This window comes from Coloeus monedula (assembly GCF_965178545.1).
Source record: "Coloeus monedula genome assembly, chromosome: 2".
Taxonomy (NCBI): domain Eukaryota; kingdom Metazoa; phylum Chordata; class Aves; order Passeriformes; family Corvidae; genus Coloeus; species Coloeus monedula.
The window spans coordinates 1,644,949-1,862,082 of NC_138782.1; the positions used below are offsets into that span (position 1 = coordinate 1,644,949).

The 217,134-nt window shown below is 48.6% G+C and overlaps 13 protein-coding genes and 1 long non-coding RNA gene across 18 annotated transcripts; 6 read left to right on the forward strand and 8 right to left on the reverse strand.

Annotated features, from left to right (window-relative positions):
- Nucleotides 1-11,318: 11,318 nt before the first annotated feature.
- Nucleotides 11,319-22,344, reverse strand: BCL2L11 (BCL2 like 11; the record flags this gene model as incomplete). The annotated part of the gene is made up of 3 exons (XM_082276874.1): nucleotides 11,319-14,337; nucleotides 17,261-17,373; nucleotides 21,987-22,344. The coding sequence occupies 3 exons, from the start codon at nucleotides 22,342-22,344 to the stop codon at nucleotides 14,248-14,250; spliced, it is 561 nt and encodes a 186-aa protein (XP_082133000.1). The 3' UTR covers nucleotides 11,319-14,247.
- Nucleotides 22,345-27,103: 4,759 nt separating this feature from the next.
- On the reverse strand, nucleotides 27,104-39,080 carry BUB1 (BUB1 mitotic checkpoint serine/threonine kinase; the record flags this gene model as incomplete). The annotated part of the gene is made up of 25 exons (XM_082276873.1): nucleotides 27,104-27,299; nucleotides 27,474-27,580; nucleotides 27,747-27,924; nucleotides 28,007-28,164; nucleotides 28,287-28,448; nucleotides 29,077-29,192; nucleotides 29,755-29,895; nucleotides 30,314-30,537; nucleotides 30,946-31,024; nucleotides 31,503-31,683; nucleotides 32,214-32,289; nucleotides 32,665-32,755; nucleotides 33,067-33,162; nucleotides 33,930-34,070; nucleotides 34,580-34,632; nucleotides 35,304-35,641; nucleotides 36,053-36,201; nucleotides 36,379-36,569; nucleotides 36,672-36,718; nucleotides 37,027-37,121; nucleotides 37,382-37,422; nucleotides 37,895-38,091; nucleotides 38,408-38,552; nucleotides 38,719-38,778; nucleotides 39,064-39,080. 25 exons carry the CDS (start codon nucleotides 39,078-39,080, stop codon nucleotides 27,104-27,106), a joined length of 3,279 nt encoding a protein of 1,092 aa, XP_082132999.1.
- A 642-nt stretch (nucleotides 39,081-39,722) lies between these two features.
- On the reverse strand, nucleotides 39,723-41,383 carry LOC309586208 (uncharacterized protein; the record flags this gene model as incomplete). Its single annotated transcript, XM_082302830.1, has 4 exons — nucleotides 39,723-39,996; nucleotides 40,608-40,726; nucleotides 41,102-41,215; nucleotides 41,373-41,383. 4 exons carry the CDS (start codon nucleotides 41,381-41,383, stop codon nucleotides 39,851-39,853), a joined length of 390 nt encoding a protein of 129 aa, XP_082158956.1. The 3' UTR covers nucleotides 39,723-39,850.
- A 29,176-nt stretch (nucleotides 41,384-70,559) lies between these two features.
- Nucleotides 70,560-73,486, reverse strand: LOC309586505. The gene is made up of 4 exons (XR_014227379.1): nucleotides 73,394-73,486; nucleotides 72,507-72,612; nucleotides 71,210-71,270; nucleotides 70,560-71,016 (listed from the first exon to the last, which is right to left on the reverse strand). It is a non-coding gene; the product is annotated as an uncharacterized lncRNA (long non-coding RNA).
- A 10,932-nt stretch (nucleotides 73,487-84,418) lies between these two features.
- LOC309586119 (mas-related G-protein coupled receptor member E-like) lies at nucleotides 84,419-86,567 on the forward strand (the record flags this gene model as incomplete). The annotated part of the gene is made up of 1 exon (XM_082302687.1): nucleotides 84,419-86,567. The coding sequence occupies one exon, from the start codon at nucleotides 84,419-84,421 to the stop codon at nucleotides 85,280-85,282; it is 864 nt and encodes a 287-aa protein (XP_082158813.1). The 3' UTR covers nucleotides 85,283-86,567.
- A 7,208-nt stretch (nucleotides 86,568-93,775) lies between these two features.
- Nucleotides 93,776-105,245, reverse strand: LOC309570366 (two pore channel protein 2-like). 3 transcript variants are annotated; one of them, XR_014226249.1, is made up of 20 exons: nucleotides 105,094-105,245; nucleotides 104,898-104,980; nucleotides 104,208-104,322; nucleotides 102,980-103,108; nucleotides 102,657-102,773; nucleotides 101,836-101,954; nucleotides 101,591-101,692; nucleotides 100,821-100,947; nucleotides 99,718-99,919; nucleotides 98,893-99,037; nucleotides 97,654-97,839; nucleotides 97,334-97,398; nucleotides 96,970-97,057; nucleotides 96,666-96,735; nucleotides 95,897-96,116; nucleotides 95,592-95,682; nucleotides 95,222-95,335; nucleotides 94,728-94,846; nucleotides 94,321-94,558; nucleotides 94,015-94,116 (listed from the first exon to the last, which is right to left on the reverse strand). XR_014226249.1 is itself a non-coding variant. In XM_082277124.1 (19 exons), exons 1-19 carry the CDS (start codon nucleotides 105,112-105,114, stop codon nucleotides 93,971-93,973), a joined length of 2,259 nt encoding a protein of 752 aa, XP_082133250.1. In that variant the 5' UTR covers nucleotides 105,115-105,245; the 3' UTR covers nucleotides 93,776-93,970. The 3 variants fall into 3 exon arrangements, 2 of the variants coding, with proteins under 2 accessions (XP_082133250.1, XP_082133251.1); XM_082277124.1 differs by lacking the exon at nucleotides 94,321-94,558 and having other exon boundaries at nucleotides 93,776-94,116; XM_082277125.1 differs by lacking the exons at nucleotides 94,015-94,116; nucleotides 94,321-94,558; nucleotides 94,728-94,846; ... (1 more) ...; nucleotides 95,592-95,682; nucleotides 95,897-96,116 and adding an exon at nucleotides 96,170-96,582.
- Nucleotides 105,246-106,584: 1,339 nt separating this feature from the next.
- On the forward strand, nucleotides 106,585-118,585 carry NPHP1 (nephrocystin 1; the record flags this gene model as incomplete). Its single annotated transcript, XM_082302249.1, has 20 exons — nucleotides 106,585-106,668; nucleotides 106,826-106,890; nucleotides 107,598-107,658; nucleotides 108,133-108,269; nucleotides 108,607-108,796; nucleotides 108,980-109,081; nucleotides 109,568-109,659; nucleotides 109,781-109,820; nucleotides 110,100-110,184; nucleotides 110,764-110,858; nucleotides 111,413-111,541; nucleotides 112,374-112,448; nucleotides 112,718-112,828; nucleotides 113,754-113,836; nucleotides 114,708-114,784; nucleotides 115,063-115,162; nucleotides 115,270-115,382; nucleotides 116,677-116,750; nucleotides 116,856-116,900; nucleotides 118,307-118,585. The coding sequence occupies exons 1-20, from the start codon at nucleotides 106,600-106,602 to the stop codon at nucleotides 118,583-118,585; spliced, it is 2,022 nt and encodes a 673-aa protein (XP_082158375.1). The 5' UTR covers nucleotides 106,585-106,599.
- A 1,700-nt stretch (nucleotides 118,586-120,285) lies between these two features.
- On the forward strand, nucleotides 120,286-122,763 carry MALL (mal, T cell differentiation protein like). The gene is made up of 4 exons (XM_082303429.1): nucleotides 120,286-120,416; nucleotides 121,427-121,594; nucleotides 121,781-121,909; nucleotides 122,255-122,763. Exons 1-4 carry the CDS (start codon nucleotides 120,315-120,317, stop codon nucleotides 122,315-122,317), a joined length of 462 nt encoding a protein of 153 aa, XP_082159555.1. The 5' UTR covers nucleotides 120,286-120,314; the 3' UTR covers nucleotides 122,318-122,763.
- Nucleotides 122,764-123,065: 302 nt separating this feature from the next.
- ASB3 (ankyrin repeat and SOCS box containing 3) lies at nucleotides 123,066-129,692 on the reverse strand (the record flags this gene model as incomplete). The annotated part of the gene is made up of 9 exons (XM_082303418.1): nucleotides 123,066-123,313; nucleotides 123,878-124,011; nucleotides 124,769-125,020; nucleotides 125,735-125,932; nucleotides 127,251-127,428; nucleotides 127,598-127,733; nucleotides 128,094-128,206; nucleotides 129,024-129,185; nucleotides 129,497-129,692. 9 exons carry the CDS (start codon nucleotides 129,690-129,692, stop codon nucleotides 123,066-123,068), a joined length of 1,617 nt encoding a protein of 538 aa, XP_082159544.1.
- A 664-nt stretch (nucleotides 129,693-130,356) lies between these two features.
- On the forward strand, nucleotides 130,357-135,086 carry CHAC2 (ChaC glutathione specific gamma-glutamylcyclotransferase 2). The gene is made up of 3 exons (XM_082277045.1): nucleotides 130,357-130,535; nucleotides 132,355-132,390; nucleotides 133,162-135,086. The coding sequence occupies exons 1-3, from the start codon at nucleotides 130,401-130,403 to the stop codon at nucleotides 133,543-133,545; spliced, it is 555 nt and encodes a 184-aa protein (XP_082133171.1). The 5' UTR covers nucleotides 130,357-130,400; the 3' UTR covers nucleotides 133,546-135,086.
- A 1,203-nt stretch (nucleotides 135,087-136,289) lies between these two features.
- On the forward strand, nucleotides 136,290-144,107 carry ERLEC1 (endoplasmic reticulum lectin 1; the record flags this gene model as incomplete). 2 transcript variants are annotated; one of them, XM_082299505.1, is made up of 14 exons in its annotated part: nucleotides 136,290-136,595; nucleotides 137,150-137,254; nucleotides 137,346-137,426; nucleotides 137,854-137,931; nucleotides 138,047-138,110; nucleotides 139,186-139,226; nucleotides 140,905-141,128; nucleotides 141,825-141,954; nucleotides 142,282-142,443; nucleotides 142,710-142,769; nucleotides 142,864-142,988; nucleotides 143,424-143,501; nucleotides 143,687-143,762; nucleotides 143,903-144,107. In XM_082299505.1, the coding sequence occupies 14 exons, from the start codon at nucleotides 136,290-136,292 to the stop codon at nucleotides 143,972-143,974; spliced, it is 1,602 nt and encodes a 533-aa protein (XP_082155631.1). In that variant the 3' UTR covers nucleotides 143,975-144,107. The 2 variants fall into 2 exon arrangements, with proteins under 2 accessions (XP_082155631.1, XP_082155632.1); XM_082299506.1 differs by having other exon boundaries at nucleotides 136,357-136,595; nucleotides 141,831-141,954.
- A 4,307-nt stretch (nucleotides 144,108-148,414) lies between these two features.
- LOC309586209 (toll-like receptor 2 type-1) lies at nucleotides 148,415-151,039 on the forward strand (the record flags this gene model as incomplete). The annotated part of the gene is made up of 1 exon (XM_082302831.1): nucleotides 148,415-151,039. One exon carries the CDS (start codon nucleotides 148,415-148,417, stop codon nucleotides 151,037-151,039), a length of 2,625 nt encoding a protein of 874 aa, XP_082158957.1.
- A 3,945-nt stretch (nucleotides 151,040-154,984) lies between these two features.
- GPR75 (G protein-coupled receptor 75) lies at nucleotides 154,985-156,517 on the reverse strand (the record flags this gene model as incomplete). Its single annotated transcript, XM_082277152.1, has 1 exon — nucleotides 154,985-156,517. One exon carries the CDS (start codon nucleotides 156,515-156,517, stop codon nucleotides 154,985-154,987), a length of 1,533 nt encoding a protein of 510 aa, XP_082133278.1.
- A 4,881-nt stretch (nucleotides 156,518-161,398) lies between these two features.
- Nucleotides 161,399-205,499, reverse strand: PSME4 (proteasome activator subunit 4). Of its 2 annotated transcripts, XM_082303213.1 has the most exons (47): nucleotides 205,165-205,403; nucleotides 199,374-199,514; nucleotides 198,766-198,882; nucleotides 194,350-194,394; nucleotides 193,549-193,698; nucleotides 192,780-192,843; nucleotides 190,517-190,591; nucleotides 190,277-190,399; nucleotides 189,773-189,865; nucleotides 188,567-188,832; nucleotides 186,898-187,084; nucleotides 186,150-186,239; nucleotides 185,128-185,192; nucleotides 184,880-185,030; nucleotides 183,631-183,729; nucleotides 183,199-183,268; nucleotides 182,717-182,784; nucleotides 181,991-182,206; nucleotides 180,694-180,851; nucleotides 180,001-180,096; nucleotides 179,423-179,478; nucleotides 178,851-178,907; nucleotides 178,610-178,665; nucleotides 178,429-178,527; nucleotides 178,283-178,345; nucleotides 178,033-178,128; nucleotides 177,566-177,697; nucleotides 176,808-177,017; nucleotides 176,539-176,675; nucleotides 176,254-176,307; nucleotides 175,611-175,740; nucleotides 174,922-175,003; nucleotides 174,459-174,612; nucleotides 173,853-173,922; nucleotides 173,275-173,400; nucleotides 172,787-172,939; nucleotides 172,263-172,367; nucleotides 171,701-171,792; nucleotides 171,187-171,318; nucleotides 170,399-170,607; nucleotides 170,188-170,273; nucleotides 169,293-169,421; nucleotides 168,572-168,727; nucleotides 165,425-165,587; nucleotides 164,460-164,593; nucleotides 163,498-163,632; nucleotides 161,399-162,886 (listed from the first exon to the last, which is right to left on the reverse strand). In XM_082303213.1, the coding sequence occupies exons 1-46, from the start codon at nucleotides 205,335-205,337 to the stop codon at nucleotides 163,498-163,500; spliced, it is 5,463 nt and encodes a 1,820-aa protein (XP_082159339.1). In that variant the 5' UTR covers nucleotides 205,338-205,403; the 3' UTR covers nucleotides 161,399-162,886. The 2 variants fall into 2 exon arrangements, with proteins under 2 accessions (XP_082159339.1, XP_082159340.1); XM_082303214.1 differs by lacking the exon at nucleotides 183,631-183,729 and having other exon boundaries at nucleotides 205,165-205,499.
- Between the last annotated feature and the right edge of the window lie 11,635 nt (nucleotides 205,500-217,134).

The window sequence follows — 217,134 nt, forward strand, 5'->3', positions numbered from 1 at the left end:
TTTCGGCAACAGTGACCTCTGTCGGCATCGCCACCGGGGCCACCGGCGTGGCCCCGCCGTCACCCGGCTGCATCCCACGCCTCCATCACGATTCCCACCTCTGGCCCCAACGGGACACGGTTCTTTGGGACCGATCCCGCCCTTCCAGCCGCTGCGGAACCCCACGGCGAAGCCCCGGGCAGCGGCGGTGGCGGGAGGCGGCGGCGAGCGGGCTCAGAACCGGGCACCGGTTACCGAAAGGTGTCCCCGGGACAACCCCGGAGCCGAGAACCCGAAAATCCCGGGTTTCAAGGGCGGCCAGACCTCCGTGACTCATGTCAGCAGTGGCGGTGACTAATCCCGGGAGCGCTCGCTGCCCGCGGCCCGGCTCCATGCCCGTTCTAGCGAGGGTTTGCCACGGCCAAACAGCAGCAGTGAAACATCCAGGTGAGCTGACGGGAAAACAGGGAAGGAGCGGGGACTGCCAGCTTGGTTTGGCCGTCACCTCAGCTCCTGCATCCGTGCCTGTGCCCACTCAGAGAGGCTTTCCCTGCTGGAAAACGCTTCCAGCACCTCTGGAGCGGCCCTTCGGACCGCGGATCAGCAGCTGCAGGTGGCGGCGAATTTTGGGAGGCCTGTGGGGCCGTGGCGGCGGCCGGGGAGTGACTCAGAGGCGCTTTGGGGCTCTGTGGTTTTGCTTTCATGGTTTTGCTGTGACTTAGCAACTTGTTTGTTCGCTCTGCGGGAAAGCAGGTGCCGGCATGCCGGGCAAGTCACCCGGATCCCGCGGGATTCAGGCCATCCCGAGGCATCCCGGCGCCTTTGAGGGGTTGCGTTGCCATGGGGGACGTGGCTGAACCCCACAGGTGATGCAGGCGGTGGTGTGAGACCATCCTTTGGCATCTGCATCCTGCAGCAGCTCCATCCCACTGGGAATATCCAGCAGGAGCACTTTCCACCCCTTACTTTTTAGAAGGAAAATGGGATTCTTGACCATGACTCTGGCGTTCCCTCAAGCTTGCAGCCACTCCGGGGGTTTCTGGAGAGATGCATTTGGAAGCTGGGCTGGCAACCTGGTGCTTTCCAGGGAGATGCTGATGACTGCCAGCACGTTTTCCTGTGTTGTTGCAATATCGGGGGAAAGGAGGCGGGAAGGGAGCAGGTTTGAGTGTTTTCTCACCGCAGTGGAAAACACTCCCAGCCCTCCTCCTCACGTTCCTCCTTCCCATGGGATGCTCATGGCGGGATTTCTTCCAGGAAGGGCATTTCCCACCGGCTTGTGCTCTGCTGGGAGGAGCTCCAGGGGTGTCTGTGGGAAGCACTGGGCAAAGAGGAGCATCCATCTCCTAGGTTTTTGGGGGGAATATCCAAGCATTTAGTGCCTCTGTAGCCTCTGTGGTGCTCCGCCGCTGCCAGAATTCCGCAGTTCCTGGGTTCATTTGGAGGTTTGTGATCCCTGGAGCCCCAGCCAAGGCAGCTGGATGGGAAATGGGTGAAAGCCGCAGATGAGGACAAAAAGGGGCTGCTTTGGGTGGTTTTCCTCCCTCAGCTGAGCCAGGACTTTGCTCATCCCATGGCAGCTCCCTCAGGCACTGCTGGGTTTTTCCTGGTGCTGCAGTGACGGCGCTGGAAGGGTTAAAGCACCAGTGGGTCCTGAAGACAGGGATTGAGGTTGGAATGCTCAGCTGGACCATGGCATGGCCACGCAGCACTCAGTGCCAAACCCCTCCGGATCCACACCGCCGCTTCGGCGTCGTAAATCCAAGTTGGATTAGCGTGGATCTGGAAAAGGCTGATTGAAAACTCTGGGGCTCCCCCTTCCCGATGTGTCACCCCCTCCCGGGGCTCCCCCTTCCTGCCGTGTCACCGCTCTCGGGGCTGCTCGTGCCCCTGAGTCATCTCCAAACTCCGGCTGGACCCGGGAGCATGGCCCTGCCCCAAGCCGGGTGTAGGCCACGTTGTTTTCCCGAAATAGAGAAGCTCCAAAAGCAGGGGGAACAGAAATGGAGTGGGAAAAGCCGGGAGCAGGGACACCAGCAGGGTGGCAGCCACCCCCCTGCAGTGGGAGCGAGGGAAAAGGTCCCTGAGCTGGAAGGGACGGGGCTTGGAGTGGGGTGAGCATCTCTGGAGCTGTTCCCTGGGGAATGGGGATGGTTTCCATCCCTCACAGAGCCAGAGCCTTTCCCACAGGATTTGCTGGGAGGTCATAGCTTCTTTTAGATGGGAATGGGGGGGAAACGGGGCTTTCCAGGCTGGAAGAGTATCCAGGTGCCTGAGAGCTTCGGGATGCATTCCCTGGATGAAAGAGCCTCCCGCTCTGGGATATCTCATCCCCTTCCCAGCCCCCTTGGCTGTAGTCCCCATGGATTTGGCTCCAGGCCCTGGGAAATGAGACCTTTGCCAGCAAAGGCTCTTTCTGATGAGAAAAATCTCCCTGATCCATTCCCAAAGGGGGAAGTGGGAGAGCCCCTGGGCCATGGGAAAATCTCCTTCCCCACATCCCGACGGGAGGGGGGACAGGGCCGTATAAACCCTCGGCACATCCCAGGCTGAGGGATGTGCCTGGCTGCAGCTGGGAGCTGCAGCTGGGAGCTCGGCGAGACGAGGCCAGGTAGGACGTGGGATGGGTTTGGGCTGCTCTGGGATGCGTGAGGGATCCCACAGCAGGGGATCCATGGGTGGCTTCAGGAATTGCTGTGTGGAGAATTTGCTCCAGGGGGATGCGCCTGTGCCCGGGAAGTGGGGGGCTCTGAGCAGAGGGAAAGTGAGACTGGATTTAATGGAATTCCTACAGTTTTCCCTGGCTGATGGATTTTTGTCTGTCCCTTGCTCTGCCTGGACCACTCCTGCTGCCCAGGGAAGGATGCCAGAGCCAAGCTTTCCACTGTCATCCCAGCGTTCTTCCTGGCATTCCCATTAATCCTCAATATCTCAGTGTTCATGAGATTCCAGCAGAAACTGTGTGGGATGAGGGTTTCCCGAGGAAGTTGATCCTGACCCCTTGCCATTAAATGCCTGTAGAATGGGAAGTGTGGGAAGCACAGCGATGAATCCCTGTGGTGGAGCATCCTGCCTGGGATCCGAGGGGGCACAAAGCCATGGACAATTCCCACCCTGCGGCACAAAACCCACCGGCACAAACCTGGGAGCCAAGGGGCAGAAATCCCTCTCTTCTCCTGCTTCCAGCATTCCCAGTGCTGCTCCCTCCATAGGTGATTCCCTGTCTCTGGAACAGAAGAAGCAGAAGAGGTTTTTCAAGGAGGATAAACTTTAAAAAGCCTCTTTTTTCCTATTTTTCCCCAGGGAATCAGCAGGAGCACGGCTGTCTCTCTGGGATTAGGACTGGAAAGGGGGATCTTGTCCCCTTCCCAATTATTTCAGTCCCCACTTAATGGTGGGAAACAAGTGCAGTCAGCACTTTGGGATTTTTCCACCCATTGCTATGAAAACATACCCAGGCCTGGATGTTCCCTCTCCCCATCTCAGACGCTCCAGAGGATGTGGGGAAGGAGCCGTGGATCCGGTGAGTGTCTCCACGGGATGGAGAAATGTGGGAAAGGCGGAATGGCTTTGGGATGGGTTCCTTGGGGTGCAAAGCGCCGAGCCGGGGGGGGCCAGCTCGGGAATCCCGGGTGCCTGATCCGTGTCCCTGTGCCGGAGCGAGGCTGTGGGTGCCATCAGCACTCCCAGCAGCACCAGTTCGGCTCCTCGGCTGGAACTGGGGCGTGGGGAGCTGAGCAGTTCCTGGAACTGCAGCCCCACCTCAGGGGGGGGTTGGGTAACTGGGTGGCAGAGGAGGAAGGGAAACCCCCACGGAGCAGCCCCGAGGCTCCGGCCAGGAATGAGTCAGCAGTGGCTGGGCGGCTGCTGGGGCTGCTGTCGCTGGTGATACTGGTGGTACTGGGGCTGCTGGGGCTGGTGCTGCTGGAGAGGCTGGTGATACTGGTGCTACTGGTGCTGCTGATGCTGGTGCTGGTTGTGTGGGTGCTACTGGTTTTGCTGCCGCTGGTGGTGGTACTGGTGCTGCTGGTTCCGGTTGTACTGCTGGTACTGGTGATACTGGTGCTGGTACTGGTGGTGCTGGTGCTGTTACTGGTGGTACTGGTGCTGGTGCTGCTGGTTCTGGTTGTGCTGATGTTACTGGTCTTACTGGTCATACTGGTGCTGCCACTCAATGCCTCCCAGCTGCTCCTCTCCCCCTCCCAGTGCCCACTCCCAGAGCCTTCGGGCAGCTGCTCTTTTGTCCCGCTGGGAATTCCTGGGAATCCCATACAGGGGCAGGAGGTGGGTTCTGCCATGTCCATCCCAGCATCCAGGTCCAACCCAGGTCCCTCCGGAGCCCATTCCTGTGGTGGTGTGATTCCAAGGACACCCAGTCCCTTTTTTATGGATTTGGGGCTTTCCAGATGTTTGGAATTTATTTTCTTTTGGAAATGTTTGCCAAATATTTGGGACCAAATCCCAGCATGAAGGTGCCCCTTCCCAGGCTCACTGGGCTCTTCCACACTTTTCCATGGCACTAAAATCAGGCAGGGGAATTTAAGTCAGGAAAGGCAATTAAAATCCAGCAGAGCAATTAATTAAAATCTGTCAGGGCAGTTAAAATCTATTAGGACAATTAAAATTCATCAGGGCAATTAATTAAAATCCAACAGCTCCCACCATTGCCCTGCTTTTTGTACTTAAATAAATCCTATATTTGTATACTCATATAGAAAATTAATGTAAATATATTTATATTTATATGTAAATGTATTTTTATGTATTTACATATTACATGCAAAGACATTTATTTCTTTAATTAAAATGATTAAATATATTCACATACGTAAGCTGTTTGTGTGTTTATTGAACGATATGGTGATGAAAACATCGAAGTATTTGTTTATTAAATAAAGTTGAGTGATAGAATTATAGATTTATTGAATTAAGTTTAACAATAGAATGTGACACAATAGATGTAATTAATGTAATGCAATAAATATCATGAAATTAATATCATTCATATAATAGTAATGATGCCCTTAGAGGTACAAATTAAGCTGTGGGGGGTTAATTTAAGAAAAAAAAAAGAAAGAGGGAAAAGGATTATTTTTACAAAGGGAAAGGATTGGGAATAAATGGAAGCGTTGGGAATAAATGCAAGGATTTGGAATAAATGGAAGCACGCATGCATTTGACAGGTATTGCCCCCCTGGCAGGTGCGTTACTTGGTGTTGCATTTTCCAGATTAACTCCTAGGGCCAAATCCCAATCCCTGGGAAAGGCCTGTCTGATTTTCCAGCTGGGTTTCTTGATACTGACTTTTCCAGCTTAATTCTCAGAGGCAAATTCCCAACCCCTGGGGAAATCCTGTGCTATTTTCCAAGTGGGGCATTTTCAAGCCAACTGTTACCATTTTTCTGGGATAAAACCCTTTCCCCCTCAGGTCAGAGTGATCCCTCTCAAGCATCCGCTCAAAAAATTATGATGGAGCAAAATCGGATCAGCTGCAAATTCCCTTTTCCCCCCCTATTTTTCCATCCAGCTGCCCAAGGGATGCTCAGGGAGCAGCGCTGGCAGGGGGGCAGCCCAGAAATGCTGGAAATCTGACTCAGAGAATATCCCAAGTTGAAATGGACACAAAAGGATCATCAAAATCCAACTCCTAGCCCTGAAATTCCCAGAATTCTGGTTTCTTCAGCCGTGGTGAATGGAGCGAGAAAAGCCTGAGGATTCTGGGGACTCCCAGTGCTCCATTCTTCCCACACCAGTCAAAGCAAACGGATTCGTCTCGATCTTCCTTCCCTGCACCCCTCAGCAAATATTCCCAGTCCCTTTGACCCCGGCACGGGGAAGGGGATGATCCAAAACCCCAAATTTATCCCCGTCCCCTCCTTTTGCCACCTTTTGGCTCAGGTTCGAGATCGGTGACGTGGAGGTGGGGGGGCAGCATTTGACTCGAGCAGCGGTGACACGAAAATAGCGAAGTGGAAATTCAGCCCAGCTCGAGATTCGAAATGAAATCGTTTGAAATTCAAGATTGCATGCCTTGCTGAGGCTGTTCCAGCCCAGCTCCGTCCTCTGCCTGGGGCGTGGATGGCTTGGGAAAGGGAGGAGAATCCCAGGAGGGTTTTTGGGGGTGCTTTTGGTCATCGTTTCTCGGCACTAAATAGAGGAAGAATAAGTTTAAAACGAAGCGTGTTTTGTTTTGTCACAGGAAGTGGAGAGAGCTTTGGGAGAGCCCTGAGACATTGACTTGAAATTCTGTGTTTTAGTGTTTCCCTGGCCAAACCAAGCGCGTGGATCGGTGCCTGGCGGAAAAAGAGGGGCACTGGGATGGGGGGAGCGAGGCCGTGGGACCCCCCTTTCCCAGTCATCCTGAGGGAGGAGGTTTGGGGCCGCAGGCGTTCGGGGGGGGACGGCAGCCCTTCCTGAGGGAGCTGCTGGCTGCTGTGCCGTGCTCCGGGGAGCCCGAAATTGTGGTGTCCGAGCGCCGGGGGGTGCTGGGCCCGGGGGAGCCCCCGCTCCGGGAAACCGTTGGAGCTGTTTCTCGGGCGCCGCCGGGCTCGGGCGCCGCCGGCAGCGGCAGCCTCAGGAAAAGGAGCCGGGTTTCACAATGGCTCAGTCCTCCCCCGGCCGGGCAGCCCCCGCCGAGCCGCCTCCTGCCCTGAAAAACCCCCAAATTGGTTGTCTCCGCGCCGAGGCGTCCCCGGGGCCGCGCGCGGCGCTTCCCTCGCCGGCTCCCCGGGAGAGCCCCGCGCTGCTCCGGCGCCACGGAGCGCAGCCCGGGGGGGACAGCTCCGAGCCCTCCCTGCAGCCCGAACCCCCCGCGACCCCTCGGCCCGACCCCTCTGCTCCTCCAGAGCCGCTGCTGCTGGCCAGAATCGCCTCCCACGCCGAGCGTGGCGTGCGCCGGGGTGACGCTGCTTGAATTTCAACCAAATTGCCAAATTCCCGCTGCTCCTGCGGTATTAATTTGCTTTTTGGTTTCGCTATTAATGTTGAAGGGCTGCGAGGTCGGTGGCTTTGGCTTTCGGTGGTAATTCACAGCCCCAGTGATTGAATCCACGCTCCGCTGCCAAAACCAGGGCTCAGCCGGGATATTTGGGATGGGGTTGTGCCCAAGGGTGGGAAAACGCTGGGAAACGCTGTTTGGGATCGAGAAAAATCCAACGGGTCACACACGGCTGAGTTCGGCTTCTCCTGCGAGGCGGAGATGGAATCAATTCCTGTTAAACTGGGGGTGCTCCAGGGGGTGGGAAGGGGCTGGTTTGGTGTCACCCAGCACTGCCCCGGGGTTGGTCCCTGCCTTGGGGACACAAATTTGGGCAAACACTGATTTTGGGGTTAAATCTGCCCTTTTTCTCGTTGTGCTGTGGTTCTGCTGTGCCTGTCCTCGCCGCTGTACCCTCGTGAAAGGTTGCAAGCAGTTTTGGGAACACGTTGTCTGCCTGAAACATGACAGAATCGGCCACAAATTGCAGATGAGACTGATAACAAAAGCCAACAACAGAAAATAGGTAGAAAAACAACACGGTGGAGGCTGTGAGACCACTGAAGGGCTTTTTTGTGTGTTTTTTTAACCGGTTCTCTCACGATGGAAGTGAAAACACATGAAAAGAGAAATGTCTTTTGTTCTCCCACTCGAATTAAGATGCTCCAGCACCAAACCAGGGTTGAACCCCGTGGCTGGAGCTGCTGCCCAGCCCAGGCACTCATAAATCAGCATTTTGGCACCGACGGGGGTGGTCGGATGTGTTTTTGGGGACGTTTATGGTATTTCTTTAACCTTAAAAAATGTGCCCTGCAGCCCAAGGGTAACTCAGCTCATTTTCTCAACCCAGCCTGCTCTACCTGAACGTCTCTGCTCGGATAAATCAGGCTCCAGCTCAGAAATTAGGATGAGGTTTTTGTTTTCGTTCTACTTATTTCATCTTTGTTTTTATAAATAAATACAAATCACTCAAACTGAAACTCGATGGCTTTGGTGATAATCAAAGAGCAGCCCTGGGGAAATTTTTCTTCAGTACCATGTTCTTTCACAGCCCACACTCGGGGTTTCGGAAGGAAAACTTCTTAACCTTTGCAGCAGCAGCACCCGACACTTTCTGAAGTCCCGGCGCTCTCAGACTTGGGGTTCACATCGCGGAGCTGCCTTGGCATCACCTTTATTTTAGGGCCACGTGGAGAGGAGGAATTCTCTCCCCCCCCCAGTCCTTTCTCCCCTCAGTTCACCCCTTTTCCCTCCTTCAAAAAAAACAAAACAAAAAAAATCCCCAAGAAAATGTTGGACTCCCCCCTTGAAGGGCTTGGGTTTTGTTGTTGTTTTTTCGGTTCTGTGGGGCAGCTCTGTTCTCTACCAGCTTTGTACAACATGTTTTAGTAATTGCAGCTCACTTCCTGTATGAGGTTACTTTGTTTATCATAAAACCCCTATTTTTAAACCCATTTCTGCCAATAAGCCATTTGAATGGTAATGGCAGGCGCTCGTGACTGTCCCCTCTGCTCCCGGCTGACAAGGGGACTCCTGCAGCTCCGGGAGGGATGGGCGTTGGAATGTGGGCTGAGGCGCTTCCGTGGCTCTTCCCTCAAATCCCAGGGGGATTATTTGTGTGAAAACCACCAGGATCTCTGCAAACCCTGACTTTTTTAGTGTGGGGTCACACGTGGTGCGAGCATGTGGAGAGGCAGAGCTGCGGCGCTCACCATCCTTCCCATCCTTCGGGAATGGCCACCGTGCCATCTCCCAACTTTATTTCCATTAATTACCAGCCGGGAGAACAGTGGCATTGTCAAAAAGCTGTCAGCTCGGCCCACTCTGCCTGTAATTGCAGCGAGACGAGGCGCGGGTTAATTAACGGCCTGCGAGGCCGGGAAGCGCCGGCTCCCAGTGCGTCCTCCTGGGAAAAGGGATGGAGGAGCCTGTCACAAACCCAGCAAGGAGAAATCCATCAACTCCGGGAAGACCAGGCCCTGTGTCCCCACGAGGGCTGTGTGAGGCCCCCTGAGCTCCACAGGACCTGCTTTTGTTGGAACAGCGGTGTCTCCATCAGGGATAACCCCGTTGTCTGGCTTTCCTTGGGTTGCAGGACTTAATTTTTCGAAATTCCATAGAAAAGAGGTTTGGGATGCTTAAAGAAGGGCAGTGGGAAGGTCCCCTTGGTCCAACCATCCCTGAGCTTATCTTACACCCTCTAAAAACCCCGCTAGAGCATCTTTACCATCCCTTTGTTGCTTTCAGGTATCCAAAGCTTCCCATCTCCATCTCTGCCGGGTGTGACCCTGGGAGAGGTCGAGCATCCAAGGACCTGCCAGAAAGGCAGAAAAGCCGCTGGAAAGAGTGAGCTTTGTTGCAATATGAAAATCAAATGCAAAGCTTGGGGGGTATTTTTAGCTGCTTTAGGCTGCACAGGTGTTTGAAAGGTCAGCGGCGAGTCATTGGAAAAAACATAAATATATTTATTTCTATGTGTGGGGAGAGCCTGGTGTCGCTCCCGTGGCTCTGGATGACTGGAATCTCATGCTCAGCTCGGGTTGCTCAGCATTCCCGAGGCCGGCAGGGCTGTGGGAATGCAGGGATGTCCCAGTTTTGCGTGTCCCCACCAGCGTGAGCACCTGGCAGCCGTGCGCGTCCAGCTCCGATGGACACAGGGTGCTGTGGCTTTTTCCACGAGGAAAAGCTGGGAGTTTGCTCCTTTTCAAGGAATGAAGGCAATTTGTCATCCTTAAAACAGAATTGCGTGGGGGTTTTTAGGAGTTCCTAGAATTTCAAAGTGCAGAAAGGGCCTGCCTCGTGGGGAAGAGCCGATGATGTGGCTTTGGTGGGCCTGGGCTGTGACCACCTTGGGCTGGGCCGTGGCCATCGTGGGCTGTGGCCAACCTGAGTTTGGTGGGCCTGTGACCACCTTGGGCTTGGCATGACCAGCAGGCCACAACCGCCTTTGTCGTGGCTGTGAACACCTTGGACTTGGCCATGGCCACCCTGAACTGGACCATGGCCAACTCGGGCCGCAGCCACGTTGGCCTTGGCCAACCAGAACCGCGACCACCTTGGATTTGGCCATGGCCAGCGTAGGCTGTGGCCAACCTGAGCCTGGCCATGGCCAAGCTGGGCCAGGAGCACTTTCAGGGTGGCCATGACCCCCTTGGAGCTGGCCATGGCCAACCTGGCCCTGGCACGTGCCGAGGGCAGATCCCACTGGAGGGGCAGCATTTCCCTTTCCATTGTGTCTCTAAGGTCACCAAGTTTGGGCAGGTCACGAGCTCCTCCCAACCTGAGTCACAGCAGGGTCATGTCCCAGGTGTGACAGCTCATCTGGACACATCCACGGGCTTCCAAATTCCAAAAGGACTCAGAGCCATCGGGAGAGTGGGGCCAGCAGCTGCCACAGGCTCGGCTGGGCAATAAGACCTTTTTTTGTGAGTTAAAGAAGCCCCCAAAATAGCACCTGAAACCAATAAACTTCCCTTTCAGGACTTCTGTAATTTGAAACACACTCAAGAACAAAAAAAAGAAAAAAAAAAAATCCAGAATTTTTTTTAGGTTGTTTATCAAGTAGGACTTGGGGGTTTGTTTTTAAATCCCTTTCAGGTGGTGACTGCTGAGGAGTAAGTGGAGGGATAGGAAGGGCTGGAGGGCCAAATAGGATGGAGGGCCAAGGCAGAAGGAAGGCGGGATGGGAATTTTTAGGAGCAGCTTTAAAATGATAAAACAAAAAACTGCCATGTGAAATAATAAAAGAGAAAAAGTAGTGATGCTCCAGAATAAAATCAAAATAATGTTCACCAATGCATTAAATAATAAAACAGAAATAAAACAAGGCACAGATGATAAAATAAACCCCAAAACTTCAATATTGGTGAAAACCAGCTGGGGACAAGGAAAGCATGGAAGGTGCCCATCAGCTGGGCTTGAGCCCACAACCACATAAATGTGGGGAAAAGCAAAAAAATTCCAAGAAATCCCCACATAACTCCTGGCTGGAGCAGCTTTTGGGATTGGGAACACTCAAGGCAGCACCTGACAAAGCCAATTCATTCAAGAGCTGCATTTTGGGTGGCCTGGAGCATCTTGGAGCTGCAGGGTACCAAAATGGAGAGGGAAATGTCAAAATGGAGAGGGAAACACCAAAATGGAGAGGGAAACACCATGTCTGGAGGGAGAATGGGTGAAAAATGGGGAAAATTGGTGATAAAGCAACAAATATCCTCTTCTCAGGAGAGCCTCAACCCCCCGCCCCCCCCAAAAAAAAAAAACCCAGCACTCAGGACAAATAGTTGAAAGTTTTTATTCATATAAAACTCATATTAAGAACATAAAAGATTCTTAACAAAACCAAAAAACAACCCCCAAAAAAACAAGGCTCTTGCGATTATTTACAGCAGTATTGCACAAGTAAAGTGGCAATTACCCTGTCCAAAATTCATCAGTGCAAAACACAAGGAAGGCAGGGAAATTGCAGTCAAAAATGCTACATACGCTGGGTCCTGCGACACGATTTAGTGATTCACGGGATGGCTGCTCCAGGAAAACCTGGCTGGAGCAATCCCGGGGGGTGGAGGAGCCAAATTCCCACTGAATTTCACTAATGCTGAAGTCTTTGATGTGCCTAAATCACTCATGGGAAATGGGGACTTAGGCACTTGGAGCAAAAAGAAGATTAAAATCTCGTTATCCACACCACGATGGCTTTGGAAGGGGATCCAACACTTCTGGCAGGGAGGAAACCAAATCTTCACAGGAACTTAAATAAGCAGGAAATAAATATACAACATTTCTACAAGTTACAGCATTAAACAGTAGAGTGCATTAATTACACAGGGGGGGAAATAAACCAAAACCAGAAATAGGACCTACAGTATTTACCAATTCAACTCTAAAAAAGTGTAGGATAAAAAACAGGATTTTTTTTTTTTTTTTAATTTTTTGTAGGTTTTTTTTAAAGTATTTCTAAGCTGTACAAAACTTACAGGAGAGAAAGGAGAGGGAATACATTGCACACAGATATTTGGCTCAGATGATGAAAATAATACGGTGCTCTACTCTAATAAATATTTGGGTATTTACAGTTTGGTGGAAAAGAGGAGAAGCGAGAACGGGATCAATCTGGTTTCCAAGGAAAACTTTTCATCCTTTTGGTGCAACACAGAGCACAGGCTACACTTAAAAATGACCCAGAGCAGGCAGCCAACATGGCTAAAAGGAACATAAATCCCTATTTTATATCATTCTTCTGTTCTGAGGCTTTTCTGGGGGCTTTTCCCCACTAAACCTCACAACTCCACAGGAATCCTGCTTTTTGGGGTTCCTTTTCCTATGACTTTTGGCTGGGAACTCCTCCTGTGGAGAAGGCCCTGGGAGACTTTGCCAATACCTTGATTTTTTTTTTCCTTAAAATGTATCTGGTTTTTGTCTCCATGGGAGGATGGGGTAAAGTGCTCTTTGGTGATTCTTTGGTGTACTCCAAGGGACACATTCTGGGATGCCAAAAGTTGGGAGATCCCAAAGCACCATTTCAGCAAGGATGGAACTCAACTGGGAGAAAAAAAAAACCTTGCTGGGTTTCCCCCGCTCTGCTGCCGAGTTTTATCTGTTTAATTTTCATTTTGTCAGTGGAATTCCATGGAGGCTCCCATGGGAAATCCCTGGGGGCAGCCTACAGTAAAAAAGGGCTGGCTGGGGCAGCACGGCGAGCCAAAGCCAGAGGCAAATCCCAAGGGATGAGGAGCAGGATCTACCCTGGCCAAGCTCCCTCATTATTTGAACCACTCGCTCTCCACCAGTGCAAAGGTTCCCCCCAAAGGGTTCCAAAATGCCCTTCCCAAAACATTCCCTGCTCCTGCAACCGCTGCTCACCGTGCACCTCCAAGGGAAAAAAGGGAATAAAATTGGCAACCGAGGTTAAAACTCCCTCCGTGATCCTCCTGGAGCAGGAGGGGAGGCCCCACTCTGACCCGCCAGGCACAGCCGTGCAGAGAGGTCCCACTGGGGTCTGTCCATCGTTAATTAACACTAATTATCATCCATGGCACTCAGCAGCTTCTCCCAGCGGGAGGAACCACGCCGGGGGGGGGGGGGGGGGGGCTCGGGATGGGGTTTTCCTCCTTTTCTTTTCCTATGGTGCTGGTGAGATGAGAAACAAGCCCGTGGCTTTGGGGAGCACCTGCACCAGCCTGAGGGCAGGGGGATGGTTGTGCATAGATATGGGATGGCCGGAGCAGCCGATCCCCGGAAACATCCGCCAGGAGGCAATGGGAACAGCCCCGTATCCACGGCTCCGGGGGAAAGGGGAGAGGCCCTGGGCCATGGAGCACCTGGGAAGTTCTCTGGGAGGACACAGAGCAGTCACATCCCCACGGAATGTCCTGGATGGATCCATGTCAGGCTGGCATCCTTCCATCTGCATCCGGGTGCTCATCCCCGTCCAAACACGGAGAGGATCCCAGGAAAACACAATCTTGGAAACCTCTTTTGACAGCCACGACTCACAGCAGGTCCTGCTGCCGTCACCTCCGGCTGCAGCGTTCCAGGAGCTGCTCCCTGCCTCCGGAATGGTTTATTGCTGGGTTACTCAGTCCCCCTCATCTGATATCAGACACTACAGAAGCATTTTCACACTTTATAGAAAGAATTTCTTTTAAAAAAGGCAACCTGGTGGTTTGGGGTTTGGTTGGTTGGTTGTGATGGTTTGGACCCTGGAGTTCGACAGCGAAGTCTTGAAATTCAGAATGGATCAAAAAAATAGAGATATCAAAACCCAAAAAAAAAAAAAAAAAAAAATCAGTCAGCAGGAAATAGGCTGATTTGCATGATGCAAATGAAGTTGGATTTGGGGTAGCATTAGGTATTTACAGGTAAGAGAAGTGCTGATTAAATCCCTCTGCCCTTTTTCCAGCCTGGAGGCAAAGGGAGAGGCGAGGAATCCGAGTCTCTGCAAGGCAAACTCTGGCAGCTCTGCCCTTCAGCTGGCTCAGGTTTCCCTCTTTCCCACTGTGGGGCTCATCCCACAGGATTCCAGGAAGGATGACAAAACATTATTCCACATTTTCTCTGAGACTTTTCCGGGAAAAACAGGCTAGAAAATGAATAAAAAGAGTGGAGAGAAACACCGAGGAAACACCACTCTGCCGTAAAACGCCACGGTCGGAAAGGGATGTCCACCCTCATCCTGCCACGTGTCCTGGGGGAGAGGCAGGGTGGGAGCCCCACATCCATCCATGTGTCCGTCCTTCCCGGGCTTTCCCAGTGAGGAATTCAGTCCTGGTGGCTCGGGATGCGCCCGGCGCTCACTGGAGCCTCCAGATGAGGCGGATGATGTAACGCAGCAGGCGCAGGATCACGACCTGGGGGTTTCCCACCTGGTGATCCAAGAAACCCTGAAAGGGAGGGAGAAAAAAAAAAAAAAAAAAAAAAAAGAAAAGAAGAGGAAAACCAAAGTGGTGACTTTAATTCCCAGCAGGCAGCCCCATCCCATGCTACGAACACCTGGAAAATATTCCAGAGGCACCAAGTGAAGTGTTTAACAAAGATTGAGAATAAACCCCACAACCTTTCATGTTTCAAGTCTTTTTTTGGGTTGGTGCTGCCCTCTCCCATCCATGCTGGCCTTGGGCATGGATTTTGGGATCGGGTGGCACTGCTACAGGGATGTCGCATGCACTTGGCACAGGAATTGTGCAATGCTGCCAGGAGATTGGAAAACAAGGGGCAGCCAGCCCTGCTGGGACAGTCAGGGGGGTTAAAAACCACAGGGTGGGAGGAAAAAATTCCAAACAAACTAAAAATATCCCTCAGTGAGAAGAGCAGCAGGTTCTCCTCCACCACCCTGACCCCCAATGTGGCGGAGAACACGGGAAAAGCAAATAAAAGCATCATGAGGCTTAGAGAAGGAGGGAAGAGAAATGCCGAAATCAGGCTTTCTGGAATAAAGAGGTATAAAAATAACTGGGGAGTTGAAACAAGACATTCAAGGTTGGACATCAGGAGGAATTGCTCCATGGAAAAGGTTGTTAAACACTGGAAGGGGCTGCCCAGGGAGGGGGTGGAGTCCCCATTCCTGGAGGCATCCAAGGAATGACTGGATGTAGCACTCAGTGACAAGGTGGGGATCCGTCACAGGTTGGACTCGGTCTTGGAGGCATTTTCCAACTTCTGGGATTTCCACTTTGCAGCTAGCAGAGCTTGAGGCTCGTGACAGCAGCCAAGGGATGCCCCCTCTTCCAGAAAAAGCCCTGGACCCACAAGCCTTGTTGGGCCAAGGAGCGGCTGGATGGCGAATTGCCCAATTTCCTGGTGTCTTGTCCGAGAAGTGGTCCCAGGGGGAGGCCACACCCTGGGGAGCGTGACTGGGAACGCGCCAGGGAACACCGGGACCCGTCCGACAGCCCCGACCTGCCTGGCGAGTGCGGCTCTGGCAGGGCTGCAGTTCCCCATTTCTAACCTCGGGCTGAAAGGGCAAACCCCAGAGCCAGGCGGGGCCGGCAGGCACGAGTCCTTCCACCTTCCCCTCCGGAGCAGCTGCCAGGGGAAAAAGGGACCTTTCCGCAAAGCACCTCAGGCATGATAATTAAACAATGGCCTAAAAGCGCTGAAATTTCCCCAGATCTGGCTGCAAGGAGGGAGAATTTGTCACATGCTGACTGCACCAGGTACAAAGTGTTTTTAGGGTCACGCATGACGTCCCCTGCTCGTGTCACCTGAGCAGACAGGACGTGTCCTCCGCGTTCCGCTCCTCGCCCCGGGCCAGCCCCGGGTTGGAATTGCGGCCGCAGTGCTGGGAACAGCCTCGTGCAAACCTGGGGGATGCTCCCTGCACCTCATCCTGCTGCTGCCTGGGAAATGACCCTAGTCCCATTAAATTCACCCCCTTATCCACCTCAGGTTTGTAGGGAGCAGCATGGTGTACCCAGAGATTTCCAGCACCAAAGGAGCTGGGATACCGCTAGAAGGACATTCCTGCTCCTCACAAAGTGCTCCAAATTTAAGGCACTGCTCTGGGAGGCAGGGAGGAGATGGGAGAAGGGATGAGGGTCTCAGGCACTGAACAGGCTCCCCAGGGAATGGTCACAGGCCCAAGGCTGCCAGAGCTCCAGGAATGTATGGAAAACGCTCTTGGGCGTGGGATTGTTGGGCCAGGAGTTGGATTTGGATGATCCTTGTGGGTCCCTTCCAGCTCAGGATATGCCATGATGTGGCACTCTGCATTTCCTCCTGCTCTTCTAGATCTGCCTGCTGCTACCCGGTGCCTCCAGCTTTCTGGACAGCCTGATCCCTCCCTTTCATTGGAAAGATGTCCTTTCATCCCAAAAAGCAGCCACTTTGCATCACAAGGGATCAGCCTGGATGGGGGAGGTCGGAAGATGCACATTTTGGATTCTGGATTCAGGATATCAGCTTATCACCATTTTGTTGCAGGTCAGGAATGCCAGAGCGTTTGGATAGAGTGCAGCAGGTGGAGATGATGAGGAAAAAGCAGGACCATGGCAGCTTGACCCCCATTTTGCAGGAAAGCCAACCCTGGGAGCAGTGAGGAAACACTGCAGGAGCAATTTGGGAGCCAGAGGATGGATAAGGATCCATCAGCCGGCGTTCCATCACCAACACTGCTCCTGGCTCCTCTTCCCACGGACGAGCCCAAGGGGAGGGAGCAGAATCCACAAGCAGGGACACGCAGCCGTCGGCAACACTCGGCAGCCGAGTCACCCGCAAGCTCCTCTTGCTTCACCCCCTGGGCTGGGCTGCCTTGGGATTGGGCTTTTCCTTGGCATTACTACATCAACTTGGGCTGCAACACCCCAAGGTGAGCGAGTTCATGGACTTATAAAAACTCTTTCAAAACAGTTTTAGCAAGAGAAATAAGTTCTGGGACCGAGTCTCTTCTCTGCAGCAGCCGGGATTTGGGAGCTGGGCTAGGAATCCCACTGAATGCTTCCTTAAAAGCGACAGTGCCAGGCATCGCATCCCCCAAAACCACCCCCAAATTTTCCCTGCCTCTTCCTTTTTAAAAGTTTCCTCATCACCACCAGGTCCAGGCCCAACCCAACGCTTCTGCCCCAAAAACCTCGTGCAAACCTGGTGCCCCAAGGGCTCCAGCCCCAATTTCAAGGTTATTTTTCATTGATTTAAAGGTTAATTTTCATTGATTTGAGGCCGCCGCCGCCGCTGATTTGCCTGGTCTAGGCCCACCCGCGCAGCCTTTTCTCCGTCTGAGTGAACAAAACGCTCACCGCAGAGAGAGTTTCCAGAGATGATTCAGCCTTTCCCTTTGAGAGAAATGGGAAGTGAAGAGGGGAAAGTTACCCTGCGTGGACAATAGGAGGCATTGAACTCGTCCCCGATGCGCCGCAGCTCCTGCGCGATCCAGATTTCCGGCTGCACCTCTTCGGCCGGAGAGTGGGATTGCCACCGGGAAGCTGCGTGGGATGAAACGGGAGAGTTGGAAACCCAGGAAGAAGAACAAATTGTAGAGAACTTACTCCACAAAACTCTGTAGTAACCCATCTTGCCACTGTACTCCTATTTTTTATTACTATTATATTTAAATTCCCTTAAATCCAGGCGGCGCATGTGGGGACTCACGGTATACAATGTACAGGCTTTTATTCCTCATTCTTTCCATATTACTATTATTATTACTAGGCTTTTATTTATTCCTTTTTTTACTGTAGGCTTCCCACAGGAGCATCTCCAAACTTTGGTCCCTCTTAAAGAGGGATAAAAGCCAAAATGCCACTCTCCAATTTCCTTCCGTCGCCAAACCTCCTCTTCCCCCTCTTATTTCTTTCCTTCAGCAGCGACTCCTTCCCTAACCTTAAAATCCCTCTGCCTGGATATTTTCATCCAGTTCTAACATTTCTTCGCCAAATCATCCTCAAGTGCCCAACAAGGAAAACCAATGGGTTTGTCACAGGGAGAAGAAAGCCACAGCTGGATTTGTGTATGGAGAACCCACACTTCCAGCAAATCCAAGTGCTGGCTTGAAAGAGAAAAGAAGGAGTTAATGTATTAATTATACCGCAGGATACATAATTATTTACATCTCCATCTCAAAAAGTTATTAAACATGTGATAAACCCTCCAAATAGCCAGGGGAAAAAAAAAGGAGACAGGACCATGTACGGTACCAGCACCACCTCATCCCCCTCCCACGAAGTGCAGGATGTGAGCAGGAATTGCAGCCTTAAGGAATAGAAAAAAAACCCCAACCAACAAACAAAAATCCAATGAAAATAAATTTTAAAAAATAAAAATAAAGCAACCCCACACAACCAAAAAAAAAAAAAAATTACTGCACAAAACAAAGCAGTGTTTTGGCACGACAGCTTCAGAGGAATCACAAGGGAACAGGAATAGCTTCCAATCTTCCAAATATTCAAAGGCTTAGTGGGGCAGTAAAAAAAAAAAAAAAAAGAAAAAAAAAAAAGAAGAAGAAATTAAATAAAAGCCTGGCTCCAACCTGACTGGAAAATGCATTTCCGAGCCAAGGCAGCGCTGCTTGGCCGGAGGATGTGTTTTGTTTTCACGCTGTAGTAGCGCAGGAGCAGCGCCCGCCGCCTGCCCCGAGCGCTTCTCCTCCCGCCGGTGAATGAACCACGCGCGGCGCTCGCGGCCCTCCCTCCGCCCCGGCTCCTCCGGGAAGCCAAACGGGATTCGGCCGGGGCGGAGCGACCTTCCCAAATCCCACCGCCGCCGTCAGCGGGGCCGGCCCAGCCAGGGAAACAAAAACACGCGGCGAGCCGGGGCAGGAAGAGGCGAGGAGCGCCGGGGACGTGAGGAGAACCACGCGGGGGAGCGGCGCTGCTCCTGCTCCATCCTTTCCCCCTGCTCCATCTTTTCCCCCTGCTCCATCCTTCCTTCTGCCCCGGCATCGCGCCCACGGGGCTCCTCCGCCCGAGAGACTCGGGCTGGGCTCGGTGGCTGAGAGCGAAATCGGGCTGAGGTTTTCAGAAAACTTTCTGCGGCGCTGCCGAGCGGCGGCGGCGAAAGGGGCCAGTCATAACTGGTCCCCAAACCAGTCACAGGCGCTTTCGGGGGCGGGGGGACACAGTCATAGCGCGAGCCGGCGCCCGTCACCGTGGGTGACACGGCTGCACCGGGCACGGGGACAGCCCGGGGCCACCAGCACCCCCGGGATGCCGCGTCTGGCTCCAGCCCGTGGGATGCTCCAGCATGGAACTGCTGCAGTTCCGGCTCGGAAGGGCAAAAAAACCAACCCCAAATTGCAACTTCAGCTCCTGCGTTGGTTATCCAACCCCCCTGAAGGAAATCTTGGAGAGCCGGGAGAAAACAGCAGTGATTCCAAAACAAGAGCATCAGCATATCACCACCAGATTCCCAGCTCAAGGTCTTCCCCTTAAATCCAACTATTTGCACAGGGAGAATCTCCTTTGCAAGCAACAGGAGGTTCATGCTGCTTCTCTCCCCATGAGAATGCGCACCGGGAAAACCCATTCACAGCGCAGCTGCTCCAGACACATTCCCAAAATCTGCATGCAAACAAACACACGCCTTCACACCGAAAACTCAACGGAAGGAAAGGAACCTCTCCCACGGAGAGACACAAAACACCAGGCACAGAGTCACCCAACACCCCTCCACAAAGGGTGAGTTTGTCTTGGGTGACTTACACCCCCAGCTGGGAATTCCCCATCCCTGCCAACCTCTTTCCCCAGAAACAGGATCAGCCTCTTCCTCCAGCACAACCAAATCAACTCACCCCTGCTCCTCTCCTTCCCATCCCCAAAATCATCTTCCTGGATATGCCAGGCTGGCACTGCAACCCTTGCTCCCTCCCATCCCAGAGCATCCCCTTGCTGCTTTTGTCTCATTTCCCAAAAAAAAAAAAATGGCTTTGGAGGCAACTGGGTGTGGCCCCTCAGCTGTCAGGAAGGCAAAACAGCCCAAAGCATCACTTCCCAAAACATCCACACTAACAACTCTTCTTTACACAACCCAAGGCATTCCCAAGGGCTGCCTCCACATTTTCTGTCCTCAAGGAAACCTTTGGGGAAGGTTTTATGGGATTTAGAGAAGGACTTTTGAGGCAGAGCATGAGTTTGCCATGCTGGAGCAGCCTTGGAGCAGTTCCCCACTGCCCATGGGAGAGGCCGGGAGCATCCGTCGCTCCTGGTCGCAGGAAGCACCTGTTTATTTTAGTAATAATAATTATTATTATTGCTTATGCTTCCGAGAGAAACTCTCCACCTCACAGCCTCTGCTCACAACAGATAAAATCAGTGGGTAAAAGCACAACAAAAATAGCCCCTTTGCTTCCTTCCCAAGGGACTGACCCACTTCCATGCGGAAAACATCATGGCACACCTCCAGCAGGACACTGCCAAGGCACAGGGATTGAGGAGGAGGTGTGCAGGGCAAAGCCATGGGTACTTCCCAAGGAGAGCTGCATGGGAAGTCACAGCCTGGGAGCTGCAGGCCTGGATGGGGATAGAACAGCTCTGAGGCTCCATGTTCCCAGCGCAATCAATCCGGGAGTATCCAGGGATCCTGGTTAAACAGCACTAAGGATTTTCCATTTGCTTATAGTTGTTTAGGATGATGTCCCTAGCAACACTCACAGAGCAATGGCACCAATAAAACAGCTGATGAGAACACAGGAATTTGGGAAAAAAAAAAAAAAAAAACAGGGAAAACTTCAATCTCTCCATGGAAAAAAGAAACCGAAGTCTCGGCTCTCCCGGCAAGGAATTCCGGGAGCATCCCTGCCTGCCCGTGCCAGGGCGAGGTTGTGAAACTTGAATTAAGCTGTAATTACCGCAATAATGTCACAAAATCTTTCCTGAGGGCACGTTACAGCCAGGCCTCCGCAGCCAGAGCCACAGCCCGGAGCCGGGAGGGAGCAAAAACACCACCAACCAAAAAAGATGGTGTTTAGATCCCAGACAGCTTGGAGCTGGTGTTTGTTATCCCCATGCCACGCTCCAACCATGCCCTGGTGGAAGCTAAAAGGTGGAAGTTCAAAGATTTCCTCCAATTAGAGCAAATTCATCAGGAGAGGGGAACGCTGGACACGCAGGCAGCTCCCGCGGGCAGGTTTTCCCTGCTGGAGAGGCTTCACCTGGCAAAGCCACTCGTAAACACGCCCCCGCCCGCCTGCAGGCCGCTTCCCAGCGGGATTTCGGGATGCATGACCCCAGCACCTCCGCCACTGAGCGATGAGAGAGCCGGCAGCGACGCACGAGCCAGGAGCCACTTGCTTGGCAAAACAGCCTTGGACGAGCAAGCCCTGAGTAGGAAGCTGGACTCAACAACTCCGTCTCCTCCTCCCCTGGCAGCGACTGACCGAGCCCGGAAAAGAATAAACATCATAGTAATAAAAAGCCCGGCGCTGGACGCGCGGGAGTTCCCCGGCACTCTGTTTGCTCGGCGGGCCCGGCCAGCTTCCACAAATCCCAGAGCGCCGGGAGAACCTCCAGCCTGCGGCACGCCGGCTCGGGTGCTCCCAAAATCCACAGGGTGGGATGCGGGAGGTGCTGCTGCAGGTGCCTCACATGGCTACCTGCGTTTTCCAGCATTCCAAGGGACGCCGAGGCAGAGCGCAGGACCCCTCATGCACCTACCATCCCCCAGCACTGTGCGCTCGCAGCTTTACACACCCCTCCTGCATTCATACGTGCACACAAACCCCCGGCACTTCACACACCCCCACGAGAATCCGTGTTTTCCACGGCGCTGAGGAAAGCCAAGCCAGGTGAGGAGGAGAAGGCAAGGAAAGCCAAGCCAGCTGAGGGGTGGGAAAACCACTCCGGCACTTTCAACCTACCCTTACACTGTGTATTCGCCCTCTACATATCTCCCCCGGCACTCTGCTCTCACACCTTCACACGCCCCCACGAGAACTCGTGTTTTCCATGGTTCTGAGGAAAGCCAAGCCAAGCCAAGCGAGGAGGGGGAGCGAGGGCAACCAAGCCAGGTGAGGAGGGGGAGGCGAGGGCAGCCGAACCCGGCGGGGAGGAGAGGCGAGGAAGAGGAGGAGAAGGAGGATGGGGAGCCGCGCCCCAGAGCTTACCCATGGCGCTGAGGCAGTGGCTGAGCGCCTGGCACGGCGGGCTGGGGGTCTGCGTGGCCTTATCGCAGCCCAGGGGCGCGGGGCTCCGCTCGGCGTCGAACGAGAAGTACCCGCTGGAGGAGCGCGGCAGCAGCGGCGACCTCCGCACGAAGATGAAGAGCGGCGAGCGGGTGGCGAAGGGGCCGGGGCTGGCGGGCGGGCCCCGCGCCGCGGCGGCCGCGGCCACCGGGCCGGCCCCGGGCAGGGCGGCGGGAGCGCCGGGGCGCAGCTGCGCGCCCGGGCCCGGCCCCTCCGCCGCCGGCAGCCGCCCGCCCTCGCCGTCGCGTCGCGCCTTCACCTCGGGGGGCTGCTTGGCCATCGGGGCTGCCTGCGGGGAGCGGAGCGCGGTGAGCGGCCGAGCGCGCCGGGGCCGGCCCGGCCCCCCGCCCCATTGTTCTGCCGAGCCCGAGCGCACCCCCGCCCCGGCCCCAGCCCCGGCCCGGCCCGCGCCCCCGCCCCGCGCCCCCGGCCCCGCTCACGGTGCTGCCGCCGCTGAAGCGGCCCCGGCCGCGGCTGCGCTCGGGTGTGCGCGGGAGCGGCCCCAGCCCGCTCCGCCCCGTGTTTACAGCCCCAGCACCGCCCCGGCCTCCCCCGGCCCGGCACCGCCCCGGCCACGGCACCGCCCCGGCCTCGGCACCGCCCCGGGCCAGCCACGGCACCGCCCCGCTCCGCCCCGGCCCCAGCCCCCGCCCCGCCCGCGGGGAGCGCCCTGGCGCGGGCACAGGGAGGCACCGGGGCACGGCTCAGCCTTACACACAGCGGGGCACGGCCTTACATACACACCGGGGCACGGCACAGCCTCACACACACACACACTTACATTCATAGCCTTACACACACACACACCGGGGCACGGCACAGCCTTACACACACACACGTGCACTCCCAGCCTTGTACACACACACCCCCACACACAAACACACCCCAGGGTGCTGTGTACTGATACCTCTACCCTTCCCTCCCTGCACCATGTACTCGCACCTTACACACACAATACACACCCCCCTGGGTTCACACACCCCTACACACACCCCAAGTACTGTGGGTGCTCCCCTTGCCTGCACACCCCTTACACACCCCAGGCACGCCTTGTTACACCCCCATGTGCGCGCACACTTCACACCCACGTGCTTGCTCTTCACACACACTTCACACACACCTTGCCCACGCCCACCCCTGCTTCAGGGCACCTCCTGCACCCCACAAATCCCCCACAGCCCTTCCCACTGCACCCCTTGCGCACACACAGGCGCTGGGGCATCCCTCAAGCAGCAGCAGCATCTCCAGCCCATGGAGAAACACAGCTGTGGAGAGGAAGAACTATAGAAAGGAAGAAAGACCATGGAGAGGAAGGACCATGGGATGGAAGAAGCCCTATGGAGAGGAAGGACCAAGGAGGGGAAGGACCTGGCCCATCCACCACGGGGGCTGAGTGCTGCTGCTGGAGCGGATGCTGTGGTGGCCACAGGTCCCACATCCCACCCCAGTGTCCCCCACCTACACCATGGGTGGTCCCACATGCTGCTGGAGCATCCCTGGCTGCTCTGGCTGTGTTCCCACCCCCTTCACACCGCTCCAATGGCATGGGAAGGAAAAGGGTCTGCAGGTGTTTTCAGTGTGCAAAAATAATTAGGGAAATTTGTTAGGAAGACTCATTAGGGAAAAATTTGAAGGCAGGGGCCAGCAGAAGAAGGGAGAGGCTCAAGGATCTGGCCATCACCTTTCCACACTGGAAAAGCGAGGGAGAAGCAGGGCTGAAAATCAGGCTTGTTCCTCCTTTCCCAGCCCTCAGGCAGCAGTACCCACCGCACAGAGCTGGTGGGGCTTCACAAGGCCCTGCTTCCCTCACACTTCCCTCGGATCTGGGAGCCACCCGAGGCTTTTCCCCTCAGCTGAGGCCTGCAGAGCACCCGGTGGCGCTGGGGCAGAGCGAGGGGGACACTCTGGAGGCGCCAGGGCTGCCGGGACACAGGGCCAGCCGGCAGATGTTGAGTCTATTTTCTCCTCCTGGGTCGCTTTGGTTTCTGTGTGGGCGGCTCATGCGAGCACAAAGGGGATGGGGAACAGCCTGGCCTTTCCATCACCCAACCTTGAGCTGGCCCTTCTCCTCCTGCCTTCAGGTTTTGGAGAGCCAGGACAGGCACCAAGTGCATTTTCCCCCCGTGAATCACACCTCCAGCCTCCTGGAACAAATCCTTTTTGACGTTATCCTCCTTCCTCTTGTTGTGAGCCATCTCGGAGGAATTTGCACAGAAGTCGATCCTGAAGGTCATTTGTTTTCGGCACTGTGGGCACAGATGGAGAGAGGGGGAGTTGAAACCTGCCCCAGGCCCTGCAGCATCCATCCCCAGCTCCCTGGGAATGCAGTTTGGGAATGCCCCATCCCAGCCCTCCTACGGACCGACCGGTGTGCAGGGAGCTTTCCTGTGTCTCACATGGAAATGAGGAGGGAGAAAGGAGAGGGGTGGAGGAGGATGGTGGGGATCCCATGCTGCTGCAGCATCCCAGCAGTGGCATCTCCCACCCAGCCTTCCCTCTGTGCCATCACAGAATCACTTAGGGTGGAAAAGCCCTCCCAGATCATGGGGCCAAGCCCAATCCCAGGAGGCTGTCCCTGCCACCGGGAAGGGGGCAGGGAGGAGGTTGGAGGAAAGGAGATGGGGCCTGGCTGGAGGGAAAGGACTCCTGACACTGCCATGAAAACCCCCAGGGAAAACCACCCCCAAGCCCTCCTCCCCGCCCAGCAGGTGCTCACCAAACCCATTCTGAACTGAACAAAGCACCAACGGAAAAAAATGACACCTTGCTCTCCTCCTTCTCCTCCAACCATCATGATAAATGTTACTTCACTCGTGCTGCCAGATAAAATCAGGTTTAAGCCTCAAGCACGAGGCTTTGTCTGAGCCAGGCTTGGAGCCTGACCTTTACCGTACTCCTGATTTCAAACACCAGCCCAAAATCAAACCCTTTGTCATCAGTGTGGGGGTGCTTGAACAGCAAAGGTTGGATAGAGATAAGAACAGGTGGGTTTTGTTAAATAAACGTGTATTTTAGTTAAAGAAACCCCCAAACCCTCTCTGTGGGATGTCACTACTCCACACATCTGCAGCGGTGAAGGTGACATGGTGATGGACCAAGGGACAAAGAATGGTCCCATTGTGACCTGAGTGCTCCCTGGGCTGGGCAGGGGGTGGCACTTGGATCCCTGCTGGCACCAGTGAATTTGTGATCTGTTAATGTGCATTTAAAGTTATTTATTGCTCCTGTTGGGGTGAGTGACAGCACTTTGGGTCACCCCAAGGATGGGGACCAGGCTCGCTGCTTCGTTAGCATGCGCCTAATTACTGAGGTGGCTGCAGCTTTTAACAACCTTACGCTTTATCCTTTTTAATGCCTTCAAAGCCATAATTAAGAAATTTGGCCAGGAATTGAGGGGAGATGGCAGCAGAAAGGGCTTGGCCAGGGCTGAGTGGTGATGGGCCACCACCAGCAAGGGGTGGAGGAGCTGGGAGACAGCCACAGACCCCAGGGGGGGCCCCGGCTGGATGGCAGAGGGTGAAAAATGAGTAAACCTGGGTTTTCTGCAGAAGAAGAGGCAGAGGCACCCACCCACGCGCCAGGAAATCTCTCCTCTCCGTGTGGGTGGTGGAGGCCCCAAGATGAGTTATCTGTAAAGGGCGACTCTGGGGATACCTCGAGATCTTCAGCAGCGTGGAGCCGGCGCGTGCCGGGGAGGAAATATCACCCTGCCAGCTGGGCCCTGGGCTTCACTACTCTTGGGTTTTTGAACAGCTTGGTTTAAATCGAGTAGGAAAGCAGAACCTCCACCCCACCTCCTCATCCCTCCACTGATCCATTTTTACCCCTCACAGGGTGGGGTTTTAACCTTTCTCCTCCCTGCTTCCCATGGGAGGATGGTGGGGTGGGGGCAGGAGCAGGTGGCTGGTGCAGGGGGCTGTTTTAAGGGTGTTTAATGTAAAATAACAGCATTTATTAAGGGCAAAGCTGCAGCTAAAAGCTCCATCGTGCTCATAATGCTCTGAAAAGTGCTCCTCCACATATCCCTCTGCGTTATATGAGGAACTAAAAATACATAATTTACAATATAGATCTAAAAACTTGAGCCTGGCAGAGATTTCGGCCTGGCCAGAGAACAGCTGGCTTCGGCTCAGCTCGTAAAAAAATGCAACTGAGGGGAGAAAGGGAACAAAAAAGCCACCCCAGCATCCAGTGTTTATGTTTCCACTAGCTCCGAGGTTGCTCCAGCTGATCTGCCTCCTGGTGCAGCTCGCTCCAGCTGAGTCAGGAACCAGCTGCTTCGGATCAAAGCCTGAGGCTTTTCCACGTGCCACGGGAAGCAGGCTGCTTCCAAGGGGAATCCAAGAGGTTCTGCCATCAGGGCAGGGAGAGCAGCCCCAGCTGGAGGGAGAACAGCAAACCCTAGGAGAACCACAACATATCCCAGCTCTTCCTGACTATCCCAAGCTGTACCAGGTGCCCAGGCTCACCGTGGTTTTCAGCTGAACAGTTTAAGCATAGGAAAACCACCCCAGAAACAGAAGCAGGGGGAATTGCAAAGGCTGTTGTCTCCCTCCTGTGGGGAGATGCAAAAATCAAATTAATGCCCTCTCCTTCCTCAGGGGTTGTGCTGCTAAAATATTCCTTTTAAAGGAACACTTTTTCCCCAAACTTCTGCCACGGTACAGGCAAACAAGAGACATTTGTCTTTTGGTTTTCCCCTGAGCTCGAGTAATGATGTGGGGGGAGGTCAGAACTGGAGGTGCCAAGGGAGGGTTCAGTCCTGTCCAACCTAAATCTGACCTGCAAACCTCCATTTCCTCCATCCTAGAAATTCTTAAGGACAGGTGGAGCAGGAAAAGCCCAACCCAAGCACACCCACTGCCTCTCAAACCAACTAACGACTCATTTTAGCGTATTTTTCCCCCCAAAAAGCACAGAAAGATGCAAACCATCGTTGGGTCAACCCCAAACCCATTTATTATTTAAAACCAAGTTATTACAAAAAGATTCCAAATCCATAAAACCCCAAGTCCATGGAAACTGTGCAAACTCAACCCTTATTTCCGCGAGCGTTTGTGCTCGATGAGCAGCACGACAAGTCTGTTCCGAAGGAACTTGATTTCCTTCGCGTAGGACCTGCAAAATAAATCCTTGAGCTTCTGGCGCAGGACTCCGAGGGAAGGCAGGTTGTGGCAGCTGGGAATGTTCAGCAAGCTCTCAAAGAACTCTTTCCACAGGTCAGCATTGGCAAGCCTGCAAAAAAGGACAAAAACCCATCCAAAAAGTGCTAAATTCAGCTGTTAAAATACTCATTTTTGCTCTACTCCCAGTTAGAAAAGCTGTGACAGAACCAGCCTCGAACGTGGTACTAAACGTGGGTTTCTAGGAAACCTAGGCAAAGGTTTGGGGAATATTTTGGACACCTACCTCCTGAAGGATCCCTCAGGCTTCCAGACCCCATTGTCGTCCTTGAGGCGCATGTAGGTCCCGAAGAGCAGGCAGTACACGGTGGCTGCGATCCCAAAGTAGTCTGTCTGAACCAAAACCACACCAGTTCCGTGTCAAAAACACACCCAGAGCACTAAAACGGAGCTGAAAACACCCCGTGGAGAGGGAGAAGCTCTGCAAGAGGCTACAGCACTGGTAGAGTCCAATTTTTTGGCGTGCAGGAAGCTCCGAGATTTCAGGCTGTACCCTTACCTGGTAGTTCCATGGTTTGTTTGTCAGCATTTCCACGCACTGGAATCCAGATGTTTCACACCTGGCAGTGAAGGCTGTTCCCTCAGGGAAGAGCTTCATGTCGATGCTCTGGCCCAGGTCAATGAGGGTCAGGCCATGGCAGAGCCCATCAATGTCACACGTGTCGTTGTCCAGGAACCTTCAACCGCAACAAGAAACAACCCCCTCAGTGTCTCCGGGCTCCCTTATGGTGACACCTGGTGACAACAGGAGACACTTGCCTTTCTCCCAGGATGAAGTTGTCAGGTTTGATGTCCCCGTGGATGATTTTGCAGCTGTGCAGCTCCTCCACCATGTGAAGGATTTTGACAGCAAAGTAGATGACGAGGGCTTGGGGCATCACCTTCTCCGGGAGCTTCTTGTAAATGTTGACGGCATTCTGGAAGTCAGAGACACACAGCATGGATTAAAGAACGACATATCCCCAAAGAAGGCAAATCAAGTGCAGGAAACACTCCAAAAGGGCAGAGATGCTCCAGAGCAGAAGCTGGTGGCACTCACGAGCAGCGTTCCGTAGTTGTGGAGCTCCCCCACCAAAATGCTGCCGTTGGAGAAGAAATGGGCGGAATAGAAGTGGATGTAGAGGTGGCGCACGCTGGGGCTCAGCCTCTCCAGCAGCTGGCTGGCAATGTAGAACTCCCAAGGGTTGGCAGGTTTCTGGACCTAGAAGAAAGAAAGGGATTTCCTGGGAAAATCTGGGAGTGTTAAAAGCTGGAGTTCCTCTCAGGTTGGGTTTTGTTGTTGGTTTTTAATGGCAGATCAGGCATCTTCCCTCTTGAACTTATCCCAGAATGGTTTGGGTTGGGAGGGAACTTAAGATGATCCAGTTGCACCCCCTGCTATGGCACACTTTCCTCTTTCCCAGGTTGCTCCAAGCCCCAGTGTTCAACCTGGCCTTGGACACTTCCAGGGATGGGGCAGTCACACCTCTGGAAAAGCTGTGCCAGGGCCTCCCCATCCTCACAGTAATTAACCTCAGGATGATAAACTCCATCATTAATCCTCTCAAATCAAGACTTCAATCCCATGCTACAATTCCACACACACTATGTATCCCCAATGCTCCAAAGAAAACATAAATCACCTTCTGTCCTGAAAAAGTTTCTCTTCAGGGGTTAAAGAAGGGGTTTAATTTTTTCCTGAAGGACTAAATGTTGGAGAAAAGATCCATAAAAAGATGCCAGAGGCAGATCTGACATGGAAAGGCCAAGGATGTGTGTGAATCCACTCAGGGGGAGGATCAGACTCCAGAATTATTCCAGGAGAGCTGTTGTGACCCAACACCACTGACCTTGAATATCACTTTCTGATTGTTCCGAGGGTTGCTGGCATCCAGGATGGAAGCTTGATAGACTTGAGCAAAAGCTCCCTCTCCGACCAAGCAATCCATGTGGAATGAGCTGGAGCCTTTAAAAGATTACCATTAAATCCTGCCTGCCAACTCCACAGAGGAAAAACAGGAGAAAAAAGAGAAGAGCACCAGCCTAAATGAATTATTTAATCCTAGATCAAGTCCTTCCCTAAAAATTTCTTCCTGCTAGGAACAGGACAGAGCAGGAGTGCTAGAAGTTACACACAGTCAACCCCAGTGTTTCTATTTTTGCCTGACCCCCTGGAAGCAGTCAAATTCCAAAGGGCATGCCCTGAAAAGTAAACACTAATGTTTAAGTCCCACTGGGATGTTGCAATCCCTGTCCTACAGCTTTTGTTGACACGGGCCCACTGCTGTTCCACACAAAGCTGGAGAGCTGTGGCCCAGCTTACAGGGAAAACTGGGAAAAAAGCCTCATCCAAATGCTTAAGATACAAAAGACAAACAGGCCAACCCCAGGCCTAATTCCCAACCTGAGGCTGAGATAATCTGGATATACACACACAAGGAAGCTGAATTCCCACATACTTCCAAGAAGTTTTCCCATAAAAAGTTTCGAGAAATGCTTGGCAATGAAGAGTTTGAAGGAGCTCTTACCCAGTGAAAGTTCAGCCTTCAGTTTGATGTATGGAAGAGGAGATTTCCACTCGAAGTAGTTGGCGTAGGTGTGGAGCGGTTTCGGAAGCTCCGACAAGAACTTGCCAACCAATTCCGTGTCCCAAGGGTTCTCAACAAGGACTTCATGGAAAAAAGGGAAGTGTTTAAGCTCTGGGTGGCATTCCAAGGAAGTAACACAAGCTTGGGCTTGAATGAGCATCACTGATTTAAAGAAAATAATAAACCAAAAAAAAACCCAGGAGGGATAAGTGAAGCATTCCTTGATTTTCACACTCCAGCTTTTGCACCTGCCCAGAAATCCAGAGTTTCCCAAAGTATTTGAGCCTCAGTGAGCCCAGAACCTGTCAGGATTCCAAGTATTCCTGCACTCTGGGGTATCCATGGCAATGTGCAATCCAGGTACAACCCACACTCATCCCTCCTCACAATCCTTGCACGTGAGCAGCAACCTCCTTGCAGTAATCATGGAATCGCTCCTTCCAGTGCACAAAGCACTGCCCTTGGAATCCAGGGAAGAAAACCAGGGAATGCTGGGTACCTGCAGGTCTCCCAGTCCGGGCTGTCCTATCCTGCCCAGCTCCACACAGCCTCTCCTGGCAAGTTCTAGCCACTCCAAGGGAGGAGGAATATCCAGTTCTGCTTGGAGCTGTCTCCTCATGCAGTCGTTGGGAAGCAGCTGCAGCAATTCCCTGGATTCCAGTCCCTTGTTTCAGAAGGTTTCCATGAAGCTCTCTCTGTTCAGGGATGTGTTCAAGAACAGGCCTATGGATTTAAACAAAATACAATTAATTATTAATAATATTAACATAGGATTAGATTATTAACCTTCTGCCTTGGTGGTTTAGCACCTTTGGGGAGCAAAAACGTGTCAAATGCCACCATGGCCAACACTGAGGTGAATAAAATGGAATTTTCTTAGGAAAACTAGATTTGGTCAAGCTGTATTACCCATTCACGGCCAAGTTCATCAAGAGAAGAAAACAGTGGATTTTTGACTAGTTAGTTTTTAATTTCAGTGAGGCAAAACTTAAATTCTGGAAGGCTTTCTGGGGCGTGGTCACCAAACCCAGGCCCATTTACCCCCAGAGTGATGGGATGAGTGTTGGGCAGAGGCAGCCTGACACAAATACAGTGGAAAACCTTGGAAAACTCGGACTGGGAGCAGCATACCTTAACTTCTTGGCCTTTGGCTGCCTGTGTAGTTCTCCAGAGAACTCCAAATCCATTTGAGGCAAATTTTCCTCACGGGCTGAACGAAGGGAACAGCAACAAGAGCAAATCAATGTTTATTTCCCCAAAAGCAGGAATATTTTGAGTATTCTCACCCAGCAGCTCTGAAAGCTGCTGCCACAAAAACCAGAACTCAACAAAGCCTCATTTCAAACATCCAAGTTAAAAGCTGGATTTCTCCAGGGAGCATATTCCAAGACTTAAAAGGGGCAAAGCAGCATAGAGGTGCTCCCAGATGGGATTCAGCAAATGTTTGGATATTCCCAAGCCCTTGGAATGGTTCACAGCAGCAGCTGGACACACAAAGCCTCTTGTCCCTCACCACCTCGTCTTATCCCAGTTAAAAATCCTTGGAGAGCTGGTGAGCTCCTGTTCCACAGGGAATGTGGACTCTGGAGTGGCAGTAGTGGGAGCCACACTTGGGTGGGATTTGGGCAGAAATGGAGTCATGAGGCACCGAATTCAATGTTTTCCACCCAAAAGAGTCCTTATTTTACCTCTGTTCTCCAAAGGGGGCCTCGAAGGAGCTGCCAGGTAATTAAAGGGTGTGGACATGAGCTGGGCAGCTCGGGCAAAGTCCCTGGTGTTGTCTGGACTGGGAGCCAGGGCTTTGTTTCTGCAGGGGCCATTCCACACCGTGTAATCATCCCGCAGGAATTCCGTGGTTCCCGTTTCTTCCTAGGCAGGGAAAAAAAAAAAAAAAAAAAAAAAATCGAGATTTAAAATTAAACCATCCAAATGATCCTGAAATAGAACCTAAATCCCATGTTTCCATAGTTTTAGACTAGGTCTGAATGTTGGTAATAATCAAAGCCACAGCAAAATACCAGACCACCCAAAATTGCCATGAGAGTCTGGAAAAGCTAAACCCTGAGAAGGGATCACTTCTATCCGAGTTTTATCCATCTCCTTGGCTATGGAAGCTGCGAGGTGGCTGCTGGAAGATGAAATGTCTCTTCCTCCCCCAAACTGATGCCAAATCCACACATTTGAGAGGTGGAGTTCTCCATCAGTTTTCTGTCAATTAACAATCAAAAAAGCTCATCCTGGTGGCAGGAAATGGGAAAAGGTATCCAGCCTTCAGCTAGGCATCATTCCTAAGGATACTGTGGGACTGGGATAGAGCAGAGGTGAATCCACCCACACTGGCAACCCTCATAAGTGAATAACCCACTCCCAAGGCTAATCCCTGCAGGATCACCACTCACTTCTGCTGCACAGTCGGTCAAGGGACGTTCTCCAAAAGTTCTGGGCTCTTCTGGTTTGTTCTTGTGCTGTGGGATCCTGAAAAATGACCCCAAAAGTTTAGAACAGCTTTTCCCCAGGAGCTTTCCCAGGCACGACAGAGGTTTGTTTGTTTTAACCTGAATTTTTACTTTTATTTTAAGAGCCCCATTTGCAGCGACTCGGAGAAGCTGCAGCAGCTCAGTTATCCCCAAGTTCTCTGGAGAATGAAGAGCTTCCAAGCACTGTCCAAACAGGGAAGTTGTGCAATCCCAGAGTAGCAACTCCTGCTTTTCTCCTGCCACTCCAGGCAGCTGCCACAAGTTGTATCTGAGCCAATCCTGGCACAGCCACAGCAAAGTCTCATGGAATGGGATCAATTTGCTCCGTGATTTTTAAGGAGCTGAGCTCAGCTGCTCCTTCTTCCCTCCTTACCTGCTGTTCTCCTTCTCCTCCTCATCCTCAAAGATGGCAAATGCAGGAGTGACAGGGACAACAATGTTGGTTTTCAAACATCCACCAGGCTCTGCAAATAAGAGATAACAGGGGTTATCTTCACCCAATAAAGATTATTTAAACAGCCACATTCTCCCCCCTGTCCAGGCACGTGATGCTTGGGGCTCCATCCAGCTGCACCTGCGGAGTTCCCACTCCAATCACCTTTCCTATAAACTCTTGGAAAGAAGATTTTTCCAGCCCGAACCCAGTTGTGAAATCTCACTCTTGTAAGCTCCTGGGGTTCAGACTGGCATCACTCTTCCAGCAAGGACTGGTGGGAGGTGACAATGGGAAATAAAGGATGGAATTCCATGGACTGGGAAAATAAAGAGCACACACCTCTTCTTCTGCAAAAGGCTTCAAATTGTTCCTCGCTGTCTTCCAGGGCAGATGGCTCAGGCAAGAAGGGTGTTTGGAACATATCCATGAGAACACCTAAGAAAGAAAGAAATAATAAAGGAATAAATAATAAACAAATAACACTCCCAGAAAAAGAAATTTTCAGAGGTTCTTCCATCGTGTAGTAGTCAAATCAAATGCCAATTAACTCTAACAGCCTTCAATGCTAATTAATAAGAATATCCTTGTAATTCATCTGCGGTCAATAACCAATTGCTCCTCCCTCTTGCATTTAAACACCCCACAGACAACTGAACAGACACAGGAAGGGCCAATTTGGCCAACACGCACTTGGCCCTTTTTATTTGCTCTCCAAGGTGAAATTCCAAGTTTCCTGAAGGAGCAAATCTTCCTTTAATTTCTTAGATTTTTTGAAAACTTAGATATTTAGAAAACTAATGAATGCCACAGGCTTTTGGGGTTTATCTTTTTGTTTTTATTCAGCTCAGCGCCAACCAGAGCTGACTATGAGCTTCCAAGTTAGTGTGGTTTAGGTCTTCACCTCCCAAACAGGATTCCCTGACAAAAGCCACTCACTCCCCAAGAAGCCTGGCAGTGATTTATCCAGGAATTGGTGGGATGTGGCTGCTGGGATGTTGCTACAACATCCATTTCTGGTCAGAGGTTTTGGGTCACCCAGACAATAGCCCCACAGACAATTAATGATTTAATGTTATTTTCCTCTTTGAATGGTGCACATGCCCATCCCTAGACAGCTCCCTTGGCTAGAAAAGGCTCCATTACCATTTCTAGGGAAGACCCCACTGACTCCAGGGGAAGGAAAACTTTATTCCAGACCTTACCCAAGGCTTCTTTCGTGTGGACCGTGGGTGACGGCTGCACCTTGAAGGGCGTTGTTGTGCCCATTGCTCCTCCCAGTGAGGTGTTGGGGGTGGCTTGGGAAATATTTCCAGAGGCAAAGGAGGAATTCCCAGCTCTGGAGGCTGGAAAAGACAATGGCAAGATCATTCCTGAAGGAGCCTGGGATTGTTTATGAGCATTCCAGCAAAATGTTAGTGAGGGAAGTAAACAAGAGGAGCAGCAGCGACGCAGAATTTGGGGAGAGATTTTGGCTTGTTCAGAGGTTTGCATGGCAAATTCCCAAAAGGGAGGCTGCCCTGGAGGGCAAGAGGGACTTGGGACAGCTGGGTGACCTCCGAGGAATCCACCTGCAATTCCCAGGAATGCTCTGTCCCAACACAGAAAGTGAAGAAGGAAGCCAGCGAGGACAAACAGTGATTCCCAACTAGCTCCGAAAGGAACTGCTCAGAACATGGGAACAGGGACTGGATCCATGGAACGGATAGAGAGACCCTGCCCAGACATGCAGGGATGGAGTTTGGGAAGTCAGGAAGCTTTTCCAGGGTTGGAACTGGTGTCCACATGCAGTTAACAATTCCCAGCTGGGAACAGCCGCACCGATGGCATCAATCTCCTTCCAAAGGTTCCTCACCTTCCTTCACATGCACAGCAGGAGTTAATCCAGTGGATCCCTTGTTAGGGGACCTTCAGAAGAAAGAGTCACAACATTACCTTGCATCAAAAGCTATTTAAATCCCATTTTAATCCCTATTTCAAGGAAGTGAGAGGTCCTCTAGAATATTATTAAAGATCACCCCAGAAAGCTTGTCCTACAGCTGCCCATATCCTGAGATGCAGCAGTCTCCTTTAAAAAGGTTAAAATGCATCAAATGCTCTCCTCGGACACAGTTTGCCCCCAGGGAATTCCAGAATATGGGTGAATAACTGTTCCCACCTTGGCCAAGCCCACTGAGCCACCCTTGCTTTGACAGCCTGGGTTTCTCCCTTTGCACCCCAATTTCGTGGCCAAGTCCCACAGCAAAAGTGCAGGAGAGAAATACCAGCACTTTTTAATCTTTCTCTGGAGACCTTGGAGTGGGATCTGCAGGAGCAAAGCTCTTCCTGGGGTTTATTCCAAGCATGCCAGGGCCAGCCAAGCATTATGCACTGACTTTCCTCTTATTGCAATTAAACCACGGGGTAAAAGGAATTAAAAATGGCTATGAGTACCAAGTTTGATCTAAGCTTAACAAACACTGGTCTCAGGTCAGGTTTTTTTTCCAGAAGGGGAAGAAAGGCTTCTTTTTGGCTTATTCCAAGCTCCCAGTGTGGAGCCTGAGGACACAATTACAGGGGAGGAGCCTGTTCACACTCACAGTTCTCCCGTGCTCCGAGGCTGAGCTGGGTTGGGACGAGCCCGTTCCTGAGCTGGAGCAGCGCTGAAGGGAGGGTGCAGCAAACTCTTCTGGAGCTCTCCAAGCTCTGCCTGAGCTCCAGCTGGGTCCTTCTCCTCTGGTGCTTCCCAGGGGGAGGCAGCTGGAGTGCAGTCACCGAGAGGCTTTGCTGGCTGCGGGGTGGGAGTGGTGGCTGGTGGCACCTGGAACTGGGACTGCTCCAGCACCAGAGCTTGGGACTTTGGCGCATCCAGCCCTGGAGCAGGTGCCATCCAGTTCCCTGGCACGTGGGATGTGCTGGGCCTCACAGGTGGGGGCACCTTTAGAGATGAGAAATGTTCTGTGACACCCAAATTCCCCCCAAATGCAGCCATTCCCATTTTCCCTGCCACTTCCACATGGCCGGAACGTAACAGAACCTTTTGGGATGAGAAACACCCAAAATCCCCCCCCCAAGTACAGCCATTCCTATTTTCCCTGTCAGTTCCACGTGCCCAGAACACAAGGGAACTTCCATCTGCACTTCAAACTAAACTGTGGAGAAACAAAGCCACACTTTGGGGTGAAACCTTTAAAATCTGCACGTTGCAAATTGTGCCAGGTTTCCACACTGGTATGGCAGCCTCAGCCTCCAGACTGGGTTAACAACCAACACTGGTTCCTACAGCACGGCTGGATTTTGTGCAATAAACCCAGGCAGAGCATTCCTGTCCATCCCAGAATCCACTCACCAGCCTCTGGTTTGGCTCAGCTGTTGGTTCCAGTCTCGTTTCCTCCAGGCTTCTGGAGAGCTGGGTCAGCTGGTCCAGCTTCTGCTGCAGGGCTTGGAGCTCCAGGACTGCCGACTCCTTTTTCTTCATGGAGTCTTTCTTCTCCTCCTCTGAGGATTAAACAACAGTATGAAATGAATATACATGGTCTGTACAACACGCTGATGGCTCACTCTGCCTCCTGGCGCCTCAGGAGAGACACCACTGATGTGGCATTGAATAGAGGAGCCCAAAGGATGAGCTTAGCCAGGAAACAGCCCTTTGGAGAGCTGGAAAAAGGAGGATACCCAGTTCCTGCTGCCTCCTGAGGAGCTCATATTTCCTGAAGTATCTCTTGGCCCTCAGCTCTTCGAAGGAGAGCTCAGAGCCTTCGCACAGGAGCAGGTTCTTGTCGTACATCGGGACCTGCTCCCACCCCGTGGCACCCGACGGCGCCTTCGGCACAACCTCGGACTTGGAGATGTAGGTCACGTAGTTCCTGGGAGGGAAAGGGAGGAAAGGGCCAGGCTTGGGGGATTTGGCCTGGGAGAGAGCTCATTTTCCCACAGTGGGACTTTCAAAGGACCACCCAACCACTTACACTTCTTTTCCAACAGCACAGGACTGGGAACCAGCAGCATCCAGACCCTAGAGCAGGGAAATAAAACACCAAAAAATAAAATAAAATTCAAGCAGCACAACTGGCACAGACTCCATTGCTAATATTATTCCTGCAATTCTGGGAATGTGTCAGGCCACTGAGTGTATCCCAGTGCTTCCCAGCTGAGACATTCCTATGGAGATGTGATGCTTGCAGCACAAAAACAGCAGCAATATCATCTCAATGTCAGTTTTAAGATACACCAGATACACACATTCTATTTTATCCTTATTCAGCCAAGCTCAGCAACCTAAACTCCCCATGAAACATCTTTTGCAAATAATTACTTATTTACCTGATTTTTGCAGGGATTAGGACTTGAAACACCTTTTGGGGGAGCCATTTGATTTGCAGCATGGGAAGTCTGAAGTGGTTTTACAACAGCAGCATCTGGCACAGGAAACATAATAGAAATATTTCCTACTCATTAATGAGTAAAAATCGTTTGCTCCTTCGTAAATTTTGATTAATTTGAAGCACTGGAAAATTAAAAACTTTGAATACATTGCCCTCAAGAATTTTTTTCGGTAAAGAGGGAAAATGAAGTGGTTTCTACAGGGAATTTGTTTTCTTCGGTGACAAAACTCACTCATTGAGGTAAAAAATTTATTTAGTGCAGCTACAGATCAGACAGGACTCTTCATCCTCACCTTGCAAAGGAGGATTCCGAGGATCATAACTCTGCAGGGAGCTAAATTGCAAAAAAACCCTCAGTTATTACCATGAGATCACCTGTCCCTCACCCCTCCCCACCTCCCAGCAATCTTGGATTTCCTTGTACGAAAACACTGAATACCATGATTTTTACTCTATAGGGACATCTCCAGAGCTGCAAAAACTAAAGCCTGCAAGAGGCAGCAGGAGAACAGAATTGGGCATTTGTTTTATGTTGTACATTACATTTTACTTTTGGTTTTTTCCATTTAACTTCCCGGAATTAAATGCTAAACTCCAAGACTCAGCTCAAGGATTTGCTTTGCCCTGGGATATTTTTTAATATACATCCCAAAACACCCAATAAATATTGAACAGTAAATAAACATTGTTAAGTTTCCACCACCCTTTACCAAAAATAAGCACACAGGAAAAAGACAATTAACCACACGCTACCCATGGTTAATTATGAGCACTGAATAAAGGAGTAGAAGAAGCCCCAGCATTACCAGTGGAGCTGCTGCAGGTTCTCCCGGGGCTGTGCCTGGTTGAGGAGCCCTTTCTGGAGTACAGCTCCTGCTCCCTGCACGTTGCCTTCCCTCAAGAGCAGCTGAGCCCAGGCCAGATAGAAATCCGAGGTCTTGGCTCCGATTCCCTGCCCATGCAGATACTCAAAGTACTGGCAAGGGGAAGAGATGAACTCTGCCTGCACAACACAAATGCACAAAGCCATCAGCACCTCCAAAAACATCCGAGGGAGTTGCAGGCAAAATAAAAAGCACTAGAATTTCTTAGTTATCATCATAGGAAAGCATCATTTTCTAAGCATAAGAGCAGCTAAGACACATCCCTCAAGCTACAGAGCTTAAAAAGCACACTGTGCTCCAGCAAGACTCAGCTGTTCTGCAGAGGATCAGAATTCCCAAGGCCTCCTGCTCCTTCCAAAGCTCCTTGCAGTCCCAGAACCGCAGCATGAGTATGTGAGGACAGTTTAATTCCCAAAAAACCGCAGCTGTACCCACCAGCTTGACGCAGTAGCTCACAAACCGCGGGTCCTGGTGGTACCTCTTGTCGCCCACGAACACCTTCACCAGCTCCTCCAGGAGCCCGGGCCAGCGGGTCCGCTTCTCTTGGAGCGGGAGACATTCCTCTGCCCACTGCAGGTACCTGCAAACCATTCCAGAGTCAGCTCCGAGCCAGGGACGGGGCAACAGCGGGACAGGGATGGGGCAGGGACGGGGCAACAGCGGGGCAGGGATGGGGCAACAGCGGGGCAGGGATGGGGCACCAGCCAGGCCGGGGATGGGGCACCCCGAGCCAGGGCCGAGCTCACCTGTCCCACGGCTCCAGAGGGTCGGGCCCTCGGTAATTCCGGATCTGAGCCTCGTAATCCCTGCAGGTAAGAGACCGGGTCAGGCCGGGATCAGGGAGGGTGGGAAGCGCCCGGGGCGGGCGGAGGTTCTGCCGCCCCCACGGCCGCGGCATCCGCACAGCTCCGGGGGACGGGGCACGCCCCAACGCCGCTCCCCATCCCGCTATCCCGCTCCCCATCCCGTCCTCCCGTTCCCCCATCCCGTTCTCCCCCGTTCCCCCATCCCGTTCTCCCCGTTCCCCCATCCCGTTCTCCCCGTTCCCCCATCCCGTTCTCCCCCTTCCCCCATCCCGTTCTCTCGCTCACCGCCCGGGCCCGTCCATGCCCGTCCGCCCCAACCGCTCCCGCCGATTCAAACTGGCCGCGCGCAGCCCCTGACGCCTCCCATTGGCCAGCCCTCGCCCCGCCCCGCCTCCTCATTGGCCGCTGGGCCCGTCAATCACGCGGGAAACCCCGCCCTCAGCACCGCCCTCAGCACCGCCCTCAGCACCGCCCTCAGCACCGCCCTCAGCACCGCCCTCAGGTGCTGTTCCCGTGGCGGCCGCTGCAGGGCGGCCCGGGCGCATCCCCAAGGGAAAAGAGGACACAAAATGAGGAATTGGGAAGTAAAAGAGGAACGCTGGGCAACGCACGCGGCGCCCCGACAACGAGGAGCAGCCCCCGCTCCTCTCCTCGTCTTCGTTTCCCACCTCCGAGCCCTGCACGTTATCAGGGAGCAGCCCCAACCCTCTCCCCTCATTAACTCGGAGATATTCCATGGTTTTTCCAAACTGCTGAATTTATTGTGCTGAAGAGCCGCTTCGTTCAGCACACACCGGTCCATAGAGCTGCATAGAAAAGTGCTGCGATACAATTCCAGTTACAAGAAGGGGTTATTCCAGAACATACTGCCCGGGCGCCGTCCCTCTCCAGGCACAGCCGGATACTACAACTGCCCCCCGCATTCCAGACGTTTATACGGGACTTTCCATGAGATAAAGCTCCTTCCCAGGACAAAGCTGCTTGTTCCCACCGTGGAACCCGGGCCCCACGTGTGGGAGCAGCCAGGGAACACCTGGACAGCCGGGAATCAGCTCCATTCCCTGATCCCCCCTCAAGCCGCGCTCTCGGAACTCGGGCTCCTGGCAACAGCCGAGGTGGGGGACAAGTTTAGGATCTCTTCAAAGGAAGGGCCTTCGTCCTCCAGGGGTATCTCTGCCTCGAACATGCGCTGCAGCAGAGCATCCACTGTCCTGTATCCTGGCGGGACAAAAGAATTCCCTGTAAGCACCAGATCTGCTCCTCTGGCTACCTTCAAGGTCCCTGTTTTGAAACAGGCAAGAAAACCCCCCAAATCACATTCCCTGCTGTTCCACCCCACCTGCTTGAAGTACTGTGAGCCCTTCTCGAGGATAAGGCCATTATCTGGGATTTTAAACCCTTCTATTCCCACACAATGGATACCTGTGGTACAGCAAGAAAGCCAGGAGAAGGAGGAAAATAGTCATCGAGCGAGCCAGAGCAAAGGAGGATACAGTCACCCTGTGATCCAAGGCAGCAGGAATGCAAGGCCCACAGAGGAGGGAGAAAGGAAAACAGGTGTCTTGACACAGCAGGACCTCGGCCACCAGGCCAGTGTCTCCAGAGGGAGGTTAATGAAGACAAGGGACACACAAGGGCCAAGGTGGGACAGGAGAAGTTGCTACAGAAGTAAAAACAAACAGCAAACATCTAATGTCCACAGTCGTCCCAAAGACTCCGGGTGGGTTTTGGCTGCTTTCATAGCCCCGAGGGAACAGCAGGACTCGGGAGCTTCTCCCAAGGAACAGCTGGGACCCTTGGGCCTGGACACCCTGGAGGGTCACACTTACGTTTGGAGGCAATTTTGAACAGCAGCCCTTTGCTCTGTGCCTTCGTTCCACCTTCCCCCTCCAGCTCGTGCTCTGCACTCTCCATGTTGTCAAGGAGCTGCTCATCCCGGAGCTCATCCCTGCACAGGAAGGGCCAGGAATTACCTGGGAAGGGGGCACACCCTACCCTGGGAGCCCAGCAGCGATGGGTTTCCAGTGGGGCAGGACAAGCACCAGCCACGGGGTTCTTTTCCAGCACCTCTGCTGTCCTCTGGGCTGGAAGAGCCACGGGAGGCAGCAAAGCCAACACCAGGGGCCTTCTACTGGCACTTAAACCAGCAGAGGAGCCAGAACTTCATGACAGGGAAGAGGAATCGCCATTTTTAAGGAAGATCAGCCAGAACTTTGTGACGAGGAAGGGGAATCTCAGCTCACACCTCGACACAGAGGGTGCTTTTCCCTCATCACTGGTGCCAAATTGGCCACATCCACCATGGGTTCATTCGCGGGCTTACTCTTGAACTCCCATTCCCAGCTCCTGGATTTTCTGCTCGATGGCAGTTTCCACTTCACTCTTCTCCAGGGAATATTCCACAAAGAAAGCTTCCAAGATGAACGACACAAAGATACTGAAAGAAACAATGAGCAGAATTAAGGCAGCACTTCCTCACTGGCATTGCCCATCTCAGTATTCCCAGGCTCATTTCCCAGTGCTCCATCCCCTCCAGGCCAGAGCAGCACCCAGTGGGGACAAGAATGCAGCAGATCCCTCTAAACACATCCCACCTGCCTGCCATGAGTGACCCCAGGCCCACCAGCAGGACCTTTCTCCTCCTCAGCCCCTGCTCCAAGGCACAGCAGCCCCAGGTGTGAGCGGCCAGGATGAGGAGGGGGCGGCTCCTGCCAGAGGCCGCTCTCCGAGGGTTCCCCGGGCACAGCTGTGCAGGGAGCTGCTGGTCCAGAGGGGCAATGGGGGCATCCCGAGTGTCCCTCCAGGGACAATGGTCGGAGCATCCGGCAGCAGCTGGGGAGCAGCCGGAGGCACCTGGGCACAGAGCACTGCTCCCAGAAAATGCCCAGGGAAAACCCCTCGTGCCAAGGGGCAGCACCTGAGCAGGCAGGGCAGCATGTGGGGTCCCAGGGAAACATTCCACTTTCCCCTTTCATCTTGGCAGCCCTTCCCCAGTGCCCCCAGAAAAAAGGGGGGTTATGAGGAGAAAAGGGATTTAAACAGAGGGAAAAAACTTCCATAATTGTCTGTGTTTAAACTGGGGGGAAAACCCCTTCCCCTGCAATTTTAAGGGTGCCAGTTGAAGGAAACCCTGCCTTTTCCATGCTTTTAGGGGTATCACTTGACAGGGAATCCCCATTTTCCATTATTCTCCAGTTTAAATAGAAGGGGAAAACCTTGACAATGCTATTTTATTGATTGGAATTGAGCATAACTCCCCCATTTCCATCATCCCAAGGTTTAAATTGAGGGGAAAGCCCAGTTGTCCCTCCTTTATAAGGGTTTGAATTGAGGGAGAAATCCCCCTTTTTCCATCACTGGAGAGACCTGAAGTAAGGAAAACCCCTCTTTTTCCAGTATTTTAGGGGATTCAGAGGAGAGAACCCATTTATTGCTATGGCATCTATTTAAGTAGAGACAAACACTCCCTAGTCTCTCATTTTAAGGGGCTCGATTGAAGGAAGCTCCCCCTTTTTCAGCATTTTAAGAATTTCAATCTGTACTTCAGGGCACTTCTAGCTGGGTACTGGCACCCAATCTCTCACAAGGGAGCGAGCCCAGCACTCACAAAACCCTCAAGCTGCCAGGGAGCCCATTATTTTTTTTAGTTTTATTTATAGTGAATACAGCCCTAATTAGAGGCCCCAACAGGAGTTACACCATGTATATTATTACTATTCTTCTCCACCCTCCATAGTCCCCATATGGAGTACTACTCAGTAGTTACTAATGAACAATTACAGAACTTAACAAGGAATTATGTGACTCACCTGTCTATACTGCTAAAACAAGAAGCTTTTTTACCCTTTCAGTGGATGCAGCTGTAGTAAAACAGAAGGCATCTACAGAGCCCTTTACTCACCTGGAATTTAAGGCAGAGCAGCCAAACAGCTGCAGCTCCTCTCAGGGCTTCGATCCCTTATGGTAAAATTGCCTCCTCCCTTTTCCCGGGCGTGGTGGGAGCGAGAGGCGGGCCCGGCCAGGGGTATATTAACCCCAGCCCTGGGGCCCAGGAGTTCATTGTGTTTGTGGGCTGGGGTGAGGTAAGAGTTCTTCTGTTATTTTAATGAAGGAGCTCTTTCCGGTTGTCTCAGCTGTTTGTTAGTAGTGCTTTTGGCATCTAAAGCAACAGAGGCTTTGAAGATACCATGAAGAAGATGGCATTGAGTGTAGGGAGTATTTAAGCTCAAGACTTTGGGTTGAGTGTTCAGGAGTGGTAAGGTGCTTCTGTAATTTCCTTTATTTTTGTTGTTTTTTCTTAGGAACACTGCAACTTCTTGAAATTCCAGATTGTGTCAAGTGTGAAACGTCAAATTTTTCAGCAGATTCATTGTGCCACAAAAGGAACCTGCCCTGTGTTAGAGATGATGTCTGAGCTTGAGGCTTCTGATAGGTAAGTTGAGGATTGCAACTGTGAGAGGGAGCATGAGCAGGGTATCAAGTTAGGAAGTGCCAGGAGAGGTTTTGGAAGTAGTGTGGTGGGAAATGGTGTCTATTCAGGGGCCTTCTCAGGCTTTCCTGCAAGCACAGCAGATGCATTTATGTGTTTTAAGGCACACAGATGCACCCACTGTGCTCACAGAAACACCACATAACTCTTGCTAACCCAGGTGTCCATTATAATGATGGCTACAGCCTTTGCCTTGGGATGAAGAGGGATGCTTAAGGACATGGGTGCCCTTAGGACAGATGGCCAGTAGCTGACTTGTTGGGGTTTGGCTACTAAACTCAGGCATTGATTTTGGCTTTCTTTACTGCAGCTGATGGAGAGGCTAACCCAGCCATCACGGGGCCTTCTGAGACAGCTGAGGTGGACTCATTTTGTGTCCAGTGTAGATTCATGTCACCAGTCATCCAAAAGCTAAGTTGGGGGCTGGGATCCAGAGATGGGAGGATAGTGGGATGGAAATTCCCAGGAGAGATTTAAAAATTAGCGTAGGGGAAAGGGATGTCCTCTAAGGGGCCTCTTAAGACAGCTGAAAGGAGTGGCTCTACTTGTGATCAGACCATAGGGTGTGCAGGACAGAGCAGTTCCAGTCTGTGTTGTGTTGTCCAGCGTGTCTTCTGTGTCTTTGTTCTCCCTTGGATCAGATCTCGGAGGCCTCTTCCCCTCAAGGGGCTTATTGCAAGTGTCAGCCATCATCTCCAGGTGCTCAAACATTCACTCTTCTTGGCATGATGCTGATCTCGTTTGTTCTTTTACGGTGGGCTTGGCTGTGTCTTGGCATCACAGATCAGAAGTACTGAGTCAGATGTCTTTTGAGGCCTTGTTCCCGGCTGTACTGCCATCCATCCTTTCCAGCCATGAGCTGTAATGTCCTGGGGCTTGTAAGATTGTCAGGATATCGGGAGCATTCTAAATGTGGCCTTGTCTCTCACAGCCATCTTGATCATTGTGACTGACAGTTCTTAGAACAGGTCACTGTTCCAGTCTTTTCTTCTGCTCCTTAGAGCCTCCTGTGTCCATGGTTGCCATACCATTGGTCATCTCTTTTGGCATCGTGTCCATCCTTGCTGTTATTCTTGCTGAGAGCTTTCTAATCATCCTTGTGTCACACTGTAGCATCATGTGTTGTTTGTGTTTGTGTTTGGAACTGTTCTGTCCTGTGGAGTAGAGTGGGGGTTAGGTGGAGTGGGGTATGGGCACCAGGGGACCCGTGAGCAGGATGAGTACCAGCAACTGAGATGAGCATTGATTCCAGCACAGAACTGGGTGCTACTGGAGTTGCTGTATCAGTGATGAAACTGTAAGCATTTTTTTGGTGTGTGTTTTACAGGTGGTCTGCAGCATTCAAACTGCTGGTCCAGTGTGACAGAGACCCTTGGGGAAAGAGGTCACGGTGGAACGGTTTCAGATGGAAACTACCCCAGCAACATGATGCTTTTGGACCCTACGTCAGCATGCATCTTTCTGTTTTGTTTTGCCCCTTCTCCCCCAAGAAGGTTGGTCACTGTTTGGCTTTTCAGGGGTGGTATAAATGGTGGCTATGTTACAGGGTTGTTCTTTATCTTTTAGGAGTAAAGCCAGATAGCAGCAGTCAAGGTCAAGTGAGCAAGGTGAGGACTGACTGGTGGACAGAACCAGTTGTTATTGCTTGGGTGCCAAATTCTGGTGCAGCTCTAAGCATCCATTTGTGTGCTTTAGGCAGTCTACTTGTATTACACCTATCGGGGCTGAACCCTCTTGCTGACCAGCTGACAGAGCTGGTTTGCCACCCTCGAGCTGCTCTTGTGAGCCCTCTGGAAGTATTACAGGAATCTGTGATGAAGCTTTTGCCTTTTCCATTTGGAGGTGCTGTCTGGGTAGCCTTCAGCAATGGTTGAGGATTTGCAGCAAGTTGGGGAGGTGGGGAGGAGGAACGAGGTCCCACTCAGGTTTCAGCAGTGCCACGGAACCTTGTCTCCTCTTAACTCAGGTGCACCCTGCGACGACGGCGTCGGCCTCTGAGTGTGGCCGGAGCAGGCGGGCCGAGGACCCGGGCATTCTTAGGAGATGGTGAGTAGTGGAATTGTTGGGATTTGGCTGATGTGCTGTTAGGCTCATGCACTGGTGTTTGGTTTTCTTTACTGTAGCCAACTAAGAGAGTATGGCCCACTGAGGGCAGGAACTTCCCAGATGGAGAGGCGGCCGTCTTTTGTACCCTGTGTGGATTCACATCCCCAGACGTCCGAGAGATAAGTCAAGGGCTACACCCCACAGAGGGGATGAAAGCAGAGTGCGGGGTCGGGACTCGTCAGGAGGGGTTTTTGAATAAGCTTTGGAGTTGGGGCTGTCTGAGAAAGAGCCCCTTAGGCCATGTAAAGGGGAAGTCTCACTTCTGATCACAACGCTGAGGTGCACAGGGCAGAGCAGTCCTGGTGCGTGTCGTGTCACTTGTCTATTGTGTGTTCTGTGTCTTTTGAGCATCTTGTGTTGCAGGTCTTTTGCCTTACCCCTTTGAGGGGATTATCTAAAATGCCAGGCATCATCCTTAGCATCTCCAACTCCACATTCCTCGGCCCGGTGCTGATACCATCGAACCTTTGACTCGCGAGCTCGGATGCCCATCGGAATCGCATCTCTCTTTAGAAGCGTTGAGTCGGACGTCTTTTATGGTCTTGTTCTGAGCTGTATCAGCAGCTGTGCACCACAGGGATCCATTACAGCAGATTAGGACTTGTAAGGATGTGAAGATAGATAGAGGATGCTGATGGTGCAGTTCTCAGGCATCCATTTTTGTGGTTTTTCCAGGTGGCTGCTGGAATGAGTCCTTCTGTTGGCATCTTCTTCTGCCAGGGTTCTTCGAGCCTCATTGGCTCACTGTCGGTCTTGCCTAGGTCATCTCATTCTGCCTTCTCTCGGTCCCTGTGGTCATTCTTCTTGCTGAAAGTTTTCTCTCCTTGTTGCATCCCCTCATTTGTCATCTCCTGCATAACAGGCCTCTGTGTGTGCTTGGCCTGGAGCTGCTCTGCCCTGCTGCATAGTTTGGTGTGTAGGTGTAATCAGACTAAGACTGTACTATTAACTTCTCGATCGGCTTGGCCCGTCGAGCCCACGATTTTGCAGTCATCCCACGTCTCCAGGTCGACGGCCTCATGCGTGTGATCTGCAGGAGAGTTGCATCCTGGGGACTTGAAATTTGTAATGTAGGGTGCAGTTGGACTCTAGATGGTATTTCTAGATTGATGCAGGATGGCTGGAGCTGTTAAGTTATCATGCAGCACCTTGACTTGTGTAATAACTTTCTTTCAGAGGCAGATGGATTAAATCCGTGGCAGAGTGCCCCATACCAGGTGAGGGGGTTCCCATGGGAAGGTCAGTCGCTGTTTGTCTTTGCAGGGGCAGTGTAAATGGTGACTATGTTACAGCATTGTTCCATGTCTTTTTATTTTTTAGGAAGTAATGCCGGATATTGGCAGTCAAGGGCGATGGAGCGAGGTGAGCAGTGACCGGTGGACAGAACGAGGTGTTACGGCCTTGGTCTCAATTTTTGGAGCAGCTCTAAGCATCCGTTGTTGTTTGTGTGTTTTAGGTGGTCCACTTGCAGGATGTCCTGGCCCTGGATGCTGGAGCGTGCAAGCCTAAGGTATAGGTGTGGTGTACTTCAGTCGGAGCAGGGAGGCTGTGGTTTCACAGTCTCTCAGCATGTTTTGTGTGTTTTTGCTTTGCTTCTCTGCAGGTGCTGCTGCTGCCCTGGGCGTGCCAAGGGCCAGAGGCGAGCAGGTGAGTTGGCATTTAGGTGGGGTGGCTGATAGGCCAGCGGTCTATGGCAGCGTGCTGAGCGTGTCCCTTTTCATTGTGCAGGTTTGTCCTGGCCACCTCCAGAGTCAGATCAGGATTTGAGGTGAGCCGGGGCAGTGGTGTGGAGTAGCCCGGGGATGCTCTTCTGGAGGGCAACAGTGACGTTTTCTGTTTTGTTGTCTTAGGTACCGTGAGCAGGTGTGGAGCTGAAGTTTGGAGAGAGCAGGTAAGCGCTGAGCCTCGGCAGTTTCGAGGGAGGGGGCCTTGCGGAAGGGGTCTCTTTTGGCGTGTGTTGTCAGAGGCTGAATTTTCTCCTTGTTCTCCATCTTTCGCAGCTGCCAAAGCGGACCGTGGGGAACGTGTTGACATCTGAGGTGCTGATGCATTTTTTCTGTCAAGGATGGATTTTGTCCGTTTGTCTTCAGAAAGCTAAGTGTTGGGAGCGGTGGTTGGGAGAAGGGAAAGGCCTTTGGAGTTCCAGGAGGCAATTGGAAGTTAGCTTAGAGGAGAGGGCTGTTGTGGGAGGGTCCCTTGGAAGTAAAGGGAGAGGGTTTCTCCTCAGCATCACCCGAGCCTTTGCTGGGCAGGGCAGTTCCCACCCATCTCTGTCATCGGCCTTTGAGTCTCGCCGTCATCGTGGATCTTTTTGCCCGAGGAGCTCGCCTTCGGGTCTGGCACGATCGCCACGGTCTCCATTTCACCTACTCGCTGGCGTAGCCGCCCGCGGGCACCTTGGCCACTTGCTGGTTGGTCACGTTCTGCAACGTCACTTCAGCCTTTGGTGGCAGAGTCCTTCCCTAGGGATCCCTTTGTATCACCTGGCAGTCATTGCCTCCTTCTCTAGGCCTGCCGAGCTTCTCAAGCATCCTCTGAGCTGCTTTGGCACTGGCTTCTTGGAAGGAGTTACGTTTCACTGCTGCGTGCTGTTGCCATAGAGCCTTCTTTCCTTCGGCATCGCCAGCTTCTGGCTCATCTTGCTCTAGGAATCTTGTGCCCGTTGCTGGGCAGGTTCAGCTCGTGTCTGTGTTATGTCATTTGTGTCTGTGTTCTGTAGTTTGTGTCCATCCTCTCCTGTGTCACAGGGCTTTGTTACGTCTCGGTGCTTTCTCGGCCTCGTTCTGGGCCGTAGCGGCAGCGGGGATCTCTGCTTGCGTCCTTTCCCGGATCGGGCTCATTCCGGCATCTTTACAGTTTTGCTTTTGGAGAGCAGAAGGAGTACACAAGATGTTCTCATCCATCTTCTTTCTCGCTTTTGGTAGTATCTTTTTTTCATGGGCCATGGACTTCTCTGGACCCTCCTCACTGTGGTAGTTCCATAGGTTCCATTGCCTCCAAGCATATCGGGTCTAGAATTTATCTTCTGGAGAGTTATCTCAAGTCCTCGTGTCATCTTTGCTTCTATTTGGTGTGCTTACACTTGGAGCTGCCCTGCCCTGGCACATAGAGTCGAGGCTGGGTTGAACAGTTGTAAAACTTTGTGGTTCATCTCTTGTCTGTGGGGTTTTGTGTAGAAAACTTACGGGCCTGGTGTATGGGGATAACTCCGAGCTGTCAGCTACTTGTAGACTGCCTCATGTTGTCTTGCAGGTCCCCAAGGCCGATTCCGATCCCTGCAGTCACCGATGCTACCGCTTTTCCCAGAATCTGCCCTTCCACGTCAGGGAGCAGCAGTTGGAAGATGTGTTGAAGTGTCTTTGTCAGTGGAGTGTTGTGAGTAAGGGCTGCAGTCAGTGTGTAAGCTGAAGAAGGGGTGTCTGTCTGTGAGAGTGTGTGTCTGTCTGTGTCTGCGTGTGTGTTGACTGGTTCTAACTTTGTGAGTGTGATTTTTGCTTTTCAGGTTTTTCAACTAATTTTAAAATGTATAATATTCCTAGTTGTGGGCTTTTTTTTTTTCCCCCACCTGGGTTTTGTTTTTCCTTGGTCCCGTCCTGTCTGTGAGGTGATGTTCATCACCAAGGTTTGGGTGCAGCCAAACAAAGAGCCTCCCTAACAGGGCGGAGAGTACACAGTGGAGGTTAGGAATACAGGGAAAAGGTGCACCAGCCCTTACACCACCCCTAACAGCACCATTTTCCCCCCACCAGCAGCACAATGCAGCAACCCTGGAACCCTCAGTGCAGCACAGCTCAGTAAGCCTGGTGCTGGGATAACCCTGGAACCCTCAGAGGAGGCCAAGCCCCACACCAAAAAGGTGGGGATGACATCTGCAGGCTGGAGAGTGACAGGTACGAGTTGGGGGCTGGGGCGTGTAGAGCAGGAGTGAGGGGTTCCAGGCAGCAAGAGCAGTGCAGGGTATAAAGTAGAGGGGGTTAAAGGTTAGGGGATAAAGGGACAAAAGTCAGGGCAAAGGTTGGGGGGTTAGGGAATCAAAGGTCAAAGTCCAGGGGTCAAAGGTCAAGGTGGTCAAGGTCAAAGCACAGAGGTCACATGTAGAGGGTTGGGAGCAAAGGTCATGGGGTGAGGTGTCACAGATCCAAAGGCAAGGGTCAAAGGGCAAAGGTTGGGGGGTCAAAGGTTAGGGCTCAAGGTGTAAAGGTCAATGGTCAAAAGTCAGGGTCAAAGGCTGGGTCAGCTGGGGGTCAAAGGTCAGGGGTCAAAGGTCAGTCAGGGGTCAAAAGGTCAAAGGTCAGGGGTAAAAGGTCAATGCTCAGGGTCAGGATTTGAGATGTCAGCATGATTTTCCATGGTGTTTCCCAGTTGCGGATTCAACTCTCTGTGAGTGCTGGATGGACTCTGGGCTGAGCCAGGTGGGAGGTGTGGGTGGTGTTCATGTCCCCAGGAGCTGCTCAAATCCACCTTAAACTCCTGGAATGGTCTGTGCTGGCAAGAACCTTACAGACCATCCTGTTCAGCCCCTTGCCATGGTCAGGGACACCTTCCTGGGGTGTCTGTGCCAGAGTGGTGGAATGGGCAGGACTTTCTCCCTGAGCCCAGTCCCGGGCAAGATTGGGGTTCCCATGGGAAGAAGCCTGTGAGCTGCATTTCCGGAGCTGGGAGCCTCCATGCCTGGGAGTGTTTCCAGTACTGCTCTTTGGCTTTTTCCATAACTGGGCATGATGTTTCTCCCCAGAGCAAGGTGGTTTTCCCTGGATTGTTGGGGTTACACACTGGCTGTTTGACAGCTCTGTTGTCTCTTTCTCCTGAATGGAAGAGTGAGGAACGGGGGATGCTCCTGACTGTCCCAGGGATGTGGGAACAGCCCAGTTCCAGTGAGGAATGTGACGCCCAGCTCGTGGCATGTGCCCTGAGATGGTCTTTGCTGTTGTTTTGTCCTTAGAGCCTGTTGGAGTGCTGGCCTGGATTTGGGAGAAGCCAAGTAGCCTGGAGCAGTGAGGTTTTTCCTGTCAGAAATCCATGCTGGGGATGTTTTCCCTGGCTGTCCCAAGGGGAAGGAACAGCTCTGGAGTTTTTGCAGCCACAGGCTGGGGATGCATCCCCTGAAAACCAGTTCAGGATCGTTCATCTGACTCTGTCCCTGACCTGTGGCTTCCAGGGAGCCTTCTGGTCTTCCGGATATTCCCAGGAGAGGATATTCCACCACCTGACTTTTAAGCCAGGAATTCCAAACCCAGTAAGTTGGTCACATTCTATGGGAGCTGCCCCAATGGTGGGATGGCAGAGGGCACACCCCACGCTGCTGTTTGGGACATTCCTGACTGGAACGGGAGCCAGCTGGGCATTTTGGAGCACTGAGGCCACAAGGGCAGCCTTGAGTGGCATTCCCAGGCAATGCTGAGGCATCCCATGCCTGTGGCACGTGGCAACACATGCCTGATGTGGAGCAGAGAGAGGAAGGGAGAAATTCTGAGTTGATGGGAGGAATGGAATTGGGCTTTCCAGAATGGAATTGGTATAGGTGCTGATGGTATCATGGAATCATGGGGTGGCTTGGAAGGGACACAAAGACCCTCTGGGCTCTGTTATCCCATCCCGTGGCAAAGAACACGTCCAAAACTGCCTCCTCACCCTCATGGAATGGCAGTGGGTGTTGGGAGCTCTGGCTGGAGCACCTGGAGACCAGGTAAGAATAGCAGTGGCATTGTTTTGGCTGCTGCTGGATGTGGTTTTTTCTTTTCAAGATGTTCCTCTGATTGATGTTTTCACAGTAGTTTTCTAGGCCTCATTTGAGGATAATTCCAATAATTTTGAAGTAGTTGGAAAAGAATGAGGAAAAAAGGTGAACCTGATCCATTTCTAGTAATTCTGAACTTCTCTTGCAGCACCGTTCCAGGGGAAAGCTGGTGAAAGGATAAAGATGCAGAGGAACAAGTTGTTGGGGTTTTAGTTTAGTCTTAGGTGTTTTTTTTTTTTTCTGTTAAAGGAATTTTCTCCCATATGCATGTTGCTAGGGGACAAATAGCTGTACTTAAGAAAGACAAAAAAGGGAGTGGGGCAGGCCTGGCTACTTTTTTGTCTACACCTGGGTGTGGGGGCAGTTCGCTCTGAGCGTCCGGAGAGAGAAGCTGCAGAGAAAGGAGCTGCTGTTTCTTCTTTTTGGCCGTTCTTCTCTTCCTGCTGGAAACAACGCCGGGACCCCAAAAGCCGCTTTCCCTGCCCTGCTGGAGGCCGAGCTGTGGCTGCCCTGCCCCACTGCTGCTGCTTCGAGCTTTTGCTACGCTGTAGCCCTGCTCACCCTGCCTGCCTGGGCATCCGTGGGGTTCTCCCATCTGGATACATCTCGCCTGCCACCCGGGATTTGCGTTCGTCCCTGCCGCTCTAGCCTGCCGCTTTAGCCTGCTGCTCCTGCCTGCCGTTCCCAGCCTGCTGTTCCTGAGAGTCCGGGATCGGCTGCCCAGCGGTTTGGGAAGCCTTTGTTCCTTCCCTTCCCGGGATCCCAGGCCGCCATTGCCCGCGTGTTTCCCGAGCTCGCTCCGGAGCGCCCCCTGCAGCCGCGGGGGAACCATCGCACCTGCCCTGCTCACCGGGAGCCGCCAGCGCCCCTGCCGGCTGCGAGCGGAACTGCACCCGAGGGGAAATAGCCTGACAGCCGAGAAGGCTGAGACTGGGTTTGTGTGTGCTGTTACTGCCAGAGTTATTGTTGTTCGATTTGACTGGTTATATACATATACGTATATATATATATATAGTAAAGAACTGTTATTCCTATTTCCCACATCTTTGCCTAAAGGCCCTTGATTTCAAAATATAATAACTTGGAGGGAAAAAGGGTTATATCTGCCACTTCAAGGGGGGGCTTCTGCCTTCCTTAGCAGACACTTGTCTTTCAAACTGAGACAGATCTTGGCGCCCAATGTGGGGCATGAGGGCATTAAGAGAGAGAGGTGAAAAAAAGGAATAACAGTTCTTGGATAACTTTATTTTGTGTGCCAGATATAGGAACCTTGTTAGGCTGCACTATGTGGTCTAGTTTACCCTGGTTCGGGTGGCATGTGGCCGTAGCTATATTCTTCCCCTTTGCAGCTCCTTACTTGAATATGGGTCCTCTGACTAAGGCTACCATTGCTGTTATCCAGCTTGCGTTATGGGTCGAGAAGGTGAGGAATTCATGGGTTTTTAGCTTCCTCCGGAATGTGGGCACATGGATAAATGGCTATCATACACTGAGCACATGTTTTTGGGGTTATGTTAACAATGGTACCTTCTGTGAGGAAATGACACCAGGGGAAGTTTTCCCCCAACCCCTCAACCAGTTCTTCGGGCCCACCCCATCAATTTTCGAAGGGTTTAAATTCCCTCTGAATATTAACCATCTGCTGCTGATAGGCCTACTCTATTTAGCACTCAAGGATAAGTTGAGATTGGCTTGGATATCTACCCGGACACCAGCCCCAGAGACTAGAGATCCTGCCCCAGAACCTGACATGGCCCCAGAGAGTAGAGTTCCTACCCCAGAGCCTGATCCTGCCCCAGAACCTGACCTGGCCCCAGACACAAGAGATCCTACCCCAGAGACTGACGCAGCCCCAGACACTAGAGACCCCGCCCCACAGACTGATACCGCCCAACAGCCCACCTCAGAAATGGACTACCCAAACTGGGTGGGGGTACTGGCAAAAGGGATGCAAGAGATGTGCCAAGAGATGGGTCAGGTGCGCCAGGGGATATGCCAGGAGATGGGCCAGGTGCGCCAGGAGATGGGCCAGGTGCGCAAGGAGATGTGCCAGGAGATGGGCCAGGTGCGCCAGGAGATATGCCAATTGCTAAGGGAATACACCTCCTCAGCTAGTGAAAAACCCTCTCCCTGCCCCAAAGAGGGTGAGTCCGATGGTGCAGCAGTGGAACCCACGGATGTTACAACCGTCCAGGCTTCAGCTGAACCACAAGGACAACCACAGCCAGCAGCAGTCGCCCCTGTGCAAAGGAGGAAGTGTAAGACCAAATCAGTACGACCAGTTAATGATGATGGACAACCAGGGCCCTCACAACCAGCAGGAGAGCCAGAGCCAGAAATCATCACTGAGTCCCTGTCGTACGACAGTCTCCGTGCTATGCGAAACGACATTGTGCGAAGGGGGCGTGAGCCTTATACCACCTGGCTGCTTCGGGTTTGGGACCTTATGGGCACAAGTGTGCAACTGGATAGTGGTGAGGCAAGGTATCTGGGATCATTGACCCAGGACCCAGGTGTGGACCAGGTATTTGTGAGGGAGCCAGGGCCCCTTTCTCTCTGGGAGCGGCTCTTAATGAGTGTGAGAGAAAGGTTCATTCACAAGGAAAGAATGCAGGAGTATCATCATAGAATGCAGTGGAAGACACTCGAGCAAGGGATCCAACAGCTAAGAGAGGTGGCAATATTAGAGGTACTCTTTGGGAGGGATGGACAGCATGATAATGACCCCGATAAGGTCAGGTGCACAGGACAGATGATGTGGAACCTGGCAAGGCTAGGGCCATCGCAATACACCACCTTCATTGCAACGATTGATGCTGACAATACCCGAGAAACCGTGGGCTCTGTTGCCAGCAAGCTCAGGCATTATGACAGCATGATCAATGGCCCGCTGAAAGCTCATGTCTCTGCTGTGGTCCAGGACCTCAAAGAGGAGATGAAGGAGATGAGGAAGGAAATGAGGGAGGAGATGAGGGAGGAGATGAGGAGGGTCAGTGTGGCACCAGTGCGAGTCACAGGCCCCCAAGTCAGAGCCCATCGTCCCCCAGATAGAGAGAGAGGGTACACCCCACGAGCTGAGCTGTGGTTTTTCCTGTGTGAGCATGGGGAAGACATGAGGAGGTGGGATGGGAAACCCACCTCTGTCCTGGCAGCGCAGGTGCGTGAACTCAAGGAGGGAGGCACTAACCGAGGGGGTTCCGCTAAGGTGAAGGTAGCCTCAGCCTCCCGTGACCGAGCTGCCAGGTATTTCAGAAGGGAGGATGATATGTCCGATCCCCTTGAAGGTACCTCGAGCATGTACACCCAGGGAAAGAATGATAACCAGGGCTAGAGGGGCCCTGCCTCTAGCCAGGAAGAGGCACGGGAGAACCGAGTTTTCTGGACGGTGTGGATCCGATGGCCTGGCACATCAGAGCCACAAAAATATGATGCATTGGTTGATACTGGGGCACAGTGTACTTTAATGCCATCGGGACATGTGGGGGCAGAACCTGTATCCATCGCTGGGGTGACCGGGGGATCACAGCAGTTGACCCTTTTGGAAGCTGAGGTGAGCCTGACTGGGAAGGAGTGGCAAAAGCATCCGATTGTGACCGGCCCAGAGGCCCCGTGTATTCTGGGCATAGACTTCCTCCGGAATGGCTATTACAAAGACCCAAAAGGATTCAGGTGGGCATTTGGGATTGCTGCTGTGGAGGCAGAGGGCATTAGGCAATTGAACACCCTGTCTGGACTATCTGAGAATCCTTCTGCAGTTGGGCTCCTGAAAGTGGAAGAGCAACGAGTGCCAATTGCCACCTCGACAGTGCACCGCCGGCAGTATCGGACAAATCGAGATGCTGTGATCCCCATCCACAAGATGATCCGCGAGCTGGAGAGCCAAGGGGTGGTCAGCAAGACCCACTCACCCTTCAACAGCCCCATCTGGCCTGTGCGCAAGTCTGATGGGGAATGGAGACTGACTGTGGACTATCGTGCCCTGAATGAAGTGACTCCACCGCTGAGCGCTGCCGTGCCAGACATGTTGGAGCTCCAGTACGAGCTGGAGTCCAAAGCAGCGAAGTGGTACGCCACTATTGACATTGCCAATGCATTCTTCTCTATTCCTCTGGCAGCAGAGTGCAGGCCTCAGTTTGCCTTCACCTGGAGGGGCGTGCAGTACACCTGGAACCGACTGCCCCAGGGGTGGAAGCACAGTCCCACCATCTGTCATGGACTGATCCAGACTGCACTAGAAAAAGGTGAGGCTCCAGAACATCTGCAGTACATTGATGACATCATTGTGTGGGGGAACACCGCGACCGAAGTGTTTGAGAAAGGAGAGAGAATAATTCAAATTCTCCTGCGAGCTGGTTTTGCCATCGAGAAGAGCAAGGTCAAGGGACCTGCCCGAGAGATCCAGTTCCTGGGAGTAAAGTGGCAAGATGGACGGCGTCAGATTCCCACTGAGGTCATCAATAAGATCACAGCAATGTCTCCACCGACCAACAAGAAGGAAACACAAGCTTTCCTAGGCGCTATAGGTTTCTGGAGGATGCACATTCCCGAGTACAGCCAGATCGTGAGTCCTCTCTACCTGGTTACCCGCAAGAAGAATGATTTCCACTGGGGCCCTGAACAGCAGCAAGCCTTTGCCCAGATCAAACAGGAAATTGCTCACGCTGTAGCCCTTGGCCCAGTCAGGACAGGACCAGAGGTGAAGAACATGCTCTACTCTGCAGCCGGGAACAATGGTCTGTCCTGGAGCCTCTGGCAGAAGGTGCCTGGTGAGACTCGGGGCCGACCACTGGGATTCTGGAGCCGAAGCTACAGAGGGTCTGAAGCCAACTACACTCCCACAGAGAAGGAAATCCTGGCAGCTTATGAAGGAGTCCAGGCTGCCTCAGAAGTAATCGGCACAGAGACACAACTCCTCCTGGCACCCCGACTACCGGTGCTGGGGTGGATGTTCAAAGGAAAGGTTCCCTCCACGCATCACGCCACCGACGCTACTTGGAGCAAATGGATTGCCCTCATCACGCAGCGCGCCCGAATTGGAAACCCAAGTCGCCCTGGGATCTTGGAAATAATTACGAACTGGCCGGAAGGTGAGACTTTTGGGTTATCTTCTGAAGAAGAAGAGGAGCAGGTGACACGTGCTGAAGAAGCCCCACCATATAACGAGCTACCAGAGAGTGAAAGACAATACGCCCTCTTCACTGATGGTTCCTGCCGAATTGTAGGCGCTACCCGGAAATGGAAAGCCGCTGTATGGAGCCCCACACGACAAGTTGCACAGGCTACTGAAGGAGAAGGTGGATCGAGCCAATTTTCTGAGCTCAGAGCTGTCCAATTAGCTCTGGACATAGCTGAAAGAGAGAAGTGGCCAAAGCTCTACCTCTACACTGATTCATGGATGGTAGCCAATGCTCTGTGGGGTTGGCTGGAAAGGTGGAATAAGGCAAACTGGCAGCGCAGAGGAAAACCAATCTGGGCTGCTGAAGAGTGGAAAGACATTGCCACTCGGGTAGAGAAGCTATCCGTGAAGGTCCGTCATGTAGATGCTCACATCCCCAAGAGCCGGGCTAATGAAGAACATCGTAACAACAAACAGGTAGATCAGGCTGCGAAAATAGAGGTGTCCCAGATAGACTTAGATTGGCAACATAAAGGAGAACTGTTCCTAGCTCGATGGGCCCATGATGCCTCAGGTCATCAGGGCAGAGATGCCACCTATAAGTGGGCACGAGACCGAGGGGTGGATCTAACCATGGACAGTATCTCCCAGGTTATCCATGATTGTGAGACATGCGCTGCGATCAAGCAGGCCAAGCGGGTGAAGCCTCTGTGGTATGGTGGGCGATGGTCCAAATACAAGTCTGGGGAGGCCTGGCAGATTGATTACATCACACTGCCTCAAACCCGCCAAGGCAAGCGCTGTGTGCTCACAATGGTAGAAGCCACCACTGGATGGCTGGAGACCTATCCTGTGCCTCACGCTACTGCCCGGAACACCATCCTGGGCCTGGAAAAGCAAGTCCTTTGGAGGCATGGCACCCCTGAGAGAATCGAGTCTGACAATGGGACTCATTTCAAGAACAGCTTTATAAACACCTGGGCTAGAGAACATGGCATAGAGTGGGTGTACCACATCCCTTACCATGCACCAGCAGCTGGGAAGGTTGAGCGGTGTAATGGATTGCTTAAAACCACCTTGAAGGCACTGGGTGGGGGGACTTTAAAAAACTGGGAGATGCATTTAGCAAGAGCCACCTGGTTAGTTAACACCCGAGGCTCCACCAGCCGAGCAGGCCCTGCCCAATCCGAACCCCTACAAACAACAGACGGGGATAAGGTTCCAGTGGTGCACATGAGAGGTATGCTTGGAAAAACTGTTTGGGTAAAGTCTGCCTTGAGCAAAGACAAACCCATCCGTGGGGTCGTTTTTGCTCAGGGACCAGGTTGCACCTGGTGGGTGATGCAAAAGGATGGAGAGACCCGATGCTTACCTCAAGGGGACCTTGTTTTAGGGTGAACTACCCATGGCTCTGTACTTGTATCACTATCAGCATGTATATTTGTATATAATTTGGGTAATGCATAGGTTTATATGGTTAAGAAAAAAGTTAAGTTTCATGTAACATGTTAGTATGGGAAAAAATTCGGGGTGGATAATGTTGGGGTTTTAGTTTAGTCTTAGGTGGTTTTTTTTTTTTCTGTTAAAGGAATTTTCTCCCATATGCATGTTGCTAGGGGACAAATAGCTGTACTTAAGAAAGACAAAAAAGGGAGTGGGGCGGGCCTGGCTACTTTTTTGTCTACACCTGGGTGTGGGGGCAGTTCGCTCTGAGCGTCCGGAGAGAGAAGCTGCAGAGAAAGGAGCTGCTGTTTCTTCTTTTTGGCCGTTCTTCTCTTCCTGCTGGAAACAACGCCGGGACCCCAAAAGCCGCTTTTCTTGCCCTGCTGGAGGCCGAGCTGTGGCTGCCCTGCCCCACTGCTGCTGCTTCGAGCTTTCGCTACGCTGTAGCCCTGCTCACCCTGCCTGCCTGGGCACCCGTGGGGTTCTCCCATCTGGATACATCTCGCCTGCCACCCGGGATTTGCGTTCGTCCCTGCCGCTCTAGCCTGCCGCTTTAGCCTGCTGCTCCTGCCTGCCGTTCCCAGCCTGCTGTTCCTGAGAGTCCGGGATCGGCTGCCCAGGGGTTTGTGAAGCCTTTGTTCCATCCCTTCCCGGGATCCCAGGCCGCCATTGCCGCGTGCTCCCCGAGCTCGCTCCGGAGCGCCCCCTGCAGCCGCGGGGGAACCATCGCACCTGCCCTGCTCACCGGGAGCCGCCAGCGCCCCTGCCGGCTGCGAGCGGAACTGCACCCGAGGGGAAAGGGCCCGACAGCCGAGAAGGCTGGGACTGGGTTTGTGTGTGCTGTTACTGCCATAGTTGTTGTTGTTTTGTTTGACTGGTTATATACATATACATATATATATATATATAGTAAAGAACTGTTATTCCTATTTCCCACATCTTTGCCTAAAGGCCCTTGATTTCAAAATATAATAACTTGGAGGGAAAAAGGGTTATATCTGCCACTTCAAGGGGGGGCTTCTGCCTTCCTTAGCAGACACCTGTCTTTCAAACTGAGACACAAGTGTTGTAAACCCCCTTGCCTCCCTGACAAAGCAAACCTTTCTGCAATCCCAGTAAATCTCTTGGAGAAACTGTGGGATCATAAGGTTTCCCAGGAAAGGAAAACTAAGGACAGAGATGAGGAAAGAGGCTTCCAATTAATAATGGTTTGATGGAGGTAGGAATGATTCTTGTATGTTTGATGCACCCCTTTTTATTCCTGGGATAATTTTAAATGATTTCTTTAAAAAATAATTTTGATTTGGGAATTCAAATTAGAGAGGAAGTGATGCAAAATAAATGCAGGGAGAGATCACAGAATCATCCTGGAGTGGCAGAATAGTTTGGGTGGGAAGGGACCTTAAGGATCACCTCATTCCATCCACAGGGTGCTCCAAGCTGCGGCCAGCCTGGCCTTGAACACTTCCAGGGATGGGGCTGCCACGATTTCCCTGGGTTTACGGGCACAAGAGGAAATTTCCAGCAGGAACTGAGGGGTTTCCCTTGCTCTGCCTGGCCCTAGCAGGGCTTTGGGAGGCAGAGGCTGTGGGAACAGGAGCTTTGTCCACTGCCTTGGGGGAGTCTCTGATGTCCCAAAACCCAGCAGAGCAAGTGGTTGTGGTTTAACATCCCGTTCAAAGGAGATGCCAGGCCAGGAACGGGAATGGACTGCAGAGCAGGGATGGTGGCCAGCAGAGGGGTGAGTGTCCAGGGGGTCCCAGCAGTCCATCCCTGCTGCCCAGGTTTGGGATGAGCAGGCTGGTGAGTGTCCCTGTGCTTGCTCTGCAGGATGAGGAAGCCAGGCCTGCTGAGGAGGAAGATGAGGAGGTGTGGGAGGATGGAGACAACGGCCACCAAAGGCTGGGGAAGGCACAGATCCAGGTAGGAGACGTTGCCTTGCGAGGAGAGGGACTTGTGTGTCCCGTTGGAATTTGGGGCGTGAGGCCAGTGGAACAAAGGCTTTGATTCCATTTTCTTGCTCGGGTTTTCACGTGCCTTAAGAGAGCTTTGTGAAAATGTCATTATCCCTGATTGAGTCTCTGAAAAACAGGGATTGAAGCTTTCAGAAGGGGCCCAACCCTGCCTGCATGTATCCAAGTGCAGCCCCCACTCCCTTCTTTTTGTGTACAGCTGGGATGAGACCTCAGCTGCTGTTACTTGCCAGCTCACAAGTTGTGTAGCTCAGAGCCTCAGCCATGAAGGGCCAGGCTGTGTTTAAAACAGCCCAAGGTGCCAGAGAGCTGGAGTAATTTCCTAGCAGGTAACTTGACTTGGAAGCTGCATTCTAAAATTTGTCCGCATTTAATTGATGTCCCACATGGAGACACCTAAAGAAGCAGAGGTGGGGTGTTCCTAAGAAAAGAACATCCAAATTATTCAGCGGTAGAGGGCTTAAAATTAAAGTCTGAGTGGAGGTGCCTTTAGGACACTTCCATTCCAGTATCTGAATGGAATTTAAATGAAGTATCCAAATCCTGACAAGCTTGTATGAACTCCAAAGCCTCTGCAAGTGTTTTACAGCCAGGGAAGGAGATAAGAGTCTGGAGTCTCTCTCCAAAACCTGGCTCCTGGTTTCTTTGGCCAGGCATAGGAATAATTGCGTATTCCCTGGGGCTCTCCTTAGGGGGAGAGGTTTACTTATGTGCCTTGGGTTTATTCAGTGCATCTTCAAAGTGATGGAAACTGATTGCATTGAAATGCCAGGGGTGCCAAATGTTTTCCCCAGCCAGAGCTCGGAGCCAGCCCAGTGGGAAGGGGTTTAGTGGCCATTTTCCCGCTCCCTCGGGGCAGCAGCACTGGAGCACTCGCAGCCACCCGTGCCCGAGGTGCCGAGTACTGGCAGGAGGCAAAGCCAGGGACTGGGCAGGAGGAGCTTGCAGTGCTCCTGGAATCGCAGAGCTGGAGCTGTGGGTTAGAACTGCCAGGAGCTGCTGCCTCACTCAAACCTTGTTTAAAGCTCAGCATCCCTCCTGCTCCCTTGGAATGATTGTTGCTTCTGTTGTTGCTCTTTCCCGATCCATTATGATTATTATTGTAAATTCCCACTCCATTTCTTCCATAGCCCTTTACTTCCCAGAGGTGGTGCTTTAGGCAAGCCCCTCCAGCCTGGGAAGGGGCTTTTGGCTCCAGACTCAGTCCCAGTCCCCATGAGCAGCTGGAGCTGTGCTGTCCCCAGCAGGTGCCTTTCCTTCCTTCCCTGCTGCACTTTGGCTTTTTGAGGGCTCTCTAGGGGGCTGAGGGAGAAGTTCTTTGTCATTCCAGGGCAGCATAAGCCCTGATCCCACTCAAAGCAGGAGGAATCATTCCATCCTTGTTTTTGGATACACCTTTGGTGTTCTCTCGCTTTTGCTGACACTGTGTGGTGAAGCAGCAGCTCCCTGGAATAACTTTTATTTGTAAAACAATGAATTCCCTGCTGGAATCCCAGTCCCAGCCCCCCAGATCAAGGTGCAGTTTAAGGCCTTACACCCTGACCAGGACAAGTTCCTGTCCTTAGACATGGAAAACAGGGGAAAACTCAGACTGGATTGGAGCCAGCATCCAGAATGGGGAGAGTGAGGCAGCGTGCTTGGCCCAGGCTGGGGCTGGTACAGGGGGTGTTCCCCATAGGATGACACCCGTTTGGAGCAGATGCTTCTCTTCCTTTGTCCAAAGTCCAATGGCAAAGGAGCAAAGAACCCACAAGTGGGGCCTGGAAGGAAAACGGTTCTGTTAAAATTAGGCAAAGAATGCACTAAGAAAAAAATGGACATCCTTTTTATGTATGAAAGTAAGTAGGGGAAAAATGTTGAAAAAGAGCTCTTTTATTAGGTGCCACCTCTCATTTTTTTATGGATAAAACCCTCTAGTGAGCAATCAGAACAGGAGTGGGAAAGCCAGGAGCCTTTGACTTCCACAGTGGATTTAAGTTCCACACTTCATTTCAACAATTTCTTTTCTCTCTCAGGCCAGGAAAACCCACTTAACTTGTCCTATCTTTGCTAAAAGCTTTGGTGTTTGAGCAGCCAAACCCAATGGGCTCTGGCCCCACCAGCCTGTACTGGAGGGCCCCTGGTCCTGCCTGTGGTGTGGGATGAGTCCCCAGCTGTCCCCAGAGTGATCTGCCCTGGGTTCAGGAACTGTGGGAATTTGCTGCTGCCGCTGCCACCCCACCTGGGGGCTGCGTGCTCCTGGCAGCCCTTCCCAGCCCCACACCCGAGCTCCAGCGCTGCCTCCAGGCTGTGTTGGGAGAGTTTGCTGGGAATGTGCCTCATCCCTGGAGTATCCTTTCCTTCCAGAGTGGATGGATGGAGCTTCTGGGCTTGTCAGCTTCAGAGTTTGCTTGCAAAAGTCACTGCAGGGAAGAATGACAAGGAGGTTTGTCAGAGTGCTGCTGTCAGACCCCACCTGCCAGTCTGTGCTTTGGCTTGGAGGTTGTTGTATATTGGCCCTGCAGGGAATGAATGTCCCCTTCCCACCTCAGCCCAGCAGATCCCAAGGGCTCTTACAGGAATATTTATCCTTTGTTTCCCTTTGGGATAAGTCAATCTCCACCCTGCTGTGAGCAATTCCTTGATTTCTCCTGGAGAAAACCCCACAGCAGAGGCAGTGTGCAAAGGAGCTGTGTTTGGAGCAGAGTGCTGAGGGCTGTGTCTGCCTGTGCTGCCCCAGGCTGGCAATATCCCCATGGAACAGACTGGGCAAATGGGATTAGATGGAGCACAATCCCTTCAGGGAAGAGGTTTTCTCCTGTGCAGATCAGGCACGGGGCAGGAAGGGAACTTTGGAAATCAGCTGCTCTGACCCCAGAAAGCATCACTCACATCCTTGTGAATGGCATGACCTGTGCTCACCACTCACCCAACCAAAATTGAGAGCAACAGTTGAAATAACTTGAAATAACTTTGAAAGAAATCACCTTCTTCTTCTTCTTTCTTTCTTTCAGATGCTGGAATTGCCTCTGTGGATGTGTGCTGAGCTCTCGCTGCAGGGGACTGTCAGGCCCAAATGGCTTTGAGTTCACGTTCTTCTCACTGGGGAATTGGAAATAATTATTAATTAATTGCAAAAACATTTTCTGAAACCTTTCCCCTTCTGTGCCCTGCCGTGTGAGACAAGGCTGGAGAAAGGGAGCAGAGGAGTGGCCTCAGGCTGGAGAGGGGCAGGAAAAAGGCACTGTGGGCAAAGGGACCTCCCTGGCATCACCAGTGCACCTGTGGGGAACAGAATGGACACTCTGAGGGCAAATGGAGGTGAGGAGTGGACAGTTGGGGGCAAAATCTGAGTTCATCTACAGGGAAGTAAGTAGGGGATATTTTTGAGGGAAAAGCTGAGGTAATGGGTTCACCCACCTTGGCCCAAGTTGTGTTTGCACAAAGTGGGACCAGAGGTGAAGGTCAATCCAAAGCCAACCCTGCTCAACCTCTAAATCCCAGGATAAATTCTACAAGCTGCCCATTGAGGGACTAAAAATACATCAAAATGGAACCAAAAGCCTTAAGAAGGTGATTGGGAATCCCATTACAGTGTCATCACAGCATTTTTAACAGATCTTTAAGCCTTTTATGACAACGGTGCATTTGTCTGTTGGGATTATTACTCACTCTGGGGGCTATTTGCTTTGAACTCCCTCACAGTGGCCCTTACACTGCTCAGGAGCTGGTAGGAAAAGCAGAGTCAGAGCTCCTGGCAGGTGCAGGGTCTTTTCCCCCAGAGCAGATCCAGCTGCTGCCCACCAGCCTGGCCAGGAGGGATCTGCTTTGGCTCCCATCTTCTGCCAGGGAAAGAGTGTTTTCAGTTGATTCAGATGAGATCCCAGCAGCCTCATCTCCAGCACTTCCTGGGCAGCCGATCCACTCTCCCTCCCCTCCTGCTCAGCTCCCGCCCCACCAGGGCCAAGTGTGCAGAGGAGAATTTGTCCCGTCAGCAGCAGCTGAAGGACACAAGCACTCACACAGTCCTGGGACTTGGGTTGTCCCTTTGTGGGATGCTGGGATTGAGATAATTCCTTACACTTGGCTGCTGAAATTTCCCAGCCCAGGGGCTTTGGCTGCCAGGGCAGCACAAAGATTTTTCCCTGTGTGGTGCCCAGATTTGAGGTTCACTATCAGCTTTGCTAGTTCAGATGAATTATACCCACAGCCCCGAATTCCCTGCTCAGTTCCTGCTGGAATAACTTCACACTGCCTCACAGAGTGTGGATATTCCCATGCACAGCTGCTGCTTTAACACTAGCTGTGTCAAGAGCCAGCAGAGGTTCCAGGGAAGCTCAGCAGGGTCAGGGCAAGGACAGCTTCATGTTCCATAGAATTTGCTGTTTGTAACCCTCATCCCCCAGCCCCCCCCAATGTCCCTGGGGGCACCTGACAGAGTTCCCTGGAATTCAGCTGCCTGCACCCCCCGAGCTGGGGCTCCAGGTGATATTTGAAAGCAGGAACAGGCGCTGGCTGGACACGCTCCCAGCCTGTGCTGAGGCAGCCCCTGTGCCCACGGGAGGACTTCTCTCCCTGCAGGAGCTGATTTCATTCCAGAGCCTCAGATGTAGCCTCTGGAAGCTCTTTTCCCTCAGGAAACTCAGGGCACATCCCTGCCTTCAGGGCACCTCCAGTGTGACCCGCCTGTGGAAGCTTTCCATCAGTTCTGCACTTCCAGCTGGCTCCCTGAAAAACTCCAAACTTCATCCAACTCTAACCTTTCATTTGAAGGCATCTCTGAGGGCATTGCTTGGCATTTCATTGCTGTGGGCGAAGCTTGCCTTGGCTTTAACACTGCTGAGGGATGATGGCCTCAGGCTGGAAGGGAAGGCATTTTGGGTGGCTGGGACATAGCTGGCAGGTGTGTGGGAGGTCAGCACTGGGAATTGCTGTCTGAGCCCCTCTGCAAACAGCCCATTCTGACATTCCCCAGTGCCAGCTGTTCCTTGGGGCATTTTTGGGGTGTCAGTGGGGTCTGTCAGGACTGAAGCATCTCTGGGTGCCTGTTCAGAGCAGCCCCTGGCCGAGGGGCCGCGGGCAGCCCTTTATCCATGTCCATCCCAGCGCTGCCCGGGCAGCCCAGTGCCCGTTCCGGGGATGTGTGTTTGGCACACTGCGTGCCACGGGCAGGACACTGCAGGCACAGCTCCTCTCTGCAAATCCAAAGCACAAGAGCTGCTGCTTCCCTTCCTGGGCCTCCTGGCCTTCTCCTTCCCCCCATTCCCTGCCAGCTGGGACACACGGAAGGAGCACCAAGGAACACTCCTGGCAGTGAGCAGGAGTTGCTGAGAGCTCTGTGCAGCTCTGGGCAGGAAAAGCTGGCCCGGCCTCAGCAGCCCCTGGGATTTTGGGCTGTGAACACTCACCTGTGGGAAAGGCCCCTCTGCAGGCAGGAGCAGCCCTGACCCTCTCCAGAAGAGCTTTGGCCGTGGACCAAGTGAACCCTCAGGACTTGCCTTGCTCATTTCTCCCTGGAAAGGGACATGGAATGAGCACCTTTACAGCTGTTGGGTAAATCCTGGAAAGGGCAGGAAATCAGGGCTATGGGAAGAGTTCAGTGCTGTCACACAACTGCTCACCTGTGTTGTTGCATGATCAGGTGCTGGCCATGGAGCTCTGGCCTGTGGCCATTGCAGGGGCTGGGGTGTAAAGCAGTATTAGCATAAAAGAAGGAGCTGTATCTGCATAAGAATTACCTTGCTGGCACTTGGCATTCCCATCCCAGGCAGGACCTTGCCAGGAGCTGAGATTGGCTTGGCTGGAGCAGGGTACTGAGAGTGCCCAGGTGTGGGTTCAATGGCCAGAGGAGGCATTCACATAAGGGTTCGACTTGGTGGTCCTTGTGTAGCCATTGCCACTCAGGATCTCCTGTGCTCTGGAAATAAAGAAGAAACATTTTTCACTGGACTTTTAAAGCCAGAGGTTTTTGCAGTGGAGCGTGCAAGCCGCAGAGAAAGCGGGGGGGAGGAAGGAGAGCATCAGGTGTCAAGCGGCAGTTGTGGGATGAGCGGCTCAAGCAGCAGCGAGCCCCGGCGAGGCCCCGGTCCCGCAGCGGGCGCAGTCAGAGCAGGAGCGGCAGCAGCGGCCTCGGCGCCAGCGGCCGGGCCGGGGGAGCGGCTCGTCCCGCTGCAGGCGCGCTGGTTGGGCGGGGGCGCGGCGGGCGGGAGGCCCCCGGGGGAGCGGCCCGGGGCAGGGGGTGCGGCGGCCTCGGCAGTGCCGGGGCTGGGGGAGCTCCGCGTCCCCGCGGGGGCTGCGGGCGGGGCCGGGCCGGGAGCGCCGGCGCTCCGGTTGCGCCAGGGGGCGCCCCACAGGGCGGGCGGCGCTGAGGGAGCGGCGGCCTCGGGGGGTGCCGGGGCGGGCACGGGCGGTCCCCGCGGCCCGCCCGCTTCCAGGCGCGATCCAGCGCCTGCTGCGGGGAAGCGCCGCCCTCCCGGCGGGCACGGCACCGGCACGGCCCCGGCTCCCCGCGGCCGCAGCGGGAGCGTAGCCGGAGCTCCGGCGGGAGCCCAGCCCCGCGCTGGCCGCAGCCGGAGCGGCAGCGCCGGGCTCGGCGCCAGCGCCAATCCCGGAGCGGCACTTGCCAGCCGCGGCGATCCCGATGCCTAATGCCATCCCCCATCCCACCTCAGTTCTCCGAGCCCGGCAGCCGCACCCCGCCCGCCGAGAGACAAGCGGCTCGGCCCGGGACCCCCAGCAGACACCGACAGGACCCAGCCCCGAATCCCAGGGCCCGGGTCCCGTTCCCACCTCAGCGCCTCGGGCTCGGCGCAGCGCCGGGAGTAGCCCCCGGTGCCGGGCTCCGCACAGCGCTCCGAACGACGGTCCCGCCACAGCCCGGGAGGAGCAGGATGAGCATCCACCGCACAAAGCGGAGCGGGCGCGGATCCGCCGGCATTTACGGGCGCGGGCGGGGCGGGGCGGGCCCGGCACAGGTGTGAAGGGCGGGGTCCGCACAGGTGCGCGGGGCCCCAGAGCGGCTGCGCGGGGCGGGGCCGAGGGGATTTAAGCCTCGGGAATCGGCGGCGCCGCCATTTGTTCCCTCGGCGCTCGGTGGGAGCGGTTCTGGCCGGACCGGGCTCTATATCTCTATATCTATGCGTCTCTATGCTTCTTTTCCTTTATATTTGTGTTTGCTTCTCTTCTTCTAACCCTTCTCCGTTCTCCCCCCTCTGCCTCCCCTCCCCCACCCCCTACACCCCCCCCCCTACCCCCCCCCTCTCCCCCCTAGCCCTCCCCTCCCTCCCCCCCCGGCCCGGTCCCCCCCATCCCCCCTCCCTGTCCCCCTACACACCCCAACCCTGCCCTACCCCTCCACCCTCTCTCCCCTTCTCCACCGTTCCTTCGCCCCCATCCCGGGTCCCCCCTGCCCCCTCACCCTGCTCCCCTTCCCCTCCCAGTTCCCCCCACCTGCCCTCAATCCTCCCCCTCCGTCTCCCACCTTTCCTTCCCCCTCCACCTCCCCCTGTTCCTCTTCCCTCTTTCCCCCTCTGCACCTTGACCCCCCCCACCTGTGCTCCGTCCTCGTCCTCCCCCGCCTCCTTTCCTGTCCCCCCATCCCACCTCTCCCTGCACACCCCGAACCCCCCACCTGCGCTCCTTCTTTGACCCCCTCTGCTCCCTTATTCCCGTCCTCTGTTCCGTCTTTCCCCCGCAGCCGCGGGGCACGGGGCGCCGGAGAATAAAGCCCAGAGGGCCGGAGCCCGGCGCCCCTGCCCTCGCTGGAGCCCCACACGGGCCGGGCCCGCTCGGCGGGTCCCCCGTGCAGTACAAAAACAGCGCCGGGGCTCCGGCTTTCCACACATCACACTGGGGATCCCCTCCTCAGGAGGGGTTCCCGGGGGGGTGGTGGGTTTCAGGGAGTGGGGGTGTGTTGGGGTGGGCCCCCTCCTGAGGAGGGGGTCCCGGGGGGAGTGGGTGGGTTTTGGGGAGGGTGGTGGGTTGGGGTGGGCCCCCTCCGGAGGAGGGGGTCCCGGGAGGGGGTCAGGGTGGGCCCCCTCCGGAGGAGGGGGTCGGGGGGAGGGGGGTGGGGCGGAGGGGGGACTTTCCCCCCCCTCCAGTCCCCGCCCCCTCTCCCGGACCCCCTCCTCCGGACGGGGCTCACCCCGGCCCCCTCCCGGGACCCCCTCCTCCGGACCGGGGCCCTGGGAGGGAGGGGGGCGGGTGGGGTGGGGGGGAAGCAGAGGGGGTCACGTCACTTTGTGGCATGAACAGACATAGAGACCACAGGCCAAACCAACAGCCCCTCCCGCCCGGTCCCCCCACCCCACCCGCCCCCCTCCCTCCCCGAGGCCCCGGTCCGGAGGAGGGGGTCCGGGAGAGGGGGCGGGGACTGGAGGGGGGGGGGAAAGTCCCCCCTCCGCCCCACCCCCTCCCCCGGACCCCCTCCTCCGGAGGGGGCCCACCCTGACCCCCTCCCGGGACCCCCTCCTCCGGAGGGGGCCCACCCCAACCCACCACCCTGCCCAAAACCCACCCACTCCCCCCGGAACCCCCTCCTCAGGAGGGGGCCCACCCTACCCCAACACACCCCCCTCCCCGAAACCCACCACCCCCCCGGGAACCCCTCCTGAGGAGGGGATCCCCAGTGTGATGTGTGGAAAGCCGGAGCCCCGGCGCTGTTTTTGTACTGCACGGGGGACCCGCCGAGCCGGCCCGGCCCGTGCGAGGCTCCAGCGAGGGCAGGGGCGCCGGGCTCCGGCCCTCTGGGCTTTATTCTCCGGCGCCCCGAGCCCCGCGGCTGCGGGGGAAAGAGGGAAAGAGGAGAGTCAGGGAGGGATGAGGTGGGGTAGGGAGAGGAGTCCGGGTGGGTTGGGGAGAACGAGAACGAGGGGGGAAAGGATAATGGACAGAAGAGAGGTAGAGGGGAAAGAGAAGGGAGTCGGGTTGGGGAGCGGGGTAGGGAGAGGGGAGAAAGGAGGGGTCGGGGATGCGCAGGGGAGCAGGGAGAGAGGGTGGGGGAGGCTGGGGAGAGGGCAGGCAGGGGGCTGGGAGAGAGAGAGAGGGTGGGTGTGGGGGAGAGAGAAAGAAACTGGGGGGATAGGAAAGAGGTGATAAGCGGGGGAAGAAGGAGGAAGATAAGGGCAGAGGAAAGAGGGGGAGCCCGGCCCGGCCGCAGCCTCCCCGAGCTCTGAGGGAGCAAATGGCGGCGGGGGCGATTTCGGGGGCTTAAATCCCCTCGGCCCCGCCCTGCGCAGCCGCCCTGGGACCCCGCGCACCTGTGCGGACCCCGCCCCGCGCACCTGAGCCGGGCCCGGCCCCGCCCCTGAAGCCGCCCCCGGCCCCGCCCGGCCCCGCCCCAGAGCCCCGGCCCCGCCCGGCCCCGGGGCCCGCCCTGCCCGGCACGGGGGCGGCTCCATCGCTCGGGGCCCCGCCCCTCTCTCCCGGGCCGGGCCCGCCCCGCGCACCGGGGCCGCACCGGGGCCGCTCCCGGGACCGGGGCTCCGGGTCGTGCCGGCGGCCGCTGCGGGTCCCGGGCGGTGCCGCCTCTCCCCCAGCGGGATCGGGGCTGGGATCGGCACCGGGAGGAGCCGCTCCGGGACGGGCGCTGGGGCCGAGCCCGGCGCTGCCGCTCCTGCTCCGGCCGGCTCTCCGCGGGGAGCCGGGGCTGTGCCGGCGCCCGGGCAGCCCCGGGATCCCGAGCCGGGCCCGACGCGCCGGGCCGGGCTCCGCTCTCAGCCCTGAGCCCCTCCCGGAGCCCGCCTTGGGCCCCACGACGCGGCCCCGGGTTCTGCCGCCAGCCCCGGACGCGGCGCTGAGTCGCTGCTCCCGAGCTCTGCGTGGGGCCGGCGAGCCCGGCTTCGGGCTGTGCCTGAGGCAGGACTCGGAGCTCAGAGACACACACTCGCCCTGGCCCGAAGAGCCCGCTTTGAGCATCAAAACACGGCACTTGGCCTTTAATTCAGGGCCAGCAAAACGCAGCACTTCCGTTTCTCTTTGTGAGCCCAAACACACAGGACTCGCTCTCTTCCTCAAGCCCTGAGAACAGGATTTAGTCACTGTTTCTGAGTCCCAACTCTGGCCATACCAGCCTGCTCTCAGGACTCTGTAGATCGAGAAATGCTGCTAGCAAGGATTTTCTTGCTATTTTCTGTGAGAGACTTTTCTCTCTCACAGAAGAGGTAGCAGAATTATGTAAACAACCAAGCCACCTGCAACCTTGAAAAGTCTTCTTTATGGTAAAATATTTTGACAATGGATGTTTTAGGATTTTAGCCAATCACCCCCAAGGGGAGGCTGATCCTTTGTCCAATTAGACTATGAAGAAAGAAGTCTATAAAAGAGTTTGTAAAATAATTAATCAATCTTGCTGCACAATTCCTGCCTGCCGGATCTTCTCTCCTCCTCCTCCTCCCTACGGCTGTGGGACAGTGATATACCCTAGGGCCTCGGCCTGCGCTAATAGGACTCCACAATGCAGGATTTAGTCTCTGCTTTTAAGCTCTGCGCCTGCTTCTGAGCCCCAGAAACGCAGCACTGGGTCTCTTTTTGTGAGCCCAAAACCGCTCCTGTCCCTCGGGTTCGGAGCCCCCAGAAGTGCCCGGGGCCATGGCTGGACCCCAGCTGGGCACCAGCAGCCGCTCCCTCACCCCCCCGTGGGATGGGGAAGAGACCAGAGACAAAATTCCAGCTCAGAACAGTTTAAGAATGGAAACCAAGACAAATACAATCATTTGAGATTAATGACAACACACAGTAACAGTGAGAGCAACAAGAGCAGTGGTAACACTAATGAACAGGAGAGGGAGAAAAACCCCTCCACACCTGCCCTGTTATGATCCGGTTTAAACGCAGAAAAGCAAAGCAAGCTCAGTCTCTGTGCCTAAACCAGACAGAACTTAGAAGGTTCAAAATATCCCCAGAAACGAGATTAAAACCAAACGAGGCTAGATGTTGTTGCCAAAAAAATGGATGTATTTTATTTAATAGTAGAGAGACAAAGAGAAGGGAAGAGAGAGAAATAGAAAACAGAAGGGTAGGGTGCGTGGGGAACAGGGAGAGGGGTTGGATGGAAGCCCATCACCCATCTGAGGGTGCCAACGACGTCTCGTTGCTCCCCTCCATCCGCCCTGCCGGTGGGGAGGGTCCCCCGTGGGCGCCGTGGCCACGCCGCCACACGCTGCCCCAGCCGAAGGGTGCAGAATTCCGTGGGTTAATGCACACTTTGGGCCAGCTGGGAACGCCCACGTGCCTCTCTTGCAGGGGCCGGCTTGACGCTGTCCCTTGCAACACTGAGGGTCTGCTGCATCATCTCTGGTGCTCTGGTGCAGGCTCTGGGGGCCCCTGTGCTGGGCCATGTCACCCCTTCTGCTGTGGATGAGCTTCCTCCCCCCGGTGAGGACCCCGCAGCCGGGCTCTGCACAGTGCAGGATGGGCAGTCACTGCGGCTGTGACCACCGGCTTTTCCAAGGTACCCAAAGCCTCTCCTCCCTCCACCCCTTGGTGCCAGCCCGGGCAGCTGATAGCCCTGGGGCTGTGCTCCTCATCTTGGAGGTGTTAAGCCTGAGCTCCGTGAATATCCCCAGCCCTGAGCTGTTACTTTATCTTACCTTCATCAGCGAGCAGTGTCAGGCCTCGGGGCCCCATTCAGGGTGTGGGAGTCTTCTGCAGCTTTTGTAATACAGTTTTAAAAGTCTTTTAAGAAAATGTTTGAGTCATAAAACATAATATTTCAGTCTTTGAAACCCCTCCCTTTAACGTTATAAATCCAAAATCTAATCCAGAGCACCAGAATCTCCCACTGTGGGGGATTTCCATATTCCTGTTGCTTTCTCTGTGTTCTGTCCTGGGGATTTGTGGACTGAGGGAGGCACTGGCTGCTCCTCTGGCCAAGGGGAAGGCTCCTGTGCTATTCCCATGAAGAGAACACCTGGAATTACTGCCCTGGGAGCCCAGTCCGGTCCTTCCAGTGACTGGGGGGCACCCAGAGGGTCTTTACATGAAATGAAAATGAGACCCCGGCCCAGTGCATTGACAGCAGGATTGGACACTCCTGGCCAAGGTGACCAGTCCGTGGGAGTCGGACCGGTGACGATCCAGGGGGGATTTTAAGTTGGATACTTGCAGATTTCATCGTGCAGAAGCTCCAATTCTTTTTGGCACCTCTTGTTTAAATGTCTCCCCACTGGAAGAGGTCAATTAGTCTTTTTAATGACCTGACTGCCAGAGGCAGGGAAAACCAATCAGCGTTCCCTGAACGCCTCCATCACTTCCATGTCCACCTGCAACGAGTGGCCGATGGGCAGGAGCCTGCCCAGAACAGGCTCAGAGATGGGGCTTTCAATGCAAACCATTCCATCATTCCATGATCTCTGCCTGTATTAATGTTGCACTGTTCCCTCTCAAATTTAAATTCCCAAATTTAGATGATTTATTCAAGGAATCATTTTTAAATTATTCAGGAATAAAAAGGGAAGCATCAAACATACAAGAATCATTCCTACACCCACCAAACCATTCTTAACTGGAAGCCCATTCCCTCATCTCCGCCCTTGTTTTGCTTTCCTGGAAAACCTTGTGATCCCAGAGTCTCTCAGAGCGATGTACTGGCATTACTGGAAGGTTTGCTCTGTCAGAGAGCCTGGGGGGTTTACAGCACTTGTTCCTCTGCATCTTTATCCTTTCATCAGGTTTCCCCTGGAACAGTGCTGTGAGAGAAGCTTGGAATTACTAGAAATGGATCAGGTTCACATCTTTTCCCCACCATTTTTCAACTGTTTTGAAATTCCTGGAATTACCCTCAAATGTGCCCTAGAACACTGCTGTGAAAGGATCAATGAGAAGAACAGCCGGAAAGCAGAAAACCACCTCCAGCAGCAGCCAGAATGATCCCATTTCTCTTCTTACCTGGTCCTGCCAGAGCTCCCAACAGCCATTCCCATTCCGAAACAAGAGCTATGGAAGACATTCCTGCTGTCCGTGAGGGTGAGGTGGCAGTTCTGGGTGTTCTTTGCTGTGGAACCAGACAACAAACAGAGTGTAAATGATCCTGGTGGTCCCTTCCAAGCCAAACCAGCCTCGATTCCATGCGTGGATCAGCACCTGTCCCAACTCCATTCCAGAAACCTCCTCCCACTAACCCAGAACTTTCCTTTTTCTGCTCAACATCAGGGCTTTGCTGCCGAGTGCCCCGGGCAGGGGACGCCTCAGCCTTCCCTGGGACCGCAGCATTTCCTGGGCTGCCTCAGCATCCCCTGCGCTGCTGTTCCACGCCCATCCCGTGGTCCAGCGCCGTTCCGGGCTGCAGTGCCGGGCTCTCCCCACGAGGCGGCAGCACCGGGAGCGAGCAGCCCCGGCCGGTCCCGCTGTCTCGGGGCAGCTGCGCCTTTAACCCGCCCTGAGCCGGCGGGGCCGTGAACACAGCGGGCACAAACCCCACCGCTCCCCTTTATTTCACCCTCAGAGGCACAGGATCGCAGCATTTCCTGGGCTGCAAGGGACCCACAGGGAGCATCGAGTCCAAATCCTGGCCCTGCACCCCAAGAATCCCACCCTGTGCCCGAGAGCCTTGTTCAGACCCAAACTCTGCCCCCAAGATCCTGAAAACACAGAGGGGCTGGGAGAAGGATGACCATGGAGGATTTCTTATATAGAGCTCCTTGTACGATCGTTATATAATATAATTAGATAGTCCAGGAACCCATCCCTGTGCCTGGACACTCATCCCTGGGCCGGAATACCGATCCCCCGCGGCCCCCACCGTCCGCTCGGGGCTGTCCCCGTTCCCCGCTCACCTCCGAGCCCGGAGCAGCCGCCCCGGTGCCCCCGGCCCGGCAGCGCTGCTCCCCGGGCTCCCCGCCATTGCCGCTCCCGGCGAGGAAGGGCGGAAGTCACCGGTACCGCACCGATGTGGCTATTCGACCTTCTCAAGATGGCGGCCGGAAGGACCCCGCTCCGTCTATTCGACTGCCTGAATGCTCCCGCCTGCCCCAGGCGCCGCTGGCCCCACAGTCGCTGTCCGCATAGCGGGAAACGCCTCAGAAAATTGCGTGCAAGCGCTGGGCTGGCGTCGGCGTCGCGTTCAGGCAGTCGAATAGACGCACCTGTGGGGGACTTCCTTGCCGCCATATTGAGGAGGTCAAAAAACAGCGTAAACCACGGCCATCTTTAGTGTGGCTGTGACGTAATTTCCGCCCACCGCCGCCATCTTGGGTGCTGGCAGAAGCCACTTCCGGTCGAGCCGCCATCTTTAGTGTGGCACACTTAGGGCCCCCGCCGCCCCTCACAAGGGCTTCTGTCTATTCGGCTGCCTGAATCCGGCCCGGACTCCGACGCCGGCCCCGCGCTTTTCCCGCGATTTTCCGCGGTGCTTCCCGGTGCGAGGACACGGCTGGTGGGGCCAGCCGCGCCGGAGGCGGGCGACTGCTCCGCGACTGGCGGCAGGCATCTGCTCGGACGCCTCTCAAGGGGGCCTATTGCGTCCGCCATCTTGAGTGTGGCGGAAGTGGCACCAGCCCTCGTCAAGGTCCTGGCAGGTGATAATAAAGCGTCACTTAACGCCGTCCCGAGAGCGCGGAACTGCGCCTTCCTTTCCGAGCCGCCTCCTTGAGAGCGACACGCGGGCGGCTCGATTCCGACCGTGCCCGCCCGGTGCCTCCCGCCCGGGTCGCGCTGCGACCGCGCCTCTGCTGCCCGGCAAAACCGGCCCCGCCGGGCCGCCCCCCGCGCTGTCATTCCCCGCGGTCACCGCCCCGCACGGCGCCCGTTCCTTTCCATAGCTGTGGCCCCGCTCGTGCACGGCCGTGTCCCTTGGCGCTGCGAACCGCCCTTCGCCCCTCCCCTCCGCTGACAGACCCGGCCCCGCTCGCTCCCGCTCCTTGCCACGCTCGGCAGCCACCGAGGCCGCCGCCCTCTCGGCTCAGCCGGCACCGGGCGGCAGCAGCGCCGCCCAGCTCAGCCCGGGGGCAGGCACAGAGCACAGGGAAAAGCCGGCTCCGGGCGCTCTGCAGCTCCTGCAGCCCGAGCGTCTCGGCTCCTGCGGCCAGGCGCTTGCTGCTTTCCTTCCTACAGAAAAACGCCGGCTCCTTATTCTCAAAACCTGCTGATCTCTATTCCCAGCTTCTTGTACTCCTATATGCAACAGAGTAGAGAGAGGGCTGGCTTATTTCAAAATGAATTTACATGTAAATTAGCAGCATTTGTCTATAGCTGTAAAAATGAAGAACTTTTAGTATTTTACGCTGTCATACACACATCCCTCCCGGTGGATTTTCTGGCAGTTTTGGGCCCCTCTGCGGGAGGACACCCAGCACTGGCCCCCCCTCATTCCCCACTCACCTGCTCCTCCACTGCATCGTGGCTCTCCCTGCGACATTGGGGGGCCCCAAGTGACATTCAGAGCCCCCGAGTCTCCACCCCCTCCCCCAGCCTTTTTTCCTCACCCCCAAAGAATGCACAAAACGAGACAAACTGCCCTGGACGGCAGCACGGCACTTTCATAAAGCCATTTCCATGCAAACAGCCCCCAGAAAGGGGCTCGGCAGGCACAGCCAAGGGGGGCAGCCCCCCGCAGGCTCGGAGCTCCTCCCCAGCTCCGGTGTCCCGGGCTGGCACGGGGGCAGCGGCCCCACGACGCTGCCGCGGCTCCCGCTCCGGCTCCGCTCCTGCGCTCGGGGCAGGGGCAGGAGCTGTCCCATCCCTTCCCTACCGCGCCGCTGCTGCCCCCGCCAGGCTGCGGCTCCGGGATCCCAACCTGCGCTCACGGACACATCGAGCGCTGCGGGGGGAGCACGGGGGAGAGACCAGGAGAGGCAGAAAGAGGGAGCGGGAGCAGAGGGGACACAGGAGGAAAAGGAAGAGCAGGCTGCAGGATGAAACTGAAAAAAAACACCACCTGCGATGGGCAGCACGACAGAGAGGGATTAAAAAAGAACAGGGGCAGGGGACGGGACAGAAGGATCCCGTGAGAAACAACGGCACAGGGAGCACGACGGATCCCCCGAGAAGAAAAAGGAACAGCAGTGAGGCATGGAGAAGGACAGAGAGAAAGACGGAGCGGTAAACACACAGCAAAGACAGAGGGATAATACAGAGACAGAGAGGGAAACAAGGACGGAGGGAGGAAATGAGCGCGGCACGGGGGCGTGCGGGGAAGACGGGCAAGGCGCAGCAGAGGGATGGGGAAAGAGAGGGATGGGCAGCAGGACAGGGGCTCCCAAGAGAAGGGCACCGTGAGGGAGAGGGACCGAGCAGCCAATGCAGACAGTGATGCATTTTCCTGGTCTTAAAATCAAGAGTCAGACACGGTTAGAAGGGGAAAAGGGATTTTACCTTGGTATTTATTTTAAGGATCCTTAGGTGTACACGTCCAGGTCATATGCATCGAGATGCACCCCGCTGAGTGTGCCCCCAAAGATCGGGTATAACATTCTAGGTGTTACTAATTAGCAGATCTATCAAAGATTCCCCAATGAGAGGCTCAAGTGAGCCCCCCTCCACAAGGAACCTTCCCCTGGACGGTTCTATCTTGGTTTACAGAATGTGTTCTGGAGAGGACCTTGGGGTCTGGGGCACACTGATCCCTAGCTACGAAGCTTCTAAATGTTTTGTCTCTTAGCTTGACAAACAAGTCCAAGAATGTAGGCTGAAAGCACTAAGAATACAGAAGTTGTAGAAAGGTATAACAGGGGTATAAAAGAAAAGGCAAAAATCTTCATGGCATCAACAGGGACAGGCAAAAGGACAGCGAGAGGGACAAAGAAATACAGTCACGCTGCAACACAAAGGAAAAAGGAGAGCAAGAAAGAAGGAAAGAGAAAGATGTGGGCGGCGAGGGAGACAGAGAGAGACAGAACAGGGAGAGGGATTGAGCAGAATTTATTCAATAAAGGTCAGTATGGATTTCTTAAAAGAACACCAGGACATCCCTATCACGGAACTCTGCTGCCTGCTTCAACTTCACAGCTGTTGGGGAACATTTCTCCCCCCTCTCCTCTCTGCGGTGTTTATTAAATCAAGATTGAGTATTTGTTTCTTAAAAGAAAAACAAGAGAGAGTGAAGCAGTGAAAGGGAATGGCATGGGGAGCACACAGGACAGGAAAGCAACACAAAAGACACACTGGACAGAGAGAAGAAAAGAGGTGGAAAGTTGGATGGAAGGCTGAAAGAAAATCAGGAGCAAACGCCAGGACTTTAATTAGAGAGGGTGGCTGACGAAGCTGCCAGTAAAGCAGCGGCTCACACAGAAGCTGCTGCTGTCACGGCTCGGCCCGGCACTCACTAATTAACATCTGTCTCCGGGCAGGGCCATGAACCCCCTGCTGCAACAGGAGGGGAAAGCCGAGGGGATGATGAGCACCGGGTTCGGTGCCGCTCAGCCCCAATCCCAGCCCGTGGCGCCAGGGAACGCACCCCGATCTCCGAACCTTCTCCCAGGGAAATTCCACCTTCACCCCTTCTCTTCCCCTCCCGGTGTCTCCGTGGGCCCGGAACAAACACGATGAGAGGTTTCTCTGTTGCAGATTCTTTGGAAATCCTACACTGACTTTGAGCAAGAGGAGTAGAAGACAACCAGGAAACTTTACTGCCAACCAACATCAAAGCCCTCGCACCGGAGAAGAACGAACGGCTCATTTATACGCGGCCAAATTCCTTCAATTTTCAGTATCGTCTGTTTCCCAGCACTGTGAGGACTGCTGGGCACAGCACCACGAGTGAAATGGCCAAATATTCTCCCCACTCAGCCACAATCTAGGAAGAACCAAAGGGAAAAGAAGGAAGACCAATTAATTCTGACATAAGGAGTCTTGACTATCCCGACACACTGCCAGGTGAAAAAACATCCCTGCCCCTCTAACAAACCCCTCTGATACTGTCTCCATTCAGGATCAATTATTTAAACGTTGTATTAAGGAGCGTAAGAACACAACGCTTGGAATTCTCAAAAAAGGCTCAGCTCGGCTACTCCAAGCACTTTCCCACCCGGGGAGCTGAGCTGTCCCAGATTTAAACGCCACGTTTGATCCAAATCCGACAGAAATCTGATCTTGTTTGGCTACTGAGCTTTCCCAAAAGCTCTGCAGTCAAGCCTGGAAATCCTCGCTGAAGCTTTGCCATGTCACATTGGGATTTACCCTTGGGAAAACCCCACTCTGAGCACTTGGGTTTCAAGAGGTTGCACCCGATGTTACAGACACAGAATTCCTGTGGCGTTTGGCATTTCCTGCACCTCCAAACACGTGAAAAGAATGAAGTGCAGAGTCCCAAGGCTCCATTATTGCCATTCTCCTCACATCCCTTTCCTCAGCTCCATGTGGATTTGTGCCTCCTCTGAAGGGCTGGAAAGGAATTTAGGAACCCCCCCTCAGCTTCTTCGGTTTTCAGCTTTTTCTCTGAGGCGGCCCAAAAGGCAAACAGGAAAAAAAACCCCCAGAAGTGCACAAAATCCCAGCCCCTCCCAAGATGCAGCTCCTCACACCAAACCTTGGGAGAATCCCTGGTGCTTCCAACACCGCTGCAATCCCACCTGGAGCTGAGCTTACAGGGTGCTCTGCCTAATCTACATGCAAGCCTGGATAGCCCAAAGCCTGCAAGAGGAGGCAAAGTGAAGGGGAGAGGGGGGGAAAAACAGAATTTTGGGTTTTTCCCGTGTTTGCAACAGGATTGAAGGGCAGGATGGAGAGGTTTTGTGGAAAAGAAGTACCAAAGGCTGCTTCATTGCCAGCAATTAGCGCTGCTCAGGTTGAATCCAAGAGGACAAATGCACCAGGATCAAACAGGAGCGGCCGACAGGATGGGTTATGACACAGATCTGTGAAGCTGGAGCCTTCTTTCTTCTCCCGGGCTCTCCCAGAAATTCTCCATGGCTGGACGTGCTCCCACTCTCCCCACTGGGGAGGGTGGACTTGGATAGCCCGGGTGACTGGTGAGCCTAAAACAAGAAAGTGATGCAGAGATCCAAGTGTTTTTCCTGAGGAAATGACATATTCTCTGGACCTGGGATAACCCATATCCCATGGCCTTCTCCAGGAAGGGTCCCAGCTGGATATGGTCTCCCACAAAGGATTCCATAGGGGCTCACCTTTTGCCTGGAGCTTGGCTGAAGTCCTCAGCAATGCCAGGGAATGTGGCCATTGGAGGCTTTGGGCAGATTTGGCTCATTTGCTTTTTTAGGCTTTGCTTCCTTCTCTCAGCCTTCCCACTGGATTGTGGCCTCCGAGGAATACGTAAAATCCCATTCCATTCCTATTCTTTCGGACAATTTTTTGTACCGTCCCTGTACAAAACGAGGCCCCCTGTTCGGATGCTTTTCCCCACCGTTCCCCGGCACTTTTATCTGCCGGTGCATTCCCTGCGTTGCTTGGGCTCTTCCCAGCTCTCTGAGCTCCTTCACAAGGCAGCAGATCGATTTGGCCCAGGAACTAAACCCTCCCGAGGAATTGGCTGATGCCATCTCCGCATTTGACACCTGATCCTTGTGCTCAAAGGATCCCTCTTTCTTCCCTTCAGCCAATTCCAAGGCTCGCTGCCCCCAGCTGCGATCAGGCCCCAGCCTGATCCCTGCAGTCTTCCCTGCCGGGATCCTGCTCAGGAATCCCTGGGCTACAAATGTAAGAATTCATTCTTCCCACCCCTGCCCACTTCTAATTCCAAAGGATTTGGTGTCTGCCTTACCCGGCTGGAGCCTGCTTCCAACTCTGTTCTTGCTGCTTCTGCTGCTTTCCAGTTCCCAGGAATTCCACCAACGAAGTGACAGCGTTTTCCAGCTCCTCCAGGATTCCCTCTGTTGCGTTTGGGTGCTGGAAGGATATCAAAACCTGGGCCTCACTATCAGGAATTACATCCCCAGATTTGTTCCTTTCCAAATGTCACCTCTTCCCAACAAAGCCCTGGGCATCCAAGGAATAGAGAAATTGATGTGCTGACCACTGCTTACTCCTCTGGAATTTCAGAGCTTGGAAAAATGGGCAGCTGGAGCTTTTTCTGGTGCTACCCATGAAGTGTATTTTACCTAAGAGCCCCTGCCCATGCCTTTGCCTGTATCCACCAAAAATCCACCTGTTCATTCCCCAGCTGGTCCTCCCTCTTTTCCTGTATCCAACAGAATTTTAACAGGTGAATCTTCCCCTCTGCAAGAGCACCTTTCATTCCAAACCTAAGAACAAACGAATCATTCCCTTTGACCTTCCTTATTAGGATTCCACTGAGAGCAGTGGATGGAAAATGGTCCTGTCCTGGCCCCTGCTGCATTCCTGGAGCAGGGATTCTTTCCCTCTTTCCCCCACACCCTGCGGTGCCCGCCCTGCCCTGCCCCCTTTTCGGGCTTTGTTCCACAGCTTTTGTTTCCACCTCTTAGATCCTTTCCCTCACTCCAGGAGCTCCCAGCAGTTCCACACCCTCTTTTCTCCCATCCTCACCATTTCTCCAAGAATGGAGCTGTGCATTTCAATTCCCTTCTCTTTTCTCCGACAATTCCCACCAATCCAGAAGACCTAAAGCTGACACAAGGAACACTCAGTGCCCACAAATGCAAATCCAGACCTGGCCACGCCTAAACCAGCAACTCCGAACACACAATCCCAGACCATCTGCATTAATTCAAAGCTAACATTTAGGACACAGTTCAGGCTGCAGCACAAAATCAGTGCAGACAAAGGCTCCGCAGGAAACGTGAGGTTTCCTGTTCTTCCTGCAGTGGCATTTATGGCTGAGCAGATCAGAACAAGGCCTGAGCACACAGGACTGGAGAATAAACACCCAGCAACAACCCCTGTGCTTGGCAGGGGCCTGGGGCATCCCAGTCCAGGCTATTGGCTTCTTTTCCTTTTCTTCACCGCAATTAACCTGTGACAGGAACTTCTGAATCCATCCAGATAAGGAGACGTTTCCTGAAACAGATCCTCCACATAAACAGGAACAGAGAAGCTCACTGCCACATCCAAAATCCTTCAGCAAAGCACTTGCAAAAGCAAAGGTGCTGAGGGATTCCCAGGAGCAGCAGGGAACCCAAGTGAAGGAGGGAAACCGGCCCACGGCAAACAGCTGCCACTGCTTCACACTCCAGTCGCTCTGCAAGCGCAGCTTCCCTGGAATTTCACCCTCAGCATCTCTTCCAAGCTCCACAGGGGAACAAACAGGGACTCCAACATCTCCTTCCTTTGTACTTTGAGCAGCACAGACCCCCCGGGAGGAACTGGAATCCAAAGGCAGATCTAAACATGGGACTCCCACTTGCCACTCTCTCTACCTTTTCTCCAGCTTGGCCCTGGGCTGGGAAACAAAAGACAACAAATGTTTGAAAAACATCCTTGAGGTGTCTTGAGGATGCCCAGGCCTGGCAGAAAGCCCTTCCCACCAGCCTGCCCAACATAATCAGGTGCAGCTGCATATCCCAAACTGCTCCTGAATTTTGTGCCACATTGATTCAATTACTTGGTTTACTTCTATGGAGTCATTAACTCTAGAAAAAAGGTTCATCGAAATCTGAGCGCTCCAACTAATTCAGGGGACATTTTCCTCAGACAAACAACTAACCCAATGAACTCCTGTGCTGAGAGTTCACCCCCCATCTCACGGGCACCGGCCATGTCACAGCCAAAACCTTCCCCGGACCCAGCACAGCGCCCTGGCCCTCCACACACGGGCACCTCTGGGAGCCATGGGCCAGCAATAGCCCAGCGCCTCTCAGGGGCCTGGGCCAAAGAGCTGCAGCAGCCGGAGCGCCCCGGGGAGAGAGAGGAACCCGCGAGTTCTGCCCCCACGCAGCACAGGAGGAGCTGCCCTGGCCCAGCTCTGCCTCCTGTGCCAGCAGCAGCGCGGGCGCAGCTCTCACCCACCAGGGCTGCAAGGGGCAAGCGCCTGCGCCCAGCTGGGCACCGATGTGGCGCGGCCCCAGCGCGCTCCGCGAGTGCCCCCCAGGAACAAAGGGCAGCACCAAACGAGACTCACCCACAGCGCTCCCAAAAACTCTCCAGCACCATTTGCTGCTTCTCTCTCTGCAAGGGCCCAACAAGCTCTGGCTCAGGTCCTGTCCCAGGCTCGCCGGTGACCTTGAGAGGAAAAGGTTATGTTCAAATTCAAGCAGGAGTTAAAAACGACAGAGAAGCACAAAACAAGACAAATGATCTTCCACCGCCCTCAGTAGCCTCAATTCAGGAAAGTCAACAGAAACTCAAGAGTGCCACAGGGCAAAAATCCAGGTGTACCTTTAGATACATTCAAACATCCTGGAGTCCTGGATTTTCCTAGTGCCTCGGTACCCAACGTCAGGGGGGAAAATATCCCAGTTCAGGCTTCCCCAGCCCATCTCCAGGTGTCACCCCCAGCCCTTCCAGTGGCTCCCAGTTCCCAGGCACCCAGCCAGCAGCTCCTCGGTCCTGGGAGGCGTGTGGCACTTCCAGAAGTACACCATGCCTTGGAGCAAGCTGAGCAAACAATTCCAGACCTAAAACCTTCAATCCCTGCACGTCAAGGCAGACTCACAAATGCCCAAGAATTCGCACCTGCCATGGAAAAGTTAAAAGATCAACGTCTGCCTGAACTGCATTTGCAGAGTCCAATTGCACCCATTTTGCTCTGCCTCACGCTCGCAAATTGCCCGGAACGTGCTGTGTACAACAGTCTGTAAACCATGGAAAACTCCTGACACTGGTATCCTGACACCTCTTGCAGACACCCAGCTCAGGGAAAGCTTTGCAGCAAAGCACATCCCAAAGGAGCTGTTTTCCCCGAGGAAGCCCAGCAGCGGCAGCGCTGCCCCAGAGCACAAAGCAGCAGCTCTGCTGGGGAAGAGCATCCTTCAGTTCCTCTGCTGCTCACTTGACCACAGAGCTGTTCCTAGGCCACATTCACCTGCCTGGAGCACCCATGGTCCCGAGTGCCCGGAGCTGGGCTGGCACCGGCACAGGCGGCACGGGCAGGATGGCCCAGGGGCTCAGCACGGCCCCGGCTGCTCCGGGAGTGCCACGGCAAAGATGTGCCTGGTCCCGGCTGGAGCGGGGCAGGAGCGGGGCTGTCGGGGGGAAGGCAGCCCCGGGGGGCTCTGGGCGTGTGCGAGGGGTCAGGAGGGGTCAGGAAGGCTCTGGATGCTGCCGATCCCAAATGTCCGCACTGGAGAGCAGCAGAGCCCGACGGGCAGCGCTTCAAGGTGGGGAGAGGCTGCCGGGCGGGAAACCTGCGGGATGGGATGGGATGGGATGGGATGGGATGGGATGGGGATGGGATGGGGATGGGATGGGGATGGGATGGGGATGGGATGGGGATGGGATGGGATGGGATGGGATGGGGAGCAGATCGTCTGTTCTTCCTTGGGCCCGGGGGAGATTTTGGCAATGATCCTGGAGCTGTTCTCGGAATGGGAATTACTTCTGAAAAGCAGCCAACTGCCTCACCAGCACTGCTGGCACAGCCAGCACTGCCAGCATTCCAGTGCCACCAGCACCACCAGCATCCCTCTGCTGCTGGAGGGACCATGACCCCTCAGGGAAGAGAAACGAGGAATGGTAGGAGCCTGTCATGAGAGGGAAGGCAGTTGGAGAATGGGACATTCTGCAGGGAAGGAGTGTTTCTAATCAGTAGGAAAGGAAGAGCCATTTGCAAAATTGTTCATGTGAGGCTTCTGACAAAACCCACTTCCTCTGTAGGAAAGAAAAACAAAACAAATAACTCCGAGGAAGTGGAGCTCTGATGTACCCAAAGTCACAACTTCCGACTCTCCCGTGACCCCACCCAGCCTGTGGGAGCAACACGAGGACAGGGCACAGAGAGGAGCTGGTGGGACAGCAGTGGGCACCTCCTGGTGATCTGGGCACTTTCTCCTTCGTGTTCCTGACCTGGAAGGAGCCGCTTTAGGATGTGGATCCCAAAGGAGTAAGGGGTGCCAGGAAGCGCCGCTGATCGGGACAGAGCCCCTGTGCCTGCTGCTGCCCCACACTGAACAGGTCAGTGGAATGTTCTCCTTCCTCCCTGCCCCACCTTCCTCTCCTCCTGCAGCTGCTCTGTGCCTGCCACCCTCTCCCGGTGACCGCAGTGCCCTCCCCAGCTCCTCCCTGCCCTGCCCTGCTCTTCCATTCTGCATCTTGATACCAAAATGGACCAGAATAAACTTTCTAACAGAATGGGAAGCAGGAGAAAGCAGGAATTCTTTACCTGTGCAGGACACACAGGAAGATCTCTCCTTGTTCTGTGTGTGGGGAGACTTTACAGCAGGGTTTTATCCACTAGAAACACAGAGGCATTCAAACCTGTTTCCTATCTAATACACAAAAATCACTTTCCTAGAAGGAATTTCCATGTGTTCACCTCCTCCTGGAAGTCTTTTGATGGTCCTGCAGATTCATTAAGAGGGGTCTCTGCTGGTCATATTCACTGAATGCTTCAGTATTAAAGGTGACCTTGCCTTGAGCTATTTTTCTGGGCGTGCACTGTTGCTTCTTGTGACAGAACTGCCCCAGAACCACTGCAGGCCTCCTGATCTGTTCCAGCACCGGCTCCAGCCTCATTTCTAGCCCTGTGTGCACACATTTAAATCATTTAATCTTTTTGACTAGTTGGACTTTTCAGCAACATCAGGGAGCTGAAAATGTTTGTTCTCTATGTTATTTATCAATCCCCTGCTGAACAGCCCAACCCTCCCTCTCCCACCCCACCATTCCCACCACCCTGCTCCCCTGCTCATCTCACTTCTCTCCACCAAACCCTTCCCGCTGCAGGGAGCTGCTGAGGAGCCGCTTGGTCCATCCCTGGATTCTCCAAGCACTGACTGCCCATCCACTCTGACCACAGCTGGGGCCACATCCCAGCGCCTGCCCAGCGTCCATCCATGGAGGTGAGCTCCGTGTCCCCACCTTCTGCCTCACCCACCAAAGGAGATGATCCATGTGAGATAGATGTCACCAACGTGGCCATACACAGTGTGACACTGCTCATCTGCCTCTGTGGGCTGGCTGGGAATGGGGCTCTCTTCTGCCTCCTCAGATGGAAAGGGCGTACTGCCGGCATCTTTGGCCTGGCTGTCGCTGACGTACTCTTCCTCCTCCTTGTGTTCTCCTCCGCCCTGCTCTTCCTGCTCGAAGATGTGTCCTGCTCTCCTGTCATGCCCCTGATGTACGTGAGATTCCTTTACCTGGTGTCAGCGTTCTCCTGCTACTGGGCGCTCTTCTGGATGACAGCCATCGGCGCCAAAAAGGACATGGAAAAGCTCTGCAAGCTCTGCTGCCGCTGTGACCTTCCCAATCCCATGATGTGGGTGCTGTGGGGGGCTCAATGCTTGGCCTTCTTCGCTCTCTTCACTGCCATTCCCACGGTGGCTTCCCTGTGCCCATCACACGAGCAGGAGCGCTGCTGGGTGGCTCTCACCTCCATGTTCGCCGTCATCCTGCTCCTCATTGCTGCACCCGTGCTCATCACCCGCACAATTGACATCGTTAAAGCCAAGTGTGGCTCCCAGCAGCAGCAACCCGAGAGGTTCCACATCGTTATCTTCCTCCTTGTGCTCTTGGCTGTCCTCCTCAGCCTCTTGAGTTTCCTGCAGCAGCTCGGTTATGTGTCCTCGCAGGCTTTTTTCCGGCTCGCCTGCATCCACAGCGCCATCAAACCCTTCCTCTACTTCTTGGCAGGGAGGTGCTGGAGCCCCTGCTCCGTGGAGTCCCTCCGGCTCTCGCTCCAGAGGGTCTTTGACGAATAGAAAGACAAAACTGCCCGCAGCAAGGATACCAACACGGACACGGGGGGTCTGAGCCTGTTGATCCCTTCCCCTGTGCTGCTGAAGGATCCCAGGACAGTGACTGAGGGATCCTTGAACCATCGGATTTATAAATATCCAGAGTATCAACCTCCCCCGGCCTGTATTCCTGCAGGAGAAGGGAGCAGGGGCAGTGCCACGGGCAATGTGGGAGGGATGCTCTGCAGGGAGCACACTGGAGCATGGATTTCCTCCTCCCTCCCAGCTCCACGTGGTTCCAAGCAGTGCAGCCGGGCTCAGTCCTGTTCCCTGGCTCTATTCCCCATGGAATGACCCTCACTGCCTCTGGGCCCCAGGGAATAAACTCCGTGTCCCTTGGCTCAGCAGATGAGTTTCATGGCGTTTTGAGGGAGCTCTTTCCCCGGAGAGGGTGGGACAGGTTAAGCCCTGGGGACACAGCCAGCACGGGGCAGTGGTGATTCCCCAAATCTCTGCAGGGCTGGTGCCTCTGGATGGCAGGAGAGGGCTCGGGATGGCACGGAGCATCCTTCCCCTTCTGGCCAGCATTCCACCCTGCATTCCCGGTGATGGGAAGAGACACCAGGTAGGGCTGCAGAGCTGGGCAGGGACAGCAACATTCCCTTCCTCTTGGAGTGGGAATTGTCACATCCCTTAATTCCAGAATGAAATCATTCTGAGTAAAGTGCAGGGTGAGAGGTGAACTCCACTGAACTCTTGTGCCTGTGACCAAAACCCGCTTGAAATATGGAAATTGACGTCACCAGGAGCTTGGACCATTGGATTGCACAGAAATTAGGGAGTTGTGCTGCTGTCCTGCACATTGGGGCCGTCCTCTGGTTCCCCAGCATCCATGTCCAAGGAAGCCCTTCAGCACCTCCATCCTGAACCTGGCCACCCTTGAAGAAGGGGCAGTCAGTAACTACCTCATGTAAGCACAAGTTAACAACTGGGAGACAGCAAATGTTAGTTCAGACAGAAGATGTTAATTACAAAACCTGAGAAGCCAAATTCACTCTAATCTTGTCAAGATAGAGGGGACAAGGATTATCTCCGAGACTGCTGAATCATTCCTCAAAGGACTACGCATGCCCAGGGAGAAAGGTGAAAAGTTCACTGGGAGGATGACTACTGGCCTTCATCAGAAAGACCCCCGAGGAAGAGGGGAGGCCTTCCTCAGCGCGACCACCAGGACACACAGCGCATGCGTGGCCCACATGCTAATGATATTAATGACTCCCGAGAAATAATCTGTGTAACCACACCTGTCCCAAGGAATGTGATGAATATTCATAATTTAACCCATAATACTGTGTCGTAGGGAGCACCGGTGTGCGTGTTTGGAGGAGCGATCCCCACACAGCCGGCGCGCCGAATAAAGCAAATACCCACTTCTCTGGCTCTGTCTCTGAAGGGTCTCCTGGCCCGGTTGCAGTGTGATTCATCTGGCACCCCAGATGGGACCCTCTCTGCCCGGCTGCCGGATCCAGGGGGAAGCAGAGCTCCCCGTCACCACCCTGAATTTTCAGGGGGAGCTCAGCTGTCCTTTGGCTCACGGTGGGGGCAGACAAGGACCATCTGCACCAAATTAAGGGATTTGCTATTCCTTTGAAACACAAAATACCTGCAGGTGCAGGGTTCGAGTCCCTGAGGGTGGGTTGAAAGTCCCAAGGAAGACTGGGTCTCCCAAAATTAGTCCTGGGCAAGAGGAAAAGTACTTTTAAAGGGGTTGGACCCCCAGGGGTTGGACCCCACTGTGAAAGGTACCTTTAAGGGGTTGGACCCCGCTGTCCTGTGCTATTGTACGGCTCTTTGTGTTTTGCCTGTTGCTGTTCTGCTGCTGTGTGAGTGAGAGTGGATGAGATGTGCTGTCAAAGTACAGAGCGAGTGGGGGGCTCGATCTGCGGTTCCGTACCCCGGCCACGGGCTCGGCCAGAGAAAAGCGAAGCGTTTGGCAAAGAGTGAACGAGGATAAATCATATAAACTGTTGGTTTGGAATTCAACCTTACTGTCCAAAGGGGGCAGATTTTAGAGGAGAAAGATTTTAGTTACTGAATTGAGAACACCCAGGCTCCAACACTTTTCTAATATAGCCCCAGCTAATTTCCCTTTTAAAATCCTGTGCCTAGTGTGGAAACAGTTGTGAAGCTTGGGTTTGTTTTGGTTTTTTTGTACATGTATTAGAAAGTGGTATTGCCTATTAGAAAGAGTGAACAGTGTCCAAGCTGCCAGAGGAGAGAGCTTGGTATCAAATTAGAAAGAGCAGGAATAAAGAACTTGGCAGAAAATGAAGGTGCAGATAATGTTAGAGTAAGGAGAGAGTGGCAGATAATAGTGAGAAATTTGAGAGGAACTGGTTAAAAAAGTACAGCAAGTGTATGTAAGAAGAGATAAGGAAAAGGCAAAAGCAATGGCAAAGGTGATGGCAGAGGTGGTAAGAATTGTGGTTAATAGATTTGGGCGTTATTTCCCTTTTCTGCTTGGTGTTTTGTGCAGAGCTGTAAGGCTCCTGTTTGGAGGGGACCCGTGCCCCTGTGCCTTTGGTGTTTTGTTGTGAAAAGCCAAAATTGGCAGGTTTCAGTTCTGAGGCGAATCCGGAGCTCCTATCTTGTGGGGAACCCTCCCCCAGCAGTCTGTGGTTTATTGTGGAGAACTAGAATTGGCAGATTCTAATCCTGCAGCCTTGTGGGGATGGTGTTGTCCCTGTGCAGGCCCAGGTATTTGTCACGCAGCCTCGTCTGCGGGGGCTGTAAAGAAACCTATGGGGAGAATGTTTTGCTGTCCTTCCTTGGTTAATTTGTTAGTCACCTCTCTACTCCTGGGGTGGACTTGGTAAAAAAAAAAAAAAAAAAAAAAATTGAGATAAAGAACAATTGGTTACTAAAAGATAATTGATTACTAAAAATGTGATTGGTTATTAAAAAAATAAAAAAGAGAGGCAAGGGGGTTTTAGGCAGTAGCATTGCTTGCTGCCGAACTTGATCTTGTCCAAAAGGAAAATCACTAGAACAAAAGGAGCAAACTGATAAGGTAAACTGCTCCAGGGCGAAAAGCAGAAGCCTACTAAAACCCTGAAGAAAAAAGAGGCAATCCAAATGCCTGATTCACAGACTGCAACTCTTGCAAAACTTTTAAAAGCAGTCTCACTCCCTCCACTGAAGGATCAATTGGAAGAAACCCCACTGAAAACCTGTGGGACACAACAAAAGTGGTGCAACAAGCACTTCATAGAATAAAAACTAAAACTCCACTTGATTAAGTTAATGCAATTAAACTCTTGTTTCATTCAGACTTTTTTTTTTTTTGGGGAAGTTTGTTTCTTTTCTCTTTTCTAGGAATGTCAAATGTCCCAACATCAAAGATAAAGAAAGCAGTTTGAGAGCAAGGAAACTGCAAGCAGCAAAATCACACCAAAATGTGATAATCATTGCTTCACTGTCACTTTGTGTTAGCCCCAAAAAGTTTTACTTCTTTTTTAGTAATCGGTCTAGTGGGCCAAATTTTCACTTTATAAGAACCTACCAACACATGAGATGGAGCTGTGTGAAAACCAATGAAATTTAAAGTGTCACCGTAATTGCTTGCACTGCCAGTTGGTTAATGTTTGTAATTTGTTTGTGTTTTCATTGCAAGTGACTTGGTGAAAGATCAAATAGTAGTTAAAGCATTCTACATATTCTTGAGTTTAATTTTTGTCTAACTTGTTTTGTCTTTTTACTGAAAAATGGTGGGGTTAAGGTCTTATAGATGTATAATTTGTCTCAACCAATATTATCCTGAGAGTTGGTATAAGAATTTATACATATTTGAAATCCTCCAAATATGGACTAACCTTCCCAGTTCTGCCTCAGAAGGCTTCAAAATTATTATAATCTGGCTAAATTTTTTGGATTTTCTAATTAGTAAATTAAAGAATCTTGAAAAAACACAAGCAAATACTACATGAGAAATGATTGAATCCCCCTTCCTAAACCAAGAGGGATACAGAAAAGCCCTCTACCAGCTCTCAAACTAAAGTGCTGTTCAATCTCATGCCACATGTCTTAAGAGGATGTTTTAACTTTTCCTCACCCCTCCTATTTATAGCACATTCTGCAATCTCAGTTGGAGGTGCAGAATGGGATGAAGGCAATTTATTCACCAAAAAAAAAAAAAAAGCTACTTGAGGTAAAAAAAAAAGAAAACAACAAACTGAGTTTGAAAGAGAATTCATTTCATTTTTAATCCCACCAAAAATAAAGCCACAGTTGGTAGCTTGTGTCAAGATTAAATGACAAGAGTGCTATAATCTGTCTCCTGGAAAACAGAGCATAGCCCTGATGTAAAGATACGTTTGCATGAGAACATTTTGTATGAAAATGTTTTGTGCGTTAGTTTTGTATCATAAAAACGAATCCTTCATCATGTATAGAATTATACAGCAGAGTAGGAATATTATTATAACAAAAACTGTATAAAGAAGCTACAGCCAAAGAAGCCTCCTGAAGATACCTGACTAGGACTTTAAAGTGTAAGTTAAACCACTAAGATTAGATACAGGGAAGAGAAATACCCATAGATAGTAAAATAACAAATCAAGTGATCCCATTAGTAGGAAATGTTGAAATTCCAAGGAGACCAAAACGGGCTCCCCAGTGATTACTGAACTACTGGAAGGGGCACAACCAGTGTCAGTTAAACAATATCCACTAAGGCATGAAGCATGAGTAGGAATAGAACCAATAATTACTAAATTTATTGATCAGAGGCTGTTGAGAGAGTGTAGATCTTCCTGCAATACCCCAATTCTACCAGTACGAAAGCCACATGGAAGTTATTGATTAGTTCAGGACCTGAGGACACTTTACTCACAAAATTACAAGGTGACTGGGTGTGGTTTTCAGTTTTAGATTTAAAAGATGCTCTCTTTTGTCTGCCATTAGCTGAAAGCAGTCAGGAAATTTTTGCCTTTGAATGGAAAAACCCCAGAACAGGGAGAAAAAGCCAACTTACATAGACTGTATTGCCACAAGGATTCAAAATAGCCCCATGATATTTAGAGATCAATTAGCCAAGGAACTGGAAGCCTGGACACCACCACTTGGAGAAGGTACACTCCTGCAGTACGTCGATGATCTGCTGATAGCAACAAGGACCCGTGAAGACTGCAAGAACTGGACTGTAAGTCTTTTAAATTTTCTGGGACGAAGTGGATATAGAGTCTCCCCTGAAAAGGCTCAGCTAGTCCTCCAGAAAGTTACATATCTGGGGTATGAACTGGCAGGAGGGGAGAGAGCCTTGGGAGGCAACAGGAAAGAGGCAATTTGTCAAATGCCCAGGCCAACCACTACCAAAGAACTGAGAACTTTTCTGGGAATGACAGGATGGTGTAGATTATGGATCTACAACTATGGACTCATTGTGAAACCTTTATACCAACTCCTAAAAGAGACTGGGGGAGCTCACCTATGCTGGACACCAGAGACTAATAATGATTTGTAACTCTGAAACGTGAGCTGATGCAAGCTCCAGCACTGGGCATACCAGATGTCACTAAACCTTTTCTGTTGTTCTCACATGAGAGACAAGGACTGGCACTGGGACTTTTGGCACAGAAGCTGGGACCATACAAAAGGCCAGTGGCTCATTTCTCCAAGCAACTGGACGTGGTCAGCCAAGGAGAGCCCCCCTGCCTGCGTGCAGTGGCAGCTGTGACCCTGAACATAGAGGAAGCCCTCAAGTTCACACTGGGCCAGCAGAGAACTGTTTTTGTCTCTCACACAGTGTCAGCAGTGCTCACACAGAAAGGAAATCACTGGTTAAGCCCATCTCGCTTTCTCAAATACCAGGCTGTCCTAGCAGAATCAGAGGATGTGAGTATCCAAGTAACTAATGTTTTAAACCCAGCAGCTTACCTCCAGGGCAAGGCTGCTGAGGAGCCTGGACAGCAGGACTGCATTGAAACCATGGAGGCAGTTTACTCCAGCCACCCAGACCTAAAGGACTCTCCAGTAGAAAGTGCAGACAGCTGGTTCACTGATGGGAGCAGTTATGTCAAGGATGGTGAGCGGCTCGCTGGGTGTGCAGTTACAACCACAGACGCTGTCATTGAGGCAAAACTGTTACCTGTGGGGACATCAGCTCAAAAGGCTGAAATAACAACCCTAACTGGAGCCTTGGCGTTGGCCAAAGGAAAACCTATCAACATTTGGACTGATTCAAGGTATGCTTTTGGGGTGGTACATGCTCCCAGGGCTATCTGGAAAGAAAGGGGTTTATTAACCTCACAGAAGAAAGAAATCAAGCATGCTACTGAAATCATGCAGTTACTGGAAGCAGTGGTAAAAGCTTCAAAAGTGGCTATAATGCATTGTAAGGGACACTCCCAGGGTAACACCATCCCTGAACTGGGAAATGCTATGGCAGACAAAACAGCAAAGGCAGTGGCCAGTGGGGTTCAGATCCAAGCCCTTGCTCTAATTCCTTCTAGCATCCTTATAAGTAAAAAACCCTCACCATACAACACTGATGATTTAAATTAGATACAAGAAGACAGGAGACAAATGAGCACAGATGGGTGAGCTAGGATAAAGGGTCTCATAATCATACCCAGAAAACTATTAAAATTATTTATCCAAAGCGAACATTGCATCAGATCACCTTAGACGACACTTCTTGAAAGTTTAAAGAGGTATGAGACAAACTTACAGCCCCCTTTTTGGGCTTTGTTCCACAGCTTTTGTTTCCACCTCTTGCATCCTTTCCCTCACTCCAGGAGCTCCCAGCAGTTCCACACCCTCTTTCCTCCCATCCTGATCATTTCTCCAAGAACAGACCTCTGCATTTCAATTCCCTTCTCTTTTCTCCGACAATTCCCACCAATCCAGACCTAAAGCTGACACAAGGAACACTCAGTGCCCACAAATGCAAATCCAGACCTGGCCATGCCTAAACCAGCAACTCTGAACACACAATCCCAGACCATCTGCATTAACTCAAACCTAACATTTAGGACACACTGAACACTTCAACATTCCCAAGAAATATCCTGTTGCCTTCAGCTCGCAGGAGTTTCTGCTTTGAAGTCATACGGATTTGGGGATCAAGGGATTCCCCTGAAAAAACCTGTGTGGTGCACACTGGAATCCCTGATCCCGTGAATCCAGAGAGTGTTAAAAGCTTAGTCCAACCTGGCCCACCATCAATTTTTGCCAAATATCCCCCAAATCATCAGGTTAACAGAACCCTGTTCTGATGCTGCATTTTTAGTATTGGAAAGCCAGGAATTACTTTATTCCCAGCACGGCGCTCTGGATACGGGCTTGGGGAGAACAAGACCTTACCAATTTACAGAGCCAGGGGATGGCGTTTGGGAATAATCCTGGGCTGCCTGGCGGCAATTCATTGTCCCTCTTGTCGCCCACCTCTTCAGCAGCTCCTCCAGGAGCCCGGGCCAGCGGGTCCGCTTCTCTTGGAGCGGGAGACATTCCTCTGCCCACTGCAGGTACCTGCAAACCATTCCAGAGTCAGCTCCGAGCCAGGGACGGGGCAACAGCGGGGAAGGGATGGGGCACCCCGAGCCAGGGCCGTGCTCAGCCGAACCACGGCTCCAGCGGCTCGGGCCCTCGGAAATTCCGGATCTGAGCCTCGTAATCCCTGCAGGGAAGAGAGGCCGGCTCAGGCCGGGATCAGGGAGGGTGGGAAGCGCCCGGGGCGGGCCGAGGCTCTGCCGCCCCCACGGCCGCGGCATCCGCACAGCTCCGGGGGACGGGGCACGCCCCAACGCCGCTCCCCATCCCGCTATCCCGCTCCCCCATCCTGTTCTCCCCCTTCCCCCATCCCGCTATCCCGCTCCCCATTCCGTTCTCCCCGTTCCCCCATCCTGTTCTCCCCCTTCCCCCATCCCGTTCTCCCCCTTCCCCCATCCCGTTCTCCCGCTCACCGCCCGGGCCCGTCCATGCCCGTCCGCCCCAACCGCTCCCGCCGATTCAAACTGGCCGCGCGCAGCCCCTGACGCCTCCCATTGGCCAGCCCTCGCCCCGCCCCGCCTCCCCATTGGCCGCTGGCTCCGTCAATCACGCGGGAAACCCCGCCCTCAGCACCGCCCTCAGCACCGCCCTCAGGTGCTGTTCCCGTGGCGGCCGCTGCAGGGCGGCCCGGGCGCATCCCCAAGGGAAAAGAGGACACAAAATGAGGAATTGGGAAGTAAAAGAGGAACGCTGGGCAACGCACGCGGCGCCCCGAGAGTGAGGAGCAGCCCCCGCTCCTCTCCTCGTCTTCGTTTCCCACCTCCGAGCCCTGCACGTTATCAGGGAGCAGCCCCAACCCTCTCCCCTCATTAACTCGGAGATATTCCATGGGTTTTCCAAACTGCTGAATTTATTGTGCTGAAGAGCCGCTTCGTTCAGCACACACCGGTCCATAGAGCTGCATAGAAAAGTGCTGCGATACAATTCCAGTTACAAGAAGGGGTTATTCCAGAACATACTGCCCGGGCGCCGTCCCTTTCCAGGCACAGCCGGATACTCCGGCTGCCCCCCGCATTCCAGACGTTTATACGGGACTTTCCATGAGATAAAGCTCCTTCCCAGGACAAAGCTGCTTGTTCCCACCGTGGAACCCGGGCCCCACGTGTGGGAGCAGCCAGGGAACACCTGGACAGCCGGGAATCAGCTCCATTCCCTGATCCCCCCTCAAGCCGCGCTCTCGGAACTCGGGCTCCTGGCAACAGCCGAGGTGGGGGACAAGTTTAGGATCTCTTCAAAGGAAGGGCCTTCGTCCTCCAGGGGTATCTCTGCCTCGAACATGCGCTGCAGCAGAGCATCCACTGTCCTGTATCCTGGCGGGACAAAAGAATTCCCTGTAAGCACCAGATCTGCTCCTCTGGCTACCTTCAAGGTCCCTGTTTTAAAACAGGCAAGAAAACCCCCCAAATCACATTCCCTGCTGTTCCACCCCACCTGCTTGAAGTACTGTGAGCCCTTCTCGAGGATAAGGCCATTATCTGGGATTTTAAACCCTTCTATTCCCACACAATGGATACCTGTGGTACAGCAAGAAAGCCAGGAGAAGGAGGAAAATAGTCATCGAGCGAGCCAGAGCAAAGGAGGATACAGTCACCCCGTGATCCAAGGCAGCAGGAATGCAAGGCCCACAGAGGAGGGAGAAAGGAAAACAGGTGTCTTGGCACAGCAGGACCTCGGCCACCAGGCCAGTGTCTCCAGAGGGAGGTTAATGAAGACAAGGGACACACAAGGGCCAAGGTGGGACAGGAGAAGTTGCTACAGAAGTAAAAACAAACAGCAAACATCTAATGTCCACAGTCGTCCCAAAGACTCCGGGTGGGTTTTGGCTGCTTTCATAGCCCCGAGGGAACAGCAGGACTCGGGAGCTTCTCCCAAGGAACAGCTGGGACCCTTGGGCCTGGACACCCTGGAGGGTCACACTTACGTTTGGAGGCAATTTTGAACAGCAGCCCTTTGCTCTGTGCCTTCGTTCCACCTTCCCCCTCCAGCTCGTGCTCTGCACTCTCCATGTTGTCAAGGAGCTGCTCATCCCGGAGCTCATCCCTGCACAGGAAGGGCCAGGAATTACCTGGGAAGGGGGCACACCCTACCCTGGGAGCCCAGCAGCGATGGGTTTCCAGTGGGGCAGGACAAGCACCAGCCATGGGGTTCTTTTCCAGCACCTCTGCTGTCCTCTGGGCTGGAAGAGCCACGGGAGGCAGCAAAGCCAACACCAGGGGCCTTCTACTGGCACTTAAACCAGCAGAGGAGCCAGAACTTCATGACAGGGAAGAGGAATCGCCATTTTTAAGGAAGATCAGCCAGAACTTTGTGACGAGGAAGGGGAATCTCAGCTCACACCTCGACACAGAGGGTGCTTTTCCCTCATCACTGGTGCCAAATTGGCCACATCCACCATGGGTTCATTCGCGGGCTTACTCTTGAACTCCCATTCCCAGCTCCTGGATTTTCTGCTCGATGGCAGTTTCCACTTCACTCTTCTCCAGGGAATATTCCACAAAGAAAGCTTCCAAGATGAACGACACAAAGATACTGAAAGAAACAATGAGCAGAATTAAGGCAGCACTTCCTCATTGGCATTGCCCATCTCAGTATTCCCAGGCTCATTTCCCAGTGCTCCATCCCCTCCAGGCCAGAGCAGCACCCAGTGGGGACAAGAATGCAGCAGATCCCTCTAAACACATCCCACCTGCCTGCCATGAGTGACCCCAGGCCCACCAGCACTGCCCTGGCAGGGGCAGATTCCCTTTTTCATCCAAAGAGGATGAAATCATCCCAAAAAACCTACTTGACAATGATTATCACCATCACAATGTGGAAGGCGATGAAGTAAAGCTTGGCAGGCTGAGCTGTCACGTTGGCAAATCCATTGGCAAAGAGTGGAGCGGGAGTTAAGGGAAAAGAGGGAAGGAGGAGCTGAGGGAACCCAACAAAACCCTCTGTGGGCCCATCTCTGCCACCTGTCCATGTGCAATGCCAGGGGAAGAGCAGAATCTGGGAAGAGGGTGGATCAGAGAACCACCCAGTCACCCACAAGGACCATCAAGCCCAGTTCCCAAGGTTCCAGCTGGGAATGTGCACTACAAAGGATATCGTGCCACTGGTTGACCACAGTGAGCTCCATGAGGACAATGAAGGATGAGGCAAAGTTGTTGAAGTTGTTCTTGCAGTACTTCCCACGGGCAAAAAGGGAATCCTTGAGAGCTGGATTCCCACATTCCAGGGCATAAGGAGTGTTCGAGTTGGCAGGGAAGTACTGGATTTTCCCATGGAATAACTCCATGCCAATGATAGCAAACACACAATACACAACCTGGGAAGAGAAACCCCATCACCTGCTTCTCCAGCAAGCTGCAAGCCCCAGGGCAAACTTGGCATCCCAGCAGGTTTTCCAATTTCCACAGGCACAGCAAGGGGCTGGAGGGCAGCACAGAGTCCAAGAGCCCCAAGCCACCCAACAGCAATCACCAGGCAGGAATAATTAGCCAAGAACCACAAATACATGAAAAGGAAACATTCCCAAATCATAACAGAGGCCAATTATAGGAAATCATTTGAGAACCAGGTTTCTCATTCAGCCTCTTGCCCAAACCATGATTTGATTCCTTATGATGAAAAGCCCAGGCTGCCAGAACACCCCATGGATCCAAGGAGGATGTCCTGATCCAGGAAAAAGCAGGAATGCAGCCCCTCTGCACCCTTTGCTTGCACAACGGCCATGAATCAATCGAACACTTACAGTTCCAAGGGCCTGCCATCCAGGGAATTGCATTGATCCCCTTGGAAACAGTACGAGCATGACACTTCAGACACACTTCTGTGAAACTGGAGTGCTTTGAACCGAGAAGCCCGGATTTCTTACCAGAGTGAGCCCTCCAAAAGTCAGCATGGTCGGGACGATGTTTATCAGGGTGTTCATGATGACCCGGAACCTACAGAGAGCCCATGCTGGTTATTGGCACACCCTGGCCACCACATGCTCCCCACATCCCCAAAAGAAGCCTCCAGAGAGGCTGCAGCCACTGGGCTCATCCCAGGCAGGCTGGGACAAGGCCTTGGGATGCTTTTTGGAGCAGCCATGGTCAGTGCTGGACACTCAGGGCACTGCCTCTGGCACAGACCAACCCCTCCCCAAAACCCATCTCCCACCCCACTCTCTTCCTCACCTCTGAATGCTGTCAACAATCCGGATCAGCCTGAGGACTCTTAGGATGAACACAATGTCCAGGATCTGCTGGCTGTTGTACTTCATGGCTGAGAAATGAACAAAGATATTATTATGAAAATAAAGCCGGGAAGTGTTAAGATAAAGCTCTTTATTTGTTACTGTTATGTCCTTGTTAAACACTATAACAGGGAGCTAAAAAAAAAAAAAAAAAAAGAAAAAAAGAGGAAGACTGGGTTAGTTCTTAGAAACCCTCCAGAAATTCCTTGTCTGGTCTCAAAGCCTGCCAAGCCTGAGGTGCTGGCAGGAGGCTGGGGAGGACACCAAGATTCCCAAGGCATGCAGGCTGCTCAAGCTGCACTTACTGGACTTGAGAGTGGCATTGAGAATCGTTGCAGTCAGGGCAGCAAAGATGATGAGAGTATCAAACCTGGCATGAGGGAAGGCACTGCTGTTAGATTTCGGGGGACAGGAGTGGGGTTTAAACAAGGAGTGACCCCTGCTCCTCACATCAGAGCCAGGCAGCCCTGGGTCAGCTCAGCCTATGGGCACATGGGAGAGTTTTGTCACATCATCCTCTGATTCATCTTAAACACACCCTGGCACAGGAGTTCAGAGCCTTTCCATCCCTGAGGAGCCGAGCACAGCACTCACCACACTCCACACAAATTTCCAGCCCACTCACCAGTTCCAAAACTGGGTTTTGCCAAAGAACTCCCTGGGTTCATAAGTGTAGACCTTCAGGAGGATCTCCAGGACATACACAGCAAGGAACACCCACTCTGCATAGGAAATGTAGGGGCTTTCCTCATCCAGGGCAATGAAGATGGCATTTATCAAGATGATGGCATCATAAGTCCAAACAAAAGCCCTGCAAGAACAAAGAGGTGAGCTTGTCACTCCCAAGAAGGTCAAAGTCACACAGCTATTTCCAAAACATTTTGCCTCCTCTCTCAAAAATTCTTTACCCATCAGTTCTCCCCAAACCTGAGACTTTGGGAGAGTCATTGCAGAGTTTAGTTTTGCTCTTGAAGTCCAACACAGAATTTGGTTAACAGGTCTGGGGAAGTGATTTTTCCCCATCTACTCAGTGCTGGTAAGGCCACATTTGGAGTCAACTGGGCTCCCCAGTACAAGAGAGACCTGAACACATTAGAAACAGTGGAAGGACAGAACAGTCTGACTCAGGACACTTTGGGAGAGCCACGGTTGTCCGGCCTGAGAGGGAGAAGGGTCAGGAGCAGCTCCTGTGCATAAATACCTGATGGGAAGGTGCAGGGAAGATGGAGCCAGACTCTTCTCAGTGGTATCCAGTGGAAGCACAAGAGGCAAGGGGCACAAGTTGAAATACAGGAACTTCCATTTAAACAAAAAAGTTGTTTGGTTGGTTTTTTTTAATTGGGAGTGATAAAGCACTGGAATGGGTTGTAGAGAGGTTTTGGAGCCTTCATCCTTGAGGATACTCTGGACCCAGCTAGCATAGCCCTGAGTACCCTACTTTGGCTGACCTTGCTTGGAGCAGGGGGGTTCCACTAGCCCATCCTTAGATGTTCCTTGTAACCTCAGCAAGTTTGGGATTCTGGGAAGGCTCAGAGGTGAAACAGAGCTCTAGAGAACTCCATAACTCCCAGCGCTGACAAGGCAGCAGGACATAGCTCTGCAGCAGAGACTGCTGAGGTAGGAGCAGCTCTAAGTGCAGCACTTAGGTCCTTCATGGCAGGACACAAAGCACAGACTACTGCCAGCAAAACCCAGTTCAGCCAGTGGGCCTGGCCAAGGTGCAGCCTCGCCCACAGTCAGGGCTGTTCCTCCACACCACCAAAGGCAGGCCAGGAGCAGTGGCAGAGCCCCTGAGGGTGGCCTGGCCACAGCCTGTCCTCCCCAGCAGCACGCCCAGGTAGCCCTGGGCCCTGTCAGAGCTCACCTGTGCCTCACGACGCTGCGCAGGAGCCGGCTGGGAGCAGATCCATACAGGGCCGGCACCCAGCGCGCCAGAGGGTGCCTGCGGATCTTCAGTGTCACCACCTGGATGTTGAGCAGGTCTGCCAGCTGCACGAAGGACTTCTTGTCTGCAGCAGAGTGGCACGGGTCAGCCTGATCCCATGGCAAATAAACAGTGTCTGCTAAATGCAAATCTGAGCCCACAGGAGGGGCAGCAAAGCCCAACCCAGAGTGGTATCCACCACAACAGGCTGAACTTGGAATTCAAGCAGCTTCTCTGCCTCATTCCTAGGGAATTGTCTCGAGCCATGGGCCAACAACCACCACAGAACAATTCCAAACGAGGAGACTGACCCATCTCTCCTGATATTCCTGCTCCAGAGGACTGTGGGGGGAGCCACATTGCTTGGAGGCATCTGATAACAAGGGAGGCTTTCCACATCCTCTGCTGAGGACAGGAGGCCCCACACACCATGGAGAGCATGGCCTGATGTCAGATGGCCCTGAAGGCCACACAGTGTGTGGGACATGGGCTACAGCACAGGCAGCAGGAACAGCCTTTCAGGACTCCAGGAATCTGGAGGGAAACAGCAAGAGAATGGCCCCAAGGTGCCCAAGGAATGACTGGATGTGGCACTCAGTGCTCTGATCTTGCCGATAAGGTGGGGATCAGTCACAAGTTGGGCTCAGTCATGGAGGTCATTTCCCACCTCAATGATTCTGAGTCTCTCTGGGGCCATTACAGATCAAAAATCCCAATGCCAAACCCCTCCTAGCCCCTGGCTCCTCCCCAGTCCCCACTGCTCACCTACAAACCCTTTCTGCTCGTCATCTGAGATGCGGAGCAGCAGCTCCCGGTGGGAACTGCTGGTGTCAGGAGCCACCAGCTTGACCAGCTGCTTCCACCGGGCTTCCCGAACCACGAACTGCTCTCCCTCCTCTTCCTTCAGGAGGTTGAAGGCCTCGATCATCTTGCGGCGCTTCATGTAGGCGAGTTTACGGATCTCATTCTAGAGAGAGCATCGGGAGTCAGGCAGCTCCAGGCACCCTTCCCCTTTTGTTTAACAAATAAACTCATTTGCACAGTGCAGAGATGCAAGAAGAGACCCAGGGGAATGACACTGGACACAGCACAGCACAGTTAGTGCGGGGGGGTGAGAAATGGTGTTTAACAGGCAGCTGTGGGATCTCCACAGAGAGCTCTGGAAGGATCAACAGATTTCTGGATGCTGGGACAATGCTGAAAAACCGGAAGGAAAGACAAAGGGTAGTGCCAGACAGGAAGGAGGTGACAAAGATCACGGGATCTGCATGGCCACAGAAGCAAAGAGGATGTGTCCACACAAGCAAAGAGGATGTGTCCACACATGCTTCCCATCCACAAATGAATCCTGCTGAGAGCAGGGGTAGAGATCTGCACATGACTGCAAGCAGGAGAAGACCCAGCTTCCTCAGGAAGATCCAACCCCCTCATGGGAGCAGCCAGGAGTTGCCAGCTCTCCCCCTTTGATCACAAGTCCCAAACTGCCCTTACCCAGTTTGGGTAGAACAAAAATTCTGATTTACTCAGACCTCCCATTTCCAGTTCCTTTGTTCTAAGAGCACATGCAAAGATGCTGTGCAAAAACAGTTCCCTGCATGGAGACAGCAATGCTGAGCTAGGACTAAATCTCCAAGATAATGCAGAATGTGCTTCTTATCTGCTGGAAACACCACAGAGCACGTAATTCAATGCCAACAGCAGAACTCCCAACAAGCCCACAATATGAAAGGTAGATCTGTGCTTGTTGCTTGCAGAGCACCAAAGGCAAGAAGCTGTTCCCCCCTTCTCAAAGCTTTCCAAGGGAAAGCCAGAGGTTCCTTACAGAGAACAGCAGGAATCCACTGGTCACAAGCCCCTCCACGCATTACCTTCAGATGTTTTTTGTAGTTGTTGTAGACCACGGCCAGGAAGAGAGACATGAAGATGTAAGTGTTGATGATGACAAAGGCGATGAAGAACAGGGCGTACCAGGAGCTGAAGTCAAATGCTGGCATCCTAGAGAAGGGGAGAGGGATTGCTGCTTGCCAGACTGACAAACAGGGAAAGGGAATCCATGAGAAAACAGACTCCCAGATGGATTTCCAAGTGCTGTTTTAGACAGACAGATCAAACTTATCAGATAATACCCAAGCTAAAAACTGCATTAAGTCAGCTGGAAAGCACTTTTCTTCTGCTGGGTTTTCACCATGGTTTGTCAGGCCCTGACTGAAGGGGTGCAAAAGACAGCACAGAGATGAAATCTCTGCCAGTGTGGCCAAATTTAAGAGCAGACATGAGGTGATGTCTCAGCCATATGATGGTTTTTGGCCTCAGACCCTTGCTGCACTCAGATCTGCTTTTCCACTTGCTCTAGGAGGATAAGCAGCATTTTATTTCTCTGTTTAAATTCCCAGGGTCCCTGTATCATCCCAGTCATGCCCAAGATATTGCCAGCACATAGATGACCAAGCCATTCCTCCCTGTCTTACACTTAACAGCACCTTCCCAGCACGAACCAAAATGGGAACCCAGAACAGATGGGGGTGAAAAGCCCAACACTCACAGAATTTTAACTGTGCTGTGCAAATTAGAGGCTGCACAGAGAGCCCTGAGGACACTATGAGAGAAAGATCTGATCATCTACACATGACATGCATACATGACATCCGGGCTGTTTGCTGTCGTCACCAGCACATAGAGGTCAAACACAATCTCCAGGTAGTTTCTGAAGTAGGGCAAGCCTTCTGCTGTCTGGAGATTCCTAGGAGGAAGAGGACAGCCTGGAGTTAAGCACTAGGATCACGTGCCCCACCACAGGAGCTGCACCTATCAGCAGTGTTTGTGTTCCCTAGGAATTGCTTGGAGTCTGCCCAGAGTATCCCAGGAGCAAAGAAGTATCCATACCTCTCTCCAAAGAGCTTCAAGGCCATGAGGGAGAACATGAGGAGGCTGAACATGAAGAGCAGGAAGACGTAGGTGATCTCGGGCAGCGTGTTGCGGATGCTACGGAAGGCCCTCCGGATCTGCCAGGGACAGGGGAAGTGCTCAGTGGCAACATGGCACCCCTTTTTCCCCTCACAATCCCATCTGCATCAAACCCCTAAACTGGGGTGCAAGAGCCCCAGGCCTTTCCTCCTCGTTCTCCAGGAGGAATCCTAGAAGGAAAGGCCCCAGCTACACGTCACAGTGAACTCAAGAGCCAAGGGACAGAGAGCCCCAGGGCACTGCTGAGATGTTCTTGCTGCAGGGAACCAGTCAGGGACAAAAATCCATCACTCCAGGCCACAAACTACATGCTCTGAGCCCAAACGTTGAACTGCTCCCTCCCCAAGGCCTCCACACCACAGTTTATTCATTTGTAAGTCAGGACAACACCAGTCTTGGGCAGCAGGACAAAGATCTCCCCATGATGAGAAGAATCAGAGTCCAAGTCTGGACTATACATTTGAGAACAGCGTGACACTTGTTTACCCAGGAGACTTCCAGAAATCAGTAACCTGGAGCCTGACTCAGGGAGAAACACGGTGGTTTTTTCTGTGGTACAGTGTGAATCCACTCTTTTGTCCACCATATTATTGCCTCAGGCCTCTTCTGAAACAAGCCTTCTCTCACAGGACCCTAAATTCTGCCATGAAACCTTTCTGCTGAATCCCCTGGATCATGGAAAGCAGCAGGCTGTCCGAAAAAACAGCACCCTGGACATTGCCACCAGACCTTTTCCTTACCTGGCGACTCTCTGCAAAATTGATGAGGAAGATGGGCCTCACAATCCTTGACCATCGGATGCTCCTCACGTCATATAGCCTGAGGACCCCATATATGGCCAGGTCTGTCAGGGATAACTGGAGGAAAAAGAAGGAAAACTCCCAGAAGTAATGCTGGAATGTGTCGAGACAGTGAACAGTGTTCACTGATACAGGAGAGGTGCACACACGACGGGTTTGTGAGAGCTGCTTGGTTTGGCCATGGCTCGTGTATGCCAGGTCTGGGATCCCAGGAAAGCAACAGGAGGGGAAAAAAAAACCCACCTCCCCTGGGCCCAACTCACCAGGATTGCCACCATGATGCAGATGTTCTTGGTGTCCTTCCAGAACACCTTGTGCAGGGTGACTTTGGCAAAGTGTGTCAGCCGGCCAAGGAACACCAGAAGGCACAACACCTCCAGCACTGACGTGGCCTGCAGAGAGAGCAGGGCTCAGCCAGCACAACCAGGAGCAGCAATATTCCTTTTTGCACGGTGAAAAACAGGCAGAGCAACAGTTTCAGGCTTCCTTTTGTGGAATTGCCTGCCAGAGGCAGGTTAAAGCCAGCAGTTAAAGTCTGTGTTTGCTTAGGATTCAAGGAGTACATCTTTCACAATCACACTGGCGCAGGGCAAATAAAGGCTGCAGAAAAGTCTGGCCTAAAGTAAAACTTGGCTTCTACTTTCACATGTGACAACTGGACTTGAGTCCCAAAGAAGGCTGGAATTGCTCTCACAGATGGAGAACAGCAGTGTGGCTTTGTCCACAGTCACATGGGCCATTGCTGATGGCCACAACAGCTCCTACAGTCCCTGGCCAGCTCCTGTGCCCTTTTTGTCCCCATTTCAAACAAATCACAGAATTATAAAATCACAGATCATTTGGGTTGGAGGGGATTTTAAGGATCATCTCGTTTCAACCTCTGCCATGGGCAGGGGACACCTTCCACTATCCCAGGTTGCTCCAAGCCCCATCCAACCTGGCCTTGGACACTTCCAGAGATGGGGCAGCCACAGCTTCTCTGGGTAACCTTCTCTGGACAACCTGTACCAGGGCCTCACCACCCTCACAGGGAAGAATTCCTTCCTAATATCCCATGTAACCCTGCCCTCTGACAGTGGGAAGCTGTTCCCCTTTGTCCAGGCATGCCAGGCCCTTGGAACGAGTCTCTCTCCATCTTTCTTGTGGACTCCCTTCAGGTACTGGAAGGCTGCAATTAGGTCATGCCAAAGCTTCTCCGGGCTGAACAATCCCAATTCTCTCAGCCTTTCCTCACAGCAGAGCTGCTCCATCCCTCTGATCAACTTGGTGACCTCCTCTGGACTCATTCCAACTTTCCATATCCTTCCTGTGCTGGGGACCAAGGGCTGGATGCAGAACTCCAGGTGGGGTCTCACCAGAGCAAGAGCATCAAAGATACCCCCAAAAACACCAGCATCCATTGTCTCTTGGCACCTCTGACAACCACTTTGAAGCAAGAAGCCCTTGGTAGCTCCAGCAGCTGCATTTGCTGCTCCTACACCACAAACTCACCAGGAAGGGGAGCGGATACACAGCAGGTTCCTCAAACAGGGCAAGGGACAGGTTGAGGAAGATGAAGAAGTAGGTGGCTGTTCGCATCATCCAGTGGTTATAGAGCTGATAAAGCCTGGAGCAAGAAAGCACAGGCACCATAAATAAAGACTTCAGGGCACATCCCAGGGCATCACCAAATGCATCCTGGAAGAACAGCACTTGCTGTCCCAAACAAACATTTTTGCCAGCCAGGAATCTGGCAACTTGTTTTCAACTCAGTCTCAGAACAGATGGATACTATACTGCCTTTCAGTGAAGCATTAAATAGCAGAGTATTTATTATAGAATATTTATTATAGTAAAGAAAACATAACTGTGCAGCCCACTGGTTCTGCCACTCCAGCACCTTCCACACAGCTGAGGGCCGAACAAACCTCCCAAACTCATCGTTCCCACAGAGGCTTGGAAGATTTTACTTTTTTTTTTTTTTTTTTTTTTCCCCTCCAGCAAAACACAACTTTTTAATGTCATTCCCCCATCTTCAACATAAAGATGCGCTGAGCTCCGCTTTAAGCACTTCAGCTTAAGTACAATTTTTGGCACTCCACCCATCCACCTTTCTTAGCACCACAGACGCTTTTTGGCTGTTGCTGCTTGGCCACGGGTGTGGTTGGCTCTCCACAGGTGTGGGGGCGCAACTCTCCTTACCTGACGGCCTCCGGGGAGGTCTTAAAAGGAATATTCCTGTTGTACTGCGCATCGGAGACAAACGCTGCTGCCAGCAGGAGATCCTGGGGAAAACACAAGCCAGTGTGAGAGGAGCTTCGGGGAAACTCTGCGGAGTCATTGAGGGGAGGGAGAAGGGGGCAAGGGTGCCTGGGGGACCCGCGGGGCGAGGCGGTACCTGCGCTGCCGCCTCGGCCATGGCGCGGGCAGACGCGGCGCCTCCCCGGCCCCGCCGCCTTTAACGGGGCCGTTCCCGCCCCCGCGGCGGCGGAAGCAGGAGGCGGGGCCGGGCAGGGGCTCGGGAGCGGGGCCGGGATGGTGCTGGAGGCGCTGCGGCCGCGGGCCGTGCGCTGGGCGCTGCTGGCCGCCTTCGCTGCCGGAGTGGTGGTGGGCTGGCAGGCGGGCCGGGCACGCCGCCGCTTCCTGCGCTGGCGGCAGCGATACCTCCAGCGCCGCCTCGCCGCCGCACAGGAGCAGCTGGAAGCGGCCTGAGCGCCGGGAGCCGCAGCCGGGCTGCCCCTGGCCCTGGCAGCGGGCTGCGAGCGGCTCCCCGGCGGCCTCGGTGGGCGCTGCCTCAGCCGCTGGAAAGGGGTGAAGCGCTGCTGGGGAAGGACAGCATCCGTGGAATAGCACGACTTCTGGGGAAGGACAGCATCCCTGGAATTGCAATGCTGCTGGAGAGGACGGCACCCCTGGAATTGCAGTGCTGCTGGAGAGGACAGCATCCGTGGAATAGCAGGACTTCTGCCCTTCACAAAGCAAGATCCCAAACTGTGTCAGGCTAACCTAACAAAGAACTGAGGATATGCAAGCAACGATACCAAACCTGGAATGGACTGCTCTGGGAGCTTTGGAGTCCCCATCCCTGGAGGTGTTCAAGGAACAAGTGGACGTGGCACTCAGTGCTCTGGGCTGGGTGACAAGGTGGGGACATTGCACTCGATGATCTTGTCCAACCTCAGTAATTCGGTGATGGATGTCCATATTCCAAAGGGTTGTCTGCACTTGTCCAGCTCTAAGCCTGCCACTCTGCCCTTGCCAGGAAGCGCTGTCGACACAATAAACTAGCAAAAGTCATCACATGGTGTTCCTAGGTGTTTGTTTCTGGAATAAATGTGAAAACGTGCCTTACGGGCACGTGTAACAAGTCCCATTATGGGTGTGCGTGGGGACAATTAAGTGGTGAAAGAGCTCATGTGTTGGCTGGGTGAACGAGCAATGATGGAGTTGGAATTCCTCCAGGCACTTCGGATAAGGAATTGTGAAGGTAGCGGTAGCAAATTCCTTCTTCCCATTGCTAGGGAATTCCAGGAGAAGCAGTGCTGGGGGATTCCCTGCAGGCTGCTGGTTTTCAAAGGTATTATGGAGTTCTAAAAGCTCTGGGGGAGAAAAGGCACTGCCCAGCGCCCTTTAAGGCTCGGCCTTGATCTTGGAGCTCATTCCCAAACTTAACGATCCTGCCATCAGACTGCATGGTCTCCAGAGGTGCCTTCCAAACCCAACTATTCAGCGAGTCCATTACTGGCATCACAAAACGCCAAATCGTTTGTCGGCACATGAGTGGTGCCGGGGAGGTTTCAGAGCTCCGGCGCTGCCGGGACCGCGTGCTGGGTACGGAGCGCTGCCGGCCCCGCCCCGGGCCCGTCATCCGGCGGCGCCGGGGCTGTCCCGTTGCCCGGTGACGATGTCGGAGCGGCGGGCGCGGGGGCCGCTGCAGCGAGTGCAGCGCCGGAGCCGGGAGCTGCGGGCGCAGGTACCGGGACTGCACCGGGGCTGTACTGGGGCAGGTACCGGGGCTGCACCGGGGCTGTACTGGGGCAGGTACCGGGGCTGCACCGGAGCTGTACCGGGGCTGGTACCGGTCTCGCCCCCCATCCCCGGCCCCTGACCGCCCCCGTCCCCTGTTGCAGGTGGAGGCGCTGCGGGCGGAGAGCGCGGCTGCAGCCCCCGGGCAGCGGGAGGCCCTTGGGCTGAGGTGAGGGGGATCCCGACCCCATCCCGAACCCTATCCCACCCCATCCCTCGCTCCCACCGCCCCGGCCCTGCCCGAACCCTCCCCTCTCGTACCTCTATGCCTTTCGTACTGTTCGTTCCCTCTATGGCCTCTCCTCTCTTCTCCTAATTGTGCAGCTCTCTCCCTGCCCCTTTCACTCCTGTTTTCCAGACTGGCTCTTTCCCAGCCCTCTGAGGCTGAGGAAAGTCTGGAGAAGGGAAGACTGAGAGGGGAATCTCAGCAATCTATAAAAATATCTCCAAGGCAGGTGCCAAGGGGATGGTGCCAGGCTCTTTCCGGTGATGCCCAGCAACAGGATGAGGAGCAATGGCCATAAACTAAAACACAAGATCCACCTCAAATGAGGGAGAATGGCAGAGAACTGGCACAGCTGCCCAGGGAGGGTGTGGAGTCTCCCTCTTTGGAGACATCCCAAACCCACCTGGATGTATTCCCTTGTCACCTGGTCTGGGTGATCCTGCCTGGGCAGTGGGGTTGGACTGGATGATCTCCAGAGGTCCATTCCAACCCCAGCTATTCTGGGATTCTGACAAATGCTGCTGTTCGGGCTTGGAGCTCTCAACCTGCAGGGACACACAGCACCTAAAATGACACCTTTCAGTCATCAGGTGTGGTTGGGGTCAGAGTTTTAAAGAGAATACCATCTGCCTGTCTTGCTTTCAATGCAGATGTACACAGCTGAAGAAATTGGTGGAGGAGAATACAAACGCTCTCTATGCTTTGAAAAAAGTAAGTATGGAGATTAATTTGTGGTTTTCTCCAAAATTCACCACAGAGAGCATTTAAAGAACACCAACCTTCCATTTTAAATGCCTCGGGACAAGAGCAATGCCCAGCACTGCACGGTCCCTGCTTGTCATCTCTCCAATTTATACTTTTTATATCCATTTATATAATTTAAAAACTCACTTTAATGCTTTATTTTGTCCAAGTCCTGCACTTAAAATCATTTGATAAAATATTTTTCAACCCAATGCATTCTTTGGAAGCAGAGAATGCAATTTGAAACTTAACAAAGAATTTCACCTTGGCAGAGTGAAATGCTAAGAAAATTGTCACTAAAGAGGGAGTGACGGTAGCCCAGGATGGGGAAAGCTTGTAAGGCATGTCTGGAAAACTAAATTTATAGGGGAACTTTTGATTCTTTGAGCAATCTATTGGGGAGCTTTGATTCTTTGGGACATTTGTTGGGTTCTCTGTCAGGCTGATGAGCCAGCACCGGTGGGGAATTACAGCCAGAGGAAGGAAGAGGAAGAGAAGCTGTTGCTAAAACTCTCCCAGCAGCTGCAGAAACTCCTTCTTGTCTTGGATCAGGATAACGTGACAAAGAATTATCCAGGGTGAGTAGCTTAAACACACAAATGCAACCTGTTTTTTTAAAGGATGGCTGGAATGGACCTTGAAAAATCATTATCTCACCCCCTTTATTACCTGAAAAATAACAGAAGGATAAAAAAAAGAAGTGCTCACGAGAGAAGTAATTTATGACTTGCTGAGATTTTCTAAGGGTGCTGGATAATGGCTGGAATATAAGGTTTGGAGACGTTTCTTGAGGACAGAGAGTAAAACACAGGAGTGAAGATGCTGTGTCTGGATAAAGTCCTTGCAGAAGCTTGACAGCATTTCAAAAAGTTTGGTGGAAATGATAATAAAAGAAGTTTGATTTGTTTTGGGTAGGGATGAGGAACACCAGAAAGGTCCTCGTGCAGAAGATGGAAATGAAGAGGAGGAGAGTGAAGATGAAGGAAGTGAGGAGGAAGACACTGAAGAAGAAGATGAGGAGAAGATGTTGGATGATCCAAATGTCAGAGAATGTGTTGCTGTTGGAAACTTCGATGCCCAGCAGGAAGGGGATCTCACATTTGTGGTGACTATCTCTCTGTAAAGGGTTTTTACTGCAGATCACTCTGAGTTAAGCAGTAACTATAATGAAATCCTGTGCTTTTGGGATTCAGCCAGTTGTGGGATTTGGGGAAAAATTGGAGTTAGGTCCTTTTTAATTTAAACATGTGGTTGTTTTTTGTCTCTGTCTCTCCCTCCAATGCCAAAGAAAGGTGAAATCCTGCTCATACACGACAAGAAGGCGGATGGCTGGTGGGTAGCTGAAAATTCCAAGGGGGAGAGAGGCCTCGTTCCCAGGACCTACCTTGCGGTTGGTGTGCTGCAGCCTCTGTCCTAATCTCACCTCTGCTCTTTTATATAGATTAATGATCCTATATCTGCATAAAATGGGTCACAGTGCAGTGTGTTGTTTGGAAATAATGCCAATTATTTGGAAACAACTCCCATGTTTTTATCCATGGGGATGGAGATATCCATCAAAAGCAGCATTTTTGTGCCTTGTGAAGTCGTGGCAGCGAAGTTACTTGAATATAAAAGTCAGAATCTTTGTCACTAAAGGCCAGCTCTGAAAACCCCACGCTGCTTGGATTAATTTGGGCTTTTAATAATTTATCTGAAATGGGAGTCCGTGTAAACGTGGGACAGTTTTCTGCATCACAGACAGAAAATCTTCTCTTATAAACTTATTTAACTTATTCTGAACTTACACTAACGTGGGCTGTGGTTGGAGAAAGCATTTTTAAGAACAGAGCTGGGAAGAAATCAAGCAATTTGCCATTTTAAATCTGAATTCCAGGTTCCTAAGGCGGAGGAAGAAAGCCAGGAGGAGTCAGAAGAACACATAGAAGTGGTAGATGAAACAGCAGATGGAACTGAAATTAAAAAAAGGTAAATGGAGTGTCTCAGATATGGTTATGAAGCTGCTGCTATTTGAAAACAGACCAATATTTAGTGGTTAAACTTTTGTTCACGTGAGGATTTATTATAAATCCCTCTATTTTTCTTCCAGAACAGATTCCCACTGGAGTGCTGTCCGAGCCATCACAGAGGTAGGTGCCCCTCTTACAGAGGAGCTTCACCTGCCATAATCTTCATTGTTTTGTAGACAAGCTGTGCCTTTTCCCAAACACTGTCTCATATCACAGACCCTTGTTCTTAATTAACATCTGTGTTTTGGGAGTCTTTGTTAGCAAGAAATGCCACAGAAATGCTTCAGAGGAGGTGACTGAGATCCCAAGTTTCTGGTTCTGAACAGAGATGGAAATTAGGATGAAATTTGCTGTTAAATAGCAGGAACAGTAGTATCCTTTTTTCTTTCTTTTTGCTAGAATGACACTGTGGAGGTGCTGACCACCATAGGGGCAGTTCCTGCAGGATTCCGCCCATCCATGCTTTGCCAGCTCTTGGAGGAAGGTAAGGATTTCTCCTGGCAGGATTCTCAGGTGTCTGTGGTGGCTTTCTCAACCTGGTCACCAGCCTGGTGGACTAAAATCAGTATTGCTTAACTTTAGTGGGGTATTTGGCTATATTTGACCCATCAAATAATGTATAAAAGAATTCTTTTCCCTTAAATTTCAGTTTATCAATATGAAATCCTGACAAATTTCCTCACGATTTTAAAGATTTTCCTCTTTGGAAGATCCTTCCTGTTGACAGTGCAGGAAGTGTTAATTTGTTTTTATTTTATTTTAATCTTCCCTTTTTCTTAAAGGTCTTTTGGAATCTCTTCACTAGATATATTAAAACATCTCATGTTTTGTTAGTCTTTCTATTTAAAGCTGTTTCATCTCCTTTTTTTTTAATTAAATCATTGTGCTTTTGGGATGAAATACTTCAGAACACTTACAAATAGTAAACAGTGCTCATGGGAGATAATACCATAGTTTTGTTTAGTCAAATATTCAACTGGACCTGAATTTGGGGTGTTGTCCATTTTGGGGCAATAAAGATCATTTTAAAAATGAAGTGTTTTTAAATTTCCTCTTGCTGTAGGTGAAGAGTTTCGAGCAAGTTATTATTTGCAGCCTGAGCTTACTCCATCCCAGCTGGCTTTCAAAGACTTGGTGTGGAACTCTGAGAGAAATACTGTAAGTATTGCTGCTAAGGGGGCTCTGATGCCTTTGGGTTTGGGAAGTGTCAGGATCTCTGGATGGGAATTGCTGGCAGGAATTCACATTGATGGGTGAATATTGCTGGGAAGCACATGGCAGATTTCCATGTCAATCCAGACTCCTTAGCCAGTAGCGTTACCACATCCTACTCTCCAAAAATCAGCCTAAATTGTCATGTTGTATTTCTTTTAAGAGTCACCAAAGTTTGTGGGTTGCTTCCCTATCTGGGGTGAGGCAGTGGGTGACTTGTGTGAAGTTTTAAACTGATGGACACAAACTCAATTTGCCTTCTTTCCATTTGGCTAACAAGTATGTCTTAATTTGCACCATTTCTGGAATATTTCTTCTGCTGGGACCTTCTGTCTGTCCCACTGAAATATCCTTAGGGCAGAGCTAAAGGCTGGTGAAGAAATCCTGCTGCTCCCACTGCACAGGGGCTGTGGTTGGGAGAATCACCTCAGTCCATAAACACAAAATGAGACCACGTGCAGAGGGCCTTTAGGTTTCATCCTCCTCCTGCTGTATTTCAGATCCATCCTAGACCCACCAGAGTGTGCCTGATTGTCACTTTATGCAGCTGCAAGATGATCCCACCCCCTGGAACCGGCGTGCGGGTCCTCAGCCGGCAAGTCCGGCTCTGCCTCTTCGATGGCAGCCGGGTAAGGAACGTGTCTGCTTCCCAGAAAAGGACTGGAGGAGCTTTGCAACTTCCAGGATCCTTCAGGTTCTGCTTCCTCTGGTATGCAGCTCCTCCAGCTGTCTCACTTAGAAAGAGACACACAGCCTGCCTCCCAAACTGCTTAATTTATGCTCAGATGAGTCTGGTTCGAGCCCACTCACCCAGAAAAATAGAATTTAATGATAAAACAGGCCAGACTGCATTGATGGGCATTGGGCATGGCGAGGCAGGCACACTCAGCCTTGTTTCCCACCCTTGGTACTGCACAAAGCACTTGATCCCTCCCTTTTGCTGCCTTTGGTTTCTCCCCCTCTGCTTTCCTTCCGTGGTAAGTCAGGTGCAGCCCCAGAATGCCCCTGAGCAGTGTGAGGTGAGCCAGGGAGCTGCTCCTGACTCAGGGTGACAGTCACACCCGGCCCCTGGGGCTCAGGGCTGTACTGGGTGGCCCTGGGAGGGGCTGGGGCGGGAGCTCCATTGCTCTGAGTCCCTAATTTCAGGTCCCCCACCTGCCATTGTGCCTCCTGGCTTCTCTGTGCTCCTGCAGATGAGTGTTTCCCGGGCTGATCTGTCTCCTGGGATGGGCCTGGGAGCAGCTGGGTCAGGGTCACACTCCTCCACGTGCCCTTGGTCCTCTGCTCCTTTGTGGGTGTGCAGAGCAGGTTTCTATAAAACCGTAACTTTGATTATCCAGCAGTTTTCTTCCAGATGTCTTTGTTGTGTGCAGTGTTAGATCCATCTGGGATAACCCTGCATTTTCTGAAAGCAGCGGGGCTTTCCAGAAAAACTTGCTTTATCTTTTTTCCCCACCTCAGGTGCTGAGTAACATTCACACAGTGAGAGCTACGTGGCTGCCTAAAAGTCCTCAAACATGGACCTTTTCTCCAAGGGTAGGTGTCACAGCCACTGGCTGTTTACAGCTTCTTCCTTCAGTGTCACTAAAGTGTTCCTTGGTGGCACAGCTGTGCTCCATGGAAAGACAGTAAGGGGAGCAAGGTTTTGACTGGAATTGGTTCTCTCCTCATTTTTAGATGCAGTGGGATTGGGTCTGAGATCTTGTATGAGTGAGGGATGTGGTTGATGGCCTTTAAAGATCAAGATTTATTTTTCTTAGGTACATTAACTTCTTTTTTTTTTTCCCTCCCTTTCTCTGTATCAGGTGATGGGCATCCTACCCAGCCTGCTTGATGGTGACTGTTTTGTCAGGTCCAGCTCCCTGTCTTCAGACATTGGGATATTGTTTGAGCTTGGCATCACTTACAAGTGCAATGTGAGTGTGGGAAGGTGCAGTGGAAATCGCTCCAAGTGCAGGTTTATAAAGGGAACCAGCTGTCCCTAGGTAGAGAATAGGACTAGGGAACATCCCTCATTAGAGAACAGGATTAGAGAATAGGATTATCTGGAAAGACCTACAAGAAAGATGGTGAGAGACTTTTCACAAGGTCATGTAGTGACAGGAGAAGGGGGAATGACTTCCCACTGCCAGAGGGCAGGGATAGATGGGGTATTGGTGAGGAATTCTTCCCTGTGAGGGTGGAGAGGCCCTGGCACAGGTTGCCCAGGGAAGCTGGGGCTGCCCCATCCCTGGAAGTGTCTAAAGCCAGGCTGGACGGGGCTTGGAGCACGCTGGGATAGTGGAAGGTGTCCCTGCCCATGGCAGGGGGTGGAACAAGATGATCCTTAAAATCCCTTCCAACACAGACCATTCTGGGTTTCTCTGATGGGAGAATATCCCTAGAAGTCCCTCTGACTCATGGATGTGAGTATCCCTGTACAAACACTGAAATAAATTGTGCCAAAAATCCCATGTCATGGGATCACAATGGACCAGTTGTCTCTTCACTCCTGCAGTTTTCTGTGATTTATTTCAGACTAATGTCCTGTGCAGTTTGAAAACTAAAGTTTTAACTGTTTCAGCAGTATGGACAGTGGTTTCCAGCTCCAGTTTACACAGATAGAGCCTGTCCATCTGGGATATGCTGCTGGAAAGCACAACAGGTAGTAAGACAGTAGATAGTAAAGCCAGAAAAACTACCCTCAGAGAAGGCAGATTGTGATTTTTAAACACACAAGGGTGAAAGAGGAAAAGGGGGATAACTACAATGACTTTGATGCGGTTATTGTCATTAATCGTGCTTCAGTCACTCGTTCTGGGTCAGCTGCTCAAATAATTTACATTTCTCTTTTTCTTCTAGTCAACAGGTGAAAGAGGAGAGCTGAGCTGTGGCTGGGCCTTTCTGAAGCTTTTCACTTCCAGTGGGATTCCTGTTCCTTCCAAGTGAGTTTGTTGTGTGTTCCTGCTGTCCCTGTATTTACACATAGATGTACATACATCTATTTTAGAGTAAAGCTCATCTTTCATACTTACACACTGCTGGGGCATGGGGCATCCAGACCAGTCCTTTGTGATTGTGGCTCTTCTTCGTGTGCACTTTGTTGCATTATCCTTTTCCCATGTGAAGATTGGGAGACTGGTTTCCAAGGCCTGGAATCGGGTAGGAGCTGTTGTGAATGAATCTCTCACTGCTCTTGGAGTGTGAATTATATTTTGCAGCTGATTTATTATTAGTGGGTCCAGTCATCTGAAAGAATAATAAATTGTACATTATTTTATTAAATGTAGGAAAACTTTCTGTTCGCTGACAGAAATAATTCATTGTAGCTCAGACTTTCAAGACTTGGTTTTAACCAAATATTGGTGTATATATATGCATTGTGTATATGTATTCTGAATTTATCTGGGTTACAGGGGAAAAGAAATACCCACAGGACACCCGTTCTAAAAAGTCTCTAAATCTCTTCTAAATCTCATTTTTTAAATATTGTTCTACCATTTCATTAAGTAAGCATGGTATTACAGATTAAATTTCATGCTTGCTTCAGCAGTGACTTACTCTTGACAGAACAGGGATTACATTATTCTTTAACAAATTTTAAATATGAAAGATTTAAAATGTTGAAGTAATGATTCCTCAAAACCATTTTAATGAACCAATTGCTAAATTCCATACAGGAAGAATATTTGGGCTGTGGGAAAGAAACAGTGTTGTTAATGGCTTTTAAAATAATTAACCTCCCAGTATAATTAAATTCCAAAAATAGTTAAATTCCCAATATCATACAGGCTTCAAATTTATCTTTATTAACAGGATGTACGAGCTGGTCCTGAGTGGTGGAACTCCCTACGAGAGAGGTGTTGAGGTTGACCCATCAATATCAAGGAGAGGTGTGGTTTCTTTTCAAAATAATTTAAATAAGACAATGTAATTAATGCTGCATCTCCTTCACAATAGTCCCCAAAGCCTGGCTTGGGTTTGTGTGTTCTATTTTTGCATGTATTTCATTATTTATCTGCTTTTGCCTTGACTGTGGGGAGCTGGGTGGTGCCAGGCGAACTAAACTTGAAAGAGTTCTCAAGCCACTGAAATGTCCATTTTTGTAATGAGCATTTTATGAATGTTGTTTCAAACTGACTGTTTGAATCTGGGGTGTCTATTCCTGCAGCAGGCTCTGGGGTTTTTCAGCAGTTTATGAGCCTCAGGAAACAGCCTGTGCTTCTGGTGAAAGTGAAGTCACCAAGCGTGCACTCAAAAGACATCCTGAAGTGAGTCCTTCTGCTTCCCTAAAATGAAAAAGTATTCCAGATAGCCTAGAGAAATCTGCAGTGTTTGCAATAAACATCTCAACTGCTGTCCTTTATTTTCCCAATAGTTTTCTCCCTGAAACATTAGTTGGGAGCATGTGCTACATCCATCTCCTGGTGTTTTATCGGCAAATCCTTGGAGACGCCCTCCTGAAGGACAGGATGAGCATGCAAAGCACAGGTGAGCACTGGAGGAAGATCAGGTTCATCCAGGGAACGACTCTCTCCAGAGTTCCCTTTGGCAAGAGATGCTTTTGGCACTCAGGCTAAGTCATCCTCTTTATTTTGATTTTTTAATTATTATTTACTTACTGACAGTAGGGAGAGACACAAGTTGGAGAGTTCTGGTTTCAGAATTCAGTGTCTTGCCCTGATTTTGCAACTCTGTATCTTATTCAGCAGAACTAATGATAGGTTATAGCCTTCTTCATTTTAAAGTTTATTTGAAATATGGAAAAATTACGTTTCTTAATTCTACTGCGTGTGAATTTATATAGGTGAGAACTGCCACATTTACCTGATTTGATCTTCATAATTTAGGACAGTAGATCAGGCTGATGACCTCTCCTGGAGTTAAACTGCATCTTTTGGATTTTAGACTTCATTTGAAGCGACTGAAAGGCTTTATCCCAGAAGTTGTTCTGGTAGCTGTGCAACTAAAGAAAGTTTCTATTATTTCAAAATCCACCATCACTTTAGGGATAGACAACTGAAAATGTCTGTTCTACGTCCCAGAAGTCATCAGTCCTGGCTCACTTCCCTGAAATATTTTGGCATTAGTAAATGCTTTGTGTTTACTGAACTTCCCATCAGCTTCAAGGTGAAGAAACAAGTGCACATTTGCTATTTGAAATCACAAGAGAAAGAAAATGCTTCAGCCAAAATCCTGCTCTCTGTCACTTGGAATCTTATCCACAGTCTCATTAATTAAAATAATGACAGGAGTAGAGTGATTTCTCATGGAAGTGACCCAAAAAGCACCAGGACACCTGTGCAGTGGGATATGTGCCCCACTGGGTAAATTCACCGTGCACTTGGTCCCTGGTTCTCCTAAAATGCCACACCAGACACACCAGGCTGAGGTAGAACCCAAATGTGTTTATCCATAACATCCAAACCAAGCAGCACAATTGCAGCTGTGTGTAGAAAAGGCAGGTGCAGAAATGAGGGAAAACACCTCTGGCAGGTAAATCAGGAAGGGCTCCTGCTTGCTGGCATTCCCAATAAACCAGCACTGGGGTTTGTGTGTCTCCTCTCCTAGTTTAACTGTCTCTCAGCCACTGAGAATTGGCTGCAGCCAGAGAACAGTTTTTAGGGAGTTCTCCTACCTTCCCTGCTCTGGAGAACTGTTACAGCTCATTTTCCCTTTGGAATAATCTGACGGGAGGGGTTGTGTTGGCTGCCTGGATGTGCCAATACTTTGAAAACTATCCTGATTCTTCCTTAGCCTTGAATGTGTTTGTGTTCTGTTTCAGACTTAATCTGTAATCCTGTTTTAGCAACTTTCCCTCGACTCCTGGATCAGCCAGACCTGATGGACGCACTTCGGGTATGTTACCTTGTCAGGATTTCCAGGCAAAATTTGATCTTTTTTTTGTCTTGTGAAAAGATAAAGTTCTCCACAGCCTTGGTCTGATTTCACATTTCATTTTAGAGTGCCTGGGCAGACAAAGAAAGAACATTGAAGAGAACTGAGAAGGTAACAAACTACAGGTTTTTCTTTCCATAAATGCAGGGTAATTCCAGCTAGCTGCTCCCTGCCAGTGCAAGTGCTGCTTAGCTTTTCCTCTCACTGTACATCTGTTTAGAAAATAGAGATATGTAAATGCAGTTCTTAACATTTCTCACCCAGATTTATAACAGTAAACCAGGAGCAGGAGGAAAATTAAATTAACTTGTAAATTTTTATTTCAATGTTGTTAGGGGGGAACCTGTTACAGGTACCCAGACTGTGGCTCCCTGTCATGATGTGCATCCAATACTTGGCTGGTAAAAGCTTTCCATGGATACAAGAGGGGCTGTGTGTGCCTGCAAAATCATCTTCCCTACTCCAAACTCTGAGGTCCAGTCCTCCCACAATCTGCCTGGGAAAAGGCCCCCAAATTCCTCAGATCTCCCTACCCCAGAACAGTTGTAATCCCACATTTTGGCGTGTAGAACTGACCTGGTTGTCCCCAGGCTCACTCACACCTTGTCCTACCCACTGTCCCCTGGACAGAGAGCAGCTGCAGGGAACTGAATGAGAAAGCCATTGGCTCTCAGTGCTGGATTTCCTGGGAGCAGCAGTGGGATATTTCATTCCCTGTGCAAGCTCCTGAATCGATGCCCAAGGATGGCTCCCCGTTTACGCAAAACAAGCACCCGCTGAGTCAGAGCGTCTTTTTCAGGGCCATTCATTCAAAAGGAAAGCAGATTGCTCATGGAATTGGTAACTCCCTGGGATGCCAGAACCATCCAGTTCTACCTGACTGGCATGTGCCACTCCCACGGGAGGATTGTTGCCTGCTGAATGCTCACCCTTCCCGCGGTCCCGTGAGGCCAAGCTGTGAAATGCTCCCTGCCAGGCACAGTGCTCCCGGGGCTGGGACACTCCGGACTTGGATCTTTTCCATGTGTTTGATAATTTACCAGGCTGATCCTTAGTGTCTGGGTTTTCCAGCCTGATCCTAACAAGGGAGCACACCACGCACCAAGAGTGGGACAACAGTGCCCAGGGGCAGTCTCACCTCCTGCTCCAAGGAGTGGGATTGGAGCCACTCTCCACCTAGGACAACAGGGAAATGAGAGGAGTTTGGGCTTCCAGGGCAGGGAGGATGTGACACTGCTTTTAAGAAGAAATACAAATACCCCACGAGCAAAGGGCTCTCAGTGCCTGTGGTTTATGGGAAGGCTGACAGAGTTCAGGGAGGAGGTTCGTTGAAACACTGGAGAGGCTTATCCAAGATAACGGATGTGTGTTTAGGAAGGTCAAATCTCTTCCCGTTGTTTTCCTGGGAACTGGGAGTGAGTTGTTCAGGGTTTTTCCCCTGTGTACAATACTTTGGAGAAGTGCTTGGCAACACCACGTGTTTGCACTGAACTGTTTTCAAACACTCTTCTCTGCAGAGAGATCAAGAATTCCTGAAGTCCGCGTTTGTCCTGGTGTACCACGACTCTGTGTTCCCTCTGCTCCACACCACATTCCTCCCCAGCTACAAATGGGCTGAGGAAGAGGTGGAATTGTCTCGCTGGAAGGTGATCCATGACTTCCTGAAAAGGAGCCGGGAGAACGATGGTGCGCTGGAGTACCTGCTGTCATCAGAAAACACCCACAGGGCCTTTGACATCTCAGAGCTGGCCTATGATTTCTTAGGAGAAGTGAGGGAAAACTATCCAGGAGAATGAGCAATCCAGGCTCTCTAAGGACATGGTAACAATAAAATTAAATTCTTACCAAATAGATTGTGTAGGATCTGAATTGTAATGGATATTTTAGCACAATTAAGATTTTGAGAGAGACTAAAATTATTTTATCGGTTTGTCTACTGGAAATTGTATTTTAAATTTTTAACTTTGCAGCATTAGACAAGGCTCTGGTTGCCTGTTATTACCTGTTGCAGCCATGTCAGGTATCATATTTTGCCGAAGCTCAGGTAGCCCTTTTCTCCTCTTGTGCAGCTTCCCATTAATTTCCAGTGTTATTTTAATCAGGGTGAGCAAAAGGCTCTTTGTCCCAGTCCCCCAGCAGACTGGGAGCAGGGAAGGGAAAGAGCAGCAATCTTTAAGAATGCTGCTGAGCAAGGGCAGCCACCTTAGGGGAAGAATCCTCTCTTGCCCAACCAGTGACCAGAAGGGCGCTCCGTTTTTAGACTGTTTGCCTGTTCTTCTCCCCCACTCAGGAGAAGGCTGGGTTACTCCCAGGAATGTGCTTGACCCAACACAATAACAGGTGGTGGGAATCCTGGGAATGCTGCAGTTCCCCAGGATGATTTCCTCTGTGCTGACCCCTGAGCGCTTTGTAACCACAGGCTCTGTGTGCTGCCCACTCCCAGAGGAAAGTGATTAATCCACTTTCTCTTTAGTGCTGGAGCACGTGGGTGCTTCCTGCAGGGCAGTGGGGACACTGCCACCAAGTCACATGTGGATTTAAGCCCAGACCAGGCACAATTTTGTCTGGTGCTATTTAAAAGAAGATCCTTGAAAGCCTCTGCTGCATGGAGCCCGAAACCAGCTCCCACTGGAGTATCTGTAAACTGGAGCCTGCAGAAATACCACAGAACACTTGCCCAGCCTAGGAAGGGCTCAGACAAGAGACATGGGTTTGATCTTTGCTCTGTGTTGCGCAAGAGCTTGGTATAGAAGCCAAGGTCCTGAGGCATCACCAGTCTTGCCTACCGGAGCTGGGATATCTCACTGGGACAGTGTCCTCTTCCTGCTGTAGCCCACTGCCCGAGTTAATGGGGTCATTCTGTCCTCTCTGGGCCACCAGGCAGAAGTGCCACCCCCAGTCTTTCATCCCACCCCTTATCTGGGAGTTCTAGGGCAAGGCAGAGTGTGCTGGATGAGACAGCAAGTGCTTCCCAAATCCAAAATGCATTTGCCAGGAGGCAGAAATTCCTGTAGCTCTCCTTCAAACCTTACTGGGCACTTGGGAGCACATTGCCAAACCCTCCTGGTGTGTTTGTAAAAATTGCCTGCTAGTTTCTGAAAGGTTGGATGTGCCTGGAGGGTGTGGAGGGGTCTGACGTGACCACGGAGCAGAAACCTGAACAGAAGGGGGAGGAGACAACGACACTGGAAGCAAAAATATTTCAGGCTTGGAAGCGTGCCAAGGACAATTGTTTGCAGGAAACATTTCTGTCCCGGCAAGGTGTAGGACGTTTTTTCCTTTCCCCCGTAGTTAATGACCTCGCACTGGTGCGCGGTGGGGCCGGGGTCCTGCTCTGTCCCATCCCGGCTGGCAGTGGGATGCACAAAGCCGCCGCAGTCTGCGGCCGGGGCAGCGGCGCGATGCCAGCCCGGGCCGGTTCCTGTGCTTACGTCCCGCGGGCGTGTCCCTTAAATCCCGCACGGGAGCGGCGCGGGGCAGGCGAGCGCCAGCGGAGCCGAGCGGAGCGGTGTCAGCGGAGGAGAGATGGCCTCGGTGGGTCCCTCTGCAGCCTCCACGCAACCCGCCCTGCCCTCGGGACCCGCCGTCTTCAAAACCATCCCCTACGCCTTCATCCTGCCGGAGATTGTGAGTATACCTGGCTCCGCTGCCTCACGGCACCCGCTCCTAGCTAAAATCCCCCAAAACCATCCTGAAGGCACCACTAATGGCAAGTGACATCTTGTCTTTGAGCTTACGCTGAATGCACAAAGGCGGTATTTGTGATTTTAGGAGCAGCTTGAGGACAAGGTACACCAGCTCCATCACAGAGTCTTTGTGAGGGTCACCGGCCGCCGTGGGGTTGGGAGAGGCTGAAGAGCTGCTGGCTCGTCCCGGGCAGAAGCAGCTCTTGTTGTCACATAGAAATGGCTTGAAAATCGAGGGAATTTTGCTCTCTGTATCAAATCATTCCAGGGGTTGAAGGCAATTGGGCGTCTTGTAATGTGTGACATTCCATGATTCTTTCAATTGCTTCTGGGTCCAGAGGGCATCCAGTGGGACTGGCCAAGATAGCAGCTGGTGTACTTTTCCACAGTGCACAGGGCTGGCAACCCACACACCCCGTGCTCCACAGACACAATCCCTGCCCATGGCGGCAGGTTCAGCTCCCCGCTGCAGTTCCAGGGGTTTCACCCACCGCCGCTGGGATGGCATAGGGCAGCACAGGCTCATCCCGATAAGCCCGTGTGCTGTTTGCGCTCAGTAACTGCTTTGGGTGGATCCAGAGCGAGCGACTCACTCCAGGCTGAGAGGAGACTTCCTCCTGTGGTGATTCCAAGCCCTGGAGATTAACGAGCGGGCAGGGCTGGGTTGAGGCAGCCATTCACTTTTCCCAGATAAAAGCACATTTTCTGGCTTCTCCATCAAATCCCTCGGGGTGAGACACTTCCTTGTGTAGAAGGCAGCAGCAAACCCTTCCCTTTTCTGTGAACAGTCATTTCCCATGACTTGTTGTCGCGCCGGGATGCTCTTGGAAAGATGCAGGGGTTCCGCTGGCTGCTGCAGCTGGCCTGGGAGGGAGATGAGGAGGGAATTAGGGAGGAAAAGGTCTTTTCCTCATCTCACACTCATCGGAGGCGCCTGTTTGTCCCTGGCAGCTCTGCGGGACCTGGGTGTGGATCCTTGTCGCTGCTACCTCCGTCTCCTTGCCGCTGCTGCAGGGATGGGTGATGTACGTGTCCCTCACCTCCTGGCTCATCTCCCTGCTGCTCCTCTTAGGCTACCTCCTCGGCTATCACAGGAACAGCGAGAACTGGAAAGTGCTGGTAAGGAGGGGAAGGAACACGGGCAGATGTTGGCAGCAGTGGTGTGGGCACGGGACCACACCATGGTGACCCACCAGCCCTTTCCTCCTTTTGCCTCGATTGGAAAGTCCAGGGGAGCTCTGCTGTGAAACCACTGCCTGGGAAGGTTCGTCCCTTTGGGGCACTCACGGGTGCCTTATTTTGCAGGACAGTTTGTACCACGGTGCCACGGCCATTCTGTACATGAGCGCCGCAGTCCTGCAGGCCAACGCGACCATCAACTCTGAGCTGGACATCAACGGGCCGCTCAACTACCAACTCAACAGTGCTGCATCGGTGAGTCCAGAGCACCCTGCCAGCTGCAGAACACACAGTTCCCCCTGGGAGAGGCAACAGCACATGCTAAAGCCACAGCAGAGCCACCCCAAGCCCCACGGTGTCACACTGAGCAGAGCTTCAGCTCCTCACCTGTGTGGGTCGTGCAGCCAGCATCAGCTTCTCAGAGTCCACCAGCTCACGGACAGCCTGGCATGGCTGGATCCTGGGAAAAGCTGAGGTTTTGCCTGTCCTTTGAGGCTTAAGGAGAGCTCTAGGCTGGGAGGCTTTCCCAGGCTGAGAGCACTGGGAGGAGATGGGGTTTGACTCTGCCAGCTGACCCTTCCTCTTCTTCCTCTCGTGCAGTTCTTCGCCTTCCTCACGACCTTCCTGTACATCCTCCACGCCTTCAGCATCTACTACCAGTGATCCTGGCAGCACTGGATTCACCTTTGCAGGACAAGGGCTTTCCCAGTGTGAGGGACCCTGCTGTCTTCCCAAGGTGTCCCTGCCCCAGCCCTGTCACCAGGCCTCAGGAACAGCAGGTCCTTTTGCACTTCATCACAGGAGGGATGTGCTGGCACACGTTGGTGTGCCTGTGGGACATTTCCTGCCTTGCCTGGGGGCTACGCAAGGGGAGGGAGGGGCGCAGGCCCCAAGCCTCCAACTCTGACATTCTGCCAAATATTGACAACCAAGGGAAGGGAGGAAAAAAAAAAAAGATCTCTCTTCTTTCAGCAAACAATCTCCTTTCTTATGTTATTTGCCTTTCTCCAGTTCAGCTCCATCCCTCCCCAACACAAATTCTTAACAATGATAGAAGATTGTGTTCCTTGACTTTCTGTTGGTTTCATTTGGTAAATGCTGTATTTGGAATAAAGTGTCAACTGACAGACTTTGACTACTCTGTGAGGTGTGTTCACTGAACAAGCTCATTTTACTCCCCGAGAGTTAGCAAAGAAACAGAAGATGTTTGCTTAGAAAGCTACAACAGATTTTAAACAAGTAAATCACAGAACTCCTAGGAAATTTCTAGATGTCGTATAAAACTACAGCGTGAAAAGAATGATTACAACAGATATTTACAGCAGTTCTCCACCCGTGTCTCCTGATTCCCATTACAAAACCTGCAGCCGCGGAGTCCAGGCACTGGCACCGCCATCACCGAGCACTGGTGTTACTGGTGTCCCTCCTCCATATCCTCAGCCTCGGAGTGACTGGAAGGAGCTCCCTCCTCTCTCTGCTCCAGGGAATCCTCTGCATCTGGGACAGTGTTGGCTCTCAGCACATCCAGGTAGAGCAGGTAGTCCTGGAGGCAGGCGGGCAGCGGCAATTCCCGGATCACACGCTCCGAGCGCAGGCGCTCGCTCCCCAGCAGGGACCGGATCTCCAGGCGGCACAGGTGAGACAGGGAAGGAAGGAAGGCTGGAAAATGAAACCCCAAGTCAAACACAGAGCAGCTCTTACAACACTAATATATTTACTAATATATTTACTAATCTCAATTGCCCCAAATAACCCCCCCACCTTTTTTTTTTTAACTCCAAAAACATCCTCATTAGTTTCAAACATTCCAAAGGAAGTATTATTAAATGACATTATCACTTGAACAACTTAAAAATGATTACAGACCCTTTCGAAGAATTTTCTTTGGAAGGAATAATTAACAAAGACACAAAGAATAATTAACGAAGTGCAGTTTTTCAGTCACATAACACGACCTGCTTTTCTGAAGGCTGAACTATGAAAAATTCCTGCACAACCAATTGAAGCTTTTTGTCTGGTCACATTTTGATTACATTTTTTATGGTTTGTATTTAATTACTGTCCAATGCCTACAAAACAGGACAGATGCTTCATTCGAAATACAAATCAAATTAAAAAAATAAAACATAACTAAGTCATATTGTCATCTTCCACTAAATCTCCCCACCTGCAGCCTGGAAGCTGGATACCTGGAGACATCATTTTCCTGTCTGTATTCCTTACCAAAATGGCTCTTGGAAGTCCAAGTGAACTTCTCCCTGTATTGGGAAAGGTGTTGCTCCACAACTGGAGGAAGTCTGCTCCAATTCATGAACTCCAGGATGAAATTAAGGACATCCTCACTCATGGAGAAAATCCTGCATAACAAAAACTCCCCTAAAATACCTTTTAAAAGTATTTGTGGATTACAGAATAAAAGACCAAAAAGCATCACATGTGATACACAAGGACAGTGAGATTTGTTCAGTCACTGAGTTGCAAACTTCAAGCGTGTTTACTACAGCCTGCAGAAAATACAAATATTTCATAACTCTAAATATTAAGTTTAATCATGTAGTGCCCAGTTAAATAGAAAATATCACCAAGCTACAAGTTATTTGTATGTAGAAAAACTTCAATAAAAATAACAATTTTAAAAAATCTGACTGGAATTTTTGCCACATTGTGTTAAACAAAACAGTCTCAAACTGCATCCGTTTCCTCTCCTCCCAGCCTTGGCCCAGCATCACTTCCCATTTGTTTCCCATCCCTCCGGAGCTGTTTCTCCCATTGGAATTTCTTCTTAGCATGGCTGTATTGAAGTATCACACACACAAAACTCGCAGCTAAATTTGGGGATTAATAAGAGATGTTCGATATAAATTTGGGAAGTGATGCTTTATTGCTACCCTAGAAAAAGGCAATTTCCAGTCTGGCATTCTTCCTAAATAAAACTGTTTTGCTGCCCCCAGACATGACGTGTGAATGATTTATTTCAGACTTTCCACAACCCCTCCCATTCCTGATGGTGGCAACTGATTGTCAAGGGCCATCCTGTGAAAGCCCTCCTTCAGTAGCAACTTTGCACATTAGCACGAGACCTTTAAGTCAATAAAGGCAAGGCTCCCTGCTTACCAGAACCTGCACATGAAATTCACAGGGTTGAAGCCAGCCAGGAGCAGACAGGGCAGCCACTCCTTGTATTCCTTCTGCACCGTGCTGCTGTAGTGGATGAAGTCCGTTAATTCCTCCTCTGAGGGCAGGGAACAGCCCAGCCTCAGGAAGCGCCGGAACAGAGCAAACTTCTTATGGCACAGGCAGTGTGCCAAGTTAATCCCACGCAGGGTGATCCCATATTTCAGGAGAACATCAATGAACTGATAGTACCTGTGAGCAGGAGAAGGAACAGTGCATCCCGTGAGTTCTCCCTCAGGAAGCACCTACCACTTTTTACACCTGTCTCTAATAAAACACTTTAAAATGTTTGTAAAATCCTTTTGTCATTACCTGTTGCAACAAGGTAACAGGATAAGGACTGAGATGATGACTGATAATTAGTGTTGCTTTTTAGTGCTTAGATGGCACATTACCTCATAGAAGTGGTGACACGTTATCTGCCTCATTCACAGGACAGTTCAGCAGCCACCTGCTCTGCATCCCTTCCTAATTTATTTATTATAAAGCAACACCAGGACAGAAAGAGAAAAAATGGTGTCCAAGGATTTTTAAAGGCAGCTTCCTAGGAGTATGCCACGAACTAAATTCACTACTAACAAACCCCATTAAGGGAAATGGCAGCACCTACACCATAAATAAATTTCAACCCATGTACAAGAAATAATCTGTTAAAATCTGAGAGGATTCGAAAGCCTTTTTTGAAGATGTTTTCCTTAACGCAGCACATGAGCCACATTCCAGGACTCCACATTAACATTCCCAAGGAGGAATATTAATGAGGAGTGCTTGCAAAGGGGAAACACACTGGAATTCTGGAAAAATATTATATGACAGACAGCAATTGAGGGAGAAAGGCAGGAAATTGCATGTCTAAAGTAAGTTAGTTAAAGCAAATACAATTTCAAAATAGAAGAGGTTACTTACTGCTTTTGGAAGATCATACACATGGGGGACCTGCAGTCGAAATCCAGGCATTCCTGAGCATCTGGGCTGAAGCCCTGCTCAAGCAGCATTTCCAGGCACTCCCTGTACCCGCCGTAGAGCGCGGAATACACAGGGCTCACTTTGCCCTCGCCCTTGTCACAAATCCGGTCAGTGATTGGAATCAGCAACTCCAGTATCCTGCAGATATTTAAAACCACTGTTTTCTGATCTTAGGCAAGGATTAATCTTAAACACATGGTCAGCTTTTCACAGGGTCATTGCAGCTTTGGAAGAAAATAGTCGTTTTTCACTCTTGAGTTTGCAGCTTTATAATTCATACACAGACCCCTGGCAAACGTTGTGCTTTGGGATGGATTTAGGATGGAAAAGAAATATTTGAAACCAAACCAGGGGCAGCTACTTCCTATAATCCAACAATTCTTTTTACAGCAGCACAACACCACCGCACATTAAATCCCAACTCCAAGGAAGTTTGGAAGCACACTGGAAATGTGAGTTGCAAATGAAATGAATTCCTAGTTCTATGAAAGAGAAAAATCCTTCTGTTTACAGCTCACACCCCAGGCCACATCACATTAGTGACAAACACAAGTTCCTCTGCTGCTGGAAATTACTGGTGCTGCTAAAGGGTTGCCAGTGATGCATCATCATTTATATATTTAAATGCTGTCACACGTGAGAATCATGGAGTTCCTGAGAGATGCTTCTCCCCAGTGGTCTACTCCCAAAACTTCCTTCCACTCTTGGCTCTCTGCTCTGGAACTGACTTGTACCTCTGAAACTGAGCAAAGCTACAAATGCATCTCTGGAAGGACTAAAGAAACTGTTTTGTGGCTTTGATTTTTCTGGCTGGTTCAGTTAATTCAATTTGCATAGAATTACTTCTGCTACTTAATGGTTAAGAATATAATTGTAATTAGCAGCTGTTCAAGTCATGTATAATGTATAACAATCTTACTTACACTTTTAAAAGGAAAAGTAATATGGCCATGGAGTGAATTGATATCTGGTTCAGCACTGTGGAAAACCCTTTAAACTCTCTAGGATACGGATCAAACCCAGGTTAGATGCTGAATTAAAAATCACATAATCACAGAATGTTTGGGGTTGCAAGGGACTACAAAGGTGATCCAGTTCCACCCCCTGCCATGGGCAGGGACACCTTCCACTATCCCAGGTTGCTCCAAGCCCCATCCAACCTAGCCTGGAACAGTTCCAGGGATGGGGCAGCCACAGCTTCTCTGGGCAACCTGTGCCAGGGCCTCATCACCCTCACAGGGAAGCATTTTTCTCTACTATTCTATCTAAACCTACTCCCTGTCAGTGTGGAAGAAACTCCTAAGAGACATTTAAAATACGAAAATAATCAGGACTTCTAAACTACAGATCAGTTTGAACACTCCATTTTTCTCCCTTTTAAGGCTGAACTTCCTCCTTTGGGGATCAGATCTGTGTGACCAGGACCTTCTGTCTGAATGCCTTTGCAAGCACCTACTTTGCATGGCCCATCTCAGCTGCTGCATTAATGGGTAACTGCCAGTTATCCTCGTTGCAGTAGAGGTTTGGGTCTGCCCCTGCTGCCAGCAGCAGCTCCACGCAATCCAGGTGTCCCTCCTGCGCAGCAATCAGCAGGGGAGTGGCCCTGTCCTTGGCCTGGCAGTTGACATCTGCACCTGACACAAAACAAAACCAAAGTCACATCCATCAGTCATTAATTTTCACAGGATGGCTTCAAACTCGGCAAGTTTTCTGCAGCAAAAAGGAAATAAAACCTCTACTATTCAAACTTGCATTTAGTAAGAGTTGCTGGAAGCAGCAAGGGAAATGAAGGATCGTGGTTACCATGGGACAGAAGCAGCCGCAGACTCTCCAGCCGGCCATACTGAGCAGCCACAAACAGAGGGGTAATTCCAAAGTCATCCCGACAGTCCTTGCTGGCCCCTTTCTCCAGGAGCATTTGCATAATCTCAGTGGAACCCTGAAACAAATATTTATTCTTAACCAGCAGGAAAGCAAGATTACATGATCTGGTTTTTCCCCACATGTTCCAAATAGAAATAATAGAACCCACAAGATATTCAATATTCTGAACATGCACTGAAAAATTAACGGTAAAAGAAATTAGACAAGTTCAGATTGATCACTTTTGCTCATTTACATGAAAAACTCATTTGTATGTGTTAGAACCATTAAGCCAACATATTTTTAAGTACAAGCATACCACTGCTAGGGTAAGTTAGGAAAAATTAGTGACAAAAATGCAATAATCATTAAATAAATAATTAGCCCTCAGAATACACCAGTTACATGGTAATTATATGATCTGCTCACAGGTTACCTGAAAGGAAGCTTGGTGCAAAGAATTCCATCCAGACCAAGAATGAGAACCTTCAACATTTGCTCCATGTTGGAGCAGAAACTTGACAACCTCTGCGTGTCTATTTTCAACAGCTTCCATGGAACATTAGTTAAAAAAAAATAAAAAGAATTCTTATTGAAGAATTTTCAAAAGAAATAATTTAAGTATTTGGATTTAAGAGCTCAAAATGTCTCACTGCCAACATCCTGAAACAATAATAGTAATTTTTTTAAACTTGCCCATTATATAGTTACTTGTCTTTTATGTTTAGATCCCCAAAACAGTGTTGGAGAATGGAAATGATACCAAAATTCCCCCAAACTTGGAAAAGACTTGGAAACAAAGGTAACATGGCACCCATGATGTCTGGGTACAGAGGTGAGTACACAAATAAAAATATTTAATCAGACAATTTAGACCCTCAGGATTCACTGTAACTGAAGTTTTAAGCATTTAATTATGTCAAACATAAATCATAGAAAAAATGCTAAAATAATGGACCTTAATTGCCAAACTAGGAATGTCAAAAATAAGTCTTTTTACATAAGAATTAGGGAGGAATTAGAAAAACAAAAAAGACTTGAAACAGCCTCATACAGCCTGTACCTTCTAAAGTTTTTCTGTGCTTTCTGATGCAGAAACCTGTGCTAAAGTTTTCTGCTTTCTGATGCAGAAAACAAATCTGCTTTTGTAATTTTGTTTGAAAACACTGTCTTAAGAAGATACACCGGTAAATAAAAGGTCATTTCCACACCCACTCCGCCTCTGAGTCTAAAGCCTGGCATTTAGGCTACAAAAAAATGGAGCGTGGCAGGCAGCAAAGGAATTGTGGCGAGTTTAACCTTGGAGAAACTTGAATTTAAACTGGTGGGTTTAAACTCTTTGGGATTTGAGGAAAGCTCATGTCACCTAGGAAGAGTGGGGTGGTGGCAGATTCAGTGGTGACATTGTTGAGGTCAACCCCAGCTTCCAGGAGAACCCGGAGACATTCCACAGAGCCGTGACGGGCTGAGAGGTGCAGAGCACACAGCCCTTCAAACGTCCTTGAGTGGATGTAGTCATCAGATGGAGCTGCAGAGGAGTATAATGTTGGGGGGGGGGGGGGGGGGGAAGGGATATTTAGCAGCGAATTACAAAATACAATCATTTTAAGAAAATAACAGAGTTATTTGAGATGTGTGGCCTATGGAACACCCATGAATGTGCTGTTAACACCTCAAGTATCACCCATTAACTGAACCGCGCCAACTTCTCTTTACCGCAGCTGTGAAACCACACACAAAATCCCCAAACAAGAACAGGAGAAATCTATGTAAATTGTATCTTCTATGACAGGGTAATTTAGCAGCAAACCACACTACTTCCCATTAGATTTTCCTTACCTGTATCAATGAGCAGCTTCAGGCAATCACTGGAATTGTGTGCTGCCGCTTCGTGGATGGGCAACCACCTCCTGTTATCCGGGACATCAACGCTGTATCCCCGATTAATTAATTCCTTCAGTATTTCAACGTTTCCTTCTCTGGCTGCAAGGCCCACAGCCGAGCACCGGTCGGAATAAGCTTCCGTGAAATCCATCCCTGGTGTGGAACTCTGCAGGAGGAGGAAAGGAGAGGAGGCAAAAAAAAGAGAGAGATGCGAGTTGGTACAGTATATAAACGAGGGGGGTTTTGTTTGTTGTGCAGAGGATTTGGTTTGTAGGGAGATGGTGGTTTGGGGGGGTAGTTAGCTTGGGGGGTTGGGGCAGGTGGTTTGTGGATTTTGAGGGGAGATGGTTGTGGGGTTTGAGGCAAGGTGGTTGTTTTGGAGGTGGTTGTTTGGAAGGTGTTTGGGGAGGTGGCTGGGGGTTTAAGTGGAGGTTGTGGAGTTGGAGGAGAGATGGTGTTTTATGGGTTTGAGGGGTAGTTCTTTGTGGGGTCTGGGGGCAGAGGTGGCTGTTTGGGAGGTGGTAGAGGGGTTTGGGGCAAGGTGGTTGTTCGGGGCGATGCGGTTGTTTTGTAGGACTGGGGGGCGAGGCGGTTGCTTGGGGAGGCTGTTTGTGGGTTTGGGATGTGGCCGCTGCTGGGTTTTGGGGGGTGACGGTCGTTTGTGGGGTTGGGGAAGGCGGTCCGGGCCGATGAACATCTCCGCGGCAGCCGTCACAGCGCCGACCCCCCGAGGCTCCGCGGCCGCCCCAGCCCAACCGGGGCCGCCCCAGCCCAACCGGGGCCGCCCCGCTGCCGCCGCCGCCGCCTTCGCCCGGGGCCGCCCCGCGGCTCTGCGCAGGCCCCGCCGGGCCGGGCCGCCATGTGGGTGTTCGGCTACGGCTCCCTCATCTGGAAGGTGGATTTCCCCTACCAGGAGAAGCTGGTGGGGCGAGTCCGGGGCTACAGCCGGCGCTTCTGGCAGGGCAGCACCGACCACCGCGGGGTGCCGGGCAAGGTGAGCTGGGGGCGGGGGGAGCGCGGCCGCCGCGTCGGGCCCGGGCCCTGCCCCGCGGCCAGAGCTGCCCGCAAGGGCTGCCAAAAACCCCGCAAACAACACAATTCCCTTTAAAGGTGGCTCAGAAATGCCCAGATTGGTCATTTAGGGCGTTAACCCTCGGTGAGGGGCGGCTGTCAGGCTGTGCACAGGGAATCAGAAAAGCCAGAACTATTGATCTAAGTAACCCCCCCACTGTATTTTAACTTATTTTACTCTCATGAAAATTCGCGGATTAGGAAATACTTACAGTTCTAAAATTCTTCACAGTTTGGAAAAGGAGAAAAGAAAAAAAACCCAGCAAGAAAAAGAAACTAAAATTCCAAAGTGAGCATTCCCAATGCCATGTATTTTTAAGTCACAGGGGTGAGGATAAGGTATAACCTGCACCCAGGTAACTCCACTGTAAACCTGGAATACGGCTTTAAAAGAGAAAAGGCATCAGGATTATTTTAAATAACACAGCTTGCTGCGTGGAAGGTTTCATCCAGATGTAAATGACACTCGTTAGAACCTCAAACACCGTAAAATAACTTGCACAGAGCTCAAAGATAACACAGCTTGAGCCACCCCTGACACACGTTAAAGAACAGCAACGAGGAAAAACACTTCTTACAAATATACGGTAAATTACATGTTAGCGGTATGTAAAAAATATTTTCAGAGGATTATCCCCAGTAGTGCAAACAGTAATTAATTCCTCTGATCAATAAGTATTTAGTAATTTGTTTCTTAATGTTTGTTTTGGGTAGTTCCAGGCAAGACAAGGACTCTGCAAAGCAATTAACTAAATACGCTGCCTTTCCTTAGGCAAACAGATCCTTGCTTCATCACACAACCCACCTGAACATGAAGTTGTCCTCAGCACTGCCCTTCATATCAAATCAAATTAGATTTAAATGAAATTTAATGTATTTAGGTTACAGTTACAGACACTTCTGGCAAAGACAAGAAAGTTGTTTTCCACCACAGAATGTCTGTTTAATCCATAATTCACAAAAGTCTTTGTGACCCATTGTGAGTGCACGAGTCAATGGCTATGGAAAAATCCTTCCAAAAGGAACACTTAAGTTATCTGTGATGAATCATGGGAACAGACTCGTTTCGACTCAGGAAATAGGAATCATTTAGTGTTCTTGTAGCTTTGTTGCCTTGTTTTATCAGTCAGATCAGGAATAAATGGCTCATGCTGGGTGAGAACTAATTTGATGCCAAAAGCAGCAGTTTTAAACTGCAGATGTAGTTCAACATCGGGTTCTATGTTTTAAAGTTTTATGCAACAAATTTCAACTATTTTATTTCCAGTATTTACAAACTGGCTTCTTACTTTTTCCTACAAGAATTAACTTACTGGGAAAAACAAGCCATTTACAAAGTATCCTCCCTCTGTCCAGTCAGGCTCCAAGGGCTGCTTGAGGGTAGTTAATTAAATTAATTGTCACTGTTTTAAACAAGAATAGAATTGAGTCTGGACAGCACATGTAAAGCAAGGACATTCAAACCCTGCCCATTTCTGACTGCCTTTAGTTTAACTTTTGTGTCACAGGCACTGTCCACACAGAATTTAACACGTTGTCCGTCAAAGCTTCTCTAGACTGTCAAAAGCTACTGTCAGAAAATGTTTATACTGGATCTGGGCCTTACTGGAATTGTGCTGGATTAGTGGTCTGAGCCTTTCATTCCTGTTCCTTGCTTTTTTCCCTCATTTTGGTTTGCTTTTTGCTCATGATTTAGGGCAAAAGCCTCTGACTGAATGACAATTTCTTCTTTTAAATTTTAGCCTGGAAGAGTTGTGACCCTTGTTGAAGATGCTGAGGTACAGTACTGCTGTACAGAATGTCCTGTTGCACTTCCACTCTGTTACTCATTTTTGCTTCTCTACCAGCAACTAACTGTTATCTTTAGGGAAAAATTCTCTCAGTGTTTCCCAGAGTTACACCAAGGGCTCTTGATTGTTTCAAATAAACTGGAAGTAGTTTGGCTCTGTTATGACCACAGAGATATTTGAAGGTATATTCTGGAATAGTCACTTTGGCTATCCAGTTGTGAGGAGCAGAATTTGATATAAACATATATCAAATATACATGATTTGATATAAACATCGAATGATAAATGTAACTGCTCTAATTTCAGCCTCACAAGGTGTTAACATGATTGTGAAGGTATCTCAGCACACCACACCAGTTCAGGTGTGTAACACGTGTAGGTGACACTCAGGTCCTTGCCAAACCATCGCTAAACAGAAGGGACCTAATCAAAATTCCTTCAAATTGGGCATTCATTAAATTGGTAATTTTCAGACATAAATTTTATGAGGTCAGGGAGAAATTCTGTGTCCATTTTGCCAGCTCCTTAAGTGGTCTGCACTGAGGCTATTTACTACTCCAGCTATTAACAAAACAAGAAATTGCTCTGTCAGAAAAACCTCAGCATTAGCAGGAAAGAGGATGATCAATTTGCCCTTGTATTTTGGGACTGTTACAAACAGTGCCAAAGCAGCAGAAGGGTACAAAAGTAGTTTTCTGCAAGTTTTGCCTGCATACAATGATGTTCTGAGTATTCTCTTAACCAGTTCTCCTCGGCCAGGGGTGCGTGTGGGGCGTTGCCTACAGATTACCAGCTGGGAAGGAAGGAGAAGTGAAGGCCTACCTGGATTTCCGGGAGAAGGGCGGCTACAGGACTACCACGGTCATCTTCTACCCAAAGGACGCGTCGGTGCCGCCCTTCGACGTGCTGCTGTACATCGGCACCCGCGACAACCCCAACTACCTGGGCCCCGCGCCGCTCGAGGACATCGCGCGCCAGATCCTGGGCGCCGCCGGGCCTAGCGGCAGGAACACGGAATACCTGTTTGAGCTCGCCAACTCCATCAGGAGCCTCGTGCCAGAGGATGTGGATGAGCACCTCTTCTCCCTAGAGACACTGGTCAAGGAGCTTTTGAGCAAGCACCAAAGTCTCAACTGTCTATAAAGTAACCTCGTGCTTTTAGCGGCCTGGTTCTGTCTTCAGAGGACGGGTTTTGTTGGCCACGGGTGTGTGACAGGGAGGAACGTTCCTCTGTACTGGGCTATCCTCATTAATACTGCATATCATAATTAATGCTGCATTCAGAATAGGAGTTGGTCACTTAAAACAAAACTACCAAAATCACTCTTTCAAGAGTCCAGAGAGAGGGGAGTGAGGAAAGTGTTTTAGGTTTGAATTTGGTGTTTTAGCTTTTCACCCAAAGACTGCACCTCAAGACAACCACTTAAACTTCTCTTCATGTTTTATTATTATTTCAGGTTTAAAATAAATATTTAGAATGTTTTTGAGGTCAGAATCAGCATGCAGAGACAAGTCCCATAGATTTAAGTGATAGTTTCTTGTCATTCCAGACCACAATGCAAGAATTTTAAGTGGTTGTCCTAAATTGCGTAGTAGAACATTTAAATCAACATTTAGCTTCTCTGAAATGACGTTATGCCACTGAATTACTCATTTCACCCTTTATATAGATGCAGAGGATAAACCATTTTATTGTCAAAGAAATAATTCCTTCCCTTGGCTGCTGATGTCAAGCCCTGGAAACCAAAGGTCTGGGCACTCTGACTCAAACAAGCCATAACCTATCAGTGACTCGTTTTAATTTTTAATCCTAATCTAAAGAATAACCCCAAAATATCAAAATTAACTAAGAGCATGACTTGAAGTCACAACACAGCAAGAATAGAAACCCTCATCTCTGTTACTTCAGATGCTGTTGTGGCCCCATCTCTTCAAAAATCCCAGCTCCAAGGACAGACTTTAAGCCTGTTTCAGGATTCACCAACAGAAGGTAATTAAGGAAGGAACCCTCTTTCCAGTAACCTTAGGGGTGTGTATGGACATCCCGAGAGGGTTGGGAAGCCCCCAGTCCAGGCCAGTAGGCCTCCTGATGCAATCCATCAGCACAAAGAGTATCCATCCTCACAGGGATTTGTCTCGCTTCTCAAAACTTTTATTTTTATTAACTTTTTAAAAAGTATATTTTTATATCTTGATATGAAAGGTCCTGTTTTCCCATGCAGGGAATGTTTAAGTGTTTAGTAGCAGCCTCGAAGCCTGGATGCTGCATCAGTAATTGCAAAAACATGTGTTTTTCCCCTAAAAAGGTCGACCCTTTCTCTTCTTTACATTTTCCTGGTTTATATTTGTAAAGGTAAAAATGTGCAGTGGCACTCTCTGCTTTCTTGAAAATCCTTTTTAAAAATTCTTTCCTCAAAGACTTATCCTTGTTCCTTAAAACCGGGCAGGGGATGCTTGTGCTCAGTAATGATCCAGAACCGTCAGGGCCGATTCCCTCTTTAAAACGCTAATTATTTAAATGCTGTGATTCTGTGTATCTCCACATGCTCCCTCTTTAATTGTCTCCAAGGCTTTGTTGGTTCATTTGCTTCCCAAATCCATAAACATTGCAATAATATATGGTCCAGTCTGTGCGTGCGTGTGTGTGTGTGTGTATGACTTCAGTGCAATAAAAAGGCATTACAATGACTAATGGGGTTGGAAATCTCCAGAAATGTTATGTTTAAAGTGTGTCCATGTGAGGATGGACATCAAGGTGTGTCTTCATTGCACCTCATTATAAAAGTGCTGTTGGGGCTGACAATGACAACACACAGGGGCTACTATAAACTGTGGCACATCAGGAGTTAATTAAAACATGGGAAATATAATAATACATATATTTGTTCTTGCTGTGTGGGGTTGAAGCCACTGCTCTGCCCCAGCTTTGGTCACCACCAAACACCTCACAGATCTGTTACCTCAAAAATTATTGGCCATTTAGGCTTCATTTTTTTTTTCTGACTGGCTATACTCAATCTATATTTGTGAGAATACGGATTCTTAGATCTGTAGGCTTCACTGCACAGCCACACACACAAAGGCGCTGCTAAATCTGTTCCCAAACAGTGTTTGGGGAAACAACAGCCACATCCATGACTGTTAACAGAAGATAATGCAGAGAGGAGGGAAATCCAAACTTAAGGGTTGGACTCTGTGATCTCCAAGGTATTTTCCAAGCAGAATGATTCCATGGCTCTGTAATGAGTGGATTCTCCATAGCACGGCCAATTAATTCCCTGTCTTTCCTTCTTCAACCGTTTCTCTGCTCCGTTTCCCATGGATCAGATGGGACTGGCCTAACCTGCTCTGATGTGAAGACTGCCGGACCCCTTGGGTTCCCAGGTGTATAGATACATATATGTATATATATACACACATATATACAAGTGTATAGACAAGCACACACAGAGGAGCCCTTAAAGTGCTTTTACACTATAACCTCATACCTGCTGGTTATTTTTAACCCTTAGTGCAGCCACTAATGACCAAAGTTAATTACTCGCATCCCATTCCCCCCCACTCATTCCCTCGTTACCCCCCTCCTCTCACTCGCCCCCCACCGCACCCCCTCATTCACCCCTCGCTCCCTCATTCCCACTCCTCACTCCCACTTCTCTCTCACACTCATTCTCTCAAACTCTTCATTCAAATTCCTCACTCCCTCACACTTCTCCGTCGCTCACTCACTTCCTCACACTCCTCACTCCCACTCTTCACTCACTCCCTCCCTCCTTTCCCGTACTCACACTCCTTACACCTCCCTCCCTCCCTCAGTCCCTCACGCTGCTCTCTCGCCCGCTCCGTGCCGCCCGGCCCCTCACCTGTGGCGGCGGGCGCTGCCCCGGATGCCGCTGGCGGCGGCGGGCGCTGCCCCGGTTGTTGATCGCGGCTGCCGGAAGCCGACGTGGCGGCGGTGCGGTGCGGCCTCGGCGGAGCCGCCGGCCGGCATGAGGGGCTGCGGGCTGCGGCCGCCGAGCCCGGCCCCGGCCCCCCGGAGGGGCTGCGGGCTGCGGCCGCCCTGCCCGGCCCCGGCGCTGTTCTGCGGGCTCCTGGCGGCCGTGGCGGCGGTGGCCGAGGGCGGCCGAGCACTCCCGCAGCTCAGCGACGACATCCCGTTCAGGGTGAACTGGCCCGGCACCGAGCTCAGTCTGGTCGGTACCGAGCCGGGCCGGGGGGCCCGCGCGGCCGCTCCGCCCGGGGAGCGGTCTGAGCCTCCCCGCCACACAGGGGGGCTCGGGTGGGGCTGCTCTGCCGCCGGAGGGAGCCCGGCAGCTGGGAGAGAATCCCGCGGGATTCTGTGCTGAAAGCGGCTTGGGGAGCGCTGGGGGCGAAGGGGGATGGCTGGGGCTGGGGGCTGTAATAAAGGGCTGAAATGGGCGAGCAGGAGTGAGGGGATCGTGGAGGGACGCGGGGACCTGGAGGGGATCGGGCAGCTGGAGGGGATCCATGATATGGTGGGGATCAGGGATTTGGAGAGGATCGGGGATCTGGAGGGGATCGGGAATGTGGCTGGAGGGAAAAGGTCCAAAGCCAAGGCGACAGCAAGCAACTCCCAGTCAGCTTAACCACCAAACCCCAGTCTTGTGGTACTGTTAAATCACAGGAAATACTCTGGCGCACCACTCAGGAATTCAAGGGTATTTCTAATGAGTAGCATTAAAAAAAACCCCTGCCTGTCTGATCCGTGGGTTGGTTGTTTCCTCAGCCAACGACGGGTGTCCTGTACAAGGAGGACAATTATATCATCATGACCACTGTGGATAAAGAGAAGTACAAGTGTCTCCTGCCATTGATAGCCAGTGGCAACGAGGTGAGTTCAGGCAAGTTGTTCTGTCAATGAAAACTGTAGATGAGTCTTTACATTGTAAGTTTTAATGTCATGAAATACGCTTCTGTTGCAGGAAGAAGAAAAGGACTATAAAGGTCCTACTCCAGGGGAACTGCTGGAGCCTCTCTTTAAGCAAAGCAGCTGTTCCTATAGAGTATGTTACCTCTGTCTTGTTCATTAAATGCCAGTTAAAAGGTTACAGTCCAGTTCATGTCAAGGTTTAGGGTAGTAAATGAAATACTAATAAGAAACAAGGTCTTTACAACTTCATGCCTTAACATTGCTGACAAAATTCTGTGTGATTGAAGATGTCAGGATTCAGATAAATGGGTTGCTGTGGTAGCAGTTAAAAATGTGGATTTTTATTATTTTTTTTAATTTGTTTTTTTCCTTTTGTTTTATCTGTGCAAAAGTCAGGGAAGTTTTCTCTGGTGTGTTTGTTTGGGCAAAACTGAGACCACTGGCTGTGCTCTTGTTTTTGAGGGTGCTCCAGCAGTTTGCTGCAAAATTCAACATTTGGGTGGTTTTGTGGTGTGTAAATACATATAAAGATAATTTTTTAAATGTATTTTATTTCTAAGATTGAATCTTACTGGACTTATGAGGTCTGCCATGGAAAACACATCCGTCAGTACCACGAGGAGAAGGAAACAGGGCAGGTAGGCTGCTCACAACCCCTTTCTCCACTGGCATGTTCCTGCTGAACTCCTCCAGCAGACTTGAATGCCCTGGAAAAGCTTGGAAGGTGGTAACTGATGTTTGTTTTGATTGTAGAAAATAAACATCCAGGAATACTACCTGGGGAATATGATAATGAAGAACCCATTGTCAGAACCAGGTGTGTTTTAGATGATTTCATTCTGCTGATGTTAATGATATTTTTGGGTTTTAATTATTCCAGTCTGACCAGTTTGAGAGCTTTTTTTAGGGAGGGAACCTGGTGCAGATCTTTAGAAACACTCAAGTGCCTAGAGTGGGACTTTGGTGGAAATCAGGTTGCTGAGTCCCAAACTCAAAGAACAGTTTAGAATAATTGATTTCTGGAGCATGTTTTGGCTGTAAATTAGTTCAAAGAGGTCTTTCAAATCCACAGACTAAGTGTTCATTCAGAGTTGATGGAAAGAACAGAAACAGAACAGCAAAACATCACCTAGGCTGGGGTGTTTGTTTCATTCCAGGCTAGTGTGTAGAAAATGGGCACCAGTGTTTTCTTGGAAGCAATTAACTGGAATCCTACAGTCTTCTGGGGGGAATTTAGTGCTTTTCATCCCATTCCTGGATCCCCAGCTGCAGCCCTCAGTTAGGGATCTGAGTCCTGGGAAGAAACAGGGCTTCAGAACGTGCCGTGTTTGGCCTGTCTGGGTGAGTGGGTGTGGCGGCTGCGCAGGGGTGCCTCGTTGTGCTGCTGTACAGAACACAGAATGTTTGATTCAACTCACCAGTTTTGTGGGGCTGGGTGCTGACGTGTGATGGTTCTTCAGGTCGCCATAGCTCAGTCTGTCAGGCTGTTGCCCTTCCTGCTTAGCTGCCAGACTATGTGTCCTGTGTCCTTTCCCTGCTTCCTGTCCAGCAGCTCATGCTCCTTCCAAAGCACCTGCCTGTCTCCTGTCCAATTCCCACCCTTCCCAAACAGCTACAGTGAAGTGTTCTCCAGCCCTGCCTTGGTGTGAGGGCTGGATTTGGCCCGTCCTACCAACTCCAGATGGTTTTGTGATGAACTGATGTGTATTTTGCTCTGTTTCCTCTGGGCCTCAGACCAGTGGTTATTTTCTTTCTTTCCTCTTTCACACCTGCAAGTGGCTCTTGGCAGTGTATAAAGCACCAGCAAATACACAAACCAGAAAAGCTTCTCTGTATAAAATTTCATTCTATTTCAAGTGCACAAACTTACCTCATTCTTAATTATTCCCTAGGTCAAGAAGAGAAGGAAAATTCCAAAGACGGTGCAAAAGAGGCAAGTGAAAAACATCTATTTTAACTTCTGCCATCAGTAGTGGAGGCAATTTATGTATGATCATAGAATCCCAGAATGGTCTGTGTTGGAAGGGACCTCAAAGATACCCAGTGCCACCCCCTGCCGTGGGCAGGGGCACCTTCCACTATCCCAGGTTGCTCCAACCCTCATCCAGCCTGGCCTTGGACACTTCCAGGGATCCAGGGGCAGCCACAGCTTCTCTGGGCAACCTCTGCCAGGGCCTCTCCACCCTCACAGGGAAGAATTTCTTCCTAATATCCAATCTAATCATAAGATGATGTAATTAGTCTCCTCCCAAAATGAGTATCAAGAAATGAAACTGTTCCTGAACTGCACTTTTCTTGCTCTCAATTATCTCAATTAGTCTTGCTACTCAAGTGACTTACTTACACTTAACAAAGCCCTACAGCACAAAATCCCTAAGAGATGGAGTTGACTTGCTGACCCAACCCATAAAACTCTGTGCTTCCCTTTCCCCTTAGAGGACTTCCTCACTTGTTTAGGCTCCAAAACTCAATTCTGAGCTGCTGACTCTATAGCAAAACAATGGGAATACCTGAAGCACGCGAGAGTTTGGAATTAGTGAGAGCAGGTTTGACCTTACTGCCAGTTCCCTTTCATTTTCATGCTGAAATGAAGTTTTTATGTCTGTGCTCCTGGAACAGCCCAGGGTGGTGGTTGTCCAGTGATCTCAGCAATACCCAGGCCTGAGGAGCATTTTGGAGGTTGTGTGGGGGCAGAATGTGACAGCTGTGCCTCTTGGAAAGCCAGGAAAACAAAGTGTTTTCCAGTGCAGCTTTTTTCCCTTCAGCTTCAGAGGAAATTAGGTCTTTTATTGCCTTTTTCTTGGACAGTATTTATGATGCACTTGCCGTGTCAGGATTTCCTGGAATCTCTTATCAGGAAGGGGCGTGTTGGCTCTTTAATCTCATGAATGTCTTCACTCATGGTGGAGCAGTTTCTGGGAGGAGTCAGTAGCCTGGGACAGGGTGACGCGGCTTGAAAGCCAAAGCAGGTGAGGGACAGAAAGGTCCCAGATCCCTGGAGTGTCCTGACCCCAGAAGGCACCTCTTGTCTTTTAGCACAGAGCCCTGTCTGTTCAGCTCTGAAAACCTTCAGTAGCTCAAGCAACACGGGTAAAAAAGGGTCAGCTTGTGGGTTTGGGCACTTTGGGAACCCTGGAACTCCAGCTGCTTCCAAGATAAGAGACTTTACCACTTCAGGGAATTAATCTCTTAAAGAGGGAGTTGGATGAAACACAAGGGAACAAACCTGAAGAGAGCTGACTTAAAAGTGTGAAAAAGTGGGATTTACATTGTGTACGCCCTTAACTTTGTTAGCCACAGCCATGGGTGGTGTGGGATCCTCTGAATAAGGAACAGCCTGGAGCTGGGAATGATGAGAGGTATAGTGCAGGTGCCAGAATGACTTTGCAAGGATGGTTTTGGATTCTTTAGGGTCTGGTGTTGCAGGTGATGAGCCTGGCAGACCCAGTCTGGGTGAACACCAGGATAGGTCTGGATGTTGCAGAAACAGCTACACAGGGTCTGATTTTAACCCAGTCATACTGGCTCTGCACTCAGGAATAACATTTTTTGTTTCAGAAGAGTCTCGGGAGCTTTCCTGTGGTTATGATCTGTTGCTTTCCCTCACCCAGATCCCCACAAAAAACATCGAAGGGCAGATGACACCCTACTACCCCGTGGAGCTGGGCAATGGCACACCCTGCAGCCTGAGGCAGAACCTGCCCAGGTCCAGCACAGTGATGTACATCTGCCACCCCGAGGCCAAGCACGAGATCCTCTCCGTAGCAGAAGTCACCACCTGTGAATATGAGGTGGTGATCCTGACCCCGCTGCTGTGCAACCACCCCAAGTACAGGTACAGTGCCCAGAACACTTCTGTCTCCTCTTACGTTGTCATTTCTTGAGGGATCATCTTCATGGTATTTGAAGACTGCAGATACCATGTGTGTACACTCTAAAGGTCTACAAAACCAAAAGTACCTTCTCCAGCCATAACCTTAACCTCGATTTTAGCTCCTCCCAACATGAGGAGCTCTCCAGAAGCCATTTCCATATGGAGAATTCACAATTTCAGTATTATTTTCCAAAAATCAAGTGTAGGGTTCTTGTTTCCTCCCCTTCCCTGAACTGTACCATGTTGCTTGATAAAGATACAATCCAGAGCTGCTGCCTCCTTCCCAAGGGCAGGCATGGAAGGGTCCCTGGCCACCAGCAGGAAACTCCTAAAATAAATGCACAGGATCATCATTCCCCCTCTTACGTCACCTTGGTAAATAAGGAAATGTGGAGGTGGCAGCCTGGCAATGCTGCCCAGTGTCACCACAGGGATCACAACCCAAATTTCAAGTCTAATGCCCTTTCTTCCTGTCATGTGTTCCCAAAGCACCCCCAAGCAGTGCCTCAGCCTCCAGGGCTTTCCCTCTACACCTGGCGTCTCATCCAGGGGTGCACCTGCACCACCTGAGCAGCAGCAGATCCAGACACTCAGAGCACTGAACTGATTTCTGTACTTGAAGATGTAACAGGGACTTGTTCTTACCTTGCTGGGCAGGTTCAGGGCTTCCCCTGTGAATGACATCTTCTGCCAGTCCCTGCCAGGATCCCCACTTAAACCCCACAACCTGGAACAGCTGGAGAAACAGCAGGAAATGCTGAAGATGCCTTTTAGGAGGGTTAAGGAGGTAGGATTTGTTTCATTTTAAATAGAAAAATCTTTGTTTTCCCTTTTTAACACATTTTATAAGATGGTGGCAGTCTTTCATTAAACTTGTTGAAACTTTGGAAGGAAAACAGAGCAAGTGTGGGCTACTAATTTAAAATTTTGTAGCCTCTGTAGCCTACAGTTCACAAATGTGTGAAGGTTTTGACTGGAATTTTCTTTCAGCTAAAATTGACCAAAACAGATTCAGTGTCAAAATTGAATCTGTGCCAAAATTGATCCAGTGTTCAGTAAGTTCATGTAACTTGTAAGACTTTGCAGGGGACTTAATTGTATCCTTTAATTGCAGGAAGAAATGCCTTCAACAAAAGAAGAGAAATTCTCTTCCATCCACAAGCCTGTGGCTGTTGGGAGCCACCAGCTGTTAACAGTGGGGACAACCCACATCTCCAAGCTGACCGACGAGCAGCTCATCAAGGAATTCCTCAGTGGTTCCTACTGCTTCCATGGGGTGAGCAGCAAAGCCATGTGGAATACATCCTAATCTATGTATTTGTTTAATTTTTATATTGAACTTTTCTGTTGAAATTCAATTTATTTGAGCAGACAGTGAAATGAAAGCAGGTAACGGAATTAGCTGTGATGGATTTTCATAAACTAATAGATACTGAGTTTTACAGCTGAAACAGCTGGTTTAGGGTCTGGGGGGAAAAGGATGGGTTTGTTTTAGGGGTTGTGTTTGGTTCTTTTTAACACTGAGGTTGTTCTTCTCCCCAGGGCGTTGGCTGGTGGAAATACGAATTCTGTTATGGCAAATATGTTCACCAGTACCACGAGGTGTGTTCAAAGAGTTCTGTTAGTTCCTTTAAGTTCCTGTTAAGAAAATACAATCCTCTGGACAGGGTGTAGTGATCAGCTTTTCCTATTCTAGGATAAAGAAAGTGGCAAGACCTCTGTGGTGGTGGGTACGTGGAGCAAGGAGGAGCACATCGAGTGGTCAAGGAAGAATGCAGCCAGGACCTTCTACCTGCAAGAGGATGGCACCCAGACAGTCAGGTACCAACCAGGCTCTGCCCTGCTCTCACACTTGGGACACAGGGCCCAGTCCTGTGAAATTCGGGTTGTTAACAGATGAAATAAACTGCCAAGAGGAGTATGTTCAGATTTACCCCCCAGTCAGCATCACAAATGAGGAATTCAGCACTTTGGATATGACACAGAGAAAAATCTTCCAACACTGAGCAACACTTTCCTTCTGCAGTAACTGCAATACAACCTATTGCTGTTTGTAACAGTGTAATAGTTATATAGTATAATATATAGTATAATAGTATAATAATATCTAGTGTAGTATAATAGTGTATCTGTTACTATTGGTTTGTATATTAAACACTCAACCAATGATGAGGTGCTGGATCGCACCACTGAGCTGCCTGCTTAAAAATTGTGTTTAATACTTCCACACTCTTCCATTCTGATCTTTTGTGGCAGGATGGTGTCTCATTTCTATGGAAATGGAGATGTTTGTGACTTGACAGACAAGCCAAGGCAGGTGACTGTGAAGTTGAAGTAAGTGAACTTTTACAAAGTGATGTTTTGTGTCTGTTTCCTGGGTCAGAGGGGAAAGCTGCTGGTGTTGTCACAAAGCTCAGAAGGCAGTATCTGTTAATAAAATGCTGCAGACAGCAGTGAAATACATGTGTTACCTTGTGCTTATTGCCTACCAACCCCCCCTATTTCTCCTCTATTTTCAGATGTAAAGAATCTGACTCCCCTCATGCTGTGACCATTTACATGTTGGAGCCTCATTCTTGCCAATACATCCTTGGGGTACGTACAGACACAGCCTGAGGTCAGGGCTGGTAGTAGAGCACATCTCCAGTTCTATGTTTAAGGTGGCCCCTTTCTTCCAGTGACTCTTCCCAAGATTCCTGCAGTGCTGAGTTCATGGTTTGGTCTCTCTGTTCCAGGTGGAGTCTCCAGTGATCTGTAAAATCCTGGATACAGCAGATGAATACGGGCTCCTCTCAGTGCCCAGCTGAGGACAGCAAAGCCCCCAAGGCCAGATCCTGGCATTCCCATGGGAACAGTGTCTGTGAGCTGACAAAGGCCTCACCAGCACAGCTCTCCAAGCTGAGGGACTTGTGAACCACTTTGTGTATAACTATGTGTATATAAGAGCTTATTGATAAACTTTTAATGATTAAAACCTTGTCTTGCACTTCCTGCCTGGCTCGTGTGTGACACATTCCCCCCTCATCAGTGGCATCATTAAGGTGTAAACTCAACTCAGAAAAGGCACAAAAAACCCTGAAGCTTCAAGGGAGGAGTTCAGCTGCAAACAGAAGGAAAAGGTGAAGCCAACACTTCGTGCTCAGGAGCCACAACACCACTTATGATTCTCCTACTGTTCCTGCTTTCTCCAAACACCAGTGTTACCTCACTCTGACTGCTGGGAATTGTATTCTCCTGTCACTGCACCTCACCCCTCTTCAGCTGCTATTTCTGGGCTGCTTCCCAGGACATTCCATTTATTTATTTAACACCGTAGGGTTCATTTTCATATAATTATTTTGCTGAACATTCTTCCTGCCACCAGGTCCAGTTCCCTGTAGTGTGTGTACCTCACAAAGAACATCTGGGAAGTTTTAATCTGCTGGCACTAGACATTCCTAGAAGTAAAGTGGGAGGGCTCAGATAAGTTGAAATACTGCTGACAGGAGCTGAAGTGGACTTTTGTTTTATTTTTGAAAAAGTTTGTAATGGCCAACACCCAGCAGAGCCTTGGACGTTTGGGGCTGTAGCAACAGTGTCCGGTCTGTGCCTGTCAGTCATTTCCATGTGCCCACCACATTTCCTCTTTTCTGCAGCCTTTATGCAAGGCCCAGGAATTTCTAATGGCTGTGGGGCAGGACCTGCCAGCCACATGGCAGATGAGTGGACAGATAATGCCCAAAATACTCCCCTGAGCGGCTAGACTGTTGCAACAGAACCTGTTTAGTGTCTCACCAAGCAGAAAACCTAAACAGCAGCAGCAGCATGATTTGGCAGTTAAATTGGCAGTCATTTTTCTTGCTCATATCCTGATTTCTGAGGCTCAGCAAGGTGGCAGAGGGAGCTGGAAAAGGGGAAGAAAGAGTCTTTTACATAGATTGTTTCCCCCGGGAAAGTCTTGTACCCAGATGTACCCAGATTCCCCTGTTCCCAGCCTTCCTGTGAAGCATTAGCTAAACAAGCACAAAGTTTTAATCCAGGAACCTTTAGAAAGAGAAGACATTAAAACCAGAGTTCTCCAGACTTCAGATCCTTAACTTTCTTCCTTTACTCCCCTCAACAGTCACAGCTGGACCAATCTCATGAGGCATCCTGTCCTGTCTGCCAGAGGCATCAGCAGCCAACACAGAGTAGGAAAAGATGAAAGCATTTCACCTGCTGCCTGTGCAAGGGGCTGGCTGGATCCCCTTGTTACGGCTCCAGACCGGCACGATCCCTTGGAATGGTTTTATTTTGGCTCAAGGCTGCCCTGAGGAAAGGCTGGAGCCACCCAGCTCTGGGCAGCCTCAGCATCCCTCAGGCTGTGCCAAGGAAGGGAACCCAACACACCCACCCTTCCTGTACATCCCTCCTTGTGGGGATTAGATCAGAGGGCAAGCCAAGAATAGTTATTTTGTGGGATGTCAGAATTCCCTGCACAGGAGGGAACTCCCTGGCGGGAAGGGGAAGCACATCCCTGCCTCAGCAGCAACAGCACCTGGTGCCCCCCAACAGCAGCTTTTGCCATGATGTGAGCAAGCAGGCTCTTGCCAAACACGTGTTCCTCAGTCTCGACTTCCCCTTGTGCAGGAAGCTCCATGCTCACAGCTATGCCTGCCCCAGCACCCACCTCCACCTCCAGAGGGATCATGCTTTGCTCCCCCTCCTCTTCCGTCCCTTCCTGACCAAGAGCTGACTTAAGTTTGCTCCTACACCTTCAGGAGGTAGAGCTGCTTCACACAGACAAGTCCATTTCCAGGTCATAAATATCTTACATTGTCATCCAGCACCTAAATCCAAGCCCACCTTAATAAGAGAAGCTCCTGTGGGGTTTGGTCTCCTCAAAGCTGGTGCTGATCCTCTTTGGATTTGAGCAGCTCCTGTGCAGGTTCAGATCTCCTCCTTTAAATCACATTTCCAGTGCACAAAAAACCTTTCCCTGCAGAGAGAGACAGAACAAGTGGCACATGACCTGTTTTGGGAATGAAATCACTGGTCCTGCTCTTGGCCACATGGTGTGGACCTTCCTTGCTCACTCAGACCTGTCTCGTGTCCTGCTCTTCCCTCAATCCCCAAAATAAGAGGTTGCTTTAAAAAAAAAAAAAAATATACACCAAGAGGGTGTTGGATGAAACAAATGACAGAATAATTCCAGTGCAGAGAATTGGTGGAATAACTGTGATTGTACCAAAAAATTGTCTTTTTTACTTTGTCTTTTCCAGCCATGACTGACTCTCCCTGGGATTTTGCTGGCCCTGTAGTTGTTCCATCTTCCCAAAGGGAAGAACAGCTGGAGGTTCACAAGCAGCAGCACTGTATTGAGATGGAGACTTGTCCAACTGCAGGGGCTCACCCCACACTGACAGCAGGAGCAAAAATTTCTCCTGACATATTCCAACTTAGGAATTTCCTGTCCCTGTTATCAAAGCAGGTTGGAATCTGCCTGAAGAACAGATGACTGCAGGGCAATTCCCAGAACCTGCCACAGCAGGAAAGTGCCGGTCAGATCAGACGGACAGCACAAACCACCTTGGGTTTTCCAGCCCCCAGGGCTGGACAGAGGGGCCTCTGGGCTGCTGGGAGTTTTCCGGCCACTGGTGATTGTGTAAGAGTGGGAAAAAAAATTGGGAGTGATATAAAGGCAAGCTGTGACCCCAGTGAAAGCTCCAGATAATTACTAAGAGTAAGTTTCTTATCCAGGTGTCCCTGTGGAGCATCAACTGACCCCAGGATGTGTGATGGCCTCTCCTCTAACCTCCCGCCCCACTCAAGCGGTTTTTATATTATTTTATTTGAGGGAGAGGCAAAGGTGAAGTTACAGTTTGAGTGACTTTGGTCCTCAGCATGGGGTAATAGCACAAGTAACCTGAATTTCTGAGTGAATGAAGCCAGGGTCAGCTTTGTCTGGATCATTCCTTCGTCTCTGCTCCCATTAGCTGTGTTGTTTTTGACGGAGCATGAACACAGCACCACGGTGTTGCTCCACCCTTTGCTCTGTGTCCCCCCGGGAGCAACACACCACGCTCCCCCGGCATTCCTGCTCCCAAGGCCTGCAGTCTGTCCCTGTCGAGCTCTGGCCAACCCATGCACTGCTTGCTGAACTTGGTTTTTCAGTTTTCTCCCCAACTTGTGCTGCTGAGGCTGAAGCAATGCCTCGGGACGACACCGTGATGCATTAAACGAGCAACTTCCACCTTTTATTTCCCCCTCGGCCACGGGTTGGGCAACGCCTGGGAGTGGCGCGAAGGGGAAAACTTGACAGATTTCACCGGGGAGCATCATCTCCGGCACCACCTCCTCCTCTTCCGACGGGCACAGGGGAGGGGGCGAGGCTGGGCAGTCCCGGGGGTGCCCCAGCCCGCCCCGCTCCGCTCCCAGCTCCACAAAAGGCACCCGAGGCACCAGAAGGTGAAGGAGGAGCGCCCAGGAGAGCAGGTACAGGGGATCAGAGGGATGGGAGGGTGGCTGGAAGTGAGGAGAGAGCTGTGTGATAAATTCACGATGCTTTTCACACCCCGGGGGTGTCCGGTGACACAGGTTCCTCACCTGGAGCTCTGCACCTGCCTCTGCAGGGAACAAATACACGGCCCGGAGCGGCGGGGCCAGGGACTCGTGACAGAGACCCGGGGCAGGGCTGGAACCGGGCACTGGGAATGTGGGGCAGTGACCTCTCCTGGCTGCTTCCCATATCCTGCTTCCAAGAAAACTTAACTCTGACAGGTAAGGCCAAACAAATGGTCACTGGTGAATCCTCGGCTGAGCAAAGCTCCAGGGGCTGGGATCAGGGGAAGATCCGGGGCCACACAATTACGTGCAGCTCCCTGGGATGTCCCTGAAGCGGCTGAACAGGTTTTGGAGGGGTCAGACTTACCTGGTTGTTGTGCACTGGGATGGGAGACATAAAACCTGAGTCCGACGGAGCCACGAAGGACATTTCAGATTTTCCAGGGGGAAGATGATATTGCAGGGGCTGCCTGAGAAAAAAAAAGAAATAAAAAATAATTCAGACTTCATCTACCATGACCTCATATGATTAGTGCTCTACTTCAAATAATTCTCAGACACTCTGTTTCTCTTACTCTGAAGATGTGTTTTATTTTGGTAAATAAAAAGGGATTCATGGATACAATTAATGAAACAATTTCTGGACTTTCAAGTAAATTAGGATTATTTTTTATGGTATTCTTTAAAATATTATAATGATGGATTTAACATTTCTTTTCTCCAGGATGAGGATCCTTCCTGGCTGCCTTCATTTCTGCTTCATTCCTCTCTTACTCAGCAGAGCACATGGATTCCTAACATGGAGAACACCTCCAGCCTTCCTGGTTTATAACTACTCCTATTCAAACCTCTCCTCTGTCTCAGAAGCACAAGCTCCAAAAACAGCGAGAGCTCTCAATTTCTCACACAATGTCATTGAAAAAATAACCAAGAGAGACTTGGAAAGATTTGCCAGGTTGGAAGTTCTAGACCTTTCCTACAATCGGATCAGGGATGTTGAGCCTGGAGCATTCCAGAGTCTGCTCAGCCTGGTTTCTGTGGATTTATCATTTAATTACGAGAAGCTGCTTCTGTCAAATCTCCCACCCCACCTGAAGCTCTCACCCGCTGGCAAAACTCCGGGGTCTTTGCAGCTTTCCAAGAATTCTGACAAATCCTATGGGGCTGCTCTGGAGCCTTTTGTTCCCACCGAGGAGCTGCCACGCTCCGGAGTTCTGTCTCTCCGACAAATCCTTAACCCCAGGCTCAGGAGAAGCACAGGGAATCTTCTTCGGAGGGGAGAGGGGAACACAGTGGCCTCTCCCACAGCCACACCCGAGCCCAGCCTCTGTGGAATTCCCATTAACGGGACACTCGACCTGTCCCACAGTAACCTCACCACGGAAGAGCTGATGTTAAAACTGGATGAGGATCTCTGCCAAGCCCAGCTGGGCAGGATTTTGGAGCTTGACATCAGTCACAACAACGTGGAAATGGATCTTCTGTCACTGTTTAGCCTGTTCTTTCCAATGGAAAACACGCTGTCCATCGACGCCAGCTCCAACAAGTTAACCATTAACATCCTGGATGCTGAGTCCATCTGTAAGTTCCCATCCCACCAGCTTTTGTTCCTAAACATCAGCAACAACCCCATCAACAGCCTGGATACGCTGTGCCTCCCTTCCAGCATCAAGGAAATTGACTTGTCCTTCACCAACATCAGCCAAATTCCTGTGAATTTCGCTAAAAAATTGTTTAACTTGGAAAAAATGTATGTTCAAGGAAACCACTTCATCTACACAGCATTCTCAGAAAGCGGGAATGCACTTCCAACGTGTGTCCCTCCCCCCGGAACTGTACACATCAACGCCATCTCCTTTGTCAGGAACGTGGCTGGAACACCCATTGAAAGCCTTCCCGAGAAAGTGAAACACCTGGGAATGTCCAGCTGCTCCATTGTGGAGCTGCCGGAGTGGTTTGCTGAGACAGTGGAAGAACTGTTATTTCTGGACCTCAGCAGCAACTACATTTCTGTACTTCCCAATTTCCCCTCCTCCCTGCAGCATCTCGACATCAGCAACAACGACATCGAAGTCATCCCCCCCAGTCTGAAATCCCTCTCCAACTTAACAATATTTACGATTCAGAATAACAAAATTATGGCTATGCACACCGAGTATTTTCCATCAGCCTTAAAAAAATGTGATTTCAGTAAAAACAAGGTGAAGGTGTTGTCCTTAACTGATGCCCTGGAAAAGCTGGAACATCTAAACATTTCTGGGAACCTGATCACACATCTGGAGCCCGCTGGGCGCCTTCCTGCACTGACCAGCCTGGACAGCAGCCACAACCTGATCCCAGAGCTGCCCGATGGCTTTGGGGAATCCCTCCCAGGGCTGAAGTATTTTAATCTATCAGGGAATAAGATCTCCTTTCTGCAGCATGGCTCTCTCCCAGCTTCTCTGGTCGAGCTGGACATCAGCGACAACGCCATCACAACCATTGTGGAGGCCACGTTTGGCCCACTGACACATCTGAGGGTTCTGACTGTCCAAGGGGAGCATTTTTTCTGTACCTGTGACCTGTACTGGTTTGTGAACGTCTACATCCACGAGCCCCAGCTGGAGATCAGGGGCAGGGAGGCCATGACGTGCAGCTTCCCCCCGGAACGCCGGGGCTCCCTGGTGGGCAGCAGCCACCTGACACTGCTGCACTGCTCCCTGGGTGTCCAGCTGGCCGTGACCGCCGGCGCTGCCGGCCTGGCTGTGCTGGCCCTCACTGTGCTCTGCTGGCGCCTGGACGGGCCCTGGTACATCAGGATGGGCTGGTACTGGTGCATGGCCAAAAGGAAGCAGTACGAGAAGAGGCCAGAAAACAAACTCTTCGATGCCTTCATCTCGTACAGCGAGCACGATGCTGACTGGACCAAAGAGAACCTGCTGGAAAAGCTGGAAAATGATGGGTTCAGGATATGTTACCACGAGAGGGATTTCAAACCGGGGCATCCCGTGCTTGGGAACATTTTTTACTGCATAGAGAACAGCCATAAAGTGCTTTTTGTTCTCTCTCCCAGCTTTGTGAACAGCTGCTGGTGTCAGTACGAGCTGTATTTTGCCGAACACCGGGTCCTGAATGAAAACCTGGATTCACTCATCATGATCGTGCTGGAAGATCTCCCACCCCACAGCGTCCCTCAGAAATTCAGCAAACTCAGGAAACTGCTGAGAAGGAAAACCTATTTGAAGTGGAGCCCTGAGGAACACAAGCAGAAAATATTCTGGCATCAGCTAAAAGCCGTCCTAAAAACAACCAACGAGCCGCTCGTGAGAGCGGAGAACGGATCTGCTCTGGAAATGCAGGAGCTGGAATGAGACCCAGGGAACTGTGAGGGCTGTGCCTGGAAAGCCTGTGGTCAAACAAAAGCACTTACCTCCTGCAAAGGCTGCTGAGATGCCCAGGGCTTTGTCTGGATCAGCTCCAGGAGAGGCTCCTAGGGGGACGGCAGCATGCCTGTTATTGCCTCTGATAAAGAAACCTGAAGGGATGAGACCTGAGTGCCAATAAAAAGCCTTTTCCTCCTGGATGTTTGAATTTGTCCAGCTATTCCCAGCATTTCTGTAAGTGCTGTGGATGTCACCTGAAAGGAAGAACTGCTCAAGTCACACTGCATGTCCTCGCTGCCTTCCTGAGGTGGTGGCAGTGAGAAGCGGTGTCTTAGGACTGGACTTCAGATTCCTGATTCTGGGACAGCTTAAGGTGGGAACACCTGTGTGCAGGTAAGAGAGCCACAAACCACACTGGTACACAGGGAGCAGCTCCTTTCTGTGCTTTGGCAAGGAAAGATTAAAGATTGACTTAATTCAGCCCTCTAAGAGAGGCTAAACCCACACTGCTACAGATTTTGGATTCAGTGACTGCTGGAAGAGATGAGACTTGAAAATATTTTGTAAATACAGAATAAAATATACAACCAGACAGTACAAAAAGAACCAGCTGAGTGTGTTGGTCTCTGATGTTATATAACTGGGGTGAACTTTGTTTAATTACAAATCTCTGGAGAATAAGCAAATTCTGTACATTATTATTTAGATTTAGGGAAGTTCCACCTAACACAGTCACCTTGACCCATTTCTAATGGATTCAGTGCTACCTCTGCATAGTCCTTGCCCTTGCCTAGTGCCACTTGATAATTTTATTTATTGTGCTTGGGAAAAAACAGAAGAAATGCAGCTGATCCAACTTTCACATTCAAGGGAAATCAACAGACTGTGACAGAAACTAAACACCTGGTGAGGACAAATGATTTGGTTTAGCATGACCTGGACTTGCTCCTATGATGAGCAAACCTAAAAACTTCCCCCCAGAAGATCCCAGATCCAGGAATGCAGAATGTCTGTGTGCAGCATGTTTGGAACACAGACTCTGAAAAGGAATTGGCTCTGCTGTGACAAAACAAGACCAAGACCAACCTATTTGCTGCCAAAAGGGGGAACATGAAACAAATATCTCCATTGACAGAGATCCCTTGGAACTCAGTGCAAACCCACCTTTCCTCAGCAAAATGATTTAGCATCATCAGCTTTGAGGCTTTATATATTAAGGATAAAACCGACAATCCTGCAGGCCAGCAGCTGAAAAAGCCAGCTCTTACCACCACAGAGATCTAGGGCTTAAAAAGACCATGAATTATAAAAATATTACAAATATTTTTGTTCATTTAAGCAACCAGAAGTCACTTGTTAATGAGCTTAATGAGCCCCAATTAATTAATCAGCTGTTTTTCTAATAACCTTTACGCTTTCCTCTTTCTAAACAACTCAGTGGTCACATTTCTCTCTTCCTCTCTTCCCACACATTTTCCACCTCCACATTCCGCTGCTTCCCTCTCAATTCCATCGCTGCTTTTTAAGCTTGCAGTGACTCTTTACTGGTTCTTTACTGGACCTTTACTGGTTCTTTACTGGTTCTGTGCTCAGCAGGTTTCTGATAGACAGGGCTAAGGGGAAAAAAAGAGAAGTTACACTCCAGAAGAGGCTAAACCAATTATTTTATCAAAAATTTGATTATTTCAGTTCATGATTCACTGCAAAGTTGCACCTGCTTTCAAAATCCAGTTTTGATTTACTACATCCATAAACCTCCCACAAAACTGTTATTTAGTACAACTGGCAACTTAAATTTTGTTCCTCCTGCAGATTAAAAGGTGTTGCAGTTTCCCGTCTGGCACTATGATACTGTAGAGATTAACACCAATATTAATTACACGGGTGGTGTTAAGGGCACAGCTGGCACCAGGAGTTAACAGAGAGCAAATTACAAAGAGCTTTGATGGGGACGTCAGTTCTTTTGTCACATAAAGGCAAGAAAACCTCCTGCTTGGCCCCTTCTTGCTTTACTCCCACATGAATACTCAATGCAAATTATTTATGAGGTGTGAGTGGTTTAATTTTGAGACCTGTGATGAAGTTCATGTGATCTAAAGGCACAGGAGAAGTTGCCCATACACACAGCAAACCCCCAAAGCTACCTCATGTATATTTTTCCCTCCAGTACAATTTGTACTGAAGAGAAATTCAAATACAGAACAGCCAAACAAGACCTCTTCATTATCTTTTATACTGTTCAAAAAGAACCACATTATTCATTTAGAGAAAAAAAATATCTGGGCAGAGAGAAAGGACTCATGGAAATAATTTCAATTTTACATTTGTATTAGAAAGTTGTTCACACTGGTTTTATTGCAAGAAAGCTGGTTTGAATTATTCAGAATTAATTCATATTCAGTGTTAAACAAAGAACAGTGTTCCAGGAGAATCTTGAAAACAGTTTAGTTAACAAAAAGCCGGAACCAACAACTCACAGACAGCAATGATGTGGACATTTCCTGTTTCTAAAGTAACAAATCACCTTCCCATCACTGTCATTTTCCTGAAGGTGTGCAATTTCCTATAGCAAGGCATCAAAAGTCTGTGGCACAATTATTTTGGAGACACTGAGGCTCTGCTGAGGTCCACAGAAGCTGAAAGGTGATTGCTTGTTTGGAAGAGATCTGGCCACTTAGAGCAAGAACTGTCAGGAATTCAAATGCCCCTGAGTCATTGTCTCTAAGGGAATTCCCACAGTAAGTGACAACACAAATGGTTGGATTGATTAAAAAAATATTTAACTTCTGTTATTTGCTTGCTGTGTACACCAACGGACAAAATTTCTAAGCAGACAGATGTAATCAAACTGATGTCAGACTTCTTAACAAAAGCTCAAAAAACTTGTCATTCTGGTTTTAAAAATATTAACAGCTGTCAGTTCTGCCTGTCAGGAATAGCCAAATCCCAATTTATACCAAGTCAAGGGCAAAAGAGCAAGCAGCAACACGACTCTGCCTGACAGCTGACCAGTTAGGGAATTCTAGAGGTGACTGTGCTCCTCCTGGCGTATCAGTCCCATAATATTGCAAAATTCATCTTTATCCTCAAGAAATGCAAATAATTAGGTAGTGCATGTTATTTCTATCAGATGTAAAATAGTTCTCCAAATTATTTTGGGATACATAATGCCACCATCATGAAAACCCCAATGCCCAGCAGATACTAATATATATACTGCAGTGGTTTATTCCAGTGCCACACTTCCCCAGTGTCCCTCCCCAGTGGCAATATAACACTGACCAAACAAAACCTTGTCCCACTTAAAGAAGTCAAGAGTGAAATCCCGAACTTTAGCTGAGTTCATGGGAATTTTGCCATTTACCTCAACAGAACCAGGGTTTCACCCTGTGAAGAGAAAGGGCTTCTGTTATTACTGAAAAATGCTGATTCTTCCAACCTTCTGCAACGGGAAGAGCTTAAACTCAAGTACACCAAGCATCTCCCTAGTTCTTCCTTCCTGAAAATACAAGGTATTTATAATACTCTGTCTTATCATAGAATGGGTTGGAAAGAACCTTAAAGATGATCCAGTTCCATCCCCTGCCATGGGCAGGGACACTTTCCCCGATCCCAGGTTACTTTGAGCCTCGTCCATCCTGCCCTTGTGACATAAGGAACACGTAATTATGGGATCTACTTTTTTTCACTTGTCCAGCAGTAAAATTTAGTAACCAAACCACCCTCGTGCAACAATTCCACATCTAAAATATCCCCCTTTTTGGCTCGCCACGGGAACTCCAGAGCGCGTCACGGAGGCGACAGCTCCACGTTTGCTTCAAACGCGAACGGGAACGGCGTTTGTACTCATTGGCAGCAGTATCATGGAGTTCGGAGCAATTCCTCCGCAAAGCAGAGCAGGGGACCCTCTGGAATGGCTGGGTGGTGCCAAGGCTACACGGAGGGCAGTGGTATGTGCCTGGCGGGAGCAGCGCCGCAGTCCCACCCTGCGCTGCTGGAGTGATGGAGCGCGGGGATGCAGGGCTTGGCAAAGCCGAAGGCGGAGCCCGCGGGCTGAAGGCTGTGCGGGGTGCTCACCTCCGCCGAGGGGCTGCTGTTGTACACGCTGTAGTAGGGCTCGATCCGCGTGTTCATCGGGGTGGAGCTGCTCTGCCCGTAGTGCTGCTGCCCCGCGGACGCCTTGGGACTCAGCACGCTGTCCTTGGAGTGGCTGGCACCGCACGCCTGCTCCAAACCCTTCTTCTGAGGCTTTGGAGACAACATGTAGGCTGAGTTGGTCTCGTGGTGGGACGACTTGTTCCTGTTGACCTCCAGGCTGCCTTTGCCCATGGCTCGAAGCCTCGTCTTGTGCTTGCAGCAGAAAAAGACCAGCGCCACGTACTGCAGGCACCAGACCACGCGTCTCCGCAGCCCCGCGCTGTTGCGGGAATATATAAAGGGATTTAATCCCGACTTGAAAAAAATGAGGGTAAACCCACACAGCTCAAACTGGTAGAGCACAAAGCCACCGCTGCTGGACAGCATGTCCTGCACCAAGGAGATGCCCAGGGGCAGGCAGCACACCAGGACGGAGAGCACGATGACCACGCACGTCACCACGGCCTTGGAGTCTTTGGCCGTGGCCAGATTGACGGCCGAGGCCAGCGGGAGCCGGCCAGCGAGCTTGGCGTGGCCGTGGGGTGGCTTGGTGCAGCTCTGGGTCCTGTATAGGGCGGGGACGGCCCCGGGCCCCGCGAAGAGCTGAGCCCTGGGGGCTCCCACGGCCACCGCGGGCGGGCACTTCCTCGCCCGCGCGTTCCTGCGCAGGGCCTGGGCGATCATCACGTAGGACACGGACACGACGGCCACGCAGCAGATGAAGTCGGTGACGTAGAGGTAGAGGATGAGCTTGCCCTGTCCGCTGGGCAGGCTGGCCATGGGCAGGCAGAGGCGGGAGCCGCGGGTGCGCAGCGTGGCCAGCGTGGCCAGGGTGAAGCTGGCGGCCCAGAGCAGCAGCGTAAGGAGCAGCGAGCAGGGCGCGGAGGCGGCGCGGTGCGGGTGCTTGCCCAGCACCATGCGCAGCCGGTGCAGCGCGATCACCGCCACCGTCTTGAGCGACATGATGATGAAGCCGGAGCTGGTGAGGTGGAAGGTGAAGCAGAACGTGCCGGGCACGCCGCGGGCCGGGCCGAAGAACAGGACGAAGGCGAACATGGGGGCGGCCACGCCGCAGATGAAGAGGTCGCAGAAGGAGAGGTTGAGGATCATGAAGTCGAAGTCGGTGCGGAATTTCCGGAGGGCCGGGTCGAAGAAGGAGAGCAGCACGATGAGGTTGCCGTAGGAGCCCAGGCAGAAGACGAGGGCCAGCAAGGAGGCGCAGGCGGCCAGCGTGGCGGCGTGAGTGCCCTCCCGCAGCTCCGCGGGGCCGCTGCCGTTCGCGCCCAGCTGCTCCGCGGGCCCGGGCGGCAGCCGCCCCGACCCGTTCATCGCCGCCCGGCCCCTTCACCGCCCGCTCATCGCCGCCGCGGGGCTCCCGCCTTGCCTCTTCACCGCCCCCTCATCGCCGCCTCAGGGCTCCCGCCCGGCCCCTTCGCCGCCCGTTCACCGCCGCCTCAGCGCCGCCCGCCCCGCCATGGCGCCCGGCCCGGCCCCTCCCCGCTCCGTTCCGCTGCCTTCGCCGCAGCGGCGCCGGGCCGGGCCGGGCTGGGCGGCGGGGACAGAGCCGCAGCCCCCCCGCACCGCCAGGCACAGGCGGCTCCGGGGGAGGCGGCACCGAGCTCCCCAAAGCCCCGCTGGCGCTGCATCCCCGCCACTCCAGCTCCGGGAGCAGCGGTGATGCGAGCGGCTGGAGCAGCACAGAGTGTGGTCTAGAGAATCACAGAAGGGTTTGGGTGGGAAGGGGACTGCAGGACCATCTCGTTCCTCTCCCTGCCATGGGCAGGGACACCTTACACTAGCCCAGGTTGCTCCAAGCCCTGCCCAACCTGGCCGTGGACACTCCCAGGGATGGGACAGCCACAGCTTCCCTGAGCAATCTGTGCCAGGGCCTCACCAACCTTACAGGGAAGTATTTCTTCCTAATAGCCAACCTAAACCTACTCTCTTTCAATTTGAACCCATTCTACATTGTCCTGGCACATGATCTTGTAAAGAGTCTTGCCTCATCTTTTCTTTAAGTTCCCTTCAGGTACTGGAAGGCTGCAATTAGATCACCCTGATGCTTCTCTTTTCCAGGCTGAACAATCCCAATTCTCCCAGCCTTTCCTCACAGCAGAGCTGCTCCATCCCTCTGATCGTCTTGGTGCCTCCCCTGTACTTGCTCCAACAGCTCTGTGTCCTTCCTGTGCTGTGACCCCAGAGCTGGATGCAGAGTTCCAAGTGGGGTCTCCCCAGAGCAGAGGATCTGTGCTGACTGTGCACCAACAAAACACCTGCCCCAACCCAAAACCTGTTCAGCATCAACATCAAAGTTCTGCATGCTGCCTCCTGCCCTGCTTGCACTTTTGTATCACTTTCCTGAGCCAGCTCAGTGGGGCCAGGGTGCTCTTTGTATTTACTCAGAAGCACAGGATCTAAGGCAAAGCATCTTCTATGTTCCCATGGGGACAGAAAACATAATCAGCATCATTTCTTTACCTGTTTGCTGCCAACTGCTGTTGCAAATATAGTAGTGATGGAGAGTGTTGGATATCTGAGCATTAAAGGGATGGTTTTGAAGTACTTACAGGACTATGAGGGTGAGGAAACGCTCAGCAGACATTCTCCGAGGCAGACACAGCTGAGGGGCCTCCGTGGCACTGGAAATCCAGGTGGAAGAGATCAAAATCCAGCCAGGCAAGGCACAAAAGCACTATGAAAATACAGCAGATCCAGTATTTCTGACTTATGCATGGCACTTGTCTCACAATCAATGTATATACATTAATCTATTGTTTTAATAACCATCCCCTACCCCAGGTGCTTTGTAGAACCATCCAGCCAGCCACCAGTGTGCAAGTTTGACACCTGACAGCTTCCCAGTGCCACCTGCCTGTTTATTTTTCAACACATTCCTTTCTAAACCCCAGAGCAATGTTTTTATAACCCTCTGGCTGGTGACAACAGCCTGGCCCGTGAGCCTTTGCCTGCTAAAAACACTGGGAATGAGGGTGGATTTGTTCTCGGGGAAATGCCAGCAGTTGGCTGCAGCAGTGCCTTGCAACCTGGGCAGGTGCATTTTGCCTTGGGTTTTGTCCTTAAACTGGTTGTGTACGGGAGGGGGAAGGTCCAAAATCCAAAACACGGTTTCCTGTGGCTTCAAGTTATGTTCTCTTTCAGCTTGGCTGCCACTTATTTTCCCTTACTTGTATTTTTGTTCTCCAGTTGTGGTAATTTGAAATCTGTGGGTGAATCTTGGCCCTCCTGAGTCATTGACAAGGTGGGATCTCCCTCCTCGAATTTTCTTATTTATAAACATCAGAGGATGCTGAATTATGGGATTAAACAAGAGTAACAACATATTAGCCTAAGGCAAGAGTGGGGTTGGTTAAGATGTTTTACCCCTCTACAGTTACTAACTGTGGTTTGAAATGAAGGGGAAAGTGTAGCTGGATCAAAGGCTGAGAGCCTCAAACATTGCAGCAGAAAAGGAGAAGGGATTGTTCTCAGGGAGGAAGGGAATGAGCTGAGGCAAAAAGGATCCACGGGAGCACAGCAAAGTGTCTCACCAGCCTGTCCCTTTTGAAAAGGACTTTTTAGCTTTTAAAAGAGCTTCCAAAGTTTGAGTGGGGGAGAAAAGCAGTGGAAGAAAGTCTGTTTTGCAAGAAAGGAATCACAAGAGCAACAACTTACCTTGCACAGGGTATGAGGGTATTCACTCTTTGCAGCATTCAAGGCTTTCCTTAAACTAATTCCTTAAAAATCCAGTGCTCTTTACAGCTCTCAGGCTTCTCATTGTTCAGTCTTGGGAGTTCCTACTGCATAAAGGGAAACAATGTTCCCAAGGCATTTTTGACAACAGTGTTGTTTTGCAGATATTTACTGGAAATTACTTTTAATTGCTGAAATCTACCCCCATCTCTAAGAATTGTACCTTGTGATTTTAACAAGAGAGTTCTAGGGAAAAGCAGCTGGAATAATAAAAGGGGAAATTATTTTTTTTTTTCTGGATTAGAAGTAAAAGCCAGGAGAGAATATTAGAGTAGCAGTGAGAAGTTTTTAACAGAACCCTTTCAGGGTGAACTCAGCTGGGCTTCGACCTGGACTGATTGTAATCTGAGTGCATTTATTGCTAGAACAGATTTATTTGGTTTATTGCTGGTTTTCTTAAGAATGCCAATCAGAAATGATGGCATCTCATATTCCCCAAGGGAAATATGTGTCCAGCTCCATCTGCAGCAGCAAAATCTGCTCAGCAATATTCTACATCTTCCACAGAGTTTGTCTTTGACATTAAACCAGGCTGTGAAACTACCACTGCACCAATACTGTGAGGACCTTGCCTTGGATTAACCACCTGGAACCCCTTCCTTGGAGCATGGATTCCTTTGCCTGCTGGCAACCTGGATGTCTAGAGCAGGCTGAGGCGAAATTCCCCTCCTTTTATTAGAAATCCCCAAAGTTGTCTTCCAGGTACTGCAGGATGCCATGAGGATGTAAAACAATCAGCTGGTGACTCACAGCAGGGTTAGAGTTAAAATCTCCCCAGGACAGTGGCCAGCAAACCTTTCTATTGCCATGTGGCTTTATTTTCGATCTTGCATCTTACCAGATCATAGCATTTTGCACAGCCCTGGGGTAAAGGGAGCTGGAGGCTCTGCTGCAGGATTCCAGGAAGCCTAAAGCTGTGGAAGGAAGTGTGAGACTGAGCAGGGTGTGGGATGCTGGGGATGCCTAACTGTGAAAAACTGACAGGAGACATCATCACATCATCCAGCGTACCCAGCACAGCAGTCCCAGCAGCCTGGGAAAGAAGTAAGAAGGAGGAAAGGGAGATACCTGGACATAACAGGAATACAGTCATAATATACCAGAAATAAGGAACCTCTTTAATTATACATGAATACATGAACTTATTAGCAACACAGTCCACCAATGCTGAGACTGTGGCACCACCCAAAAGCACAGGTTAAAAGTCTTACTTGCCTACTTGGTAATTTTCTTACGTATTTTTTATCGAAATAACCACCAAATATACTCACCTGATTATGGAAATACGGGAGATCACACCACTTAATGGTCTAGCAAGAGCCACTGAGCAGTACATCACTAGTAACCTGAGCTCTTAAAAACCAAACCCTCAAAAAACCCCAACCCCAACAACCAAAACACCTCTCAAAGCCCCCAAATTCTGCCTTACATCTCTGCCCTTCCTTGGTGCTTCACTGAGGTGGTCACAGGTTACCTGTGCAGTCTGATAGGTGGTCACTAAGGATGTTGAGGCTATCAAACCATCTCCAAGGTATTTTTCCATCTCCTTTACTGTTCCAAGGGGAAAAATTCTCTCTTCTTGTGCTAGAAATCTCTCCCTGTCCAGACTGAGGTACTGCAGTTGGTTCATCTCAACAGCTTTAGGGAAGAGACAGTGTAAGACATCAATGATGGAAGTTCAGAACTCAGGACGTGGGTGTTGCCTGGGGAAACATAGGGAATAAATCCAGTACTGGAGTTGTGGTATTTGGTGAAGATTTGGTGGTAAATAATTGTTCCTGCATTTTCAGGACAGGAGACTAACAACCCTTCCCTCACCAAAAGTCAATCAGTACAAGTTTGCTCACATGACCACAGGTGTGTTTTATCCTGTAGAAGTGTATTTTGAACAGGTGCTGTATTTACTGGGTGATCTGTTTGGATAAAGCAATTTATTGAGGATTTATAAGATGTTGGGAATTAATACCACTCCTGACCAGAGCACGATTCACTACAGTGCACTGCATCCTGCACCCAATTCCAGCTACACTCTGACTAAGGAAAGAAATTCCCAAGTACAGCATAAAGCAGCAGAGCTGCAGAACAGCATGTGCAATATCTGCTCCAGCACTTCACCAGCCAAGGCCTCCTTTAAAGATGATCCTCTGCAGCAAATGCTTTCCATCACTTGTAAAGTTTTAATTCTATCAGCAAAACCCTCTCCAACACAAAGTAGCTTCTCCAGTTCTCAGCAGTTAACAAGTGTTTTCCTGGTACAAGGTATTTTTCCATAAATGTAAAAGCTGACTTCCCAGACATTAGAACAAGATCTTTAATTAATCCTTAATGTTGCCTTAACTCACTACCAAATCCCAAGACAAACACATGCTTCATCCAAAAGCTCAAAAACACTGTAAAAACCTGAAGTTACGGTCTCAACCCAACAAATTTCCTCTTTTGAAATACAGGAAGATGCAGTAGTTACAAACAGTCCATTTATTGGGTCTTAAACTACATACACAAGTGAAATCATAATTTTGGCACTACGCTATACAGTGGTTACATCCGTGTGCTGACACTCCTTAAATACTGCCCCAGGAGCACTGCTGTGCTTGGAAGTTGGGGATGAGCCACACAAAGGTCTCAGTGCTCCTGGGGTTTTGCATGAAAGATGAAACACACACCAGTTTATGAGTTATTTCCATGTACCTCACATTCTATGAATGGATCACACCAGAATATGTGACGTCAGCATTGAGAAATGGCCACACGTGCTGCAGTAAAATCTGAATGAGACACAGTCATGAGATACAGGAAAAGCAAAACAAACCCCCTCAGACACAGAGATATTCTGTTAAAGAAAATAATTTAAAAAACTAAGAATGGCATTTGATTTGATACAAAAGCCAGAACCACTACTGTATTAACATCTAAGTATGAATCTTTACAAATTAATCTCACAATGGTGTTATGTAAAAGGTTGCAAACTGTACAATGTTTTGTCAATGCAATGCCTCTACAATTTATACAGTCTTTTACAACTATGTAACACATATTAAACAGGTTGTTAAACAGCCAATTGATACCAGTCTCTGAACAAAGCTGCAGGCAAAAAAAACACAGAGCTTCCACAATCTTCAAACGAGATATGCTTGCTCAATCTTTAGGAGAATACACTGTTAAAAACTGCCTTTCCACACTGTGCATACATTTCATTCCGTGAATTCAACCTCCACTAACAGTCCATCATTTCCTACCTGTGGGCTCTAATTACATGGAAACACCCATAGTCTTTCCCCCTTACAAATATGCAGAGAATCGTATATTTTTTTATTCCACACGTGGTCAAGACAACCCCAAAGGCCTGGCCAGGCAGCAGGAGCTGCCCATGCTGCATCCTGCCACCCCTGCACTGCACAGAGCTCAGCTATTTACATTTGCACAAGGGAGAGAATACAAAAAGGCAATGCTGCCCTGAGGTGGACTGGATGGTACTCAAATCCCAGTAGTGAAAAATAAAACTCTGAGGAAGGCAGGCTCCCGGGGCTGTGTGAGGACTGGGGGAGGAGCTGCATCGGCAGAATTGGAGAGCTCCACTGAGAAAATTCCGGTTTGCGGCACGCTCTGGTTCTGCACGCAGGGGGCAGAAGAAGGGGGTGAGGGATGTGCAGTGTAAGTCACTGTGTGCAAGGAAGCAGAAACAAGACTGATGTGTGATGCAGGCCAAGGAGAAGGGTCTTGCCATGGACTCACAATCAGGCCCTGCAGGTGCAGCCTCAGGGCTCCCCGGCTGCTCCCTGGGGAGGTGAAATTCCTTTTGAATAGAACCAGGTCTCTACGTTTGTATTTAAAAGTGGTTTTGATTAGGCATCAGGACTCCAGCACAAAGTTTTCTACATGATCAAATTCTTTCGAGTTTCCTTTATTTTGCAGAAAAATTCCTACATCCTCATTTTCCCCAGGAGAAACCTGAAAAGAAAGAAGAAAGTTCAAAACACAAATATTGCCTCAAGCTCTTGTTTATATGAAAAGATAAATTAAAGCTTCTCTTGGAATACTGTCACAAAACATCACAATACAATAGAGAGGGGAATCTTGCAGTGTAACGAAGAGAAATCCCAGGAACGGATTCACTCTTTGGGGACATGCTTGTGTGAAGAGCCCTGGCAGCAAAGCCAGAGTGTGGAAGAGGAAACGAGTGGTAGCAGCCATTCCCCATCCTGAGATGTAGGTGATAGACTGGACTGGGTGGTGTAAGGTCCTCAGAGGCATCAGAAGTACAAAGCAGTGCTTTAGGGACACTGCCATGCATTTAAAAGGCAGCCAACTGGCAGAAAATGGAGAAAAGGAACATCAACATTCAGGAAAAGAAGTGTAAATGCCTTAGCAAAGCACAAGGATGCACAGAAAGATGGGCAATACTTAAAATATTTAACCAAAATAAATCTGACCAAAACCACTGGAGGGGCAAGGGCCAGAAATTTGGCTGCAGCATTTTCCCTGTGGTTAAGGATTCTTCCCTACTCTGGAGTAGAATTCCTAAGAGTGACATTTATGCCAAAACCCATCAGCTGACCCACCTATGCATAATAGCAGGGTGAAACCAGGAGGTCAGTGAGCACCAGGAGCTGGTCATCTGTGAACTGCTGCTTGTGCTCCTGCCAGTTGTCGTGGTGGGTCCTCCGGAAATTGGACAGCGTTTTCTTCACAGTCATCTGCCAGCACAATTGGGATGGAGCTCTGTCAGTCAGGAATTCCAGCTCCACACCAAAACCAATGTTGGATACAACAAACACAACTGCTCAGTACCACCAAGGGTCAGAGCGGACCCAGAAGAAAGGAGGGCTCTGGGAATTCAGCCCAGGATTTTAATTTTCACAGTTCTGGTTAGTGTTTTGACCAGGGTCATGACTCCAAAGTTCTTATAAAAAGGATTCCTGGACCTACAATTTTGAGCTGGGAAACCTTTAGCGATTCTTATAAAATAAAAGCCAAGTGCTTTTCCCCCCTGCCTTTTCCTTGGGTGTTTCAAATGGGTGCTTTTGGTCTGAAAACATCTAAGGAATTCTTTATCTCACTCCTCTGGCTAAAAAAGCAAAGGTCAACTAAACCCAACTGACAGGACAAAAAAGTAAAAGTTGAAGGCAACTATTTCTTTAAAAAACTTATTTCTAGGGCCGCTTGTAACACTTTGTTTAAAAAATTCCAGACTGATGTTTTGGCTCAGGTTGATGTTTCCTAGAATGGCATGCACAAAAGGGACATCTTTAATGAAAAAAAAAAAAAAAAGCCACTTCCTCATTATAAATACAGTTCTTGCAGCTTTCAATGTAATGCTTTAAATTTGAAAGCAAGGATAGATCTACCACAAAAAATACTTAAAAGCAGTCCATGCTTTAAAACCATTTGGAGTCTTTTAGTAAAAAGCAGCAGAAATTAAATTTCTTAATAAGTTCCTATGCTTTTCTAGGAAAAGAGAATTAAGAATGAGTCAAAGGTATTCAGCTGTGTTCTGTTGAATAGAGAACTGCTGTATTTTTACCTCAATGGGCTGGGGATCATTGAGGTGGGCACTGAGATCCATGAGGAGCTGTGGCATCCAGGTGGGCACATCGTAGGGACTGGACAGGATGCAGGCACTGAGCCCCAGGACGCCAGCGTGGCGCTTCACCAGGTCTGCAAAAATAGGGCATCAACCCACATCAGTTAAGGAAAAATCAGCAACAAACCCCTGGCACTGCAGAGACCTCCAGCTTCTGTAGAAATCCAGAGAGTTCTACAGACACAAGCTCCAGATTGGTTCTGCTTCCTTACTCAGAATCCCAGATACATTCTCATATCTTTATTTTTTTACACATTCTTCCATTGGAAATCAATCTGCAACTGCTGGACACATTATAAACATTTCAAATGAGCTTTCCTCTCTCAAAGAATCTCATGAATAACTCATGAACGACATCTCCATGTTTGCTATTTCGCCATTCAGAGTGTTTTCTCAAATCCCAGAGCTACTGGACAATATGAAAACCCATTTCTGGGTCAAATGACTGTGACTCAGATGCATTAAATGTTCAGGCAGAAGCCGAAGTTCCAGATCAGGGTTAACTAAGGGGGTTTTTGTTCTCTTTATTTTTTGGTTGGTTGTTTTGTGTTTTGTTTTGTTTTTTTTTTAATAGAAAACCCACACTGCTAACAAACAGAAGGTAAGGTGGGAAAGGAGTGAAAGTACGTTGTTACAACCGAGGAACTTTATTTATTGAGGAACTTGCTATCCCTCATCACCTGCATCCTTATCCCTGTGAACTGGAAACTGGAAAAACCTCTTTAATGTTAATTCTAAAAGAGTAAGAAATTAATTTAATATAGGAATGCATAATAAAAATATTTGCTTTTGCTGTGCATTCTTATTCACCATTTATGTTGCAAATCAAATTCTATGGCAGTCTATGTAACACAAAACACTGATTTCTTCCTGAGCTGCTTTCAGCCTTGGAAACATTTCCTTACCCCCTGAAGGAATTGTGTCCCCCATTGAGGCCAGGTCCCTCTTCCTCTTCTTGGGGAGCCTCATCTTGCAGAGCTGCTCGAAGTGAGTCTGCATGGGCCCGTCCATGGTGAGGAAGTTGCACTGCAGGAGCCCGCTGAGCGTGGTGGCAGCCATCTCCCTCACCTGGGCACAGAACACTATTTATTTAGACCATTACTGCCCTTTTAAGCACACCCAACTAACCCAAGTGAGCAAACTCTGCTCAGCAAAAGCCTTTGAAGTATTATCCTGCTGTTAACAGTTTCCTATATGGTTCTTTAAAATTAATAAACATGCTCTGCTGTAATATAGAGCTACTGTTACAAAATTTGCCATAAAATGACCTGCTACTCAAGCAAATAGTGTAATTTAACTCCACTGTCAACAGAGGAGCTTTAGAAAGTTTAAAAATAAAGTTCGACCGAGACCAAATAATCAACCTGCTTCATGAAATTCCTAGCAGGCTCTGTACTGACATCAGTTTTAAAGTGGGCTTTATTCAAAAGCATTTAGTTTTTCATCTGACAAAAGCAGAAGAGCTTTTCCAAGAAAAGGCAGGAGGAATGTTCCAGAGACTCAGCTGATTCTGTTCTACCCACAGCACAAGAATTCTTTGGAAGACACAACAGATGCTGGATTAATAAGCTACGAAATGAACTTTATGGTCAACACCTCAGTTCTGTAATGCTCCAGCATGATACACTTCTTTGTCTCAAGTACCAGATCTCTGCACTACATTAATAAAATCAGAAATCCAGGTTGGAAAAATATTCTTCTCAAGGGTAACACAGAAGCTCCAGAGAACAAGACTAAACTTAGCTTTTGTCTAATTACCAAGCCATTCAAAATACAGATCTCTCCTTTTCCATTCCTTTTAAACTAGCCACAGCACCTTGTTAGTGAATTCCGAGTAGAGACAACTCATAGTTCTTTTAAAAACAAGTGACTAACCCAGCAGTATTACTAAGTTCTCTCATCTCCTCAAATCTCCCAAAGCCAGGAAGTTATAGACGTGTAGAAGTGTATTTAAATTGGGAGTCCCTCCAAAACTCACTCCCACTCTCCATAATTACGTTCTGACAAAAGCCTCCCCACATTTACAAACTTGCAAACCAAATCAACTGGTTGAGATGCTGCCAGCAGATTTTTGGTAGGTACATTCTGTCACAGGTAACTGCAAACAGAACATTTGTCTCTGTGGAGCACAAACACGTCCCAGTGCTCTGAATCCAATGCAGCAGATTATAATAATAAATCACATCCTTGAACACGATGTTCTGAGCCTCACAAAGCCGTAAGTACAGCTGCAAGAGCTGCAATAATTAAACAGAGGGAGTTCAAATAAGCTCTTGAGACTCTGGCCCAGTCCATTTAAATTTCTACAAGGTACTATTCTAATGTGATCTACTTTGCTGATAGTGAAGAAGGATGAGGTGAGAAGCTGGCAGTGTTGTTTATCAGCAGTTTGTGAGTCCCTGAAGAGCTGAGCTATTAAATGAGACATGATGTGCTAATACAAGAGCCAGACACAAAGCAGCTTGGCTGGGAAGTGAGCGAGCTCCCAAGAGAGCTGGGCCCATTTACATCCCTTCTCCCTGTATTACAACCACTTTAATTTCTAAATTAATCACCCAGCTACAAGGAACACTTTGCTGTGAGGAGCACCTGGAAGCAAAGCCTTTAAAAATCCTTCATGAAGGCAGCTGATCACTCACCACCTCTGGCACTAGAAAATTTATAAATTATCACACTCATGGTGAAATACAGAATATAAAAACTACAGAGGAATCTCCCCATCACCTATGGGGTTTGGGTTTTTTTTTTTGTCAGAAGGGACTGACCAAGGTCTATAAAAGCGCAACAATATCAGAAAAAAACCACTCAACAGCACCAGCCAAACTGCAGAAGTTGCAAGGGACTACTTACATAGAGAGAAAATACTCTCATTCCCATAAAATTGCAGTGCAAGACAACAAAGGCTTATCAAGACATGAGTGCTGTGCATATTAAAACAATCATCATCAGCTCTGGCCCTTTGTATCAAAATAAGCAAAAAAAAAAAAAAAAAAAAAAAGGTATCTTAAAATCCAAGAACCAAAACCTCAGTTCTACAGAGCAAAGACACCAAATCTTAGTTAAAGCTAACGACTGTCATCTTAAAAATCCAGCATCTAAAAGCTACACAGGAATTACTCTGCAGGATACTGCATCTTGTCAGTTATTACCAAGTAAGGACAAGATGACTTTTCAGAGAAAAGTGAAAGCTTCCATGGCAACAGCATGATCCAGAGTGGTTATGAACACAGGTAAGCTTTTTGGATTTGCACCTCTGCGGTGCAGAGGGATAATTTGGTGCATTTAGAAGAACTGGATAAATTGCATTCAAGTGAATAAAAGGTATTTTTCAAAATGGTGTGAGATTATGAGGTAAGTGCTCTGACAAACAACTTCTGTAGCATTGCAAGGTGATGTAGAATCTTTCTTCTAGAAGGAAAAAAGCACCCAAAAGTAGGATTTCATTGACATTTGTCAACTGCACAAACACCAGGGAAAATGATGGTACAGGGGAGATGGGCCAGACAGGAGGTTACCACTAAAGAGTCTTCGCTGTGCTTAAACATGACCTAAATTCACATCATTTAATGCAAGCCCCTCAGTTCTGGGTAGTTCTCAATGTAAATATAAGGAGTACTTTTGTCATTAATATAGGATTAGATGGGAAGCAGACCTATAGAGTAATAAATAGTGGTTTCACACACTTTTCACAAAGGAAGAGATCTGACCTTGTTGCACGTTGAATTTTCTACCAACACACATTTATAGTGAAATTAATAATATCCCTATTTCATGTACTTTCAAACCAAGCTCCAAGCAATGCACCAATCTGTGAAAAAGTAGAAGCAATGGAACTTTTTAAAAAAAAAAAATCACTAATGGAACATCTCATTATCAACTGTTTTCTTGGAATGAATATGAAAGAAACAAATCCTGTAAAGCTCATTTTCAAAGTAGGAAGAATGCTGAGCTAGAAATACCTCCTGGATTAATTTACATGTCAGCTTTTCCATAAAACTTGGCAAAGGCATGAATCAGTGGTGTTAGAGCAGTGCAGAGAAGGGATCACTTGCCTCGAGCTGTTCATCTTCCAGGAGTTTTATCACCAGCCACCTGATGTCATTGACTGCCTCACTGTTGTTGAGGAAGATGAAGAGATTGTAGAACACCATGGTCTGGAGGTAGGTTAAGATGGTGTATCGGGCATGCCAAGAATTGCTTCTTGCTGTCTGCAGTGAATAAATCAGGGTGAGAAGGCAAAAATGTCAAAGAGAGCAGCCCCCTGATGGAAAGTGGACATTTAAGAAAAATGCTTCTGAGGGCAATTGCAAAGAACTTCCTTTATTCAGGTAATTTTGTTTCATATACCTTTTATCTCCAAAGCAGGCAGTTATTATTTAGGTAGTAATTTTCACAGGCTTCACTTCCAAAACAGATTGTATAGACAGACATATATCGTAAAAGCCTAGAAAAATCAGATTCAAGGGCAGTTCTTCAGCTGAAGATTCATTCTGAAACTGGATTTTGGATTCTTATACTTATGAGGAGACTTAAAGTGATCCACTACTGAACCAAATGTTAATATATCAAAATGCTGTCCAATTTGTTATCAAAATTAAGTGGTTTAAATGTTAAACAAGACACACTAAGTGTTTTAAAACACTTTAAATAAACTCTTCCAGATCTAAATCAGTATTTGATTTGCTTAGAATCATAAGTATTGTATACTCTTAAATAAAAAGCAGAGGGTGCCTGAGATGAGAAGAAGCTTTAAGCTGTTTAGACCACACTCACTTGTTTTAGCACCTGAAGTACCAAAGGCACTTGCTGAGGATACAGCAAACCCTGAGACATCAAGGACAAACACATCTTAGCATCTCTTTTGAGCTCATCGTAGCTGTTGTCATTCTCCACGGGTGCAATCTAAATAAGAGCAGGGAGGGAACAAAACTCTGTTAGCAAATAGGCACTGGTGACAGCAAAATCCTCAAAGAAAGGTAATCTCATGAAAGGACAGCTGCCTAGGAAAAATGCATTCAATGTAATGCTGAAAGATTAGGTTGACTGGGAAAAACAATCGATATGACATTAAATATTCCCAGTAAATTATCAAGATATCCTGGTGAGACTTTGGTTCCCCACTGCCATTCTCTTGGTATCAAACCCAATTAAATTCAGGTTTTAGATCAAGGTCCAAAACTGAGAAAAAAGGGAACTTTATCAAGTTCTCTTTCACTTTAATAAACCTTCATTTTGTAGTCACATAGATTATTGCTGGGTTAATTTATTGATATTTGTGCACTTTGGGCACACAAGTATGGATTATTTCAGAGAGGTAAGACTGGATGACACAGATTCAAAGATTCAAATACAAGAATTAGAAGAAAATAGAAGCTGCTTAGAAAGAATTGTGTAGTCAGGGAACTAAAGAAAGTAACTCAAGGTCCCTTAGAGAATAATGGAATGGTTTGGGTTGGATGGGACCTGAAAGATGATCCAGTTTCACTCCCCTGCCATGGACAGGGGCACCTTCCACTAGAGCTGGTTGTTCAATACCCCATCCAACCTGGCCTTGGAATATTAAATATACATATATATATATATATGTATATATAAAAGAACTTCAGTATATTTACACATGCCTTTTTTAATCAAACATAACCAATAAAGGAGAAATTAAAGGATGTACCTTGAAAAACAAAGGTAACAGCTGGAGTTGCTCTGTGACGGCTGTAGAGAAAGATCGTCCTGCACTCGCCATCAACCACTTCAGAACTGTTTGAATAAAGAGAAACAACCACTGATTAAGAAGAAAAACATTAACAATTCTGCTACACAATTTGCAGACATCAATCATCATATACCAAAATACCCCCCATTCCCTGACCTCCTTAACTCACTTGTTTTCAAGAGTTTAATGCCCTGAGTTCGCTCATCTTGTTCACCAACTCCGTTCTCTTCCATTACATGATTCTGGATTTCCTCATCTGCTTCCATGAGGGGTTTGAGGTTTTCAAGTATCCGGGTAGTAAATTCATGGACACGAGGAGATTTAGTTGCAGCAGTGTTTGGCAAGGAAACATCTATCATGAATATGTAGGTCAACACACTAAAAAAACCAAACAAAGCCAGCAGGAACACACAGTGAGCACACCTCTTGTCCAGAGAACAGTGACCTGTGAACTCCAAATGATCTGAGATCAACTGGGTGACCTTTGAAGGTTAATACTTAAGAGAAAAATTGCTCTCATCTTCACTTCAAAGCTATTTAAGACCAAATGTTTCTTTTAAGATCTTTAGAGATGTTATACATAAACACAGACAATAAATTGGTGAGGCCCTAGCACAGGTTGCCCAGAGAAGCTGTAGCTGCCCCATCCTTGGAAGTGCCCAAGGGCAGGTTGGACGGGGCTTGGAGCAACCTGGGATGGTGGAAGATGTCCCTGCCCACGGCAGGGGGTGGCACTGGCTATCTTTAAGGTTCCTACCAACCAAAACCATTCCACGATTCTACAAACAAAAGACAAAAATAGAGAAATCATCTGAAATTTCTGAAGCAAGCCTGTTAATCATTTATGTGACTTTTGTTACAAGCATTAATGCTTTTCAGTGTAATTATTTAGCTACTCAATTACCGAATAAAATGAAGAGTTAAAACCCAACAAGGACTGCAGCAGACAACACTGACCTTCCTATCCTCTCTCGGACATTCTTGTAGACCTGGGTGAGTTTGGGCTCCAGGTACTTGAGCAGCCTGTGCAGCAGCTCTGGCACTCTCCACTCCTGCTGGGCAAGGCCCCCTTGCAGCACATAAAGTCGGCTGGGAATCAGAACAGCTCACCTTTAGTCATACGGAACAATCCTCCTTCCCCAGTCCCCTCCAGACTTTGTTTGGGAATGTGCACCTGTGTGTCAGAGCACCAGTGTGTCCTTCAATGAGCAAAGATGAGTAAAAACTGCCCAGTGGAACAACACTATTGCTGCTCTGCCAGCCCCAAACCTTCCCATCCTGTTAATTGAGTTATATTTAAAAAATAATCATGACGAACCTGCCATTGTGTGTGGAAAGCTAATTGGAAAGCAGAGCCTTTGTGTTCCCCTCCCCTACAGTCCAGCTGGCACAGCATCCTCTCAGTACAGCCTATCCAGGCTGTATTTCCTCCTCTATTCAACCACAATAAACCAGTTCAAATTTATTTTACCAGGCATCTACAAATGATCCTCCTTCACCACTCAGTGGAGATTCCAACAGCAATTCAAACAACCAGTGCAGTTTCCTAGGATCTCTGCTCTCCTGGAAAAAAAGAGGGAGAAGAGATATAAGCAAATGAGAGGGTTTTAAAATGCAAATACTGTATAAAATAAGGTATAAACAAGGAAAGTTATGGCAGATTTTCTTTGCATCCCTCGGGTTTATTCTATTAAGCAAGGGCAATGTTCAATATCTTTTCACAATGAACATAAATAGGAGGAAAACCCAATAAAGCTATACACAGTTCTAATTAACTGGTAAATACAATCAGAATAGAAGGAATTTTAGCTTCATTTTTGACCTATCTGAATAACCATGTCTGAATTTACCTAATTAGGGTTCTGGCTAACAAACTACACTGAGTTCTGCTGAGTGACTTGAAAGAACTATTGAGCCAAGATATTTGTGGCCTATCACTGACCCTGCTGCGCAGCACCACAGCTCCCAGTTCACTGCAGGAATGTTAATCCACAGTGGGTCCAGCTTTAGAAGACAAAAAATGGGATACTTACACAGGAGGTGGCAATGCAGGTGCCCCAGTCATTGTATGTTTCCACTGTGATGTTGGATAAAGCTGTTCGAAGCAACGGACACAGAAGCTTCCAAAGTTTTTCCACCTGCCCAGCAAAACACAAGAGACAAGATTTTGCTATTTAGGGATCTCAAACCCAGCTCAGATACTAAAATATCATCTTTATTTTTGTACTGATTCTCCCAGGATTATTTTTTGGCACAGAGATTCAGCACGGACAGCTAGGCCTTTATTAAATCAATATTTAATAGTCCACGGTGGCCATAAGCACTTATTCCTATTGGAATTACAAACCACGGCAGCTTTGCCATCTCCTTAACAGCAAACTGTTCCTACTTTTAATACTTCAACATTTTCCTAACACCTGGAAAGAACAGGCACCAAACCAAACAATGAATTGTGCTCCAAGTTTGGCAGTCAAGACCTCAACTATGTTTAAATGGGCTAATAATTCAAAATTACTCCTTAACTTCCAAGAATCACTCAACAATACTGCTCCAGCACCTTCTCAAAGGTCCAGTGTTTAGAACCTCTTATCAGGCCAGCCATGATTTCAGCTAGGCATCTCTGGGTGCTTTCGTGGGAGTCTGCGACCAGTTGCTCCAAGTGGGGCTGAAGAACTGGCAAAAAGGCATCATCAAAGTTTCTGAAAAGGCCCTGGAAAACAAGAGGGGAAAGGGTCTTGAGGAATTACCTAGAACACTGTCTTCCCAAGAATATAATGAAATTGTGAAACACTTGAGTTTGAAGATGTAGAAAGTGAAATTTCTTTGCTTTTTTTAACAGCATTATACACCAGTGTCCTCCAGACTATTACATTACTCTAAATATGTTTCCCTAAGTAGTTAATCAGAAGAGAGGATTAATAGGATTACCCAGAGCAGCTTTAAAAATCAACATTTTGCAGCAGTATGAGCCCAGCAGTCTATGGTTTTCCATGCTCTGGGAATTGTAACAAAATGAGAGCAATTTAGTGATTGAACTCCCCTTACCTTGAAGAGGCAAAATCTGCGAGGATTAAATTTGTCCTTTCCCTTCCTGTCTTCTAAAGACAAAAATTTTATTAACTGCTCAACAAACTTGGGATCAGAAAAGTGATCATATATAATCTGTTCTGCCTGTAACAGGAAGGAAAAAAAAAAAAAAGATTAGCTTTGAAGTGTTTGCGTGTCACAGTGATATCCCAATCTTTCCAAGTCCCATTTTCATTTGCATTCTCAAGGAAAGAAATCATGCCTTGGGTATCCCATTTCCCCCCTTGATTTTATCAGGAATTATCACAAATCCCTAAAAATTAGTCCTTCCCACAGTCATTAATGACCTTGTTCTCAATTCTGATTATGATCTGAAAGGGAACAAGAAAGTGCTCATTAATACAATTACTCCATGATCTCTGACAAAAAAGCAGCAATACATTAAATTAATAATTCCTCCTTGTATGCCGACAGAGTAAGAAGTAGAAAAATACAATTAAAAATATCTTGTGGGGATCTCCACAGTAATCTGTGGACAGTATTAAGAGAAGAAAGGAGAAGTACTATTAAAAACCCCACAAACTTGCAGCTCTTACCTCTGTCAGCTCATCTCTCCTTCGCCCAAGCTTTGGTTGCTGCTCAACTGGAGCATAAACTGTCATAGTTCTGAGTATCAAAAAGAAAAGATAAGTAATAAAAAGTTAAAAATGAAAATACACCAGCACATGTTGTTGCTTTCTATGTGGTTGTTTTCTATGTTCTCAATATTAAATAGGATTGATCCTCAATTCCACGAGATCGAAACTTAAAGAAGAAAATTTACAACAGAACAGAGTTTGTTATTAAAGGTTTTGCTATACAAACAATGCAGAATTATTAGGGTTAGAATACTCTACATACATGTAATATCCAATATGCACATTTCATCTTAACAGCAGCAGTTAAACACCCATATGGAATTTGTGCCTACGGCCCATAGAGAGAGAAATGGATAGAAAAGAAAGAATAAACAAAAAGCTCCAAACCAACCAACACAAAACCCAGCCAGAAATGGTAACACAAGCAAGCAGCACAAAGAACAAAATAAATTGGGTTTTTTGGTGGTTCAGTTAAAAAAAAAATAAAATAAAACAGGATTTAATTTCCCCCAGAATTTTTCCTGCTGACTCTCCCAACTCCACCTCAATGCTAATGCTACTCACTGGGGCCAGGTGTAATATCCCCAGTGTGTTTTCTCCACAAAACAGCAGGATTCCCAGGCTTCCTTGGTCTTTGGTAGGCTCTGGCTGTTGTAGTGCAGCCACTGGTTGTCAGCTCTGTCACCAGCCTGGATGCTGGAAGGCTTCGGGCTCCCACCTGATCCAAGAGGAAAATCAAAATTAACATGTACAGAAATGATAAAAATATATAAAAATTAAACAGGAGGCATACAAATTGTTCTCACAAATTACAAGCTTTTCAGAGAGGAGAAAACCCCCAAAAGCAAAAAGAGCCCCAAACTGAAAAATTACCAATTGTATTACTTCTATATCATATTTACCCATCTGCTTAGAACATTAACAACCAGGGAGGAAAGAAGAGCTCTTGATTCTAAGTTTAATTTAACCAGAAAAAAAAACATTTTAGGATAAATGTAAGATATATCTTACATTAAATAAAACCTACTTATTTCATAAGGGCAGATGGGCACTTTCTTGTGTGTTCTCTTAAGCTGCTTAAGAATCCCAGCCACAGCTGAGATGGCCACCTAAAGAGAAGGAAAAAATGGGCATTAATGTATCCATTCCATACGCTTCCTTCAGAAGCATGTGGCTCATCATCCCTAAAAACTCAGTGAACACTGGAGTGAACCCATAAGGAGATAATCCTGGTTATTTCAGGGGATACAGGACATGACTTGCTTTATAGGCCAGAAAAACCTCACTAATAATTTTGTCTTAATAATTTGAATTTAATACTGTTTTGATAATTTTTGGGGGGCAAAGGAGGTTTGCTTTGGGCCTCACTGAGGCAACAACAGAACAAACAAAACACATTGATGGCTCTGTTCAAATAACAAACTGCAGGTGGGAAAAGCAGCCATCTGCAAAAGAAATTCTGCAAAAGAACTCTGAAATAACTAAGGACTCAGCCCATCCCACATTTTCACAGTTTACAGATTTACATATGTCATGCTACAGCGCTGCCAAGACTGCCATTTCTTGGATCAGGAATTTTGTACACGTGCGTGGCTGGAAGGGCGAGGAGGGAGTTCCACCCCAGTTTTTGTGCTTTATCCCAGCAAAACCCCACAAGCACCTGATGTAAACCCCAAAGAGCTGCAGACCCAAAGCAAATCCTTCTCCTGGGCTCACCTTCCGAACCACAATCGCATCGTGGTTGAGACACTGCACGAAGAATTTTATGGCACGGGTGGGCAGGACCCTGTCATCCCTCAGGAGCAGGGACAGGAAGCCAATGCTTATGTGCTCAAACTTCCAGGGCCTGGAAAAAATCACATATTCAAAACAGAGTGTACATACCAAAGTTTAGGTACTGGTTTTACTCAGAAATTGTATGTATCAAGATTATGCAAGTACATAAATAAATTACACTGCTGTAATCAACAAGCTTAACTCATTTTGGGAAACCTCCAGCGTTCTGGGAATACTAGGTGTAAAAATGTAAAATACACAATGAAAAATACCTATAGGGATATTCTTTGTAAGTTTTTTAACACAAATATTATGGGAACAATTAGAATCTATTTGGACATCAGTGTTACACAGACAGACCAGAGCTTTTTTTATTAAAAAAATATTAAAACCCCCAGTAACAGGCCAGACTAATTAAGGAAAAAGCTTAACTCCAAGATGTGATGATGCCTTGTATTAACAATTAAAGCTCCCAGTGCAAATAAATCCAAGACCATGCTAACTGCCCTCCTGGATACTGATCCACGTAACCACCTCCAACCCACCCCAAAAAAACCCTTTCATGCACAAAAGGGGGACTTACAGATTTCTCTGTTCCACGCAGTCCAGCAGCATGTTGACCAAATTTTCATAGTTCCTGAGAGAAAGAGAGGGAGTTATCAACCACATAGTACTGGGGGATCCACTGAAAAACAGAGGAAAAGTTCCTCAACAAAGGTTTGTGAAGGTGAAAAGGAAGATGCACAGAGGAAATAGAAGCATAGAGAGAAGATGCAGCCCAACAATCCTTGGACATTCTGGGTTTTTCAGTTTAGCCACTTTGGATGATGATGACATTAAATGTGCAGTTCAGGGAAGCTGAACTCACCTCAGAGCCTCAGAGTTCTTCTCCTTCTGTCGCTGAATTCCCAACTGAATTTCCTCTGACCCCAGAGCTGTGAACTCTGAACTTGGCTGTCCCGAGTTCTGCAGCAGAACAGCCACCTCCCTGCACTTCTCTGGAACCTGTTGATGGACAGTGCAAAGATTTGGGACTTGAACTTAGAAGTTTTTAACATCTCTGCTTTGGAATCAGCAGAGTACAGAATTTCCTTGTCCATACAGACAAGCCTGAACACCAAGGAATTGGTCACTCACTGCAAAATCCAGTCCAATGGTTTCATACTGCCGGTGGATTTTCTCTGCCAGGTCATCAAAGAGTCTGACTATGGATGGTTTTTCCAAGGACATGGCTTTGCTAAGCCCAGAAGAGACAATTGCTGGCCACGTCTGTGCAATGCAATCCCAGTCGTGCAGATTGGCCAAGCACACCCCACTGTGATTCCCAAGAAGACAGTATAAGGCACCCTGTGGAATCGAAGATGGGAGTTTGGGAAGGTTAAAGCACTGCTCATCCGAGATATCGACATAAGCACACACCCACACAGAATAAAAATTCAGCTGCAGCTACCAAATCATTAAAATGTCCCATAAACATTCAGTCTCACTGTCAAATTACTGAAGATTTTTGCACTGAGTCCTCTTCATTTAATGAGATTGGAAGCCCTGCCAATTAATTTATCCACAGATTGGCTGCCTGATTTCTCAATTATGTTAGAGGAGATGATTCACAGCTGCTTCACCTTGACTACAGCTTTTCAATTTCCATTCCATAACTTAAAAATAGTTGCTAACTCACATTTTCGTAATACCTGAGCACACAGGGAACATATTTAAACACTGTTTCTCTTGAAAACAGATCTAATACAAATAATTCCTTACACCAGCCATGCCTATTAGCCATGAAAATATCAGTCATGCTGATAAACAAGCAAATCCCACTTTTCCCATTGAAAATTCTCATGGAAAAAACACTTTCAAAAAACAGCGACAAAACCAAGCTAATGAAGCAGTACTTTAAATTGCTTCTGAGTGACATCTTGCCGGTCAGGACGCAGGAATTCCAGAACCAAAGGAATGATATCTCTGCAACAGAAATTGTAGGTTCCCAGAGCTGTGAAGAATGCTTGCTGAGCTTTACTTCTGACCTGAAACAAAAAATTTACTAGATAAAAATAACATCCTTGTCCATTTCAGTTACTTATGCATAAAGTTTTTATCATGTATTTGTGCACAGAAACAAAATTATTTGTGGAAGGCTGTAAACACCCCACCCTGCTTATAAAAATCTACTTCTTGTTTCTGGCATTTACATGAGAACAGCTACAAAGTTACAGAAGATTCTTCATGTTGCCAGAAACAAGGTGTTTTTAAGATCATTTGAAAAGCAAACAGCCGGAACAACAGATTTAGGACGTAGAATCGCTTGAAGAGACCAACAAAACACTCCATAAATCTCAGTTTAAAAGGGGCTGCTCCTCACCTGCCCATAGGAACTCGTGGACAAACACAGAAGATCCCTGATCATCTCCTGGTGGGAAGTTTTGTATTCACAGCCTTCCATCGTCAGGGTTCTCAGCTGAATCCATGGGGAGCACAAAGAAAGGACAGATTGTTTGCGCATTTCACACATATAAAGAACACCAGAGCAGGAATATTGTTACGATGACATTTAACAAACTATGCAAAGCAGCTTTTCAAGCAAATTATGGGGATTGAAGGGGAAGAATTACCTCATGCTGCAGCATAACCCTGTCGATCAGCAAGGCTCTGATGTGTTGTTTCTTTCCTTGAAGCTGTAAAGAAAGACATTTGGTTTAGATTTCCGTATCCTATCAGCAATTCAGGAACCTCAGCTTCACACAGCCAAGTCACTGACCCTGTTCTCCATTGATTTTTTCACTAGATTGAAGCTTTTCCATCGCGAATCAAACTCATGTTTGTGAGATCCTTGGAACTGTAAAACGTCACTGATAATCTGTGGAAAGAAAGAGAGGACAAGAGTGATTATGTTGCAAAACACATCATCTTGCCTTAAGTTTTACAAATGTAAAGCATACCTTTATTATTAGAAACAAAGACTTGGTATCATCTTCTGAATGATCAAGAATGTAGCCTGCAATTGGGAGAAATGAAATTGATCATCAGACAGGAGAAGAGCCTTAAAAATTAGCAATAATTTTATTTCTGCAAAGCTTAACTTTTGGAATTGTAGGCAAAGTAAACAATACAATTTCCTCATGTATACAATCATACTGAAGTATGACAGTTGGTTTTCGTTACAGGAGTGATCAAACTTACGCAGCAATTTCCTTGTAACCCTTGCAATTGTTTCTCTGTAATTCTCCCTGGATAAATCTAAAAGAGAAAAAAAACATTTTATGTTTATTATACAACAGCATAAAAAGCAACTAATAGTGGAAAGCCAGAGCAGACTATTCAGAACGGGCAGTATGAGCTATTATAAAAATAACCATTTGTTATATCTAAGGACATGGCTCTCATCAGTTTATCAACTCAGCTCCTTGGGTTTTACAGGTACACAACCTTCTTTATCTGCCTTGACAGTTGGTTTTATTTCTAAGTTCAGGCAGTTCATTTAGCATGTGGGAATTGAGGAACACACAGAGCTCCCATTACCAGCCAGATTCCTGCAGCAGATCTGTATCTTCTCTACCACTGCTGAAAATAAAACTGTGTGTACACAGAACTCTGGTGTTGGTCACAAAATCCCATTTATATGAAGAGAAGAATCAAAATTATGGTTCTCCAAAAGAACCCACTGTTTTTACAAAAAAATAAAAAGAAAGCAATTTTAAAAAAGAAGAAAACAACACTTAGAGCCTGCCTGAACAGAACTGGGACCTACTCACCATATTCAACACCAGTGTACAGCTTTGTCTCTTCCAAAGACACCAGACTTGGGACCCTGCATGAAAATAAGCCAAGTATTACTGCACATTACAGAAATCACGGAGTATGTGCATTTCACTGGCATTTAATTCATTTTAACAAGTTAAATTTAATGCCAGTAGCACAAAGACTTCTGGATTTACTAACAGTACATCTCAGTTCTCACATTTATAAATGAACCATCCCTTTGGATCACTTTGTCAGAGGCAGGGACACCATCAGGCCACCTTGAACCCAGAATCTCTATTTCCCAGTTAACAGAACCCCATCAGTTCTATTAAACAGGCAGAAATTTGGCTTCTGTCAAACCTAAGAACACACATTGAAACACACATGGCTCCTTGTTGTAGGGAAGGACAGGAGCATTTGAGTCCTTTCCTGACAAGTGAGTTTTCTGTATCTTGATATTTACTATCAGTGTTCCCTAAATTAGCTTCTAGCAGCAGCTGCATGACAACAGCAGTAAGAAAGCACTAAAACCCAGCACGAAGGAACACAATCACTAGAATGTTTGGGACATAAAATAAATGTTACTTACAGATGAGCCACCCTTTCTCCTTTGAGAGGAGGCAGAATGTTCCCAGAGCCAATCAGGCAGTTGTGCACGATGGCAAGAGACTGCTGCACATCATCTCTTAAACAAAGAGGAAAACCTGGTTACTTATCTGTTAATTGCTTGAAAATAAACAAACCACATCTTTTTTGTGACGTTTTATGCAAATTTTTTCTTTAGTTGCATCAGTTCTACACACAGGAGGGAGTGCTGCAGAAATCAAGCTGGGTTTTTTATGCCAACCTAATTCTTTTCCAAACCCCAATGTTTAACTTCATTTTCCAGAAAACATGGGAGATTTTATATTCCAAAACTGTGCAGGTGAGATAAACTAATATGAAAATTGCTTTGAAGGATTTTATCTAAATCTCAGACAAAACCTATGAAATAACTCCTTACCCCAAGGCCAAGACAATTAGATCTTCCCACCATGGGGAAGATGAGGGAATAATTTAGGAGTGAGTATTTTACAGTCTGAAGATAAATTAAAATGCGAAATGCAAATAACTTATTTTCTGTGTTACTTCAAAGAAATCTTGATGCTATCTCATCTTGATGCTATTATCATCAGCTAAACTAGGAACTTCAGAAATCCTAGAATAATATCAAAGTGCAACATTATAGTATTTTCCTCCTTACTAACTACTGTGAGTGGAAAATACACCTTCTGCATCCTACCTGGACATTTCCAGCTCTCCAAGTGCATAGAGCTCCAGCCTGGTGAGCTCAGGCTGCAGGAAAGTATCCAGCAAATAAAAAGCAAAGCTTATTTCCTCAGATGAAGGAACATGCCACTGGATATCCAAGTTCCACAGGTCACCTGGTTTACCCCAGTCCTGTAGCAAATAAAGATGTTTCTTATTAATCAAGCTATTTAAATTGTGTTTAAAAACAATAGTATTTAATATTACAAAAAAAAAAAACCAAACACATGTGAACTAACTACTGCTATAAATTAACGTAGTTATCCTGACATTTCCAGGAAAAACAACACCATCAGAAAATCAAACAGAAATTCCAATCCTATATATGTCTACACATACCCAGAAAATAACACATATCTGAAAGCACTAAAATGAAAAGGATTTAATTGAATCTAATTGGTCTAATTGAAATATAACTTAATTATTCCTTTGACTGGACATAAATTCAGACACATTCTTAAGTACACCTCAGACTTTTGATACTCCCATAGAGAACAGAAAAGTCATTGTGAATGTTTTCAGTTTCAGAGGGGAATTGAAAATAATTGCGTGATTGTTGTTTTTGGGGGTTCTGTTGATTTGTTTGTTTCATTGGGGTTTTTTTTGTGTTTGGCATTTGGGATATTTTTGTTTGTTTTTTTAAATTATTAACTGGCCCAACAGGATGTTTCTATCAGTTGTAAAACTGGACTAGCTTTCAGTAACAAGATTATCTGCTGTTGGGAATTACATAAAAACACTTTTCAGCAAAATGCAGTTGTATATTGAAACAGGCCACCTGAAAATTGCTGCCTTTAAACTGGAATATTGATAAATTGATGTCAAAGTCTTAACAGCAGAGCAGCACGTGACTTTTCACAGTTTCAGTAACTTTTAATATTGCCAGTTCTGCTTTCATTTTATCTCAAGCTCAGGATAGAATCATTATTTGTCATTCGGCTGACATGTAAAACACCACATATCCTTGCTGTGTATTAACTTACTGTGTCATGCAATCGGTAAAACACAATCATAAACCACTAATAAGTCATATAAAACTACTCAAAACTCTAAAACTACTCCAACAACAGTCAGTATTCATTTTTGGCTATCAATATACTTTAAATTAATCGTCATTTGCTCTACATTTCAAAGCCCAAAGCATCACTTCCCATTGCTGCTACCACTGGTCAGAAATCTCCAAATAAAACCCTAAGAGCGTACGTTTTTTTTTTCCAAGAAACCAAAAAAAAAGTCAAATCCTCTAATCCTAAATAAATGAAAATCCTTGCCTTGATAGGAAAGTATTCAGAAAGAGGCTTGTCAAAGCCACCTGGCACACTGCAGTACTCTGTGGGGTAGATAAGTGTAGCAGAACGAAGAAGATGGTGCAGTAGGTTACAAGACAGAATGTAACCCTGCTTACAGGTTAAGTGTAGGGTGCGCTGCAGTATCTTCCCAAACTGCTCCCTGTACAGTAGCAGCTTCTTGCCATCCACTCGAGTGATCTGGGGGCACAGAGAAACATTGCAAACATCAGTTTGGTCCTGCAGGGCTGGACAGGGTCACACTGCTCAGGCCAGCTGGGCCAGGATCCATTCTCCAGCTCCCACTGAAGTTGCACGTGAACTGCGGCTTCCACAGCTGCTGGAAAAGTTTCTGTGACACCACCTGCTTGACCCCATCCCAAATTTTCTAGCAATACTCCTATATTTTCTTTAATTAATTAAAAAATATATATTTACAAAAAGCTTCTTATGTTTTTCCCTGCATTGATCCCTCCTCTTTCACTCCCCCTCAATAATTACTTTAATTCATTCCACATGCAACACTGTTTATTTGCTTCAAACAGCAGCCACTCATGTCTCATTCAGAGTCAGGTAAAAACCAGATGCTCTGCAGTGCCATTCACACAACATTTACTTTGCTTTAATAGAAGTTTATTTTTTTTCTCCTTTCAGGGGCATTAAACAGGATGCAGTGACACACAAGCATGGGAAGAATGTTTTTGGGAATACCTCTGATAAAAGCTGAAGATTCCAGAGCAGCTCCTTATCTAGTTCTTCATCATGTAATACATCATCATCTAGAGGAACAAGGGATAAGCACTGCTGTAACCCCACTGCAGCCAAGTTTTCTAAATGAGCTCCATCAGAATCCAGGTGCTTCCATCCCAAAATCTGTCTCCCAACCCCCCAACTCACACTGCACCCATGTCCAACTGGAAGTCATTGTAGCCAATGTACCATCCTGAATTTGAAATGTCTCCAGACGTTCATCAAACTGCCACATTTTTAAGTAATTGTGGTCTTGCAACCTGACAGATTTTGGTCTTGAAATTACACAACTGCTGGTTTGGATTTTTTAGTTGAAGTAATGCATCTTTCCATTGCTGAAATGAACTTGTGGATAACACCCAGAAGTTTTAGTTATTATTTTAATGTTTAACAAAAATCAACCCAAAAGCAAGCCAATAACACTGGAAATGTTAGAAACTTACTGCCTGTGAGGTGAGTTATGACGTTGCAGCAATGTGGTACAAACAGCTTCAAGGACTCCTCAGGGCGGCACTGCAAAGGGCACCAGAAATAATCCATTTTAAAACAAAGTATCTTGGGGAACTCAGCACACGCACTGATAAATATCTAAGACCAGACTGCATCCCAACTCCAATTCAACCTTGAGTCAGCCTGACTTCATGACTCTCAGTCAATAAAACCTAAGTTTAACATAACTGCAAGATAAATACTGAGTGAACTAACCTCTTGAAATATTGCTATATATGCAACCCACCAATTTTAGAAGACATGATATTAAGAGCCACCAGTATTTACATTAAAAAATACAGGTATTACACAGGAAAAAGTAGCAGCACTGGCTTTTTTCTTTTTTAAACTAAAGAGGGAGTGAAATTAAGAGCATTTTCTCTCACTTTTACTGCAGCTCGGCACATATCGGCAACCATTCGACCAGCTACTCTTGTCTCAAATATATTTGAAACAGCAAAGTTAAAAACCTTCTCCAAGGCAACCTAAAAATCAGGACAAAAAAATGGAGGTTGCTTTTAAAGAAAAAAGCAAATTAGGTATCCCAAAATATTTGATATTACACAGAAGGCAGTATCTCTACATAACCCTGCATTCTTTTAAACCAGAAACCCACAATTCACATGAAAAAGAAAATCAGCGTAGAGAGACGGAGAAAGCAGCTCTGTGGAAAGCCTGAAATGTTCCCTTTGGGAAGAGAGGAGGTGGATAACTCTTGATGACTAATAGAAGTTTAGGGCGATTCTGAGAAACTACACAGCAAATGTTTTCCAGGAATAAGTCACAGGCTGATGACAGGAAAAATTATTTCACATGTTACAGTGAAGGAAAACCAAGACATCCCTTAGTTAAGGCATCATCAGGGAATTAAGTAGCAACTATTTAAGTAGCCAGTGTATTTAAAAGCAGATTATTTTCATCCAATGCTTTGCCAAGGCAAGGTGAACTATATAAAATGTAAATCTCATGAATAATTGAATAATGGACAAACAGGAAAAATACAAATTAAATACTTAATGACAACAAAGAATTAACTTAAGACTTGTATTTACCAAAAGATTCCAAACAAAAATCACACCAAAGTGCCAATGTTCAAAATGTACAAAACCTGGCATCTCCAAATATATATATATTTAAACAGATAGAAATGTGCTAACCCAACCTACAAGGAAAGAAGCTGTCCACGTAATAACCCGGATTCTCCACCCTCTCCCTCTGAGTTATTTTAATCCAGGCAATTTTTCTGATCCCATTAGCCATGCAGCTCCTTGAACAGCCTCTCTGACCCAGGTGAAGAAATGGCAGGGAGATGGAGAGAAAAGGAAAGCAGAGGCTTGGGTGGGACAGCATTGCCACCAAGACATGAAAATCCGCAACCTAAACTGATACAGGGATAAAATAAACTGCTGGAATGATTTCTCCTTGTGTTTATCATCAGTTTGCAGGAGAGCTCTGTAGTGAGTGGGATAAAATCATAAACCAAACTGCCATGAAGTCAACCTCCCCCCTCAGCCCTTTCCTTGGTTAAATGTGGAAGTTCACATTCATGAGGGAAGGAAGAATCTGAATGCACCAGTTGTTGCCAACACAAAATTAAATTTCCTAAAAGAGATGAAAAGTCCACGTTCTACATACCTTAAAGATATCCTTTGAACACTGGGTAAGGATTGTACTGAAAGTAGAAGAGAGACCCAGTTCCACCAGACTCTCCAAATGAGTCATTTTTTCTGTTTCAGTCTCCTCTCTGGTTTGTTCTAATGTGCTGCTCTCTATAAGTCCAAAACATCTACACAAATAAATGAAATGGTAGGGTTAGTAAGTGAAATGGGAAAGTTTTATGAAGTTCTTAATGCCAAGCTTCCCCCTATCCTTAGCTCACTCACCTATCCATAAACTGCAGCACAAAATCCTCAAATTCAGCAGATGCAGAGCACAATTCTCTTTCCACCTACAGTTTTCCAACACGAAGGAAACACACAAGGTTGGCTTTTATTAAGGAAACATAATAGAAAGTTAATTTCCTAGATCAACTACTTCCAATGTCCAAGTGAAAACATCCTCCAGTGCATTTCCCATCATACAGACTCAAGTGCTCCATGAAACAGTTATTACATGTTCCTGACACTGTCCTGTCCCAGTTTCCTGCCTGGATGTGTATCCAAATAACCTCTCTGGTGAAATCAGGTCTGCCTCCATGGATACAACCTTTGGCCTCACCACTGATCCTCCTTTGTAGCAGGAGGTGAGCGAGTGCCAGGAGTGCTGCCAGACCTCTCTCTCCTGGCAGATATTGACAGTAAATATTCACTGTACAAACTCCTCTTCATTTTTGAGTGCTGCAGCTCTGGGACAATGAAATTCACCTTTTAATTTGGGCAACCTGTGGCTCTCTGAGCTACAAAGTGTCCCAGGAGCAAAGAGGTGTGGTGATAAGGGGGATAAGACTCACTGTCTAATGCTGTTACTATCTCTTGACTGGAGGAGCTTAACAAGTATCTGGAGGAAAAGCAAAAGAATCTCAATTAGGGAAGGGAAGCAGGACTTAAAAGAGGAGCAGGGGTTTATTTACGAAGAAAACAGCCCTGAAAAACGGGAAAAAAATTGAATGCACTATTTAAAATAACTACACAGACAAACCTCCTCCTCAAGGCAGGGAAAGCTCCAAGTCAAATGACACCACACAGGGCCCTGAGCAATTTAGTTCTGACATAAAAACATTAAACTGCCTGAATTTAACACTCTCTACAACAAGCTGTGACGAAGAAGCATTGCTAAAGCCAATTTGCACACTGGTGGCAGCTCCACTGATAGAAACAAACAGAATTAATATCTGTGCATACACTGCTAGAAATTAAACTGAAAACTAAATTACAGCTTTGTTTTTATACCAACCCAGCACTCTTACCTCTGAAAGATCATCTCTTTCTTGCAATACAGATGAACAATCTACTAAAGGCACCAGAGTAGAAAATGTTGCAATGAACTGGAATGTAATCTGTTAAGAGGTACAAATAGCTGTTTAATGAGTGTTACTCTATCTACACATTAAAAAGCTTTTCCAGTTAAGGTATGGGACCTAAAGCAAATTATACTAAAAAAAAAAAATCCAGAGCTCAATTCTTCCACCCTAAAACTTCAACAGGTATTTCAGATTTTATATATAAAATTAAACAGGCAGCACTGTAAAAATAGTCTCAATTTTCTAAGTAACATAGCCATTATTTTGTGCTGAACTTTAAAGTTACAAAACCCCAATATTTACATTGTTTTAAGTCCATTCATACGAATTTCTGAAAATACAGACTTTTTATAATTTAATATAATGAAAACCTAGGGATAAAGAGCTTCCTTTTGATCTTAAAAGACCAGGAATATTTGCTAGGAGCTGGGAAGCAGCTGTTTAATCTTGTTTTTCAGAGCTGCCCAAAAAGTCAGTACAATCCTTCTCACAAGCACTCTGCACTGTTCAATGAGCCAAAGAGGCTTCTAATATTAAATTTTTTTGAATAAAATTGTGCAGAAAAAAAGACTGATAAATTCTGGACATGGGAGTTACCTGCTTACACAGAAATATGAAAATATTTCTATATAAAAGACAATATTAGCTAGTTCGCTGGTTATCTCCTAAAAAAAGGCAGTATTTGTACACTCACCATGCATTTGCTGAAGTCATTTGGGTCCACCCCAGGCAAGGCTCTCATCAGCAGAGGTAGCATGTGTGTGGGACCCTCAGGAAACCACTTCCCCCCGGACACCAGGCTCCGAGCTACTCCAATGACACAGCTCAGAGTGGCTGTGAGCTGATGAGGCTCTGTCAGGGTCTCAAGTGCAGGATATGTTCTGCAAAATGGGAGGCAGTCAGATTGGCAACAGTAATGTTTCTAAAGCCTTCAAAAACAATAGAAGTGGACTGCACAGGCTCTTTTCTGCATTGAAGAAAAAAACATTTTAATGTTTCCAAAATTGTTTTCTCATCATTTTCCAATGGATTTAACACTGTTTTGTTACAATGTTCCTTCCATTGGATCAGTGCTATCCACCACCAGTTCAAGATTAAAGACCTTCCAAGCAGCTGCAGCACAGGAACTAACAACTGCTCCTGCATCCAAAGCTACCACAATTTCCCTGTTTGGACTTTGAGGCAATGCCAGCTGTAGGGTTCTCGTGGCAAACATGAGAACGTGCCTTGGCTGCCTCTAAATCGAGAAGGGATCTCTTCATATTACTACAAAGTCCAGACCTCTTTATCAAAACCTGGGAAGTTACTGTGATTTTTAAACCTTTTTTTAAAAAAAAATTAATATTTTTAAAGCAAACTGCATAGCAACACTTCCTCTTGTTACCAACAGCCTCCAGTTCAGAGAGGAGTCACACTGCTACCACTGCCCTCCGTCACCCAGAGCACAGCACACCCAAATAATCTGGAACTGCAGCCAAGGCAAACATTCCAGGGATAGTTTGAACTACAGAGCAGATGTTGGGTCTGCTCTCAAAAAGAAAGGGCAGCCCTACTCAGCACTGCTGTCCTGCTTGGAACTGCTGGGCTTGGGATGTTTTGTAAAAGAGCAGATTTATCAAGTTTTTACAAACAGTTGAGTAAGGGTGGTGTGGAACACGGCAAGGGCTCTTCAATCAAACTCATTCCTCTGCTGTTCTGTTAAAATACAAAAGACTGCATAGGGAACATGGATGGGGGCTAGGAGGAAAGCTTTCAGTGGAGAAGGAAGGAGCAACATTTTTCTTTGGCAATTTCAGGCACCAAGGCATTAAAAATAGTACAAACCAAGTATTTCACAGAGGCACACAGTCTGGCAACTACAAAGTCAGCAATGCCAGTGATTTTAAACAACCTGCAACATGCTCGGAACCAAACAGAAACGTAAAATATATCCTTATTGCTACACAAGCATCCCGTGTATCTGGAACCTACCAGGTGGCTTATGAATAAAGGATGCAAAGTTGCTTTTTCAACTGATCCACCCACTATCTGATACAAAATGCTCCCAGAAATGCAAGCCACCTAAGGACTGCCTACCCTAAAGCACACGAGCTGTCAACAGCTCCCAGAACTATTCCACTTGCCAGGTGATCAAAAAAACCAAACAGCAAACAACAAAACAAATCAAATGAATTAAAAAAAAAAAATTGAGTCCTCCCTTGCTCCCAGTTCTGAGATGACTGCTCAGGAGGGTGTATCAGCAGCTCCTCTCACTGCAGGTATTCGCTCACAGCAAGCAATTAGTTTATTATTTAATACGACTGCTTTTCCTATTTATTTCTTGGGAAGGGCACACGAAGTTGCAATGTTCCTGCAAAACTTACTTCTCAAGTACAGGTGGAATTACTAATTCAGGACGCATCAGTGCAAGGTTCTGCAGGGCTTGGGCAGCCTCCAGGCTTCCAGTTTTGCTGAACATTGCCAGGAGAACAGGCTGGATGATGCACTGCACAAAGTCTGTCACATCCTGGTCTGTGAGTTTGTGGCTCTCAGGGACAGGAGTTAACCAGGTCACCTTCTTGTAGCGCTCACGGTGCAGCCTCCTCACAACACCACTGGGCAACCTCTGGAGCAGCTTCATCAGTTTGTTCTGGGAACAGACCAGAAACGCTGGTCAGTGGCATGGCAGCAGCACAACCTGGCTGCCCAGGGCACAACAAAAAATTTTAAGGCGAGATCTTGGAATTACACAACCACAATAAAGGAAAACTCAGAAGAGCTCTAAAATACAGCATTCACGATTTATTGCTAAACTTCATTTCCCAAAATACCAGTAATTGTGCTGCCAGCACTGTCTCATGATTTCAGAAGTCATGAAAATCACATAAAAATTATACAGTCAGGAATCAAGATTATTAACCAGTAATTAGGACATCTTTGGGAGCATTCTCTGTACCTTCAGTGTAAGCAAACACCCTACTCAAGAACAAGCCAGCTCCCTTGGCACTGCTGTGACCAGCCTTGCTGTTTTAATCTCTATTTCCCATCAGCTGTCACAGGGAGATTCTCACATTCTTTAACAGAAGATTCCACTAGTTACACCATCTAAATGTTATGCTTCAAACTAGACAATGCAGTAAAAATCCTGTTTGCTTTGTTTAATAGAATCATAGAATGGATTGGGTGGGAAGGGACCTCAAAGCTCATCCAGTTCCAACCCCCTGCCACGGGCAGGGACACCTTCCACGAGACCAGGCTGCTCCAAGGCCCATCCTAGATTTTGATAACTTGGAGATAGTAGATCAGTAAGAAAAAAACCTCCATCACACAGGTAATACTGATGGTGTGTGCCACCCTCATTTCAAGTGCTGAATTCTTTTTCCTGCCTGTATCAGACTTAGATGTCTTGTTTTGGACCTCTGCACTGCCATGAAAATAAAGAGCATGGTTTGAATGACAGTGCAATCATGGACCATGATAATTCAAGTCTGCAAGCACCACAGATCAACAGACAATTTGGAGCACACAAGGTTGAAAGGTTGAAATCCCAGCCCAAGTTCTTGTCTGGACACTCAAACCACTCAACTCACCAGCCAGCGCCCGTTATTTGAGGGATGGTAAAAAGAGGCAATGCTGTTGAACAAGCCAGACAAGTGCTTCTGCACCAGCTTACTTGGTCCACCCTGAAACAGAGAAACCACAGAAATTCATCACACAGGCCAAGATAAAATGAACAGGTAACAGCAGCATGAGGCACAGGTTTGTTCTCCCCACAGCAAGACCTCAAAGCAGCAAATCACATCCCACCCCCAGCTCAGCATTAAGAGCAAGTTCTCTCCCTCCCATCTGCTGAGGCTCACACTAAACCAGGTGCCTGTTCCTTTCCAAAATGCCACAGGCAGCAGCTGTGAAACAAACCTTTCCAGCCCTGTTCCACACTGACAGTAGAAGGACGGACTTGAAAACATAATTTGGAAAAAAGAAAGCCTAAAACCACACTTCTGCAGTGAGCTCGGCAGAACAAATACTCATCTTAAATACATGTTTCAAGCTTTGCATTAGTTTTTGTTTCATTTTATGAAGTAGCTACTCACCATCATGGCTGTGATCCACATGACTGCATGTCCTACGTCGTAAGCATTTGTTAAGAATCTTGGAACAACCACCTGATTGCTTCCCACGGGCAGATTTAAACTCCTCAAAATCCTAGTAAAAATCTGATGACAAGAAAAACAAACACTGGCGTAAGTTAATTTTCAAATCCAAAGATGTTTTAAAAAACCAAACCTGCCTAGCAAGATAAGTAAGGGATGTCATGAAATGAGCATTGTTACCTTTGGTACATATGGATCCCAGTCTATGTACCCAATGTTGTCAGTGGCCAAGCGAGCAAAAAGATTGACTAAATGCTGAAAATAACCAGAAAAAAGGGAATATTCATTAGAATATATTGAGAATAAAAGATGCAAAGCCCACCAGCTACTTCACATACACAAGATAAAAGCTACCCATGGCAGTAAACCACTTGAGAAGGGAGATTTCACTCCATCAGAACCACCAAGACATGTTTCACTGGCCTAAAATAACATTTATACAGGGACATCAAAGAAAATTCCACCAACTCATCCATCTAGCTTTTCCCAATATTTAGCTATTTAGGACAATTAGTTCCTGCAAGATCCATCCTACTCAGTGCGTGCTGCTGGCTGTCACATTTGTGTGCTTCGGTTTAAACACATCAGTGGCTTGTAAAGGTCACAGGCATCAGCTGTCAGCTGGGAGGGCAGTCTGTGACTGCCCATGAAGAATTAGATACTCCATCACCAGAAGACAGCCCCAGGAGTCCAAAAGGGAACTGGAAGATGTCCTCAGGAAAGGGAGTTATCAGGACTGAACAAAAAAAAAAAAAAAAGGAGATGAAGTCTCACTCTTGTATCCTGAATGTGAAAAGCATAGCACCCACCAACTCTGCTTTTAGGAGCTTCTCCAAATCAGGAAAGACCTGCTAGGCTCTCGATGCTTCTATCAGTATCTTGAAGCAATGACAAAGCCAAAAAGAAGGGCCTGAAATTCCGAGACAGATAGCCCAGAGGAACAGGTCACCTCTCAGGCTGAAGGACATGTCAGCTTTGGAAAACCCCCAAGTTCAATTCAGGACATCAGATTACAGCCTGAAGACACGGGTTACATTTTCTTTAATGATCTGCCTTTTTCACTTGATCTGAGGAAATACCCAGTGAAAAAAATCCTTACAATGCACACAAGGAATTGATTCCACAGCCCTCCTTCAAACAGCAAGTCTAATTCCTGCCAAAGCAAGCCGAGGAAAAGCTTGCAGCATACAGAAGCTTAAATTGGATTGCAGAGTCAGAACCCATGTGTCTAATTATCTGCATCCCAGCCTGATGGAATGAACCTGACTTCAGGAAATGGACATGACAGCAAAGCAAACAAGAAGTGAAAGCTTTGGGGAAAAAAAAGCAAGCAAACTGTCAGAATACAGTGGAAGAGGGGAAAATATCAGAGATAACTTGTGAAAGAGTGCTGATGATTATTTGTTACACAGTTTGACAGAAACAAACTAAATCATGATACTCAAGTGCAGGCTGTCACAGTGCTGTCAGAAGGAATAGACAGAATTACAATTTTTTGGGGGGAGCGGGGAAGCCATCAGGAAAACACAAAAGTGAACATAGAATCTCAAAACCAGCTTTGGCATCACCAGTGTTCAAATCTGGACAACTGCCAAGTGCTGGGCCCAAGGCTGCCTCCCTGGATTTGTGATGGAAGGCAGGAAGAGCCATGGAATGTGTGACCACGGAGGTTTGGAAATCAGCTTTCTCCTCAGACACGGAGAAGTTCTCCTTGTGTATCCAGGCAGGAGATTAGTGAAAGGAGCCAGATGGCCAATGAGCTTATGTTCATACCGAGCAGGGAAAAAAAAACTGGGGATAGGCCAAGTTTCACTGCAGCAAAGCCAAGGCACAGCTCAGCTGACACCAACAGCACCTAAGCTGCTGCTGGAGCTGCCTCCAGAGGGAGGTCTTCATTTCCCAGCTTTGGATCTCCTCACATGGGATGTGCATCAGGGGCACACAGGTACAGAGCAGACTATTTGCCTAGAAAGATACAGCCCAAGGCAATTTTTGGCCAAAGGGAGTACAGGTTCTTTGTTGTATCTCAAAAATGACAGCAGCTCACTGCAGTGAAGGCAAAACGTCACCACTCAAAATCAGGGACCATCCAAGATGTGTTAAAAGACAGGACAGAAGTGTAATTTCTAGAAATCACAACTACACTTTGCAAAATTCTACGTATTAGCAGGCAGTCTGGAAAATGCCAGCATTCCCAAGGCTGGAATGAAAAGCTGCCTGAGCTGGCCATTAGACAATGTTCACCCAGCACAACTGCAGTCTTATTCAGACAGTAATTGCTTGCTAACAATAATGAAATTATTGTCTCTGCTTTCTTGTACTAGTTAAAGCAGAAGGGAAAAAACCTCATTGTATCACTGTATGGCTTCAATTCCTTGCAAGCACATTGCAGGAATATTTAAATGAAGATTTCTTCTAGTGTAGGTGAAAAGCAAATACTTACCCCTTCCCACTGGGGAAGATTTTGAACTGACACCCAAAGGCCTATAAATTCATCAAACCAAAGCCTGAAAGAAAACACAAGCAAAATAATTTAACACTGAGAAAGCAGCTCCCTCACTGAATATTTATCCCTCACTTTGCCAGGTGGTTGCAGAATTCACCTGTCCCTCAATTAATTCAGCAAGAACAAGGATCAACACGGACAGGCTTTTATGAATTTGCCTCCCAGAGCATATTCCCAAATCTGACTTTCAGTCCTTGCTTTTTTTCTTTATTTCTCTTCTGACTCTTTTTTGATCCCCCTTTCACACAACCGCCTCCCAGGAGTTTCCTTATCTAGCTCAGCTCTGCCATCCCAACACAGGTAAACCAGATAAAAACACATCACACTTCATTTTCCTCTGCCTTGCACTGTGAGATTTGTCCCTTTTGACCAGTGGTCACAGCTGTCATTAGCTCCTTCTCTGAATTCACTTGAGGGCAAGGATGCAAATGCTCCACACCAGTCCCTGACTCAAATTCACCTTTATGAACTACATTTAATTCAATTTAGTTTGATTTGCTGTGTGCTTTACTCTAGAGAAGGCAGAACTCAGTAAGGAAGAAGGACTAAGATTCCTGCAAGTTACTTTTACAAAAGAAGCTGGTTGGCAGTGTTTCTGCCTTGAACTCCTGCCAAAAAAGCTGCTGAAAGCCACCAGTGACTTCAAATCACCCTGTAGAAGATGATTCCTTGCATTTGGAACAGAGCACTCTTCAGTGACACCTACTTGAAACCCTTGTGGTGGAGTTCAGGGGGAAGGGTGGTGGGCAGGAAGAGCTCAAAGTAGGTAATGGCCTTCTGCATGGTCACATCAAAGGGACACATCAAAGGCCTCCACTCATCCAGCATTTCCCCAGTGGCGTCTTCTGGGAAATACCTGAAAACAAGGAAACCACTGAATATACACAGACCTGGCTTTAAAGTTTGGCTCTTTCTTTATGCATATTGCAAGCTAGCTACTAATATGTCATTTTAGAGTAAAGCCGTGCGCCCAGGGGCAATAGGCAGGCAGCCCTCAACTCCACAACCCTTCACAAAACAGAGGTAAATCAAGGCCATTGTGGTACATCATTTTAACACCACCAATTAAAAATACTCTTGTCTTGTTGAACCAGAGAAGAAATCTGTACAATGCAAAACCATTTCACTGTGAAGGCTGGTCCAATTCAAACAACTATTACTCACTTTTGATGCGACATAAAAAAAATTTATCACTTCAGGCACAGGGATCATTTATAGAAACATTACAGGAATGCTGGTGATTTAATTTCTTTTAAAACTCACTAAGTAAGCATGCAATGCAGTACTTAAAATGCATATTAGATACATTTTTTTAGACAACAGAATTATTGCAACCAAGGCTGTTAAAAAGGAAAAATAAAACCCACAAAAGTCTCTACCCTCCAACCCAAACTTTTAAACATCAGCCAAGCAATGACAGGTAGAGTGGGGTCTTCTAAACACTTCCTCCCCTGCTTCCTAAGTGAATATTAAAGATACCAAAAAAAATCATGAAAGAAACACTTACGGTCTGCAGCTCTTCACGAGTGTTTTCAGAACACTTTCTACAGAACTGAAATGAGAAAAGGAAATGTTAGAAATAATATATTACTACATTTCAGAGACAGCGTAAAATAAACAACCATTTGCTGACCTTTCCCTCCAGAGCTTAAGATAATGTTGGTGCAATTAGATGTCTTCTGTGAACATGCATTAGCTAATTGCCTTCTCCACAGACTTAATGTAACGATTAAAATTGCTCTGCTCAACTCCTGGTCCTATTTTTCATATACTACTCTTGTATTTCCTGCATTTAAGTGAAGAATTAGTATCATTTCATGGAAGTGACATCCTGCATTTTATCCACGAACAACCAGCAAAGTGACTTCTGGGGGACATGAAAACACACAGAAAAATGAGTTTGTGGACTTCATGAATATTTGTAAGATAAATAAAGGCAACTTGTTGGGTTTAGGCTCCAAACACCGTATTTGTCCTTTACAATGTGGTTTGGGGTTTTGTCCAGTGATTCTAAGAAGACATGAACTACCTGCAAATCAAGGGTTATCTCATTAGGGACCTTCCAAGTAACAGCTGATTTTAAAAGTGCTTTCATCCACAGCAAGAACACTTATTTGAGAAATCATTTCAACACCTATTGTCACAGGATGCCATCAAACCACTCTAAAAAAGACTAAATCTCAGAATAAACTCAAAGAATAAAAGGGAGAGGGAGCAGGGAGTGATCAACCAACGCAAGCACAAAGGTAGTATATTGTCACGTTCTTCAAACCTTCCATTTATTACACAACCACCTCAAGACTAGCTTGCACTTTTACCCAAAAACATCCCCTGAATGGAAAAAAAAGTTCTGGCAGAACAAATTCTTACATCTTTTAGATATGCCTTCTGTAGAAATAGAAATATTGCACCCTTTCATTCACCATCCCAAACTAACATTAAAAAATGCTTTTCTGCTCAGAAAAATGATGCAAATGTATCATCTTTAGAATTTTACCAAGATCAATTAATTTTGAGACACACAAATACTGAACATGTACTATTGTCTCTCCAGCCCTACACAAAATAAACTGATCCCATACAACCAGGAGAAATAAAAAGTGGATAAATCACTAATTCCCTTCAACACTCAAAGCAAGCCAGCAAAAGCCCACCCAGCCCTCAGAGCACTGCTTTGGTCAAGCAGTGCTCTAGAAGATGCAAAATTATGTATATTTTATGCAACAGTGACAAAGGCAACTCGGGGTCTCTCCCAGAAAGAAAATTTTGAGCTGACTGACTGTAAGATATGGAGAGGAAAGGCCAACCAGTCATTAAATGAAAATAAAATCAAATTCTGCAGGAAGCACAGGAAGATCCTGGGCTCAAATGAATATTGCCCTTGAAGGAGTTAGAAAAAAAATAGCGGTTGTTCCTAGAGCAGGTAAATAAAGCACGAACAAGCAACATTCCTTAAGAACATTAAAAATTCACATGATAAATGTTTGTGTGTCAAAAACAAACAAGCTCTCCCCAGATTATCACTCCACTCAAGTCAGCTCTCACTAAGGAAAACCTGAAGGACAGGAATTTTAACAAACACTGAGGCCAGAGATCAACATATTTTTAAAATTAACAAGTTTTCAGTCAGATCTCAACATCTGTCAGTGTGAGAGAGCAAAGGAGAAAGATTAGGATGTTCCCTCCTTTCTTATGACCACAAATTTAGGAAGCCAGAAAACAAAAAAAAAACAGTAAGACAATTTTGTATCCAAGGAACTTCCATCCAAGAGAGTGTTCAGGTATAGCCCAGCTACAGGAGACATCCTGGAATATTCCCTTCAGGGGACTGTTAGGAAAGGATAGGACATTGCAGCTGGGGAGATACATTAAAGAACACCCAACAGCACTTTTAAGCCCTATAACCGTTATCTTTTTTGGCACTACAGAATTATTTTCCTCTTTTGGAAAGGGTAGGATGATACTGATTAGCAAATCGGGGTATTTTTCCCCCGCATTTACAAAGAGAAAATTATTAACATATAAATTGACACTGCTGACTATTACATTATCAAAAAGCAGTAAAAGACAAATTTCAGTTTTTCAGGAGAGGGGAAATTCTAGGCCTAAAGGGAAATTCTAGTCCTGAAGTGGACACTCCACCACAGAGCTTAAATTAAGACAATGGAAAGAGCAACCAGCTACAGTTTCACAAATTATTTTAGTGATCTCCTAACTATAGTGAGCCATCTCTCACTGGATTAGTACAACTAAGCCCTTGTTTCTAAAAAAAACCCAAACAAAGCAAACCCCACTGCGATCCCACTGCCACTTCCACCAGTTTTCTGCACTTATCATACACCAAAACTCCTGATACTGTTTCCATGCAAAAATTCCAAGTGAACTCTTGACACAGAAGCTCTTCACAGTCCCAAGGCTGTTGCTGGGTGGATTTTCCAGAAGCCATTACCTCACTGCTAAAGCACTTTCCATGATTTCATCGGATTTAAGAGGAAGGGTACCTTCACTCCGTAACATGCTCCTACATCAACGGTGATTTTATCCATAATCACACACAACAATTGCTCCAAAGCAAAATTTACCTCTCATTTGACCCCTGAAATGTATTTGCTGGTTAAATTAGTTAGAACAGAGCCCTGGAGGAGCCACTCCACACACACTGCCTGGGTCCCCAATTAGCACGGTTTACATCCAGTGCGACATTCTCATCATCAGCAGTGGTGTCAGGTTAACACTGGGTTTCCAAATACAATTATTTATGCAGAGAATTCCACCTGTGTGACAGTGTTGCAGTCCAACAGAGCATGCATTGGCCAGAGGTCAAAAAAAAAAAAAAAAAAAAAAAAATCATTCTTACCACCTATGTAACACATTAAGCACAAATGTTTTAGGTGAAGACCAGCCTGGTCGATATGAACTGAACGTAAACAAAAATAAAATTCAATTAAAACAGGAGATAAATTAAACAGCTACAAATCAGCTTTTAAAGCCTTGACTTCCACCAAAAAGATACCCCTCAAAAAGAGGATGAGCACTGTATGAGAAGGAATCGCACTGCATGGAGTGCCTGACATGGAATAAAGTTAATAAAAGCTGAATGCTTCAGTCAGACCATCACAACAGAAATCGTCCTTCCTGCTTTTCCTCCTCTATCCTCCTGGAAAAGGTCCCTCCCCACTACACAGTGAGCAGCTCCTCAACACCATCCCCCCAGAGCAAGGTCTGCAGGTGCAAAAATTAAAAAATAAAATCAAAATAAACCAAGGAAGGCTCTGCTCTTTCACATCTTACCTACAATTACCAAAATAATTCAATTTAGCAAACTGATTTTTTTCAGCTACACGGCCACAAGAGAAATTCAGCCTGAAATGCTCCATGTATTTCCTGTTCACGTCCCTTATCAGCAATAGGATCTTCCCCTCAGGAATCAGTGGCAGTGCTCCAGCATCATTCAGAAAATTATTTTTTTAAAAGCAAATGAAGCATTTTCTCCTGCATTTCTTGATGAAGTTTCAATTCAACCAAAGATAATGTGTCATCTATGTGCTATCTTTTATAATCTGTAATTTATAGAGCAGGACCTTTTCTGACTGGGATAATTATGAAAATTTTAAGTCTGGAAATATGACAGATGGAGAGGAATTGACAGTGCAGAGAAAGCAAAGAAAACAAGCTTTCATTTTTAAAATCAATAGAACATGTCTAAAATTCTTAACTGGAGAAAAGAAACGATTTCTCCCTATCATGGCATCACTTTGAGCAAATACATGTATTTCCTATAGAAGATACTTCATTTTTCTTGGAGTGCAGACAGATTTATACCTGGATTCCAGATCCTGGGAATGATTACAGTACAAATATTGAAGGACAGTACCATTTGTATATTTTTCCCCACAGCGTTACTGTGTTATAGAACAGAACAGCATACATTTAACTTAGTCTCTGTGCAGGTTTTGGCTGGGGTAAGTTAATTTTCTTCACATTATTACCCATCTTTAGCTCAACCCACAGGTTTTCTCACTTTTACCCTTCCAGTTCTCTCCCCAATCCCACCAGGAAGGGCAGCGAGCGAGGCTTAGTTGGCAGCTGGGGTTTAAACCATGACAAGATCATTAAATATTTCATACTAAATTTATTAAACTGTGGGTTATCACACTAAAATAAGTTGAGCAAGTCCTCTGTTGCAGTGTATTTAAAAATTAATCACATTCATAAAGAAAGAAACAGCATGACAAACACAAGCCACCAGCAGAAGGAGATACATGATTTGGTGCAGCCCTGCATGCAATTATTGAAAGGTGCCTCATGAAAATAGGAACAGAATATTTCCCATGGATCAAATTCCAGATATTAAAAGCACATTGCACAGTACTTCAAAGCAGGTACTTATAGGCCTATCAAATGTTTTAAAACATGAACTTACTTGGGAAACCAATTTAATCCCAGATGTTCTGTTTTGGAGTATAATATCCTTTCCAACATTTCATAGAGTGGTCGCCATGGTAACTCTAAATCATCCCTGGAAAGCAGTTCCTTTTTCCTAATAGGAAACAAAACATCAAGCACTTCAGGATTCAACACTGACATGGACACGCTGCACGTGGGAATACCCCCATCCCTGCTCCCAGTTTGGCACAAACTGCAGGAAGGGCAGGCAGGACCAGGCTGGCCACTGGCAGCCTTCAGCATAAGTGACACTGTCAAGATTTTTCCTGACTAAGTGAAATAAACATTATCAAGTTGTGAGCCAGTTTTCATCTTCTCCCTAGCTGAGATTCAGCCTTAATTCTTGGCTTTCTGAGCTGTTTGGTTTTCTTGATAGGGGCAAAACTGGCATTCTTCCACTTTCAGTCCCACTCCTAAAGCTCTGAAAGGTGTTTGCACAGGAGAACCCTTTAACCTTGAGCACTGTACAGGGCAGATAAGTGAAGCAACCTGTAAGAACTCTGCTACATGAAAGGCACAACATTGAGCAAGAGATCAGCTGTTCTGAGACAGAAGTTTCCACAGTCAGCAGAAATATGTACTCACTTCAACAGGTTGATCAGCAGGCGTGCAAATCCTTGCATCATGCTGATCTCCAGCTTTGGAATTGTCACCAACTCGTACAACAGTTTGATGAACAGCACATGATCCTCCCTGCTGAATTTTCTCCCATATAGTCGGATGTATCTGCAAACCAAACACAATATTTTAAACATCCCATTTTATCCAAGACCAGAGCCAGAATCCCTCTGATTTGCTGTTTAATGAAACAAAACTAAAACTTGGTTCTCAAGTCCAAGAAGTAAGAACTGAAGACACACACCAAGGGAAGAGTTACAACTGCAATTACATGAAGAAAATGAATGACCAGACAAAGTTTACAGCCCTGTAAGATTCTACAACTACTGTAAGCTCACGGACAGGACAGAATCCAGAAGCTAAAAAAAAAAACAACCCACAAAGTATCAAATCAAACTCAGATCAAGTAGCTCCCAGTAAGGACAAATAATTGATTTAGACGCTGAGCTTTGCTGGTGGCGTGTCCCACTATCTTCAGCAAGGGTAAGTCCATCAGACTCACTCCAGAAGAAGTGTTTCCTGGTTTTAAGTTGAGATTGAAAAAAGAAACGTGTTTCAAGTCTTTAAAGATATTCTGCACCAGCAAAACTTATATAAGGTGCTAGCAGAGCATTTTAGGTGTGGCACATCTGTAAATTACTGTTCACTGGGAGGCAACTTCCCTCTTTATTACTGCTCTGACTATTCTTAAAGATTCATAAGAAAGCTACATTCCATTTCCTTTTTCCTGTCAAGTTCAAGAGGGGATGTTCACATTTGATGGGCAGTGTTTTCACTAATGTTCATTTCAACATGTTGTACTTACTTAAAACACAGAAGGAAACAAACAAAATACAGGACAACCCACTTTTCCACCACAGGAACCTAAATAATCTGGATTGACCAGAGACACTACCTACCTACAGAACTACACCACCAAGAGCTGAACACCTACACTTTTCACATGCCTAAAAAAGACATGCAAAAAGAATCCTCAGAGAAAAAAAAAATGGGTGAAACATGCATTATTAAAAAAAAAAAAAAAAGAAACTGCAGAAGCCTGGAAAATAAGTTTTAACTACAAAGAAACACAGAGATCCAATTTATCTGCCAGCATTGCTATATATAACTGAAAATAAAATGTTTGGCTGGTTCTCCTTCTTGACATTTTCTAACAACAGCTCTGCTACACAAAATGCTGTTTAATTAAGAAAGGAGTAAAGTACACAGAAACACGCTGAACACAAAGATGTCACTATGCCCAAGCAGCAGGACTTTGTGCCAAATTGCTCCCATATTTTATAGCTTCTTTATGTAGGAGGGAAGCAGAGCTGAAAGAGGTCAATTATTTGTATTAATCCAGCTGAGCATTAAGGCAGTAGCAGAAAATAAATACTTCTAGAAAGGGGTGCTCAGCCTTTTCCTCAAGATTAAACAAGTAAAATCTATCAGAGGGAAACTGCAATGTTTTCAGAATATCCCCTCAGAAGGGATGAAATATCACCATTACTAAATAAAAGAATAGAGGCAGAACTTCATGAGCCCTGAAGAGTGTCCAGGGGCTAATCAGACAGATAATGATCATCATAGAAATGGTGTCTCTTCAGGATAATTGGGTTATCTGTGGGGGGGGGGGGGGGGGGGGAAGGGAAGTCTAGAACTAAATTGTTGCAAAATAAAAAGCAGATAATACTACATTGAGATGACACCTGAAATCTTAAATCCACTGCCTTTTTGATTCCTTTGAGGTTTTAAGAGTTCTTATCCTGCAAAAATGATAAACTGATTGTCCTTCACTGTGCTGGTCCCCTGGGTTCAGCTACATTGAAAAAAAACCCCAAAAAACCAACAAACAAAACCCACAACATGATTAAGAAGTGAAAATTCTGTTCCCAACTCCAGCCTTTCTACACAGAGTACAAGGTCTCTGGAGATGACAAAAAAAAAAGAAAAGAAAAGAAAAAAGAAAACCATAAAGCCAATTCCCCAATCTCGGAGTGCTGGTATCCAATCTCTCCCTCCTCAAGTACAATAGGCCTATTTTTAGGAAGTGTACTATCATATCATGTGGCCATCCTAAACTGCCCTAGAAAGTTGGCTGCTCTGTTACAGTTAAAAATTACCTCTCCTCCAGAAGCCGAACACACACTCTCCTAAATTCCTGGCTCTCCATCTGCATTTCCTAACACACAGGACAGGATCACGACTGGTTTAAATCTCAGTTTTTGACAAATGATGTGAAAAGCAATGAATCATGCTCAGCAGGACTGCTTAAATCACATGTACATGTACACAGCACACACATCCCTCACACAGCCAAAGAAAGCTTCTATTTCCCTGATGAAGATGAGAGAAAGATATCAAACAAGACTTTTAGGCAATAGTGATTAAAATACTTGGCTGAGTCCCATGGAAACATTTCCATCCTCACTGTAACCTTGCGTCCTGTCATTCTCCTTCCAGTTGAGCTGCATTTTTTCCACATCTTACAGCAAGACAGTTGAATGTAATTTTGTAAGTCTACACCTGACAAGCACATAAAATAACATTGTCAGGGACAGCAACTGAGTCCCTCAGCTTCACACTGACTGCTGGAGCAGAAAGCACAGAAAGGCATTTGTGTGTTTGCCTGGCGGCAGAGTTAACTCCATGTACAGTAACCATGAAATGTCTGTATTATATTAATATGCTCATTTACTGACTATATTTAGGTTTTTTTTTTAATTTTTAGAACAATCCATAAATCATGAAGGAGGGAGAAGTTGAGACAGTAGCTACTGCTGACCTGGAGACCATAAAAACTTATGGAGCAAGGCCAGTTAAGCAAATTATTTTGATGCAACCTGCTTTTCCCACACATGCTGTGGCAAGCCGAGATTCATCCTTCTGCTTTCACAACCCAGTTAGTATTTTACAAGCTTTTACCAGCCAAAGCTGAAGGAATCTTGGAGCAATTGTTACAGATTTAACTGCCAGTCTCTGAGGCAAGTTTTACTTGCTTTGGAAGCCTCATCAAATCATAAGTTACTCTCCTCACAGGAGAGAAAGTTCTCTCACCACGGTCCACACACACCCCCCAAAAGAACCAGTTGTCACCACTGAAAAAGACCCATAAAAGAATTATTCAAATCAGCTTACAGGCATTTTGTCTGATAAACTCCTATTCTGCCTCTTTTCTGTCCCCCCTCCCTACTCAGTTCGTGACATCAGACAGCAGAAACAGCTGGTCAGAAGATAAATATGTGCAAGTCATGGTTCCAGCTGTGGGGGGTATAAAAAATACACAATTCAGCTGCCACCATGAAAGAGCTCTCAAATCTTTAATTCAAAAAAAGACTCGAGTTTCACTTTCATTCTCTCCTATGGCACAGAGTTGTACAAAGCTGAGGAGGTGTAACTATGCAGGTGTATCATCTGCATGCCACTGTTTGCTTTGCTCATTCATATGTACACCTATCCCAGTTTGTATTAACATTTGTATCCGTACAGTAAATAAAGACAAATTATTTCACAGAATACTGCAAGAATTCCAGCCTTTGCAATTCAGACATTGACAATAAATCTAAGCAGCCATCATGCCATTATGAAGATTCTGAGCATTTCCATTTTACTAATTTCCAGAAGGGAAAAAGGGAGCAAGTCAATTTGGACATGAGTCCCTGACTATCAAGAGAGAGTACAAACTGGATTCTATTGTCATGAACACCACGTGGCTGGAAGTGTTTTATCTATGTCTGAACTCTTACTAACGTATTTCATAGAATCATGGAATGGTTTGAGTGGGAAGAAACCCTAAAGCCCAACCAGTCCCACCCCCTGCCATGGGCAGGGACACCTTCCACTATCCCAGGGTGCTCCAAGCTCTATCCAACCTGGCCTTGGACACTTCCAGGGATCCAGGGGCCGCCCCGCCCTCACACGGAAGAATTCCTTCCCAGTATCCCATCTGACCCTGCCCTCTGGCCGTTTGAAGCCATTCCCCCTTGTCCTGGCACTCCAGACCCTTACAAATAGTCCCTCTCCACCTTTCTTGTCTGCTTCCTTCAGGTACTGGAAGGACACAATTAGGTTGCCCTGGTCTTTCCCTTTTCCAGGCTGAACAATCCCGATTATCTCAGCCTTTTATCCCTAGAAGTACTTTGTCAAGTCAAACCGAGCAGCAACACATCTCTCACATTAACTACACCAACTTATTTTTTACACCAAGCCCACTATTTCCTTCCCTGCCCACACCAAACACACTCAGAGCCTCTCTGTATCTAAAATGCTGCAAAGAAAACCATGGTACTAACAGGCATCAGACAAGCTGCAAACACTCACAATGAATTCAAACTTCAAAGAGTAGGTGGAAAACCACAAATTGGAGCCTGCTGACCTTTCTATGATTCATAAAGCAGCACAGCAGTGGTTCCCAACAGGCCAAATTCACTGCCCTGGAGCCTGAAGTGGTAACAGCAATTGCCATTTACAGAGTGAGTAACAGGGTGTTTCTAAGGCACACTTTGAATGAATTTCTGTGCCTACTCAGCCTATTTAGCTAAAGCCAATCTTTCTCACTGTAGGGACTCCTAAGTTTATTTCAACTCGATGGGAGTAGGAAGTTCCACCACAGGTACAGGCAACAGGTACCACTGAAACCAGTATGAGTTGGCAGATGGCTGGGGGGTGGAAAGGGAAGCAGTGTTGAACTAGTTCCAAGCAGGTTCAAACTGTCACATAACACAAACATGTGAGTCATTTTGCAACCACCACTGTAATTCTATCTAAGACTGCCTCTTGGGAAATAGAAAGGTGCTTATATTCCAACACAGTCGTACCTAACAAGCTTTGACTGACAAATGTGTATTAAATTCTCAATTAGTATTATAAAAAAAGGACTTGTGTAAGGAGGGAAGTTGTAAGCGAGCGTTTCAAAACGGTTCAAAACACACGTATTTCGTTGCTTCTGGCACACAGGAAACGCTGTTTGTGAAGGCACACACAGCGTTCAGCAACAAACATGATAAACATCCACAGAATTTACTGATTGAACCTACAGGACTCACTGCCATATGATGCCATACCCAGCGCCAGAGTGTCCCGAATAAAATAGGGTCACTTTGTAAAATTCACGAGGAGAAACCTATGCAGTACTCGGTGCTATCTATGAAACCACCGAGGGTTTATCTGTATAAAAACCATCTTACCAGCACACAGCACGGCCAACATCAGCACAAACTACTCGGCGCCAGAGTACAGCCAAGATATCAAGGGCACCAGCGGTGTTTATAAAGCATTAAGCCAGAATTTAATCCTGCCAGCACTGACCCAACAAATCGCCTGTCTTGAGAAAGACTTCGTGTCCCTAAAGCAGAAGTTACACGGAGATTGTATCAACCACCACTTGCTTAAGAAGGGGAGAGGTGAAACAGGTACCCAAGCAGGCATTAAAAAATATACACGTATTAAAAATAAAAGCACGAGTTAAACGCACAAGCGCTTAACTCGTAGAAGTCGGAAGTTTCAGAGGCAGCAGGCGAGCTCCTGCGGCCGGAGCCACCTTTGTCCCCGTTTCCGATGTGGAAGCGCCGGCCTTGTGTAAGGCGGGGACGGGACAGCGGCCGGGAGCCCCGGCCCGGCCGGGCGCCGGCGGTTCCGTTATGCGGGAGGCGCTCCCGGCGGGCAGGGCACGGCTCGGCGAGCGAAGGCAAGGCAAGGCAAGGCAAGGCAAGGCAAGGCGAGGGACTGACGCGCCGCTCGCAGCCCGAGGCCCCGTTCCCCGTCCCGCCCCGGCACTCACGTCGAGAGCTTCCTGGTCCAGAAGAGCCCGCCGGGCCAGAGCTCCTGCAGCTGCACGGCGCGGGCCAGGTTGCCCTTGATGTGCGCCAGGAAGCGGGCGGCCTCTGCCTCCAGACGCTCGCCATAGGGCAGCAGCTTGTTGTAGACGATCTCCTTCTGCGGCGGCCGGGCCATGTCGGCGCTGCCCCGGGAGGGCCGGTGACCGCGGCCGCCGCGCCCCGCCCGCCCCGCTCGGCTCCTCGCCGCTCACTTCCGGCGGAAGGCGGGCCCGGGGCGGCTCCGAGTGCTCCGCAGGCACCGGGCCGGCCCGGGCGGAGGGCGCAGGGCCGGGGCTCTGCCGGGGGCGGCCACGGCGCTGTCCCTGCGGGTCCTCTTGGGCACCGCCGCGAGGAGGGGGCGGAAAGGCCGCGGCACCCGCCCGAGTTCAGGGTTCGCGCTCTGCGGCTTTGCGGTTTGTTAAAAAGCCCTTCTCCCAAAGGTGCCGCCACCTGGACGCTTAATTCGGAGTGAAAACATTCGCGCACCGACTGCTCTCATCGGGAGGGAATCAGGCGTTAGTCCTCGCTGAGAAATACTCGGTGTGAGGTGGGGATGGGGCGGGTGCTGGAGATAACGGGGCAGTCCCCATCCCTGGAGAGGTGCAGGCACAGACCGGACGCTCACTGCCGTGGTCTGGCCGACACGGAGGTGTCGGGCCATAGGCTGGACTCGATGATCATCTCCGAGGTCTTTGCCAGCCTAATTGATTCGGTGGTGCTGTAATTAGCCCCGGAGTTTGATAGCAGATTGCGCGGCTGCCTAAGAGGCTTATTTGAAATAATAAAGCTAGTCAGGAGAGCAGAGCTCGCCCGCGGGCCGTGGGTGTGGGATAAACTGCTGAGGGATATGTGATAACGGCACTGATAGCTGTTATCTCCAGCTGTCCTAATGTAATTGAATTTCCCCTCAAGAATTACATCGTGGCCATACAACAGCTGCAAACTGATTAGATTTAGAGCTACTGACAAGGGTAAATCCTGTTTTTTGATCTTTATGCTCAAACTAGCTCTGCTTAAAATTAAAAAAAAAAAAAAAAAGGCTAACTAAATTGTGGAATATGATAGGGAGAGAAGAAATGCCACAGAAAACCTAAGTGTGACAGGCAAAGGCATCATGGCATCTTCCCGAGGAGTGCACTTACATCATCTACTTTTTCCACCCTCCTAGACCCATGTTTTTAATAAAGGAAGCACCAGGATTTTGTTTACTGTCCCATCCTTCTGAAACCCTTCCATCTGTAGAAGATTTTGTATCACAGGATGTCATATCCCATCTATCAACTTTTACATGATTACAAAATAGCTGGACTTCGCTAATGTTGTTGCCATCTTTCACAGGGGCTTTTCAGTTGTGTTGCCTCATATCTACATGAGGCAAAACAATTCATAGATGAATTTCTGCCCTTTCTGGTTTGAATTTAAAATGAAACTTGATCGTAGATTTCTGTGGGGATAAAGTACATCTTCGTTTAGTGTTTTTCTAGTGAAAACAGGAATAAACAATATGAATTTAATACTTTTATCACCAATTCAGTCAAGGATAATAAATTGGCCCAAAAGCTGTAATAAAAAACCAATACCTATGGTTAGTGAAAAGGGTAAGTGAAAATATGTGTGCATTTAAACTGAAAAGTCTAAAATTATTTATTTTCTGTCACTTAGAGGCAATTCTTGATAATCAAAATGGTGATTTGTTCAGACATTTCCAATGTGGGAAAGTGTTTGTCAAATTTGAAGCATGCAGAATTTGTTTGGACTTGGAGGGGAAAAATACCAGAATTCAGAAAATGTTCAGAAATTGAAGTTGGCAGATACATCAGGAGCTTCGCAGCTGGGTTCTGTTGCTTTGTAGCCATGTTATAAAAAGTAACTCCTGCCCTTTCTAGCCCAAGTTAAAACAGCCTTGATTTTTCAGGAATTTTGGAGTATTTGGCATGTGAATGAACACCTCTGACCTCAGGGAGCTTGTTTTGTCTAAGCCAACAAGCTGCCTTCTCAGCTGTGGCCTCAGACGCATGAGTGCCTTCCACCGGAATTAAACACCTTTTGGGGAAAAACATGCCAAGTTATGCTATCAGCACCTCTGACAGCCATCCTACTAACTCATCTGATCTCCTCCATTCCTGTTTTCAGAGACTGAAACACAGGCAAAGGAGATTCTGGCTCCATTCATAGTTACAGTAGTAAGCATACCTGTAGTACTTGCATTTTGAATGTATTTTCTGCATATTGATTCATTTACTAATTACATTTAGTAATTATTAAAAAACTAATCCTTTTCCCCTCCCTGCTATGCCACCATTCTGCTCTTTAAAAGGAGAAAAAAAAATGATACATTTTGCCAAGTGAGTCAAAAATAAATGTGTTGTTCAAGTTTGCAATATGTTTTGGCTGCAGCAGTGTGTGAGAGCACATTTGGTTCCCGAGTCAGATGATGAAGGACGGGGCTTTCATAACACAGGACCCGTCTGTGCCACTTCACATCAACAGCTTCTTCCTCTCCTATTAAGTAGGAGGAATATGAATTGCCAGCAACCCAAATATGGCAGCCACCTGTTGGTTTTGGCATTGCCTCCTGAGAATTGATGAATCCGAGTGGTGTAGTGAAGAAAACACAATCTCCCCATTCATGAGAAACTTTGAGTGCTGACAGTGGCGTAGGTCACGCTGGGGGTTGTTCACATGTTCCCTCATTGGGCGATGCCCGAGGGCAGCCAGCACCAGCACTGGCACAGGGATTTGGGAATCTTGTCACTCAGCTTTAACCCTGCTTCCTGCTGCCTCAGCTCTCCAGTGACTACTTAGCACAGATGTTTTCCTTAGTGACCCATCTGTCCTTTCCCACCCAAGTTAAAAGTTGGATCATTTTTGAGTGAAAGGCTTCTATGTGTTTTTCAGTACCTGAGGCCCTTCCAGGACCTGAAAGGGAGACTACAAGAAAGATGGAGAGGGATATTTTACAAGGACCTGTAGTGACAGGACGAGGGGGGATGGCTTCAAACTGAAAGAGAGTATGTTTAGCTTAGATGCACACAAGAAATTTTTCCCTGTGAGGGTGGGGAGGCCCTGGCATAGGGAAGCTGTGGCTGCTCCACCTCTGGAAGTGTCCAAGGCCAGGTTGGACAGGGCTTGGAGCACCTTGGGATAGTGGAAGGTGTCCCTGCCCATGGCAGTGGGTACAAGAATGAGCTTTAACGTCCCCTCCAACCCAAACCATTCTATGATTCTATGATTGTACAGTTTGGGAAAGGATAGCCAATCCAACAGGAGCTTCATATTACCTGTATCATACCTGTCCAGGTCTATGAGCCCCATATCTCACAAAGCCCCACTACAGAAATAAAGAGGAATAGCCTGCTTTTTTATGAGGATCCTCAGACTTTCCCTCAGCCCCGTGTTTCTAAACAGGTCGGTCATCCAAAGCTGGCACTGAAAGGTGCCAAGAGGCAACTCGGAAACATCCCTGTCACATAAACTTCTATTTTACAGGGAATTTGTCTATTTGGGGGATGAGGGCAAGAGTAATTACAGCATCTGAATGAAGAACTTAAGTTTCCTGTGTAGTATGGGACAAAAATAGGTTCTTCTAAAGTGTGATTCAGAGGAACTAATTTTAGGTCCCTAAAATAAGGCTGTCTAAATACTCCATGATATGTTTCAAGTTGGATGGGGAGGCGGGTTCAGTGTCACCTACAGCACATACGCTGAATATTGTTCTTTTTCTGCAATGCCTGTTTGGATCTGTGTGTTCTAATGTAAGTGGAACATTCCTTGAGCAGAAATAAGAGGACCTTGTGAAGGGGTTAAAATGCTATTATGGGCACCTTCATAATTTGTAAATCTTTACTACATAGACAAAGCTGACCAAATATGTGCAGCATTATCCTTCACTTTACATTCCCTGTCGTTCTGTTTATGAGAGTTAAATCCATCCTCAATTATATCCATTCACAAGATATTGTTTGGCCTCCGCTCTTTTCCAACTGAACTTAATGTGTTACTGTGCTTACAATGGACAGTCTTTGTTTGTACAAGAACAGGACCTCAATTCTCAACCCCTTGGTGAAATAAATTAATTTATAGCAAAAGTGGTTTTTCCTCTCCACTCTCTGGATTTGTTCTCTTTTGGTCCCTTATTGCCTAAGATTTGGAAAGCATAATTGCCCCAAATCCACAGCAGAGATTCTGCCTGTGACAGGCTGTTTCCTGTACATGTCTGAAACTCCCAAAGATATCCCTGGAAACTATTGTGCCGGCGGGGAGCAAAAGCAATAGACTTGAGCCTCTTTGTAAGAGGTTCTTTCCAAATTACTCACAGCTATTTGAAATAAATAATAATTCCTTGGACATGACAGAAATACAGCCAACTTTGGGGAAAGACACATTAGGGTTTTTTTCTGTTCCTCTTGAGCCATTGAGATGGACTTTTCTGTCTCAGTCTCGTGCCAAACAGAAACCAGCCCCAGAGGAGCATGTGATGACAGTGAACTTGCAAAGGTCATTCCTAGGGATTCTGCTGTTCCAGGAAATCAAAGAAACACATTCCCTTGGCAGCCTGCAGTCACTGACACAGAAACTGCTCATTATGGACTTGGGCAGCGGCCCTGTGTTTGCCAGAGAGGATTGTGACACACCTTACCCCAAGTGCCTGGGTAGCTGATCATATTAATTGTCTTTAAGTGGCAAATGCATCTGTTGCAGCTTCATCTGCAGTTCTCTGGTTTGTCTGTTCCTTGTCAAGATGAAAAACTGGCAATGTCTATTTAAAAAGAAAATAAAAAAAAAAATAAGGTCTGTTTTTCCCAATCAAGGACAAAGTAAACAGCAAAAAATCATTGCTCAGATTTTCAGCCTTGTTTCAAGCAGCATTCAGCACAAATAATTGTGTTTATCATGGCCATAGCTCAAGTGGTTGTTCAGGCTTTAATTCTGTGGGTGGATTGTATGTTCAGTGTTTGGACATGTGAATCAGAAGTATTTAAATATTTATGAATTCTGGAGGAGAAGCAAGCTCACTTAAATATTCCCTTAAGCAACCAATCCTTTCTCTTCTGCTAAAGAATTAGCTTTCCTTTGCTCCTGGCTGCGTGGTTTTGTACATGGAATCTGCACAGGAGACTTTTTTGGTACCTTTCTAAAGCAGCAGCTTCTCTCACGGGGTGTTAGGGAGACACCCAGCAGATTAAGAAACCTTTGGGAGGATCACATGGAACAAACCTGGAGCTCTCTGGTGTTCATTTGGTCTAACCTGGCATGTTGTTTATGTCTATGCCTTGGTAACGTGGGGATAATAAGTGTAATTATGCCAGGGGCATGATTATGGCAGTGCTGGGCCTGCTGACTAACACCAGGATCCAAGGAATTGTAAATTGGTTTATTATTGTCCCAGGTATCCCATTTAGAAGAGTTCAAGGTGAAACAATGACTGTAAATTAATACTTCCTTACAGCCTTGGAAATAAAACTGTCAGAAAGGCTGTTTAGGACAGAAGGAATGTTCCAACTAAAGAGCACAGTAGGCCTGTAAATTCAGGGATATCCCAGGGAAAGGGAAAAGTTGCTTTTGCCACATTTGTGTGTTGTTACTTCGAGGCCAAGCCCAGTGGAAAACTGAGCCTTGCTTAGTACGAATCCAGCAGCTGCCCTTCTGCTGGGCAAAGCACTGAGACCTGGGTGAAAGAGCTCAGGATGTTTAGAAAACTCAAGTGAGAAACAGAATCTGCCTTGAACAAAAAGAGCAGGAAAGACAGCTTGTAATCTCCAGAGAGGGCTCTGCAGGACAATCTGGTGGGCGTTCACTGTGGCTGTGATACCACTATCTACAACCCACACGTGTTTTCTTTTTCAGTAGCCTTGCAATGGATGGATACAGAACTTGATTCATGCTTTCTTGGCTTTGCAAAATGCCTGCTCAAATCCTGTAGCCATGCTCTGAATTAATCTGCTTACCCAAAGGCATGGCTGAAAAAATGGTTGTCCTTGGAGATTCCAGCCCCCTTCGCCTGGGAAAGATAGAGCCATCAGCATCTGGAGTGGTATTGGCAGGAGGCTTGACAGGCTCTGAAATTAGAAAAAACTGGACCAGAATCACTCTGGTTATCCCCAAATATCCCCAGCAAATTAGCACGTCTGAAGAGCAGGGAGTTTTGAGATGGGAAGTTGGGAGCAGAGGGAATTTAGGGTGGTGTCAGGGGTGCCAGAGTTGTTACCAAGTTCAGAGCACCCAACAGCTGGATGTGCACAGCCCCTCTTTATCACAGCATCTGCAGCACCCTGAGTGCAGCCCTAGCCAGCCCTGCCCAGGGCACCTGACCTGATCCTGTGCTGCACAGAGCAAGGATGGCATCCATCAGCTCTCCAGAGGCTTTTCAGGGAGCAGCTGGTACCATCAGAGCTACTTTGTTGAGTATCTCCTTCAGGTGCCCTCACTGATTTTTCTTGAAGTTAGATATTCACTTAGGTAGTCTTACTTTCTGACTACATTCCCAGGCTCTGTCCCTTTTTCTCTCTGTAGCCCCTGCAAGCGTTTATTTTTTCCAAGAAAGCCTTCAGCTTCTTTCAGACTGGCCTCAGTTTTTGCTGTGGAATTGTGCAAGAACATTTTCCTGTGACAAGACTAAAACTCAGAACTAAAGATTAAGAACTGGGCGTGCTACAACCTTACTTCCCCCCTGCATACTCTCCATTTTCTTAGTTCACAGGCAGATATCCTGAGTCACAGGCTATTTCATTCTAATAGTTTAGTAGTCCTAAATGGGTTTTTCAACCCCTTATTCATCTGCTTTTTAAGCTCATTCTGTTCTGGCATCATGTTCCTCAGCTGTAATTTCTGATTCATGCACAGTGTGAGAAGTTGTTCCCTTTTGATTGTCATTAACTTTTTATCTGAGAATTTTTTAGTGCCCTGAGTTTTTCTGTGTGAAAAATAACAAGGCCTCTTTGCCATCCATGGTTATGTAGACCTGTGTGGTCTACAAAAATCATGCTGATTCTTCTTGTTTTATCAGAACCACTAAAGTTTTTGCTAGGTTGGATGGGGAAGATGCCATAAGGTAATATAAAAATGGATGAAAATTCGGGTCTGACAGCATTCCTCCTTTCAAAGACAAGAGAGCATCTTTCTTCACCCAGATGCTCATTTTCACCAAATTTGTCACAAGTTAATGTCTTTGAATCATACTTTTGGAAAGAGCTGGCCACAGGTTCAAAATTGGAGAATGAAATCCCGAAGTTGCCCAATTCCAAGTAGTGAAGCAGTAATCAATTCGGTGAGACTTTCCCTGATGGCACAGGCTGCACTAATACAGGTCAAGATTCTGAAATACTCACTATTAATATACACTTTGTTGCTTTTGAGAATGCAATTAAGGAGAATGAATCAAATAGTTTCACAGAGCTGCAAAATGTAATGCTGTCAACCCACCTCCCTGAGAAACCATTCCTTTAGCAACCCACACTCTTCTGTGTGTTCTTAGATCTTTTGTAGAGCCCTGAATCCTCTCCAGATTTGACAGCATTGTTCTGGCGGCCGTGGGAAGGGTGATGCTTAAATTTCCTATGTTTCAATGGGAATAAAAAATTTACTGCCTTAAATGACCACAGATCCTCCTCCTCAGCATGTGGAGCAAAGGAAACACAACAGCAGAATCTCAAATGTTTTCCTCAAATGTTAATGAGTTTCCTGTGAATGGATATTTCATAAATCAAATGCTGGATCAATCTGCTTTCCTATCAAAACCATTTAAATGTAGGCATTATAGTAGGTGGGTTTGTGTTTGGATTTAGTCATCAAGCCAAGACTGACTTGACCCTTCATACCAGCAGAGGACTGTCAGACTTAACCCCAAATTCCACCTGGTTCCTGTGCTTTGGTACTGAATAGTTTAACTTTATCCGTCACATTTTTGTTTGAGATGGGATTTTTTCTTGCCATAGGACACATCAGTTCATATGCTCATGTTTTAATTCCCAACACTTTGTGGTTTAAAACAACTTTGCAGTGATGATGCAAGTTTCCAGGGCTGATTTCCTCATAGCAAGTATTTATATTTACTCAGTGGTTTAGTTCCTTATTCTGATTTCAGATTAAAATTTCACTACTACCAGCTAGGAATGATTTACCTGAAGATTCTTTCTTTTCTTTATATATCAGTGAAAAACTTTCAAAGGCTTAATTTGGACTGAAAAAAAAATGAACTTTGTTTTCATGTGGTTTTACTGGTGGAGGTTTAGAGGCTTTTTGCCTAACTTCTAAAATAAAAGGTCCTTTCAGAGAAACAGTTTAGGGGTCTTCATGCCCTACAGAATCAGGATGTAACACAAAAAAACCCCTCCCAAAATAACACCAAATCTACACAATATAGTCTAGCCAGAGGAGAATAACATCCTCACAATTTTGTATCTGTCACTTCTGTTACCTTATGTAAGCAGTCCGGGATTCTGGAGCACAAGGGACAAATTTAGGTCCCATCCACACAAAGTTTGGCTGCACTCCTGAAATCTGATCTGTGTGGGCGTGACTCGTACTCTGCACAACACTCCCCTTGCTCAGAGCTGCTGCACAGGTGGGGGATTCTTCCCACACGGACCATGTCCCTGGATCTGGATCCTGGAGTATAAATGGATCAGCAGACAAGTGTTATCACCAGGTCACCTCCTGTGCTATGGGCATGCTGCGGATTCATCTATAAAGTCATTAATCACTCAACCACCAGAATAAAGCTCTTGAAGAATCCCCCCCTTTGTGCCTGTTTTCCCCTTCAGGCTTCCAAATATCATCTGTAGTGCTAAAAAGAAGAAAGTTCCTGATAGCCAAGAAAGAGGAAAAACTGGGAGATTAAGACCTACAAAAGGTTTCAGTATATTTAGATATTATGTAAATAAGGACTGCAAAAAAGACCCTGAAGAAGCTTGTACAGCTTTGAAGTAGAGGTAGCAAACCCATTAATTTTCATTCAGAAATGAAGGGTAAATGCAATTTAGGACAAGAAAACATTACATAGTAATGAGCAAAAGAGGAAAGCTACTGAAAAAGGGAAGAAATTTATAATTTCACTTGATGAAGAAAACAGAAAGGAAGGGCAGCACATTATTTTAAAGGATAGGAAAATAAAATCTGATGTGCATTACACTTTACAGAAAATAAGGGAAAAATGCTGGAAAGGTCAAACTAAGCTTGCATGGCTTCCAAACTTCTTCCCTGATATTCCATGCTCCCTACGTAACAGCAATAACCTGGCAACAGAAGCAGTAACTTCTTTTAGCTGGAGGCTTTGGGGTCCTTTGGAAACACTCATCAAAATCATCTGGGGACTGTTTGGAAGTGAATAAGGTCTACAGTTTGGTTCAGATAAACAGAGCTGCACAGCTAAAGATCCATCAAGAAGTTCTTATGAGAAAAGGTAGCAGTAGAGGGAAATGCAATCGCAGCAGGTTTGAGGAGGAGCCAGGTTCGCTAAGAATGGTGCAGAAAAATAGCAGCGTAGTTACAAGGTGAAGGATGAATCAAGACAGCAAGGTGGGAGGTTATGAGCCTGATGGGGTATCCACGTGAATGCCAAAGGCAGTCCTTTTGGGAGTGGGAAACATCAAGTGTGTGCGGTGGTGTGAGGTGACAGCCACACAGAGAGGAAGTGGGAGCAGCGGGTGATGAAAGAAAGAAAGAAAGGCTTGAATGGTTTTCCAACTATTCTGTGCCAGAGATGAACAAACAGCATACATAAGGAACCTACATCTTTCAAATGACCAACCCAAAAGCTTAGTAACTGACATTCCTTAATCAAATTGCTTTTTATTGATAGTGGCCAGAGTCAAGGGCACCCATAAGTCTGATGCTCCCAACCAGCTTCACCTGGGACCCACCCACACCCCCTCTGCTCTTTGGTGCAGGAGCTCTACTTAAGCTGAGGGCTGAGCAGAGCTCTTGCCCTTAAAATTGTGGGTGTGTTTAGTCCTGGTTTTGCTTTTGTGTGGTAGCTGTGGTTCCAGCCCAGCCTACTGCTCCTGGAAGGACTCTGCTGGGAGCCCTGGCTCTACCTGCCCAGGTACTGTAGGATTGTTGTCACTGATGTGCCAAGGCTGCTCCTTGCAAAGCCACATTTGTGTGGTTCCCTGGTGTTTGGCTGTAAGGGTGTTATTGTTGGGTTGTGGTGTTTTCCAGTAATAAGTTTACTATGCCTTTTTCATGCCATAGCTAAAACCCAGTGTTGTTGGAAAGATTTACTGTGCTTGGAGTGAATACTGGGAGTTTTTAAAGGCTTTATGCCCAGAGGTGGGGCAGAGGGCCTGGTGCTGAATTGTGTTATTGTTATTTTTACAACTGGCTGTAGCTTTGGGAAGTGCAGCCAACTGGTTCTCCTTAGGCCAATGCCACCATCCTGGAATAAACAGCTGGAAGTGTGAAGGGCAATTCAGAACTCCATGCAGGCTGCCTGCATTTCTTAGTATTGTGTGCTAAAGCTCTCTTGCTAATTACTGTGTTTGAGTAACCTTTGGTTTCTAATATTGATTGTTTAGGTAGCAAAATATTAAATGGTTCACAGTATCATCTTCTGGAGTTCTCTGCTACTTGTCATGAAATGAGAAAGTTGGACTTGTCTAAGGAAAGACTGGCAAAATATTATGACAAATAAATGAAATATCAAAGACTGTAGTGATAGTAAGTGTCATTGTTGCCAGTGCTAGAATCGGCAGATAGCAAGGTGTCATCAGCACCAGGATAAGCTCTGCTTTCAAGGCTTCTGTGGCTTTTTAGTGTAATAAACTGCTACTGTAAATCTATTTTTTAGTGGTCTTGCTCTTCACTGCTGCCAGATGGCAGCAAATTACAAAAGATTTTCTGTATTCTCCTCCTCTTTTTTTCAAAACAAAATGGTGCTGATTCCACATTAGAAAAATGTATAATGTCTGTGAAAGTCAAAGGTTTGATTTAATGTGTTATGTAGTTAAAGCATATGATGTTTTGTCCTTTGTGTTTCTATTCCCTGCCATACTGGAAGTTTTTTTCCTATGTGAATATTTGTGTTCTGTTCTGAATTGAGTGGTTGTTTTTCTAGTTAACTGGGGTGTCTTGGAAAAGTGATTTCATTATTTTTCTAGGACTTTATTTTGAACCTCCCTCTAGTCTTAAGATCCAAACCTGTGGACAACTCAGGTTATGCTGTATTACTGTAGGACACAAGCTTGCACATGGGTGGAAACTGCTTAATGGAGAGCATACACAAAACTATTTTGGCTTTTATTGTGAAGTTGCTGTTAACTTACCTTTATCTGTTGGTGAGTGAGAGCAGTCAGTCAGAGTTCATCTTTAAGGTTGGATAAATGCTGTTTCTAATGTAGAATTCTGCCTGAAAAGTTGGGGTTTTTTTACAAAAAAAAAAGCAAATAATGGGGGGAGAGTTAAAGTTCAAGCAGACATAGAACACACCAGAGAAAAACCTTAGTGGTGTGTTCTTGGAGACTCAACCTACTAAATAATCAATCTTTGACTTGTTTTTGTATATGTAGCATGTAGACAAAAGAAGTTATGTTATGACAGCTTTAGAAAGGTTTGCTAACACTAATAGATACCACTGAAAGTTGGGTGAACAGTTTGCATGTGATGATCTTTCTTTCTCTGGGGTCTGCTGCTCCAGCTGAGGAGTTTGGCATTTGCCCCAGCACAGGGGAGAGAGGCTGTTAAAACTCTGGGTGAAGTTTTAAGTTAAGTGGAGATGTGAGGTAAGTTGGTAACTCAGCCTCAATTCAGGGAAGGATTGCTGAGACGAATGTGGGGTTTTTTTCCCTATGTTTTAGTTTTCAACTATGTAATTTTCCACCTTATCAGGGAAAATTACCTCAGTTCGGCAATGTATGGATCACACTTTGTTTTCAATGATTCCTGTAAAGGCCTGGGAAAAGCTAATGCTGCTCACCTGTGCCCTGGATGCTTGAGGT

Bases quoted from the DNA above. Each gene is read 5' to 3' on its own strand.
- LOC309570366 (XM_082277124.1), bottom strand. From the start codon at position 105,114: ATGGCCGAGGCGGCAGCGCAG. The intron at 100,948-101,590 runs GTATGCATGTCA...CCCCTTCTCTAG, and splicing joins GCAAACAGCCCGGATGTCAT to GATGCCAGCATTTGACTTCA. The intron at 97,840-98,892 runs GTGAGCTCTGAC...TTGTTCTTGCAG, and splicing joins CGCAGCGTCGTGAGGCACAG to GGCTTTTGTTTGGACTTATG.
- MALL (XM_082303429.1), top strand. From the start codon at position 120,315: ATGGCCTCGGTGGGTCCCTCTGCAGCCTCCACGCAACCCGCCCTGCCC. The intron at 120,417-121,426 runs GTGAGTATACCT...TGTCCCTGGCAG, and splicing joins CCTTCATCCTGCCGGAGATT to CTCTGCGGGACCTGGGTGTG. The intron at 121,595-121,780 runs GTAAGGAGGGGA...CTTATTTTGCAG, and splicing joins GCGAGAACTGGAAAGTGCTG to GACAGTTTGTACCACGGTGC.
- CHAC2 (XM_082277045.1), top strand. From the start codon at position 130,401: ATGTGGGTGTTCGGCTACGGCTCCCTCATCTGGAAGGTGGATTTCCCC. The intron at 130,536-132,354 runs GTGAGCTGGGGG...TTTAAATTTTAG, and splicing joins ACCGCGGGGTGCCGGGCAAG to CCTGGAAGAGTTGTGACCCT. The intron at 132,391-133,161 runs GTACAGTACTGC...CTCCTCGGCCAG, and splicing joins CCCTTGTTGAAGATGCTGAG to GGGTGCGTGTGGGGCGTTGC.
- PSME4 (XM_082303213.1), bottom strand. From the start codon at position 205,337: ATGGCCCGGCCGCCGCAGAAGGAGATCGTCTACAACAAGCTGCTGCCC. The intron at 174,613-174,921 runs GTAGGTTTTATT...CTCTTGGATCAG, and splicing joins CATCTGCCCTTATGAAATAA to GTGGGAGCCCGAAGCCTTCC. The intron at 168,728-169,292 runs GTGAGTGTGGTC...TATTCACTGCAG, and splicing joins TACTTCAGGTGCTAAAACAA to ACAGCAAGAAGCAATTCTTG.